The sequence below is a fragment of the Corapipo altera genome, unplaced genomic scaffold (genome assembly GCF_003945725.1).
Source record: "Corapipo altera isolate COAL_440 unplaced genomic scaffold, ASM394572v1 0, whole genome shotgun sequence".
Taxonomy (NCBI): Eukaryota; Metazoa; Chordata; class Aves; order Passeriformes; family Pipridae; genus Corapipo; species Corapipo altera.
Window position 1 is genome coordinate 33030042 of NW_020884872.1, and position 288358 is coordinate 33318399.

Sequence of the window (288358 nt, forward strand, 5' to 3'; positions counted from 1 at the left end):
TCCTAACTGTCTTTCCTCACACCTCTTCAGGACAATGAAAGATCCTCCATCTCTGTGCATGGCTTTCTGCTCCTTTCTCATTTTCAATGGTAACAGCCCTGCTGCTTCTCTTCCATTCCTCTGATAGATCTTCCTTGCAACCTGTATCCTTAACATTCATCCGCACTTCCAAGGTGATTTCACTCCTACCTTTACTGGGTAGTAATGCAAGTTCTAGTGTGGAAACTGTATTGCTCCTCCATTAAACAGAATTAGGTTAACCCCTTTCCCTCTTTTTTCCCTCTGATTTTAAATGACGAATATTGCTTACACCCCGAATTTCAACAAGTTCTCCTGTGACAATTTTTCTTTGCAAAAACAGTCTTGTGTGAATCACAGTATATCATACAGCTGATACAGCTCAATTGCAGAGGTGGTGTTGGAAAAACAATTCAAAGTACAGAGGAGTGAAAAAAAAAAAAAGAAAAACCCATCACAATAAAGCCACAATTTCCACAGGTAGCTAATTAGAATTCATTGTTAATTACATTCTGCATAGTTAATTATTTTTAATATTACAGTGAATCCTGTCCTTGTTCAAGCAGTAACATTTTCATCAACTTCATTAACTTCAGAAATTCAGCCTCATATATCACTTATTTTACTCACCCAATGCCAACCATGCTAGTTTTTAGTCTTTCAGAAAAACACAAGCCCAGAAACTTGCTTTCCAGGTTATGTCTTTCATTACAGAGAATAAAGGTTGTTTTGCTTCCCTTGGGCCAGGCCCAGTGTTTATATCTAGGGAGTCTCTTGCTTTACAGCCCAAACCAGTCTGATCTGATTTCATCTTACACCTCTGAACTCAGCAATAGTAATGAATTCTCTGTGGCTCTTCCTGTTATTTCTTTAAATTATCAATTCAAAATAATCACTTCATAAAATATTCAAGATGCATGTTGTTCTCTGACTGGCAAAGTAGCTTTGGAAATTCAGCTTGAGTATGCCCATTAGACAGGTCTTCATGAGCCTTTGTAAGTAAACACTACATAGGTATTCAGATATCCATTACAGACCTGTTGAAATTAAAAGCATTTGGCATACAGTAATGGATATGTCAGCAATTTAGATGGAAAATATATGTAATTTCATATATTAAAAAATAGGAACCTCCACATACTAGAAAATAGCAACTTCCATAGGCTCTCTATCATTTTCTAATTGAATACAATTCTTAACTTAAAGCCAAGCAGAAAATGCTTGCATTTAAAAGGCCTTTTCAATTACAGGAACACTCTGTATAAGATTAGCTCATAATACCATCTAAAGATATATTACAGTACTAAACTATATTTATAAAACTGTTCACCTACAAATATTAGATTTGCAAAATGATCGAGATGTAATTTAAAAATCCACCAAAACATCAAGGCAATTCTAAGGGTGGTAAAAATCGACATGTATTACACTGAAAATTGAAATATACCATCACTGTTACACTAACCTATTTATTGGAGACAGAATGATTCTGTATTATTCTATTACCATGCAAATAGATTATCAGTATTTGAATAGCAGTATTTAAATTTACAAATTAACCCTTCAATGGACAGTGCAACCTGCTTCACAATCACTTAAAATGAGGGAGGGGTGTTCAGCAGGCACTTTCAGCAGCAAGAACATTTCAAATTTTGAATTTAAGCACATAAATAAGAATGTTGCATTTTTTTGATAAGTTAGTATGCAAAGCATAGGTCATTGCAGAAGACTTAAAAACAGAATGGAAGTGATTCACCAAAATGAGAAAAAGCATTAAATTCATTAGATCTTAAAAATAAAGAAGTCTCATGCCCTTTAGTTAGCGTAGGTGGATGCAGTAGGAGGAAACTTTACTAGATAGAGATGAGAACAGTATCCTTCAGCCAAGAATCAGAGCATAAGAAAAATCTCGTAATATATAAGAAGGAAGCATGATGCTAATTTTAATTCTTTCAATTTAAAACCTACTCAGTATTGAGTTTCTCCTAAAGCCTGAAAGGTGGCCAAAACCACTTTGGCTTTTATACATTGCTTACTATATAGGGAAACCCTTTATGAATGTTGGTAGGAGCTTTTATTCATTTAAGCAGGAAAGGAAGCAGTACTTCTATAAAGGATTTGTTAACCTAGAGCCATATGGTATCCTTTCATACAAAAATGCTTCATGGGGAAAAAAACCCAAACTTACTTTAAAACTAAAAAAAGTTAGAACAAGTTGAGCTTATGCCATGGTTTGTCCTGGCTGCAGAGTGTTGGGAGGGGCATTAGCAGCGGAATAGAAAGGTCAAGGTCAGGTTGATGAAAGCACAAGCCCAGGAAAAACGGCCTGGGTGGGGGGAGGAGGGAAGGGAATCAAGACAAATTGTTAGGTCTGTCATTTAATATTTTAAATGAATACTAGCCCAAAATATTATCAGGCTACTTGTCTAAATGAATCAGGCAACTGTTCACAGCTCCCTTTCCACAGAGGTGCAAAAACTGTTGTGGAGAATCCCTGCTGGGTTTCTCCAACACTCCCGTTTATAAAGGGATTTTTTTGCAGCTCTTCTGTCTTGCCAACTCTCACCTTATTTAATACAATTTCAAGAACTGTTTTATCATCAAGGGAGAATCGTGTGGTATTTCAGACATGATGATGCGTATTGCACTCTTAAAGTCTGGGGAGGGGACACCAACAACATTAGTGATCTAAAATTAATGAGTTCAAACAGGAAGGAAAACAATCTACTGGGACAATGTGTGCTTTGGCTTGCTCCAGCACTAGATCTTCTCTTGATTTCGTGTTGTGTTGGCTGCAAGCACAATAAACTGTTGCAACCAAAAGCATTCACACCTGTTATCTTTTCTGCTTTCAGTACAAGAGTGTTAACACCACTAAACACTGCAGAGGACTTGGACTCATCTTCTAATGCTTTCTTCAGAGCCATAGTTTTGCATCACCTCTCAATCAGATCACAGATGTGTCTCTATCCACATCATTTCAACATGCCAGTTATCATCATTTTTGAAAAATCAGACCTTCAGTATCCTTTTCGCCATATTCATATTCTTTTGAAGAAAATTGGAGCCTGGGAAATTGCTGCTATGAATCTTCTCTTCCGTATGAATTTCAAATTACTGCTGTATTTGCAGACAGTGTAGAAGATTTTAACAAACATTTATGAAACCTTTGCTGTAAGATTGACTCAGTACTCCTCTGTGATAGAAAGCTGTAATGTCTGTGCTATGATGGTAGGACTCCAGCTTTGTCACTAAGTTCAGAGTCCTTCTTCTACAGGTTCCTTGCCTCTCATACAATAACCCATAGTAATTGTGTGCACTTTTGGCTCTATATACACATGCATTTCAAAGCACCAAATACATATCTTCATTCCACGACCTGGAGAGTGATTTCTGCTTCTACTTCTTTTCCAGATGGACTCTAACTTTCAACATCATACATTTGAGACAATTATGATTTTAGTTTTTAGTCTTTGTCACTCATATCATCAAGCCTCTTAATTACTTGATGGCATTTTAAGTTCTTTCCAGTTGCTTGGTTTTCCTCTTTTCTCTTTGATACTTTGATATTTATTAACATAGCCTCAAGAGAACCTGAGAAAATCAAAAATAGCTTTGAAGGTCATATACTACATTTGAAAGCAGAGCCAAAAGGTAAATCTAGTTTTACAGCCTGTCACACTTATAATGAAATAGTTCTGAGTCTGATATTAATGATGTTATTATTGTTATATTAATGAACAATACTTTATAGGTAAAAGGATCCCCTTACTGTTACGAGTTACTCAAATTGTAAACAGCTTCCTTCCTGTTTTGAGGACAAACAGCTGAAATCCCATTTGAAATGTGCAGTTGTATTTACTTCTTGTCTGAGAAATACAATTGCAGATACAAAGTCTGATGTAGAGTAAATCAGATATAACTGATTTACGGTGGTATAAACTAGATGTAACTGGAGGTGTATCACCAGGATTTTATATATAAAATACAAAAATATCAGATATAATCCTCTAGAAACATACTATTTTTATTATAATCAGTGATCTTCAATTCTCCTCCCACTTAGACTGTAGTAAAATATGGGTAGGATTGATTTTAGCTAGTATTATTCACTCTAAGTTAGTTATTTGGGTTACTTCTAGTGTCAGTGACAAGGGATAGACACCTCAAATGCAAATCATTCTACCCCAAAGCAGGATGGAGGAATTGCACTCAGAAGTACATTGACCTCTCTACTCATTACACAAAAAAGAAAGACAGTGAAGTGAATTCTAAAGCAAATAATAAGGCTGAAAAAATGGACACACACAGATGGTGTTGAGAGTAAAATCTTGTCTTGGCTCCTTCAATGATCTTTAAAAAAAATATGCAATACCTTTTTTTTTTTAATTAGAAGGAAGGTCACAGGACTCCCACCTCATTTCTAAATTCAATTCTGATAATAAGTTAACTGCAGTCACTCCAGTTATGTCAGTCCTGTTACATTACATTAGAGCTGGCTCACTCTCAGGAAATTGCAAACTAGATTTGGTTAGCAATTTATGTGTTGATGGTAAAATTCTCTGTTCAGAAAATGCTAGTTCAAAATTGTCACTACAGCTTCCCTGAAGTATCAGAATACTTTTGCAGCAGAGAATTATGCTGCCCAAGTTTAAACAAATTTATTAACCTTAGTCACCTCAACAAAAATATCACTACAAATGCAATACATCTTGTTATATTAACTTGTCATTGTTTAATAGTAAAATAACAAGCTAGGATAATGTATTTCACATGTACATTAAAAAATTAGGAGAAGAGTTTAATTCCAAAATATAAGACAACAATATATTTAACAAAAGAGTTACTGAATCCACTTGGGAACTTGCTAGGCAAAAAGCACATCCCTTAAGCCTATAGAATCATAGAATATCAAGATATTCCATGTTATATTTAAGTTGGAATGGACCCATAATCAAATCCAACACCCTTCTCACAGGACTACCTAAAACTAAGCCATATGACTAAGAGCATCGTCGAGATACTTCCTGAACTCTGACAGGCTTGGTGCCATGACCACTTCCCTGGGGAGCCAGGAGTTCCAGTGGACGACCAGCCTCTCTGTTGTAAACCTCTCTGTGAAGAACATTTTCTTAACGTCTAATCTAAACTTCCCCTGACAGTGCTTCATTCCATTTGCTTCTGTGCTGTCACTGGTCACCAGAGAGAGATCATCACCTACCCCTCGGCTGCCCCCCCATCATCTCTTTTCTCAGACCTTCAAGCCAACACGAGTTTCACTAGGTTATACCTTTTACCTAAGACTGTTCTACAGTGGGATTTTTCTCCAACGCTCCAGCCCTGAGGAGAAACTCCAGGAACCTCTGTTTTACAAATTATTTTAGAACATTCTGACCTTTAACCCTGACATGAAACCATGCTGGATTGAGGCATTAGAGCAGATTGTTCTCTGGAGTCTTCCTGCTTGCTTACTTCATTCAGCCTTTGAATACAAAGGAGGCTGCATTGTCTGCTTTCATTATTAATTATCTGGTTAATTAATAGTAATTTGCTTCTATCTCTCCTTTTGAGCAGCAGATATGGGAGTTATCCAGATCACAGTCCAAAAAAGTTCAGGGAGTTCCTCCACCATTTAATGCAGTGATGTCACAAGAATAAACACAGAGTAGATGAGAAAAACTTGACTATCATAGGGTGAAGGCAAACTGGATTGGAAACAAAAGAGAGGAGCTAAAAGGGCCTGCCCATACAAATCTTACTGCACATCAATCAACTTGTGCCCTAATTTTTCACTTTTTACCAATTGTCCAGAGTATTAGAGACAATGCTGAGGTAACATCCTCACCACTATGTCATCCCTTGCCTATAAGTACAGTAAGGTAGGCAGTGGTGCATGTACATGGTTTTATGTGTTCTGGAAGATTTTTCACATACTCAGAAATCAGTGTAAGTTATAATTGTCTTCAAAGTTTTGCATAAACATATGTTACATCTGATTTTAGCACCTTTTGCTGTTCTGTGGAAGAGTTGCACACTGTCTTAGCTGCAAGTTGGCTTCCCTAACAGAGGCCAACAGAGGCAAAATTAGCCAATGCATTAACTCTTTATAAAATGAGCAACAAACGGACTTCCAGCTACTTTACATAACTGTCATAAGTGGCTTCACGTATGATACTTTGAGTGGTCAAAACTACTTATGGACAGAAGGTTTGCATTTATACAAACAGCTATCATTTCAGTAGCTAACACAGCACTAATTCCTCTGCATGTAACAAAAGCTTGCTGACTGCTGACTCTAGTCAAGTGACATTTCAGTAGCAATGAGGGCATCAATATAACTTTAATATTTCACTGTCTAATTCAAAAACTAAATCATTTTAGTCCCAGTTCTATTACAGTTGCTTGGTAAATTGGATGCTAATAAATCTACATGGCAGTCTTGTTAGATTAGTTTAGCTGGAAAGGGCTGCTACTGGACTAAATTGTTAGAATTTGAATCTTAAAGCATTAATGACCATCAAATGGACAAAAAAAACTAACATGTCACTAATTCTAGTATGTCTAAAATATTACTACAACAAATTAAAGAATGATAATAATGGGAAAAGTACAAAACAAGTAACTCTACCAATGAAAATTACTTTGCATGTATTAATTCAGCTTTGCTGTTTAGCTTTTGAGAGTTTTGTTTCAGAACTGTGCTGATGATACAGACTAAATATGATTTTGCACTGTAAGACATTTTTGCCTTTTATACAAATATTACATTAAAATTTAGCTCTCAGCAGCATCCCATGTATTTCCTTGACACATCCACCCTGGACATGAGAAGAAATAACAAATGGTGTACAGTTAGTCTTCCTTAACAACCCAATTGGTAAAAAAAGAAACAATTTTTTCAGCTATCGGTGCCTTTTGTAATGACAGTATCCTGCAGAGCCATCTTTAGTACTTAACAGAATTCATCATCTAAGTTAAAGATTACAACTCTTGGGTCCTGATTTTCCTCAAGACTATTAGAAATCCATACAGACCACACAGGTTCTACTATTTTCATCACTTTAATGTATAGTAATTTGTTATGGACTTCAATAATAATATATCAACCAATTTTGCTTGATTTTTTTATTTCTCCTCTCTTCAAGTTGCAATTCTGAGCTAATATTATATTCCCAGACTTCTCCAATGTGTTATGGACATTAATGTAAACATCTATTTTGAAACAGATTCATAAGCCAATATATTATCAGAGAGCACCAACAAGGCTAAGTAAAGTACAGAAAAGATTGTACAGAAGAGAAAGTACTTAGATAAGATTTTATAGATTCTGCCTTCACAAGTCATATCATTTAAACTCTGCAAACATTTTCTGTCCTACTGTACTGCTATGTCATGGATAAGTCTGGAAAAATTTTATTTTTGCATCTTTTGATTAGAACCTCTCATAAATTACTTACTTTGCTAAAAGTATTCACCAGAATTTACCATATACTGCATCAGCAGATGAATGACCTCCAGAGTATTTTGTAAAAAACAATTAAAAATTTCTGAGTTCCAGCAATCAAATGGCTGACATGGAGACCAATTCCGGACTACTAAAAGTTTTAAGCAAACCCTGTAATCTCAGTGTGTAAAAATATTACAAGAAAAATCTCAGATTATCTCAATGAACTTGAAAATCTCCTCTCCACTTTTATAATAGGTTTATTGCAGTACAGGAACAAAGCCTGGGAGAAAAGCCAGAGATTTATGCAACCGTTGCATTTGAAACTGTACAACAATTAGGGTTAACAATTTTGCATCTTTTGGAACTCATCCACTTTACAATGGTGACATTGTGGAGATCAAGGACAGGAGAGGGTGATTTTTATCCACCCTCTCCACAGATTTTAGGAGCTGTGGCACTGGCTGTGTGCCTTACAGATAATCAGATTTTTATTGTCAGTACTCTACCCTTATATTTAGAGGTGGAATTATACTGCATCAGTTTTTTAAAAAAATGCACTAAATAAATATACATTGCAAAAGACCTGTTGATTTCTAGGATACTTAGAGATATCTCATCATAATGAAACCAGGATGTTTCCTCTATAATTACCAAAACATTCCTTAGCTTCAAGAAGGTAAGAGGTATGGTGACTAGAACCCCATTTAAGTGGTTAATTAAATGTCTTTTTTGTACAAGAGGTCTTCTACCTCTCCATGCAAAAAGAGCAGCTGAAGTGCTCATCTTATATATTTGTATTAGAAAATAAGTTTCCTGGAATTCAAGTACAGCCACTTTTGCCTCTCTAACCAAGGCATGTTTATACAATTTAAGGGATGCTGGACTAGCCTAAGCCCTGGCTCAGAGACTGTATCACGTAATGCACCTGAGTCTGTCATGAGTAAATTACCAAAGGCCTGGAGTACAGCCAGTGGAGTGAATAAATGTCACCTGAGAGCAGCCTGGAAGACGCACACTCTGGGGGCCTGAGTGTTCATTCACACCCTAGGAGAGGTTTGAGGGCCAGTGAGCTTCTCTGTAGCAGAGGACGAAGGAAGACGCCAGCATTTCAGGGAAGCTGTGAAGTGGCCACAATGCTGGGAGTTGAGATAGAGTGACTCAGGTGCCCTAGTCCATGAGAACAAAGCTGAAAACAGTGGAGCAGGAAGGAATAACATAAACCAAGAAATGGCAACGAACTAGAGGCCTTAGAACCAGAAAAGTTCTAAGCAGGAAAGCCTAACATTGCTGGTTCTAAAAGGATATGAATAAAATACTTTAGTGCAATTACGGACCAAAAGGAAAACTGGCTGTATTTAGTGTACTACCCACTTGCATAGGTGAACAACAAAAAGCTGACCAGATACAAGAGTTCTTGTTCACTAAATGTTTTCTGATCAGCTTCCAGAGTGTTACATTATTACCTTCCACATCTTAAACAAATATAACTTCTACAAGTTGATCACGTAGACCTTAGACCATAATTTCCAAATTATTACATCATCCAGTCTATTTTTTCAGTATAGCATAAGCTGTAAAAATCTGTGCTTTGGTATGGCAGAGCAAAAAAGACTTACGGAAATAGGCAATGTAACAAGAACAGGATTTCAGTATGAGGTACTCTGTACAGGATACTGAAACAGGAAGTGCAGCTCATGTTAAACTTTTAACATGTTTTAAAAGCACATTAAAAAGCTAGTGATGTAGAAAAGAGCTTGTAAATTATTTGAGAGATAAAAGAATATGTCTGAGAGGTGAACAACTTTAAGATCTTGCTTTACATCTCAACAGGCAACCAAAAGGTGATTTGATCAAAACATGTAATCCCTTCCTCATGGCAAGGGGGCATTGATGTTCTTCAGTTCAATGGGAAAAGCATCAAGAATAAGTAGGTACTAGTTAGAAAGGGATGTATTTCTTTGATTTTCTTTAGCAGTGGTGATGACGTGCAGGAGCATATTCCCAAGAGAAGTAATGAAAGATCTGGTCCAACCATGATCTGCCCAGCAAAGGGAGAGAGTTGTGCCAGCAGCACAGGTAGAGGCAGTGACTTCACTGACAAAGGGTGCATTCCCATAGTAGGGTGAGTGTAACCAGGTTCATTCAACAGTCCTCTCTGAGGACCAGCTGGAATACAAGGGGGTTTAAATTCTGCTAAATTCCTGTATCCTTAACACAACAGTGTGTCATCTACCAGGTTCATTATCTTCGTGTTCGGAATAGTGCAGAGCCCCACTGGATCATGTCTATTCAGTGACACAATGACATCTATATTATTGTATCTTCATGATCTTGGTATCAGTTACACCTCAACTATTTTGTCTGTTATGTACTTGTCTAATGCTGTACAAAACTAATTTGTGGTCAAAACAAAGTCTACTGTCTTAAGAAAATTATGTCTATTAAATAGATACAATTACTCTTATCAAATTTGTCATCTCAGCAAAAAAGAAGAACCAGTTCTGAAGGAAGCTTTCCAAATCTCCTCCCATCAACCTCTTCTCTTTTAACTCTTTTGTCTTGTAATGCTATACCAGTTTTTCCCCTATTATTTTGCCTAGGATCAATGTCAATCCAACAAACCTTGTTATCCAAAAAGAGTAGATGAGATGTCCTAAGGCCAGACCGACATTAATGCCCCATCTTTCTTTACTTTCCAAAGTATTCCCAGATGTATTTGTACAATCAGTGCAGAGATCATCTCAAATAACTCTGTGAGAAGTTACTTAGACCTGCTGAATCCGAAGTGTCCATGAAAAGTTGATTGTGAAGACAGCCTAATTTCACATTCTTTGACTCCTGAAAGAGAAGAACAGGGATTTTAATGATAACATGAGGTCAGAGGAGCACTGGAAAGGGCAACAGCACAATGGGACACACACTGCTATTGGACGAACTGCTCACACAGGCTCAACATAGTTATAGACTGGAATTTAAGTCTTCAGCCCCAAAGTGCTGACCTTTATGAAGCCTGTAAGGCATTTGCTTCACATAATCATTATGCACCTCTGTCTGCACCACTAACAGGCTGACACTATGGGGCTTGGGCACAAAGTCTTCAAAAGCTATAGGTAGAAGACTGCCAGAAAATGTGCTCCCTTTCCTACATACATTATGAACTTATTATACAAAGACAAATAGTTTGTGTAGTATATAAAGAGATTTCAGGGTAGCTCATAAGAGTTTCTTCTTCTTTGTGCCAGAGAAGATGGAAATGGTGCTGCTGCACTACCTCCTCATCCATGGCATAGCAGGAAAGTACTTTACTTACTGGATAGATAGCCCCTATAGGGCTAACAGAATTATCCACACCTGTTGCCCAGTAGGACTTTGATTTCAGTTTCAATCACAATAAAAAATAGGTTTAAATTTTTCTTCGTAATATCAGAAGCTCAGACTATTTCCCCCACCTTCTGGATCTTTCCAGAATCCCTTTCACTTTATCAAAACACCCACATATTTATGCTTCAGACTGGTTTATTCTTTAATTTTTCTTTCAGCCTCTTTAAGCTACATTTCTGGATCAAAGCCAGTACTAGCTGTCTCTCTAAGGAAATTAATTTAAGTCGCATCGTATCCTGTCCTGCTGCTTTTATTTCTCTGTCATGCTTTTGAGAAATATATATTTCTTTGTGACTCTTTTGGGAGCTCAGTGCTCTCTGATTTTAAATCTAGCTATTGTTTATCTTACCCTGATCTTGTAACTGTAGCTGTTCCTGCAACAGCCTTTAAGAGTTAATCAAAAAAGAACAGCCATTTATAATTGCAAAATTCATGTTGAACATTATCCTAATGTTTGTTAGCCTCAGCCTAAAATCATGTTTTATGTAGTTGAAGTATTCTTAATTTCTGCCAAAATTATCTTGAGTCCCTGAACAGGTGAAGGGCTGGATCCACTCTTGGCATGAAAGGCAAAAAAATCAAAATCTTGCCTGCTGGTGCTCTGGTTATCTGGCTGTGTAAGATGACTCCAATAGTGGCAAACGTTTGCTGCAAAACCACTCTGGAGCTGACTGGCCAACTTTTTTCCCAGAAGAAGCCTGAGAGAGGGAAGGTACCTAGTTCTCTGACTTGAGGAAGCTATTGTGCTTTATCCTCACCTTTCATGAAGGGGCAGAGCAGAGAGCAGCATGTGGCCAGTGTTAATCTCAGCCAAGCCACTGCTCTGGGCACCTCTCCTGCACAGTTCATGCTCCTTCACTCGATAGTTGTTACTGTTCTGCAGTGCATTTTCAGCTGCATCAGATATTACTCCTGCTTCATCACAGTAGAGATTGAGCCAAGAAATGTAATTAATGTATAAGATACCACTGTGAGCAAGAAAACAAATGATTCAGTGCCTCTGTCAGCATTAGTCTTACTAAAATTTTTGGATGAGTTAATTTTTTACCTCCAGACCTCTCAGAGACAACCAGCTCCCTTTTTAGTACAAAAAAAAAAAAAAAAAGGAGATAATTATTCTAGTGGGGAAAAAAAAATCAACTTCTGTTTGTGCTTGAAATTTGAGGTGGAAAAAAGGGGGGGGGGGAATTATACAAATGGAAAGTATTTCTCCCTTTTTATCTACTGTTTTAGAGACAACTAGGTCTCATTTCCATATCATCTACTCATACAATAATTTCCCAAATCTTCGTTCACGAAGCCCAGCCATGATGACAATAATTTCACAGGAACTGTATTTTGGGGTGGAATAGGGAATAGGGAAAGGACTTTTACCTGTGTTAATAGGAATTATCCTAAAGCTTTATTTTTCCAAGGGAGGAAGAAGCTATCAGAGACATGTGCTAACACCATCTACCAGTAAGAAGCTGCAAGCACCGTAACTGGCTGCCCTTCTAGACACCATTGTTCTCCCACATTTTGCTCTCAGTGACTCACCTGCCTGTGCTGTTTTTAGCTTCTGCTATAGATAGCACTATCCACTCAAAGACACAACCGTTCTTCCCCAGCAGCATTCATTCATTTACTAAAAGCAAACCTCCTGCAAATCCTGCTCCTCAATAGGCAACCAAATGCTCCAAAAGAAAATTCAACCATGGACAGCAGAGTCCTTGAGCAGCAAGGGGATGATTAACTGCCATCTAACCCTGCCTGCCTTAAGCCTCTAGTCTCCTTCCTGCTGCCTGTGCTTTGCGCTTCAGGGAAGGGCCTGAAGGGAACCTGGACAAATGGAAATTCCCATTTGACACTTCCTTTCCTTAAAACTTTTCCCCTTAGGCACATAGGTTAATACTACAAGGAATCATATATATTTGATTCTGTCTCAGTGTTTGATGCATTACTTTTTTAAGCCTTAGCTTTGTAAGATCTTCTGTAAAGTTTTCTTTAAGGCAGAAATAGCATAACATGAATTATACAGTTAAATTCTCAGTACAGGAATCTGAATTAAAAAAATAAGCCCCTCTAACTTTAACTTAGTGTTCCTTGGGTTGAGACATCATTCAAAGTTACAAGAAAGTGAAAATGACTGTATGAAAGATTGCATAGCTGATTAATTTTTTTTAGCACAGACTAGACCAGAAACATCTTGCACACTAGTGAGCACTTACACTCAATACCAAAAAGTACCAGTTAAGAGCAACAGCCTACCCATCCTCTCCTTAAAACAGCAAAAGCCCCAGAGGCAGCAGGCACTGTAAAGCCCTGAAGGTCTTTCAGTAGAGGAACAAGTAAATCCTTTGTGCTCCTCCAGATCTTTTTCTTCTCACAGATATAGCTAAGGGTTTACCCCACCTGAACTTCAACTATGTTTGCAATACTATAATTTCACCAGTGACAACTTACAGTGGAGCAGTTCCAGAGTAAACGTACCAAACAGCTCCTGTGTGAATCTTGTGTGATCACCCAGCCTCAGATCTGCCAGGTGAACCACATTAAAAAGACTTGAAAACGTGTCCTTTGAACTGTGGGATCACCCCCACATTTCTGAAATCTAAAAGCACCTCACAGTCAAATTTTTTTCTAACTAAGTGCAGGGGGACCAGAGAAGAGTATATGGGAACTCACTTTTCCATGACCTCTGAAGCATGGTTATGGGACTACTTTTTGTGGAGACAGGCTCCCTGTTTTGACCAGAGTTTCTTGCCCCTCTCCATACTTCCTCCCCTCTTGCCAACTCCCTTTCTCCACAGTTTGCCCATAAGTTCATTCTGCTGATCCTTCCATAGGAACCATGGTCACTCCTGCCTCCCTGCCACAAGGACCAGCATGACTGAAACTCAGCAGCTGGGGAAGAGGTAAACAGGCAGCTTTTCTCCCTTCTGCCTACTGACATGACTTTCTCATAGGTATACAACATGCGATATCCCCACATTGAAGTACAGGCAAGTTAAAAATAATTCTGTCATGGGGATACTACTTCATACTCGTTGTGGCATTCTCCATTTTCCTAGTCATGTAGCACAAGGTTAAAATACATTAAAATCTGTACAACAGTCAAAAATGTTTCAGACACCTTTTCCCTCCTTCACCATAAAGGAGGAGAAGAAACCTACACACTGGTGTAATCAGTCTATACAGGTACAGCAAACCATGTAGTGCAGATACAGCTGCTGGCCTAACGAAGCTATTCTGAAATGGCTTTAAATTCAATTTGACAGGGTTTGGGGTCAGCTGTTGCCTTTATATGAGTTTTAAGTGGATTATCCCTTTGAAAGGAACATAAAGTGTTTCTTTGAGATATGCATTCGAGAACCTATTTTTTGCATATATCACAAGAGCTATATGTGTACTTGAATTTTCAAATATCTTGACCTTGAATGAGCCACAATTTATGAAAATTCAGATCTGTGCTAGGCAAGAAAGGGAAGGGAACCCAGGGAACCAAGGGCTGCAACCCTGAGCGCTGGAAGTATTTGGGTGACAATTTGCAACACATCACTTATTTTAAACAATAGATTTCCTTCACTAAGTGTATAGAAAATAATTTAAGGCATTATAACAAGATTTTAAATATAGCACTGATGCTCTCTTCTTTAATAACCCTCTTTCCCTCTGAAATGATGGCCTACCACCCAACAATTTAGCATAGTGCTGCTCTTCAGTGGAAGTTTAGGATTTATCAATCCATCCTCCCATTTCCCTTGTGAGAGAGCTCCACAGTGTGGGAGGAACATGCACAGTGAGCAACAAAAATAAAGGATGCTGAAAAGAGAAAGCATTACACAAAATTTATTCTGCTATTTCACTAATCAGTTTTTCATGGTAGGATTGTCAGACAAAAACTCTAATCTCTCTTTTTTTTCCAAAACGTATAGAGTTATTATAACAACATTGCTTTACCATAGTCTTCCCAAGCATGTTAAATGCAGCAGAGAAGTGGAGAGAGTCATCCCAGTTCAACCAGGTATTTAAATACATACCCAGCTAAGATGATGGTTAGTTTAGAGGTCTCAGAATCATAGGCATAGAGCAGCATACAGAAACAATTTGAAGCTAGTAAATGTTTTCATCTTGCTGAAGCAATGATTTACTTAGAAAGTGCACTAGAATTTTCTATGCTGTCATTTCATACCTATTTAATTTCTTAATCCATTTTAGACTTTAAAATCTAAACTGCATGCTTACCCCTATTATTTTTAAGAAAAGATAATAAAGGAAGCACTATTAGTTACCTGAAATGCAGGTTATGAGAATCAGAATGCCATGACCTTTAAAAATGAAGTTGCTCAGTACCATAAAATTTTTTTTGTATGCCATAATTGGATGACATTTTGTTGTGGAAATTTTGTACCTGCCAAAAACTTTAATTAAAAAAAAATAAACTCTTCCATCCTGGTAGTGACAGGGATCAGCCTATTCCCTGTAATAATTTTTTTCTCTTGAGGCCAAATTCTGCAACCCCTGGGTGGTATGCAATTTTTAATGTCAGAATCACCCCCTCCCACTGCTGACCTACACATTTTCTTTCTGGTTTTGAGTCTTGCTTCTTTGCAGTTGCCAATCTAATGACCTTTTTCCTGCTCACAGTATTTTCCTTCCTTTACCACTGACAGTCAGCCATCATCTTTTTCACTACCCATTAGTCTTTTATGTTTATTCTCCATTGAAATTGAGAGCAAGTGATAACCCTCTCCCTCCTTCCCACTCTGACACTGCAGCTTGGGCCCATCTCCTTGTCCCTTTATAGCATGTTTAGGTGCTGAAAAACAGAAACTGAGGCAGCATCTTACAAATAAGATGAAGCTTTAACTATAGAAAAAGTTTGTATGAGGAAGGTTTGCCTCTTAGGCTGCTTAAACCAGAAATTCGGTATAATATTGTGCTTTCTCCCAAAACTCTTAAAGGACGAGAGCTTTAAAACTATCCACAAATCAGTTGACTTTCCCAGCTATTCAATTTAGCCTAGTACTATAAACGAGCAGCAATCTACACAGAGGTGAAGACCCCATCCTTCCCACCCTGGGCAATGGAGTGGTAGAGTTTCCACCAACACAGTGGCCTTTCTCACTCCTTCTTTCTATGTGCATCCTGTCACTGGGATGAGGACCGAAGTTGGGTGGCACCTGCCTTTGTAGACTCCCTCTGTTGGGGATTAGTAAAGTAGGACATGGCAGAGGTCCTTCAGGGGTCCAAGTATGTTCCTTTCTGGTGCAGCAACTGCCACTGTGAGCTCTAGGTGTAGGAGATGTGAAGGAAAAACAAACCTGTTAGGCTGCTGCTGTCTGCCTTTGCATGCTGACCACAGCTTTCTGCAGGCTTCAGAGGTCAGCCAGAAGCAGCAGGGGGAAACACAGGGGCAAGCCCCTGTGCGCAGCCTGGGAGCCAGTGGGCGTTGGGGACAGAGAACCTGGGGGAACAGGCTCCATGGTACTCAGCTCCAGGCTCTGGAAGACCTGTGCTAACTGTCACGGAACAGCAGCAGCAGTAGCAGTAGCAGCAGCAGAGCTACTCTATAAGGGAAGGCAAGCTGAGGGCGGCCACAGTGCAGGCAGTGACTTCACCAACAGGACACAGTCCCTGAGCTGGGCAAGCAGGGCAGGGTGGTGACAAGCAAAGGCAATGTGACAAGTCGGGTCTGAGGTGAGTCTTGGAGATACAAACAACAGTTCAGATATGTCAGGGAGCTGCCTAGGAGTACACGCTGCTATGACATAAATTATACCTGGGCCTGAGCTGCAGGGGAGCTCCTGCATCAATGGGCAGAGAGTGTGGGTGAGGGTCTCAGACAGTGGAGGCCAGTCAGGGCAAGTCATACCTACAGGGACCTTCATGGCCCTGACACAACACAGTCCAGCCACCCACACGATATTCTGTTGTTGAAGAAAATTACAGTCCCATCCATCTGGACCCCTAAGTCACCTGACATCTTTCAGCTTCTCCAAGAAGCAGAGGACTTCTACCTCATAGTCTTCTTCCTGACTCCTACTGTTCTTGTGCAAGTTCAGTGACTCATACCTTTATGATACAATATTGCTATATCAGCATATACTTTCACTAGAGGGCCATATTAAAATTGCATGGGAAGGCTGAATTTGGGCATTTCTTGTCTGAACCACCATTTTAAACATAAGTTATGTGTAACCCACATGGGCTATCTGAATTATCCAGACTGCCAAACTAACTGACTATAAAAATACACATGCTACGGTTAAGTTGCTGGTTCAGTTTGCAAGTATTTCTTATACTGAAGAAAAATAGTTTAACAGCAAGAACTTTGTTAATTAAATTCTAGCATATAGGTAGGGAGTCAAAGATAATGATTACTGCTAAATAAAAGTTCAATAAACTGTCTTCATCTCCCATTTTTCCTATATTTCAGTGTAGGAGACCTATTGCAAAAATATTTAAATGTCTGACTAGAAAGGAAATAGAAAGCAGAAAGTTTCATCCCTTCAAAAATGTTTGTCATTGGAACACAGGTAAGCAACCAGAAAACACTTAGAAGAGTAGAACGGGAGAAGAGTTTGAAGTCTGAAAAAGAATCCAAGAACAAAAATCCATTAAAAAACAGCAGAGAGTGAGCTTTGGAAAAGGAGAGGGACTTTGTCAACACTTGAATAACAAGTGAAGATCAGCAGCCAAAATGACAGTTTTCCCAGCTGTTAGGTTTTGTATGAATGATGCAGACTGTAGTCCCTCTTGTGATGACAGGAGATAAACCTAAGGCTCCCTCTGATGGAGGGAGCACCTCTGAGCACCACACTAAAGGACAGTGGGAGCTTATCAATAACAATGCACTGCAATTTTTACACCTAAGCCACTGCTAGGCAAGTCTGACAGGCTGGACAACTACCTAGAAGAGACAGAGAAGGTGGGTGGATGACAGCTGTAATTTCTTCAGAATGAACATCTGTTCCCACAGATTCCCTAGCTTTTTCCCTGGGAGCCATACAGGTACTAGTATGACTTGGCCCCTACAGAGCTATTTCCTGTAACAAAGGAGAAAGCCCTGTCATATATGCGCACAGTGACATTTGGGCATTCACATGTTGTCATGCTATTTTGGAACATAGAGAAGTGCCACTTCCTCCTCAGCAGTGTGGGAGAAGATGCACTGAGCCAACAGTCCTCAGATTGCTTTTCTACATCCCCCTCACCATAAGTATGTTCTGGATTTTGGGTGCTCTTCCCACATAGGAGTTGCTTTTGGTCTGGATGGGTGCAGGATGAGTGCTGGCTGCAGAGTAGCAGGGGAGGTGGCAAGCAGAGGGGGAAGGGGACAAAGTAGCTCTTGACAGCCAAGCTGAGAAAGGACTCAGGAGAAGGCTGTAACTGCTGCAAACCACAGAGCCAAACCAGTATCCCTGAGCAGCGACACCAGAACCAGAGACAACAGAAGATTTTTCCCTGCAGCTCTCAAAATCTACAGGTTGCCTCAGACATGCTTTTTTGTGCTGCCTGTCTCCTCACAGAGGGAATCTTTTAAGCACTCTGCTTCCAGGCCATTTTCTTGTTTTATTCCCTCCCCTGCTCATCTCCCAGCAGCTCCCTAGGGCCAGGCCACCTTCCCTCACCAGGAGATGTATTCCCTAGACCCCTAATGGGGCAACCATTATCAGTTTGACAATAGCTGTGCTAAAATGCCATGTCCTCTCCAAATATCATAAACAGTAGCTCACAGCCCAGTGTCAAATTAATTAATTAAGATGTGTGGCTTTGCTGAAGAAAATTGTTGTCAGGCAGTGAGAGAACCAGGTAAGATAAGCACACATAAACCAAAAAAAAAACACTAAAAAAGAAAAGCGAAAGTGTTGACTCATATTCCTCATTAACTCAAGGCCTCAGGAGAAAAGAGCTAGAAAACTGAGGAAAAAACTCAGAAAATGGGTAGAAGACAGCAGCTCAGCAAGACAGAGGATCATCCTGTTCCAAGCAGCAACAAAGACTGATGCTTTCTCACTTGACTGACAACTTTGTGGCCAAGAAGAACATGTTGCCCTGGGAGGCTGAGGTTTGCATGCCAGGCATGTTAGACCTATTTATCCCCATGAGCTAGATCTAGCTATCTTCTTCTACCAACGAACAGTCACTGTATACTCAAAAACCTGTATACTCCTGTTTGCAATCCTCTGTGCATGGAAAAGGATGGCCAAATAGTGAACCAGTGGAAAAGAAAGCTCACGGTCCAGACACTCAGGTGGCATTTACATGTGCTAATTTCTTCTCACCATGCTGCTGTTAGTAGATCCACTTGCCCAACCTTAAATACTGAGAAGAGCTCAGTACTGAATCTCAGAGCCTAAGTGTAATGCATTCATTTCACAGTTCAGATCAGCAAGTGTTCGCGTGTATTTGCTTTAAACACTACCGCAAATAGCAGGCTGTTTTCTTACTCGATAGAAAAAAATTTTCCATCCACTTTATCTCAGCACCTCAGCATGGGGGTCATTTCCTCAAGCTACTGTGTGGCTGTAGCCTACCTTCTAGCAGCAAAACAAGCCATGGTTTTTTTTCTGCTACTATTGTTTTTCTCATTTAGATCTTCTTATTTGATAAGAGTTTGTGTTTTATGATATAGGTGCCCAGGCTCTAAAGGGAAGAGAACCTTTACATCCCTCTATATTGTCAGCAACAACTTGGCCACACTCATCACAAAGGTAGAAGCCAGAATGGGCTAATACTTGGTGCCCACTGCCCCCACCACTGCCCCCACCTTGTGCAGGACAGCTTATATGCTCCTCAGCCATTCCCACAGCAGAAGAATTAGCATGAGTATAGGAACCTGCACAAAGAAGCTGCCCAAAATGTGTCTCCCTCCTAAGCCAGGTAGAAGTCCTGGGTGCAGTGCAGGATTAGTGAAGCATGCTTCTGGTTCCTGAGCTAAGATCTCTGTTTGCCTGAAACTGCTGCTGGCATATTTCCTTCTCTGTACACATCTGACTAATGAACATCTCAAAATTCAGCTGGCTTTTTGCTTTTTCAGGAGAGGAAACTCTAACAACCATGGTTGAATGCCTTCCATGCTATAACCTGGCAGGTGTTTCTGCACCTGTTATTGTCCCTGAGTTCAGAGTGGGGCAAAAGACATTAAAAGGGAAAAAAAAAAAACAACAAAGAACAAAATAAACAGACAAACCCATGATTTATTTAAGGTCCCAAAGAGGGAAGTCTCCCAAATATTAATTTTGGGGGTTGGCAAAATTGAAGTCAGGCAAACAGAGTCCAAAAGAAACATTAAGGTAGAGAATTATTCTGTTTCAGCTACTGTCTAAATCACAGACAGGAAGGAGCTTTGGGCACTCCTGCTGTTCTGTTGCTGAAGTAGCAATTATCTTATCTCCCTTTCACAGTGCTATTATGTGGCAGCCTCATTTGAAGGAAAGATGTCCTGAAACAAAAGATTTAAAAATACTCTTTTGTTCACAGGTTCCTTTTAAAAAGTGTTGTTTTGTTCTGTTTCCTTTTTTAAGTGACATTTATTTGACAAAGGAACCTCATAATTTCATTGAAGATTAGATTATTATACCTGAAACACTATTATTTGTTACAGTCATCTATGACTCTCTATCACAAGATCTCATTTCAGCAGTTGATATCATTAAAATCATCATTAAAATACTCTTAATCAGTAAAACCAGAGATAGTATGATGTACATCAAAGACCACTTTATCTCTCTGCAGTCTATACATAGGAAGATTTGCCCTGAAGACTGATGCTACCTACAATATTTGCTGGACACCTCACATAGCCAGTAAAATATTTTTAAGCACTTCAGATTTAGTGACAGCTAAGCACAGGGATTCCAGTTCTCAGATCTCATTCTGACAGTTTAGCACCTAATGCCTTTTGTGCACAAGTCAGTTGCTGTCAGGGTGCCAGTAATCATGATCTTCATATATCCAGGATAAACATAACACTGTGATAACTAGCAGTAGAACTGTGAGAGGGATCGAACCCTTTGGAGGAAGTATTTGAGGACAAAACAGTATCAAAGGAATCTTTAAGACAGATGTATGACAAAGAGACCCCCAAATACATAAGTAGAATAGCTTATGAAATAAGAAGAAACTCGGTAATTTAGTCTAATAATTGTCCCGCATCCCCAGTATCTCATCTGCTAAGGACCAGAAACATGACTTCCAATTTCACCTAAGTTAGCATTCCTGTCAGCCGCTTTGCATGAACTCAGACCAAATTCAACTCAAGCATTTTAGTCGTCACTAAACCCCCTTTTATATTAGTGTCCATGATATACAACAGGGCATTAATATTGACGTAGCACCTAACAGGTCCTTTAACTATTCTGAAAAATGACTTTTCAGTGTAGACATTGCCAGCATCCAGAGAAGATAAATAAAATTCCCTAGAAGGTGACAATACCATTCTGACATTGCCTAAGATCTTAATGTCATATTTAATGCAAATATAGCCCTGTTTTATTAAAAGGTGCAGATCAGCATGTGCGATCATTGTGGCATAACACTGAACATCTGCTGAACAAAGTGAGACTAACCTCATGCCAACGGGTTTCCTTCCAGCAAAGATAAATAACTACCACCGCTGCCTTTCATTGCAACTCTCAGAACAGCTGTTTTAAATATTAAACTCAGTTTTAGATATTAAATACTGTCCTGGTTTTGGCTGGGATAGAGTTAATTTTCTTCCTAGTAGCTGGTATAGTGTTGTGTTTTGGATTTAGTATGAGAATAATGTTGATAACACACAGGTTTTTTAGTTCTTGATAACTAATTTTTCACACTAAGTCAAGGAATTTTCAGCTTCTCATGCACTGCCAGTGAGAAGGATGGAGGGGCACAAGAAGTTGAGTGGGGACATAGCTTGGGACAGCTGACCTAAACTGGCCAAAGGGATATCCCATACCATATGGCATCATGCTCAGCATATAAATTGGTGGGGAAAGCTGGCCAGGGGTCACTGCTCAGGAACGTAGCTGGCTTTGGAGCTGCCCTGATCTGAAGCAGACGAAAGCCTCCTATCATGCAGTGTCTGGTAGAATCGCCCTAGAAACAGTTTGCATCAGCCCATCACTTTTGCATCAGCCTACCATCATTTCTCCAGCTAGAACCCTGTATAAACCCATTAGCTGGGAACCACAGCATCTCAGCATTGTTCTCTCAGAGCAGACAGATTGCTTCTTTGCGCTCTCAGGAGCAACGGTGAGGGAGGCTGGAGATGTAGCTTTGCTGCAGAAAAGGTACATATTTAGTTAATAGAACACATTACTATGGTGGCTTATTGTAAACACCTCGAATTGAATACCCAGGAGCTCAGTGGCTTACAGTTTACAAATGCATGGTCAGCTGAAAGTGAAGCTTTGAGAGGAAAGAAGTTAAATATAGGCCATTCTCATGATGAAACTGGTACCCTATTGTTTAGTTTGAAGCCAAAAAATTCAAGTTCAGACACACAGCAATGCATTTGCAGCCTTCCAACAATATTACCTTGAAACCCCATACAAAAGCACCCATATCAAAATAAACTTTATCATGAAATTTGGAGCTTTGGAGTACAGGAAGCACTCAAGTGTATAAAGATTGATCTCTGAGCAGGCAGCTGACTGCTATATTCTCTGAGGTGTCTGCTAGAAAAGATGTTTTGCTGAGGAACAATGCAGTAGAAAATCTATATATATATTGTTGGAACTACCCAGCGAGTCTTACAAGTGAGTTTACTGGATGAGTAGGAGTGCCTCCAATGTTCTTCACTTGAGAGAATTTTATTTGACCAAGACTCCAAGGTATACTCTAAAACTTGGTCTTTTCTGATGGAATTCAGCAGCTGATCAGCTTAACAGGAAGAGACTTTCATCATAGGTGATGCAATGATTACTACACACTATTTTGATATGTAGCTTATGAAGTGATGTAGATCATCACATCAAAGCTTACAATAGCATACAGATAACATCTATAAGTCTGAAACAAGGGCCAGAACTCCCTTTAGCTCAAACAGAACAGTAATGCCACTAACTAAGACAAAGTATGGGAAAGACAGGCAAACTCTTCTCATGCAAGATTGTGATAGAGCCCAGAGATTTTTTAAGATGATAGTGATGACCATACCTTGGAAACCTAGTTCTAAAGGTTTGTGCTAAAACACTTGCATGTGCTAGGCTTTTACCACACTCCTAATATAGGAGGACAAGGAGCTGAATATATATGTACTATATTCATCACATTAAGATTGTGTATTCAACTTCCAGAAATCAACGTAGAAAAATATGTCCTGGTCAGAGTTTGCAGCTAATGTAGGTGGACTGTAGCATCTGCTACAAGATTAACTGGGAAATCTGTGCTTTTTCCTGTGTTCCCTAGTAACAGAGGATTCTAGAAGTGATTTCTGCAGAGCAAATGTGAGTAGGTATGATGTTAATTAACAAGGATTCTCCACACTGTGATCATGAACATACATCAGAACTAGCTGTGTAGCTTCTGCCTGCTGCACGAGGGGCAGGTTCTCTCTGAAGAGATCTGTTTTCCTCGCAGAAGAGCTGAAATGGTGTGGTCTGTCTGCAGTACACCTGCTATGCTTTCTGTGTCAGTAACCTAACATCAGTCTTGCACCACCTCTTCAGGAAGGATGCCAAAATTCTCCCAAAATCCCAGAAATATTGACAGTGGCCACTGTAATTTAACAGAGAATTTGTTTTCCATGTGCAAAAGTGGCAGTAAGCCTCTATTACTCATTTAGACTAGGCTTTAGGAATTGCACATCAATAACAAGCTCCAAAGACTCCACACTGTCTTCTCTGGCCCAGTTCAACAAAGTCCTTATTAATGGAATAAAGAGCCAAAAAGCTTACAGAACCCATCAGTGCAGAACCCATCAACCTCCTTTGAGCAGGTTTCCCTACATTCTCCCATCAACAGATACAAATGCCCATAGCAAATCAAGAGCTGGACTACAACCAAGATCCAAGTGACTTCCTTGACAAAGCAGGACCCACTCATACCAGTGATGGCCCACTTATACCAAAGTTACTTTTTATACTTCAGGTAACCGATCAAGGCTCCTTAGAAAGGATTTTTAGGTCACCTTCATGCCTAGGTTCAGTGGAACATTACAGAAGCCTTCATATAACTGCCCTTATTGTGGTCTTTGGTTCTCAAGAGCTGGAAAAAGTAGGATTGTGTCTGTCTTCTTGCTGTTTAGTTTACAGTCTCAGTTCATATTGCTTCAATTACTGCCACAGTGGAACTCTAGTTCTTCTGTCAAGGAGATTTATTGCTCTTGCCTCAGGGTCTGATACAGCTGTTGGTAAACTTCCACCTTGTTCTCCCAGCTATTTTGTAAGGAGTTTCACATTATCTTCTTGTCCATTGCCCCTGAAAAAAAAATGGTGTAACCTCTACCAACTTTGCTCACTTGCTTTGAACAGATGTACCTCAATCACATCCCTTCCTCTGGGTAGGAGCCCTACAAATGTCTTATAAATATGCTTCTACCTCTCAACTGATCCTGAACACCCATACTCTATCAGGGCAGTGTTAGCTACTTGGCTAAAGCAACCTGTACACTCTTTATACCAGCTCTTACATATTGCTTGAATTAGCAATAAGTGGCCAACAAGTGTGGAACTAAAAGTACTATGAGTGCTTAGACTGCAGTTGGATAAGACTGATGGAGGGGAGCAGAGTTTGTTGGAGGAAATGCCACATAAATCTGAGGTTCCTCCTATGCAATTTGTATGTTCACGAGACATCAGACTGCTGTGACATCAGTAATACTGCAGCATTGGAATGCACAAGCCAAACTAACTCAAGGCATTTTGTTCTGCTATATTACAAACATAATGACAAAACTTGGGCAGGAGGAATGCTATCACAATGAAACTCAGTCTCAGAGGACCAGATAGACCTCAGGAGTTTATACATATATACAGGATTATATATGTAATAGTTTAAGAAAGGCTATCTAATTTCCATTCAGCTAATGATAACAACTGTTTTCTTCAAGGTACCTTTATGGTTTGGTCCAAATTATTTGTTAGCTATATAATACAGATATTATTAGTGAATTCAGGCTCTGTTTTTCAAGCTATTTTCAAATTTAATATTTACAGCACTGTGTTTATTATTTTAGCCTCTGGCTGATCCTTACGAACACTACACCTATTGTATAGCAACTGTAATAGTAACTAATCGAATAAGGCAGAGTAAGCATATTTAGAATAACCTATCCAAATACGTACTTTAGAAAGGCATATATAAATTTTACAAGTAGAATATTAAAATTACATGGCTAAAGAGAAATAAACTGTTTTCTTGGGATCTCTAGTACTGTTTTTTTCTTGGTTCAACCACACCAGATAGAGACTTTTGAGTATAAAAACTGGTCAGGTTTGGGCTTTGTTTAGAAACCTGCCTGATAATTAGAAGTAAAGGCTGTTAAATATATATCATTTTTCCACTGTGCAAGCATAAATTATTTCCTGTAACAAATTTTCCTGTGCGTGTTACTAGGCTGTATATAGATCAGAAGCGGATATTTATAATTAGCCTGTATTTGTCTTCACCTCTATCTTTGTTTCCAAGGGTTGCTACGGATAACTGTTCTTCCACCTCCTGTGCTCTCATTTTGCAGGTCTTGTGTGTCTCACAAGGATGAATCCTTTGTTCCATAGCACGAAGTATAGATACAAAGACCTGATGAAGCAATCTAGGTGAAAATATGGGTACTACTGCAGTCAGTATTACTTATCTTGTCACTAAACCTTAACAAAAGCCCTCCTGTGTCTTCCTAGGACAACTGCCTTGAGCAGTGCAGGCAAACTGAGAAATATGCTGACAAGAGCAACATTTTCAGGAGTTTGCCTCTTCTCTAAACTCATTTTTCCTGGGAATGCTAAAATGTATGCTAAGAACCATGCCCAATAGTTAAAAAAGACAAAAATGTCCACTTTCACTTACGTTAAGCCAAGATACCATAACCCATTTCCCTAAATGGATGTTGCCGCAGAAATCCATTATGGATTGATTTGTTTCAGCATATATCTGGAAATGATACGAACTGCAATGAGATACCTGCTACAAAATATTTCTGCTGAGCAAGGAAGATTGCTTTCAGCTCAGCACTTCATTTTTGAGAGACTAAGTTCTCTCAAAGAGAGATCTGTGGCCCCATGATGGCCCACCTGTATTGCTACCAGAGAGATCTCTGGCCCTTCTCCATTACAGCAGGATGGCTTACGTTCTGCCTTCCCAGAACCTGGAAGATACTGAATGATAGCTGAGAGGGGAGGTTCTTGATTTTGAGCATCTCACCTTGCCTGTGCCATTAGGAGAGAGTGAACTTTTTCCTGGAAATAAATGTAGATTCTGGGATTTACTGCTGGACAAAACTGGAGCGATAATGGATCCCATAGTTTTCAGGCAATGTGTATGACTCCTGCCATTTGGCCGAGGTTTCTCAGTCCGTAGCCACCCAGTCCCTCGCTGATTCCCCAGCTCTGCCCAGTACACTGACCTGGACGGTGGCAGAGCGGATCGAGCCGCAGCTCCGGATCACAGCGGCGGCTGTAGCGGCGGCCTTGAGCCCCCGCCTGGCCCTCGGCTCGCTCCCGCTCTGCCGCCGCAACACCTCGTGCTTTGGCCGGACCGGGGACCAGACATGAATTTTAAAAAACCCGAAGGAAAGCGAGAGCGCTGGAAAGCAGCGCTGCTCCCATACCGGCGGGACTCGTCTGTCCTGCAGACTACATCCCTCTGCTCATCTCGCATCCCTTCGTCTCCCCGTATCCTTTCGCCCTGCTGCCATCCCCCTCTCCTCCCACATCCCTCTGCACATCTTCCCACATCCTTTTCGTCTCCAGCATCCCCCTGCATATCCTCCCGCAGCCCTCTGTCCACGGACGCTCGCAGCTCCGAGCTTCTGCTCGGCATGTCCCCACGCCGGCCCCCCCGCACCGCCAGCAGCAGCAGCAGCAGCGGCGCCGGCCCGGCCCGGCGGCAGCTCCCTGCCCCGCGGTGCCATGGCGGGGAGGGCGGCGGGAGCCGTGATGTCAGACCTGCCGTCGGGGCAGCACTGCCGAGGCCATGACGTCACCCTGTGCCGTCCCCGCGCGGGACGGGCGCCAGGAGCCGCCGCTCCCGCCCGGAGCCGCCCCCGGCGCAGCGCAGCGCAGGGCGGGTCCCGGCGCAGAGCCGCTGCCGGGAGCGCTGGGCCCGGGCAGCCGCCGCGCCTGCAGCTCTCGGCGGGGCGATGCGGATGGCGGTCGGTGCGGCAGCGGGCGAAGGGGCAGCGCAGAGCCCCGGCCCCGCCGCCGTGTCGCTGGGCTTGAGCGTGGCCGTGGTCTCCAGCTTGGTGAATGGCTCCACCTTCGTCCTGCAGAAGAAGGGGATCGTGCGGGCCCGCGGGAGAGGTAGGGGCCCGGCGACGCGGTGGCGGCGGGCGGGAGCGCCCCTTCCCGGGCTTTCCAGGCTCCCCTCGGCACCCCCGGTAACCCCCCGGTGCGCGGGGCACCGCCCCCGGCCCCGTGCGGGACGGGTTCTCCCTCCCCGGGGCAGCCCGGCCGCCCGCGGGGCCGCTCCCTCCCCTCGCCCCCGCGCAGCCCTTCCCGCGCTGCGGCGGCGGCCGGACCGGAGGGGAAGGGGGAGGATGCGGGAGGGCTGCCGCGGGACACGGGCACCCCCGGGCCCTGACACAGCCTCTCCCGAGGGGGTGGCGGTGTCGCCTGGAGCGGGGGACACCTTTCTGGTGGCTGGACCGGGGGAGCCGGCCTCAGTTTGTCAGCCTGAGCGTGTTTGACATCAGAGGTCCGTGACTGGATCGCGGCGCCGGGGAGGTGATAAATGACCGGAGAGACGGCAGGTGGGGATCAGTCAGGATGTATTACGGGTGGAGAGCAATGAGAGTGGGTGAAGGTGGGCACCAGCAACAGTTTTCTGATGTATGGTCGGCTCGCTGGTCTTATGTCTCGCTGTAACACAACACTGGGGACTTGTGTATTGTATGCACGCGCGTACATGTACTTGTGGGATTTTCCAACCAGTTTCTGTGGCTTTGCTACTTTCTTACCATGAACAGCACTCGCACATCTTGTCACTTGTTTATTCTAGCCCTTCCAAGTTGCATCGTTGCATCAGTCATAGTGGTTTTCTCTTGTTGAGAAGAAAGATGCACCAGTAACATGAAATAATTTATTTCTTTTATTTTTCATATTGAAATCCCATGCCTCATTATTGTTGTCTGAGGTGAACGTATTCAGGAACTGACTGTGCTGTCTAGACAGTCTGGCCAAAACAAAACTATATATTCAGAGTGTGAAGATCTTCTGTATTTTAGTTTGAAATTGGAGCTCCCCAAAGCATGCAGCTGAACAGCACTTGCTAGTTGCATCATCATGCTTTGAATATAGGAGAATACAATGTATTTGTTCTTAGTATCTATGCTTTTATGTACGGGGAAAGTTATAAACACAGGTTGCATGAGCCCTTTGGATTCTATTACTGTAGTCAATAGCCATTTGTTTTTGTAGGTGATGGTGTCTGTGTATGAGCAGGTGTCCATAGGTTCTGGGAACTCTTTCTTATGAAAAATCCTTTTTAGTGACCAGGAGAGGCAAGGTATTTTCTTTGTATGCATCTGTGTACGTAAATACATATACATTTGTACTTGAGATGGTTCATATTAGAGCAGCAGTTTATTTCCCGTGCCTGCTGCATTTAGCATGTTAATAGTGGATGCAGTGGAGTAAAGCAGGGTTTGGAACTATGTCACTACCAGCTGCCAGCATGATCTAAAAAGTTTGGTTTGCGTTTTCTGCGATGACCTTACAGTTAAAGGCCTCAGACAAACTTTGATTTTGAAAGTATAGTCTCCCTTTCTCTCCAAGATGGCTGTAATACATTTTTGTTGTCCACAGAGAGATCACGTTTGCATCATAAATACAAATTATTTCTTTTTTGTGAAGGAGACAGTGAGAAGACAAAAGAGAAAGGAATAACTTTTCATCCCAAGGCAGCTGGAGAAAGTTTCCATTTTGCAGTATAGTCGGGTCTAATTACTCCTGAAGAGCTTTCAGTGGAGCACTGAGTTAAGTGTGATGGGCGTGTGCCTACTTTCTCAGCACTAGCAGCTGTAAAACATCCTGTTTTGAAGGTAGTAGTGATGTTTATTTGTGTATCTTGCTGAGCAGTCCGTAGTACTTTCTGTTGCTGTTCTCAGTGTGGAGGCATACAGGAAAATACTCCAGGTTTCTCTCTATTTAATGTTATGAAGCAGTGGGGTTCTGCCTTGAATCTAGCAGTTGGAGCTGTGAGTCCGAGATCGTCCGTGTCAGATGATGTCTTTTTTCCATTGGCTTCAGCAGGTGTTATATAATTAACAAGGAGGCACCTCAAGTCTTTTCTGCCCTCTCTATTCAATCAATAATATAGTATCAATTCAATTAGTAATACTTGCCTGGTTAGAAACAGCAGTAAGTGACAAATATTTTTCAAAGTTACCTTACTTGAGTCAATATTTTCTATAATTTCTGCCTCCAACAGTGTTTTTATTTTATATGCAATAACAAAAGCCTAAAAACTTATTACACCCACTCAAAAGCTGGCCATTTCCATTAGTCATTTTTCATCTCATTTCAATTATATAGTTTGATTTCCAGAGCTATAGATTACTGTGGTTTTTTTTCATTTGGGATTTCAGGGTAGGTACAATATTGTCTACTGCTCCAGTGGCTTTTGAGAGAGCACCTTCCCAAATAAATGCAGAGCTGTATTACTAGAAAAAAGAGCAAAACATAGAAGCATAACATGATGTGAAGGTTGTGCTTGGAGGAGGCCATGCTTTAGTGTAGAAAGCCTTGATGTTCTACAGAAGCAGAACTTATAAAATGCGGTACGCAGGCTCCACATGTGCATATCCCAAGGCCTATAATCTGACAGTGAAAAATAATCATCCTTAAACTTGGGACGTACCAAGGGACAATCCAGAGTTTTTACTCCTCTCTCTGAAACAGGGCAGGATATCAGGAATTCAGAGGCTTCAGTCATAATACTTCCCAATGCTTAAATGCGGGAGGATTGGTCCACACTACAGTCCTGCCAACCTATGCACCAAAACAATTTCTCTGCTACAGTTTTTCTGAAACAATTTCACTGAAGTTATATTAGCAAACTAATTGATCCAAATCATGTTCTGTTTCCATAGGTTTCTCATTCTCCTAGTCGAGGTTTTAATCTGTATGTTTAAATGTCACCCTCAGAAGCATTTGGTGACATTTTGGATGCTTTTTTACACAATACTATGTTAGCATCAGATAGGTACTTCAAACTGGAAATCAGAACTTCTGACTACTACATTGTCTTAAGAAGGTCTCACTTGGACACATAAGCCAAATCCGAGAACCTTCTCTCTTTTTTTTCCCCCTCACACTCAGTCGCCTTGAAGAATCGGGTTAAGATGAACGTCCTTAATAACTATATTTTCCTATACTTCCTCTTCCAGGTACTTCATACTTAACAGATATAGTATGGTGGTCTGGCACTATTGCAAGTAAGTATCTTAGAAGGTTTGAATTTATTTTTTTTTAAGAGGACTTGGGCTTAGATGGTGATACAAGACATCAGGAAATCTGGGTTTTCATATTGAATCTCATACTCACTTGTCCTGAAATTCCCATTACCAGAAATATCCCACCATTAGTAATCTCCCACTCTTGCTACCATGCCTACTGGTGTTTGAGAAAGCAACACAAGTCACACATCTTTCACACTTCCAAACCACTGGGTACTTGCAGCCCTTGGCAGCCACACACTGCTCTGACTCTGGGTTCCTGCATGGTTTTTGTCTCTGGATTGTGGTGGCCTGCTCAGTTTTTAATAAAAGTCAAAGATGAATTAAAAATTGTCGCTCTGCACAAAAGGGCTCATTGAGAACATGTTATTTTTTAGATCAGAAAGCACTTAACCAGCCTCAATTAAAAAAAAAATCCTTTTTGAGTTCTAGTTCAACAGATATAGTTTCAGTTTTGCTTTTAATCTGCAAGATTACTATGAAGCCTTGTGCGGTGCTGATATGAGATCAGTGTAATTTTACCCTTAATTTCTTTTTAAACTCTGCTCACACCAAGTTCATTCTCTGATGTGAATGTGGAGCATGGGGAGCAGCTGGCTTTCTCCTCTTGCAGGTCAGCCCTAGTTCTACCCACAAGCTTAAAATTATACCCACTTTTAGACTCTAATCCAGCCTTTTGTGAATTATTTGGAAATGCTGTTTCTGAGAAGTAAATGAGTCCAGTTGTGCCTCTGGTTTTGTGGCAGCAAGGTAAGTCTCTGTTTTTTGTTTTTGTTGTCTTAAAGCTATGCAAAAGGAACAAAAACTGATAGATCCCTTTGAAGGACGAAGTTCACAAGTGTAAAAGCCAACAGAGCTTCAGAAGGAAGTCTTCAGCTAATTTAACTTGAGTTTAAGTAGTTCTTTGTCAGCTTCCTCCTCTGCCAGGATCACTACTGCCTAAGTAGAAATAAATCTATGCATCAATTCATTGTTTATCACTCATGAGGCTCCCATCTGCAATCTCTGAGCAGAAGGAGTTAAAATAAGAGAGGTTTTATTACAGGACTTATCCTGGTGAATCGGAGAAAACAATTTCATGCTTAAAAGAGCTGACTGAATTGAATGAAGGCAAAACAGCTAAAGGGAATGGTATCAGTTGGCTTTTTTCCCAGCAGCTAGATGCAGGTATTTCAAAACAAAGCCTTAGTAGCTTTACAGAGGAACCAAGAAGAATTGTTATCGATATTATAGACTCAGAATGGCAACAGAGTCACAAACAGCAATAGCAAGGGCCAGGTAGGCACGTATGGGATGCTGAGAAGGGTGCTATTTGGGGAATTAGCAATATCCCCAGATATCTTGGTGAAATTATAGCAGCTGATATAATTTTATCAAGCAGAGAATTTGGAGTTTGGATGACTAACAAAACCCACATAAACTCTGTCAACTTGTTTTCATGGTATTTGTTCAGACAGTGAACAAGCATTTCTGTGTTGGCATGCTGACTCAGCATAATGCTGCCTAACTGTTTTGGGGCCCTGGGATCCACTGGATTACTGAGGACTTCAAAGGAAGGGCTGCAGATTCTGCTAAGGGACTTTTTCTTTCACTGTAGTCGAAAAAGTGATTGCAGCGTGTGTACAGGTATTTCAATGAGCATCAAATTAATTAATTGGCTAATTAATTACAGTGCAGGTTTTGATAGCAGCATAGAGGCAGCTGGTTCTTATAGTGGATATGTCTGTGTTAGTATTTTATTGCAGATAGGGAATACACTTGTGAAGCGAATCTCCTGTTTGTCACCACGGATTGGCCTTTATTTCACATTTCATAGCAGAGTTGGAGCTCCTGAACTGGATGTTAAAATAAAACTGCTGGAAGATGCACTCTAGGAACATGCTTAATGCATACAAGCTGCAACTAGATTTCCAGTTCATGGGAGCAGGCAGAAGTTAGCCTGAAATAAAGCCCCTGACATGCCTAGAGCAGATTCCTTTTTCTGTACTCCCAGTCTACTCCTGGTCTCCTTGCTAATGTAGATAGGTCAGTGTGCATCGAGTTTTATGTTTCAATAACTTTAGGGATACTGGTACTTCTTTACCGAGGTTAAACCTTGTTGTGCCTTCAAGAACTGAAGTCATGTTTTGACTTACAGCATTGATGTGTCTGGAGAGGAATTTTTGTCCAGAGAGAACTGGATAGGTTGGCAGCAAAGGTCCTCATCATCAGGTAGATGGTAACAATTAATGAGATTCTTTTTTTATTTGGTCTTAATTAGTCCTGGTCTGTCATTCATGGTGGTAAGGGACTGTTAGTATTACCCATGGTGATATGGAAAACCTCCAGTAAGTTCAGTTGCCTTATGATATGTTTGGTTTGACTGAAGCTTCAGAGACCTAATTTATGGATTGTTGTTGATGCCATCTGTTAGGAGTTCTTCCAACAGAAAGTTAAGACACCTGACCTCCAAAAAAGCAACCTTTTGTCAGAGTTATTTGGAAATGTCTGTAATCTGCAGAAACGCAGCATGCCAGCTGTGCTCCATCCCCCATCCAAGATCTGCCCCAGTGCCTTCAGATGCCTTGAAGATAGTGCCAGAAGTTGCCACATATATCTGAAAACTAAGCCTGAGGCTGTTAGCAGAGTTACTCTGTTCCCAGGGGCAGGGAGACCACTACTGTCTCTTCTGCTTTAGAAATGCTGCTCATCAACTTCTCTGGCTCACTCCTGCATGTAGAGAAAGCCTCAGTGAATTTAATTAGTGTAATTTTGCCACACTCTGCAGTTTTGCAAGTTTGTTTGTCTCCTTCATGTTTCCTGTAGGTTACACAGGTCTTCAGGTCTACTGATAATGTGAGCTAAATTGGTAAATTAATTAATGTTTGCACAATGCTTTGCAGGTGTAAAAACCAGAATGATGGTAATAATATTTGATAGTTGAGAGCAATGCCAGCCTGAGCATAAAGACATCTTGGATTCCTGAAATGTTTTTAAATGCTGATAATGGCTTTTAAGAGCAGCTGGAAATTTGAGCTGTATGTAATTTGTTCTCAATCTCAAGCTTCTTTCCAATTACCACAGACCCTGTAACTATGCAAGTACGTTGATCTATTATAAACTTGCCAGCACTTGCAAAACCACCCAGCTTTTATTTTTTAACTGAAAGCTTGAACTCATGAACTGTTATCACAGCTGTGATATGCAATAGTGTGGTACATCTTGGAATTTACTTGAATTAGAGGAAAGAAAAATAAGGTTTGAGGCTGTTTCTATGACTTGTCAGGGATCTGTTTACAGTGGTCAGGAATGACTTTTGATGCTATATAGTATTATTTGGTGTAGTGTATTGAGGAGTCCTTATGCTTGTGCTTAGGGTTTCTTCAGAAGATTCCTCAATACTGTCCTTTTTTTCTCCCAAAAAAGTAGCACTACTGTCAAGAACTATAATCAAGTGCATTTTTTTATGTACATGCACGTTCTAAAGATGAAAACATGGGTCATATGTACTTTTAGCCTTTCTTATATAAATATTTAAGTTTAATACTGAGATATTTGAGTGTCATCTGTGAGTGCTTCTAATTTATAGTCTTGTCTTATGTTCAACTAAGAGAAGTTACAAAAAAGATTATTTACTGTGCCCACTTGGGTACTCTTGTGTGGCAAATATAAATCCTATATTAAGAAATAATAAAGAAATATAAAAAAACCTCAGCCATTTTGTTTAAGTGCAAAATTAACAGAGCTAAGCAAATCTGCAACATCTGTTTTCCAGTTAGCTCAGTCTTTCCCAAACAATATTGGGTAAGTTTTGATTACTTCTTTTTACAAAGGGGTTTAAAGGCTTATTTCTGGTTCTTTTCTCAGTGGCTCTGGGTCAAATAGGGAATTTCTTGGCCTACACTGCGGTCCCAACTGTGCTAGTGACGCCCTTGGGAGCTCTTGGCGTTCCATTTGGGTAAGAGTTTGTTTTTCTTGTTGTTATCTGGATGTTGTCACTACTTAATAAAATGTCAGATGGACTCAGTGCTCACTGGAGGACCACTAAGAAGATGTTGGGCTTATGGCTGTTAATGATGTGTTATAATGTCACTTATTCCTGCTTTCCCTGGCAAAGCTGGGGCTAGGGGGAGACAGTGGTGAAGAAGGGTTTTCCTGATTATCTTTTGCTTTAGCTATCACTGTGATTCAGAACAGATAAACGCTTTTTTTCTCCCTTCACTGTGGTTATTCTGGACTCTTCTGCCTATTCTCTTATTCACAGTTCCCTTACTAAGTAGATCTTTCCTTTTGTCTCACAGTCTTTCTCTGCCCTGCTATGCACAGCCCACATGTATTTATTAATGCTGATTTTCGTTTTGTTAGATTTAGCCCCTGTCCTGAAGCAAGGGAGTTCTTTGCATATGCATGCCCTCAGCTTCTTAAACGTTGTGTTTGTGGACGGCACAGAAAAGGCAGTGAGTTTAAGGACTTTAATACGCAACTAAATGTTTTGTGAATAAACTACAGTCGTGGAACTAATGCAGTGAAAAAGCACAACTCTTTGAAAACAAAGCTGTACATTGCCTCAAGATTTTTCTGTTGACTGCCCTGGCCATCTGCTTCAGAGTGTAGATGGCTTTGCATCAGCTTCATAGCTGACTTTAGTTTTATACACTATGAAGCACACTGATGGTGCTCTACTTACCACCTATTATTTTGTCCTAGGCCACATAATTTTGTGTACTTTGGTCAGCTACTTCTCTGAGCTAAGCCCTGTGATCTTTGTAACCAAAGGTCACTTTTATCTCCTGACTGCTTAGCACCTGTAAAATGGGGCTTTGTCACAGCTCACCAGTTTAGAAGTGGGTAGGTAACTGCCTTTGGGGGTCAGATGTCTGGTTTGGGGAGTTGGGTTTTTTGTTGGTTTTTTTTTTTTTGATGGGGTGATGTGGTGTTGTTTTTTGAGGTGTTGTGGTTAGGAGTTTTGTTGGAGTTTGGGTTTTGTTTTGTTGTGTTGGTTTTTTTCCTGAGATGAGATGTCAAGGATTGAGTAAAACTGCAAATGGATGAATCTTTCCTAAGATAAGTCAGAAATACCTTCTGAGGATTCACCAACATTTGGTTGACGATCCACTGACGTTTGATAATATTCCTTTAAGAAGGAAATTCATGTGGCACAACACTGTTAGAACATTATTAACAGGATGTAGTCAAACTTTTATTTTTCTTCCTCTTTGTGAAAGGTCCATCTTAGCTTCTTACTTGCTGAAAGAGAAACTGAACATTCTTGGCAAGCTGGGATGTTTGCTGAGCTGCGCCGGGTCTGTTGTTCTCATCATCCATTCCCCAAAGTCCGAGAGTGTAACGACTCAGGCTGAGCTTGAAGAGAAGCTTACAAATCCAGGTACTGTGGTTTTTTTATTAACTCATAACAATTTTGTGACGTTGAGCAAGAGTACGCAGGAGGAAGAGGCTTAACACTTCTATCAGGTAGGAAAATTGACTTTTGAAGAAAACGTGATGTGACAGAGAGAAACCAGTACAGGTTTTGTATAGGAAAACTATGCCTTACTGCATGCAGAACTTGTCATATTTATTATGTGTGCAGAAAGGAAAACGTGGATACTTTTGAAAACACTGTCCTGCACAGCAAGCTCAGAACAATGACACAATAAAGCAAAAAATAGGCTACTGTATAGAAATAGGCTGTTGAGACATATGTTGAAATGCCTTTTCTTTCTCACTAGCTGCTGGAGGACACATACTGGTGCTAATATGTTCCAGGCCCAGTTTTATTTTTCTTGCTTAAGAGCTAAACGGACAACTATTGTTTTTCCTTTATTTGCTTTAAGTGAAAGTCAACCCTAATAACATCAGCTGTTCAAAAAATCTGCAAACAAAGAAAAGAAAACAAATACCCTGGTCTAAATTTACAGTTTAAGTCTGATCAAAATGAATTGGCAATATATTTCTTTAAAACTGTAAAGCATGAGATGTTTTTTCACTGATCTAATCTGTGTACTGATGCTATAATGTTAGTGATATGGCTTCACGTTTCTTCCAGCTGTCCCTACTCCACTTGCTCACCTTAATGGGATCTAACTTTATGTTTAAGCTCTTTGCTGGATCCACACACCATACCTTATTGAACTAGTTATGAAGGAGGTGTTGTCCCTGCTGTCTGTCATAGGAGACTTTAAGGAGTATAGTCCTGGTGGAAGAGAGAATAAAATAAAAATAGCAATCCAAAATCCAGTTCAAATGTGCAACAGTGTCATGTACTACATGATGATTTGTTTTACCCAAAGAATACGACATCATCAGTTGTGGATGCCAGCAACATCTCTAGAAGCTCAGTGGTTTGGATCTATATTGAATAGCAAATCTTAAGCATGATGTATACTGAAGTTCACTGGTATGACATGATTTGCCTGCTAAAATTTTTAGAAGACCAGGAGTTCTCACCTTGCTATTATCTTGTTTCCTTTTTGTTTTACAGTTTTCGTGGGTTATCTCTGCATAGTGCTGCTAATGCTTCTCCTGCTTATCTTCTGGATAGCTCCAGCTCATGGACCTACTAATATCATGGTTTACATCAGTATTTGCTCTCTGTTGGGCAGTTTCACTGTTCCTAGTACAAAAGGCATTGGGCTGGCTGCTCAAGATATCTTTCACAATAACCCATCGAGTCAAAGGGCTCTGTACCTCTGTCTGGTACTTCTGGCAGTATTGGGATGTAGCATTATCATTCAGTTCAGATACATCAATAAGGCACTGGAATGTTTTGACTCCTCTGTGTTTGGTGCCATCTACTACGTTGTGTTTACCACCCTAGTCTTGCTGGCTTCCGCCATCCTTTTCAGGGAATGGAGTAATGTAGGAGTGGTAGATTTTTTGGGAATGGCTTGTGGATTCACCACAGTATCTATTGGAATTGTTCTTATACAAGTCTTCAAGGAATTCAATTTCAATATTGGAGATCTAAATAAACCTAACATGAAAACAGATTAAAATATTTTTTGAGGGGAAACTGGATGGCTCAGGGAAGGATGCAGAGTCCTTAATTTCTAGGTCACTGATTCAAATAGGATTCAGGCAGGTAACTACCCTCTGATGATTTGGTGGCCTACATGAAATGAATTGGAAGCCTCCATCCAGTTTCAAAGGAACAGTTGTCCATGTACCCCAGTCGACACAATAAATGACCTTAATTGCAACCACTGATTGAGTCAGCATAGAGACCGATGTCTTTCTTTACTGTAAAAGGTACTCCTTCAGAAAAGGTCTGTGGATGTTCTGACAGACCTGCACGTGAAAGCTTGTGTTGTGACTTCTGAGGTACCATTTCTATGGGCAAAGAACATCAGTTTCTAGCTCACTCAATCTGATACCTTCCATCATGAGTGATGTGCACCTTTAAAATAAGGGGGAATAAAAGTGGAACAATTTGTTAGTTTCAGTATAGCAATGTGTTCACCGTCAAGGCTGTGAATTCTGAGATAAATGTTGGTTGAACCATGAACTGCAGATTTGTCCTTTTTAATGACTGTCTTGGCAACTTTGTCTGCCATGTGGTGAAGACACTGGGGAGTTTTAAATTGAATTCTTTATACAGAGCAGTGGACCCTTAAATTTCTTTCACTAATTACTTATCAGCTGATGGTTGTGTCCAGGTATGCATTTTTCTTTGTAACTTACGTGCATTAAGACATACTGCATTCATCTGAGAGTTTTTAATTGGGAGCAGACAAAAAGCCTGTGAAGGATATGGAAATGATGCAGACTCATTGCCTACATGGTGGCTTATTTGTAAGCAGCTCAGAACTGTTTCAGTGCCTTTGCAATCCAAAAGTACTGCATAATTGTGAATGTATTTGTTTTAGATGGCCTATACTGGTTTAATAATTCAATTTCACTGTCTACAATATTGGACTATATTCAGATTCTAAACACATAAAGCATCTAGAAGGACCCATGTATTTTTTGAAGAATTGACAAACCTGAACTGAAATCCCCATATGCCCTGACAGCTTCTGAAAAACTCATAGGCCTAATGAGAAGAGGTAATCTACAGGAGTGTTGAAAACAGTCCAGCATACCTTTATTTTAGTTCAGTGACTAAATGCAGGAGACCATTTTGTGAAGCAGCTAATAAGTAGAGACCACAAAAAAATTTAAGAGAGAGAAGAGCATGAGATTTCTCTTAGCTCAAAAAAGATGGTCTGATTTCTCTTGTAACATGGGCAAATGAGGTTAAAGACCAAAAAAGCTTAGGCATTCAAAGAGCTGAGTTTTAGATAACTGACAGGGACACGCATTCAGCTCGAGTAATTTATAGACCTGTGTGAATGGTTCAGCCATAATATTTTGACAAGTAGTACAGATAGCTTAAGCTATGATGGGGATGACTCCGAACAGTTCAGTTTAAACCATTTAGAGGATATTGATATGTCAAAGAAAGAAACAGTTAATGTTCATGTTCTACTTATATTTGGTAGCTAAAACATCATGAGTCAAAAACTTGAAAGCTTGCAAAGCAATGAGTGTTTGTTTCTATGTAAGTACAAAACTAGAAGAGTACCATGGAACTCAACACCCTCTAGATCAGGACGTCTTCTGAGAAAAACAAGAAAACCCAACGTGGTTACAAGACAGTATTTGAGAAAGTTCATGACACTTCATCGAGAAATCACGAATGTAGCTTTGTGGCTACCTGACAAGAACATGGACTTTGATTAGCAGGGTGTAATACTGTCTGCTCTCATGATCGTTTTTGTTGACCTGAATTAATGTTTTCTTAAAACTCAGCCTCCACTTTAGTTTAAAATGAATGCTATAAGCCCTACTAATGGCAGCAATAATCATGAAAGTGAATCCTAAAGATTTAGTATTCTGAAGGGACTGTTCTGAGGGAGTAAGAGTCCTACTGTGTTATTTTCAAGCTTGTTTTATAACTCCAAATTGCAGGGGAGTGACTGAGTTGGCAAAAATGTATGTCGTTATAGGCCAGCGCAGTAACTGGGTATCTTAATGAAATAGAACAGCACTAGCAGAGAAAAGACCATCTACATGGATTTTCAAATATTGTGCAACAACTTGAAGCAGTCAAGTTGTCTTCTCAAAATTCAAATTCGGAGTTCCTGAGTTGCATGTTGGTTTTGTATTAGCCTTTAATCTCTGAAGACTTTGGTTAAAAATCTTTAGGTGAGAATATAAATGATTGTGGTCTCATCTTATTCCTCCTTTGGCCATCTTTGTTTGTCTTGGTTTGGTTTAAAATTAATTATTTATAAAGTGCCTGTCCTATTATGTTAGGTGCATATGCAAATTATTAGTTAATACTAGATTTAAAATAACTTGACTGCCCTGTCTAAACTTTGCCACTTTGTGCTCCTCACAAAGTTTACTTGATAAGTGCTCACTATGCAGAGGAAGAATAAAGTAGCAGCCATGTTCTGTGGTTCTCTGACTATCCTTACAGCTGATAAATGTCTGCATAGTTCTCTTCTCCCCAGATGCTCCTCATCTGTGATGATCTTTCTAGAAATGTCTAATTACCCTTGATGTTTAAAATAGAGATGTCAAAAGCCAGCACATAAGGTGAAAGAAATTCTTGTGGCCTTGCACATCACTTGTATCTGCAGCCTTTTACATCTTGAATGCTAAGTAATGGAAACCTTTATTTTTGCTATTTTGTTCAGTGTGTAGCAGTTTTCCTTTGAGTTCTGCTGTACCTGGATTTGATTCAGTTCTAACTTTAGAAATGTATTAGCATTTCCTGTTGTCACTGTTGATAAGGTTCTCCTCCACTCCATCCCACACCCTCCTCTTTCTAGGTGTCCTACCTTTTTTAGTCCCATTGCTTTTCTGATTTAAAAGAAGGCAATGTTGAAGTTGAATTTTAGCTGTTCACTCTTTTTGTTTTTTATTTCACCCCTTTAATAAGTAAGCACTTTGAATAAGACAGATATCTGAGTTTCATCATCTCAGGGAGCAAATGTGCGTAGTTGTCTCCTGAGCTTTGGTGTCCCTTATGGGTCTGCCCTTTTCCCGTTCTCTTGTGTTACGTCTGTTGATAGCTGGGAGCCAGATGACTTCAGTTCTGATTCCAAAGTAGAAGTGGGAGAGGCTATGCATACAAAAAGTGGACTCGTTGCAGTAGTGGAATGCATTTGAATTTAATTCAAATCCATGTGAAAGGCACTTCACTCTGTATGTCTGACTTCTGTTATACTTGTCAAACATATTTACTTGGTACTCACTTGAGGATAGCTCTTTGATCATTATCCCTTCAGTGTATGGAGGATTTGCATATGTCAGTCACAATCTTTATTAGGTGTCAAACACAAAAATCCCTCAAATGTCCAATAGGAGAATAGAAACCTTTTTGATACAACCAAAAAAAAGATTTGTTACATCTTAAGTACTTCTGTAAAAAAGAAAAATGTCTAAACAAGTTATCTGCTGTACTGACTTTCCAGGACTCTGTATGTGTAAATAGAGCCTATTTATTAGTGAGCTGCAACTAACATAAGAACCTGTCATATCACAGTTTGACAAGTGAAGCTTCCTAGTAATAATATTGATTTATATTGGAACATATGTATTTTTCTGAAGTAATTAGCACTGAAAAATGGAAACACTGGATTAATTTTTTGAATCACTAGAAAGTGAGGTTTACCTTTCCTCTTTATTTAAAAAATAGAGGGTTTGTATTTGAAGAAGTTTAGGGTTAATAAATAGGGGGTGCTTTAAATGGGCAGTTGTTTGCATGTTATACCCCTCTCACATTCTTGTTTCACAAATATAAAACATCAAGGATTCTACAGATCTTCCTTCATTGTCTTGACATGGTGTAACTGCTGAAGTTTTACTGTTAAATCAAGCATTATCAAATGTTTATCTATTACCTGTTATCTTTGTAATAATTTTTGGTGCTAATATGGCTTAAAGAATGCAGAATTTTGGTCTGTACTGTGTTAGGCACCAATGTGGTCAACAGTTATTATTACTAGTGCCCAAGTGTTTCAGACAGCAGTGTTGAAATGTTATGGATTAAGAAATCTTTTTTTAAAATCTGAAAATAAGTTTGGGGGTTTTTTATTATTTGTTCTTGTGTTGGGTCCTCCCATGTCCTCCCCCCTCCTGATACAGTTGTTCTACAGAGTGGAAAATATTACGCAAAAGTGGTATTTTTAAGTTAAATCCTTTTTCAACTGTGGAACTTTCTCTTTCCCCCCCCCCCTTACTTTTTTTTTCCAGAATGTAAAAAATAGTTCTATTGGGATATGGGGAAAAGGTGGATGGCAACAAACATACAGTGTCGGGTTTAGTTGCTTCAATGCTCTTGCAATATAGTTACTACAGATTACATAAAAATGGTTTATTTTATTAGCTTCCGAATAATGTATATATAGATTTGTTAACAGCTTACAAGTCAAGCTTACTCTCTTTGCTTTTTAAAAAATAGTTATAGGCATGTTGTATTTGCCTTGTGTAAATTATTAAAGGCTATTTATTAAGTTTTCTGATAACTAATCTATTTATTAACCTGTATTGTTTTAAAATAAATGATTTATTTCTAGCTCAATGCTTGTTTTGTGATTCCTCTTTATCCCAGGGGGAGAAAAAAATCAAGTTTCCCACACACTTAGCTGCTTTACAGCCTAATCCCAATTCATAAGCCTAAATTATTTTCATTTACCTTTCATAAACCAGCCATTTTGCGTTTACACAGAACAGCAGGTTCTTGTGTGGGTACAGATCAGTTGCCACATGAAGGGCTCAACTGTCCTATGCTGGAGTCTACCAGCAGGCTATAGTCTTAATGTCTTCCTTAGACTGAAGTTTGCTCACAGGTAGAACGAACACTTCTCTGGAGAAATGTTTGCTGAGGCCTGAGTCACTTTAAACTGTGTCTTTAGGGTTAACATGTGCTCTGTTCCTGCATTGCTGTACACTGGCTACTTGCTAGTGCTTTTATTTCAAGATCTACTGCTTCACAGTTGGGTGTGCATGGAGTGGCAACAGCTGTAAGGACGTCACCAGTCTTAATTTATTGTCTGTCACAAGAACTTCCTGTGGAATCACTTGGAAAATTACAGTGACTGCCCATCTAATCCTTCATCTGAAATTCCTAGCTCCTTGTATCAGGTACTGGCAAATACATGGCTTACAATCTGTGTGTGTGTGTGTGTGTGTGTGTGTGTGTGTGTGTGTGTGTTAAGTTTTAGGTGGTTGGGGGTTTTTTTAATGGTGGGATTTATGATTAAGAATTGTTTCAGTCTGTGATTCAAGCATTTGTGGTTTAGGGGATGCATTAGTATTACTGCTGGTCAAAATTTAAAGTTATTTTTAAACAAATTATCTCCTCCAATATTAAACATATGCAGTGGAAAAGACTGGCATAGATTCTTTACTGTAATTTTATTTTTAGAGGTGCTGATGATATTAATGCAACATACAAAGATAGTCCAAAAAACTAGAGAGGCTTTTTCTTCTGCATGCAGCATATCTGATTTTTAAGTAAGTAGCATAGAGGAGTGTGTATTTTGAGAACATGTTTTATAAGGAGAATTCAACTTTTTATTTTCCTCTTGTTCATCTCTGGAGTTAGGCCTCTAAGGCAGCAGCATTGTGGTAAAGGCAAATATGCCATTTACACCACTGCTATTGTTGAAAGTCTGGGACATAATCAAACCTGAGCATATTTATCTCACCAACAGAGTTCATATAAGGAAGAGTGTTAGAGACCAAAATCTGATAGTGCCAAAAGAAAAAACAGTTCATTGATTTTTTTGTGAGGTTTGTTCTAAGAGTTTAAGTCTTAAGCCGAGTCCCTGAAGTTATTTGTATGTGACAGTGCACCTGTTGTATGAGTAGACTCACAGACATGACTTCATTGTTCTGCTCAGCTGTCTTCGTGAATGCAACATGATGTGGACATCAGAGACCCTGTTAGAGCTTCCTGATTGCCTAATCAGTTTTCTGTCAGGTACTGACCTGAGTAGATTCACCATCCTGGTGGGATGCTTTAAAACTCTGCCAGCTGGCACCATTCTGCCCAGGGACCATGTATCAGAAAGCAGCGGGGGGTGGATGGCACAGAGTGCTGTTCATCTCATCCCTTTGCTGTGTCTACACCATCTGAAATCACTGCACAAGAGTCAGTCGGTACACAACACAAACTAGACTATCTGCTAACTTGGTCATGCTCCCCGAGGTTGTATGGGTGGTATTTTTGCTCTCTGTCCTTTTAATACGAGTTGTTTATACACATAAGAGATACTAAGCCCTGAAAAACGCTGTTCGTAGTACCTACGCTAGCTCACCTCCTTTGTGAAATCCATGGGGCACAAAGATGGCTTGTGTGGCTGAGCTTCCCTACAAGAATATGGGTCAAGTTAGGCAGGTTACCAGCATTCTCATGTTTGGAGTTCTTTCCAGATACTCAGCAGACATGCCTGAAGTACCATGCTGTTGTAAATTACTCAGAGATGGTCTGAGTATTTTCTGTTACTGAGCACAGCCCCTGGCTTTGGAGTAAATATTTAAAGATTTGTGCCAAATTGAGAGCACCTGAATTCATATTTTGTGTGAACAGATGACAGTATGTTAAGCAGAACTAGCAGTTGAAGAAACATGAGGAAGAGGATTAACAGAGAATGACTGAGGTTTCATAAGGGTCTATAATGCTTAGAGGAGTCCAGTTAATATTTTCAGGTGTTCACTCATTGCTTTAGGTTGGTTGAGAGGTGTTTTTGAAAAGAGGAGAGCAGGAGAGGAGACTGCAAAGGGAAGTTTAAATTGACTAGCTTCAGGCATGACTGTTGTTTAACTCAGGAATATGTATGTGTATGCTTTACCAACATTTGGCATGATAACAGGCACATTAATTTCTTTAGCTCTTTTAAACTTTGAACTAAGCTATCAGTACTTAGATGCTTCTGTTTATACTGTACCAGTTTAGGTGGTGCAGGTGTTAATTTTTTTTAATCCATTCGAGAAACCGTTTTCACCAGCTGTTGAACTTTTTTTCAAAGACTTCACAGTTTTGGTATCTTTGGTATCTGTAAAACACAGAAAAGCTAGCCTCCTACGGTGTAATTATGTAGGTAATGACTGAAAATTGCTTAGCAGTTTTATATGTTAAAATATATTTTTATATATGCACACATATATATAATGGCAAAGTTCATGTAAAGAATACTAGATTAGTTTTACATTGGGGAATGGAATGTTACCTTAGAGAACAGAATAGGCCTACAATTTATCCATATGCTTTGACTGCTGTAGAAATTTAATTTTTGTGACAGACTGAGGGACCATTTTTAATGAAAAAAAACACAGCAGATAATGTGATACGGAGTGGCTTTGTTATGAGAGAGAAAGCCAAGATTGGTTCTCTGGTTTTGTTTCCAGGTTTTTCCAGGTTTAGCAAAAATAAAGCAGCTGTTTGTGCAGACTAGGATAATGTCAACACAAATCCTGAGAAGCCTAAAAAAGTAGGAACTGCTGTCACTAAGGGCTGTGACAAAACTGTCTCGTGTTGAAGAGGCAGAGCTGCATCTTCCATGTGGAGCTACCACAGGTATTTTGGCAGTGTTGTTTGTCCAGACTTAATGTTACAAGGCAGCTGTGTAAAGCCTACTCAGATAGTCCTGAAGAAACCCAATAGCCCTCTGAGCCTGAAGTCCAACTGTTTGAAAGACTCCTTGCTGTAAGCCAAGGACAAATATTTGTCTAACTATATTTACAAATTTATTTACTAGGAGATTAAAGCAGTTGGGGTTGTAAAGCATGCAGCAAGAGTGTGGGACCTGAATTAAATTGATTACTTAATCATGCCCTTTACCCAACCCTGTAAAACGCCTCTCTCACTTCCTGCATGTGGTTTCTAAGTGTTTATTTCAGCCTGGAAAAGAGAAGGCTTCAGGGTGACCTAACTGCCCCTTCCAGTACCCGAAGGGAATTTACAAGAAAGATGGGGCAAGACTATTTACAAGAGCACGTACTGACAGGACAAGGGGGAGTGGGTTCAAAGTGAAAGAGAATAAGTTTAGACTGGGTATTAGGAAGAAATTCTTTGTTGTCAGGGTGGTGAGGCACTGGAACAGACGTTGTGGATGCCCCATCCCTGGAGCTGTTTAAGGCCAGCTTGGACGGGGCTCTGAGCAACACGGTCTAGTGGAAGGTGCCCCTGCCCATGGCAGGGGAGTTGGAAGTAGATGATCTTCAAGGTCCCCTGCCAACCCAAACCGTTCAGTGATTCTGTGCTTTTCCGCGAGAGTGTAAAAGCTGGGTAGCGCGGGTGCTGGCCGGAGCACCCGGGGCGGGAGGCGGGTATGGCCGGTCGCGGCTGCAGGTGCACAGCGGCGCTGCGGGTCCGTCGCAAGGGGGTTCGCGGGCCGGCGCTGACGCTGGGTAAGGCACAGCAATGCCCGTGAGCAGTCTATCGCCGTCCCGGGAGCGGGCGGCGCTACAGGAGGTGGGCCGTGACCCGCGGCAGGCGGGGCCGGGGCCGGGGCCGCGCCCCTTCCGGCGGGCGCTGCCGGAACCCGTGGAGCGGAGCGGGCGGCCGGGGTTGGGACGCCGTTTCGCCCTCGCTGCTGTTGCCGCCCGCGCTCCCGCTGCCGGTCCCTCTTCCCTCCCGTCCCGTCCCCTCATGGCGGTGGAGCGCGCGGGCACCGGCCCTTCCCGCCGCCCGTTCCGGCCTCCCCCGCCCCCGTCTCCTCCTCTTCGTTCGCCGCTGCCTGCGGGGATGTGAGGGGGCCGTGACCGCAGGTACCGGCGGGGAGAGGCGTGCAGGGGGCCCGGCCAACCCCGCGGGGGGAGGCGGGGGGAGGCGGGGCTCCCTGCCCGCGGAGCGCTCGGCGCAAGGCCCTGGGCGCGGGCGCTGCGGGTGAGGAGCGGGCGGGCCGGGGGCGGCGGTTGCGGGGCTCCGGGTCTTGGACCTGCCTGTAGCAGCCCAAGGTGGGTTTCTCCGTAGTGGGAAGCTTGCTGTGGTTCGGGCAGAGAAGGCTGGAATTAAAAACCCCTAAATCTGGGTGTTTGCGGGGCTCTCCCGCCGGGCAGAAGTGGCCGGGTACGGTGTGCTGGGTCTGCCAGAGCTCTGGAGCCGCTGTGCCTCGTACTGGAGTGTTGTTAACCAGGGAGCTGAACCGGTTCGTCTTCAGGGTTGAGTTACCCGAGGCTGAGGGTTGAGCAGAGCAACTTCGGTAGAACTTCGGAGCCCTGACGGTGCTTTAGTTTGACATGGAAAACAGTAATCTTAACTTTGCATTGTAGTTCATTGTAGGCTTAAGCAGCGCCAGGGGAGGTTTAGGTTGGACATGAGAAAAAATTTCTTCACAGAAAGGGTGACTAGACATTGGAATGGGCTGCCCAGGGAGGTGGTGGAGTCAGCATCCCTGGAAGTGTTCAAGGAAATAGAGGATGTGGCACTTAGTGCCATGATCTAGTTGACATGGTGGTCTTGGGCCATAGGTTGGACACAGTGATCTCGGAGGTCTTCTCCAAACTAATTGATTCTGTGACTCAGAATGATGATTTCTGTTTGTTCATACACTGTGAAGATGTTGCCTGGATCTGACTCTTTTGTCCCTGTTTTATTCCCCTGATCTTTTCTGTTTTAAGCAGTCAGCTTTCTCCACTTCACCTCAATGTCTTTAATGTTGTTTTTAATTAAAACATAATAAATGTAAGCCATCATAGCTCTTTCTTAATGCTTTTGACGTGCCTTGTATAGAGTTAGGGTTTTCCCCTGGAAGATAACAGCTTCATCAATAGGAAATTATTGCATAGGTATTTGTCATAGGTATCGATGTATTTAGAATTCAGTGTCACACTAGTTCTGCTTTTGTTAAAGTGGTTGATTCTTAGGATAAAATCCTGGCAAAAAGAAGGCAGGTTGTAACAGGTTATATCAGTCATGTCAAAGGAGTAGCAGTGACTAATGTCTAGATTTGACTTTAACATCCTGAGTTATCTTGAATTTGAAACTGCCCATCTGAAATACTAAAGGTGGAAGATCAGTGGCCCTGTGCTGGTGACTCTTCCCACTGAGAGTAGAGGTAATGTGTCAGGTATAGCAAAAGTGAAGCAACTCTTATCTTGAGTCAATTTTGATAGATTTCCCGGAAAACAGTTAATACAACATCATCTGTCTGTAGCACTGTCTGTAGTTTGCATTCAGTTAATAAATAACACTCTTTTAGTGAAGGTATTTGTAGCTTTATGTGAAAATGCTTTAATTAAAGGTCATTCTTTTCATAGAAGTGAATAACTACAAATAGAACATGCAAAGAAGAAGTTTTTAGTGTGGCATTTTTTTTTATTTCCTCCTGGTTTCATAAAATGGAATAGTTGTTGCTTTTGTTTTATTAATGGAAATCTGCTGTAAAGAATAAATTTCACCATCGAACCTTTTAAAATAGGCAACTTTAGAATGGTTAAGGTATGTTTTGCTTTCTGAGCACGTGCTAGTATATATGCAGATCTATAACAATATAAACAAATATCTTTTTAGCTTGCCTAGGAAATATGTAAATAATTATATGTATAAGTTTGGGCAGTTGTTTAACAGAGCTGGAAAACTGTATCTGTATTGGGGCAGATTTACAAAGTTGCAAAATTGAATAAAGTGTTTCCTAAACAGTGTATACAGAATCTTTGGGTACTGTGTGCGTGCATCTTGGCCTTTTAAAGATGCACTCAGTTTTGAACTGGCAGCTCTTTTATCCTAATGCTGTGTTACATCTGTCCCTTCAATGTTCTCTCTATACCTGTGCTTAAAAGATATGTTCATGAGTGGACAGAACACAACTGAGGAGGACTTAGATTAAAGAGTTAGGTATATTTGGGGGATTTTAGTAACTTTACTGAGACTATTTCTGTGTTCATAATCCCCACTGCTCCAGAGTTCTGTATATTCAAAGGAGAGCTACAAAGATGATGAAGGCCCTAGAGGGGAAGCCATACAAGGAGTAGCTGAGGTCACTTGCTTTGTTCAGCCTGGAGGAGACTGAGAGGAGACATCATTGCAATCTACGACTTGCTCACTGAGGGGAAGCGGGGAAGCAGAGGGACAGACACTGATCTCTTCTCTCTGGTGACCAGTGACGGGACCCAAGGCATGAAGCTGTGTCAGGGGAGATTTAGGTTGAATGTTAGGAAAATGTTTTTCACCAAGAGAGTGGTTGGGCACTGGAACAGGCTCCCCAGGCAAGTGGTCACAGCACCAAGCCTGACAGGGTTCAGACTGGCGTGTGATTTTTTGGGCTGTCCTGTGCAGGGCCAGGAGATAGACTTGGCCCTTGGGCATCCCTTCCAACTCAGCATATTCTGTCATTCTTTTCCTGAGTTATATAAACATCCTCTGAAAACTCACCATACTGAAGTCAGTAATTAAAACTATATTAGTTATTTTGTAAGAAAAGTGCCTTACAGAAAAAAATGGAAAGGACTAGGATAGTATTTCAGTTCAGCTTTAACATGATGCCTTCTAAAGAATAGCTTAGATCACAAGTTAGTTTCTTTGATTTGTGAAGTGAAAAGCAAAGGGATGAAATAATACTTCAGGCAAGACATACCTAAGGAAGATCAAATTTAAAATCACAGTGCTTTGTGTTTTTAAACAAAAATCCTGTCCCTTTTTAAAGCATAGATGAGACATTGTAAAGTCTTGTGTGTCATGCATGAAAATGAAATCAGCTTGAAATTATGGACAGTTTTTTACTGAATTCTTAAAATGCCACTTAATACTATTTAAAACTTCTGTTTTAGAAACCTAACTTCAAAATATTTAAGAAGTGAAAGCCTCTGGATTTTGGAACAAAATTGGTATGTATAATGAGCCTTCTAAAGGCTCATCACCGAACATTTGGATTTTTATTTTGTTAGGGAGTGTTTCTTTCTGTTTCCTGTAGTTTTATGCCTGTGGAAAGGAAGAAGTGAACACATAATAGCCAGTGTGACACATAATAGTCAATGTTTATTTATTAAAGCAACTTGTTGATTCAGCCCCTTTTTCTTCCATGGAAAGATTTATGACCAAAGGGCATTAAGTAGGTGCTTTATTCCAATGTTAGAAACATAAAACTTTTTATGGAGCTCTTGTAAAAGAGCAGAATTTACAATAAAATACCACAGAACAGCTCAAAAGATGTGGAATGGCTTTACCTGGAGTAACTGTTGTTTTGCCTGAACAGGCCTTTGTTTTAAAACCTTCTGTGTGAGTCATGTCTGAATGAATTACATCCAGGCAGCAATAATTTGTTATACAAGTGCAGGAGGTTATCCTAATAGAGAAGCTGAATATGAGTCAACAGTAAGTGACTACTGAGAAAGGGCTAAGAAAACCACCTGTTTTGGGTGTATAAGAAGAAATATAGTTTTCCACTGATTTGTGGAAGTAATAACTCAAGCTGAAGTACTGTATGCAGCTTTGGGAGTTGCATTTAAAAAAAGCTATTCGGAAGGAACCCAGAGGGGGCCACAGCAGGAGGTGCCAAGCACCTAACTTACAGAGTAATCTTAATATGTGGGTGCAAAGATAAAGGGACTTGTATCTTTTTCAAATCCAGAATGGACAAACACAGTGGGCTTTGGTAGTGAAAGTGAAGATCTAGGTGAAGATCATTAGATAGTGAGAATTCCTAATGGCATCAAAGCATGGCTGCCGTGTTTGTGAAGTTGCTTTTTCAAGTATTTCTTGGGAGAAGCTTGGCTGACTTATTTGTGATGAGAAGCAGCAGTGAATGATGCAGTACGTGGCAAAAGGTTGAAGTAGATGGCCTGTTAAGGTCATTTTTTGCTTACTTACATCATCCTGTTCACAGTTTAGAAGATCGGGTTTTAGATAAGAAAAATGTGAATTCTGGTATTTAAATAATTTAGCATATATTTAGATTACTTCCTGTAAGTCTTGTAAGACTGTCTACTGAACTCTAGAGGGACTGTGGCCAAGTAAGTAAAGTTGGAACAATCTACCATGTCTGCCTTTCCCAAGTCTAATTCTTGCTTCTATACAATGTACAGCTTGTGGAATTGATACTAATTTTCTTTGGCTGATATCTCCCTCATACTTACTTAAGCTGACTTGATTTTGAATGTAAACTATTATTTCATCTCATTACACCTCTTTTAGTGTTTCTGCATATTTAGAGGACTTACTTGCTACAATAAATGTAACATCTTTGAGTGCTGTGTTTGTGCTGCTTTTTTGAGGCAAAGAAACATTACCTTGTATTTTAGACGAGAGAGTCTGTATCTTGCCAGCATTTGTCATGCTTTTTGGTTACACCTTGAAAACAAGCAAACAAACTTTGTGGCTAATCTGGACTTGCTTATGTTCCGCAGTTGTTTTTTTTACATTCAAAGTTTCTCTGTCTCTCCCTGCCTGTTAACCTTCCAACCCTGTGTAATCTGCCACTGCCCTGTTGCGTGCTGAGAGTTATGACTCAGGATACCAGCAGATCCACAGGTAGTGCATTAACGAGTGGGTTTTGGAGGCATTGTAAATGTTGTAGCTTCTGTGGTTAGGAGAGTCTCATCCCCTCATTACTCCTCTGAGATCAGAACAGTCAACTAGTATTCCTCCATGACACTGCTGGTCTTGAGTGGATGAAATGTTCTTTGTGTTAAAATCAGCTGTGAACCTGATTACAGAACCTTTGCAGAACTCCACTACTGCTGGTTTTATTTAACTCCTACATTTTCTGGTTTCTCTCCTGTTTATAACCTAGTAGTGGCCCTGGCTATTGAGATGCAGTGGTTTTGCATGTCCCAAAGCAGAAACATGAGAGTCATATTTATTTCAGAAACATGCCTGTTTTCTTTTCTTATTTCCAAAGATAATTTTTCTTGATAATGTTTTTGAGGACGCATTAGTTCTTTACTGAGTCTTAGGGTTAGAATTAAAGTACTGATTTCCTGAAGTGGAAAGCTTCTGGTGCCTGGTGTTGCTTTGACCTTGCAGCTGTACGTATCAGTTCTACCTGTGCAAATTATATCTGTGCTGTATGCAAAGGGAACCAAATCTCTTCAGAGAGAACTTGGGTTCACCATGACTATGTGACATTTGTCTGCAATTGTAGACATCTGTATAAACAGGGGAAAGTATGGCAGTCCAGCCCAAGCAGAAATGGGACTGGCCATGTCTGTGAGGACAAATAAACTTGATGAGAAGAGTTAGCAGTAATTTTCCTGAATTTATGTAATTTAAGTGATGAAGATGTGAGTCATTTACAAGTTTAACAAAGCGGCTGACAGGGCATCAAAAACTCTTTAGTGTATTTGGGACATGGGGTAAAGTAGAACTACTAGTTTTGAAGTGTAGCATCCTTTTAAAGTATAAATTCATAAAATTACCTGTTAGCTCACAAGTGTCCTCATTCTTCTGCAATCAGATTCTTTTACTGCTGCAAAGAAAAGCCGCCTGTGCTTCTCCCTTGTCTCTGAAATGCAGTGGGTGGAAGATGTCAGGATGGGACTAACTGATGCTCTTTTCCTCTGTTAGTGTAGGTGACGATATGCAAGCCAGGGAGAGAAGAAAAAGGAAAAAAAAGTATGGAGAGTTCTCTTTTAGTAAAAAGCTATACTAGTAAAAATACTCCCTTTAGTAACATAACTAAAGTAGCAACTGTTGAAAAAAGTGGTAGAGTATAAAAGCTTACCAAAAGCAACCCCTCCTCCCCCAGGTGATGCTATTCCAGTGTCACATTTTGCACCAGCTGGAGCTGGAAGACCATTCATAGCTCGATTACCTGAACAGTGTGCCTTACACCTGCTAGAAAAGATGGCAGAGAGAACAGTTGCAAAGCCTGTTGATGTCTTTTCCTTGCATTAAAAAATCCCTTTATTCTTCAGGGGACTGAAAGTCTTGTTGGAATTCAAAACCAGGGGAATGTTTTATGTGGTAGGTGAGGCTGCTGGGTCTGGTCTATCTTGTGCATTGTGATTTGTTTCTCTTGGTTTTGTTCCATAGGTGATTTTGTATCATGCAAGAATCTAGTTTAGTTTTAAAAGCTGCTAGAAAATGAAAGCACTCTCATGTAGATCATTTACTTCATTTCTCCTACAAATAAGATATTAAAAATTACTATGCAAGGATTAAGGGAAGAGGATTTGAGAATTTTCAACCGTGGCTCTTGCAGCATTTTGAATAGTGCCACGTTGAGTGCTTATTAAATGAGACTCTTTTCCTCTACTTCTTCACAGCCTCACTGGATGCAGGTAGGAGGATCTGTGTTCAGTTTTAACATTAACCTACCTGTAGCTCTCTGCTAGGTTTTTCCTAGGGGTATAGAAAATTAATCAAAATCGGAAGCACACAGGGAAAAGTAGTACTGAAAGAAGGCAGGTTCTTCATACAGGTATGGGAAACTCCGTAATATAAATCAACAAACAAATGCCTTATTTCTTGCCAGATTTTCCTGGTTGTTAAAGAATAATTGCATGTGCATGCATGTCAGGCTTGTTTGTGTTATGGAGATGACTATATGATTAAACACCCTTCTAATATTCTCTTTCATTTTTCTAGGGAGTTTATGTGGAAGAAATGCTGTGACTGTTCTCAAACTCTCTTACAGACTGATTTCAACGTAAGTAATTGTTTGATCAGTATCATCAGTTTCATGGTGTGCCAGCCACAGATCTGTGTACTCAATGAAAAGAAAAATAAATCACATATTTGTAAGCTTTGCTTGTTTGGGTATCAGTTTTTATATGCCAGGTATATAACCATTCATTTGCTGTGTTCAGACTTGTTAGTTAGTCATCCATGGTGCAAGCTCTCACATGCTTCAAAGATTGCCTTTTTTTTTTAAACACTGTTAGCAGAGACCATTTGTAGGAGAACGAGTCACATGAGCTGTTGAGGATTTTCCTATGCAGCTTGTATTTCTACCAGTTTAATTCCAATGTGTTTATTTTGCTCAGGTTTCGGTGTTGCATCATTTTGTGTTGAGTAACAGAAGTTCTACTCCTCATTGATCAATGTGACAGTGTTTAGTAGTTTACGAAATGAGCCAAACTCGTGGGAGATATGACTTCTGTATTGGTTTGGTGTTGGCTATGAGTTCCAGCATTTTCATTGGAGGAAGTTTCATCCTGAAAAAGAAAGGTCTCCTCCGGTTAGCCAGGAAAGGCTCCATGAGAGCAGGTAAATAAATACATCTTGTAATAAATTGCCGATGTTTAGATTTTGCTGTTTAACAGATTACTAAACCAATGATCTTGTTTTGACTTTGGGGTTTTTTGTTTATTAAATGTATATGAAAACTAAAATATAGGACTGATGTGTTTTTCCTGTGGTGTCAGATACCCCTAACTCTGTGTGTGATACGTGCTATTTAATTTGTATGTAATACCCTCTGGGGACACTTGTCAAAGGATTCCTTTACATGTCAGTTAAGTCTAAATTGTACTTGCAAATTGAACTTGGAAGCGGCACTCTTAACTACATCTGTGCTCCTGAATGAGTGAATTTAGGAGAGTTAACAATGTTTGAGCCTCAGGAGATTGTTTTCTAAAACTAAAAATCACGTGTGGTAATTGAGTGTAACTAGCAGTGTCCCTTGAGGATTCATACTGGAAGAAATACTATTAAATATCTTCATCAGTGATATAGACAGTGGGATTGAGTGCTCTGCCACTGAGTTTGCTGATGACACCAAGCTGAGTGGGGCAGCTGATGCACTAAAGGATGGCATCCAGAGAGACCTGGATGGGCTTGAGGAGTGAGTCTGTGCAAACCTCATGAGGTTTAACAAGAACAAGCTCAAGGCGCTACGCTTGGGTTAGGGCAACCCACAGTATCAATAGCAGCTGGAGATGAACAGATGGAAAGCAGCCCTGCTGAGAAGGACTTGGGGGTGCTGCTGGATGAAGAGCTGAAAATGACCTGGCAATTTGTGCACTCGAAGCCCAGAAAGCCAATCTTATCCAAATGAGGTGTGGCCAGCAGGTGGAGGGAGGTGATTCTGCTCCTCTGCTCTGCTCTGATAAGACCCCACCTGGAGTCCTGCATCCAGCTCTGGGGTCCTCAGCACAGAAAGGACATGGACCTGTTGGAGCAAGTCCAGAGAAGGGCCATGAAAATGATCAGAGGGATAGAACACTTTCCTATGCAAACAGGCTGACAGAGTTGGGGTTGTTCAAAGAGAAGGCTCTGGGGAGAACTTTCAGCACCTTCCAGTACCTAAAGGGGCTTATAAGAAAGACAGAGATAATTTTTTTTTTTACCAGGGCCTGTAGTGACAGGACAAGGGGCAGTGGTTTTAAACTGAAAGAGAATAGATTTAAATAGAATAGTTGCAGCATCCTCAGATCATTCAGAAGGTTGACTCTGAATATTTTTGATTCAGTACCTGTCATCTTTGCTTCTAAAAGATGGTTGATCTTGATATACCATAGTTTATGCTCCCTGGTTTGGAACGGGAAAGTGTGATGTTTGCACATGTAATCAACCACATAAACCATGTACGATTTCCACAGAGTAGCACTCTTAGTAAGAGACACATAACTTGGCTTTTCATGTCATTACAGTGAGTTGAAAGAACTCTTTCTCACAGTAATGCATATATGGTCATCAGCCATTTCTAACACAAAAGAAATAACTGGTTTTCAAAGTAGGCTGTAGGAGGCAGATGCATGTCAGAAATTGAAGATGCTCTACCTAGAAAGCCTAAGTATCAAAAGGTTGCCCATGTTTTTAAAGGCGGGGGCTACAAAAATTATTTTATGTCATGGCAGCGTTACTGGTGATGGAGTGTTGATGTATGTTTTTAGTGGAGCAGCAAACATTCTTTCAATTTTAGGTCAAGGTGGTCATGCATACCTTAAGGAGTGGCTGTGGTGGGCTGGACTTCTTTCAAGTAAGTATCAAAAATATATTCATCTAAGTGTCGCAAATACAATCTGCATGATATAATTTTAATAAATAACTCTGCCACAGATGGCAGCAGTGATTACAAAAAAAGGAACGAGATTGGGATTCTACAATGTATGGTAATGCTATCTGGAGATTGATGGGTGCAGCTCTAAGGATTTTAATATAACTTCTCTCATACCAGAAGATCTTCCTTTAATTTAACTGCCCTCTTTGTGCAGTGGAGCTAGACAGGCATTGGTCTTCTTGTATGTCTTTGCTACCACATGCATTCTGGTTTTTGTCTTAGCAGAGAATTGCTTAGATATATTGGATTGCTTAGATATATTGGATTCCTTAGAGGGAAGCATATTTTGCAATTATGTCTATTTTCTGAACTTTTTTCGTTGCTTGAACTCTCAGCTTACTGGCTGTATTCAGGTAACTGGCCTATTGTATGTGCTGCGCTGTATCCTGCTATTGCAGATTTCTCCATGGAGAAGTTCATGAGTCAAGTAGGCAGGCTGAGCAGCTAGAACACAGACACTAAAGGAAAACACCTTGTGATTTGGTAGAATTAATTCTAATACCTGTTGCAGTTCCACAGCCTGTTTTTAAAATTTAATAGTGGGGCAGAGGGGCAAGGGTGTGCTCTGCTAGTACTGCTGGCTGAATGCTGTAATTAGAATTTCCGTTGTTCCTTCCTGCATGTCTGTGGCTACACAAACACTTGCACTGAATCTCAGGTTTGTTGTGTGACAGTCTAACTCCTGTTTTTTAATTACTGTTCCTCTGCAGTGGGAGCTGGCGAAGTAGCTAACTTTGCTGCCTATGCTTTTGCACCAGCTACGTTAGTGACTCCTTTAGGAGCTCTCAGTGTTCTTGTAAGGTAAGAAACACTAACAGAAAGCAGTGTGATTTGAGAGAGAGAAGTAAAACATTTCTTTAGAAATTTGTCACTGAACTATGCTGTAATAAATGGGGTTTGTTTTTAACAATAATGAGTGCTTATAAACATCAGGAGTAACTTTTAAGTTTCTCCAAATACCCAGTGACTGTGATATGAAAGGGCTCTAGCAATGCATCTACACTTCCATGTCTGAAGAGTATTGTCTTCTGCGTTTCAAGAACCTGGTATATACAACAGAGCAGTATTTTCATTCCTAAGTAAAGATTTTTGAATTTCTAAAATTATTTTTGCAAGTTCTTAGAGCAATTTTGCTGACAGCATAAAAAGGGGGTTCTGGGGAGAGATGCCAAATATTAACAGGTAGTTGTGTCCATAGGAAGTATCTTGAGATAGCTATTTTTAAGCTGCACTCTGTGTATGCAAGTGACCTTTACAGTCAAAGCAACCTGTAAGTTGATGAGAAAATGAATATTACTAATTCCATGTTTGTTGGTGCATTTTTTTCTTCTCAGTGCCATTCTGTCATCCTTCTTTTTAAATGAAAAACTTAATTTACATGGAAAAATAGGGTGTTTGCTAAGTATACTGGGATCAACTGTGATGGTAATTCATGCTCCACAAGAGGAGGAAGTAGAAACTTTGGATGAAATGTCCCACAAACTAGGTGATCCAGGTAAGAAAAATGCTGGCTTGATATGTACACAGCCCATCATTTCTTTATTATAGTTTCATTACTGCTGCTCTCAAGTTTTGGGAAGATAGCCTGTGTCTACTTGATTTTGTCTGAATGAATTAGAGATTTGAATTCTGTAACATAATTCCGTAGGGAACTTTGTGTGATGCCAGTGAGCTCGTCTGGCCTTGAACAGAGTCTTGCTGTGAAGCACTGAGATGACTGTTTATATAAATGCAGCAGCACAGGTGGATAAACAAAACTTCTATAAATGTTGACTGAAGTGTGTCAGTCTCCAAGCCCAACTTTGAGCCATGCTTTAAAATGAAAAAGTAGGTGTTGTGATAAGTGTCTGCTGAGAAGTGAAATTCTGAAGACGAGCTGTTGTGCTTACATGGAAGATGAGGCACTCACAAATGCACATCTGCAAAATACTAATTATACAAAGGCAATCCCCATTTTAAACATGAGGAAATAGCACAGATCAAAAAGCTGTTCTTAGAGAATGACTTGATTTTTGGAAATGTGCAATGAATGCAGCCACCTGCCAAAACCTAACTTCCTAAAAAGAGTCAGTTCAGACTCAAGCCTCAGTGGCATCTACACCTCAGTGAGTCTGTGTGTAAGGCAATTTAGCAATCTAATCCTGGAGACGTCTTGCCAATAGACTGGTAAAGGTAATACAACATGCCTGGGGTTCATTATTTTGGCTAGCTCGCTCTAAAATAATTTTAACTGTGATGTTGGAGGGCTAATGAGAAACATCCTGAACTCTTCTGTTTAAGCTGAGTCGGTCAAATTGTTAATGAGCGTTTTCTCGGTACCCCTGAGACGTTTTTGGTAGTGTCCACAACTAACACGATTTTTTCCCCCCAACCACAGGTTTTGTGGTCTTCGCAACACTCGTTGTCATTGTGTCTTTAATTTTGATATGTGTGGTGGGACCTCGCCATGGACAGACCAACATTCTCGTGTACATAACAATTTGCTCTGTAATTGGAGCCTTATCAGTCTCCTGTGTAAAAGGTTTGGGCATCGCTATAAAGGAACTTTTTGCAGGAAAACCAGTGCTGAAACATCCCTTGTCTTGGATTCTGCTGCTAAGCCTTACTGTCTGTGTGAGCACGCAGATCAACTATTTAAACAGGGCTCTGGATATATTCAACACTTCGATAGTGACTCCGATATATTATGTAATCTTTACAACATCTGTTTTAACTTGTTCTGCCATCCTTTTCAAGGAATGGCAGCACATGGCGGCTGATGACATTATTGGCACCTTCAGTGGCTTCCTGACTATTATTGTGGGGATCTTTTTATTGCATGCCTTCAAAGATGTTAATTTCACCTTAGCAAATCTGCCCCTCTCTTTGCGGAAGGATGATAGAGCAGCAAACGGCACTGTGCTGAGCACATACGAAAGCTTTCATGATGATGAAGAAAGTTCTGCCTGTCTAGGTGAAATGCAGTCCACTGAGAGTCTCTCAGCCAGGAGAAATGGAAGTCTGTCAGCCTTCTGAAAATAGCTACGTGTTACTTAAGAAAAGAACAATTCTGTAACTCTGGAAATTTTTCTTCTGCTGTGAAATGTCTGATCTTGTCTGGAAATTCATGTACTTTTTAACAGTATGTGTAGACAATCGTTGATTTTTAAGTTTGATTAGTTTGGATAAGAACACTGAAACCGTTTTTATTTGCCTTATTTTTACTTTAAAAAATACTAAAATGACCTCAGACCACAACTGGTTTTGTTGCTTAAGTTATGTGTAAATACTTTAATTTCATTCTTCTGTTTTTAAGATGTATTGCACTAATGACAATTTTATCAAAAATAAATGGCTTTATTTCTGCATTGGTGGTAAAAAGGTTGCAGTGAACCTGGATCCTTTGTACTTGTGCCCTGACTGACCACAGAGTGACTGTAACCATAATGAAACAGGAGCTGCAGCAACTACTTCCATCCTAGTTTGTGAAAGAGGAAAGGAAAAGCTACAAACAAGCACAACTGATCCTTTAAACGTACTGCTGTATGCTAAATTTGCTGCATTTGCATCAAAACACCCCAACTTTACCAAATCAGATTAACTGGCAGCAACAAGAAGGCAGGAGCTTCTACTCTGCTTGGATAGGGAGGCCATGCCATTTTATGCAGGAAGAAGGATTTGAGTCACTAATAGTAGCCAAGAAAAGCAATTCCCCCTTCTGTAAAAGCAGGTTCTGTCTGTGCTGCACCATGCTGCCCTGGCTCTGCAGAGCTGCTCTGTGTTCTTGGTGTTGCAGCTTGAACTCAGAATTGCTTGAATAGAATTACTGTTTTGTTTGCAGTAACACAGTTACTGGCTGTAACACTGAGTTTTTCAAAAAGGGCCAGAAAAATTGGAACATAATGTCACTGCTTAAAAAAGGGTTAAGGCAGGCAGGTGGTAATTTAAGTTTGCAAAGGCAGAAAATAAAAATTAGTGATAGAGGTTTCATAAAAACATTTCTACCATGCATATGAAGGCTGGAAATACTTGGAACAGAGACTGCTAGTTACTGCTGGTTGTTGTCAGTTTTAGTGCTACTGTTTAAGAGTATTTAAGATTTTTCCCAGAACAGAAAAAAACCCTCAGCAGTCCCCACCTGTGAAACAAATTCTGCTGCCTTCCTTTGGTGCATGTCTTAACATACAGGAACAGCGAATGTGTCAAACAAGAAAAAGGTTCTTTCAATTCTGGCTGAAGAACAGGATTTGAACTTGCACCTCATTGTAAGGAACATCACATCAGCAGCGCTCAGTCAGGGGGAAAAAGTCCCTCCAGTGCTGACGCAAGGAAGAGCACAGAAACAGGGAGGGGCAGGGAGGACATCAAACACCAAGGAATTGCTGAACTTGGTTGCCACTTCTAATATCAAAGCACCAGCCTACCTACCACAAGAGCAGGTTATTTCACACAGTAGAGTCTGTTACTTTCTGTGGTGATGGGCACTTTGGCCTCCAGACCCACTGGTTTTGATGAGAACTAATGAAAAAGTTACACCTTTAATGCACCTTCGCCATTTTCCCTTTTAGGCAGGAGAAGAAGTTATACCAGGTGAAGAGGATTTAGCTGCTATCAAGTCTAATGCTGCTGAAAATTCCTAGGACTAATGTCTGAATTCTCTTGAACTTTTTAGTGATCAGAAAGTATATAAAAAGTAGTTTTAAGATGTTAGAGACCAATCCTCTTACTGCTGAAAGTTAACTGGTGAGAATTAGAACTTATTTTACTAATATCACAACCAGTTATTTTTATTTTAAATAGTTCTTAAACATACAGGCTTTATTAATTAACGATCTCTGCGCCATAGTGCCAAGCCAAAGCCTCATGTGTGCAAGACATCCCTAAACCAGTGATTATCTCAACAAATTAGGAAAGTTGTTCATGTGCGTAATTAAAGCCCGAAGCACATGGAAGAATCTGGTTGACCAGAATTCTTCTGAGAACTAAAAATGTTTCTTAAAGAAAACTGTCTGTTCAACACCTTGTAAAAGAAATCTTGCAACAAGCTGGTGTAACAAAGCACAAGTGCTTCTTACTTCTGTCTCTCACGCAGTGGGCAGCCTTGTGTGTGCTCTCAAAACAGACACCACTCTAGAATGGCAGCTCTCAAGCACAGATGTCCGGGAAAAACCTGTGACAGTGGAAACTTGCTTATAGATTGCTTGGCAAATCTCCACCCTCTGTTTAGCTGAGGAAATCCAAGTTAATTTCATTCCTCAGAATCCAGTTCCCTGCCACCCCAGTACCTACACACTGCTCACCTCCTGCATACTTCCTCTGTGAGAGGCTCATTTCTACCTATTACTGGACTCAATCCCGTGGCTGTGAAGCATCTGGAAAGAGCTGAGCAGGAGAAAAGATGTGCTGTAACCTAATCATGAACTGGTAAGAGGGAAGGGGGAAGAACAGGTTCTCAAAGGGATGCATTCTTTATCTCACACTATGGGTTAGAAACACTAACCAAGTAACATCTCCAGATATCCATATCCTGGGTAAAACATGTAATTATCTGTCTGTGTCTGTTCTGGCCATCCTTTACTCGTGTTTGGTTTGGGCTGATCCCAACAGCCAGCTGAGGAACTCTGCTAGGACCCTGGAGTAAGCAAGCAGGAGTTACTACTTTTGGCTGAATGAGTTGCTTTAAAATTCAACTTTTACACCTGCAAAGTTTTACAAACAATTTTACTGATGCAGTGTTTGCATAATACAGCAAGTGTAATTAAACAAATATTTTCCATAAGTAAATCATGATTAACATCATTAGAATTTATGTACTGGGAAAGATTACACCTGATTGCTGTAGTCAGCAATTCCTTATCACTTGTAAAGGTGTTTGGGTATGCAGGTATGTATCCAACCAAAATATAAACTCTGTTAGAAGCTCTCATTAGGAAAAAGTAAACAGTCCCCATTCTAATCAATCAAACTACTGCCTCTTGAAAAGATCAGAATACTCTCAGTCACCCCCGTGTCAAATAACTTTGAAACAAACACTATAATTAGTCCATAATAACCTCAGAGAATAGTTTTGCCAAGAAGAAAAATAATCAACTGACTACAAAAATTATTCACAAAGCACCAGCAGAGTTTGTTTCGTTGTTTTTTAATTTTTTTTTTAATAAAGGCAAATTAAGCAGTTAAGGCTCTAATACAAACAATTATGCATTGATTTCTAAAAATTTTTTTCTACAGAACCCAGTTTTTTATCCTCCACAGCCATTATTTTGATAATTTCAGGGAAAAATTATGCCAGTCCAGTCTGAAATGGCCACCTCGGGACAGGAATGCAAAGAGATTTCAAAAATCTTACAGGCTTTTAATCAAAGTGTATAAAATTTTAGTCTAGAAAAATAAGTATGGATTGTATACAGTTACTGTGCTTGGAGACTGGAGAGGACAGTGCACCACTCAAATGGCACAGACATACTGAAAAATGCAGATGAGAGTATTCCTTAAAACTGTTGGTGTGGGTTTTGTTTCTTGGGGTTTTTTTCTTAAACTTTTAGCCTAAATAGGTGCAAAAAGTATCGTCAGGTCTAGTTGCTGGCAAGGGACTGATGGATAGGTGGCTGGAAGCAGCGCACGTGTTCCACAGGAGTGCTCTCTCCATCGCCGGACTTCAAATACTTATCCAAAATAGCAATTATTTCATCATTTAGAATCTGGAACTTGCGAATTCTCTCAACCATTTTCTTCAAAGGCTGCACACATCAAAAAACCAGACACACAGGAATTAGCTTTGGAGATAAAAAGCCTTAGACAGAAAAGCAGCAAATGCTGCTACCTCACCTCTCTGAGCAATGTTACCAATGTTTCCCTTTCACTGCTAAGCCAATGGAAATCCAAGGCTTGTTTTGGTTTTTGACAGTGCTGCTTTTGGTACAAAGAAGTTCAATTTACAGCAGCCTTATCGTTATCTGAATGCACATATATGAGATGGAAGGCATTAAGAAAATCTCACATACATGGGACATCAGAATTCTACTTGATCAGTATTCACACTCCAGTACTGATGCCTTAATCTTTTGTTTCGAAAGTTCTGGTGCCCTCATTTTCAGCGATTCATTCTAAAAGCGATTGCTACATCTACACTGCATTTGAGCACAAACAGCTCTGAGTTGTTACTGTCTTTCTTACTGCAGCAAATACAGAACAGATGTTTTCAACTCACCACATTCTTTATAACCTCATCTTTGCCATCGTGCTTTTGGACTTTCAACAGGTGGTAGCAGAAATCCAACACATCAAAGCGACGCTGCTGCCCCAAAAGCACGATGATCATACAGCCAGCCCAGTGTAGGCCATCTCCAAAGCACTGCCTGAAACAAGAAACACATCACACAGAGCAGGTTTCACCTAAATCTATTTACAGTAAACACTTCGTAATCAGCCATTACGCTGAATAATAAATGAATAATAAATATGCTAGACATTAATCTAGAAAGCAAAAGCTCTGGTATAATAATTTTCTTTGCAGATATCACAAGCGATTCAAATGGGTGCTTAAAAAAAATACCAGAAGCCCCCCCTCCACAAATTTTACATAATGTAGAGTTACTCCAAAAACTTTTACTCCCCATTAGACTCCTGCGTCATTACATTTCATTTTCAATGGAAACAATGCTTTCCAAGAAAACAAAGTGGGAATTCAACACCACTCTGTTCCTTTAGGCTGCAGGCACGAAAGGAAGCAAATGTCCTATGCTGTTTTCTAATTGCTCAGTGAAAAGCACGTTACAGCTCAACAGTTTTTCAAAATAAGGATATTCTCAAATTCAACAAAACCAAGAACAAACAACAGTTCCTGGTTAACTCATGTTAATCATGTTAAATTCCAAGTGCTCATTCTTGCTTTTAATTCAGAGAAGAAATACTTGTTAGAAATAGATGCACAAATGTTCTGCTATTTTATTTAAGCTGAGCATCCATAGGGCTATGACCCCTATTGAAAGACACGTGCTAGGGCCTGTTTGTCGTGGGATCACTCATTGTACACTGGCAATACTTAAAATAGAGGGCTATTTTCATTAAAGATACAATAGTATCTGTGTTCGTGGATTATGAGCCCCTCCCAGTGATGGCAGCACTTTTCCTTGTTTTTGTGCTAAGCTCTGGCAGGCAGGCAGACAAAGGCCTCTGTCCGGCCCCACCGCCGCTGACAGGGAGGACAAACTAAGCGCTGTTGCCGCAGGTGAACCGCAGGCAGCTGGCAGTACGTACTCCACAGTGAACTCGTGTGTTCCCACAGGGATGCAGTAGACGAACTGCATCGCGCTCCAGAGGCGATGGAATTCCACACACTCGTCCACATGCATCACCCCATTGCTGGGCAGGGGCCCGCGCCAGATGGGATCATCCAGGAAGGAGCGGATCCTTGTCAGGATAACCTCAAACATGGACAGGCCGCAGCAGAGGCGTTCTTTGGTCAGGAGGTCCCCTTCCCTTGCAATGGCTATTTGCTAAGGTGGAGAGAAACAAAGGGCAAAATCCTTGTAAAAGCCACTTGACCACAAGACCTTAGTTTAAAAATTAAATACATTTTCCATTTTCACTTGGTTTATTCTAGGAGAAATATCTCCTGATCCGAGTGAGGTCAGCTAACCTGGGGCTTAGATGAGTGGAAAAAACATTTCACAGAAAATTGTAAAAGCAGACAGGCTTGAAAGTAAGTGACACTAACTGCAGTAATACTAGTCCTGGACTTGTCTCGGAGAAGTTTAAAGAATCTGTGTCTGAATGGAGGCAGAAAGCAAAACCAAAGACTTCTGTGCTCCCCTGCTAGTATGAGCAGTACCTCCTGCCTGTGCTCTCCTGCACATCTCCTTTACTGCTGCTGTTCAAGATGGGAAAGCTCAGAAGAGAGCACAAACAGGCTCAGACAAAATCCATAGGGAGGCAATGCTGTTTAGGGCTTGTCCCATCTTGTGCCATTGCAACAAGAGCTCTCCTACTGCAACGGCACCTACTGAACTGCAGCACCTCTGATGACCAAAGCATTCTGAAGTTCGCTTCAGACCACTATGTGCCTCGTTTCTGCTTATTCACATCTCACCCACTTGTAAACTTCTACAGGGAATTAATGCAGCCCTTGCACTGAGAGAAAGGGAAATAGTGCTGAAGCTGCAAAGGCAGTTAAAAAATGTTCTCTTTGGTCATTGTTTCCAGGAGCACTCAACTCAAATGACAGCTCATTTTCCAAGAGTTTCTAAACGAGTGGCTGAAAGAGTAAAAAAATGTTTTAAATATATATATACAGGTGCACAAGAAAATGGATTGTTTTTGCTGAAATTTGCACAAGTAGCTCCCAGGCTGGACTTTACACTGGGAGGGTATCACATAGCAACATACATGCCAATTAGCATTTTCCCCCAAACATGTCATCTCAAATGTTTTAAACTTTTGAGTTTTATATCTGAGCTTTAACAGATTTACCAAATTCATGGATCTAAAAAAAAATCCTGTTGTATGAACAAGCTGGATGTGCAGGCTGAAGTTCTGACAGAGCTATCAGGACAGGCTTTCTGGTGCTCAGAGATTTCTTGAATTGCCTCTGACACAAATGAGAGAGATTACCTGGGGTGTGCCAAGTCTTTCAATGAGAGGAACCAAATGTAGTGAAGCATATTTTGATTCCAGTCTCTTCATTTTAGCATCAAGTCTTTCACCCTCTGAAAGAAAATAAAAAAAAAAAAGAGCACTAATAAATTGCAGTTAATCAAGAAAATTCTAATTTTCACACAATCTTTATTCAGTGAGGAAGAAAACTCTATGTGTCATTTTTATAGGTAATTTCAGTTCTAAAGAGTGTGTTAATCTTCAACACGTTTTTAGAAAAATATACATTTATATTTTAAAATGTTACGTTACTTGTGCATACAGAAAGAAGGATTTGTAGTAAAATATATTTAATTAACTAAATTCAAGGAAGAATATAAGGTTCTATTACGCTGCTGCTGACATATTTGACCCCTACTTGTACTAAGACAACTAAATTGTCCTTATGCATAAAATGCTTGTCTCTAGAAGGTGAAGTATAATGAGGATGGAATCTTGTATATAGCAAGGCTGAAAAAGCAGTTGGCACCCCCTCAACACTGGCAAATAGGAAATGTTCTCTGGCAAATGGGAAAATACCATTTGCAATGGTCTGGTTAGTTTTATACAGAAATTCAAGTAGCTGCTGTGAGCCTGGAAACATTCTCACAGATTTCAAGCTGATGGGATTTCTCCAAGCAGAACAAATCAGCTGCTCTGGCAGCAAGAAATGGAGAAGAAAGGAGACAGAGAAGCAACACAGAAAGAAGAGAAGGTGGGGGGGCCGGGGGAGGACAGCTCACTTTCTGTTGATGAAAGAGGAGAACAGATACCAAAGGAAGCAATATTGCAAATATTCACTACTGCATACTTAGTTTAGTAAAAAGGATGTGAAAAATCTACTGGGACCAGGAACCATTGATATTTACTTAACTTGGTGACAGATTTCCTACACCCTGTGTGATCAAACCTACTCCATCTGACTGACAATCCTATAATCTGAACTGCAGCTTCAGGAAAGCCTGTCACCATATCCACAAAGCAGGATAATACTGCCCTGGGCATCCATCCTGCTTTTCCATATCATGGCATTCCTCTTCTTCCTCTTGTAATTTGCACAGAGCCTTGCCAAAAAACACTTGTTTTTTCAGCCAGGCAAACAGACCTCAATCTGTTACCTTTGTCCTGCAACTATCAGTGGTGTTGTAAAGGGTGTCTAGGGACAGTTACCAAAACTGCAGCAGCAGCAAGGGAAGTGGAAAACACTACCCAAAGAAAGTATTTTCACTTAACCCTCACCTTTGACGTGAACCCTGGGCAGGATATTTTGGAATGGTGCCGCGTGCAACAGGTCGCACACTTCCTCTAGGGACTGGAACAAAAAGAAAATGAGAAGCATTTAGGACCAAAGAATCAATCCCCAAACCACACCAGACCCCACAACAGAATTCCAAATGCAGGTCAATGCCATTGTAGAAACACAAGAGGGCAGCCGGCCTCCGTCACCACCACAGGGAGCCTGCTCCCTCCTCATGGATCACTCCAAAAGACGATTTGATTTCATCAGGTTACCTTGAATTCTCAAACAAACTCCAGCAACTCTCCTCCCACCCTCAGCTACCAGTTCATAAATAAACTAATGCAGAATAAGTAATTTCGGTGAGAAAGTGGCAGACAGCTCCTGCGCAGACAAAGAGGGGAAGAAGATGACTCACTGCTTGGTTATTTTTACCAAAGCCACAACCCATTATCCTAGTGGGAGCTTATCGTTGTGGGAACATCTTCCTGCCAGGCAGGCTGAGACACATAGCAGCAGTGAACCATGTCTTAAGAAGTATTTTACATCTTTAGGGACAGAGAAAAAGGGAGGCAGATGTCTCCTGTTTCTTGGCTGCTGTATATATGTGCAGAGAAAATGCAGAGATGACCAGGAGCAGATGCATGACTTTGCTAAAACACTCTCCTCATTTTTGAAGCAGAGGCCCTACTAATTTGTAATCTCTCAACACTAATATTAGAAGAGTTGTTCATCAGCTATACCCTTGGCAAGGCCAGGGTACTGGGGCTCATGTGCCTTTTCCAGGTCTAATTCCTTGATGTCAATACCAGGAAAATGCATGTGTTAGGCAGTCAAGATGAACAAGACCCACCCACTAGCAGAGATGTACTCAGAATTACACTTTGCACTGTGGTAAAGTCTAGACTAGTTATGATGGATGACCAGAATGGAAAAAATATGGAATTTCATGACAGGACATTGGGGCATGACTGAGGGCAAAATCAAGAGGAAAGGCAGTGAATACAGGTGTATGACTAGCAAGTGTAACCTAGGCAGTGTCCCAAAGAAGGCACCTCCACGCTGGTGTCACTTTGGTACACCATCAAGCAATCCTCTCAGGAGGGAGTTAGGGCCCTCACCTGCCTGGCCTTTTACCACATACCCACTCAGCCTGAATCCAAAGTAATACAGTTTCTCATTCTGTTTCAGTCATGCCATTACTGAATAGAGGTTTGCTGCTTGTCACCTAGCCCTCAAATTACTCTCCCCCATGAGGGAAGGATCCTTCTAACATCACGAGCTGGACTCTGAGGAACAGCATGTGTCCATTACATTATCTAACATCAACAGCTTTAACAGACCCTAGAGAAGTCATCTTCCATGAGGATCTATTTTTGTACAACGGCAGGCCCCCATCCAGCCTGCTGAGGAAATGACGTGTCTGGTTTGCAGTCAGCAAAGATCTCTGTGTGATGTCCAACCTCAGCAGCACTGTGAGCCTGCACAGCCTGGGCAGGGTGCCTGTATGCACAGCAGGAAGAGACTCCCCACCCAAGTCTCAACAGCACAAGGTAGGTAAAGAAAGGGAAGGCAGCACACCTGTTGCCAATTCTGGTCCATTATCAATGCCCACCTTTTCCTCTGTAAGCACCCAAAAGCATTGAAGACAAAGAAATTACAGGGGCTGGCCATTTTGTTTGAACAGTAAAAAATAATAATGTGGAAGAAGAGTGGGAAAAGAAAACTAGAGGTAGGAATAAAGAGCAACTGTAGCACTGTGCCTTCAGCAGCGGGCAGGTTTGCACAGTGTGAGGTAGAATCAAGATATGTCAGAACCAGCTGAAAGACGGGACACATTTCACAGCTTCATTCGCACTAGGACAGATGAAAGTCTGCCAGAGCGGGCACCACTGTCAGCCATCAAAGCAGCAAGGGGGATGTCCAAGGATGTCCACATTAACTTTGTGATGACAACAGGAATGGCATGCAGGAAAGGAATACAACAGTACCAGACGCACAACTCACTGACATAGAGTGTGACTCTCTCTGTTGTGACTGAATGCAGCAGTACTATATGTGATTGTAATTTATGGTGAAGATCACAATATTAGATCCTCAGGTACTATACAAGAGGCAATGTCTCTCACCCAGCAGTCAGGCATCACTGCTGTCTCACAGATATGAAAGCCCCTGCAAGACTGTAAGAGATTAGCACAGGGAACTGTTTCTACCCATCTGCCCATCAGTAATAGCAAACTCGCAGATTTCAACCTTGTTATTGATGACGTCAGTAACAAAAATACGAGAGTACATTTTGAGAGACAGATGGATTTTAAACTAGCACAGCAGGCACCTACCAGACTCTGTTCAATGAGGAGGCAAAACAGGACAGCATTTCCCACTTCCCGCAAATTCTGGAAGCAAACAGTCTTCAGTTCTGCATATTCAACAATGTCCTTCAACTGATGGTGAAAAAACTCTAAGATACCTGAAATCAAAAGAGAAGCAAAAAAATAAATAAATCTCAGGAACTAGAATGAAATCTAGTGACAGACACACTTGTTACCTCAGGAAAGCAAAGGATACCGGGCAGGTGGTCACACGGACCAGGACTAATTTTTCTTTCTGCTTCAAAACCACCCTGATTTTCTAACCAATTTGCCTATTCAAAGGTTGCACAAATGTGTGTACATATACTGTATAGAGCAAAACTAACCAAGGGTGCAGGTTTAGAGTTCTATCTCCATGTATCAGCACACGAGATTTTATCTCCAGATGTGCAGCCTAGAGGAAACTGAAAGAAGCAGCACTTAAATGCATTAAAAATCAGAGGTTATGAAGTGTTAAGCCAGTAGTGCACTGACCTTTTTAGCTGCATACATCATGCAAAATGGAGCCAGTGTAAGAGGAAAGAAAAAAATACCCAGGAGCAGGAAGAGAAACTAGGCTCTTATCTGCTATTAGTCCTGTTCTAGCCTCTGTTCCCCAACCTGCTGCACCACCTGACACGCTCAATTCACAGTTGCTATTTGCATGGATGACAGGGCCGGCAAGGAGCACAGAGTTAAAGATACATGAACAGGGGTAGTATCAGGGTATGACTGACAGTGCCACAGGGCCAGAGGTGATCTGCAACCTCACAAAGCAATTAAATACAGAGATCACAAGTAAAGCTCTGCTTTACTTAGGCTTAGGCTTAGATCCTGCTGACAAGCATAATCAGAACACAATTTCTGTTGAAGTTTTGCCAAACGCTGATAAAAACCAGTTAAAATTATGATTTTCAAAACCACATAATTTCCACAAACATATATCTTTTCCACCAAACCTCTCCCAAACAACAGTGATACCTACACACTGGTGGACTTCCAGCTCCTTACCCTCTAGCCCCAGAAAGGCTGTGCAGTCCTTGGTTAGAGACAAGCCCAGGAAACCATGGGCTCAGCAGCTTCTGCAGAGACTTGACCTGGTTAGCACCAGAGAGATTAAAGTGATGTGCAGGATGGGAGAGGAAGAGCAGAGAACTATGGTAGGTCAGACACCTCTTCAGCTTTTTACAAGTTAATTTTTATCAGCATTTGTCCATCTGTCTGCACAAGCCTGCCCCTTTTAAAAAGCCACCAAAACCCTTCAGCTGATAACAGAAGAAAATGCATCACACAAAGCTTTCCAGTTGAATGCTGCATATGGCGGTTCATTTCCATTACACTGAATTAAGTCAGATAAATCTCCACCCAACTGCATCTAAAGCAATTGAAAGAAGACAAGGAAAGAGAACACAGATGCCCTTCACCACCTTCCCATGTCCTTCTTCAACACAAATGATGAACACTTCTCATGCAGGAGATTAGACTTTGATATCTACCCAGTAAGGCAACGGCTGAGCGGAGCACGCAAATATAAAATACAGCCTGCACCCTATATATTCCACGGAAATCCCTCAAATTCAGCAGAGGAAATTGAAAACATACAGTGAAGGAGAGAACTGTGTAGCTAACTCCCACACTTCTGCAGAAAGTCTTATGTGATCAAAATTAGTAACACGAAACATCCGTAAAGTACATGACGAGGTGATGCAGGGCCGGCTCTGTTACATCTCAAAGAAGTGTTTGTCAATAGAAAATTAGCAGTAAATGAGTGTTCCCACATGTATTCAGTGAAGATAAATTTCAGACCTAACTTTAGTACTCTGGTGACTCGACAGAAAAACAGAACTGAAAAACTAATGGAGAAAGGTCAGATGTAGCAAGTGCTTGCTGAGCTTAATTTACTAAAAAAACCCACATTTACACCTAGCTAAAAAGCAAACAAGTTATGCCAGCACATCACCAACTCCCTCCTCCCCATAACACGGGGAGGGACTGTGTAATGAAAAAGCTCTGGAAAAGGCTGTCGGTGTTCTTTCAACGCTGCAGAATACAGGCCAGTCACAACTGCCGGGTGTATGAGGAGCAGTGAACACTTGTGTTTGTCATTTAAATACACCTGCCCACCATGGCAATGGGATGCTGCAGTGCTGAGTACTGGGACTCCTGTTTTAAAGATGAAGTTGAAAAGGCAGGAAATTTTTCACAAAAAATTTTTTGATGCCAGGAAAACCATGCAAAGTTAGGGAAGCTTTACCACAAGTGTACAGCGTGTTCTAGTTACACTAGTATTTCCTTTGTATTTGCTCATGAAGGGGTTTCCACAACTAGAAAGAAAGATCTTCTAAGGATGAACTGCAGGATGGCACAGAGAGAAACCAGGAACAGCAAAAAGAAACTCATACTGAAAGTGTGACTGACACCAAAGTGAGCCATTAAGTCCACCCAAAAGCAGCAGGATAGTAGAAGTCAGAGAGGCTTGAGGTTCATACCGTAAAAATTACATATTCTTTTACAGCCAGTCCAGGTGGCAGAGCTCCTCTCAAAATCCTTAGCAAAGTTCCTTATTTCTTCAACCAAAGCCACAGTCTCCATATACAGATATATAAATATGCACACCCACACAGATGCATTCATGAACAAATTGTGACATTATTTTGAAAAGCTGACAGCCAGTATTTAGCATGCATTTAGCATTGTTTCAAATGTTGCCATTATCTGTGTACTACTTCCCTTTAGATCAAGGCTTGATTTACCAGCAAAACAGAGAAAAGTTTACAGAGCTCCATAGGCTATTTTTGATAAAAGCACAATCTGCTCCCCAATGGAGTCCTGTGGCAGAAATACATCATCATGTCTTCATTAATGTTCAAGCAATGGCATTCCCAATTACAGTACACAGAACTGTATTTTTATGAAATACTATGCATGCCTACAGAAGTCCTGGAAAAAGAACAAGTGTCTTAGGAAAGTTAATTTCACTTAACTGCATGCAACCTTCCTCCTTCCCCTAAGGTACAATCATAAGTTACTGAGTTAGTTATATAGACACTGAATTTTGCAAAGCAAATGAATCAAGGTTTTTGCTTCTCCTCACCAAGAAAGCAATTTTAATTAAATCCCTCTATTCCTGCAGATGGGGTGACATTAGGTGTCATAATAATTGATCTTATAATCCCAGTTTCTGATTTACACAGATCTCAACAGAAGCAAAGACTGTTGATATAAAATAGATCCAGTAAAGTACAGAAGATTAGTAAAGGATTAGCTTCCTTCTCTGCTTCCAAAATCCTATCCCAACAGCACTCAAACAGCAGATGCCAAGTTTCAGCTGTGCAATCTGTACACTAATTCATTTAGGAAGTTTGAGCAAATCAACACATGCAACACAAAGCTGGTTGGAGTCCTTCACTTTGGCCACCTTTCATTTCTCAATTCACACCTACAGACTGAAATCAAACACGTTCCAGACCTTGAACAATTCTGGTACCTAAAAGATTAGGACAAAAATGAGCTGCTAATTTCTGACTAACGACAAGTGAACTGAATTTCTGACTAAAAACAAACTGGATTTTTAATATAATTGTTGGCCTAGTGTGTTTTGGGTTATTTTCTGCAAAGAACTGACTTGACTATTATGAAATAAAATCTAATAATCTGCAATAGCAAAACTGCTCCCAAGAAATTGGGTCCTATAATAACCCTTAGCCTATGTTCACTTTCATACATTTCAATACACTCATAATTTTCAATACTAGCTCCAAATACTTCTTTGGTTCACAAGAGACATCATTAACTCTGCATATCACTGGTCCTGCCATTCCTTGACATAGAACTATTCATAAGGTTTGAGTACTTCCATGTATCCAGGAATTGTGACCATGGAGCCTGTGCACTGTGTTTATTTTGCTAGAAAGAAATACCCCGTTGTTCTGCATATTTAACGAGTCCTTACTGCCCTTTTGCAGTCAACCAGGTGATTTAGGTCTTTCAAATAGTCTGTGATGCTCTCACAAATCCTTCTCCAATGGCCAGATTTCAGAAAGACCTATGAATATGTTCCCTTCATCCAGTGAGCACTTAAGCCACTGTGCCTCCACTTAACTTATTCTCCTACTCCTCTGAGTTTGATCAAAAGCCTGGGATAACAGGAAGCATTACTTAACCCTTCTGCTGTGCCCCAAGTGATGCTTCCCCAGCAGCCTTCAGCCATTACTGCTCTCCCCCATGCTTCCCAGTGCAGGTTTGCTCCAGTTCCTATTACAGTCTGACCTGAAATATTCTAGAAAAAGAAGGCATGGAAGACTGCTTTTTTGCCAGACTGCTGTGCTGAAGCAGCTCACAAGGTGTTGCCAGCTGTACAATCAGCCCAGGCGAGATGGGAACGCAGCAGCCAGCAGCACGGGGCACTGGGAGACTTCCCCAAATTGTGGTGTTAACACATGGGATTTCAAGAGATCATGGCCTGGGGTAACGAGTGTTTTGTCCTGCACCAGTTTGAGTGTTTTGTTTCTTTGGTTTGGTTTTGTGTGGTTTTTTGGTTTGGTTTTGTTGGGGTTTTTTTAAAGAATATGGAAATACTATACTTAGGAAAAAATACACAATTAGGCTATTTTCTCTTCAAGTTTATGTCTTGCTAAACTCACCAGTTTTTAAAAAACTTTCTTTTGGAGGGGTAGTATACCAGTGACAAAAGCCTCATCTCACAGCAGAGATGACAAATTACTTTCCTCATGGTATTCAATGACACTTCAGAGCAGCACGATACTCATTCATCAAAAGCAGGAATGCCATGTTCAAATACTCAAAAATAGCAGAAGAAAATGTTACCTCCAAGATGAAATTTCAAGTTTAAACTCTTATAAGGCAAATACTCCTTTAAGAGCTTCAGCAACTTTAAAAGGTCCCTTTAAAAATCTTTATGCTTAATGTATTTTTAGACAAATATTTTTATGACTACAAGATGAGCAAGTTCCCCACTGCTTTAGACTGTTCCTATGGAAACAAACCCATTGGCAAAGAGGAGTCCTGAACAACTCTGATGCCACTGTCTGTGCTCTGCTCCTTTTAGCAGGAATAAAACATCATTCAGAAATCCACAAGTCTAGGAGGCTGATTATGTATGGCTCAAGGACTTGCAATCAGCAGAGACCAAACAAGGCTCTCCAAATAAAAAGTCCAAAGTGTATGAAAGAGCTAGAGGCTTATTTACTGAGCATACTTAAATCGCTTTGCTTGTGGACAATGGACTCAGGAAACTAATTCTGAATTGATAAATGCATGTTATATCAAGAGAGATGAGAATCTACATATTTAATCTAGGGATTGGAATCACAGTTCTGGTCTGTGTATGTAGGTAGTGCCAGTTAAGTGATTGAATGATTTGTTATAAAAGAACAGAAGCAGCACACAGATATATCCCATAGCACTCAGGCTTACTACTACAACCAGTAATTTCTGAGAAAGCTTCTGAGGTAGAGAACAGTCAACAGTTGGCATGTATTGGCTTGCATTTTCTGCGGCAAAACACATCAACAAGGTGTGGCAAAGACTGTTATGGAGGAGAATTTAGCACAGAAAGGTGAGGACAGTGACTGAAATCGAGCACACTTTAAGCCCCCCCTTCTACAATCTGGTAGTTCCTCTCCAGATATCAGATGAGGGCTAAAATTTACAGCACATCCTCATCACAGAGAACATTTTGCTTTATGAGTCAGAGCTGTTCCAAGGACAGACAGCTCCATGATGGGTGTCAGAGAGCACAATGCAATGCTCCCGTGATGTGAGAGAGGGATAGAGGGACCCTGAGCTTCCACAAGTCTTTTTGTCTGGTGTCTTTGAGAGGAGAGGGAGAAATGGCAAGACAGTGTGATAAAGGCTGTCTCTGCCACTTCTTGGAAGAGACTCTCCAGGGGGTTATTAAGTGTCCATTGCTAGAAATAGTTCAGAACAAAGAAATTACATGTGTCAAGACAAAACCTGACAGGAACAGGGGCAGTGAAGGAGCAGAGAATCAGGTTTGGTTTTGAGATCCAGTCCAATTCTAGTTGCTATGATCTTCCATTGTAAAAATAGGAGTTGCTTTGATTTCTCGGTACAGTAGGCATCTAAACATACCGTATTTCTTTTGGAAGAGTAAATATGAGATCCAAATTGTTTGTTACCATTGTACAAGTAAAGTTCTGCCTTTCCTATAGGATGGATTGCCTTTTAACATTAAGAAAAAGATTTCTCCTAAAGTCCCTGGGCATCTCCTGCCATCTTACCTTACAGGTGAGGATTTCTGGCAACAGACTATGAGCTTCCTAATGTCACCTGAAGCATCACAGATCCTGGTGATGCATAATCTACATTTGAGAATACCTACTGCTTTTGAGGTAAGACTTCAATGAATGGATAAAAGCCTCAGATACATTTTTTTTTTTTTTTTTGCTAACTACCATGATTCATCCATTTCTATGCTCTAGGGAGAAAAATAGGAAGGAAACACTTAGTAAGGCCTCAGTTTCATTTAATATTGGTAATGAGCGTCAAGAAAACTGTGGGAAGCAGAAAAAAACCAACCTCATTCCAGTTGCAGTGGCATTTAATAAAACTAGGCAACTCTGGAAAAATAAACTCAGGAGGTGGGTGGCACATGGAAGGATTAATCTGTGTTAATTAAAAGTTGTGGAGGAGGAATATTTTGAAGGGGGGAAGCAGATTCAAAATTTCAGTGAACAATGTGATAAATACTAATTAGCCAATTATTTCTCCATAGTGGAAAGTGGCTTTCAAAGCCATTTCTTCTCCTGCAACTGTCACTCCTCCTGTTGAGCAGCTAAGATGCACCCCACACAAGCCTCAGACATAACTATTCTGGCAGGACCAGTCTGCCTCTCAGCAGTATGACTCCTTTTATCTGACATTTGATAAGGGCAAAGGAAGAGGGAATAGAGGCTGTTCCAGAGAATCAAGGTTATCTAAATTAGACATTTAAAAAGAAAAAATGTGAGAGACTAACTTGCAGAGGAAAAGCTCAACACACTTATGAGAAAGACTAGAAATAGAAACTATTGTGAACATCCCAGCTCAAGAACAATTATATCTTAAGACTGTCTATATACAGATTGTCATCCTTTTGCTCTATGCACAGAACTCTTTAAACTTTATTATGTAATTTCAGAAAGCCCAGCATTCAATGATTCATGTTGTGGAAATAAACAAAATAAAACACCAAAGCCTAACACAGACTAACTGCTGATTATCAGGAGGCAAAAGAGGGAGGGAAAGACAGATATATACAAGATCTAGAAGACAGTGGTTAGTATCATCTTATTAAGGCTGCTGTGATAACACCAAATATGAACTAACCTGGAGAGCCGTACTCGTGTCTTGGTAACCTACAGATCTTAGGCATCACTTCCATTAGGGTCTTGACATACTGAAGAATTGTCCCTTGTAACTAAGAGAAAACAGATGTATGCAAACATGTCAGTGTTATTGAATGAAGAAACTTTACAAGGAATTGCATTCAAACTACACATGAATTGGAGCAGTTCTAAAAATCTTGCGTTTAATTCCACCAGTCATCATATTTAAAAAGGCAACTTTTTCAGATGAATAGAACTTCACTTTCCTTCATGTGGCATTAGACACCTTTCACTACAAGAAGAGTGGCACAACAGCTAAGGCCAGGAAGGTAAAAAAGATGAAAACATGCTCTTGTCTTGCATACTGTTTCTACCGTTCAACTAACTTTTAGGTTTTTGGTTAAAAAGTTACATTTGAATACTTTCAAAACTATTCAAAAAGCATTCGAATACTTTCAAAAGCAACAAGAGAGAAAAGCTGACGATCAGATATGACTGTAACTGCCCAAACTGGCTCTTCTGGACATACCAGTTGAGACATAGTTCCCAGCCTACAGTCAGTCTCTCTTCCTCCTACTAGATACCTATCTCTTATCTATCTCCCCACATCTGAGTATCTGCATCAGGCATTGGCAGGATACCTTCCCCCAGGCCTTTTAACTTTCTTTGTAAATGAACTAAGTGTTCAATGCCACCTTTAATGAATTGAGAAGATTTACCACTAAGTTATTAAAAAAACAATCCCTCATAAAACACAACAAACCAACACTCAACATCCAAACCCTGAAAAATATATGTGATTTCCTCTTTCCCTGAAGATTAGACTACAGCACTTCTTCAAGCATCCTACAGCCTTTCTAGAAACCAAAAATGTAATTAGAACATTTTGGGAATTACTGTAAACAAACTGCCAAATGTGTTAAGTGCCTGAAGTGCGATTATGAATACCACAGTTTTCCCAGTCAGATTTTTTGGCAGGAAGCTTCTTACAAGCAACAGGGACAGGGTAGAAAAGAATTTCTTTGGTTTAAATTAACTGCAGTACATTATGGCTGTATATATAGATACTAATAATATAGCAAAGAGTCAGCCCCTCAACCTCCTCCTAGTTACAGAAAAGGTCCTTTCCAACGCAGGGTACCCAGGCTGTATGGGTAACATCTTCAACATCTGGCCCAAGCACCACTGCTAGATCAAACATGGAGATCGAACCTGGCTTGTTATTAAGGAGTCATCTACTAATGATGTCCTTAGTGACAGCCCCGAAGTTAGGCTCAAGGCAGAAAGCACACTCCAGCTGTTGTCAAAAACATACCAAGAAAGAAAATTTACAGTATGGTCTTTAAGTTGAAATCAACTAATTTGAAATATTCACACTTTTCCAGAGTCTACCTAGGCCCTAACATCATAGGTCTCCACAAATTAAATTAATCTCTAATGAAGAATCTCAGGTTTTCAAAACACTGCTCAGGGTACCAAGGCATAGCTATTGCTTGCACAAGACTGTCAAGTCCAGCTTATATTGAACCTCAATGGAAGTTGTTTTAATTATTTTTATCCAAGATCTTATTTTCACTTTGTTTTCCCTGAGACATTTCCTACCAGAAACCCTTTGGAATAGCAGAAAATTAAAGACAATTAGCATACCAGGCTCTTGACAACTTTCAGCAATTCCTCCATCACCACAGCAATGCCCTGATATCCAAGAAGTCTACAGATGACTTTAAAGTGAGGGGGACCAACAAAATTCCTGTAGTTGCTGTAGATGCTGGAATATGCCAGATTCAATGCCTAAAATGAGAGAATACATACGATTAATGGAAACTTTGTCTGCCTGTATCTTTATAATAATATAATTTAAACAGTGTTTTAAAGCATAATAAAACTAAAATAATGCTGTATCCCACTGTCACTCTGGAAAGTTTAATTACAGAGTTTCCCTTTTATAAGGTAGGAACTTCAACCAAAATCTCTGTATTAGCAAGACAAAGTTGTAAACACTTTTTTTTTCCACCAGACATCTTCCATTTACCATTTATAAAGCCATGAACATTTCCTCTTTCGTATTTTTATATTTACGTGAGTATAAAAGGTTTAAGAGTAGTCAAAGCCAATGTTCAGATCCCTGAATTTAAAGCACAGCTTCTATTCCTATATCATCCATTTTATACACAAAACATCTTGAAAGAAGTTACTTCAATTTTCTGTTTTAAGTCTCTGAGTACTCACCTCCAAGAAAAAGCCTTCTGCAGTTACTGCTCTCTGCAACTAATTAATAAAGATCTTTCTTCTTCAAACCCCTTAGCTGTACACAAGATCAAAGCGAATCTAAGTTTGGGATGTAACCTCATGGAAATTCTTCAAGAGCTGTATAAATAGGACAAGGTGCTTTGCCATATTATCATTTATTTCTATGAAAGTGAACACAACTGTACAGACTGGTGCTGTATGGGGATTTAAGAACTGTTTGCTGAAGCCACAGATCAGAGAGGAGTCAGATAACTTGACATCCTCCATTTCTGCAACTGGGTTGTTCTCCTAATATCCTGAAATTTAATTTTAAGAGGGAATCCTGCTCTTTCTTTGTCCTTTCTTACAGAAGGCACTGTTGTGTTTCCTTTTATTTTCTGCAGTTTCATTCTCTCTAATACACACATGGAAAACAGCATACTATTAGACTTTTAACTTCACACACAACTGTTACAGAAAATTTTCCAGGGAGAACATTCCCTTCAATGAAGATCCTGCCCTAATTACCCATGCAAGTCAACACTGGAATTCAAGTAATGAAATTCTACCAAGCTCCTGAAGGATTTTAGTCTCATGACAGAAAAGGACTTAAAAACCATCTTTAGAAGCAATGAGGATTGAAAATGCATATTTTTATTTATGTTATAAATCTCTATATAAACACTAGTTTCCAACTGTGGTCTTAGAAATTTAAAAATTTCATTCTAGATGCAAACTAAAACAGACACTTGAATAATCATTAGAATCCTAATACACAGCAGAGTCCTGCTATTACATCAGAGCTGGCTAAAAGGCCAAACTCCAAGCATGTCCCACCAGGGGGACAGTCTAAAGCAGCATCCCTCTAGTGCAACCTGGGCATTTCCATAGCTTTCTGCATATGGAAAAGGGCTCCGGGGCAAAGACAGTGGAGAGAACTGAGAAAACTTTAAGAACAGATGTGCAGGTAAACGTCCTGGTACACTAAGCATTTAAACAACTGCCCCTAAAAGATCAGATTTCCTCTTTTGCTTTTGATGTTTCCAATCAGGTAGGTCTCCACAACAAACACGTCCGAACTATGTATTTTGACTACAGCACAAGAAGAATTTTACTTCAGTAGGTTAAAGCCTTTCACTGCTGTGAGGTTAAGGGGAAGGAACTTCTCTTCAGACAGCAAAAATTTGTCATAGACAAGCAAGCCCTAAACCTATGATTTCAGTATTTAAAAAACTTCACAATAAGAAGCCAGCCAATCTAAAAATACAGCTTTCTTCAAAGTAAACCTCATGGGAGAGTACCTAAAATGGTCCACTGTAAATGCTGGATTATTGAAGCTTTATGAACTGTGAGAAGGGATTTAGAAAACACCATTACACACCACCACCACTTCCCCTCCACGATGCACAAAAGCATAAAATCCTTAGGGAAGAAGCCACTAACAAAAGGGGAGTGGGGGTGGAGAGGGAGGGAAGACAAGTTGTTGTTCATTATTTTTTAATCTATACTTGCTCCCTCCCCTACTTAAATTAAAAAAAAAAAAAAAAGAGTTGTTAGTTGCTGATGTCATCTAAGTGCTAACATTAATCACTCACAGCATCACTAGTCCACGCACAAGAGCATATAACAGGGATGCTCAAGCAGTACACTGTCCAAGGGGAGGCAAGCAAGAGAGGGGGGAAAAGACATTATTTTTTTCCCCTGTATAGTCTTTGAAAAGCCAGGCAACAGCATCTTTAGACAAGATGTGCTCTTGCATGAATTTAAGTGGAAGAGACAAAGAAACCATGCCACTAACAGCATCGGAGAAAAAAACTGAAATCATCAAGCAATGAGAATTCAGTCCAGGGAATCTGAGGGGAAGAAAAAGCAAACTGGCAAACAGAGATCAGTCAGGAAATAATTCATGTGGAAAGGGATAGAGAAAACTTGGTATCTAAATCATTTTCACAGCAGCATCGTCATATGAAAATCCTGTTCTGAAATTTCCATCAGGAAGTGACGGTAAGTACTGACTTTACAATCCATAAAACATCAAATGGTTTTTCCAAACATTTACATGTCAGTAACTATGTGTCTTCTAATAACTGATGTTTTGTAACGTTAGAAACGTATCATTGTTTTTTAATTACAGTCCAAACATTCTACTTACAAAATGCTGTGAGGATTAAATTGGTGAAACTATTGTTTCTAGGCTGTGTTAGGAAGTGTTCTAAAAAAAAAAAAAATGTAATTTTAAGTGCTAGGGATATACCAGCTAAAGAGAAGACAGTCGAGAAAGTAAAAGCTCTGATCTTACTAATGCACCCAATTTCAGTATCTGCAGTAGCTGGGTAGATGCCAAAATGTGTCTGTCTGATAAGTTTATTTGATAGCAAACTCAGTTCCTTTATATTGTTTCTGTATTAAAAGGGTGCACTTACCACATAATTAGAACAGTGGCATCTACTCAGATCATTCATATCCATAGTTTTACATCATAATGCAAATAAACATACATATTTTTCTTCTCACTTCCCAATAAGTATAATCCAAAAGCCTTGAGCAACAATTTTCATAGATAAATAGGTATAGAAATATTACTATTAATGTAATGTCACTATCAAAATCCCACTAAAATATATACTTTTCCAGTCTTCTATATAGTATAAAATATAAGTATTACAGAATAATTTCAGAACATGTTATGAGCAAATCTTACAAGATTTCTTCCTCAGAGAATTTTCCATACTTAATTGCTATTTAGCCAGGAGATGTAACATTTTAAATCTGATCATAACGAATTCATTTTATAATGAAGTCATAAACAATTAAATACAGTGTTATTGTCATGGCCATTTATCTTCATTAAAAAAGTAAGAAACTTTCCAAGTGGAAGAAAAACTTTCACATGAGTGCCACTGGAAACAGACAATTAAACGAAGAGATAGGCTCTTTTTCAAAAGTTACACTCACAACAGTAAAAGCAAAACCAAATGAAAATACCCACTGGCTGTTATTATATATCCTTTCATAGAAGTGTTTAGAAAATTGCACAAAATGCTTTTTGCACAAGATGCTTTCCTTTCACTATTTACAGTGGTAACATATACTGAGAATCTCAGAATACTGGCAGGTTTTCTATTTTGAATTTTATTATGAGGAGAAGTTCAGGGCAGACAGACTATGGGATTACATGAAATCATTTAGAACAGAAAAGACTATTAGCAATTTTAAAAAAAAAAACACAGTACTTTTCCAAGAGGTATGCTACAGTGAAAGCTGTATTTCACTAAGCTTAACTTGAGAAAGCTTTTCCAAGAGGCTGACTAGCATTAAGACTAGATATTGTGATACTGATACCACCAATGTACAGTCATCACAGCCACTGCCGCAGTGGAGCCGCAGTAGCTACAGATGTGCTAATTCACCAGCAAAAAATGGAGTGTATTATAGAACCACAGAATGGTTTGGGCTGGAATGGACCTTAAAGATCATCTAGTTCTAACACCCCTGTGATGGGCATAGACACCTTCCACAGCTTCTCTAGGCAACCCTTTTCAGTGCCTCGCTGCCCTCACAGTAAAGAATTTCTTCTTAATATCTAATTTAAATCTATCCTCTTTCAGCTTAAAGTCATTTCTCCTTGTCATATCACTATCTGCCCATGTAAAAAGTCCCTCTCCAGCTGTTCTGTCAGCCCCCCTTAGGTACTGGAAAGTGCTCTAAGGTCTCCCTGGAGCCTTCCCCTCTCCAGGTTTAACAGTACCAACTCTCTCACATGGTCTTTATAGGAGAAGTGCTCATATTCATATTTGTGAATAAGAAACTAATGTAAAATACTGGAGACAAAATAATATCTGGTGATGTTTCCAAATACTATTTTGTTCTTCAATTGAATGTGACTGGCAAAAATGAAGACCTGTGGATGGCAGAGGCATTTATCCCTCAATATCCGCTCCTGCCAACCCTCTTTTTCCACTTAACACAAAATGCAAGATACTCAGACTAGAGAAAAAACAACTGCTGCATTTTCCCATTATCACCTGGAAAAAAAAAAAAAAGTAAAAGCAAGTTATTCCCTCATTGCAAGTTCTGCAAAAATTCACGGTCTCTCATGGAGAAAAGGTAAAACTGGTCACTTGTGCAGGCAGCAACTCTGATTGAATTTCTCTAAGTTTATGTTTATCCTTTCACTTGGAAGAGAAATACATATTTTAAAACACCCCAAACTCTATGAACTTTAATCTCACAGTTTTACATTGCAGTACCAAAGATGAGAGCATACTTTCCTAATAAACTCCATTCCTAAATTACAGAGCACTACGATTAAGATCCACACAACATCCTCAGTGCCACAGATTCTCAGTTACCTCCAAAGAAGGTCTTCCCTTTCCACAGGGAGATCAGCATCAAGAGAGAAAAAAACACACGAGCAACATACTGATGGGAATAACCATCCAAAACATCACAGGAAACACGGCAATGGTAATTTGGCCAAAAATGGCCAGCTGTGTTGACAGCTTTTACAGCATCATGTACCACCCTAACTGGAACAACATGCTATCCAGCTACTCGAAAAAAAGCTTTCAGAAGGAAGAGAGGGTGCCCACCAGTCGCTCCTCCTTTGTTGTTGAAAACCTAACTCCACTAACCACATACATCATGTGCGTGACCTGCCAGTCTGCAAACCCCTCCAGCGACCAGTGCAGAGTGTTTAACACGCTGGAACGAGACCCGGCATCTGCGAGCAACACCAAGAAAGAGTTGGCACTGGGCATCTGGCTCACCAGCAGCATCCTGCTCCTCATCATTGCTGCAATCCTCCTCTATGGCTGCCTGCACCTCCTGTGCCGCAGGAGACATGAGCGCTTGCAAGAACGAAACAGGACCTCCAAACAAGACCACGAGGAGGCATGGACCAAAAGCGTGGCTTACACCTCAGAGGAGTTCAGCAGACAGAGACAACAGATGCAGGACACTGAAGAAAAGCACCCAGGTGGCATCCAGTTGGCCACAATCATAGAGAATCCCTCTGTGTGCAATGAGCCTGTCATGTCGACATCCCAAAGTTGGGAACAAGTCCCAGTAACGGGACAGTGCTCTGCTATAAATTAGAAACCCTTTGTCAGAGAGAACCTTTGCTCAGAAGCAAAGGTTTACATTCCCAAGAAGTGAGCACTTCAGTTACACTCCATTGTTTTAAAATGAAGTATGTAGCAAATAACTGGTTTACATTTCAAGGGGATTTTTTGGTTGCTTTTCTTTAGTCTAAAACAGCAAGTAAATAGAAAAATTAATCAAAAGTGACCCTGAGAATTTTTGTGGGTTTTTGTTTTTTTGTGTGGTTGTTGTTTTTTCTTTTAACTAGAGTGAATAAGACTGAGTAGAAGTTTTCAGATGGCAACCCAGACTGCTACACTACAGGCAACTGGAACATACACACAGAGTGCAATGGTTTGACAGTGTGAGTTTTACTCATACAAATTTAACTGCTTCCCAAACCACGCACTGCAAATTACTGCATTCAGATTATATACTTCACTGTCCATGGTGCTCTCCCTAGCTCCCATGTGCATTGAGGTCAGTCTCAGTATGTAAGCTAAACTCACCAGGATTTTTGTGGTATCCTTTCATCTGTCTTTGAAATTTTCCCTTGGTCTAAATACATGCAGCACAGTGACTTTGTAAGGACACTTCTAATTAAGGAAACATCCTGAGTTATCATATTTTGCACTCTTCTGCTCCCACCACAAGCTACCTTCTGCTCCACGGGCCAGTGACTCCCCGTAGAGGAAATGGAATTCAGAGAAGCAGCTCCCGGCCCTTCCTTCTCTCTTTCCCTTTCAGTTTCAATGATAAAACTCACTAATCAGCTGCAAATTTCTTTCTGATTGCACAGTACATTTTGAGTAATGAAGGAGGGCAAGATAGTAAAAATACCTTTTATTTTTGTAAGAAGAAAACCTGCCGATTATCTTACTCTGCCTCGAGCTTCATGGCAAAGTGCCAAGATCCTTTAGACAGAAACCTGTTCACCCTCACAACATTACAACTCTTATCTGACTTGCATGCATAAGTCACCCTGTTTTAAATCTCTTAAGTGCATTTGTGTTCCAGAAAAACATGATAAATCTTAGTATTGCTATATAGTACATAAAAAATACAGGATACTTTGCCTAGAAAACAAAGGTACACTGTGACTGCAGGCATTTTAAATTGTTATTGATATGAATTTATGTGTGAAGTCAGCTCTCACTGACACAGCTCAGTTGTACCAGTAAAGGCTGGAGAACTGTTAGTTGGGCAGATGCCATCCCTTTCCATCATGTCCTGGAAGTTAGGGGAGTGTACAATTTTGGCAAGAGAGTGCCCAATTTCACAGCAGGTAGCAGATCTCTTCAGTTACTCTATTTTGACAACAATTCCCACAACTTGTGAAAGGCATCAACTCTCATAGCGGTAGGAAGACACAAGTTGGCATAAGTTTGATGCATCTTCTTTATTTTTTTTTTTTTACTAGGATAAGCATGGCACACAGAAATGTGTGTTGATGGGGGCAAGTATTACTTTTAGAAATCAGTTCAAAAGGCATCTGTATTGTGTGAAGTTAGCCATAACGTTTTGTCTACCTGCTACAGAGCATTTCCTCCAGCTGACATGTTTTTCTTTGTCTTGCACATCAGTCTCAAATAAACTTGAAAATGATAACAGTGCACCACTGTTTCAAATGATGGTCTTTCATGAAATAGACACTGAAAAACCCTCTTCAGACAATGAAGTCAACACTACAGGTTAACTTCTGAAAAGGGGTGGCTGGGTACTGGGGACAGAAAAAATGCTTTAATATCTTTCTGTAATCAAATTAACGGTAACACTCCTGTGATCGGGTTTTCATCAAAGAAAAGATGATTTTATTGTTAAAGGGATGGAGCCAAGACATATTCTTATCTCTGCCAACATCTTGGGTCCTTGAAAACCTGTTTACTTCTCTGCATCTCTGTTTCTTTATGTGGGTTTTAAGGCAGTCCAATACACATATTTCCATATATTTGTTATATACACATGTATATATCCTACTGAAAACAAGGAGCAGTTCAGTCTTAAAGCAGTTAAGAGGCAATTCACCTACTGAATTTTGTTATTTGTATATAAACACATATATCCAAAAAGACACGTCTGTATCAGACTAAGACAACAAAGTGGTACCATAGAAGTGCTCCCAAAGGGATTTACCTCATCTAAGTATAACACCATTCCACCCACAGAGTTTACTGTGCACTACTTAGATAAACATTTATATTATCTTACAATCAATGAACCATCTCGCACCCACTGCAAATGAGCCATGTATACAGAGTGTCATCTGTGTTCTCCACTAGCTTTGAACAACTCAAGTCATCACATGCTCATACAACTACATGATTCTTCCTCTCTTGCTCAGAAAGTTCTATTTCAGCTTCATTCAGGTTCATTCTGGCAGTTCTATGTTTTGGTAGTTCACTGTCCAGTTTTAACCATCATCTAGTAAGGGGCAAACATTCTAAGTGATTACCAAACTCATAACAAGTTACAACAGAGTGTAGACTGATGTTAATTACCAGCAGCAGATAAAAACCATCATATTCACATTGAAAAGTACCTTCCAAAAGGGGTGTTTTTCAGAAAACAAATGAGTTAGCACCTACAAAATGCAGGAGATATGCAAACATGAAAATCTTCGGAAAATACTGAATAAGAAAGCAAGTTCTTAAATGCTGGTCTACACAACCTCTATAAAACCAGGTATTTCATAAACATGCCAACTTAGTTCAAATCCCCAGAGGTGATTCTTTCTTCTATGTACATTATTAAATATTTTATGCATCCACTTCTTGTTGCCAAATTCCAACCTGCTAACATTAATTTCATTAATCCTACAGTTACCTTACCCAAGTAAAGGAATTTCAATGACCATGCTCAACAATCTTTTAAAATATTTCAGCTCACTTAAAAGCCTGAGGAGCTTTTGCAGGTCAGCCCCTTCCCACCTGACAGCTCTGCTTCCGTCTCAGCCAGAAGAAATAATTTTATCTGCAGGGTTTTGTTTTGCTAATTGGATGAATATACTGCTCAGGAAACTTTAGATGCAAAAGAGAATGTTGCTACAACTGTCTATGCTAAGCATCAATACACATTAGTATAGACCAAATGCTTTGATTCATTCAGAAACAGCTGAGAATATGTGAACACTTGGAGGTCCAAACTAAAACCTTCTTTAATTACACTTATACAAGCATATTGCTTGTGCAAAGCTTCTGCACAGAAAGTGTTTAGCCATTACAGTGCAATAGGTGCATATATGAGTGCACATAGGCAAAGAAATCAAAATACTCTTGCATTGACCTAAATAGACACATGCATTGCTAAAGAAACCTAAAAACTCCAAAATGCCAAAAAACTCCAAACCAACCAGCAACAAAAAAAATCCAACATGGAAAAGACATTTCTTCACTATGAAGGCAAAATGATCAATGTGAAGCGCTCACCTGAATATCTTAAACAGTTCAAGAACTCAAAAAAGACAAAATTAAAAAAAAAACAAACCCACAGCTACTCCATATTTCGTTATTATCCAGTCAGGAGGCAATTCAACAACGCAATAATTAAAGGACCCAAACAATGATGTGTTCTTGAACAAGCCTGGCTATATACCACACAGAACAATATCATGCAGTCATATTTCACACTAGAACGTGCAGCCTCCATCCTGTAAGAATTCCTATCTGTTACTGGCTATATACAGTAGAAGTGTAAAAAATTCCATTCAGATATCCTCAATTTTGAACCACACTAGATTCAAGAATAAAAACATACTCCTGTAAAAATTAAAAATTACAGAGAGTCAGGAATATTTGCTAATATAGGCATATTTAGTTATGAAATTTGCTCCAGAAATGCAAGTAAGACCCTCCTCAATTGCTTCTGTTCATAGATAAAAATAATCAAGATTTCTGAAAATGTAGAGCTGTCAGAGTAAAGATTACTAAACTCATTTTAATAACGTAACCTGACTGATAAAAAAGTGTTCCTCAGTTAATCCTCTGTCACTCACCCCACTGTATCATCACTCAAATAAATTAAGTTAGCAATCTCTATGAAATTCAGTGGGTTTTTTGCTCTACTCTGCATCTGGTCAGCTCCTAAAATAGTAAGGAACACAATAACTCTAATGTAAGAAAATCCCACTTTCCTATAATTTACTGTTCCCTGTTGGCAAATAATTATATAAAACACTATTCACAGGACCAAACAATCAGCTGTTACATTCCACATTAAGACATGTGAATCATTTTCTACTTCCTTTACATTTTAAAAGCATGAAAGTTTTACAAATATAACAGATATTTTAGGACTGAAATCTGTAACTTCTGAGCTATCTCTTCAGCTCTCAAAAACTAGATTGCTAGGCAGAGATTGCACCACATAACTAGGATATGATGTACAGAAAATAACAGTAAGACACAGATTAATTATGTTCATGTTTAAGCAGGAGGTAAATAATGAAAGTAGCCTGACATAACACTTAGAGCACACCTGTATAAATTAAAAGTAGAACTGAGTACATATTTTTAAACAATTTTAAATAATAATAAATAATTTTAAAGCTTTTTTATTGTCAATTCTCTAATTTGTTCCTTATATTTTCATTTATCTTTTCCATACTTAAATTTGCCTCCCTGGTATTCAGAAAAACAATGCAAAATATAGAACAACAGCTCATTAAAATATTCTCAAATGATTTGCTGAAGATATCACTGCTGGTTTTTACTGCTGTTGGAAGTAGGTTAATATTTCTGACTGGATATTAAAAATGCAGATATATGTTAATACATTATGCCTTTGACTGTCATTAAGACTCAGGTAATAATTCTGAAGCATAAGAAAATAGATCTACAGTGATTAGGGAGAACAAATCTATTCCACATGAGCATAGCATTGGTCCTCCGAATACAGGTTAACTTTCCTCACTCGGGTAGCCCCATGAAAACCCACAACTATTCTCTTGTGTCAAGTGCTCTTTCAACTTGTCACCCACATAAGCTCCTTTCCAACCTTAGTATCAGGGATTGCCTTAAGGCAGAGACTACGTGAGTGCATATCATGTACACTTCTACTGAAAACTTGCATAAATCTTCCAAGCCCTCCTAATCTGCAAGGCAACAAACATGACGCTAATGCAGGAGATGAGATGGCCTGAATTCCAATTTCATCCCAATGACTTTGAGGTCCTTGGTTGGAATGCTACATTTAAAAAAAATAATTTAAGCAGTTTGGTATCTGATAGTTTATGATGGTCAGAATCTATATTCCTTTTAAGTCAGATAACATCTGAAGCAATTTTTCCTATATTTTCCCTTTACTTCAGTCTTGCTCACTGTAACAAGGGAGCAGCTGCACCCAAGATGGGCTCTCATTCTCACTTCACCAGATGAGTAATTAATCTTTTCTTTAAGTCTGCTCTGCCACTATAAGCAACTGTGCAATGCAAGGTGGTTGAGAGAAGGAATTATTTTTAGCTATGTCAAATAAGACTAACCATCAGACTAATCACTTGCACTTTGGCTGAAACATATGGTGAGCTTCACAGTAAAGTCTGAAAAAAAAGTGTATGTTCAATTTAAAATACACACAGAATGTATTTCAGACTATTTAATAACTCTCATATACCACACTTTCTATAATTAAAAAGAGATACCTTTAAACATTAGCAAACCAGAAACATAACAGGAATTAAATCCAACCTTTGATCCATAGAGATACTGTGGCTGTGCATTAGGCTGCTTATCTCGCTGAAACTCCTGAGAAAATGGTAGCACGGTCCGAACAAATCTATAAAAAAATAGTAAAGAATTAATTAACTATACTTAGGTTAGTCAGTGTGCACCTGATCCACCTTCCCTGTATAATACTGATTTCGTCTGCATATAAAATCAAAGCTGGACTGGTAGCCTTTCAGCCCTAGTAGAAACTGGGGAAGCACATAGCCTGCATTGCCCAAAAGCATGGACACAAATCATAATGCAGTTCAACTGTTACTGTTCTTCCAGTGATGTGCAGAGCCCCAAAAAAGTCCTCACCTCTACTCTAGCCCAGCCCAGCAAATAAGGAAGCAATTAACAAAGTAGCAATAACCTCTCACGGGGAGTAAGGAAGCTCCTTGTGCTCACAAAATTAAATCCTCGAGAAAGAAGTCCACCTTCAAAGAAGAGCATGACATTTCTATTTAATGTTTTGGAGCTTTATTCCCCCCAAACTCAGAGCAGGAGAAGTATGTTAGATTGTTACCTTTAAAAAAAGTCATGAGAAAGGGCATAATCCTTGTAGCAAAATCAATGCTTCCAAAGTCTGATTAGACTTTAGTGTGAGCAAATACCAATACAAACCACGTTTAGCTTTACCTTTGTATACTGTTAAGAGGACTGCAAGAGAACTACAAAGATATGGAGCAGTGCAAAAGATAGGATCAAACAGCCAACTGAGTGCCCAACGGAAGGTACCAAAGTCAGAAGGACTACTCACAAGTCCTCTTGTGAACAAGCAGCACAGACTTTCCCTCCAATGTTCCCTGTTAATAGTGTAATGAACATTTGGCAGCACTACAGTTTTAGTGCAGAAAGAAGCTAATCAATATCCACAGCAATTCTGATTCTGCTTAACTTCACTAAACAGAGGAAAATTATTGGGGGGCTGTTCATGAGTTGGATGGCCACTTTATTTTTTAACTTGATTAAAAAAGGATTTCTTGCTAAGTGGTGTAAAGCTGTATATGCACGGCGAAAAGCAAAAACAGCTATTAAAGGAGTGCACATCAAATGATTGTATCAAATCAGGCTGATCTGAGTGATAACCAAGCAAAATAAATGCATCTAGGACAAGATTTCAGGAAAGGAAGTTTGCAATATGCTACAATATCATATGGTAGAATTTTATCTTGATCTGTTTTTGTTTAAAATGTATTTTAATTTAAACCAGCATACAAAATCAATTTTTCATTAATAATTTTTCCTAGAAATAACAGACATTCTATTTTTAATACATCCATTTTCTAGCTGAAAACAAAAACAGCCATGCTAACCCAAAATTGTTTCATCCAGACAAGTATAAATTGCACCACGTTGTTTTCAATTGTTTCCACTACATTTTATTTCTGAGAAACCTGAATCATTCTTGTGAGACTCTAACTTCAGGACAACATTTTCTATTTTTTTTTATCCTGATCAAAAATAGGTACTGCTACTTGTTCAGACATAGTTTATCCCATCTTCCCAAAAATACTTGTATTTGCTGCAGTCCAGAAAGTGTTTGCATTTAGAACTTTTGAGGAAAAATACATCCTTTATGTGATTTATTTTTGATACTATATATATTATTGAAATCTCTTTACGTTTATATTTCCTCAGTTTACAAGTTTCCCCCCTTCTCTCTCACTTACACAGAAATTGAAAACTCTCCTTTGAGATCACTGGAATCTGTTTTCTGCAGATACTTCACTAAGGAGTTTATCAGAGATGATATAAACATTTGATGGAATTCAAAGTAATCTGCAACATACGACAGCCCCGGAGATTACTCTATTCCCCTTTATCTCTCCAAATCCCATTCCTTTGGAAATTGACACAACTTTGAAGCCCTAAGGAAATTTCTAAAACGAAAGAAATCATAAGAAATATGTCATTTGATAAAAGACTAGATTTCATTGTGTGGGCACATTGGGCAAGAGCTGATTTCTTATCACTAAACTCACAAGGAAAAGAGTATTTCAAAATATAAGTGGGGGCACCCCATAACTTCGGAAGTTGCAACTGTAATTCTTAAACTTTTCAAAAGGTTTTGTGACTATATCTCAATGACAACGTCATTAAGAGTCTGGGAGCAAACCAGTTAGTACAAGTACAAGCATAAGTAACTCTTATGTGTTTCCCAGTGTTCCTCTGCATTCTTGGGGGTTTCTCCAACTCTAATGTTTCAGAGTAGTAGCAAAACAGTCTTAAAACTGTCTCGAAGACTTGAAGCAAGCACTCATTTTATACTTTCTTGGGTGAAAGAGGTCAAGAGAGGAAGAAAAAGAGTAAGGAAGTAGCAGTAAGAGATACAGTCACATTATGTTATGGAGAGGCAATGTCTAAGGTTAAGGATACAACAGGTTAAAGAGACTGCATCATTCTAGGAGGTATGTGACTAATCCCAGTATATCATTCAGGTAAGTATTAGAAATGTCTTCCCTCAAAACTAAAGGCTACATAGAAACCTTTACAGTTCAGCATCATCTACTGTTCTTCAAACTTTTGCTCCGTGTGTGTTTGTGTTTTCTTCCTGACATTCTGCTGGTTGGCTTCCTCCTGCTCCTCCTCACACATCTCTTTGAAGGACTGAAGCTCTTTGAGTGTCAATTCTAAAGCTAAGTAAATTTTTACTTTCCCTTGGATACTGATTGGATGCAGGTTTCAGCATACTCCAAGATAATCAGTTTCATTTTTAATCAGTGTTGACGATCTCATAGCAATTTATCCATTTTAATCAGTACAGGTTGTAAGCAGTCCAAGTAGATTAAGCAGATGAAAAGCCTTCTGGCTTACCAAAGCTTTGCAACAGTGATTGCTAAAGGAAAACATGAGCCTCTAAAGTAAGTATTTTAGGGATCACATCATTTAATATTGGTGTTTGTGTGATACCTGCCAGGAAGCAGTTCATAGGGAGCACTTCACAAACTAACCTAAATGATTCTATGATTCTAATTACCATAATATATTTAAGGAGATATCTGAAAGAGACCACTTTTGGTCAATGAACCTGCTGCCTTGCTACTGCAGGTACCAGGTCAGACAATCTCATTCACAAAATTCCTGAGCTTCATCTCAGAAGCAGTAAGATATCACTATCCTCCCTCCCTACTCCTACGGAAACTGCTCCTTTGCACTCCCCTGCCTAATTGGTATGAACACTTTTAACTTCCAGCCTTCTCAAGTTAGTTTGTCCCATCTACCAGATCTAAGAGTAGCCCTACACCTTCTCTCTAAGTGAATGTTAGATCCAACTCACCCTTCTTGAACATGGATGTCAAGATGGAGAGAACAGAGGAAACAGAAGGCAAAACACCACATGAAAGAGTAATAGGTATCCACCAATCCATTGCTATTACTTTTCCTTCTGGCAGAAAGACTTTTTGTTTGCTTGATTGCTTTCTTAGGTTGGGAAAGGTAGTTGACCACAGTCACCTCAACTTTGCACGAGTCTGTATCTCTGCACCATATGGTTCTTTGTAGCAGAAACTAGGTAATTTTCACTGCCAGTGCTTCTTTTCAGGTTTGCTCCAGCAGTGTCTGAAAGGGCTGAACATTTTTCTGAAGAGTGAGTGTCAGAGTATATGCAACACAAGAAGACACAGCTGTTCTCTTCTGAATGCTAGTCTCAAAAGCAGCATGAGAGATAGAGAGCTTGCAAAAGGAATAGGGAGAGGCAGGCAGGCAGGAAGAGTGAAAAATAAAAAGCTGGTCTTTTTGTTCATTCTGTGACAAATCTGTATCCTTGGAAGAAACATGTCACACTGCATTTGGAAGACTGCTATACAAGTGAATTTATACCAGAGAACACAGATTTGGGTAATGTGTTGAGAGGAGATGGAGCTACTAGTCTGACTACTGTGTCCAAAAGCTTGTATCATTTGTGTCAAGAAAGCACAGAAAATCTTCTATTTAAATAAATATAAGACTGTCTCACACTTGCTCCTCTGTTAGTCCTTAACACAAAACAAGCTGTCATGGAAGGAAAAGACAAGCTTAGAATTAGTAAAGAACATAAGGCAGGAAAAGGGACGCTACAGATAGTGGAAAAGGAACAAAGAACAAAAATGTGTATGTTGTCTTTGTGTCATTTGAATCCGCTGGACAGCCCTAGACCTCCTAATTGCACAAAGGGAGGTACAGGGGAATGAAAAAGTACAGATGCAGACATAAGCATGACAAAGATTCCTGGTGTGGAAAGACCTCTGGCTCGGGAAGACATGCAACTGAGGGCCAAGATGAGAGTAAACAAGAAGAGATACTTGCAGCACACAGCTTCACTGCAGCACATCATGAGTGCCAAAACGTCACGTAGCTTTATAAAAAGGACAGGTCAAAGCAATGGGGGGAAAAAATTATACCTGTAAAGGGTCAGAAATACACTAACATTCCAACACTTTTTTTACAGAAACACCTAATCATTGCTAGAGGCTGGCATGTTTCCCTTGTTTTCACACTTGGCCCCTTTGTGGCTGCTGACAGCAGCAGGACACTGGACTAGACACAGCTTTGACCTCACTTGCCTTTGACCATGGCACTGAACCTGCAATTCATATGTTTGTGCATTATCCAAAGGTTTGTTATCTTTCTTTCATGATCGTCAACTGCTGGATTAAAAACATCCTTGGATTTTACCGCTAAGGCCCATCCACAGAGGCCCCCTCACTCATCTCCCCACTGCTTCTCCACAAACTGCTGTCCCTGAATCTGGTCACAGCTGTACAGCTGGCCAGCATTAATAAGACTAAATTTCAGATAAATGGCAACTGCAATTACTAAATTATTAAATCTTTTAATAGCAGCCTCACTGCTTAATCTCAGTACGTTATCAGATATAAAAGAATTCCTAAGTCCCAAATAATTAAACGTGCAACATGTTTCAGCACTTCTGCATGAAAAGCCTTAGCTTTGAACTAATATGCAGGGTTTCTAAATGCTTGAACTCTTCTACAGATATCTGAAATTGTAACATTCCGGCATTCTTAGGAAAAGAGCTTCAAAAGGTACTGGATACAAAAAACCACCAACTTTAAAAGAAGGACCCTTACACTGAAGCTGCAGACAAATTAATATAAGGCAAGCCATAGGTATTACACATTTCCTGGGAACTCTGTCTCCAACCCCTCACACCGCCAAGTAACCTCTCTGCTTTTCATAATGATTATTTCTCTTTCTTCCAACCTTTCATTGCTACTTTTCTTCCTTTGTTTACATGTAGCCTTCATACAAGACATTACGTATCAGGAGTTAAGAATTAGACCAGCAGCTCTCACACAGCTCCTCACTGTATCCTCCTGTATTTACACACAATAACCTGTACAGTTCAATGCAGAGAGCTCACCAATTGAAAATTCATACTAACAGTAAGGCAGCAACAGACATCATGAACATGCTTAAGAACTGTAAAACCACTAAAAACTTCCTGTTCCCTCTCTCCCCAAAAATATCAAAGGGCACCATATAGCACATGCAACACACACATTAATTCTCTCCACACTGCTGCTTTTGACCGAAATCAAAGCAATTTTGCGATGAAATCAGACAACAGGGTACACAGATTGCCTAAGATCTGGCTCCCTTTATCATCTCTGAAATTAATTACCCTGAATTAATTACCTAACAAGCTTGAGGATCAGCTTAATTCTTGAGTACAGTTTTTAAACAGACAAGCAACTACAAGACTCTGCTGGTGTTGGCACTTCACTTTGGCTTTCCAAGCATTGTGGTCTGCAGTATGTCAGTCCTTACAACCAGGATGAACACAGACTAAACCATATAGGCCCTATTGAATGTCTTTCAATAAAGCTGACAGGTGAAGCAGCAGCATTTCATCAGCATTTTCTTTTAATATTATGCTTATATGATTCTTAATACAGCGCACTGAATATTCCAATATTGATCTCCAGATACATCAACTGCACAGCAGCTCCCTTGGAAATATATTCAACTTCCCTACGCAAACAGATTCACTTAACAGAAGTTAGCCACAAAAAAAAAAACTCCTCTTTTTTTTTTTCTTTGCAGACAGAATCTTGGATCTAACATACAACATAACCATCATAGAACATGTCAGACAGGGAAAGCTTTTGAAGGAGACAGTGAAAGATGAGAACAGGCTTCCTCCTCTTCCTACATCTCAATATTCAATATCACTTTACTGTCACTTCACGAGGCCTTAATCAAAACCTGAGTAAAGACTAAAAGCAACACAAATCCTAAAAACAGCACACAAGCAGGAAGCCTATAAATGAAAAATCTTGAACACTGCACCTTCCCCCTCATTCAAACCTTAGATCCCACCTTCCTCTTCCTATTTCCATTACTCACTCAAGGCTGCAACTGTAGTTGCAGTGAACATTGAACTCTTCTGTTCTCCAGTAAACAATCCTTTTCTTCACATTAACACAGAACCAGGAATATAATTTTATTTCCATTGTCTCACAGTTGAAGATCATGTTTACCAAAATATCTTCCTGATACGCACTTCGCAGTGGTTTTGGACACACTTTAGTTTTCAACATATCATAACTAAGTCATTAAAATGATGAATTTGGATGCTGTGGTTACATTTGACTTCTATTGTGGACAAATAAGAGGCTTTCATACATTTAACAGTAATGAGTAAAATGACTCATGCCACTTCATTTGAAATGGAAAATTCTAAATGGATGGAGGTGGACTTGTCAGCACTTGCTAAGAAAGAAGTTGCAGGAGGATGGTAGAATAACAGCTGCAAACAAAAAAGCTGCCTTGCTAACCTGTTAGTGGATCCATTGTAGCAGTAGTTTGGCAGGAAATCGTAATTGAGTTCCCAAAAGACATGAAGAGTGATTCTCCCATAAGGGGCTGAAACATTGTGATTGGCTTCTCTGAACATGGCATCAAAGCTGTCCAAGGTCATATATCTACTCAGAAGCTTGTGAGTCATTTTGTTTATCTCTATCAAGCCATCCAGCTCCTACAAAAAAACAGGAGGAAAGAGAGTGACGCATTTAGTAAAGTGGAGAAACTGCACAAAGTATATCAATAACCTTGACCAAACAGAAGATTAGAAAGAAGTCAAAACGAACAACTCTTTCCTAGTCTCTTACTTTAATGATAACAGCTGGAAAGAAACAATGCTCTTGGGACTGTTTTGTAACAAAAAAACACACCAAAACTCTCGGAGAACTTCAGATTATTCAACAAAATCGTCCACGCTGCAGATGGGTCTCATATACAGATCTGTGCCAACTCTTCCTCCACTGAGCAGAAGTTAAAACTCCAACATTTAAACGGGGTCAGACATAAGCCAAAAGCCTTTTTGTGATACCTTCTGAAGTAGAAAATACAGAAAGTAATTTCTGCTAAGTAGGGTAACTGGTAAATTAGCTGTTGTAGTGATGTAGTGGTATGAATAACATCACATTTACCACAAATCCTTCTCATCATTTACTCCAGTGAAGGAAGTTACTAAGATGCAATGAAAGACCAGATCAGACATTTACAAATGTTGTGAAGATATCCACAGAATCACTAGCTGCAGGCTACATAACTATATATATAAGCACTGCCTTTCATAATGCTTTCCCTCTTGACAAGAAATTCCTAGTATCATTTCTGACACTTTCTTTAAACTAAACTAACCCCATATCTGACATCAGGCACTGAAAACACCAAACAGAAAGAACACCACCTCTTCTTCCAAAAAATCCAAGCACTGCTTTTAAAGATTGTTGTACAATGACCTAGTGAAGAAATGTCTGGTAGTTTTGTTTAGCTGTATATCAAACTACTGGTCATCTTCCCATACACTGTTCTCTCATTTAAGTGCTCCATATTTCAAAGGATTTTTAAACATGTGAGTAACAGCTACTTCAAGGAGGAAAAACCATTATGGTTGTTATTACAGTATTAAGTCCAATTTGAGGGGAAAAAATAGCTCAGTCTTGTAAATACCTTAATTCAATTTATTTAACTTGAAAAACAGTAGAAATTCTAGATTACTTAAGTTATTAGTATCAGTTTCTCACTGAGGAAACCAAGCAGTTTTCAGTGGAAATTATTTTACATCAAACAAACAAATAAAAAAACCAAAACACACTTCCCTCCCCCAAAAAAAGAAAGAAAGAAAAAAAAAAGAAAAAGAAAAGAGGAGCATGGTGAAGGGACAACACTTTTAGTTCTGTCGCTTTCTATCTCAAAGAATGAGAAGAATGAGAATCTGTGACCTAAGAAACACATCACCAACAGTTTCTGTTCACCTAGCCACTAAGAAAATTCTGCACATAAGGAAGAAAAACTACATTTCAATAATTCAAAGGTTATAAAGCCAAGCACTGAAAAGTCAAGAAGCTCTGTGGTCTCAGTATTTGATTTCTCTTCAGTAAAGAATGAAATTAAATCAAGGTAGTTAACTGCATGACAAAATGTCACTGGTAAAAAACTTATTACAGAATGACCAACTGTAAAATTCCTTGTGTAACTTTTAACTTGTTTTTCATTGCAGCAGAACTAAATGTGCCTGATATATTTCTTGCTCACTGCATATTTACTTGTCAAATTCATGCCGTCTGGAAATAAATTTTTTTTTTTTAGCATTTTAATCAGGAAACTAACTCAAAAAGACACCTCAATATTGCACAGATGCTCTTATTCCCCAGGCACAAGTCAGATCTCGTTCTTCCACAAAGAAATTATTTTTGTCATGATACAAAACCAAGCTGCCTGGATAAATAAACTAATTTTGATTCTACCAGGCACAAGGTTGTTCTGTTTTGATTTGTAATTTATCTACAAGAATGAACAGAAGCGGGCATTACAGAAGTTTAAATCAGAAGAACGCTGTTTTCCTTGTTTCCTCGTGGCTCCTAGTATACTTCTCTATACTATACTGTCAGGGTCCTCAGTTGCAGTAGGTTTGTTTTTTTTCTGGGCAATGAAAGAACAAAATTCTCTATCTCAACAGGACTGGGACTTGCACAGTCCCATGTATAGCAGCACGCTTCAGAGAACTGCATCAACTCAGGCCAAAGCACTGTTTGAACAGAGATGCAGGGTAAGGCATGGTGAGATAAAAATCATGGCACATCAGAATTAATGAAGTCCACAATACATATACTACAATGGTAACAGAGTGTTTGCCAGTATAATTTATGACATAGATGGAGGTAACTAAGAAAATGCCTTTGGAATGACCAAACTGCTTCTCTGGTAAGAGGTTTTGTTGACCTAGACTTAGTAAACCAGACAAACTTCAACCATTGCATTGTATGATTTCACACTTATAGGACAATGAAAACAAAACATCAGAATGAAGAGTTTTGTTATTCTTCAAATGACACTGCTTAAATTATTTCCCATTTATATATATGTAATTAAGGTTTACGATAAACAAGTTTGCCTGTTTGTCATTCAGCCTCCTCTTATTTCAGGAGCGACTGTCCAGCTATTTTCTTAGTGCATACTTGTAGGATTTCCAGCAAAAGCCAGAAGTCCTAATGCTTCTGCCATTAAAACACAAATACCAATTCATAATGAAGAAAAGAATATTTTAAAAAGCACTCAATATTTATGATTCTCGATGTAAATAAAATAAATAAACATTTAATTAAAATAAATTACATTAAAACAAAAAAAATCCTAGCACCTAGACCACAACTGATGTGTCAGTGACCTGGCAAAACTGCAAGACAACACTTACCACTATAGAAGTCAAATCCTCACTTTCAAATCTGCCAATTGCCAGTTCCATTGACCTGTACATGGCTGCTGAAATGCGTTGAGTGATCAGTCGATTCAGGTCGATCGATCTACCAAGAAGCTAAAGAAAAACATGCTGTGAAGTTTTGAACTGAAAGTCAGACTGTCAGACAAACTCTGCAAGGACTATGAGACTCCACAGATTAACAGACTCTCACGTTGTGAACTTGCATTTCAAACACATTGAAACAAAGCAGATGGACAAAATTTATAAATTCATGAACAAATGAAGTACTAAAATTTACATCCCAACTCTCACAAAAGGCAGCAAAATTACATGTTGCATTTACACTTAAGTATTTATATCAGCATTTTATGCTTCCATGACGTTGTGCCAACAACATATTGAAAACCGGTGAAAGACATTACTAGGAAGACAATGCTACCACCCATGACATTCCTATTTGGCTTGTGTTTGCTTAACTGCAACAGACATTTGCATTAAAACAGGATCTTTTTAAGGTTTGGTTTTTTTCTTAACTTACTCCTTCATATGACAAAAAAGCAGATCTCAAATGTTCAGTTATGCCACTCAGAAGACAGAACATAAAGCACATAATGAATTTGGTTTACCTACACAAATCAACACCATCGGAAAAGTGCCAAGCAACTCCAGTAGAACATAGTAGGAGTTAACTCACTTGAACATGTCTCTGTTTCAGCAGCGTCTCGTAGCGGTTGGACTGTAGCAGCTGAATGGTTGCTCCCTGATTCTTGCATTCTGAGCGCAATCGCTTATCCAGAAGCAGGCTATTGAGAAAGGAAGAAAATGCTTAAAGTACATTAAACAGCAAAGCAGAGCCAAAACGTGTGAAGAAAAGTTCTCATTACTGGAATAGCTACCTGCCAGCCATTGCCTTGTAGTATGCAAATATCTGGTCTGCCAGCTTGTAGACAAATTGGTCAAAACATAGGTTTACCTTGAGGGGAAAAAACGTGCATTTAGAGGTACTTAAAATTAAAAGAGGGGAGCTTATCCAAGACTTCCCACTGTTTATCAAACAGAATTGAGAAAGTTAATACATCCAAATTTCCCAGTACAAGAGAATATGACATTCAGCTTTCGGCATTAATGTGAGGCACTTTGCACAGGTCTGCAGGTTTTCTCACAACATGTCATCCAACCAGTTACCCATCTTCTGGTCGGTTTTCTCAGTTTTTTTGTTAACTCCAACTGAATCTCTTATATAGGTCTCCACCTTTACCATTATTTTCACATTCAGGTACAGATTATTTTTGTCCAGTAGGTAAGGTTACTTTACCTCTGCCTCAATTTCATCATAGAGGAACTGCTTCTTAAATTTAGTAAGTGCATAATGAGCACTGTCATTATAAAGGTCCAAAGAATACAGAACATACCTGAATGAAAAAGAATAAAAATAACAGAGTTACATGCATATAAAAGTTATGATTATTTAAGATGGAGTAGTCAAGATGTTGCAAGCCAGTCAATACTGTAATCTACATGTGGTTCATGTAAACAGGATATTTTCCTTTTTTAGTTTATATAAAAAAGTATCACAATTTTTCCTTTAAGAAAGTATTCAAGAAAAGGTGTAGATAAGTTTTTGTTATCTAAAACTTGTTTTCTAGATGTAGCTTTCCATCAAAATGGAACTAGGCTTTTACCACTATACATTATATTTGATATCTTTGAAGGGTAAGTAAGGAGAACTCGCTCAGGGAACAAAATGTGTGGTTGGTGCAATGATACTTATATGAAAGGTTCAGCATTTCAATTACTTCAAGAAGAAAACTTAAGAGAATCTGGAAATGGGAAAATGTAAGTGGAAAATTTTACAAAGGTTTAGAATACCTTCTCAATGGCTACTTGCTAAAACCACTGAAAGTAGTAACATTATAATAAGGAATGGCAATCGTTAAGTATAAACATTCAGTGGAAGAGCACAAGTGAGTCTTACTCCATCATCGATGCCTCTTTTGTCTCCAAAATATGATCTGTCAAAATCCAAGGCATGGACATCTCAATGGGAAACTGGATTCTTCTGCCCATGGTCAGTTCTAAGAAGAATTCCCTGAACCACAGCTGGGACAGATCACAGCATTGCTGCAGGGTTTCTTTCAGAATAAATAAGGGAGAATCACACTTCTTATAAAATACATCAGGCACAATACAACTGCAATTCTGATGATGCAATGTGAAACAAAAAAAGCAGGTGTGAGTCACTAGAGCTATGCAGAGGCCAAATATGTAAACCAAATTCAGAACATAAAGCCTATGACTTTTTAAAAGAGTTTTGAACTCCACATTGGCCCCCAAAATGGTGCTTTATTACAGAAAAAAAGAGTGGAAGTGGACCAGACTATCAGTTAAACAGAAAAACTATGGACACCAGTAAAGGGGGATTTCTAGTTCAATTTCTCAGTTGGGGGTTGAGAAAGCCATACACTGCACTTGGGAAGCAGCAGGTGAAGGAGACAAAATTGCACTGGATCCACCAGTACCATCTCTGCCTATGGAGGACTGAATCACTCCACATGTTCCTGTTGATTAGATGGGCAGGAAGTGACAGACAGACACATGAAGTAGGGATTAAACCAACAGGTTCCTAAGGACGCTGTCAAGGGCAAAGAGGTGTGCTTCCCATCTCTGTGGAAAATACTTGACACAATCCTTCTTTTGCAGAAGGCTTGAAAACTAAAACAGGAATGAAGTTTTTACACTAAGACCTTCTGAAGACCTTTTGCAGCGCTGTTCCCCAGTAGCATTATGACTGACATTAACAGGCTCCCCCTTCTCTGAAGGTAAAGGAGACCAGTAGCAAAACAAAAATAAAAGACAACACAGCATGGTGATGACAAAAACTAGATACACTCAATGTCAGTAGGTGAATTCTTTAGGACAGCATGTTTCCGATTACAATTAACTGAATAGTAAGAGTAGTGAAATGACATCAAATTTACCACAACAGAGAATTTTTCCCTCTGTACTTGAAACAAAAACAAGAAAAAAAAAAATCTTCCAAAACACAAAAACTACTTCCTTTTAAAAATTTCCATGTATATAGGCTTATCTGTCCCTTGTTTAAATAAATACATACATAAAGAAAATAGAAAAAGGAGTAACAATACAAAATTTGACGCATTATAAACAAACGTATAACAAGTCAAAATAAAAACCCCACCACAATACTAAATACCGTGTCTCAGAAAAAGTTTGGACAGACCAAGGCTTTTGATAAACAACCCAAAGGTAAGTTGACTTAGGCAATCGGAAACATTTTCCAGGTCGTGTTAGAGGTGTTAGGACATGCTAAGCTGGACACTGATCATCTACGTATCTTACCACTGAAATTTATCAAATGAGTGTAGAAGAAAGACTCGCGATGGAATTTTTCTATGTCCAATATGGTGGGCCCCTCAAGGCTACTTCTCAAGGTTTTCTTGGAACCACTTTTGTCAGCAATGAGGGACTCTAACATAGTTCTCACCATGTAAAGCTGTATCATTAAAGGAAACAATTATGGTGGAAAGGGGGGGAAAAAAGGAAAATACACATGGTACATTAGTTGAGCAACACTGAGAATTACTATCAGTAAGCGACTGCTCCACTTCAAATTGAAAACTGACACAGTGTGGAGAAAAGCCTTTCAGGCAAGAGGAACTGATGCAACACTAGCCTATGCACCAGCACAAATGCCTACCCATGCCAAGGGGACCTCCACTGACACTCAGCAGCAGGACCATTTGCAGTGGAACAGTTCACCACAAAAAGTAAAAGTAATAAGTAATGTCTTACCACCAAAGTTTAAAAGAGGCGGATAGATGTAGGACTGCCTCAGAAACTTGTGTGTCACATGCAATAGCTTTTCCAATCCCAGAGACTTGAGCTGCTTCAACAGCTCAGCAGAGTTTAAGGACTCTGTCATAGTGCGAACCATGAAGAGCTAAAAACCAACAGAGGGCAGGCAGGGGAAAGAGAATCCGTTAATAAAAACACATGGGTAAATAAGGAAGGGGAAACAGAAGCAGAGAAAACGTGTTAGTTTGTTAATAATGAAAAACAGCACAGTAAGCATGCAGAGGAGGTCATACAGAAAGGTTGTTCAGAATAATCACTGCAATATGGTGCTCCCTCGAGCAAAGGAAAAAATTCCCATTGACTTCAGAGGACGCTCAGAGAGCCATCAGCTTATCAAATGATTTCACAAAGATTTCCAGTTATTACCAATTCCCAATTCATACACAGCCATTTTAGAACTGCATGAAACAGAGAAAAAAACCTATCTAAAAATGGATATATTTGACCTCTCTTCCTCCTGTCAGCCAAAAAAGACAAGTGTGCCAGCCCAAGAGCAGAAGAAGCAGACAGAACCACACACTCTAAGCAGCCTATTGCAGCAGGTGAAGCAAAGCCCTTAAAGCACCGGAAAGCACACTGGTGGTAATATTTAACTTTTTTTTCCCCTCAGGAAATTTGAAATCGAAACAATTTTTTCCAATTATCAAAACAAAATCTTCATTAAACCCATCTTATCACAAATTAAGCAACTTTTTATTACCCAAGATTATTATTCATATATGCTCTCCTTCCCACAGATTTTAGGTATTACAAGATTGTCTGCACAAACCACAGTTGCCTTTAATTTGTCACCCAAAGTGCTCTCTTTCTCAGATGAGCTCTGAATATCAGACCATACACTTTCCAAACAAATCCATAAATAAAATAAAAAAGAGAATTATATGGAGGTAACAAGAACAAGCATCTAGTATGGGATTTCAATGACTACCACAGATAACACTTGAAATATCTCTCGTTTTAGCAGCAGCAGCAGACTAGATAGATTTTAGGGACCAGCTTTATCATTCATTACTGAACACTAAGAGAGATCTTGTCAGAAGTCAAATACTCTCCCATATTTTCCAAGCATTCATTTATATTTTAAATATATTTTAAAACTACTAGACATCTACTGAATAATAGGATTTAAAGAAAAAAATTTCAAAGCCATAGCAGAGATGGCAGTCAGTCAATAAATAACTCAAATAGTTCAAAAATATTATTTAAAAAACACTAGGAGCTCAATGAGAAAATATTTTTTCCCAGGAAGTCAAATTGAAGAAATTGAACACTTGAAAAAATCATGCATCAGAGCAGAAAATTACAGTAAACCAGAGGATCTTGGTTAAGTATATATAATTTTGTAAATATAAATCAGAGTAGATTTTTAGCATTTATAAAAAACACAATAAAACCTGTAATTTTAAAATAGTTCAGGACAGAGAGAAAACATCTCATGCAATAATTGTTGATGGATATCACAACCACCAGACAGGAAAATACCTGAGTGCTGGAGGGTCCCACTGCACGTCTTGGGACTTTGATGTCAAAACCACTTTTGGGGTCCTTCTCTCCCCTAAGAGCTGGGTCATTGAATGGCTCGTGACCCGCTTCCCAGTCACAGACTGTCTTCCTTATGGCCTGCAAAACACTGAACACAATTCATACAACTTTAGACCAGTGTGCATCCAAGTGTGCTGATGAGAACACTTTACTTTTTTTAAGCACTCTTCCACAAGCACAGAAACTTTGCAACAAGTTTAGGAGCTCAAGGTAACTCAAAGCAATAACAAATGATTTCACTAACAACTTCAAGAATGATATATCCACAAAATAATCACTCCATGCTGTTTATCAAAAAAGGGATAGTCCAGAGCCCTTAAAGACCATCTAATTCCAACCTCCATGCCATGGGCAGAGACACTTTCCACTAGATCAGGTTGCTCAGAGCCCCATCCAACCTGGCCTTGAACACTTCCTGGGATGGGCCATCCACAACTTCACTGGACAACTTGTTCCAGTGTCTCATCACTCTCAGAGGAAACAATTAAGGACAAAAAAATAAGATTGGGAAATGTCACCAGTCAGTGTTTGTAGATGGAGCACTGGAAGAGGTGTAAGGCAAAAGCAGCAGAAGCTGAGAAATAAGGCAGAATGCTAAGAGAGGCAGGGAATAGATCGAGTGGGATAAACATGAGACACAAGGAGAGGAAACACCGGAACTATAAAGTGGACAGTGAAACCTTTCTTCAAAATAAAAACACAAATTTTGCTTTCAGAATCACTATATTCATATTTTCTTAAAATAAAAAGAAACAACAGGGAACACGAGACTTTCAGAAGTAGTCCTAGGAGGCTCAAGACAGCCTGGACGCTTACTTTAGCCATGCTGGCAGCCATTCATTCTTAACTTCAGGCTTCCTTAACTTTCAATATGTATCCAACTGAGTTAATTACAAATGCCAAACAGACTAGTAGGGGGATACAGACTAAACAGGTAGAATTTAACAGCTGTGCAATTCTGCAACAAATTTACTAAGGCTTGGGGGAAAGAATACAGAAGGAGAATATAGAAGGAGATGAAAACAAGAATGCTACCTCTGAATGACATTTTTCTTCTTTTTAATGGCTTGTCTTAATGGCTCCCTAAGTGTGACCTGGGCAAAGTCCTGAAGAGCTGCATAAATAGTATGACGAATGGCATGATTGAAAACACTTTCCATCCGTCCCATCAGCACCTGAAGACCTTTGATCATGGCAATCACCTGCAAAAAAAACCCCCGAACAACTGTATTTTTCTTATTGTTTTTTAAATTGTTCAAAAATCTCTTTTTTAAATACAGAAAATCAGAAAAAAGGAATTAAGTTACAAAAGATAAAGGATAGTTTTGCTGTGCTCGTATATATTGAATGGAGGAACAGAACACATGGTGTTTCAGAGTCAGCACAGGGCAGGCTGTCTTTTTGCACTGGGTAGAGAAAATGCTTAGAGAGAATGTTCTCCTTTGTATAGAATTAATCTTTGGAAAATCCCTAAAAAAAAGACATTTATCTTACCTCAACCAAAGCAAACTTCTCCTCACTAGTATAATTGTATCTTGTTGCTCTTTCATACTCTTCTGCATTGTCAGGACAATCTTTATTAGAGTATTTGTCAGTTGGGTGTACCAGCTTCCATGAATACTGCAGTTTGCAGAGCAGAAGGGGGAGAAAAAAAGATGGTGAAACAAAAAATTTTTAAAAATGCCTGAGAAACACAAAAAAGCCAGCTGGACGCAAATAACATGCTTTGACAAATACTGTAATGTTTTCATGAATATCTGAAAAACAGTATCAAACCCTGCATAAATTCTGAAACTACTATCTAGCAGAAGTACCAAACAATTATTTCCCCAAACAATTTTCCTGAAAACCAGTGATTCTATATTAGCTCAAAAAATGCAATTCAAACTCATCAGGTAATGCACTTCAGGGTATTTTTTTCCTGAGCAAATGTTGGCATAGGTAGAAGTTTCTTTTCTGTTTCAAGCACAAGAAACACAGAAACACCTCAGAGCATAAGAAAAAAGAATCCATCACACCCACACACAGAGTAGCTTTCTACTTGGCCAAATAGTCACATTTAGATTTCAAAAAACAACTGGAAAACTACAGGGGTTTTTTGGGGGGGGTGGGCAGGGGAGTTTTAAGTTTAATAGACTGAAATGTGTGGAAATAATTGTATTATCTGGGACAATATGATCTGCACAGCATGCATTTCTCTTAAATACTGCCTTTTCAGTTACTGCAAACACAGCTCAAAATATCCCTGAGCATTGTTAGGCTGGTCTAATATCCATTAGGGTACATGAAGTGTAAAATCCTAGTCACATTTAAATACGATTTTTCACAGTTTGAGTTCAGGGAATAGTAAGATCTGGTTGACATCATCTCTGCATAAGTTACACAGCAATATAAATTTGCCTACTATAAAGGATTAATAGTACCAATTTACCTATGGCAAAAGAGACCATCACACCCTGCAACCTAAGTGCTAAAAAGAGGACACCGAGGAAACAATTAAACAAAGACGAAGTATTTTGGGAGGCATTAAGTTAAGATGGACAACAAACATAATCTGAAACTTTTTACTTGAACATGATGCATGTAACTAGGTTCATGGATATTGAGTGAATGTGAAGACAGATAAATAATTAGGATACTCCATAACAGAATGAATTCTCAGTAGGAGGATAAGGAGAAGGTGAACACGAATTTGAACTTACATAAGAAGTGCTTATGGGAATCCATACAAATTAGAAAGACAAAGAAAAACAGTAAGAATACTCAAAAAAACCCTCCTGTGATGCTCAGAGGAAGTCTGTTCTGGAATGATGAGAATAAAAACAGAGCTAAGAATGAGACACTTTCTTCAGCGATAAAATAGGAAGATTGTCACTTTGAAGAGATCCTGGATGCAGCAATTTTTGATGACAGAAATAAAGGGAGCAAGTCTGGGAGCTGCAGAGGCCAGGAATAAGTGACAGTAGCCTCTCTTAAGAGGAAAAAAGGAGAAAAAGATTTTCAACATAAAATACACTGTTGATTTAAATAGGAATAGAATAATACAGGAAAAAGCATGAGTCCTACTACCTTTTAAAAGAGGTAGTTAAAAATACAGAAGAGAAAGAAAACTGGGTCTCTAGCTATGCCCACTGTGACTGCGCTGCACAAATTCACATCGTGCAAATTACTTGATGCCCCCTGAGGCATTAGAGGCAGAAGTGGAGCAAGTCTGGCTTCTCTCATATAGTAAATCATGTTTCAACCCTTCCTAGCACATATTTTGGTGCAGTTAAGGCATGCAACTTTTTTCTAAGTCTGCAGCATAAAAAGGACTGCTGCATCTTCCTCTTCAATTTCTGCCTTAAGTAGTTTCTTATTGGAAAAAAAAAACAACCCACAGTCACTTTTCTAACTGGCATCTGTTTTTAAAATAAACTATTACAATATAGAGAAACAACTCTGCAGGTTCTTTATTTCCCCTCCTTCATCTCCTCTCAAATTTTCCTTTTCCTGCATTTACTTTCCTTCTGACTAAAAGCCTAATCTAAAGCCAATGGGAGCCTTTCCATCCATTTTTGTGTTTTAAGACTGTACATGCTTCAATTTACTAAGTGGTAATGTCTAAACATAGCCAGTTGGAGCCATTCTACCACCTCCTGGGTGACTGCCTGTCAGTGTGGATAGTTCTCACAATATAATTATAAACAATGTTTAGAAGAAAATGATGAAGTCTTAGTCTACAAAATGTACGTATCAAGAGTAACATTAAAACACCTGCTGAGGGTTCACAGGTGACAGCCTATCCTTTGAATATAACAAGTTGAATGTACTATGTGAGACTGTACAAGCTACTGGATATTCCAAGCAGCAATATCACTCCTAAACTCTGAGAACTTCATGTGCCTTCCTCTAAGAGTGGAGTTTGGAGCAGAAGGAGAAAAGCAGTGAAAGAAGAGGGGAATTAAGGGAAGAAGAACCTTGTGGGTCCTTACAACTCAGAATATTATGTGATTCTGTGAAAACACACCATGAATTTTTCATTCCATTAAAGAAAAGCTGTTTTATTCTGTCTAACCTCACCAAGTCACCCCTTTTTCATCTGGTTATATTTCCAGATAACATACCACTTCCATGACATGTGCACTCCACTGAGAGAGCAGCTGCAGGCCTTGGAGAGAGAGATCAAAGAGCTTCCGATACTCTGCATCTGTTTTTTGAGCTTCTTGCCGACCAGACCCAGTCACCACCTAGAATATTATTGAACGGAAAAAAGCCCAACAAACCCACATCAGAACATGCTGTATCCAGCATCAACAGCCAAATTTCTACCTAGGTTTCTTTTACGCATTAAAACGGCATCACATATACAAACATCTGCATTAATATCAGCTTTTGCTTCCAGAGATTTATGTAGCTAAACTTCACAGATTTTGGTTAAGAGATGGAAATCCCTTGTATCCCCAATGACCAAAATACTACTGCAGATGAACTCAAGACATCAATTATATATAATATACATAGTTATATGTTCTATATTGATTATATATACAAGTATGTGTATACATACATGTGCACTTCAGTTTTCCTTTACTAATCCCTTAACTTTTAGTTTCATTTAAATTGTTACAAGCACCTGTTTGGAGTAAGGGCTAGACAATATATTCTAAAAAAGACATAGCAAAAGTTTTAGGGCATTTATCCTAGAAATATAGAGGGAAAGAGGCAGAAGGAGATTGCACTTTGTATGATGTGTCATTATTACTTTAAATTTAAATAAAGCAAATATAATGCAGAGAATGGATACTAGCCCTGCAGCCAGCTCCTGACTCAGATGATCAAGTTTTGTCATTTTCCTAGCATGTTTTCCTGCTCTTCAGATATTTAACAATAACTGTTAGTGAGTGATGTGAAATATGCACATGTAGCTCTAAACCCACACACCTCACTGTTGCTGTAACGAGCCAGTTCTGATATGAAACGCATGTGGTCTTCTCTGATCTGGATCATCTGCTCACATATATTGTACTGGGGACTGCTGCTGGAAGACGTGCATGTCCATCTGTTTCAGAAGACAAAAAAAATGCCACATAAATCAGTTTTAGCAACAAACAGCACAACTGATACTGCAAAGAAAGATTCACAATACTTTTTGGTTTGTTTGTTTTTTTTTTACATCTTCCTTCTCTGCTATTTGAGGCCTTTGCTCTCTTCACACCTCTACCTCTAACCCTGCACAATCCATCAGTGATGAACGGCCCTGCTGAGTTCAAACAGCATTCCTTCCAAGTCTTAAGAAAAAGACCCCAAAATTTTTCTTTTCTGTTTTGGGGGTTTTTCTTTTGTTTTTTTTAAAGGTTGTTGCTATGAAATACAAACCAGCATCTCTCTTCAGGGGCATACACTTAGGAACAAGACCTAAAAGGTTTGAAAGGTCGGGCAGAAGTATAGGTGTAGGCTGTAAGACATATCTAGCTACCTTTGGATGTTTTTTCTTGTTTAACTATGAAGAGAGTACAGTATGTTCCCAACTATAAAAAAGGCATTATTAAATACTATTAACATGTTATCAAGAGGTAAGAAAACATGCTATCAAGAACATCATGTTAAGTAGCCTCATATTTTTAGTAGCTCAGTAGGCCCATTGCTGTTGATTTTCTCTTAGCAATTACATGCAGGTTATATGTTTTTTTCTGCAGGAATTAAAATGCAAAGCACAACATTCTGAATTCATGTAACTGCATGGAGGAAAGGTCTTGGAGAAGCACAGAAACGTTCACTAAAACAAAGCAATAACCATAAACCATGGAACCATTTGTGCAGAAACTGGCTGCATTTTCCAAACATTTTGCTGTGCTGCACACCTAGCCAAAAAAAAATAAATCAAAAAGAGTGGGGAGGCAAGCTAAGTTGCTGCTCCATGTACAATGTACACATGCCTATTTACCCATGCACTACTACTGCTCACCTTGCTTAGTAAAATCCTTCATTTCTTTTAAAGAAAGTTTCATATTTAAGGAAAAAATAAAAATTAAATTAGTACAAGATAAAATTAATTTCTTCCAACTCAGGTGATAAGAAATGTCACAGATACAAGAATAAGCTCAGCAGCAGAGAAATGCTTTTAAACAAACTGTTTCTTCAGTTGTATCTATTACATGAATCACATTAATAGCGAAATACCCACACCACAAAAATGACCAGGTGAAAATCCCATTAATTACTACAGACCTACAGACTACAAGGTGATTATGGAAATAATCAAGGGTATGACTTTCCCCAGCCCAGATGCTCCACTCTGCCTCCTTCTCCCTCTTACCTGGATTTATTTTCCTCATAATGGGCACTGGTCTTAATGTATCTTGCAAGTTCAATCTGCATGTCACCAAACAGCGGGACAACCTGCAACTGCTGTACACAGGGAATAAATCAGATTAGATAAATTATTAACACAAATCTTAGTAAAAGGAAACCATTATTTACCCATAGTATAATCCAAAGTGATCTTTATTCTATTGAATTATATTTAAAATGCAAGTAGAATTACCTTTAAAATCACATACTAAGATCACATCTTAACCAACCTTAAAGTACTTGTCTATCTTGGCTAAATTTATCCTTTTCTTTGCATCCAGTTTATAGATGTTACTGACACTTCCATCCATCAGGTACAATCCAAAACCCATTACCTGAAAAAGAAAAAAAATCAATCCTTTTCACAAAAGGACTTCCAGAGGTAAAAACCTGTTGGTAACATTTTAAAAACAATCTTGAAACACCCAACCTCCTTCAAACAGAACATATTTTCAAATACATACATTTATGAGTATTCTTTTATTACATGTACATTAGTAGTTTTTACATTAACATTAGCCTGATCAGTTATCCTTAGAAGTTGCTATTCATTTGTATAAAGGTTTAGCATACAAAAAACTCCACCTCACTGAAACTAGAGGCTGGCTAATTTTAGACAGGGTTTTTTTTCATTTGTATTTACTATAACTCTGTAGGTGCAAATTGATCTGTAACAGAAATTTAGATCTAACATCTCTGAGTGATTGCTTTTTATGGCTTCCAGCGCAACTCTGAAGCACACACGTAAGAGCTCCAATGGATCTAAAAAAGATCTAATTACATTTCGTCCAAGTTATTCATTAACATAGAGTTATAATCTGGTATTTACAGGAGCCAAGCATAGCCACTTACTGTTTTCTAAGCAAGCATTTACCAGACAAAAGGCCTAAATATCAAAGTCACATTGGACATTCCTGCAGACAGAAAGCAAATGCTCTAGAGTTTGTGTATGGTTTCAGGATGCTTTCATTTGGTCCTAACAAACAGAGCTCTTCAGAAGTTAAATGCTGAAGTGACTCAAATATTTGAGGCATATTTTACGTTCTTACTCTCTATCTTTTCTTCCACAGCAAGACACGGAGCTAAGATCAACTACACTTCATATTGCCTACCACCCTCCTACTCATGTACATATTCAAGCTAACAAAATTTACTTTTTAATCCTAATTTTAAAATACTTATTCCCTGAAACATTTCATACGCAGCCTCACTTCCAAAAGTTTTTTATACAAACTTGCCACATATCTAAACTAAAATGTAGCAGTTCCTTTCTGCTGTCATACTTCATAGAAACATTCCATAGGACTGGATGTAGGTTCAATTGGGTCAACTTCAACTTATGAAAAAGAAAAATGGATTAGAAGCTTTATAAATACATTTAGCATGTAATATAATAAAGACAATGCGTGGGGGAAAGGAGTAATTTGAGTTATTTGGTTAATCTGGTTTCTTAAAAAAAGCCAAAGCACAAACAATCGGGAATTCAAACATCTGTGTCCTGTCTCAACATTCCTTTTTAATTTTGTACCCAAAAGAAACCTACTTTCAAAAGCATATGTTTCTCACTGGGTGTTAGATACATTTTGTTTTCATAGTAGTCCACACACAAATTCACAATATCTGCAAGCAGCTCTTCATAGCCAACAATCACCTCCAACTGTTGCTGCAAAGACTGGAAAAAAAAGAAGAAAGGATATTAGTCAACTAGTTATACTTCTTGGTGAACAATAATTACCACCAAACTGGAAGAGTTTTACTTTAATAGTTTTGTAAAGCACTAGGTAATTTGCAAAAAGACAGTTAAAGCTTACTTGTGTTATCTTGTTGTGGTTGGCAAGGAACATGGAGAGGTTCTGGGATTCTTGAATGGACTGAGGATCTGCCATTTTCCGCAAGAACTGAGCAGCTCTTTAAAAACAAAAGAAAAACAGTATTGCCCCTAGCCAGGACTGTTTGTAAGCAAATCCATCCCCACTCAACAGAAACACATCCATTCCCAAATATGTCAGTGGAACCCTAAGTCATCAGCACACCTTTAAGTGCCAGTACAATAGCGTATCATTCACTGACCCTAAAGGATTGTCAACCTCACTTTATCTTCCACCTCCAAATTCCTGAATGACGCAGAAAGAAAACTGGGCAGACACAACAAGTACTTCTTTTGCCACAGTTTTATAACAGTGAGTTATTTAAACATAGGCTACGGACTCAAAACTGTCAAGACCCTATTTCATAAAGGAGAAGGTTTTTTAAGAAAATGGTAAAAAAAAAAAAGGGGGTGAAAAATTCACTAGAAGAGAAATGGACTTAATTTATCCAAAATATACTGATTTGCCATCCCAAACCCCCCACTACACCCTAGTTTAAAGGTCCAATAAAACCCAAACCAAAAAACTTTGGGTATATCCTTCAACTGATGCGTGCAGCTGTGGCTCTATAGATCCAAGACACACAACAACCCAGGAAAAGTCAGCCTTCCAGAAAACAAGAGTTTGGCCTCTAGAAGCACACCTCCAAACAAAAAGAAAGGCAAATCAGGTAAGTTTAGGAGGTCTCCAGGCACAACAACTACAACAGGTGGAGGTAGAAACTAAGTCTCATGTAAGTAGAAACAGCATAGGCAAAATGGGCTAGTCATTGCCTGAATAGTTTTCTTTATGAAAGGCCACAGATGCTACAGATGGCATAAAGGCTGTCTTCCCCTACTGCTCTGACCACTGTGTTCAACAGAAAATATCTGATACCATCTGGTAGCTCAAGTACAAAACTCGGCTACTGATATCCATGCCCTACCCTCCCTGCTACACCCATGGTCACAATGCTCTTAAACAGCAAAGCTGAAATGTCAGCTACAAATGTCAAAAGTGGATGCCAAGAATAAAATAGAATAGAATGAGAGTAGCACAAGTGACCAGAAAGCCAGTTTCTTCTCAAACTTAAAAAATAGAAGCTTTACTGAACAAAGTATATGCATACAACAAGACATAAGTAATTGGGAGTTTGGCATCAAAAGGCAGAAAAACCTTTTGCTGCTGGAAGAACAGCAGAAAGAAAACAGATGTACTCAACCGCCTAACTGCAGTCAATCCATCCCTAGTTTCAAGGTAATCTGTCCCACACGTGAAGAGAGTATTGTTGAAGAAAAAACTGTCAGAAAAAGAGCAACTGCTGCCATCTCGTGGGAGGCCTGTATCCTGACAGCAGAAACCCAGGTGCTGTTGCTCCTTTCCACTTACCGCTTGTAGGCTGAATGGTCGTTCTTCACGCTGCACTTCATATTCTTCAACTCATCCAATACGGCAAACATGTTGATGAATTTGCCCAGTGTGATCAGATATGCTTCAGACACAAAGTCCTTCCTTCTCTCCGCATGGCACAAGCGCCTCACCTCCCCACAAAATCTTTCAATTGCATTTCTCTGTTGGGGGAAAAAGAGAGAAGAAACAGGGAGTAAAAGCCATGACGTTTCCAGGGAAAAAGTTTCATCATGTACCTAGAGCTGGTCCAGTGAAAAGCTCCACTGAAGCGGAAAAATGTTTAAAGCATGCAAAACCAGCAAGGCATCAGCACAGGTCTTCCAACTCTATCTGTGAACTTGATGTGTGCTACAAGTGGCATCAGTAATTTTTGCCACAGAGCTTGCTTGACACGAGAGTCAAGGTTCTTCTTTGCAGATAAAGGTAATAAAAGTATAAACAAAAAACAGAACAAGGGACAATGGTTTAAAACTGAAAGAGGGTCCATTTAGATTGGGTATAAGGAAGAAATTTTTTATAATGAGGGTGATGAGGCACTGGTTGATCAGAGGTCATGCATGCCCCATCCCTGGAATTGTTCAAGACAAGGTTAGATGAGGCTCTGAGCAACCTGGTCGGGTTAAAAATACCCCTAATCACTGCAGGGAGGTTGGACTAAATGATCTTTCAAGATTCCTTCCAACCCAAACTGTTCTGCGATTGTACAAAGTTCAAAATCCATTCGAGACAAGTGATTTGATGCTCTTTAGTGAGGAAGTGTATATACATTACAAGGCAGATTATAGGTATGTTCTCTTCAAACAAACAAAAAAATCCACAGCACACCATATGGCACATGTTTATTTGAGAGCTTATTTCCAAGCACAGAGTAGAGCCATTTCAGATGGAAATTACAGATACAAAAGAGACAATAACTTCAAATATAAAGAAGAATCTGTTCTGACTTTAGAGTACTAATCTGCTTGAATAAAAGGAGATTGATTGTACGCAGTAAGACCCCTCCGGCTGGGGAAGACGACAGGAAATATTACATTTTATTCAGTCTCCTCTTCCTGTGTGCTCTGACCCTTGCAGGCCCTAGCTGCTCCAGCTCTGAATAATGCCTGGAAACATCCTCAGTCCATTGAAATAAATGGCAAGCTGCCAGGAGGGAAGAGAAAGCAAGACAGACTGCTATTCTCCAGCTCGGGTGGCTGGCAGGTCACAGCAACTGGGTTCGCTTGCCCCAGCTATAAATTGCCATAGCCAAGTTGCACCTGCTGTTCTGTTGTCCAGTCTTGTGGATCCCTCATTCTCCAGCAAATGGTTTCTGTGCTGAGATGTTTTTATGTGTACATGTGAAACGCATTATATTTCTATTTCCTTTCTTCCTAAAGTGCCAGATCTCTGTCCTCATGTGCTGCACAGGGACTATACACAATTACCTTTGATTTTATGTTGAAAGTCTTACAGGAGATTGCCTAGTGTTTAGGAGAGGCACTAGAAATTCTCCCCTTCTGGGAGAGTATATGGTGGGTTTTTTCTGAAGTATAATGACTAGGTTCAGTATCTGGGCACACAACATCAAGTATACAAAATAATAATATAGAATTACAAGCCTACTGACAAATTTTGTTGACATTTCTTTTACCTGAAAATACATAAAATTCATCAGTTTTGTGACTTCTGGCTCCAGAACTTCCACAGTTTTCTCATAAATTTCTACTCTGTTAGGCTGCTCATTGCACTTGACCTGAGGATAATTAAAGACATCATTACACTTGGAACTTTCCATGATAAAGCCTCAGAAACTAAGATCCTGAGAAAATGCACTATCATCCTAAAGAGACAAACTTAAGACAAAAATTTCCAGGTTTGGTAATCTTATGCTTAAGCCTTCTAAGTTTAATTGTGCTTAAAAAAAAAAAATTCTAAGATTTTTCTATTACTTCACAGCAAGTAATTTAGTTGTCAAACACCTCTGTATGGTTAGAACAATATTCTTTCCACATTAAGCCACTTGCTCAAAATCATGCACTAAAATAGGGCCAGAACTAGAAATTAAAACAGATTACCTGACTTCTGCTTTGAATATTTAAACTACAGGATATGTCTTCCTTGCATTTCATAACAAAAATTATTGCATTACAAATTCTTCGTAAAGGAAGGAGTCAGTTCATGAATAATTTTGTTTGGTTTTCTAATACATCTTAATATTCTTCCTACCCCCTGCCTGTACAACCATTCCCAGACACTTAAAGCTGACTTATCACCTATTCTCAGTGTTTTATTTTTGTATACAGATCAAGAAAACACTACATAGCTCTGACATTTAGAAAGTGACTATCTAAGTTGTCTAGAAACTTTAATGTTTAATCTGAATGTTAATTGTGACATGCTATGCTAGTTGTTAAACCTAAGTATTAAGCTGGGGAGTGGGAAGGGTCCATTCTTTTGAATGAAATTTGGACCCCAAACAGATCCCACAATCAAAATTTCCCTTCTAAAGTACGTTACCCCTATACTACTCTTGAACAAAGATTGACACAAAACCCATGAGGTATTACTATAGGCACCTTATTTAAAAAAAAAAAAAAAAAAATCCAACTGGTCCCCAGGTGCTAAAAGACTCCATGCTATAGTAGCATGACCAGTTTCATGATTCAGGAATCAAAGTAGACTCCATTTTGGAGCTCATTGACAAAGCTCTATCTGTGCAGCTCCACACTAAAACAAGACATGCATGGCAGCACAATTTTCATCCTTTACCTGAGGAATGGCTCTTGAGCAGCTTCTCCATGTGTATAACATGACTGCATATTCCTGACCTTCTTCTAGCATTTCATTCTGTAGGAAAGAATATAATTAGGCATGGTAATAAAAAAGGGGCAAATCCATGTGTCTTCCATCATTCCAAACCCTTGTCCAAACAAACCTATTTCTCCTATCAGACTGTTTATGCACAAACACACGTATATTGTAAGCAGAATGATACATCATAATGTATGTATGTAAAACAGTATTACCATAATTCATAGGCTCATCTGACATATTACACATACAAGAGCTGATCCACTATGGATGTGCGGCTTGCCTATAATCCAGCAGCTAAAAAAATTCCATTTATCCTCAGTCATCCACCTAATTCTGAGAGAATTCACATCATCATCATCATCCCACTTAAACAAACAAGTATTTATCAGATCACTAATCAACAACTGCAACAATTGTGCTTATCTAATGACAAAAATTATCATCTCCCCAGATGAGATTGGTTTTTGTGTTGTTCCTTCTTCCCAAAAATAAAGACACTGTGGTCTATAAGCATAAATAAAAAGGTCAATCTGAGGGGAGAGTGTGATGGGATGGTGTTTATTTTTCTTTTTAAATTTAGGAACTCCAGATGGAATGGTCAAGGATAAAAGAGTCCACACATGCAGAGCAGTATCCTTTATTACATGGGAAAGGAGACATACAACAATATCCACACAATCAAAACAGGTTAAGGAGTCACCAAATAATTTTGTAAGTAGATTGGTGTAAACACACATAATTTGCAGTAGCATGTAACCAGATGCTTTATCTGTCCACTTCACCATTTGTGAACTGGCCTCTAGAATCACAAGACATATTATTCCTCATTTTCCAAGAATGCCATGAAAAGAGAACAAGTTCAGTACAGACCAGCAGTGGCAGCCTGTAGGTTTTTTTGTATCCCAAAAAAGTTACACCGTCAGCAGAGATGGAATTACTAGCATGAATTCTTACCATCTATTGTGGAACTGTTAAAACCACAGAATACCTTACACAAAAGAATGCCAATAAACCACTAACATACATACTCCTCAGTGAGGAAGCCAACAAAACCTTTCAACACCATTAAACTAATAGTGTTTAATGGTGACAGAAATAGTGGAAATTTGGGTCGATGGAAGGTAATTTTTCACTCAAGTTACAGCAGCTAGCTGTCAATAGAACTAACTAGCCTCAGAATACTGGGAAAATGCACAATGAAAGCAGGAACCTCTGAACAACATTGGTTGATAAAGAAGAAAGGTAATTTAAAAAAATTTTAAATACGTTGGGGAAAAAAAAAGAAAAGCTGCACACTTCTTCATCTTACCAGAACATCTACTTACCATGCTAGAATGGACTGTAGCTTGCTCAATGTATCTTGCAATGCCCGTGACAAATGCATTTCTGTCTTCAAAATTAGTGTTGAAGTTTGGCTGCAGCGAAAGGAAAATACAGAATTAAATCTTTGGCAGCAGCATCACTCCTATGAAGAAAACCCAAGAGACCCGGTATTGTTGAGGTTGGAGAAGAGAAGGCTCTGGGAGACCTTATAGCACCTTCCTGAACCTAAAGGGGGCCAGCAAGAGAGCTGGAGAGGGACTTTTTACAAGGACATGTAGTAATAGAACAAGGGGGAATGGATTCAAACTCAAAGAGAGCAGGTTTAGATTAGATATTAGCAAGAAACTCTTGACTGTGAGGGTGGTGAGGCACTGGAACCGGTTTCCCAGAGAGGTTGTGGAAGTCCCATTCCTAGAATTGTTCAAGGCCAGGCTGGACAGGGCTTTGAGTAACCTGGTCTAGTCGAAGGTGTCCCTGCCCATGGCACAAAGGTTGGAACTAGATGATCGTTAAGATCCCTTTTAACCCAAACCGTTCTATGATTGTATGAAAAGAATTTATATATATATGTATATATATATAGTCAATATTAAGACACTTTGGGTTTGGGCAGCTGGGTTTTTTTTGAAAAGCAGGTACTCTTTCCTAACAATGGAAAAACTCTTTTTCCTGCAATGACAATATACCTGGTAAAGAAGAGATGATGGTGGGGGTTCAATACATGGTTGCTGATCTGGCAATGGTAATTCTTCCAAGAGATCCACATTGGACAAGGCATCCTCCAGTGTTACTTGAGCAGTCATTTTGCACCTGGTTAGAAAATACATACATACATACAGATATGCATATGCACATACATATAACTTTGTGTGTGTTACTACATACACAGTAAACACATGAGTAATATGAAGAGCAGGGAACTACTTATACTGTGGGAAATGGGAAGTTTCCCTTCCACCACAATGGCAGAGAAATAGTCAAACAGAAACTCAGTCAGTTTTAGTATACAAGTTTAAGAAAGACTTTTGGAACTAACAGTCTCGTCCTTACTTTTAGGAGTTGAGAAATGTTTCTCTTCCTCCACTGCTGCACATCAGAAACACACCAAAAATAGAGAAAGGATGACATCTAACGCTCAGTTCGAGCCAACGTTCTATCAAAATCTTATGCACAGCTACTACACCCAGACCAGTCTCCAGTGTTTCATTTCCTAGGACATCTGGATCTGCTTTGGGTAGTTAGTGATAGAGAAGTCCAAAACCCCTCAGGGTCATGGCAATCTCCATACACCTTCAACTGCTGTCACTGCATGCGGTTTTGAACCAAGAACAGCAATGGGAAGAAATCTGGGCAATCTGTGACCAGTGACCATGCACCGGAACAGACTGCCCAGAGAGGCTGTGCAGTCACCCTCAACGGAGATGTTCAAGAACCATCTGGATGCAATCCTGTGCAATGTGCTCTAGGATGACCTGCTTGAGCAAGGAGGTTGGATCAGACGACCCACTGTGGTCCCTTCCGACCTTATCCACTCTGTGATTCTGTGAAATTTTAGGAAGAAAGTATGGGGTGGAACAATTTAATCACCCACTTTTGTATAATGGTCTACCCATTCTCCTCAGTGGAGTAAAAAAGTTTAAGGTAACACCTCTAATCAAGTTATTTCTCTTTTTCTGTAGGGCTTTGCAAGTTATTTTCCTTCACTTACCACAGCAAAACCAAGCACTTTGAGTAAAAGGATCAGCTGAGCACTGACCCTGGCTCTAACCAGGAGGGAAGGAACACTGAAGGACCCATATCCCAGAGGAGCAGGACCCTGTTTGGCATGTGTCACCCCCGTGGAACCATGATGTCCCCACATACAGGGAGGGTGCAAGCAGATCCCAGCGCAGATTTAACAAAAGCTCACTGCAAGACAGCTGGCATGGGCTGGCGATGCCACCACTCACTGCACTTTTATTGGCCTGGTAGAAATATCTCCTCACTTTCTCTTGCCTAATTTTAGATTCCTGGGGAAAGCTCCACTGAAACAGCAGCTTTGCCTTCAAAGAAGTGCTCAGCTGACAAAAAAACAGAACCAAAACCCAAACCAAAGGAAAGGAAACAACCATAAGTGATTACCTATCTGCCTCCAGAGACCAATCCCGTGTCCCAAGAGATTGCTGCAAAGCTAATGTACTCCAGATGGAGAGAGCTCACCAAAAGCTTTACAAACAATGAACAGAAAGATCCAGGGGTCTGTTTCCTGAAGCCCAGGCCCAAACCTTGCTTCCAGCCTGAGTGTAGGAGTTTTTGTTAAAATAACTAAACAAACACCCATATTGTGCAACTTGTGATCCTTGCCAAAAAAAAGGATGAAGAACTGGACTGACAGGAGTGCTGGCTGGCATTCCAGCACTAGGATGCTTGCACAACACCTGCTTACACCCAGATCGAGCTCCAATACAAGAACCACAATTATTCTCAAATTAGAGACCAGCAAAAAACATGGCATCCTCCCTTCCATAAATGAGTACATGCCAAAAAAATTCCATGGCTGGGCAAAAGTTCAGTGAGGAGGTCAGACTGAATAGTTTTACCCCAGAGGAAACAGGGAGAAGAAGTCAGAACATCTACAGATGAGTCTGAGTACCTATACGTACTCTATATATGAGTCTGAGTATCCATAAATTCAAACTTTAGCTAAAAAAAGAAAAGAGTACAACACTTTACATAGGTTACTTTAACTGAGAGGCTCCTTCCAACTTGAAACTTTTCCTCTCTTAGCCTCTCTGTCAAAGCAGAAACACCCAATTGTGCAGCTGCTCCAGGATGTGCCAGTGGTGGGACCAATAGGCACATAGCCCTCTCTCCCACTGGACAGGCAAACGGCCACAAAGCATTGGTTCCAAGAAAGCACAACATGCTCCAAAACCCATAGCAAAAAACATCTGGCCATTCTACACCAAAAAATTACTGCACCTATCTGTGTAAAGGGGAGCTGCCACTGAAACCACAAAAAGTATCAACATCCTTTCCTCAATCCACACATCTTCCTTCTCCTCCTAAAACGTGGTCCATCAATGACTCGGGCCCCTGTTGCAGAACAGTGTCAGGCATTCACAAACGCCAGGCTCCTGACTTATGTTTCCTCAGCACTACAAGCAAATATTCTGAAGATGTGGCCCTTAATCCCCATACATCCTATTTCAGAAAGCATACCTGCACACTTTTGGCCTCAATATTTACAATTGCAATCCTCCACCATCAGTTTTCTATGTTCAGACTATCTGTGGAATTTTTTTTTAAATACTTGAAAAGTAATTTAAAAATGAAAACCAAAGTCCCAGTTGACTTACACTGCCATGTAATTAATAGCACAACTCTGGGAATGCCTCACTATCAGACCAGAGGCCCAACCAAGAAACAAAAGCTTCCTGCTGTCCTCTGGGTTGTGAAAAGAAATACGGGAAGGTACATTTTTCCAAGCCCTTCAGCATGATTTCCCAAAGACAGATCAGCATTTTTCAGACCAGGAACACATAAACCATTGGACACAAATGTTACAACACAGTTACAAACATCTTCTTGTTTTGAGGTTGCTTGCTGACAGCTCCACTTTGCAACTTTGCCAAAGGTATCCACACATCTGGTGTTTCCTTGGCCAAGTGCAACGCTTCTGTTCTTCTAGCCCTTGTACTCTGTACCTAGCAAGACATGAAAGAGGAAGCAGCTCCTTCCCACCCATCTTTGACACTTTTGCAAATGTTGTGAAGGGGTGATTCATGCTTCCCTTCTGCCCCCCGAGCAGTGAGCAGCATAGGTTTGACAGTGGCAACAGTGGGGGGATGGCTGGAGCTCAGCTACACTCCCAGCTGTGTTAGCCAGGAGACAATGTACCACAGCCAGGCGACACCACTGCACAGTCCACACCATCTCCTTCTTTGATGTGGAAGACCTGGGATCAGGACAGAAAAGATTTCCTTGAAGTTCAGGGGTTTTTTTTTCTCCTTTCTTTGATGCTGCTGTTCTTGATAAAACAAGTTGTAAAAGACAACGGCTGTTTCTAACGTATAGTGATGAAGGGTTGGCAAAACCAGAACTTTTTTCCCCTCTAAGATCAGAAAAATTAATTTAAGAAAGGTAAAATTCCCAATTCCTTAAGAGGCAAAACTCCTTTGCCTCATTCACTATGAGTCTTTAACAGTTGAAATTACTGAGAAGGAGAGCTAATACTTTAACAGACTCCTTTTTGGCAGAGAACATAAGAAATTTCAAAGACCTACTTAAAAAAAAAAATTCAGATAAGGAGTTTACCTAAATGAGAACAGACTAAAATGCTGTAATCATACTGATCATTATAGATACACTATTAAATTTACACAAGTTGTGAGAATTTCTTCCTTTCTAAATTCCTATAATGCTGTGTGTTTTCAGTTTAGTACCTACCTGAGATTATCCAGGACAGAAAGTATTACTTCTGAAATAATCCTCTTTTTATTTTTGGTATCTTTGTACTATGACCCATCATTACAACAATAAAGTCAAAATGCACTCCAAGAACACAATTTCAAGCATTCAGTATCTGAAATCCTCCCTTCAGGAAAGAGAATCACACAGATCAGCAACCTGTCTTGCTAAATTTTGGTGTTAGATGAGCAGAGTCAGCTTTCTAAGCAGGAGAGAGGAATATCTGTGCTTTCTCTCAGTTCCCTTTTCTGGATTTCAGAGCAAAAAAATCCCTGTCTCTGAACAAGCTTCAGCCTTACAGTGCCAAGTCCCACCATGTCCAAGGATCAGAGGTATCAGTCTCAGGGTGTTTTGGGTAAACTTTAAGTACGTTAGTGGAAGTATGCTAAACTAAGATATTCTTCTTTTTCTTCAGTTCTGAAGGAGATAAGAACCAGGTGGGCCTGACCTGCTCAGAAGACCTTGTGAAGAAGCTCACTGAGCTGCCTCTGTCACACTTTGCCCACGAGAAAAAAACAGCCAAAAAAAGGCAACTGATCTTGAAGCTCCTCCAGCATTGTTTACATTTTAATTTAACTTTCAGAACTGGATTATTATTGAAACATATTCTCAAAAAAAGAGTTGCCAATCTTTTTAAAATGTCCTAATTCTGTACTGTTGCTCTCAGCCATGCAGCTGTGTGGTAAGCAGTGCCCTGCTCACAACATTGCTTTGGTATTTAGAGGAGATGATTGTCAGTCTTAGTAGAGACACCATTTCCACATCTCCATCCTCACAGAATGTCAAAGCCTTTGTAGAAAATCTATATTCTTAATTCCAAGTATACCAGGAAACAGACAGCATGCATCTCCCAGCCCTGCTCTTTTGGGCTTCTTGAAGCTTCAGACTATCTGGAAGAAAATATGAACAGGGACAAATTAAGGAGAAAAGTGTTTTGGACCAAAAAAAATACAGAACTAACCAGAAGAAATAATAAAAACTGCAGAAGGTAAGGACTGACAAAGGAGAGAAGAGAGCATTAAATTCAAAATCACTGGGAGAGAGAGGACTAACACTATTCTGCTCTCAAGCTTAAAAGGTAAAAAAAAATCCCCCAAATTCTAGAGAGTTAAGTAGTTACATGAAGAAGGTTTTAAGTTTTCTTTCAGTGAAAGAGTTAAGTAGGACAGATTATTTACTAAAGAAATGATCAAAACACAAGTCAGGCACTCAGCCTATAAATAGCTAAAACAGGAAAAAATACGCTTATGATACGAGATAGTTCTTACACATGTTCAGCAACGGTGCACACAGTCCAACAGATGTAACTTGTAGCCAGCAACCAAATTAATAAATAAATAAATACAGGTAAAGCAAATGAACTTAAGTAACTGTAGCCTTATTGAGACCTTGTTATAAGTGCAGAAATCACCACAGTTCCTCTTTAGCCTTTCGCCAAGACTTCTCCAGAAATGTCCTCTAATCATCTTAAGAATCTATCCAGTTGAGCTTTGAAAGGACATTGATTCCCAACATAAAAGTTCAACCTCAGATAACTGGGTTTGATGATATCTACTTACTGGTGAAAAATAAAGCCCTTCACCACAAAAATTATCAGATGCAACTTTCCTTGAATCATTCATCCCAATTTTCTCATTGGCTGAAAAAGAGTGTTGAAAACCAAGGTATGTCCCATCTGCTCCTGAATGAATATCCCCATGGCAGTGAGAGCAGAGTACACATCTCAGAAAAAAAACCAACAACAAACCAAAACAAAAATAAAAACAAAATTAAGAAATTCTCCAAAGCTTTTTCTTTCAGTCATTTAACCACAAACTCCAAGAAAACTCAGACTTTAAATGAAGCACGAATCCATTCAAAATGCAGATAGTTCCACTTCAAACAGCTTGAAACAGTTCAGGAAAAACACATCATATCACAACTGCAGGGCAAGTTCCCACCACTCGAGAGGAGAGTTTGGGGCCTCCAGTCCCAAAGGGCTGGATCAGCAGCTCTGGGCCACAGCTGGCAGCCAGGGGCCACACACCACACTCTGAGCTGGGATCAGCAAAGCCTGGCTCGCTCCAGCACAGTCTCTCTCTCTTTCCCCATTGTGGAAGAAGTTACCACAGCACGTTCAGCCACGTGTTCCTGCAATTGCCCAAGTGGGGCAAGCAAATGTGCTGCAGCACACCCCACCTCCCGCTGCACAGAACGGGCCCCCGCTGCACCCAGTAAAATGTGAGCTCTAGAAACCAGCCTACGTCCAACACCAATACATCACATGCAAATATTAGCTTGAGAACACAGCCCAAGAAAGCAGAGAGTTTGGGGACATTTGAGGAATTGGTTTTGGTAGGAGTATGCTCTACATAATCCAAAAGGATCTCAAATGCTGAAATTTTAAGTGGAAAAAATTATTTCATATAAAAAAAGGGGGAAGGATCGTGCCAAAGAGTGAGATAATCAAGGTGGAGTTTCAATGATTAACAAAAAATTGCTGGATTACAGAAATTTTAGAATATTTTCTGACTTTGCAGATGAGAACAGTGTTTCATTTGACTGAAAAATTATGTTGGGAAGGGATGCCCTATGCCTATTTGCAAACCACTGGTCACATTTTGTTTTTAAATAGACACATTTGATCTACAACTGCTTGTACATGTTCCCAGGCTCAAAATAAGACAAAGGGGAAGCATGTCTGCACTTCAAACAGCACTTCCTTTGACATTGCCTCTCTTCTTTCCTAAGTCTGTAAAAGCATCTTTGAATTTTAAATTAAAACATAGTCTCAAGCCTGGCATGGATATTGAAGATTGCAATTGTTGTGCAATCCATTAACTGAAATATGTATCCATATGATTTGTTTTGCCTTTTAAAAACAGGCATAAATAAATAAATAAATAAATAAATAAATAAATAAATCTTACCCTACTTAAGAGGACAGAATTCTATGAAGAAAATCAGGAAAATTTTACGTACAGCAGTTAAAGAGGAAGAAGAGAAGAATATAATTTTAAAAAGGAGAAACAAAGGTATTCCACAGTCCATGCATTGAAGGAAAGAAATTCAAATGGAGATATATTTAAAAAGATGATTGAATGGCCTGCTGAATTGGGGTTTATGAGACCAACCCCAGTAAACTCCATGGAAACTAATGACAACATTCCCACAAGAATAGAATTGGTTTGCATGGTAGCACAATTTAAGTTTTATCCCTATAGCAACACAACATTTTCAGGTTTCTTCTGTCCCATTATCTCATTCTCCTATGCTACTGGCTTGCAGAAAACCAATTAAATCATTTTTCTATTAAGAAAATTTGATTCAATATTCTGTGTAATATTTCTGCTCAAGTTAAACCATGAGACTCCAGTCTCAAAGGGCCCTTGTAAAGGGAAGAACAAAAGGATCAGATTTCTTCTTCCAAGAACAGCATAGCAATTACTCTAATATTAAATTTTATTTCAAACCTCCAAGATGTCCCTCAAAAATTCCCTTTTAGTTCTATTTTAATTAAATTTCAAACACCTTGGCTGTTCAGCTGCTTACCTATCAATTCAGAGTGAGCAGAAAACATTTTAACAGCATGATAACTGAAGTGCTTCAGAGAACACCAACACACTGGATCTTCTCTGTTTGAATGCTCTTTTTCTGTGCTCTGGACAGCACAATCTGCCTTTTTGCCAAATGGATCAGCCTAAGATGTTCCTTTTGGGACTGGAGCTCCTTTTCGTTCCTAAGCAACAGATTTGCATAAGCTGAAGGAGCAAAGAAAAATGCTTTCCACATCATTTATTGGCCTGCCTGATTAAAGTAAAAGACAGAAGAAAGCAAACAGCAGCTGACAGTCTTTTGTGCAACAGCTTTGACATACTGTTAAGCTTTCAGAAATACGTCTGTGATTGGAATAAAAAGAAAAAAAGGTTCAATAGGTGAAAAAGGGAAAACAAAAATTCCAGCACTGAATTATCGCAATTCGACATCACAGTCCCAGAAGAAGGGTCACATAATGGAAACAATTAATTTAGTATTAGACTCCTACAGGGTGGTGTGGCTCACGTCAACTGTTTTGCCTTGCCATTGGATGGGTGCAGTGAAGAAAGCAGGCTTCCAAAAGCAGGCACAGATTGGAGGGAAAGCATGTGAGGAAGTTTTCCTTTTTTTTTTTTTGTAGAAAATCTCAACTTCCCAAAAAGCTGTTTGTGTTTAGTCATGTGTGAATTTTTCATGTGACCCACATTAGTACCTGTCCAGCTTCTGTCCCCTGCAGGGAAACATCACAACAAGCAACCCCATCTCTTCATACAAGCAATACCTTCACTATGACTGCGCAAACAAGGTTCCAGCACTCAGTGATACACCAGTCTTGTCACCTGGAAAAGTGAATTCTGAGCAGTGTCAGTGAGCAACAGTAGCACCATTTATGCAACCTAAAAGCCATGCTTTAATGAGTCAGTACTGTTCCTCCCTCCCACCCACATGATAACCAGGGTCAGGAGGACACTGCTGTAACAATGCTGTCACATAGCTGAATCGGCTTGCAGACACACTGACCACCAGGACTCAGATGACAATCGGTTACACTTGTCAAGTAACTACAGCCATTCCCTTCCAATGTCCTGGACGAATCCAAGCACCTTTCCAATAACAGGAAGGTCTGACACTCTACTGTCATCTCAATAGGTTATGAATGGGGAGTCTCAGGCTCTTCAGACAAAGCCTGCATCAAGACTCATGGTGAGTCATGAAAGGACAGAATTGCCTTTCCTGATGCTTATCACCAGGTGTAGGTCTGCTAGCTCCTCCTTTTTACAGCATCCATAAGACAACTCTCCCACAAATAGAGAAAATAATGCAACCCTAGCACTCCCGTATCATAGCACAAGGCTGGAGTCACTGTGTCTTTGCTACCAAGTCATCACAAGGCTGAGTTTATTTTTCCCTGCTGTTTTAGCAGCCAGCAGGAGCACACAGATCACATACTAATTCTACAGGAGCAGCATCTGCACAATGCAGCAAGTAATGACCAGGTATGATGAAGGGCAGCCAGGTCAGTACTATGCATCTGCAGCATCATTCCACATCCTGAAACTTTGGAGGAAAGATGAAACTTGCTGCTGTTAAAATATAGGGTCAAATGCTATCCCCATGTAGGAATCTCAAGCATAAAATGCACACACTTCAAAAATGAGAACCTATTCGAGAATCTATTATGATGGTATGGGAGAGGTCTAAGTCTCTAAAATTTGCTCCAAAGGTATCCCACTCACATGAATAAGAAGGTAGGGCCTGTCACTGCAGCTTATTCCACAGCATGCAACCCCCTCTGCACTGGCACTTGTGCTACAAGAACTCAGAGGTGTTTCGCTTGGTTTGCTTTATCTGTGTACCTAAGTCTGACGTTCAAGATAAAAGTCACAAGTAAAAAAAGAAAATTCTAATGTTGGTGGGGCTAGATGGATGAGGGGATTTCTGCTGATTTACTAATTAATTCTTACAGAGCTGAGTTAGTTCTGAGTGAACTAATTAAACTTATGTACAAAATGAACCTCCTTCTGCAATATTTGGTCTCTCTTCAGGCTGAAATGAAGTTAAAGAATTAAGCACTGTCATTATAGATTAGGTGTGCTGAGATCCATTTTTCTACACTTACTTGCCTCACCCTCTTAATAATGATATTAAATCTTTGAGTTGCACCATTTCATCTTATTTCTTCTTGACTAACTCACTCTCCATCTCTTTTTTGTGTTCTTTTCCTCTCACCCAGTTCACTCCTCCCCTGCCCTGTTTAATCTCTTCTGTTTGCTTCCAGTTTTGCTGTGCTGCTATCTCCTGCAGCTGTCCTCAATGAGCATTTCTTCCATACTTCTGTTCCTGGTTGTTCCTGCTGCTGCATGGGTGTGTTAGGAAGCAATGCTGCACAGCAGTGCTTTGGGGAAGACTGAAGTTTAGCACAGAAGCACAGGGCTTACAGCATGTTCAGCAGTTGTGAAAAGCTCTCTCATTTCTTAGCAAAGATAACACTGCCCGTGTAAACAGCCTGCAAAGAATGAGAAAGGAAGTGACAAGAGCAATAACCACCCCACAGAAGAGAGAACAAGCACGTGCACATGGAATTAGGCTGGCATGGCTCAGGCACCTTTCATCCTGCAGGAAGACTTCTGTCACAGATTGCTCATGCCCGTTCAATTCAATGTGAGTTTGGTTGGCTGCCCTTTGTATGTCGTGTAAAGGGAGTGCTGTTACTTTAATCAAAAAGGGCACAGCTGTGGATGGTGGCTGTCATGTTACAGGTAAGAGAGAGGAGCCACAAAGATACGAAGGCAAAGGTCTGGAGTCTTTAGATTTCAATCTAAGCAACAACACAGCCCCTCAGCCTTAGACAAACTGTTTATTTAGAATCATAGAATGGTTTCAGTCGGAAGAGACTCTCTTCCTTAGCTCAGTTACAGAGAGGGTTGTAAGTTAGTCTTACAGCTTCTCAGTCGAGTCTGCTTGGCAACACCCCCACCTTTGGGAAGGACACCCACTGCATCACTGCTGAGGGCAGCTGTCCATGCAGGGGCAGCTCCACAAGTCTCCCATTCCACAATGCCTCCACATTGTGCATCCAGCTCCGTCTTACAGCATGTGCCCCCCAATGACACGGCAGGAGTTAATTATATCCAGTGGGGTTTTTTTTAAATGCAAGCCTGCAGCTGAAGCTCTGGCTTCAGCATTGCCTTATTTTGACTTCAAAAAGTGAACAAAGGCCGAAATAAAAATTACTGTTTAAAACATGGGCTGTCTGCTGTCATTCCCACCCCTTTCCTCTACCTGTAAGTACCTGGTAAATACAACTCTCTCCACTTTCAGTTAAAAAAAATTACATGGCTTTATCTGAAAAATAAGCTGGAAGATATTTTAGGAGAATTTGTATTATCTATGCTTAAAAGTATCTTTTCTTTAATATCCAAATCAGTAAAAGTATAATGTACAATTTTGCAAAATTATAGTATTGAAAAAAAAAAAAGAAAAAAAAAAAAAACAAAACAGGCTTCAGAAGCTGTTTAAAAAAATGTACCACTGTGTGCATTTCTGTGAGGTGAGTGTGAATCAGACAAGAAGCAAGTCATGATTTAATCATTTCCTTAAAAAAATAAAGGAAATACTACAGGAGAGGGTAGAAGGAAAAACAGAAATAAGTAAATAGCTTTTATTTCTTAAGTTCTATTTTTTCTCCAAAAGAGCTTATAGTCTGTAACATTTTATACAAGAAAATAAGCTGTTTCAGTGAAAATTAATCCAAAGCTTTACTTTTGATATCACCTGATAGGCATCCACATCTATCTTGAGCTATGTGTCATGATAGTTTGCCTGAACTTCACATTCAGAATGTATAATTCAGTGTACTCCCCTTACTGATTTTATGTCACTGAACCCACTTAAAACAGTTAGAGTTATACTGAAAGAAGACTATAAATAAGTTCAGGTCAACAGCATTTTTAGTTCCTGCCAATAAAGTGTCCACATCCGTATCAGAATTAAAGTATTTTAAAGTGATGTACAGCACTACTGTATTTTTATCTAAATCCCAGAAATCTCTTCTACACCTGCAGTACATAAAGCAAGCATCTCCAAAAATATCTTGTACCATTTGCATACCTGGAATCACTACTTAGCATGTCAATTCTCAAAATTTGTGCCCTAACATAAACCCACAGTACTAGTTTTTAAATCTGATTATTTGTTTCTAAGACTAAAAGCACCATTTCATTTTTTTCTTTTACTTAATAATATATTCTATATTAATTCATAAGAATATTACTGAGACTCAACTCTGTTAATCACTTGTAGAGAGTGTCATCTAGTAAGCATAAGTCTATAAACTGCCTGAATACTTAAGATGCTTTTCAGTGAAAGGAAGGGGAATGGTATTTGTTTTCTATAAATGAGCAACTATTGTCTCCAAAAAGTTTCTTGGTCATCCTACTACCTCCTAACTAACATTCCTTGAAAGCAGACCTGCAGAAACCAGCCATGTGAGAGGCTTGGCGAGAGTCGCCCTGTTAAACTGAGAAAATCTCCCAACATCTGGTTCAAGCAAGGAGAAATCATACAACTTCACTCCAGGAGCAACTGCTTTGTAAACCAGGAGCACTCATGAACCAGGGAAAGGAGGGCACCACAGCCTGTTGCCCTGGCATTTACCTCTAGTGAAAGCAAGAACAGCAGTGCCAATTCCTCACATGTTACCTGATTACTTGAAATAAGAAAAGTTTTATTAAAGTCACCAGGTAGAATGTCCCCTCTTGTGCAGAACACTCACTTTCAGTTGTGCCTATGCCAGAGCAGCTGTCCCAGCAACACACACATACAGAATCACAGAACAACCACACAACTGAAAGACCTCCACATTCGCCTTTACTTCTCTCTCATCATTGAGCCTCACAGCATAACTCAGAGGGTTTCAAATCCACATTTGGCAGATCACAGCTGGATATGTCCCACACAGGAGGTGCCCAGAAAGCAGTTCATTTAGCTGTGAAGGGATTCCCAGCCCAAGAGCCCTCTCTGAGCTCACCATGCCATTAGATTGATGCCCTGCTGCGGTCCCTGCCAGCAGGAGCAGAAGTCTGGCAGAATGAAACAGCTACAGAAGATGTGGAGAAGTGATATGGCAGCAGGGCATAAGTGCTGCTCCTAGCCATCCTTGGGAGCAGGGACCACCACCATCTATCAGCTAGGAAGGATTGGAGAGATGGGCTCTGTTTCCAACACCCCCAGCCAGATCTGCTCTCAACCTTAAATCACCTCTCCCACAATGGTCTTTATGTAGAAAGGCTACATAGCTATAAATTCATGTGCCATCTTACTGACAGTCAGCCTGAGGGAAGGGGCATTTCTGCTGAGATGGCAAATGCGTGACAATTATTTGTGCCATACTTTACCACAAGTCTGCTTTTTACAGTTAAAAGTCTAAGACTGTCACTTTTCTCACAAAACTGAACTGTGTGAAGACAGGAATTTCCCCCCAAATGCACACATTTACAAGTGTACATATATTTCCAGACATAACAGAGGTAAAGATGAAACAGTGCATATTGAAAGAGAGAAAATCTTCTAAGTCTTATGAAGAAAACAAGCTTCAGGATTTTTGCCAGTGTGTTTACAAAAGATAAGGAGCTACCCAAAAGATCTTACATTTTTGATGCCAAGAGATAGAAAGATTATCTGCTATTTTGTACCCTCTGTATTACTGTAGCAAGTCTCATCAATGCATCACACATTAATTTTATCACTAGAAAGGCAGTGATGCGGATTAATGGAATTACACTTAAACAAAGCAGATCAATAGCACTCTGTTATCAGTATTACACAGCAAAGCGTGCCCCCAAGCCCTACAAACATAAGCTTCTAAGGGTAGATGTGCAGTAGAGAATCCTGATGGCTGTAGCTTCAAACATAAAGCACTAAGCTCTCAGGTTTTGTAGGTATATGGTCATATTTCACAATGTTGAAATGTCCTTCTTTCATGTTACTGTCTCAGTTCTGCACACATGCACACACCCGACAAATACAGGGGGCTTTGATTTGTTGTGTATTCAAATAACAACGTAGTCAAAAAGTAACAAAATGTCCTTTAAGAATAAGGTCTGTCAGAGGCCACTCGTAACAAGGTACATGTTCTAAACATCAATCATTTCCAAACCTGTTACATTTACTACTCTCTGTCTTCATCCCTGAGAACAAGTTCACAGGGAAGCCCTGTTAAAATGAATTACATTCCCAGGCACGGGAATGGATCCACCCGAACCACTTCACTGGTCATTCACGCTTGGGTTGTGTCAAGCTCCCGCAGCATCCCTAAGTAAACAAGCACTTAATTTGGTTCAAGCATAATTGCCTATTAAGTTGGGGCTTGCCATAGTAACTGCAGCTATTTAAAAATATATAAACAATAGAAATTTAGAAACTCACAGAGTCACTATTTCAAGAGCAGCAAAGTCAATCACACAGGTGACTTCCAATTCACCAGGGTAAAACCTGCTGCCCAACATTCAAGTTTACTTTACAGCAAAGGAACCACTTCAAGGACTTGCCCTGAGAACATAGAGTAACAACTGTAAAATGAAACCCTCTTGATGTGAACATAAACAGGTGTGGAAATTATACTAAAATTAAATTTCTCTTCTACAGCATTGCAAGAAATTCTAGCAGCTTTCAGACCAGAGGATGAATAAAATCAAATCCACAAAAAAGAACTTTGTGGGGATTTTTTGTTCCATCTTTTTGTTACAACCCTGCAGCTCAGTTCCAACCACCCTGAATTTTCCACCTCACCTTGAGTATCTTGGAAATCTTTGAGAAACAAAATTAAAAATAAAACAATCAGGTGATTCCGACAAGAGTTAGGACAAAATTTTAAAATCTACTCATGGCAACAAGCCACCTTCCAAGACAACTCTCTCACTTCATGAATAAACAAGGTACTAGCCAAAACTTAACGAGTATATCAGACAACACCTAATGTAAAACATGTAGCTGGAAGAGATATCTGTTAATTATTTAATTACACTATAAAGTCTGTATAACCGATCAAGAGAATTTGTTGGTTTAAGCATAATGGACAATTTCCACCTACAGCAAGCTGAAGAAACAAGAGTTTTGTTAATGAATGCGTTGGATATTACAGGTACATCACTAAGGGACTACCAGCTTTTTTGTAAGTCACACATTCAGGAGTTAAGAACTGAAAAGTCTGGATTGTTCGGGGAACACTCCCTGTCTTGTAACAGAGATTTTTATTTTTTTTTTTAAACAACTTTGGTATTTCAGCTCCACTTCAGTTTAAATATTGTGATACCTATTAAGGTAAAAATTTTAAGTTAACAGAGCTGACCACATTCCAAACACCACTCTGCTCTCCCCATCAGAACCCTCAAGAGAAACCGATAAACCCAAGACCTGTAAACAAAACAAAGCCTTACCCATCTTCAGCAGGGTAGTTGGGGGGGAGGGCAGAGCTGGGAGTATTTGGGTACTTTTCTAAGACTCTGAGAGGTTTATTCTCAAAATAAATAAATTAGGTGCGACAATCTGAAAACCAAAGCATATTAGAGATATTTCATCAATTGCATAGTCCCTATTAAAAAAAAAAACAAAAAAAACCAAAACGTAAAATTCTAAGCTGCTGCAAAGAAAAACTGCTGTACATTTTCTAGAGAGCAAGCTTAGATAATACTGGGACTAAGCCTTCCTGCTATACCCCAATGCTGTACAGACTGCTTCCTTCTCCTCCTTCCTGGCCGCTACAGAGACAACTGGCTGCCTGCACCAGCCAGACTTCACAGCCCCGGTTGCCTGGGAAAGCTTAAAGAGCCTATTACACTAGATCAAGAGAAACTCTGTGTTTACAAATGTAAAAAAAGGTAAAAAGTGGAACTTAAATAAAGTCAACAATCAGAACTTTAGTAAGGACTAGAATAGCATTTTCTAGCATATAGCTCAGATATTCTCTGTCTGAGCATAAAACAGTTTAAGTAAAACTAATATAAACATAATTCAGAGATTGCAGAATTGCATTACAGTATTATTAGAAATTCCGCTTTGAAAAACACACTAACAAACAACATTGCATGTGTATGTGTTCAGTAAGCTTATTAAAATAAAGTTATGCCAAATAAGTAACTGGAATGTAATAAGGACTGGAGTCACTCATTAGCCTAAGCTTTCCATTTCCCACAGTTTACAGCAAAGCCTGGCATGACCTTCTAATTAAGAAGAAATTCCTCCAGCTAGCTTTCCTTCCCCTTCAATAACGCGCACTCTCCAGCCAGCACTTCAGGCAGACTGGCTACATCCCACAAAGACTACTTCCTCCCAACAGCCTTCCTGGCACAAACACCTATTTACATGTCTGAATGCTACTCCAACCTGTCATCAAACGGCGCGGGAATAAAAATCAAGGCAATAAGAGCCTACTGAAAGGCAAAAACTATTAGCAGAGACGTTGATGAACTACAGGAATACTCACGCAGATGAAGTGTGTGTCTGTCTTTGCTCATCAGAGGGGAGAGACGGAGTACCAGACCATCCATCTGGGGATTTTCCAGCTTACATTGCTGCCTTCACTATAGCATAGTTACTTTAGCTCGATAATTCTCAACTTCCTCACGAGGAAGTTATTCCATGTCCTTAGACAGGCACTATAGATCACCTCCTTCCTCCGAAGAGCGGGATGAACTTGCACAGGGCTTTCTACTTTTATTTTTTCCCCCCTCTAACCCGCTCCAGGACAGCCTAGGAAGCACAACTCCGACCATCTTTGTGTTACAGACACAAGGGCTACGCGTGAGAGAGAACAAGACAAACCTTACACTCAGAAAGAAAAACCAGAAATGGTTTTTAGGCGAGCACCCGTGAGGGACCCCTCCTGAGGACAGGCCGCCTGCCCGCTGCCCTCAGCGCCGGCCGAGCCTCCGCACGACGCTCCCCGCCGCGCCCCCGAAGCGCCGCCCGGCCCCGCTCGAGCAGCGGGATCGCCCGGCACCTCCCAGCCGGCGGGGAGCATCGAATACCGAGCGGAGGGAGAAATAAATAACCCGAAATATGCGCATGGGACTCGCGGTCACCAGCGAGAGGGGGCGCGGCGCCGCCCGGCCCCGCAGGCGAAGCGCCCATGCTCGGGGAGGGGGTGAAGCCGTCCCGCGGCGGCAGAGGAGCGATACCCACCCCGCTCGGCGGGCGGGCCGCTCCCGGCCCCGGCAAGCCCTGCTCACCCGCTCGCCGCCGGCTCCCGGGAACGGCGCTGCCCGGCGGCGGGAGGGGCCCGTCTGTCCGCCCGCCCGAGGGCTCCGCTCGGCCCAGCCGCCGCCGAGGGTCGCGCCGGCCCGGCGGCTCCGCTCCTGGGCCGCGCCCTGCAGGGAGTTTCCTGTCTGAGTCACTTCAACCGGGAGTTGCGCAGGGAAACACCCTTCCTGCCGCTCCAGCTCCTCCTCCTCCCGCCTCATCCCAAACCTGCCGCCCCTTCCCGCCCCCGGCAGGCTCCGGCTTCGGCTCCTCCTCCTCCTGCCGGGGAGCCAGGAGTAAACCCAGGAATGCTGCAGGCGGCAGAGCTGCGTCCTGGACTGCCCTTTTGCTTTTCATGAAAACGACGTTTCCTGTGCCCTACGCATCGGGAAATATGTCTCTAAGAACACAAAACCACGCCCAGGAGGACAGCGACCCCTCGCACTCGTAAACAAACCCGCCCCCGGCACCGCCCCGGCACCACCGTAGGGAAACCAGCGTCCCGAGGGCACCAGGGGCGGCAGGACAGGTCACTGGGTTTTTTTCCCCCGCTTCATAATTTTGGCAGCGTGGCAAAGAAAAGAGACCAGCAGTAAGGATGAAAGACCTAACATTAAAGAAACAAAGTGGATCCCGTGGGAAACCCCTTTAAATGTCCTGCAAAGGGTGCTCATACCTGTGGGGTTTATATCCAAAGTAACCACACTTTGTTAAAATCAAAACCATAAAAAACTAGGCTGTTTGCTACTGTCTGTTGACAATCTCCCACTTTTCATCATCATAGCTAGGCTTTGCGAACGAAGATTTAGGAAAGGCTCTATCCATATTTGCTACAAGCGCGCTGGTGGTTAAAAAGGCCAATGCGAGATAGACAAGTCCAGTTGCAAAAGGCACAGCAGAAAGACTCCTTAGGAGGTATCGGCAAGACACGATTCTTTCTGCATTGTCTTTTCTCCTCAAGAGTGATCCTGTGTGCGTTCTCAAAGGAAGCAGCAACGTTATAGATGCTGTGTCTCCAAACCACCCAATTGCAGGCCAGAGTAGACCAGTTATGTTGATCAGTATGGCCAAGGTTGAGATGTTGTTTCAAGGAGTCCTTGTATCTCCTCTTCAGGGCTTCTCTCTTGCAGCAGCCAGTGGCAAGTTCACCATAGAGCATGATCTTAGGGAGGCAGTGGTCCGTCATCCTGGAGATGTGTCCTGCCCAACCCAGTTGTGTTCTCAGCAACATGGCCTCAATACTCGTAACTGCCTGTTCTAGAACAGATGTGTTAGTCACATAATCTGACCGGTAAACCACAACAAACATACGTACTTTCTCATTTTAAAGTTTTCTTACCTTTTCTATGTAGTGTTGTCCCTTTTAAAGTTCAGTTTTTTCATTTCTTCAAGATTCCATCTAAGAAACTGGATGCTGCACCACAAACTGCCAGCTCTTCATCACTAAAGTTTCTCAAGATTGTTCTTTCCATCCACTATTTTATGGCAGACAGAATCCACAAACTACTCTGTGTAGGGGATACATTCACCTGAGAGCATGGAGATTTCCAATTTTTCCTCAAAGTCTATTTGCTCGTATTTGTTTGCTAAACTTGCACCCAACATTTTATTTACTCTTGAAAAACCTCTCTAATCATCATTAAATTACATAGTATTGCTGTAGCAAGCAATTTTATGTCTCTGTTTTCAACAGCTCTTTGTGGGATACTGTGCTGTTAATGATCTTTGTGCTGACAACAGAATAATTAGTCCTTTACTTCAACTATTGTTTGTTGGGGTTTTTTTCTAACAAGTTTGCACCGCATTAAGTTTCTTTAAATAATCTTTCTGTAATAACATCAACAAGAAAGCCTTTGAAGACTGGGGATAAGGTTTTAAACACCCCAGTTTTCATTATTTCAAGTGTGCTCTAATCCAATTATTCCACCCTTTCCTAACATCAAGAATTTCCACAGCTTGTGGAGAAGTTAACACATTGTTGCAAGATGTTAGTGTTACCAGTTCATCTTATCACAGGTACACCTTCACAGTCATGTTTTCCCCAGTACAGCAACAGCCTTTTTATGAAACAATTAATTTTCTATGACGTGGTTGCCATTCCTCTCTGTGTATTTTCGTAATCATTTTGAGTGCTTATATGAAATGAATTAATTTCAACCATCACAGTTCCTTAGCAGCCTAACTTCTTAAGCCAGCTCAGGCAAAACTGTAAAATACAACCACAGCTGGATGCTTGTTTCTAAAATGACAGCTGATTCTCTCCAGTGCAATCCATCCTGTGCCCTATTCCACAAACTCTGCTTGGGACAATGAGCTTACTATCAGAAAGAATAACTCACCTTCATAACATGGGATTGGTTTTGTTTCCTTGTCCCGAGCAAGTGCAAATTCAGAACAGCCTTGTCTTGATGAAACCACTCGGTCTACATCTGTTATCAGGCAACGAGTCATCAGGCCACAATGGGGCAGCAAGGACAGCAGCTGAACACTCCCAGTGAGATCCATCAACAGCAGCTTGCCCCCAGATGGGCAACACTTCAGTCTGCCAGTCTCTTCCATGTAAGACTGCCCCTGCAGCTCCTGTACCTGCCGAAAGCCATCTGGTGCCAGAAGCAGCTGCTTTGCATGAAAGTAAGACACTGCCAACCAGCATCATACTCTTGAGGCAGTAACAGCTTGTCCTGAGGTCTGGCTGATGCCCCAAGTCTTGCTATTTCCATCTGAAGTAACTGACTGGGCGAAGGAGCTGCTTCCCCACTGCTGGAGCAATCTGCTTTTCATCAGCATTCCATACTCCAGTTTATAACAACCCATAAGGTCATACAGAAAAGCACTGATGATGATATGCAGCTACTCAAGATTTGTGTTGCTTTTCCTAATATTTGATATAGGAATTAGAGCACAATCACATTTTACCATCTGGATGTCTATGTTCTTTTGTAACACGTGGTGGACCTATCATTCCAAATGAGCCCAACTAGCATCATTCCAGATACCTGATTTAATTCTGTAACACCCTCACAGCTCCCTGCTCTTTCCACTTTAGTGGAACTTAAGTGCTGCGATAACGGTACTTGATTAACAATCACAGAATCATAGAATCAGCTGGGTTGGAAAGGACCTCTGAGAACATCAAGTCCAACCCCTGATCCACTACCACTGCTGTTACTAGACCATGGCACTGAGTGCCACATCCAGTCTCATCCTAAAAACCTCCATGGACGGAGAATCCACTACTTCCCTGGGCAGCCCATTCCAATGCCTGATTACTCTCTTTGTAAAGAATTTCTTCCTAATATCTAACCTAAACCTCCCCTGGCAGAGCTTAAGACCATGCCCTCTTGTCTTCCTGATAGCCGCCTGGGAGAAGAGACCAACCTCCACCTGGCTACAACCTCCTTTCAGGTAGTTGTAGAGAGTGATGAGGTCTCCCCTGAGCCTCCTCTTCTCCAGGCTAAACAGCCCCAGCTCCCTCAGCCTCTCCTCATAGGACTTGTGTTCAAGTCCCTTCACCAGCCTCGCTGCTCTTCTCTGGACCTGCTCCAGCACCTCAATATCCTTCCTGAACTGAGGGGCCCAGAACTGGACACAGTACTCGAGGTGTGGCCGCACCAGTGCTGAATACAGGGGAAGAATCACTTCCCTAGTCCTGCTGGCCACACTGTTCCTGATCCAGGCCAGGATGCCATTGGCCTTCTTGGCCACCTGGGCACACTGCTGGCTCATGTTCAGAAGGACACTCAGCAAGTCTCCACGACCTGCTTCTCCCTCTACTGCATTCACCCATCTCAATTATCCTTGCCATCCTGAACACAGGCCTTCTAGGTCTAGCTGAAGATATAATACCTACATATTCCCAGTCAAGCCATTAACTGATATTCTACCCACTGGAAGTTAGGTGTGGTTTTCATGAGGCCAATGGCTAGATTTAGGATCTCAAGCTGCCCTTTCTTGGGTGGAATTTATTTTAACCTGATTTTAAACCATGCCTGTCAACAATCTTTAGCAAGATCTGTAACACTAATGTATCATGCTTCTGGCAATTATGTACCCAACACCTAATCACACGAGTATCAGATAATACAGTAGCTACAAGCTTAATGCAATTGCCTGAAGACTAGATAAAGCCTTTGTTCAAGACACTATGCCAGCCACAGTCAGATGCTGAATTCCTGAATTCCAGCTATTTTTACTTTATTTTTAATTTCCTTCTTTCGGCTCTTAAGTATTTACCCAAAGGCAATGAAAATAAATCTTTTCCAGGAGCCCACAGGAATACACGGAAGAGTTTCATTCCACAGCAGCCCAAGGGCTTCAACAAGAATCTTGTGTTTCTGCCACTGGGTGTCTTCTATAACTACATTACTCTCTGGGTTTGCAGATATTTTGGTATTTAACAGCACATCTAGATATTCTTTTTTTTTTTTTTACCTGCTGAGTTCACAGATTTTTCGTCCTCAGAAAGGAGGTAAGGTAACACAGGAAACTGTCATGACCTGACACACAGAAAGATATTTATTTACGAAATCATGACAGGTAATGGTCACAATGACCCCAAGAATAGGACACCATGCAAAAATACAAGGAAAGAAAATAGGTAATTATCTATAAGCCAGTTTAAAAATTAAATCCAACCTCTGGCAACCACCTGTCCATGCTGTAAAGAACTGGACAAGATTTTTCACACAAGGCGGTAGCATGGACTTCACATTATACATGGCAAAAAGGTTTAAAGTATAGCAAGGCTACAAAAACATCACATCCTTCCATGTTACATATAGCAAACCCATTTTTTCAGCTCTCAGGAAATAGGCACCTATGCAAAGGGCACAGCACTTGGGAGAGCTTAAGCAGAAGAGACCAAGTATAAAGCAGCAAAGAGGTCTCAGTGAGCAGCCAGCTCAGAAAGTGAGAACCTGCCCGCAGCAGGAAGCTTGGCCAGCTACCTAAACACAGAACTCCTACCAGGAGCCCCCCACTTCACCAGGCCTTACACGAAAGCAGTGATCTGGGTCACCCATACCTACCTTTAACTCCAAGAAAAGCCAGATCCCTGAGAGCACATGTGCTGCCAAGAGCACAGCTGACAACAGCAGGCATGCTGCATATTCATAAATACTAATTAGCACATGATGACATGTGCAGTGCACAGCTCTCTGGCTCCAATTTCCCTCCTAGCGCTGAATGACACCATCTGAAGTGGATCTGAGCAAGCAGGGTTTCCTAGTTCTGCTTTCCAGCTCCCCGAAACACTACACAAGAGTTCTGTTGCTAAGTCTGTGGGATTTAACTCTTTATGCATACAATGGGCCCATGTCCCCCACTCTGCTTTCCAAGCCTGCTGCACACTGTGCTGCCAAACCACACCAGAGTCCACCCACCAACTCCTAGACAGACACTAACATGCATTCAATCATTTCTTGATTCTTTTGCAAATAACATTCATTTTCCTCACGTAGGACATCAGTACAGGAATTAGGGCATGTATGTTAGGCAATTCAGCCCCCTCACTCTTCACCCCAGCCTCGCCCCTCTAACTCGGGTAACCTGTGACCCCGTGCAGCCTTTCCAGCAATAAAGGCACAGTGCAGCAATAAGCCACTACAGCATCCAGTAAATACCAACTGAAGCAACGAGGAAAGGTTTTTCTCTAAGTGTGGAAAGGAGTACAGGAGGAAAGCTGAAAGATTTGCAAATCTTTATAGTTAGTAAGATTAAAAAGCACATCAGAGGGATTTTCTTATATTTTTAATCAGCCTGCAATTTAGAGTTGCTATCTTTAATCTGTGCTACCACAGAAACCATGCAATCAACAACTGGTTGCTAACTTTTTTGATATCAAGAGCTTGACATAAGCAAAGGTCCTCAAGGACCTAGTAGTTAATTAGGGGTTATTAAAACTAAAGAGCAAAGAAAGCATAGGAGAATTTACTAAATCTGCTAAAACATGAGGTAGAGATTACAGAAGCCCACAGGAAAAAAAAGGAGAAGGAAGAAAAGTAGCAAGTCAGATAGATAAGGGCTTCTATGCTGCAACTTTGATAAGACGGCATCCAAAAGTTAAAGAGAACAAATAAAGGTGGAAATGAAGAACAGATGAAACTGTGACAGCATCCAATAATGCAGTGTGTTCTTTTCCAAAGAATTTTATACCTCCTTAGAAGCTTAGAAAGTTCCCTGCTTTGCCTGGTGTTATATATGTTTTCCTTTAGCTAGACTTGACAATTTACAAAACAAAAGACGATGACGGAACTCCTTTAAATCTATATATATATGCAATAGATTAAACCTTTCCTAACATCTCTGAAGTTGCTTACTTGAAATTCCAGATGTGCAAATAAAGCATACTCAAATGCTATGTCTCCTCCAACAAAGAGGAAAAGTGTCCAAAAGATAAGATTCAAATCAATTCAGAAATAACTGATGAAAACATGAATTTGAAATCAAGGTAAAAAAATGTCCAGAAAGAATGGATTCAGGTCAGAATACAAGTAACAAAACTGCTCTGTAAAGAAAGCAGAAAATGCTACAAGGAAATCTGAGTAAATAAACAGCTAAAATACCCCCAGTCTCACAGAAACCCCTTATGTTTTTCCAAACAGGTAAACAGCCATTTTAACTACTGCCAGGGGACTGGTGAAAAGGTCCTGGTGGTATCACAGGACATGCACACTAAAAAACAAGACTTGTTTTTCTATGGTTCTAAAGAAAAAGGAATGCCATTAGATGGACTCATTCAAGGGGATTTGTCGGTCAAGTACTACTGACACCCAAATGTTAAACATGGAAGATGTCCCTGCCTAGAATCAATAAGCACTGCCAGAGCTAAATTTTCCATTGTGCTTTTCTGATGACAGATGTGCAAATATTGGAAGTTGCCTGAATAAACGGCATGCAGACATCACTTGTCTACAAAGTGCATAGAAGTCCCTGCAGAATACGAGGTTAATTCCCAAGCAGGAAATTGGGTGAAACAGCAAAATCTTTCACTTGCACAGGGTCTTTCACATAAAATAAGTAAAATCTGAAAAGGGATTTACTAGGAATTACTGTTTCAACAACATGAAGGATTGAAGGTTTTTTTTTTCTCCCATATCTAGCCAATATTATCTCAGGTAAGGCTATGAAAAGCAGGAATTTCACTGAAGGTAACAACTGTATAGAAAGGAGAAATAAAGCCACCATGTTAGACTGTTTACGAGCAGAGAGTCCAAGACATACATATACTCAAAACGTAATGAACTAGTGCATGCAAGTGCTGAACTTCCAAGTAAAAGTATGCCTTTTAAAACTGTTAGCATGCTATTCAATTGTGCTCTCGGTGAGCAAGAAACAGTTAATAAAGGACATGCTGTCTCTGCTAGCAATAAACAATATAGAATCTCAAATGAGAACCAGCCAGGGCAAACTGTAAGTACAAATTACTTTTAATAGGTGTCCAACTACCACAAAACAAATTCACTTGGAAAAGTGTGTCTTGTGGTAGTGAAGGACAATACAAACATAACATTCTCTAAAGCAAAACCTCCACTCACTCAAACAAAAAAGAACATGTTACAGGGCAGCAGAAGGTTTCTCAGTGTTATACTTTTTAAAAAAATTAATTTCTTTTCCTGAAAACATTTCATGGCTATAACTCGGAAGATCCTTCTGAGATCTCCTGTTCAAACAAGAACCTAAATATTCACTTTCATATAAAGTAATTATTAGCTTAGAGCTGAAAAAATAGTTTTATAATGAGCCACAGTCTCACAGTTGGTAGTAACATACTTCATTTACCTTGCAGACACAGCCCTCAAACCTTAAGTTACTGACTTGATTTCAGCAGAAACACACACAACAGTGAAATTCTTATTATTAAATCTTCTATTTATTCAAATAAATCAATAGATAAATAGCTATGATTGATTTTATCTTTTTTAATGCAGGTGTACTGATGCGAGAATTTAAACAAAACTTTAATGGAGAGGAGACAGGGCAAGTTGTCTTGTGCAGAACAAGTTCCACATTTACTTGTCTAGAAATGTACCATTCTGTATCACAATCTACTACTTTACAAGAGATTAGCTATTAGATGTAAAGTTTGTTTGCAAAAGGCTTAGAAGGAGGATAAAGGTCAAGTCATATCTGACCACCTCTGAAACATCCCAACAATCCAACAGTTAAAATTAGTATATTACACAGTGTAATCTTGATCCTACTTAAACTGACAAGAGTTACCACTCAAATTAGTAAGCATTTGAAATGTTAATGTAAAAAATTCTGGTATTTTATGTTCTACTATAATCCATTTTGATAAATTAATCTTGTATTTTTTACATCACCTTATTGTAACAGTTTTCTTAGAGAGTTCTTAATAACCACTAAGCAAATAAGATGCATGCTTCTTAGCCTTTTTAAAAAAGCCCATAATTAACTCGACCAACTTTCTGAACACTAAGATTTGAGTCACACCACTCCACACTACTCTGTGACCTATTCACATCTGAAAAAATAATGGAAAAAGTAAATCATAAATTACTCATAATTAAAGAAAAAATAAATCCTTTTTTCAGCATGAAATATATTTAATGTATTTTCAATTAAGATTGTTTACACAGAATGCATTTTACACTATACATGTTTTTTGATGTTGAAGCATATACAAACACTGCCACCACCAATACACTTACCTGTACATTATTTACATTTTAAAATATGTTACACAGCTCCAAACCATTAGCATAATTTAGCTATACACATTTTAAACTGGAGTGCAAAATGCTTACAGTTTTTTACACATGGGAATTTCAACATAAATGGTGCTTTCAGTTCTTCATTAATTCAACAGACTTGGGTATTAACTTTGTTCCATGCCAGCCATCAGTGACAAAGCTAAAGATTCCACTGTGAAACAAACAATAAAAAAGTAGTTAATATTTGCATTTGCAGCAGCCTGCAAATACTTATTGCACTATTCAATTCGGTCATTTAAAAGGAAGATACCGGTTTGTTTTTTAAATTGTAACACTTCAGGACTTAAGACGGTAAGACATTTTATTAGCCTCTGACAGTTTAGACGATATTTCACCACATTCACCATCAGTTATCCATTAGTTATTTCATGTGGTAAGAACCAGAAAGAAATTAGCTCCTTTGTTTGAAATACTGTTGTACACACAAAAAAAAAAATAAACGTTGTGGGGAGTTATATACAGCAAGTCGATCTCACAGATAGTTCTTGTAGACTGCAGCAATGTCAGATATTACCTGTTTTAGAATCATAGACTCATTTGGGTTGGAAAAGACCTTTAAAATCATCAAGTTCAACCATTAATCTAACACTACCAAGTCCACCACTAAGTCATGTCTCCTACACTATCTGTAGATGTGGTTAGAAAATACATATACATTCCAACAAACCTCATTGAGCAGTCCCCCCCTAACTCAAACTGGCACTGATTAACAATTTAAGTTAATATCAGGTTGTAACAGACATACCATTTTCTGCTGTTTCTACTGCCAAGGAAGTAACTTCCAACAGATAGGCAGAGCCAACAGCTCAGTGCAGTTGCAGCTGAGGCACCATAATACTAAAATCTTATCTGCTCAAGATATATCAAAGCTGTCATTCAATAAGAACAAAAAGAATGCTCTTCTATGACCCCAGAACTTAGTTTCATTAGTTTAGAAAACTGCTTGTCACTTGCTTGGCTACATCAGCTTCCCTCATCAAGAAGGCAGATAAACTGAAGAAAGTTGTCATGAAAAAGCTTGGCACAAATACTCTAAAAAAAAAAAATGACTTTATCTTAGTAAAAAGTAAGTCCTCATGTCCCTCTGTGAATAACTGACAAAATTACATATAAGATGTACTGACAAACATTAATATAGATTAAAATATAAACACATTCTTAGTAAACTTGTATAAGTGCAGGTATGTAAAAAGCTTCATGTACTTACAGTGAGGAAAAGAGCCTCGACAGACAGCTTTGTTGAGAACAGTTACAAGAAACATGTGACAGTTTTTAAAATCAGATTCCATCTTCTCTATGGATTCCATCCTACAAAACAGTTATGTAGGAATGCTTAACAGACCAGCCACTATGTTATCTTCAAAATATGACCGAAATTTCACAGTAAATGACAAAAGTACTCTTTATATAGAACTATGGCTTGAACTTAGAATATTTCAGTTATGCCTGAGCATGATACTCCTAGAAAACAGAGAAAATTCTCACAGGAGTATCTGAGCACTATCACAATGGCACTAATAATTTCCTCATTGTCTCAGAAATCTCTGCAGAGATTTGGAGGAACTCTATGGTTCCAACTCACAATTTTTATTACTACATATGTTTGTATATCAAGACAGCCTTTCCTGGTCCCTACTGCTTCAGAGCAACCTGGGGTAAACCTATACTGCCAGTAAAACAGGGACAGCTACACTGCTTTACTATCAGCCATCTCTTGAATTCCACTTTGGACTCTGTCAGCTAGCACTCACCAGTCAAGGGAGAAGACATAGTTCACAATAGTCACTCCTTTCCTTTTTCCCCTCTCCCAAGATGATACAGATGACACTACACCAGCTATGATTTTTCCTGTGACATCCAAGAGCATGCAATTACATGCCCCGAGTTTCAGTCTTTATTAACAGCATTCACAAATTAGTTCTGACACACTGAATGAGAAAAGCACTCCAAAAATAGCAACTTCCTAATGCCACAGGAGTGGGATCCAAATTCTAGGTAGCATCTGTGCCAAAGAGAATTAGTCCTGAAAAACACAAAGTGAGCCAGTCCACACCAGCTGGCTTCAGGACCATACATCAACTTCTGAGTGTCTGACACAGCCAGACAGTCAAAGCAGGTGATTATCCCGTTGTATTCAGCATTGGTGTGGCCTCACCTGGAGTGCTGTGTGCAGTTCTGGGCACAAATTCATACTTAAAATAATTCAAAATCATACTCAAAAATATGACCATGTAGAATTGTAGGCATGTGTACTTACTTCCAAGCCCCCAAACCAGCCTGCCAACGGTCTGCAAACATCAGTACTAAGTTTAACACCTTCATTATAGCTTCTTTCACAAAGCTCACCTAAAACAACAATTAAAACACAAGGAGTAAGTCAGAAATTCATTGTTCAGCATAATAATATGCATTATTATGCTGCAATACAAAGGTATCACAGGCCATTTAATCTGATCTGTAAAAACAACCTAAGTACAATGTGATTCTTCCAAATTTAAGATGTGTTTTGCATTTGTTCTCCAATTCATTTTGCAGCTGACTACTGCGATGTGGACTATGCACAGACAGTACAAGGGATAAAAGGTTTCAATGCTATATCCATGTACCTCCATTTCCTGCCATACCACTAAGTATAATCCTCCTTACATTGCTATGTCTCAGCTTGTTCAAAACTTCCTGTCTCTTAGAAACAAACGAGCCACGTAATATCCAATATAAAGGATTTAATTTTATCTTCTCTCCTTGACAGAATTGAGGTGAGATCGGCACGGGAAACTCAATCTCTGTGTTAACTCTAGAAAAGTTACCACTTCCTCAAGAGTAGCTATACATTGCTTAGGATGTATGAACTGCAAAACAGACAGAATAATTAGTATTGAACTACTTTCTTGTACTGCTAACTCAACATATCAAATCTGCTAAGTTTTTACCCACCTTTTCTCTCAGTAAGCAGCGATCATGAATTGTAGATAGGTATCTGTAATGAATCTTTATCAATTGATCTAAATCTTTGGCTTCTTCTACCTGATGCTGAAACTCCAAGCCTGTACTGTGAAGAATCTTAAAAAGATGACCAGTTATTAAATTCATTGTTGCACACATGTGATTATGACTCTCTTCCAATATATTTTTAAGAGTCTGAAATTGTATGATTCATTTGCTCTTCCTCTCAAATTTTAGGATCAGCCTCCAAATTACCCTCAACAGCAAACATTTCGAGCCCTTCTCACTACACAACAACATTCCTCATATAAATACGAATACTGCCACTACACAAGGACATAGAGACTATCCTTGGAGAAGTGGAACTGGAGCGTATTAATTTTACTAAAGGCAAAAAATGGCAATAGTAGAGCAGATATTAATCTATAGGCATTGCCTTTATATTCAAGAAGTCAAGTATACAATGTGCGTTAGAGATTTTTGAGAAGGATCCATTTAACTAAAATATCTGCAGTAACACTTTTATCAGCACAAACAGTTCTTAAGAGAGGAACAGCTTACACAAACCTCTTTTTACATGACTATGCTTCAGTCATCTACCACTGGGAGAAAGAGTCATAAAGAACTAATAATATCCAAAGATCAATCGTGTGCATGTAGAACTCCTAAAGCATTTTCAGAATTACTGAATTAAAATGGCCAAGTTAAAACTAAAACATGTCAAGCTCAAAATCGTTTTGCAGGAAGGATATTATACTTAGATTTTGCACTTTTTTTAATATATTTTAAAGAAAAATTATTACTGCATCTTCAGTTACAAGTTCTTAATATAAATGAAAGCGTGATATAAGACAAACCCTTGTCATGATGTAGTTGTGCAGGCTGTTAACAAAATGCATAAGTTTCACTCTTAAGAGGAACATGCGATGTATTTGTTGTTTTATGCTTTCTGTTTGCGGTCCAAACAGAGGACGTGTTCCTTGTTCTAATGGAGTTCCTTCCTTAACCTGTGGGTTTTCTGCAGCAGAGATTAGTTCTAAAAAAAAACGCAAGAGTATTGCTCTTTTTGGGAAAAGAATCAAGCAGTCACACCCATGAAGTTTAAACAGTAGAAAACCACACACTTCTGAGAAGATAATTATCTAAGTGATGGTCAAATCATAGATGAACCCACCAACTTTCTAATTTGTTTTTCTAAGACACAAAGTCCGTATCCACTTCACATGGGACAGAAAGAGTATACACATTAACCTGGTGAAGGAAATACTAAGAAATCTCTTTCTATAATCCCCAAACACCTTACTGTTTCAATCTCAAATACAGTATTTTTTCATCTTGTTTTCTTAACTTGTCTGTAAGGTATTACACATAAAAACTTGGACTACACATAAAGCAAAACATTAGGGTGTGGTAAACAGACCTTTCAACTGCAAGGTCTGAAGAATGAAGTAACAAGTTTCCAATATAACTAACTAGTCTTGAATCAAAGAGACCAAGGGAATGCTTGAATAGTGTTATCCCTGAGGCTGAAAAGAAGTGAAAAACATACCCATCTTAATATATCTAATTTGCAATGCTAACACAGATTAATATTTTATAGAATTAATCAAAATTCTAACTAGTTTATACTACTTACTGCAGAAAGCAGAACACTCTTTATGTCCTTAGAATACAAACCAAGTTTATTTACAGAGTACCTCTCACTGAAGAAGTATCTTACCATCAAATCGTAAAACATCTAGACTATACTTGGCCCATTTTATTTGCAGTAAGAGCAGAAAAACTTGATTGTAAATTTTTTGGCACTCTAAACTTATAACTATATCCACAGGCCAAGGAACCTAAGAAGAAGAGAGGATAATCAGACAGAAAGTATAAGTAATTTTAATACAACATTTCAAATCTGTTCTAGAATAAGAACCACAGCCATATTAACTCATTACCTTATAACTCAATGTCAGACCATCTAAGGTGTGGACAGGGAGTTTCTTCTTTGCTGTATCAACACTTTCAAATGATATAGACAACCTATGCAAGGAAGTAAGTGATGTCATTGATAAGAATCTGTTTTAAATTTGTAATTAGTTTTATTAGGTTTTATTTCTTATTGATAAATACCAACTGTCTGATTTAATCTGGAGGACTTGGGTACAAAAGATGGTAACAGCTCAAAACTTCATTAAAACAGATTATTTTAATGAGTACACAATAATTAGTATTATACTATGGAAGTTAAGTACATTAATAGAGGTAAGTGTGAAAGAAACATAACTAAAGCATGTTTTGCATTTTACCTTGCGCTGTCCTCTGGATAGCGTTGTCCAACTGCTTCTTGTAGTTGAACATTTAAGAAAGCAACATTCTGCCAACTTTCCTTTTCTCTAATTTTGTCAAAAATAGATGTATAGAAGTCATACATGGTATCTCCAGCTTCAAGCAAGAAAAAGTTTCTCATTGCTTGCAAATATTCTACAAGCCTAAATAGGAACAAACATATAACATTTCCTCAGTTTCCTCATACAAGTGAACCCAAAACAGAAAACTCTTCACTACAAGAACTCAGTACTGGACACAAATGTAACAAGGTCCACAGTGAATCCTTTGTTTAACCCTCAGAGAGCTTTCACATGCATTCAAATAAAACCAAATAACGAATGTGTTTTTTCCTGTAAGCCTGAACAGCCCCACTAACTTCAACAGGAGTGCTCATGATATTCAGCTATCTCACCAGCTAGGTAATTGGCAGAAACAGCATAGTTTGGAAATCTTTCCCTCTCCCTAAAATGAACTTCAAATGACAACATTATTAAGAAGAACTGTTTGAAACAATTTCCCCACTGAACATCTACTGAAGATAAATGATAGCTTTGCTGTTGATTTAAGCTAGACCAAGTTTTAACCCAAGAGTCTTTCATGTTAGATCCCCCTTTTCTCCCTAACGATTTTATTGTTGGTTATCAAATTGAAATAGAAACACAAGATAAAATTGCTTCTTTTAGTGATGGCATACCACTGGTTATAAAAAAAAAGCTAAAGAAAAACAAATCTACTTTCTTACCTATAATCCTTCTTTAAAGTTTGCATCAGATTTCCACAGCATTCCAAGTATTGCTTGTCTATGTGCGGATAAAGGCAAGACCTCAATGTCAGTTCAAAAGTCTGGCAGGTCACAGATTCTGAGGATCTATCCACAGAGACATCCTCACCAGTGAACTTCTCATGAAAGTCACTCTGTTCCAAATACAGTCTTCAAAATAAAACAAACTGCTTAGGGAAGAAGGCTCATTACTAATACAATACATAAAACAATGCTGCACTTTTTATCAATATTGGATCCTCTGCTCTGAAATACATGGTGCAGGAGTACTAAAAGCTGATTCATAACAAGAGTACATATCAAGCCTATTAAGCCATCCATCATACTGTTTGTGTATCACCAGATAGAAGAATATCAAAAAGGACAGCATTCTATAATCACAATTGCTTAAGGCATAATTCTGAAAAACATCAAGTTCAAACACTATACAGCTTAATAAGCAAACCCATTGTCACAGGAACTTTTAAAACTCCTCTGTGCATATACAGCAGTTTTCTTTCCCAGGAAAGAAAAATAAAATTAAAGAAACAAAGTAAAAATTTGACCAACAACCACAAAACAACAAACAAAAAAAACCCCCAAACCACTCCACAGATGGAGAACTGGTTTGAGGCATCTTAATTATGGTGTCCCTGTATATTATCTGTAATATTATGTGATGGGAAGAAGAGTATCTGTAGTCTACATCTGGTAAGTTTAACTGTTTTTGCAGAGAAAGGATCAAATTTTTATAACATTTTGTAAAAAGCTACTTGCCAGCTGAACCCACTGTTAGAGGAAGTCTGGCTCATAACAGCTATTGCCTTGATAGACTGGATGAGTCAGACACAGAATTAATGTAGCAGTTTTGACAAAGAGAATAGTCTCAATGAACAAGGGAAATAATAAAGTCTTATCTACTATTAATTATGATTTCTTTACAACATGTTCCTCCTAGGACTGAGATGAAAACATGTATATTGACAACTTCAATTTTCATGGCTGGGCTTCACGAACGAAGATTTGGGAAGGGTTCTACCCGTGTTTGTTACAAGTGCGCTGGTGGCTAAAAAGGCCAATACGAGACAGGCACGTCCGGTTGCAAAAGGCACAGCAGAAAGACTCCTTAGGTGGTATTGACAATTAGTATTTAGGAAAAACATAAAAAGCTGTTTTCTTATTTGTAATCACAAAATAAATGAGATTTTCAGAGTTTGCCTTTCCTGCTAATTTCCAAAACATTTATAACCTCTACAGGACCTCCCTCATTACAAGGAATGAAGAATTTCTATGCAATTAACATGAATTTTGGTAAGTTTTTACAGTTAAATGATTTAAACACAGCACAACTGAAGCTGCATTCTGCTAAGAATATCCATGGTGCAAATCAAGGACGTTGTGTACAAATTCCAATCAAACTAATTTAAAAGTTCAGATTTTACAATGGCATTCCCTATTATTCCCTATTAAACCACTTATTTGCTAAAAGCCTGTTACGATAGAGACTACTCCGATTTTCTATGCTACCAATTGCAAATAGCACATTTTTCTTTAACCAAGCACAAAGGGAGTGCCTATTTAGCCTGTCAGTGATTGTTGATGCTCCTCTTTTTTCTGCACTTGCTTGTTTCCAGGAGCAGCAGCAATGAAAATGTGGTCTACCAAAAGTCACCAGGCAGAACACTGCTCTCTCAAATATGCAGCAGGAAGATCATTCATTTACCTGGCAAAATTAATAGCCAGCAGTGGGTCATGGACATCATCCAGTTCCAAGTGTCTTTCTGCTATAGACTGCATCTTTATCAGGCTCTGCTTTGTGGCCTGCTGTTCTGTAATAGTATCAGGAACAGACTCTTCCCCATGCCGCAGGCGAGACTGCACCGATTCCAAGAACAGCGTGTATAAACTCTTTCGTTCAGCATCTGAATCGGGCAACACATTCCACAGTAAGATTTTCTTCAAAGAGAAAACATCATCTGAACTAAAAGAAGAACTCCATAGTCCAACATTCACTAGCTAACTTTTAAAATAGTAAATTTAGGCCACTATTCAGAAAAAAAAACCAACCCCCAAATACATATTTGAAATGACAGGAGTAGTCCAATGCCTAAGGTCAGGCATATGTTCAAATGGATTGCAGAACGGGTATCTGAAATATGAAATATTTCTGAGACTGTTAAACAACTTCCTACTTCAGTTGCAAAGGCAGTTAAATTTTAGCACCTGAAACAACCCTCCACTATTCACTGGAATAGATGATACTCTCACATCAAAGGGGGAAATAAACAGAGTGAGTCTCTAAAATAATTTAACTACCTCTACTTTTAAACATCAAGAAACAGCAAAATGAAAAAATTGTTTCCTTAAAAAAAAAAAGGCCAAAAAAAGCTCCAGCACTGGTTAAAATGTTGTATAATGCTTTACAATCACGCAGGATAAATATCCTAGATATCCAAATATCTTTCATTTACTTATGAGTAAGCTTTAAAAAAAAAAAAATTCCACATGCTACCTCACAATTACTGAACCACTTAGCAATAGAGAACAATTATTTATTAAAAAAACCTTTACTATTAGAACATAAAAGCTGGTTTTGCCCCATAACAAAAAAAAATTGCTTTGCAAGCACATGAAAAGAAGTTTAAGAAAAAACTAAAGAAATAAAAAGAAAATGGAACACTCAGTTTTATTTACTTTGCTCTTTCCACTTGTTTGCAGGGGAAGAATGTTTTCTGTAAGACCTCAAGTTACCAACCACGTTACTGACATTCAGCATGGAGTGTTATATTATTCTAAAGCCGAGGGGAAACTATTACCAAAAATATACCCATATTGTTAGATACCCTAAGGCACGATAGGGTACAAACTGATGTCTCACCTCTTGACGCAGCCTGCTGTGGAGAGCCATCTTTGCATTGAAGATTCTTCAACAGCTGCATGGATTTTCCAGCCATGATAATTTGCTTTAGCACAGGTTTCAGAAAAGAGACCATAGTGTGCTGTCTGCTTGAAGGGGCCTGATCACTGCCAGAACTGGCACTGGCATTATCACTCATCTTCTCTTCATTCTCAGTCTTTTCTGACACACTATATAATGTGTAGGTAGCATACCAGAAATCTCTGTGATTAACTGGAACATTTTTGTTTCTGCAAAGCAATAAAAAGCTGTTAAGTATTTCCCTCTTCAAAAGATGAAACTTCATTACTAGGAGATAAATATAATCTTTGTTCTGTGCTTTGCCTTTCTCTTAAAACAGTCATGAAGCACTTTTAGAACTATATAAAATTAGCACATTCATATCACAAACTATCTAGACACTGAAACGGATGATTGCTTTGGCAGGATAAACAATCAGGTCAGAGGACATAAAACAACTGCACAACCAAATAAATCCCCAAAACAAGGCAAATAGAGTAATTATAATTAAATTTGTCCAGGAAGTTAACTATTCACAGTGGCATGCATCCTTAATGTCAAAATGATGAGTGACTGACTTGCAGATTTATTTAAAATGCAACACTGAAGCAAATACTACTGGGAAAGCTGAAAAATTCTAGAGTAGGTGAAACCCAATTTGTACTTCACTTTGGTTTTTTGTGTTGCTTACATCAGATACTCAGTTTTAGTCTTTCAAGTCAGATGGGAAACAACCTAAATTAGATAACTAAAATGAAACACACATATAAATAAAAGTTGAGATCAGCCCTGTTGGTAGCACTGAAAACACAACTATAAAACCCCAAAAAGAGCACATAAAAGGATGTTAAACATTATGTGTGTTTAGTATCAGCATCCCTACCTCTGAATAATAAATTCCTTTGCAGGATCAAATAAATTACCATGGACTATCCACTCATCCACTGTCTGTAAGTACGGTCTCACAGTTTCAACCCAGAGAGAGAACAAAAGGGATACCTGAATTCAAAGAAAAAAGATAAAAATGGTTGCATGTTTTTATACTAAGCATTCAAAGCAGTATGGGCAAAGCCTAACCTCTTAGTTGTGCAATCACAGTTTATAAGATATACATAACTACTCTTAAGGATTTTAAAGATAGAATGTTAAACTAACAACTACAGCTTTAGTAGTTTCAATGGAAGCCTGTATTGTTCATGCTTCCCCTTGTTACTTTTGTAATCACAGTTACACCCAAACAGCACTTTTTCACTCTAACATCTCTTAAACACTAAGGGGTAGTCATAAAACATTCTGTGGTTCCATAACATAGAAAACAGGAAAACAAAAAGACATAATGACATGGACTATATTTCCAGTAGTATAATCAGCAAGTTAATGTAAAAATCCAAACCCCCACATTTGAGTAGTAACTGAATTATGCAGCTGTAGAAATAGGAGGGAAAGCTATTCCAAGGTTTCCTCTTTCAAAACAGTTTCCTGGCCTCTGATTCCCCACAGTTCCTCCCCTCAGTCCTAAAAAACACCGCTGCTGATCTTCTTGTAAATCCAGTTTTGTCCAGGTTGAGTGAGCTCATGTCAGAAAACAATAATGCATTAATTACTAAATCTTCCAGCGTGTTGTTCTATCAAGGAAGGAATTATTTCTCCTACCGTTTGCTCAGACGCCTCTCCAACACTGTCATACTCAAGAATAGATTTGTAGAGAGTATTAAGCAGATGAGATGCTCGTACAACATTTCTGGTGTCAGGTGGTACTTCCGCTACTCCTGTGCTGAAAACCTTGTGAAGTACTTTCAGCTGTGCCAGTCTGGGAGACAGCTTATCTATTACTATTGAAAGTGTGACTGTTTTATCTAGAAAAAAAAAAAAAAAAAACAACAACAAAACAAGATGTATAAAAGGAACATCCAACAGAAAAGCAAATTTTGTCAGTGTTATTAAATTGTGTGTCCCCCTCTTGTAAAACTTCCCTCACACTGTACCTTTGTTGATTATGCATTTTTCAATTTCAGCAAGTTCTTCTTTAAAGCTAATAAAATATTTATACAAAGCCCACATAAAAGCTTGGTAGGTTCTGAACGGGGCTTCAGTAGTCTTCTTTGGAGTCAAAACTGTTCCATGCGTTATGTTTTCTGGGCTGTGTCCCATCACTTCATCAATAAACTTCTGTAGTCTAAACACAACTTGACCATATGCTGCTATCTGCTCCAATACAGATCTCAGGCAATTCTAAAAAAAACCATACTTTTTAGAATCATCGAATAAGAATTGCATTTTATAAAGCCTAAAAACTGAATTACAACATTATCTTTATGAATTAAAATATTTTAAAATTCTGCAATTGCTATTGCTTCATCACATTCTCAGATACAGAAACAGCCCATTCAGTTTTATTAAGCCAGATGTCCTTACTTTAGAAAAAACACAGTTGTAGAAATGTGATTTTTCCACAAGTAGTTTAATTTTGTATTCCCCCAAATTACATCTTTCTAATGACAGATATATTCAGCTGAGATTCAGAAACAACTTACGTGGGTTAAATGAGTTACAATAATATCATTCCGCACAGTCACTTTTCCATCATTCAGCTGAAATATATAAAGCTTTTTCACTCCTGAAAGTAGCCTTGAAAAGAAACGAAAAGAGTACTAATTTTCCCCCTTAATGCACTTATAATTATATAATTAATAAAAGAAGTAGTTCTCGCTTGCCTGTAAGTTTATTTTCTTCAAGTAACAGGAGACCACAGATCAAGTAGGATGGCACTGGTAATGTAAGTTGTTGCTAGAACAACAACACTTAAATACAGGCACCAAGCAAACATTTCTTACAGTTTCTTTCCAGTTGAGATAATTCCCAGCTATAGGATGACTCTACCTACTTTCTAAAATTGGACACTGTATTGAAAATCCATAGGGGCAGGATAAGAACAAATTGGTTCTTTTTAACAATTAGAACTGAAAAACTGATGCAAACAAGAGGTAGTATACTACTTCCTTCTTCGTGAATCACAGAATGGAAAGGACCTTAAAGATCACCTAGTTCCAACCTTCCTGTCATGGACAGGGACAACTTTCACTAGACCAGGTTGCTCAGAGCTCCATCCAACCTGGCCTTAAACGCTTCCAGAGATGGGGCATCCGCAACTTCTCTGGGCAACCTGTTCCAGTGCCTCAAACGTGAACGGTTAACACACATGTGCAGCATCTCTCTTTTCAGAAACAGTGCAAATTAAAAGCTCAGTAATAATTTTTCAAACATGTCTTCAAAGACAGATCTCTCATTTCCTTGAGAGAAATACTAAAAGTTAAAGCACAAGCTTTGTGATGTTGCTCTTACCAAAGAGTTTCACGTATAACCTGAGTTTCTGTGACTAGGGTTCTCTCTTCTGGCACATACAAAGGATCACTGGTGTACAAGTGGTGATCCCTTAGAAAAAAAGGAAATGAAAAAAATGTAATGGCTGAAATACAAGCTGAATCACCTGAAAATAAGAATGAAGAAATAATCCTAATGCTCAGTTTTGTTCTACTCGCATCTGAGCAGATTCAATGTTCATGGGGACATTTTAAGCATATAAACAAAAGCACAGTTTGTTTTCATATTGTTAAGCAAGATACTATGGAAAACATTCAAATATCATCTAGTCTTACACAGCAAGACAAGCAATTAAGTACATGAAGTACTGGATTTTCACTGGGTTTTGGGGTTTGGTTGTTGGGGTTTTTTTAATTCTTGATCCTTGATTATTCAATTATTTTTCACTCAACGCTGTGAAAAATTATTGTTACCTTCTGGGAAAAATACTAAGCAAGAAAGTAAAATATCAACTGCCCTAATCCATATAAGGAAGTTCACACTTTAGCCCAAAAGTTTACTTAAGAAATGTAAACTTTCATAGCCATCTAAGAACTTTCTCTAATGATCCTGTCTTACACAATTCTTTGTAAACTTTTCACAGTACTTTTCATATTTTAGCAAAGTCTAGAACAATTACTTACATTTTTAGTATTTTTACTCATTAATATCATCAGTGGCAAAGGTTATGTAAATGTGCTCAAAATTTAAAAGTCCAAGTTAAGCAACACTGGTTATATATCACACATATATATAACATACATCTGCAGTGCTGCTTTATTTGTGTTACTGACTTTCTAATATTTATTGTAAATTTGGGTTATAACTGGCTAGATAATCAACTTACACTAAAACAGCTCCTTGATTAAGAAATTGATTAAATTAAGGAAACCAAAGACAAACCTAATGAATTTTATTACTACAGTACTGATATGTCAGAATTTGGGACAGGAAAGAACCAGGCTTTTTTTCATTTTTTTTAATTCTCATTTTCTTTCCAAGACCATGGCAGATCATGGCAATATACTGCTTCATATTCCTTCCCCACACAAAATCTGTGTTTAAGACTAACTTTGTAAAAGAGACACCAAAAACAAACAAACAAAAACTTTAGGTAATTTCTCACTTCCAGAACCACTTACAACCCACCAATATTAGTTCCTCAAGACCTTTGTAAGGGTCAAGCCAAACAAAATTCAATGGTAAGATTTACTTCTTTGAAAGCTGACACAAGAAACTTATTAAAAATTAAATAAAAGCATAGGAATTTATTAATAAAGTTCATTTATTCAATAAACAGCTCATTTGTTGATCTTATCCATTTGTACCCCTTTAATTCTGTTTTTAAGTGAATTGTAATAGCTATACCATCGTTATGATTCCAAGTAAAGATGCTTAATAAAGTCAATATTTAGCACTGTATGCCAGTAAGCAATATGTAAGTGATACTACTTTTCTTACCAGACTGCAGCCAGATTGGAATGCAAGTGCAAACTATGTGAAAAACGAGGAGCTCTTCCTGTCCAGTACTGAGGAACTACATGCTGCTCCAGCCAGCTGCGGACATCAGGTTCACCGACTGAGAAAACATGTGATGGTCAGCAACATTTTTATTTACACAGGAAATGCTTATAAAACACAGGAAAAAGTCATTAATAAGTCTATCTGCTCAGCTGCAGATCTTTTCAAATGAATTACCATGTACAACTATTTACACTTTACTGCACTCCTATATATGACACCATCATGCAGAAACTAATTTACAAAGAAATGCCACATCTCCTAAATATTGCAGAAGTCCTAAAAAATAAGCTCTACTATGTGCTGGTGTGGCCTCACCTTGGCTACTGTGTGTAGTTTTGAACACCACAATATAAGAAAGATATTAAGCTATTAGAGAGGGTCCAAAGCAGTGCTACAAAGATGGTGAAGGCTCCGGAGGGGAAGCCATAGAGAAGTTGGTCTGTTCAGCCTGGAGAGGAGGAGACTGAGGGGAGACCTCACCGCAGTCTACAATTTCCTCATGAGGGGAAGAGCAGGGGAAGGCAGTGATCTCTTCTCTGTGGTCACCAGTGACAGAACACAAGGGAATGGCCTAAAATTGTGTCAGGGGAGGTTTAGTCTGGATATTAGGAAAAGGTTCTTCACCCAGAGGGTGGTTGGTCACCAGAACAGGTTCCCAAGGTAAGTGGCCAAAGCACCAGGCCTGACAGAGTTCAAGAAAAGCATTTGGACAATGCTCTTAGGCACATGGTGTGATTCCAGGGGCTGTCAAGTGAAGGGCCAGGAGTCGGACTTTGATGATTCTTGTAGGTCTCTTCCAGCTCAGGATATACTATGATTCTATAAGCTTAGAAATTTATATGGTTCCATTTTTTCCTCAGAAAAAGTGCTTCTGTCTCAGGTAATTCTCAAGTGCTATATACAAAAACAAGCTGATTTAAAAAGTAAACTTCCAAATATCATCATCTTCATCACTATGTTCCTTTTTACTAGGCATTTAGTACACTACCTAAAATTATTTTCTTAAATGTGATTGTTAAGGGAACTTTACCTAATCCCAGTTAGCTACTGCTTATATATTGTGCAGTTGTCATACAAAAGGTAACCTATATCCTACAATATTCTATAAAAAAATATACAGCTACATTTAATACTCCCTGAAGCTATTCAAGAGAAAGCCACTAGTGTTTTAATTACACAAAACTATTTTTTCAGAAACATTTAATACTCAGAACTGAGTCAACTATTTCTGTTCTCAACCAAATTTTGTTTCCGCATTCTCATACTTAAAAATAAAAATGTACATTATACAATTTTATACATTTTATTATACAACTACATGCTACATTACTATATAAGTTTTCACTTCTATATTGGAATATCCACATATATTTCCAAAGAAACAGAATTCTTCTCCTTTAGCAATAAGAAAAACCAGATCAAACCTTTCATATTGCTTCTTTACTGTAATAAAACTCCATCAGGAGCGAACAGTAAGGTGCACCTTACAGTACAATTATAAATCGAAAACACAATACCTCATTAAAGAATAATAATAAATAAAGCTGCATTAGCTTGCTAAATTTCAGTATGTATGACTGTATCAGAAGAATTACAGCTTATTCTAACCTTTCCAGGAAACATTAGGTACTGTTTTCTTATTTGGATCTTGGTCTTCTAAAGGTGTCCTGTCCACTTGAATGCCCGAGTCCTCCCTGCTCAAGGGTTGAGTGTCTTCTTCCTCTTCGCTTTCTCCAGACCAATCCTATTAAGTACAACAAACCCCAGTACACTTCAGTACAATATGGCAGACAGATCTATATCCAGTTTCTATTCAAGTCAAACACAAACTATTCTCTTCTTTCTTCCACTATAACATATGCATAACATAACCATCTAACAGAGACTGATTTAAGTTATGCACAACATGAATAACCAGGCAAATGAGAGAACTGGAAAAGATCACAGAACTGCAGAAATTTCTGATGAGGTGGAAGCAGGGGTCAGAAGAAGTAGCCAGTTTAATTGCAGGATTAAGTCAAAACATTGTGAAAAAGAAAAGTGTTTTTATTACTGTTCTTCTGCTTGGGTCTGTGTGTATTTCATGGTATTAAGCCATGTACTGGGGAATCCTACAGGAATCAACATGCAGAGCATACAAACTAGGACAACTCAAACAGGTCTCTAACATACTTCAAACGAGTTTATACAGTTTGGGTTTTTTACCTTAAGAAATTACTTACGGGTGTATCTACACCGGGACCAAAGTAAATTTCTTCTCCTTCCATCAGATACTTCCCCCAATCAAATTCTTCTTCCTTTTCTATGAGAAGTATAAATATAAAAATAGTAAATACCTCAAAACTCTGAATTTCTTTTCCTCTAAAAACACTTCCAAGTTAAAATTACCTTGACACTCTCAACCTAAAATAGAAGGTATTCCCTTCCACTTAAGGTTACACCACAGTTCCTTTAACAAGGTTATGCACTTCCAACACAACATGTACTGTGATGCATCCACCATGTATATCCCTTATTATTTCTCAATTTGATTGCTTAAACACTCCAAATACGCAACACCATGTGCCACTGGCACATTTATCTGTATAATGTTACAGTACCCAACACTTCAATCTTGGAAAAACATGCAAGAATGCAACACATCACTTATTGTGACTAGTCCCATTTAGCTCAATGGAAACATTCTAAATGTACCAATTTACATATGCACATGGATCCTGGACTGTAAACAACATAAATCAAGGACTGTCTCACTCTCCAAAAAAGACATATCCATGATGTGATGTGCAATATTTCAAAAGTAACAATCACACTTACAACATATTATATCTTAAACATGAAGCTTACTCAACTGTAATTAGTGTTGTTTGAGATAACCTCTTCATATTCACATTCCTGGAATGGGCTGAAAGTGCATTCAAAACACCGCCGAGGGAATGTGCAGAGATCATTCAAAAAGGAATCTTAAGATGCAAGATTTTCTTTAGGTTAGTCTGAAATATTCTTTCAGTCTATGATACAACACTGCAAACAAATGGGGGATGGTATCCACTCAAACTTAAGCGCAAGCCTCATTTTCAGGCACTGAGTGAAAAAGCCCTACTTTAAAAAGCACGCAGCTGGGATCTCCCTCTGGAAATCTTAAAATGTATCCCCCTTTCCTTGATTATATGGGGAACACAGGAATTTACGTCACCAAAGCTGTTTCAGCAGATCTGTTATTGAGGTGCAAGACAGAGACTTGGGATAGAAACCCACTGTCTGTCTTTGAGCATGTAAGCACTGTTGAACAGGTGGAGAATGTGATAGCGGTACAAGTCAAAGAGAGTTCCCAAGGTACTTTGATGGCTGGAAAACTTAACCAGGTGATGTAACATAAACAGGGGTAGGAAGGATTTGCAAGCTATTTTAAATGCATAAATTATAAAGAAGACAACCAATAAAGCAATGTGAAGTGAAGGAGATCATAAAATGGAGAGGAAAAATGTCCTTTTTATCAGATTGCGTTAACAGATTGTATCTCTCATTAGCAATATAAACAGCTTGTAAACTTACCCACTTCTTTGACTCTTGGTTTTTCCACATAGGTGGTGTTGGATGGAGAATCAGACAAACACAATAGAAGAGACAGTATAGCATAGTGTGTATCTGTCTTTAAGACATAGTTAAAAAAAAAAAAAGGCAAGTCTGTAAGTGGACTAAAAGATTCTAGGAACAAACTCAGCCTATTATCTGCATGAATACTACCCATTAGTTCCCATTCCCCAGTTCTGAATTACAAAAATAACATCTGCCACATAATTCTTCTGCCTACTAATTAGCCAGTCAGTATACAAATACCTCAAAAGTAGCCACAGCATAAGCTACCTCTTACTGAGCTGACAATCAGAGAACATGGAAAAGATGCAAGTACTGTGAAAGTCACAGGACAAGGGACAATGGACAGCTACATTAACGTGGATGAGCTGGAAGGACAAAGGTAATGGGCCTGCAGGAAACCAAGTCTTAGGTTCCCTTGTTCACACAGCCAATTATCTAAAACAGAGACTAAAGTGAAGTTAGTTAAAATCACTACATTTTAATATTATGTTCACATTATCTTCTCGCATCTGAAAATCTATACAAATTATTAAGGACAAATCTTAAACTCCAGTATTGCACTAATGCAGTTGTGAAACAGGCCTTCAATCAGGTGAGAATACTGTGCCAACACTGTTAAGGTCCTAAGATTTGTATTACGCTATTCCCTAAAATCTGCTTACAATCTGCACAACCATTTCTTACTATAAAAAGATCTTTCTCTGGCCTGATTTCTACCTTTACAGAGCTGTTCAGCCAACCACTTTCCATATCTAGACACATGGAAATTCTTTGACAGATACATAAACACACTTACAAAACTGTTTTTGAATGAGATCCACTCGCATTTTAGAAAAAATAACTCAAATGTCTGATAAAGCAACATCATACTCATCTACTATATGTGGATTATACTATGTTCCTATTGAACATTGCTGACTTTACAAATGTTTGTGACAATCACATGTGTGAGCTGGTGTTTCACTTACCACTCAGAGAAACTGATAAATACTCAATCTTTCCAGTTACGTCACTGCTAAAAACTAAATGCTATTTAACTACCCAAATATGAGATATTATCTACCTCCAGCCATATGCAGTAGCATTTTTAAAAAGAAAAATAAAAGAAAAATCTTAGATACTTTCAACATTCAAGTATTAAGTGGTGCTTGCTTGTGTGTTTGGGTTGGTTTGTTTGGTTTTCGTTTCATTCCAGCCTCAAAACAAGCACAACTGAAGGTACATTTTCAAAAATCTAGAGAGTATATTATAATAACTGAAGATATGTGTGAGCTATTGAGGGTTCCAGGGTTTTCCCCAAAAATTAAAAGGAACCTAAAACAGTGTAAAGAAAGGTAATCATCAGTTCAATAAGAAGTAAAATCAGACTGCAACTCAGAACACACAGCTCTATTAAAGAATATCACTGTATGGAGCACCACCTCTTGAATCATAAGCTTAAATTTCCCAACAGTGGGAACTTTCAGTTTTTGAAGATCAAATTCATTATTACACTGCTACACTGGAAAATCCCTAAGTGAGACAACTTTTGCCATATTCATCCATTCCATATCCTAAACTGATTTGACAGAAAGTGTATTGATGGTTAAACACATACACAGTCTCAATAAGGAAGCTACAGGACAGGAGCACTCCAACTAGGAACACTACAACCAAAACATCCAGATGCATTACTTAAGGTTAAAAAAATTGGGCAAAGAGTAAGAACTGCTCAGTTCTTTGTTGTTTTAGAACATAGAGGAATCTAGATTCACCTAGACTCCAGTTACAACATTTGCACAATGCTGACCCTAAAACATCTGCTCTGCAATGAGAGCATGTCCTTTTAAGTCATGAAACCGCATGTGTTGAAACCCCGAAAAGACAATAAATGCATGTGCATTTCTGGAAATCCATGACCTGAACAGCCACTGCAAAGTCCACTGCCAAGTCACCTGAAATTTCCAACACAGCATTACAACTGAAGCCCCATCGTCAGTACAAATGCAAGAGGGATGGGAAAAAAGAACATGGTCACTGCAACGCACATACCTTTGGTTCTTCAAGACTTGGGAGTGGCAAGTTCAGAAATTTTTCTGTTAGTCTTTTCCAGCTTGCAGCTTTTCCAAGGTCAGAATGAATTATCAATTTCTCATGTATTCTAATAATAAAAATAGTATAAAAAATGCTTAAAAAAAAAAAAGGAGAACCAATGCATTATTAGCATACAGGCATAAAACTCACCCTTCTATTGTCCTCTCTACTTTATGACTGTTCACATCAAGAAAACGGTGAAATCTGTGTAAGAAATCTGCATTAGAATACGTTTAAAAGGAAGCTTAAGTAAGGAAGAAAAACCTGATTTATATACATGAAGACAATATTACCTGTTTCAAAATGCACATTTAATGCAGCAACAGCATTAAGTGTTAGCAAAAATAAATCTTGGTGTCTCTTAGCTCAAGAAGGATTAACTACAATTGACTTGAAAGATAGAAAAATTGAATGCAGGTTACATTTAACCAGCACTTTAAGCTGAATGGAAAATTACTACTGTATCAGCAACCTAAGGAATTAAAGTATGCTGTCTCCTAAGTCAAGTGGAGCAAGGAGATCAAGAACTGTGTTGTCAAAGGCACTGGTGTCAAAGGCACCAAAATTATCTGGGATTTGCATCACAGGCACAGGCAAAACAAACACCCACATGGAAAGGTCTCTAAACCCAAAAGAAGCTCCTTTTTATAAAGGAGAGTGTCTAGGAGAAAAGAGAGCTTAATCAAAAATAAAAATAGATGTATCAACAAAGGTATATATGTACAGGGACAAAATAAGAACTCGTGAAAGGTAAGATGGACTTTGCAGAATAAATTAAGCTATGAATAGGTTCTTCAGATACAGACAGAAAAAGAACAGGAAGTAAGATGTGACAGTAGTCAGCACAAGGTCAAGACCCTCTATACGTGGGCCATCAATGTAATTTTCCCAGCAACAACTATACAGAACACAAGGCTAAACCTCTTGTGACCACAAACAGAAATGAAAACTACTGGATTGGAATCATGAGCAAAAGTTAAACTAAACAGACTGAAATTGGAAAGACAATATAAAGTCATCTCAACATCAAAGTAATGAACTAGAAAATGAAACTGTAGGCAGATCTCAAGTATCACTGCAAGATGAAGATAGGCCAATATTAAAGAAAAAAATACTTTGTTAATTAGAGACCCATTAGTCTGATTTCAGCTGTGTATGTATTAGTATTTGGAATAAAACCATGATAAAACGTATCACTGACCAGGTAGCTGGCATTTAGGTTAAGAAAATACAGCTTATGTCATTTCTCACAGTACATTAGCTTAAATAGGAAATAATTAATTCAAATGGAAAAGGGTGGTAAGTATAAGAACCGGAAGATTTAGAACCTCATATCAGAAAGACAATAAAAAACCCAAACCAAGGATCTGCACTGAAAAGAAAAATTAAGCTGCAGGGAAGTTACTAGTGAAAATTCTTCAGTCTATTACTTAAAGTTTTAATTAATGACCCTAACAGATGCACACAAAAAATTATCAATTTTTTTAGGCAAGTTGGGAACATCGTGAATAAAAGAGGACTAGCATGCTGCATGGAAATAAACAGATGGCTCTGAGAACTACAGCACAGACACATCATCAGATTTAGCAGTACAAACCACAAGTTTCACAAACTTGAAACTCAAGAGAGTTTCTGCTACAACTTAAGGTCTCACTGTTTGGAAATATGAGACTAGACAATCTCAGGCTGATGTTGCAGGCAACATCATTTCTTGGACAACAATTCTGGCATTAAAAACCCTTCCTCTTCCCAACACTCTCTGTCAAAAGTTTGTTGTTCATTCTGCACGCTCTGTTTTCCTGATATGTTGTTTTCAAACATAAAAAGAAAAAACAAAACCAAAGAAACAATTCCTCAATCTAAAAACGAACACAGCTACACAAGCAACTGGGTGAGCAAAACAGAGGTGAGATTTGCGTATTAAAACAGTTTTATTTGAGCTTATTAGTGGTTAGGATTTGCAGACGCAATGCAGTTATGCTATTGCTCCCACAAAAACGGGCTTCATCAGCTTGAAAAATGTAAAGCAGCATCGATTTTACACCGATTAGGTATTTGCTGCATCAACTTATACAAGCACAGAAGATTCCGAAGTGGTAGCAGTTAGCAACAGTATGGGTAATTAAAAACATATAATGTAAAAGTTTCACAGATTTCGCAGAATATTCTGAGTTGGAAGGGACCCACATGGATCATCGAGTCCAACTCAAGTTGGCAGAAGACACTGAAACGATAACTGTCATAACTGAAGACAGTGTGTAAAACTTGAGTAAAGGTACTTAAGGAGGCAGTGTAATTAAAGGGAAAGAGATAATATATATTACAGGTTAATAAAGACCACGTTTCTGACAAGCTCAAATAAACACCAAACACATTCTCTTCTGCAGACTGATAACGTCTCACATAAGCAGCACACCATTCTTGGCTGGAAGTTTTATCTCGATTTGGTAGTCCTCTTTACTTGCTCTACGTATAACCATAGCTTACCTCCCTCCAACAAACAAAAATTTGGAAGCCTACGTGAAAACGCTGGAAGGCGACTTTTTACAGGGCAGGAGAAAACCCCTAAAAGACTGAGATTTGAACGTGACGGAGTATCAGTCACTGAGCCCTTGACAGACACTCGCAAACGCCCCGGTGCTCCCCCAGACACGGCGCACGGACACCCCGCAGGCACAGGGACCCTCCAGTGCTCCCGCTGACCTGAAGTTGGACCAGGCGAAATTGAGCGCCGCCTGGAAGCGCTCTCCGCCCAGCTCCTCCTCGGGCAGGCCGGTCACGCAGCGCACCAGGGCGCGGACGGCGCGGTCCTGCTCCTGCTCGAAGCGGCCACGGGGGCCGGGCGAGGCCGGTGGTGCCGCCATGGCCGCGATGCACGGAGGGATACGGAGGGGACAGAAGGGCGGCACCTCCGGGTGCCGACAGGGACCCACCGCCGCCGCCTCCTTCTTCTCGCGAGGCTTCCCTGTGCGGGGCATGCGCATGGCAGGCATAGCGCCGTGAGGGGAGAAGGGGTGGGCGCTGCCCGCACCCTGCGGCGCGGTGCTGGGAAACTGCGGGACCCTCCCTCGCCTGAAGAGGCACCGTCGATCCAGCCCCACTGCTGCGGCATCCCCCTGTCACGGGAATGCCACTTGTCTTCCGAAGCGTCCCTACAGAGGCGGGATCACTCGGGATCAGTAACTGGCAATTACTGACAGACCACAGAGTCAATTAGATTGGAAAAGTCTTCTGAAGTCATGGAGTCCAACCTATGACCCAACACCACCAAGACACTAAGTGCATGCCCAGGTTTTTCCTTAAACACCTCCAGAGACGGCAACTCCACCACCTCCCTGGGTAACCCATGCCATTCTTACATGAAGAAATTCCTCCTTATGTCCAACCTAAACCTCCCCGGCACAACTGAAGACTATAATGTTTAAAGGGCAATTACCCATCCAAATAAGGGCTTGTGTGTTCCTCCCTGGCTGAATTCCTGCTTTTGCACAGCTGGATAAGCCACCATTAGTGTATATTCAGCACACAGGACCTGAGCATCCAGTCAAGAGTGCAGTGGGAAACCAGTTTGTCTCAGTTCCATGTCAAACCTTTGCTAAGCAGCTTAAAACACTTTCTGTCCCTCCATGTGGTTTTATAGGGCTGCAAGGACAACAGCCTGGCCATGAAATTCCTTCTGGAAAGAAACTAACCAAGTTGGTGGACCAATTCCTGAAACAATCTCTGCATTGCTGCAGTTGTCCTGTCCTTCATTGTTGGGCTTTGTCCTGCTTGATCTCATCAACATGAGCCTAACCATGATGATGATTGGGCTGTAATCCACCCCACCAAATTTTTTTATTCCTCTTCTCCATTAAGGAATATATTGGAACGATGAAAGGAGTAGCCAATAGACCAGGAGATGTGGTAGGAAGAAGGCCTCAGAAGTGCCGTTTTGAAGCTAAAATATACCCAGTGTACCAATATAATGTGAATAATTATGTAAATATATAGTGGTTAGTATAAAATAACATTGAAATTCTTATAAGTTATGGCATATTAAGAAACACTAATAGGTTTTTACCCAGGTAGGCTACATCTTACCTTAGGGTTGAGATGCAGAACTGCAAGAAAGTGGTAGCCTCTGCACCTGCAGGCAGGATGCTCAGCATGAACATGAGGTCAGAGGGGCTCTGCTCCAGGGCCTTTCTTAAAAAGACTTAACGTAAAAAGCATTCAAAGGAAAAATCTATAAAACTTTACTGGTGTTCCTAAATCTTCTCTTCATGTTATCTGTATTTTCTACTTTAGATTATTACTTTTTAGTTGATGTAGCCAATGTTTTGAGCCATACTTTGTTGTCCTAGGTGTTAACTGAAGGTCTGCACTGTCAGTAGACACTCCAGTGATCTGTCCAACAGTAATTAATAGTTGGAATACAGTGGTTGCATTTAAACAAAATTTTTATATACTAAGACTTCAAGTGTTCTTTATGCAAAGTAACTGTGGTTATCACCCAACTCCTATATATTTAAGCATACCTCAGCTACCACTTAGATTTCAGAGGGGAAGTTCCAGGCTTTGCAACACAACAAGAGCATGTGTGTGTCACCTGGGCTCTCTGTGATGAAAGGAGTCTGGCAGCCACCTATTTCAGCATCCCATCAGAAAAAAATAAAAATAAGAGAGATTTTTGCAATGAGAAAGATTCCAGATCTTAACAGCTGCCTCGTGACAAGCTGAGTATCTTGAAACATGGGCTTTAACAACAGCACTGTCTGAAAGGTTTCCTGCTTCCCGGCTGCCTCGCACGAGTCCATTTCCCCTCACACCACACCCTCAGCTGTGCAGTGAGCAACACAGTGAAACAAATCAGATTAAAAACAGTCTTGTTTCTCTTTTGCCAGGAGTTTTAACCCTGATCAATTCATTGAACCTTTCCTTTGGAGGTGTCAAGAAGTGAGGGAAGAACCACACTTCCAGGCACTGAAAACCCCCGGGCAATGAAACTACACCCTCTGTAACTAGTGAATCAGAAATCTGTGGCTGGTTCTCAAAACAGGATACAAGGGCTGAGACAAATGTATAACATCTGTGCTGCCTTACTCATAAAAGGCTTTAATGCTACAAATGTTTTCCTTTTTTCCCTCATCATAAGCCTAATTTCTATTTTTGTTTTACCAGTATACAGTAGCAAGGCTTGGTATTTGATTTCAGCTGGGGGAAGGAGTACTGGACGGGGAGAAGACATGAAGGTCTTCTCTAAAAGTAGGTTTAAACCGTTTTTAAAGTAAGATTTAATGCTAGGAAGCTTAATAGTTTACTTTATATTCCTTGAACTTCATGTGGTAACTGTCTCTTCCCGACCGTCTGTCCTTCCAGGTCACACTGCTATGAACTACATGTATTTCAACTAAAGTCTTCCTTGCTCATAGTCTTAGGTCATATTTGGGAGATGTATTCCTTTTTGTAATGTCATATAAACACCTGTGTCTAGTTGCTTGTTGGAGGAGGAATTACAACGCAAATCTGTTTCTGAACTGTGTGTCCTTTAGAGAAACTGCTCTGAGCAGCTCTCACCCACTTTTCAATCCCAATTGATGAGTCAATTTGTTGAGCAGGATTCTAAAGTAGGAGAAGGAATGCTTGGGGTGAAACACATCAAGCTGCACAGGACCATTAAACAAGCAAGCTACTGGAGGGTCATGCTTCGTGCATGAGACCAGTGGTGTCTCCCATCACTTTCATCAGTCATCTCTGTTATCAACAAAGCATTGGGAAAATTCCACAGAACAGGTGGACAGTATATTTAAAACCCTATGTTTAAAGAAGTACTTAAGATTTTAAGGTAGTTTTTTTTTACATTTTTTCAGTGTATCTATAGAAAGAATTATTTAATAATTATCTGAAGGGGGTTACAGAACACTGTTATATATCATAAAAATGTTGCAGCTTTAACTTCCCCTTAACACCAGCTTTGGCATATATGAGACTGATATGCTGAACTATCAGTAAAGAGTAAGACCTACCTTTATATGGTCACGCAAAAATTAATCTAGGTGACTGAAGACCAGAGGAGGCTATAAGCTCGTAATTTACAACAGAACTTACACAAAATTGCTTCTGAAAAGCAACAGGAAGATGATGTACCTGGTCTTCATCCTTAACAGGAAGGAGGTAATCTGATAACTTTCTACTACGGTAGTTTTTGAAGTGCACTATAGCTTCTCACTCTCAGTTCTTCATGTGATGGAGTTTCACAATTGAATATAATGTAGGACAGATTTAAAAAACTGCTGAAACTGATGTTAAGTCTGTTTTTTTATAATGTTTCACACTTCCTCTTAGGTGAATGTGTGTTTAAATAGACATTTCAGGGCTTTAGTGAAGAGTATTGTTAACTGTGTGCAAGACCAATAAAGATTTGGTATGAGGTTCAGCTTGAGTCTGTGTGATCCATCCCATGAGGGCAGTAGGGGTAGAGCTGTAATACCTTGTGCTGTTTGGTTTCATGGAAGACCCAGTCATAGGTTGTATCTCAGCTATCACTATCTCACCATGAACAGCAAATTGCTAGAACATGGAAATGTCTGCCAGAGTTCAAGAAGCGTTTGGACAATGCTCTTAAGTACATGGTGTGATTCTTGGGGCCATCCTCTGCAGGGCCAGAAGTTGGATTTCGATGATCCTTGTGTGTCCCTTCCAACTTAGGATATTCTATGATTCTATGATCTCCAGTGTTACTGCAAGTTACATTTCAACAGTCAGGCTGTAGCTTAGTGAAACTGGATCTTCACCTCTTTGCTGAAATAACAATGCTTTACTCTGACTTTTTAATTGGATATAATACGTCTTCCTTCAGTAATATAGTTGCAAAAGGTGAATAGAGTTGCCCTGGCTGCAGATTTTCTTACCTGTTTGCAAATTAAGCTGAGAAACCATTCTTTTAATCCTCCATTGGAAGTGAGCTTGACCTTCACAAATGCTAGTGAGTGTTTCAGCTTGTGGAGCTTATCACAGCCATTTATGTTCCGATTCCACTTTCTTGATTTTTCCCACCATTAAACTTCCTTAGACAGTTTTACCATATGCTGCTTTATTTTTTCAGGAAAAAAAAAAAAAAAGGTGCTTTCTTCTTTTATTTTACCCTTTCCAAGTAAAAATACATGATGCCATCCAGAGGGACCTCAACAAGCCAGAGAAATGGGATAACAGGAACCTCCTGAAATTCAGCTATTGTGAAGGGGGGAAACAATCCCAGGAACCAATACAGGCTGGAGGCTGCCCAGCTAGAAAACAGCTTTGCAGAATAAGCCCTGGGGGTCCTGGTGGGTACCAGGTTGAACATGAGCCACCAATGTGCCCTTGCCATGAAAAGGTTAATGGGTGTCCTGGGCTGCATTAGGAGGAGTGTTACCAGCAGGTTTAGGGGGGAGATCCTTCCCCTCTACCCAGTACCTGGTGTGCTGGGTCCAGTGCTGGGCTCCCCAGTATGAGCAAAGTATGGACACACTGGAGAGAGTCCAGCAAAGGGCCACAAATATGGTCAAGGGACAGGAGCATTTCTCCTATGAAGAAAAGCTGAGGTAGCTGGGACTGATTAGCCTGAAGAAGAGAAGTTTCAGGGGGATTTTAGCAATGTGGGTAAGTACCTGATGGAGGGAGTAAAGAAGATGGAGACAGGCTCCGCTAGTAGTGCCCAGGACCAGAAGCAACAGGGACAAACCGAAACACATGAGGTTACTTCTGAACACCGGGAAACACTTTTTTACTGTGAAGGCAACCAAGCCATTGGCACAGGCTGCCCAGAGAGGTGGTGGAGTCTCCATCCTTTGAAATCTTCAGAAGTCATTCAGGCATGGTCCTGGCAAACTACCTCTAGGTGGCCCTGCTTGAGCAGCAGGGTTGGACCAGCTGACCTGCCGAAGTACCTTCCAACCTCAGCCATCCTATGATTCTGTACCCATTATAACCTCTATCCATGACTGACTCCTTCCTATCTTCTAGCACTGTTCCACATTCACTAGGCTTTTTCCATGTCATTATAAGTTACATTTTCACTGCTGGAACTGCAGCACAGCATGCCAGGGCGTGCAGGAAAAAAAGTCCAGTCATTCACCTGGGAACAAAAGAGCTCCAGAGAGATCCTTAACTGCTATAAATTCCATAGCTCTGTGGTCCTCACAGTTCACATTAGCTGACACACTGATGTCAAGTCCTTGGCTACTGTTACAGTAGACTGCCCAGTCAGAAATGAAAAGCATGTGTTTGCTCCTGGACCTGTCTGCATTGAAGAATCTAATATGAATCAATGAAAGAGCTAGGATTTGATATTATGGTACTAGTGAGCACTCCTTGTCCTATTTGAAACAAATAAGCAGCAGTGGTCCTAGTACTCAAACACACCTCAGTCACCTGGTCCTGATTTTCTACTGCCTTCTACCTTCTGCAGTCATCTGCAACCATGCAAAGGGGAATGAAATAATACCCAGTCCTGTTTACTTGAACAGCCCTCAGAAGTTTCTAAGGGGTGCTTTTTGGAAAACGTCTCTTTCTACCTCTCCAGAAAAGCCTACATAGTTCTCAATTCTTTCCAGGCATTATGCTTAAGGGAAGCTGTTTCTAGCTCCTGGATGTAGAAGTAATCAGCAAATCTGAAATAATTTCAGGTGTTATGCTGGAATGAGCAATGCCTTGTCTATTAGACCAGAGAGCTTTCCCATTCCGAGCTGTGACAACATTAGTGTTGTTGAGGGCATTTCTTTCTATTCAGCTTAGTAATGGAATTGCAGTGTGTAGCTGGGGCTCCAGTGGCAGCAATTGGGACTGAATCTGGTTTCCAGGCAGAGAAGAAACAGTGTAAGGATGACATTCAAGAAAAAATTAAGTACAAGAGAGTTAATTTGGCTTATCCTTGAGTTGCAGATTTCTATTGAACATAGAGTAAATTATGTAGTTGATATATAATAGGCTAAATTGCAGGAAACCTGGTAATTTAATATGATTACAAGCTGGATTAAAACAGGTTGAAATAATTAGAAGCAACCTTCATTTTTCATTTGAGATAATTGCAAGAAAACTGCAAGTTCCTTTATCTGTGCTGGTAGCAGAGATTAAGACAACTTTCTACCCAAAACTTTGGTAATATCTTTGTCTAAAAGAAAGAAAAATGACAGCTGCTCAAAAGTTTCTCAGTAATTACCATGGGCATTCTAAGAAAAGTTTTGATCCAGTGACCTTTAGAAGGATGAGAGATAGTCCAGGTGGTGAAAAAGGTAGGCAGACCTCAGAGCAGTCTAAGCAGACTTAGCCATACAACCCTGAGAAGCGATATTTGTGGGATGCTTGGTGAGAAGGAGCTTGGTGATGAAAACTGTATCAATTTGTTTGATTCTCTGTTGTTCAAGAAAGCAGAACTCTGTACTTTCTTTTTTGTACCAAGAACTGTGCTGGAGAATAAGATCCTTCATGAGTTTTCCTTTTAAAATCAAATAATCTGTTTCAAATCTCACACTTACATATTGCACAAACCTTTTGCCTCAGTGGGGATAAAATTGTGCCTGCATGCAGTTTAGTCCCACAGCTTGTGAACATCACTATAGAAAAAACACTGTTTCTGTTAGATCATGACCACAGTTTTACAGGAAAATTAGCATTTGCTTTATGCCTTGCAATACAGCTGGCTTACACATTTTGCTGAATTTAGCAAATACATCCCTCTGGAGATGCTAAGCTAGCATAAACTCTATAAATTATGAAGGTTTCACTAGCCCTTTTATCTAGGTGATCAGAGAACTAGGAATCTTCATCTATGTCATGATTTAACTCTCCCCAGCAGCTAAGCTCTACTTAGCAGCTCACTCACTTTCCCATGGTGGAATGGGGGAGAGAATTGGAAGAGAATAAAGTGAGAAAACTTGTGGGTTGAGATGAAGACAGTTTAATAAGTAAAGCAAAGTCCACACATGCAAGCAAAGCAAAACAAGGACTTCATTCACTGCTTCTTATCATCAGGCAGGTGTTCAGCCACCTTCAGGAAAACTGGGGTCCCTCGCACATAGCAGTGACTCAGGATGACAAACACTGTCACTGCAAAGAGCCCCCTTTTCTTCTTCTTACCCCAGCTTTATATGCTGAGCATGACTTCATATAGTATGAGATATCCCAGTGGTCAGCTGGGGTCAGCCGTTCTGGCTCTGTTCCCTCCCAACTCCTTCTGCACTCTCATACTCCTCGCTGGCAGCGTGGGGAGCAAGGCAGAAGAGGCCTTGTCTCTGCGTAAGCGCTGCTCAGTGATAATGAAAACATCCATGAGTAGTCAACACTGTTTTCAGCACAAATCCAAAACATAGCCCCAAACTAGCTGCTCTGAAGCAAATAACCATGTCCCAGCTAAACCCAGCAAAATCCAGCTGATCTCTGACTGAGATACCACAAGTATGTACATTTGGGGAGCAGCAGGGGAGGATTGCTTATGTGGTTACTTATACAATTTTCCATGAGAGTTATGAGACTAATCAGAATTTGCCCACCATGACTTTTCAGAGCATTCCCAAAAAAGACACAATCAAGGAGGAAGGATTTGGGAATGGATAATAATGGTTTTTTAGCAGGTCATTCCCAAGTGATAAACCCCAGGTAGCTCTGTGGCTAGGGAAGATGTAATACCACCTCCATGCTCAGAGGATTTCCCGTTGCATAAAACAAGTCTCACTGCTTAAAAAAATACTGGTTGCCAAGGTGGCCTCAACAAGAGATCAACTTAATCTGAAGAATGCAGTGGCCTTTTGCAAAGCGTGTAAGAAAGCCAGGTCCTGAAAAGTCCTGTAGATCACATCAGTAATGAAAATTGAAATGAAAATGTGAAATTAAGGTGAGAAACTGGCAAAATGTCTGGCAAAAAGAGAACTTTTAATATCCTTAAAATTACTATTAGCAGGTGGCCCAGTTTGAGCAAATTATACATCAAAAATCACTGTTGTTAACTTCCAGAATTTTTGTGACAGAAATCTGGCAGTGCTGTCTCAGTGATGTTGGAAGCAGAGCAAGCATTGACTCAGGGAGAACAACTCGGTGAAAGAACTACTGAAGTTTATTTGTAGACCAGAAAAAATAAAAAGCAAACATACGGTATTGAAAACTTATTTTAAAAACAGTAAAGGTGAAGGTTCTTTTGATAGCTTGCTACAGCATGTGTTCCTTGAGGTCTTTACGGATGACATATAGTGCCTAGGTAGCAATTTTAATGCAAAATTACAATTATATCAAAATCTTGGGCATATTTGGACTGGTTCTGAGTCTAATCAAAATGGTGAATGATTAAATCAGATTTTGCTCTGTGAATAATTGGTTCATAGAGCTCTACTTACTCTACTTGCATGTAAAATGCCTTGAAACTGTCCAGAGTGTGGTGCAGAAAGCCATTTCTGGAAAATCTAACAATTACTGTCAAATGTACATTCCCTATTGGCTGCCAACAATAGTCGTAACACTGGCATGTCACTGGAATCTCACTGAAATGGAGAGGACCAACAGACACCTCTTCATTAGCCCACCAGTAAAAGACAGAAACACTCAATGTTTCAGCATAAAGACAATGTTTCAGCATGTGAAGAGCTGCTTCAGTTTCAAAACAGCAGCTGTGAAAAGCAAAATAGGTAAAAACATGAAAGAACTACCGATAAAGCGGGGAGAATAACAACGATAGCAAAACAGCTTAACAGGAAGGAGCAGAAGAAGACTGAAGCAAGCTTCATGAATGCAAAAGAAGTGAAGAGACAAGCAGTTCCCAAAAAATATCCTGAGTTTTGTACCGAGCAGCTAAGCCTGCCACCATCTGTGGCTGAAAGGTACATAGTCTACTTGCCACTTTCTACTGGTCTGACACAGGAGTGCTGCAGGTGCAGGGACATACAGGTTGGTTTCTTGCATGTCTTACTTAGAATCATAGAATCAACCAGGTTGGAAAAGATCTCCAAGATCATGAAGCATGTAGCATAAATGTAGCTTTGGGGATCCAAGTCCAGAGACAAAATAGACATTTTACCATGACTCTGAACCTGAGTGGGTAACCTGAACCTGTCTGGTTCAAATAGGTTTCTACATCTAGCTCATGCAGATATGTCTAGACCTGCAGCTGCACTAAGGAGCCCAGAAGTACAACACTGAAGTGCTTCTTCATAGAGATGACATCCATAACTCCATGTCACTTATGGACTGCCTCTGTATGGACTAAGGTAGTGAGCTCTGTGTGGCAGTTTAATTGCTGGTAGGACTTCCTAGCTTGGAAACAAGCTGTACTCACAGAGCTTGGCACTTGCCACTGCTCACTTTTCCAGAATTAGAAGTATGACACACCTCACCCTAACTACAGTATTATTTCTGCACTCCTAGCCATGGAGAGGGTGACTATAGCGAGGAGCTGGATTTCTTTGGATTATCTTCATTATTATGAATGCCCATATCCGTTAAAGATATATTACTCAGTGCAAAAGACATTTCTTCTTCAAGTAAAGAACTCAAAATATATTGCTATATGCATTCCAAAACACCTGAAAGTGGAGAAATATTACAGGAAGAATAAGAAGAAAATAGTTTCACTTATCTATCTAGACAATGAACAGTGTATATCTAAGCAACTAACCACCTTCATAAATTAAGAACATCTCCCTCAGAAATACATGCTTTCAGTGCAGATTTCATACCTTTTTGGTGAGGGGACATGGAAAACCTCTAGGGTCTCTATTAAAAAATTGACTTATTCCAAAGTAAATGCTCCTAGAAAATCCTCAGAGAAGACACTTCTCACAATGTCAAGAATTCTAAGTAGGACAAGCCCACATCAGCATCAAGCACAGCAAGACAATTTAAAGACAGATTTAGGACACCATCAACATGACTTCCATAACAAGTGATAATATGGATGCCATCTGGAAATCACAGAAAAGGAGTTGGATATGGATGAGCTTCTGTCAAAGTTAATCTGTACTTTTTTTCTGCTATTTTTTGTGCAAAATTTTTCTAGCTGTGATTATTTTTATATAATAAAAATTCATTTGCTCAGTTTCTGTCTTAGCATGCTTATGGGTGGAGGACTTCTGAGAATTAAGGGCTTTGGGGGAGTGAATGTTTAGTTCTGCAAGGTTTCAGAGAAAGGTTGTAAGCTGGCTGGCGTTGCCACTGTTTGCCATGATGTATCCTGAGAATTTTGAAACAACTTTTTCTCTGCCATGAACAGCAGAAAAGCTGTAAAAGGTTTGCAGGTTCCAGAGTATATTGCAGGTTGTTCTTATGATCAGGTATACATTAGTAACTTGTACTCCTATAGGTCTCATAAGGCATACAAGTACTTAACTTGTCTGAAGACAAGTCATTCCTGCCCTGCCTGGTTGCATATGCATGAATTTCCTTCTGAGGCTGGCACACCTGGGTAATTTCATTGGGCTTAGTTCTGCTTCATAACACTGGGATGAGACTCTAATCCTTTTAAGGAACAGCACCTCATTTTGTCACTTCCAAATTCACAAGCCCCTTCAAACTTGTCATCTTTCTGTCAGCAAAACCAGGAACCTACAAGCTACACTCAGAGGACTCCCCAACTTATCATAATTACTCGTTGTCTAAAGCTAGTTATGAGCTATATTTCTTGTTCACATTGAAACAGTTGTAAAATAAGTAGCTGTTGAGGCCTGCAATATAGAAACTTTATGTGCCCAGAGTCTCATAAATTCAAGTGCTAATTAAGCTCTTTGTCATAAGGGAGACATTTGCACAAGGTAATTGACCTGTCTATTGGTAAGCTGATACTAACAGAGGGCAGGCCAGGTGACCAGCCCGGGCTCTCCAAAGCCCCATGGCAGATCACAAGCTAATGCTATCTAAGATGGGGTTTCACAAACTGCGGAGTCATAAATTAGGACTGTGTTTAGAACTGAAGTGTCATGACTGTGGGATACAGGATGTCTCCAGAAGTGTGTTTATATTCATCTGAATTGCCAGTGTGCCAAAGAAATTCATCAGAAAAGCTTTGCTGTAAACAGCAAGCCGTAGCTTGGGGGATAGTGCCAGGGCATACAGCTTGTCAAGGGAATCAGCTCGTGACTCCAGCCAGCTGCAGACATGTTCTGGCAGCTCTTGCCTGAACAAAATAAGGAGAGGACTTTGGGAATCACTGCAAACACAGCAGCCAATAAAGTTTGTGGTTGCTCTGTTACTGTTTGTTTGTTTTCTGTATCTGCTTGCTAGTTTCTTAATTTATATTATTTTTCATCTGGTCATGTAGCAACTGTCACATGGCTTGGTAAATACTTTCAGCAGGAGCTGGCAATAGCTCAGGTGGCCTGACTTCAGAGGAGACCAATATAACAAACATCCACTAATTCGCACCTATGTATTAAGTCACACATGCTTAAATTAGACTCTGTCCTGCTACTTTCTGAAAGAAAGTTGTGCTAGAAGCTGTGAAAGAAGCGTTGCCTTCTAAGCAAGTCAAACTAGGAGAGAAGCCAGTCTAATAGTGGCTAGATAAAACATGAAATGTCAACACACAAAAGAAAAAAAAAAAGAGGAAAAGCGTTGGTAACAAAGAGTAAGAAAATCAAGAAAACAAGTCAGCAATGCAATGAAGTTGTTGACCAAGAAGCCGATGGCAATAAATTGGGGCACCTTCTGAGAATCATAGAACTAAGATAAGGAAGCTCACCACTGAGAAATATAATGATTTGATACCTGAGGGCAAATACAAGTTTTTCCAGGTACTCAAAACTTGAAAAAGTTCTTATGAAAAAACCTCGAGTTGGTCATTTAAACAAATGCAGAAATTGAATTCTTGTGTACAAAACACAATAAAGTTAATGCTACAGCAACACAAAAGCGGGGGCGGGGGAGAAGCACGGAGCGGCTGAGGAGTGCTTTGCTTTTCTGAAAGTGGGTCTCCAGCACAAACCAGCAGTAGCCCAGCCAGCGCTGCACAGGCCCAGACATGCATCTCTCATATTGAATGTTGCTCATGAATCTCTCATATTGCTCTGTGTAGGCAGGAGTCAGAGAGAGCCTGCCTGAGGGCAGGAAGAGAATCTTGCATCCTCCAGAGTAAGGGTATGAACCCAGTGGGACACTTACAGTTAAAAATACTGGACACTTCCTCACATGAACAGGAAATATGCTCTCTCTTTGCCAGAGAGCAGTTATTCAGGTTGAGTGCATAAGCTGCATCTGGGATGGGTATATTGCTCCGTGTATTTACCAAATTAAGTTCTTTCAAGGACATACAAATTGAAACAGACTGCTCTTATTTAAAGGGTGATGAGAAAGGAAGAAGCACTGCACTCTGTTCTTCATCAGTCAGAAAAAAGTGACTTGGCTGGAAGAGGCAAGTAAATTACTGAAGGCATGCCTAACTTATGAGTGTAAGTAGGAATAGATATACCTGAAGTGTGATAGGATCCCATTTCCACTTTGCCCCCCAAGAGATTTCTTGGCCTGTGCTGTATATGGACAATACACAGAGGCCCTTTTGATTTCTTCAAGGACTCCTAGTGAGCAAACACTGGATCTGAAGATGCATGGGAAAAGTCTGCCATCATCACTTAGTTGCATTTTCAAAACACTTATAAAATGTGAACTAGTTCAGACAGAGTAATGCAGATTCAACCCAGTCCTTATGGGTGAGATTTTCAAGTTCAGCAGTAAGCCAGGAGACAACAAAGAGTGTATAGAGCTGTGTCAGGAGGGTTTAAAAGATGAATACAAATATGAGAGGTGAGGATAAATCTGCTCAGATTTGACATTCCCAGTGCAGACTTCTGCTTTGGCATTGGGCTCTCTTTGTAGTCAACTGAGAGCAACAGATGTTTCTGGGCATGACTCATCCCGTTTCAAACCTGGTACTAGTGCTAGATTAAACAAACTGCACCTTGAGGTTGCCACTTTCTGTCCAGTGACCTCAGACGATAGACAGGGTGATCTGCTCAGCTGTAAATGCTTCCAACAAAGATGTATAAAAGCAAGTTAGAAGATGAAGTGGCTCTTGGACTAGAAGACTTCTAGAGGTCCCTTCAGTCTCAACCATTCTGTGATTCTGTGAAGCCCAGGCCAAGTGCCAACATGTAAAACTGGAGCAGTAAAAGGCTGCCCCTCAGGGCATGTACCCAAACTAGCTGTGTGTCCAGTCATTCACAGAATTTGAAATGAAAACAGGATGGTCGTGATGGGTCAGTGATACTGTCACTTAATTTACTCATCTAGGTGAAAAAATGCTAATTTTGACAAGATAGGACATGCAGAGGTTCATAAGTGATTTTCAGGAAAGCAAAGGAAAACTTACTGAAGAGTCTGTCCGGTTACAGACAACCCTAGCTTTGTTAAGATATCTGTGTGCCATTGGCCATTTTCAAGAAGAGATCAGCTTCTGAAACTGACTCTTGTGAACAGAATAAACAAGTTTTATTTTCTGAGAGTTAGCCAATTACTGAATAATAATTTTTGTTATCCTTTTGTGACCAGAGCAACGGATGCTGAACTGATGTCCAAGCCACCAAGGAATATAAAGTGCCTTGGGCTGGGGGGAATAAACATGCAGCTGCCATAGGAAAAGGGAAAGATGGAGGCCTGCAACAAAAATGGCATGTTTCTGAGGAGATTGTGATGGCCAAAGAAGCAACTAACTTGGAAAAGATCACCTTATTTGCCTCAAAGCCTCATTCTGCCACTAGCTTCTGGGAATAGATTAACTCAAAGGAGTAAGCGTAGTCATCTCCAAGCCATTTATGAGTCTGAGATTAAAGTGGGCTGGTAGGGTGTGAAGAAATACAGAGGTGTGAGGAAAAGAAAGTGCTCCTCTCTGACTGCTGTCAGATACAGCATCTAACTGCCCATGGGTTGACTGCATTACAGAGGAAATGTAATACCCTTTGTAATCACCATAGCATTTGGGTTTCAGTATTCTTTAGGTTTGTGTTTTAATGCAGTTGGCTAGGTCCTCCAGGAACACCTTGACATATGATGGCCATAATTCCCTCCCCAAAAAACACCCTTAAAATGTCCTCCATACTTTTAATGAACTTGGAAAAAAACTCTAGAAATAATCTTTATCATATGTCCAAAACACTGCTAAGTACCAGCAAGTATCTTGAACAGGTGGATATCCATGGCAGCTGTCTTGGATTAAATGGCTGCTCAAAAGAAGGAGAGTTTGTATTGCTTTATATGCCCTTTCTCTTTTTAGCACTTGAAGCCCTGAGGACTTTATGAGTAAACCTAAGGTAAATATTTGGGATTACAGTGTCAATGAATAAAGAATTTGTTTACCTGATTCCCCCACCCCATCAAACCCACCTATCATGCTCAAGAGCTATAGCCCTCTCTGGGCTGCATTCACCTCCTCAACACAGTTTTCCTTCTGGGGGTTAGCATTCCTTTCCAATTCATATATCAAAAATGTACATTTACTAAGGAAATAAATTTTGTAAACCAAGCCAGAAAAATGACTAAGAGAAAATTGAAGACAGAAAGAGAAGGAAAACCAAACATCAGCATTCTTGTTGACTATTGAAACTACTCCTTGTCTGACTCCAAAACAGGTAGAGAGAGAAAGATGGATGCATTAGGTTGGCATTGGCAATTTCATATTCAACCTTGTTATTGCTTTCCTAATATAGTCAGTTCACAAGGGATCTGATTCTCCATTTTGCTATCCAGTTTGAAATCAGGTAATCATGGAAGGTAATACCTGTATATTTTACTGTGCTAAATGAAGCAAATTGGCTTATGTGACAAGAAAGTAGACGATCTAACAGATGTATTTGCTTTAAATTTTAGGATAGTCCTGCTTAATTTTTCAGTTCCTCACAGAAATATTTCCTCAAGTTCCAAGCCAAAGGAACATGCCATGTTCATGACAGCCAACAATCACTGAAGGAGCAGTCAGCATTTCCAAGTCCCATGTGTGAGATGAGTTAAGGAGCAGAAGATGTCACAGCATGACTGATGTGAACCAGGAGTAAGTCTTACAAATGGGCACTTCTTTGCAAAACATCAGCGGTCACTTTGAAGTATGGTGTCCCATATCTTGCAATGCCTCCAGACTATCTGATCCTGCCCTGAACAAGCACAGTGTCTCCAGGTTTGTCCAGTGAATCTTCTGATGTTTGGTGCTCTCAACTCTAAAATCACTCATATACAGTGAGGAAAAAAAAACTCAAGAAAATCTTTGCTGGTAAAAGCATTGCAGGAGGAGCTCACAGCCCAGAAACTATAAAAGTAACAATTTTGAAATTAATAGATGCTTGGTTTCAGCACACTTTTAGGGTCTCCATTATTTAGTTGGTTTTCCATCTCATCCCAAAGCATATCTACATGTTTGGTCGTTTCTTTCCCTCTGGGATTTGCTGTAATGCTGTCAGCAAATACGAGCATTATGGGTGCTAGGCCACATTTATGCATTCTCAGCATCTCAGCCCTTTTCATCTTCTGGAAGTGGGGCCTGTCCCCTTCTCCCCAGGAATTGCTGTGGACTCCCTCCTGGGCTTGCACAGCCACCAGCTTCCTCTTGGCTGAGCTCAGACTTACTACTCCATTCCCTCACTTCCATACATTACTCACTCTTTTAATTTTTTATTCTCTTCTTTCTGTGCTGGCTGCAGTTGCTTTGAGCAAATGAAAAATAAAAAACCAAGGATGGTAGGTATTTTAAATGGAGTGCCCCCAGATTTGCCCCTCAAGTGAATCCTGCAGAGGTTAGCCTGCATGACTGTTGTAAGTGCAGCTGCTGCCACAGGAGCCTGGAAGAGCCAGCCCTGTGACCCATTTTAAACACACAATCCCTGATTCATGGCAGAAATCTCATTATAGACATTTATTTTTTTTAAGAACTGGTGAGCAGCGGGTAGCAGCATATCTTCAAATTAAATCCAGTTCAATAAATAGCACAAAATTAAATGATTCAAGGTCTGGTGTGCCTTGAGCTATACTTAAGCCCTGTGCATGATTAACAGATTAGAATGCAAAAAAAAAAAAAAAAAAAGCAGCTTAATCTGTCGGCTGCAGAGATACTTTTATTCCCCTGTGCTGCAAATTGTTTTATCTCTAGATACTACACCAGTCAAGCTCTGCCTGTAGGCCTGAGCAGATGGTGTGGCTAGAGGAGCACTGAATTTCCAATTTACCCTGAAACCTGGATATTTGTGTTGTGTCCTTTTAATGATAATACTCTTTTCAATTTTTGCAAAGAGCTATGTATTTGTCTGTATTTTATTCATTACAGTAGTATTCCCAATCAAGATCAATACAAACAAATGCTGAGAGGCTCAGACTGGTCCCAGGTCATGCAGTAATTCAGTATAAAAGAAAAGGTGATGGCATCCAGATAGCCCAAATCCTATTCTAATGCTTCATCTGTAACAACACACTATCTGCTATGTGACTGTCACCATTCTTTGAATTAGCACTTTTAAATCGTAAATGTTCCTCATAATTAACTTCAAGCTGGCATTCCCAACCTTTATTCTCTTAAATGGAGACTGCTTTTATTTTTTTATAAGGCTGCATAGCTGTATGACTACACCACTGCACTTAAAATAAAAGGAACTGAAGTAGGTTAATATAAAACTAAATGCAGGAGAATACGAGTTCTTCTGGCACAGCAGGACCATGTTTGGCTTTCAGCAGATACAGAGAGATGAATGTGCTCAGTCTGTCTCAGGATGAAGCCGTTATATACTTGCAATATTATATATGCTGTGCATGGCACTGATGACAAAGAGTATCAGGCACACATTGAGACTATGCTCAGGTCTCAATTAGGAATATCAGTGATATTCCAGGCTTCGGTGCTTGGAATATCACTGCAAAGTTTTTGGTACTTAAATAACCAGAAAATCACTATCGTCATTTGCATTTCATAGCTGAAACTCACTTAAATGCTGGGGCATATCAGAATAGCAATGAGACACATTGGCATATTCATGTATTTTTGAATATGAAAAATCCCATCCTGCTGTAGCAGGTGATGTTTTGCAGTCTGCTCTGATACCCTCCTTCATTTATGCCAGTTACTTCCAGCAGATGTTTTTCTGCCAAAGTGCCTGAACAAATCAGAAAGCTGCTGGCACAGGGGATTTTTCAAATTGAGCAGTGGAATTTTAGTTTAGTAATTCTCTTAAATGACCAATGTAACACCCTCAAAGCCCTATGCAGTCTTATAAGCTACACGACTAAGTCAGGCCTGCCTCAGGTACAAAATCCCAATGACAATCACCCTGCACCAGCCATAAAAGCATTGTTGGCTAGTGAGTGCCACAGCAGGGGGATGGCAAGTCACCTGCAGCTGCTGAGGCACAGGCTTACATGAGAAGACAAAAGCTGTCCTAGGAGTAGGTTTATATGTCAAACAGTTTCCTTTCAGTAAGCTTTCGTGCAGATTTTCTCTATCAAGATTTCAGAAATGAGTCAGGTAATCCATGACCCAGTTTCAAAAAGGAAAGTTACCCCAACCTGCTATGTCACCATGAGCAAGTATAGTCATCTGGGTTTAGGTACTACTAAAGAAAAGCAGAGCTGATTAAATAAATAATTTGTTCTTTGTGGTAAATTTTCAATGAATTGATGTTTGAGCAACTAGCTTTGTTGTGTGTTAGAGGTTTTTTCCTAACAGTGATTTCTGTAGTGACTTCTATTAAAACAAAGGCAATGTGGTTTTAAGATCATTCATTCAGTGTGGTAAGGGTATGCCGAGAATTTAAAAACCTGTTTGTATGTGTAATACTACTTTTCTGAGGAAATATTTCAGAACAGCAGTCTATAATGTTGAAAATTGTGAGCACTTTCTCTGTTGCTTCTATAAAAACAACAGCATTTTTAGTGCTCTTCGTCAAATTCAAGTGGCCATGACTCTTATATGTACCTGATTATCTGTAAATCTTGGAGGTTGGATTGTGTAAAACTCCTAAAAAAGTAATCAAGCGAGCCTGAGACACTGGATGTTTGAGGAAAGACTGATTTTCCAGACTCTCCAGAACAGAAAAACATGGGAAAACATCTCAATGTCAACAGCTAAGCCTTTCAGACGCTCTCCAGTTCACCCCGAAGCAGCAAGAAAACATCATTTTATATGATGAGCTCACTGTCTGCAGTGCCAGACTCTGCCCTTCCAGAATCCTGAGGGCTGGGGAAAGAGTTGGTGAGCCCCCATCTTTCCCCCATCTTTTATTTTTAGTCATTTATTATCACTGCCAAAGGGACATCTATCCCCATGTTCTTACTCTTTTTTTGTTGCAACGAGGGTAGTGACAGCTCTGTGCATGCCAGGTCTGAGCCCCACGTCTGTACGCAGCCCAGCCAACGTCAGCAGCCAAAGAGACACAGCCAAAAAGATTAGCCACAAAAATCTCACAAATGTTCAGACCTGTCAAATTTGCTGTGAATATGCAGATCAGCTGGGCTCCTGCAATGGTCTGCATCTGTCCAGCAAGCATTAGCCCAACTAACCATTTTAGATTTATCCAGGATGCCTGGAGAGGCAACTGTGGGCCACCAGAAGTTCAAAGAGTGCAGAAGCTCCGAGTACATTGGCAGTGCTCCAGTCAGAGCTACAGAGAGGTCCTGAGTTGCACAGAATGATTTTTAGAGTTGAATGCTGTAGGACTGGGGGAGGAGAAAAAAAGCTGTCAGTAAAGCCAATGACAGGAAGGTGGAGGTGAGAAAATTTTCCCCAGATTTAAGATGATCCTAAATATTTTTGTAGAGAGAGTCTCTGAACTATTATATGCACCTAAAATAACCTAGAGATTTGAGACTGTCATTTGCTCTTGTTTAATTAATGTTTGTTAAGACACCTGTTGAAACTATTTTGCTCATCTTATTATAAAGGCTTTGTGATAGTAATGTTAGAATAATAGGAATAATCCCATCTTCACAACAAAGACTAAAGGGAGATCTGTAACTGATGTAATTTTATTGTGTTTCAACCTCTAAATACATCTTTTTTTGTCAGAAATACATAACAAATCACATTTCTGTCAATAGGAAACACAGGTAACATGAGTACACCACTCTATCAAACTGAAACCATAGCTGTTTCCTGTTGATAAGCTTGCAGCTGCATCCAGACCTTGGATCCAGAAGTGCATCCTTCCAAGGATGTTGCTTCTGGACTGATGCAGGCTGACACAGAAAGGGATAAGAGCAGACAAAGTTAATACGAGCAGAACTGCAAGGTGCAGATGGGGAATACCCTTTCTGGTTTTAAGCAATTTGGTTTAGTCTGTCATAAAACTTGCATTATTCAAAGAGACACTGAGAAAATGAGTTCTTTTTTATTCCTAAACTTCAAAATTATGCATCTTAAAATGATAATAGAAAGACAGCAGTTCAGTTTGATTGGTAAATTAATTGAGATTGAAAAATTAGCCATGTGCTATTTAATTTGTCCTGCTTTTTTCCAAAACTGAAACAGAAAAACATACTTTTTATTTTAAAATCTGTTCCTGCTTTTCCTTTCCTTCAAATACTGTTCAAGATGTTCTGAATTACAGTGAAAATCTATGTATTTTTGCAGCTAAGGAGATTTTGATTTACCTGCTGACTGCTGATGAGGTACTGATGACTGACAAACATCCATCATTTGAAAATTTGAGACATCAATATAATCTATTAAACATATCAAATTATTTTAAATTTCTTGTCTGTCTTCTCATTCAATGGCAGCAGAAATTGAGACAGACAGCATCCAGCAAAGCCACACAGTTTGGTGTTGACATCAGTTTTACTTTCATCATGAGACAGTTGGAGGTATCGCCATTTAAATCAGAAAAGACATTAAATGCTTTCTACTTGAGCGTGTTGTTGGACAGAAGGAATTTGTGCCTGAGACAGTAACACTCCATCCTGCAACATGCTGAGCTGGAACTCAGATCACAGCTCTTATATGGGCCATGTAGAGAAGGAAAACAGGTTTCCTGAAACAAACACAGATAATTTTAATTACTTTAATTGTTTTTGCAGGAGTCCTTTAAAGAGAAGCTCAATTTTTAGGACTCCCACAGGATAAAGGTAAAGTAACAAAGTAAATAGACACAGGGCATCTTAGATCCCAGACAAGACATTTAAGCAAAGTGACCTATTTGACTTCCTTCCAGAATAACTGTTGGACTTCCTCAGAGGAATAAGGATGGCACTGAGCAATCTCTAGGCATCATCTGAACCCTTGAAGTCAGTAAAGCCAAACTACTGTGAAAAGTGGTGATTTAGATTTCCCTATGAAACCTTTTTGATGGTAGTGTTAGGTGTGGTACATCAAAGCCCAAGATACTCTTGAATGAAGGCAGTTCATACTGTAAAGAAAAAAAACCAAACAGTTTTATAAGAAGAGCAATAAACAAAATGGATCAAGAATGAAGCAAGTGACATTGAAGAGTTTCTCAAAGTACCAGGCATGGCTAGATTGACTGATATCCTTGAAGACTGTCAGTAAGAGAGGACACCAAGGTCCAGGACAGGTCGAAGACAGCCACGTACTCCTTACAGAGTCTATGTTTCTAGGAGGTGTCCCTCAGGAGATGACTTAAACCACAGCCTCAAAGAAGGTCCCCAGTGTTCATCAAATGAAAGTTTGCTATGGCTGAGTTACTCTACAGGAGAGGTGATACCACTGCTAAGAAACACCTTTATTTCAAGTCATTCTGTAGACTGTGAACTTGGGTGAAACCTGTTTCACTAAGACCAAGTGGATAAAACCCCCAAATACCTGAAATGTAAAGGGGCTGTTTAGCTCCCTGGTTCTGCTCGGTTTAGAAGCAGGCGTGACTCTTCACGTGAAGTTGTTTGACTTAGACCCAATACTCAAGAAGACATCCCATCCACTTGGCAAAACAGCTGTGTGTGCATCGAAGAGACTCAGAGAAGATACCCCCTTGCCATGTTTGTGTTATGCTTACAAGGGGATATACAGACAATAATCCACTTGTATGTTTCTATTCTTTTAGCAACGATGAGTGTGTACAGGTGGGAAAGCCTGGTTGTTACATCAGCAAGTCAGCTCAGATGTAGGTGGGTGTCCAGCACGTTGCTCAAACTGACTCTTGGTAGAAATTAAAGCCAAAGGTGCAGAAAATTGTCAGTTACAAAATGCTGAGCCCCTAAGGGAACCCACTGTCCTTTCCCAGTCCCACAGCGCTACCCCCACCCTCCCATGGCCCAGGATCCCATTTCAGCCCAGTCCAGCCCCATCAGTCAGGAAAGGTCCAAATCAGAGTTACATTGCTTGAGGTAACTTACCTTCAGAACTCAGATGGAGGCAGCCATGGCAACAATTTCAAATACTTTAAATATTAGAAAATTTAGTAGAATTTTCTGCCTGTTTTACCAATAGTCTTAGTAGTCTTGCAGTGTTTTCAGGGGGTGCTTCCCAATGGCAGGTTGAAGGAGAAATCACACAAAAAAACTCCCTGCCCAGTCAAACCACAAAGTATGGCAATATGTAAAAACAAGATGTAAAGTAGGGGCATTTCACCACAGTACCAAAACAAACATGAACAGTCCTCTGTAGCTCTTGTCTAGGCAGCTGCTTCAGCTTCAAATGGAGCAATACTCTTCCCTGGAGGTTGGCTGACTATATCATCCAGCAAGAGGATAAACAAAAAAACCCCATAGGTAAGAGGACTGAAATATCAAACAAGAACAAATACAGCAGAAGACACTACAATAAAGTTTGCTGTAAGCACAGCAGAGGTATAGGGAGTTTGAAGACATGCTCCAGCCTTGGCCATTCCTCACGTCCAGCAAGCTGGAGCAGCCTTATTAGACCTGTTCAGCCCTACCACCAGCAATGCCTACATGCTCTTCTCCACGCAGACAAGTCCAGCAGCTAATAAATTGTGTGTGAAATGTACCTGGACAGAGGATAATTCCAGGAGGTTCAGAACTCAGGATTTCCCAGAATATTTCAATAGTCAGCCCAAAGTCAATAGGTGGAATGAGCAGGAATTTCTTCTGGGAGAACCTGAGGAGTATTGCAAAAACTGTACTGAGATCAGCTTAAAGTTTTCAGGATGCATTTAAATATTTTCTGTTTCAGCTATATGGTTGAAATAAATTTGTGCAGCAGGTCTGTAATTGCATGTAACATTTTTTATTGTTGTTCAGATAGAACTACCACAGGTGCTTAGTTGTGCTATGATTGCTTTGGACAGATTTTGTTAAACTTGCAGTGAGGACCCAAAGCAAGAGACTAACACCAATTCTGAAATCTGTTGCTCTCATTAGACAGTTGACAAAAGAAATTGTCGACTGCTGACTATCATTCCAGTTGGAAAACCCCAATCAACAGCATAACAAGCCCAGAGAAGACTTCCTCATTAATAACCAGTAATGACAACCAGGGAGTTAAACTGGTTCCCAAAGGCTGCAGGAACCCAGGAGTTTCCCAGAATCACTATATTTTTGCCTGCTAACATTTTTCCTTATGAAAGGTAAATAATCTCGTGGAAGCATTTACCAGATGAAATTTCAAGTGAATTATACATTCTGGCATTTTTCTTTCTTCCAAGGCACAGTAATGTCTTGTGGGAATAATTTGCATCAGAAATTCTGAATTTACAAAATTATCTTTAGAAAGCTTGATTGGACATATTTATTAAGTAGGTGCCGTGACTGAGCCCTCAGCATTTTCATTTGCACATGCCGATACGGATTTGCACATATGACTGAAGTGAATAAAAAGGCAGATAGATACTCAGTCCCAAAATTATACTCTATGCATGAAAGTGTTGCCTTAGGAAGGCACAAGAGACTTGCAAGTATTTTGCTACAATGGCTGTCTAAGGGGTTATTTTGAGGGGAAAAAAATCCCCAGTTAAAAATAGGCCTCAAATTTTCTAGTTCATTTCTTTGCTTGACTGAACTCTGAAAGATTTAGTTCCCTAATTATGCCAACACAATGGCTTAACTTGTTTAGTTGCGAAAGCTTGCTGTTATTCTTAATCAGCATCTGTAATTCAGCAATAGTAAGCCTGTGACAATGAGAGAAAACAGAAAACGATTCACAGTTTCTGCCACTAAACCCAATTATTTCCCACACATCTTGTACCATCGGAATAATTTTTCTTCAGCAGTTACTGTTAATTGCCAGGCAGGGGGAGGCTTGACGGAGGTGCTGGCTATTGGTGTAGCATAAGCCCATTTCTGGGCTGTGAGAGAAGTGGTTCTCTGCTAATGGGACAACAGAGCCCACTCTGCAGGGGAGAGGCTTAAAGTCTTCAGATCAGAGTCATCCTTGGCATAACTTAGGAAGACTCAAGTTACATCAGCATGGACTTGGATCACAGAATAGATGCTTTCTTCTTTCATTGTTGACGATTCATCTGAATTTACATTTTTATAAATAATAACAGATTTTTCCTTCTGAGCTTCCTGTTGAACCTCAACCAATACATAAACTTGCTTTGCTCTGCCTTCCACCTCCTGCATTTTCTTGTCACATTTTCTAGTAGCATTTTCTATCTTCAACGATGGCATTAGCTTCCTTTCTTAGAGGAGGTTAGAGGAGCTCACAAGATCACTGATAGCATAAAAGTAGCCATGTTTCAAATTAAAAAATCATCTGCTTTCAATTTGTTTTTTCCATTTCAATGCTCAGATCTCACATTTTTGGAAAAGCCACATATTGGAAAAGCCACAGACAATTCCCACTCTGACACTTAGAGTATAGTATATTACTAATATCTTCATTTTTAAAAAATCAGAAGTAGAAATAAAATGCCTCTGCTTCTCTTGGGTGCAGAAGAGGTCCCCTAGCTGGGTACACATCAGGCTGATGCAGCTAGCTGGTCCAGTGATGCTGAATGATGAATCAAGCATCCCTTAGCCCAAAAACAAGCTGCAGGGCTGGATTTGGCTTCATCTGAACACCTCCTCAGCTCACGCTCTGTGCCCAGCTCTTAGGCAGCAGCATGCCTAACTTTACAACTTTACCAGTTCTCAGGAAGAGAAATCTGAGAGAGAAGGAAGCAATGCATCCCCTCCCTTCTGACTCCACACATGCTGCTGGTCCCCAAACTCAGCTGCCAGCTCCCCTCAGTCTGAAGGGCACAGAGGAGTCTCGTGCCTTCCTGCTGCCCCTGCTCTTCTGCAGAGCTGTTGGGTAGTGTGATCTGCATGAAGACTGTATGATTACATTAACCAAAACCTGAAGTTGTACACCTAGCTTCTCTCAAATCAGACTAAAGAGAAACTCAAAGGTCTGGATTTGTGCCAGCGTAACAAGCAAAAGGAGTACACAGACCAAGGTAGTTGTGAACACCACCATTTTCCTGCATCATTTCCTCGTCTTTCTTGCAAGTGCTGAAGAGTGACATTGGGTGTATGAGCAAAGTTGATTACTACCTTATGCATGTAGCTTTGCATCTGATGCCACTTCTACCCATCTGTTCACCAGTCTCCTGGTTTTGTCTCACTTTCCACTTTCTTTGGATCTGCTAAATTTCCATTGAGTCTCTCAGAACCTCTTGATATTTTTGACCTTTTACAGGCACGCAATCTCTGTTCCACCCTGGGGGAAACTCCACTGCAAAAAATCCCTTCTGCCCCAGCTACCTCGCCTGGACTGGCTTCCCCATCCTGTTATTCTCAACAAGTGCCTTCTAAAATGTGACCTGCTAAGTCTGGTCTCATATGTGAAACATGTGATGTTGCACATGTTGGAACATCTAATGACAAAGCAACTTCAAAAATAAAGACATCGTCCTAGCTTGTTGGCTTCTTGAAGGTTTTTAAGCTGCCATTAACCACAGACTTCCTCTTGGCTGAAGCCTGTGAGTGAGAACATGTGCAAGCAGAGAGTTCATTAACAGTCAGGATGTTTGAGGGTGGTGCTCCCTGTGCAAAGCATATTTAATTTTATCAGCTAATCAAGCTATTTTTAATCACAAAGCACTCTTTGAAAATGACAAGAGCATGCGAGAGCTGAAAGATGGATGGCTCAATATAGAGGCAACTATTTCTATTTTGAAGCCTCTCCTGAGAAGATAAAAATTATTCTCAGGATGAAATGCTGTATTCCAGCATTTACTGTCTCTCTTGTCAGTAGAAGCACTGTGGGAGACAGAAGAGCAAAAATTAAGTTAGAGATAATACACAGGAAGTCAATGTTATGTTAGATATAAAACAGCCAGTACTTTCAGGGACAAGCTTGGAAACTAGAAAGGAAATACTGCAATACTAAAGTATGCAGAGCATGTTATGCCCATATTATTTTTCCCCCTTTACAAAATAACATTAAGTACAGAATTATCATCAAGAAATGGCAGGAGCTAGATGCCAAATGGGCAGACTGCTTCGCAGGTCAGTGAAGAAGAACATGGTTGTCTCCTTCAGGAGACAGAACCATCCTGATCTTGGAAAGAAGAACAGAAGATCATTTGTATATGTACATGTATATGTAAATAACATCTTTATGGTTTATAGAAAAAGCCCAAATGGGAGAAAATTATCCTCCTTATCTGCGCTGAAGGGAGAACACATCAGTACAGGCTGAAAACCAAGCAAAGAAAACAGCTCTATTCAGACCAGCAATCTGCTCCTCAATGCTCAAATTAGGTACTTCTTGTGACCCCTCAGGAAGGCTGAAGCTCGGCAATTTCAAGCCTAGCTCAGGCACCCGCTGGGTGGCAGAATAAATACTGGCTTTCCTGGAATCTCCTCATGCCAAAAAAGCCCTAACCCAAAACAACTGAAGTAAACACTTACAGCCTAATCCTCTTGCAGTAGAGGAATCGTTGTGAAGGTGCAGAACAAAACATTTACTGCATTCTTTTTTGGTTTGATAATCTTTTAACAACTGTGATTTTTATCTTTACTAACAGATTTAACCTGTGGTAAAGTGATTTGCATCTTTCCCTTTTTCTAGAATAGTTGACACAGAAGTTTGTAGCTCCATTGTCTGAAAAAAAATCAGTGTAATACATACTTTTATTTTCATGGTTTTTCATTTGTCTGACAGGCTGTCTTACTCTATGAGATGTTTGATTCTTTTCAAGACAGCTTTACTTTAGTTAGGCAGCTTTAAGACCTTGATTTTAGTTCTTAGACAAGTATGTGTCATAGAAACCAATACGAAATTAGTTTAAGGTAACACATATTGCAGCGTGGCTCACTGGTCAGAAATGGTGCTGATGCTACTGCCACCTCAGTGCTTTGTCTTACAAAGGGGAAACCCTGGCATCTCAGAGCTATCCATTCTCATCTGCACTTCTCAGAATCCTATCTTGGTAAATCTACCCAAATTACTATTCTGTGTGATGCAACAGAAGTCAACCACACCAGAGACACTTTTCAAAATACTAGATATGCTTGTTCTTTCTGTATGGGAAGGGGGTTTTGGGCAAGACTGTGACCTAACTTTGGCAACTGTGGGTTTTTTCTGTTGTCCTCCTTTAGTTGCTTGAGGGTCTGGATGACATCCTGGTATTTATCGAGTCAGAGGTGAAACTCACACTGGCGAGTATGAAGGCAGAATTTCCTTTCCAATGCTATAATTTCCACACTTTTCTGCTCAGGAGGTTACAAGCCTTGTTTGGCACCATCTACTCACTCAGCACACTATTAAGGGCAAGAAGCCCAGTCTTTAACACTTATTTAACAGGGGTCAAATAAAGCATTAGCAGGCAGACTGCTGGCTCACAACACGGACAGAAGCATGCTTTTTCTCTCACATTGATTTCTGCTTCTTGTACTTTGCCTGACAAATTCGGAATAGGATTATTCTTTAATAACTGGACATTCACACTATGTGCAGCAGCTTCAGACTGTGTATCTATATATCTGTACCAGAGAAGGAGCATTTTTAGAACCCATGTAGCTAGTGGGTTGTTTCTGTTCTCCATTGCATGTGATATGGTTGACGAAGGTTGTGTCATGTGTCTTACCACAGGTGAATATATACCACACAGACTCTTCTGAGAGTCAAAGCATCACGTGCTGAGGGCAAGAACTGCGTTATCCTCTCTGAATTTCACTCTGCCCACCATACTTAAATATTAGTAGTATTTTACAGAGGATGCCACCTATTGAGTAGAGAACAGTCAGCAGCTCCCACTACACCATCAGCAGAATGGGGACCTCACTTTCCTGACAGCTGGATGCCTTTACCAGGAACCCAGGATCATAGTCCATCTCTTTCTCTGAGCAACTTTCAAGGTCAGGCAGGGGCTGGGCTGGAGATTTTGAGACTATACATTTGAATTTAAACACCTGAAATCAACATCTTGTTGACTTTCCATCCCACAATAGGCTTACTTAAGTTAATCTTAGGTGTCTAAAAAACTAGAAGTCTAAGTTTGAGCTGGTAACTTTACGCTCCTACTAGTTAATCAAGAGGAAGGTTATCAGGAAGCTATCAGACATCCAAGACAGGTTGAGTGTCCCTCTGTGGGTGCCCATTTCTTTCTACCAGCTGCAAAGGGTGACCAGTTCAGATAGACACAGAACTTTTAGATGTATAAATTGGAGCAGTGAGTCATGATCGAGATGTCCGCATCCCATCAGCACACACACGCAGACAAAAGCGTGGCCGAGAAACCCCGCAGCTCGCTATAGCGCCAAACTGCAGCACTCCTGAAACTCACTGCAGATTTTAATAGCTGTCATCCATCCTAAAAATACTTTTGCACCGCTTCGTGCTACTGTAGCGTGTTGCGTGTTCTTTCTCTGGAGCTCCGGTGAACAGCAGGACCAACCGCTCCTCCTCGGGACACCCTCGGCTGCTCGGTACCTGTCCTGGCGAACATACCTCCTTTTCGGTGCGCCCCTTCCCGGGCCGGAGTGACTCCCGCCGTGCCGAGCCCGCCCCTCCGGCCCTGCCCGGGGGGGGGAGGGAGGGAGGGAGGGAGGCCGGGTGAAGGGCGGCCTGGAGCCCGGCGCAGCGGCGGCGGGAGCAGCGGGAAGAGCAGCAGCCCGCGCCCCGGCGGCGGCTGCTCTGGCGGCGGGGGCAGGTGCGGGCGCTTCCGCGTCGCGCTACGAGGAGGAGGAGAAGGAGGAGGAGGCGGCGAGAGCGGGCGGGCGGCGCGGCCAGCGGCCCCGAGCCGGGCCGGCGTGCCCGTGGGCGTGCTCCCTGGCGGGGAGGACCGCCCGCCGCCCACATCCCCGCCGCCGCCGCCGATAACTTTGCCTGTCTGCAAAAAGCCGCCCTCCGGCAGCCAGAGTCGGCGGAGCACCGGCGGTCCGAGCCGCCCGCCGCAATGAAGGGCCGGCGGCGGTGGCGGGGCGAACACCGTCGCTTCGCCGCGGTGCTGGTGCTGTACACGCTGCTGCTGCTCCTGCTGGTGCCCTATGCGCTGGACTACGGGGCCAGGCGCGGGCGGGCGGACGAGGAGCCGCTGCTGCGGCGCTGCCCCAGCCTGGAGGAGGCGCTGAGCGAGTGGGGCTGGGAACAGCGGCCGCCGCTGGACGAAGAAGAGGAGGAAGAGGAGGAGGCGGGCACGGCCGGGGCGGCGGGGAACGGCAGCGCCGGGGCGGCGGGGAAGCGGCACATCTACCTACACGCTACCTGGCGCACGGGCTCCTCCTTCCTGGGGGAGCTCTTCAACCAGCACCCCGACGTCTTCTACCTCTACGAACCCATGTGGCACCTGTGGCAGGCGCTCTACCCGGGGGACGCGCTGAGCCTGCAGGGCGCTCTCCGCGACATGCTGCGCGCCCTCTTCCGATGCGACTTCTCCGTCCTGCGCCTCTACGCCGCCCCGCCCGCCCCCCGCGACCCGCTGGCCGCCGCCCCGCCCGCCGCCGACAACCTCACCACGGCCAGCATCTTCGGCTGGCGGACCAACAAGGTGGTCTGCTCGCCGCCGCTCTGTCCCGCCGCCCCTCGGACCCGCGGGGAAATCGGCCTCGTCGACGGCGCCGCCTGCGAGGAGAAGTGCCCGCCGCGGGCACTGCGGGAGCTGGAGGCCGAGTGCCGCAAGTATCCGGTGGTGGTCATCAAGGACGTGCGGCTGCTGGAGCTGGGCGCGCTGCTGCCGCTGCTGCGGGAGCCGGGCCTCAACTTGCGGGTGGTGCAGCTTTTCCGCGACCCCCGCGCCGTCCACAACTCCCGCCTGAAGGCGCGGCAGGCGCTGCTGCGGGAGAGCGTCCAGGTGCTGCGGAGCCGCCACCGCGCCGAGCCGCGGGGGTCGCCCCGCCACCAGCAGCAGCATCTCCTGCTGCCGCCCGGGCTGCTGGGCGGCGGGCGGGCGTCGCAGCCGCAGCACCGCGCCGAGTTCTTCCTCGGCGGCGCGCTGGAGGTGATCTGCCAGGCTTGGCTCCGCGACCTGCTCCTGGCCCGCCGCGCCCCGGACTGGCTCCGCCGCCGCTACACGCAGCTGCGCTACGAGGACCTGGTGCGGGAACCCCGCGCCGAGCTGCGCCGCCTGCTGCGCTTCGCCGGGCTCACGGTGCCGCCCGCCCTGGAGGACTTCGTGCTCAACATGACCCGCGGAGCCGCCTACTCCTCCGACCGGCCCTTCCTCATCTCCGCCCGCGACGCACGGGAGGCCGTGCACGCTTGGCGGGAGCGCCTCAGCCGCCAGCAGGTGCGGCAGGTGGAGGCGGCGTGCGGCGAGGCCATGAGCATCCTCGCCTACCCTCTCAGCAGCGGCGACGCCCGGTAGCGCCCTCGCCCCGCATCCCGGACGGTCCCGAGGGCAGGCGGGTGCTGTCGGGCAGAGCTGAGCGCGGGGGTTCACTGCTGGCACGGTGGGCGCCCAGTTCGTTGGCCGGGCGCTCCCTAGGGCCAGCCCCGGCTGAGGGACACTTGCCTCGCCTCGGGTGCAGGTAGCGCGGCAGGGTCCAGGCCCCCCGTCCCGCTGTAGTTTCAGTGGGGCTGTGCAGGGCAGGGGGGGGATGATTTATTTAAGAGAAGGGTTTGGTAAGAGTGTCCTCCGAGTACGGCATCAATCTTGGAGCCATTTCAACTTGAAGCTGTGGTCGTGTACAAAGCACAGGTGTGCTTCAAAAAACTGCATCAAAACTTAAAAATCCCCCAAATGAAGACTCTCAGCAAGGAACTAAGAGGGCGTGGCGGGTGCTGCTGTGAGAGCATTACCCTCCCTGAGCGCTGAAGCACGCTCGGCTCTGTCCTTCCGCTACTGAAACACGTACGAGAGGCTTCTGTGAAGTCGCTGCAGGGGTCAGTGGAGGCCTGGGCGGGCAGGAAGGTGCCTGCTCAGGGCAGGACTCGGGTCTTCTGCTCCCAACCTGCTCCGTCCCTTCTGCGGGGACGGTCTCTGCCCCTACAGGTTACTGATGCTGTGGGGAGGGGGCGCTTGCTAAGGGACAGGGAACCATGTCCAACTCTGTCCACCAGCAGAGTAAGCGGTTGTGCAGAGAGGGTAAGCATTCTCCTGCTTACATGTTTCAAAGACGTTTGTGGCAGAAATCTTTGCTTTTCTGAAGAAATCTGTAATTCTTTTGGAAGTAGGATAGTTTTTAATATATGCTGATACAGTTTGGTGATACTTATGTGAGATACAGGTGACTAATATGTTTCTTTGGGACATGTATAGGGTGACTGTAACTGGAAAACAAAAGCTTGATATTTCCATTTTGTTTTCTCAGTCAGATGAGAGAATCACTTTTCTTCCCTTGCTTCCGGGCTGACATATTGTGCTGTGCACGGGTTCCTCCTGGTCACATCCCTTCCGAACAATAACATCCTTTCAGCTGGCAACGCCTGGACAAAAGCAAATGTTTCCTAAGAGGCTAAGACAATCATGAACTTCCCAAATAAAACCTTGTATTAAAGAATAAAAGGGAAAAAAGAAAACCCTCAAGTTTTATTTTAGATTTTAAAATTACATTTTCCTGCAAATATCCTCTAGCTTATATGAGAAGGGTGTGCGTGTGTGTGTATCTGTGAGTAGTTTTGTTTCTTAATTTCTTAATGTGGTCACAGAAGGTTCAATTGTAACTTAGGGATGAAGTTTTTAACTTCTTAGAGACTGCTTTTGAGTCCATTACAGTATGTCAGTGTTTAAACGGCCCCACGAGAGTGTACTGGATTATAGGGATGTTTACATGCAGTCCTCAAATACAACCTGAGAACATGAACTTCAAATCGAGGATGATCCAGGATCAGGAAGAAAGCAGTATTTGTGTAAAGTGCTGGAAATAAAGGCGGTTCAAAGATGTTACATTATCTTGTAGTAAACATTTCAGTTGCATTGTAGTTTTTTGTGCTGAGTGTTGTGCTGTAAAGCATGTCAGTGAGTTAGTATGAACATTTATTTTAGCTCTTTTTCTGTCTTGACCTTCCCACTTGAGAATATGTTGGCACAAGAAGCAGGTTTCTTTCATTATATAACAGAAAAATGTACTCATAAAGATGTGTTTTAGCAAATTTATCCATTTCCCAGTAGTGTGCTTCCCAGTAGTGTTTGAAGTAAAAATTACAGGGGCTCATTTTGTGCTGGAACAACCTTGTGTATTATCTAAAGGATATTTCTGTATTTTCTAACAGTGCCTGTGACATCGAATTTATCTCTGAGTGTTCTAGTGGCATTTAATAATTGTATTTGTGTAGATGGACAATACCTGTATTAATGCCTTGATAACCTGTGTCAGGTAACCTATTTTGGAAAGCTTTTCTGAGACTACACCCATCCTGGCCTGTACTGACAGGTTTGGGAAGAAAATAAGATTTTCATGCATGCCAAAAGATGATACGGTACTTATTTTCTTACACTGGATTTTAATCTTCGTTTAATGTATCTCATTGATTTGTTCTTAGCTAGTTGCAGCCACGGAATTGTATGATGCATCTGCTAAACATTTGCTTCACCTTGGCAGGGAATCTCATTTTGCTGTTTCGGGTGGTAAATGTCTTTCATAGATTTTTAGAAATCTACACTTAGTTTCACTTACAATCATTCATCATGATGAAGAAAGAACTGTGGCCATCTAGCTTAAGTTGATTCTTATAGCTGGAAAGAAATCCACTAATTATTTAGTACTTTCTGAAGCAGTTTCCATATTTGAACTACAAAGATGGTGAAGAGTCTAGAGGGGAAGCCACATGAGGAGTGTCTGAGGCCAGTTGGTTTGATCAGCCTGGAGAAGAAGAGACTGAGGGGAGACCTCATAGCAGCTTACAGCTCCCTCACCAGGGGAGGAAGAGGGGCAGAGGCTGATCTCTTCTCTGTGGTGACAAGTTAAATGACCTGAGGGAACACCATGAAGCTGTGTCGGGGGGGCTTGGGTTGAATATTAGGAAAAGGTTTTTACCCAGAGAGTGGTTGGGCACTAGAACAGGATCCCCAGGGAAGTGGTCACACCACCAAGCCTGACAAAATTGAAGAAGCATTTGGACAGTGCTCTTAGGCACATGGTGTGACTCTTGGGAATGGTCCTGTGAAGGACCAGGAATTGGACTTGGATGATCCTTGTGGGTCCCTTCCAACTCAGGGGATTCTATGATTCTATGATAGATACATTTTCTGTATCAAAAATTATTTCTATCAACAAAAGTTGTTCACTAGCCCAATTGCTCTTTATTAGTGATTAATTTAATATTTTTTTTCACTCCAAGCTGTCTTGTAGGGTTGTTTTTTCTTAATTTTTGTGTAATGCAAAAAGGGCTATGTTGGGCAAAGTGTACAAAATACAGCAAGTGCAATTTGTGGTTTGTATTCAAGGCACCTGAGTTCATTAGAAAACTCTTCTAAAAAATCCAAAGTTGAAAAAGGAGTGAGTAGCCCAGAGTGGCATCTTAGAGTAGTATCTACAAGAGTATGTAAGGCTGGATGACAGTTGCTTAATGACTGATGGTGTGACGTGTGCTTCGGTCACTAAAATGCTTTCTGAAATTCTCTACCCAAGGAGGACAACTAGGGCTCACCAACAAATGCATCCCATTTTTCTGTTAAGGGTATTTTGATGGCATTAGAAAACATCGTTCCGGATGCTTACAGCATATACTTGTTGGTCCTGAAACTCAGACATTGAAGGAAAAACAAATGTACTGTCAAATGTCAATGTCGGTACTTACCTGAGAAGACAGAAAAAGCTCTGATTAGGATGACCAGCACGAAGTTTCACTGGCAGAGGTCTTTGGAAGTAAGTAGAACTTGCTGAAAGCAGGACACCCGTGGTTAGACTGCATTTTGAGAACAGCTGGACATTTATGGCTTGGCCATTTTGAAGTAAAATCACAGTTCTACTAAATGATGTAGGAAACGGAGCCCTAATGCTCTTTTAGAGCAGGGGATGGCATGGTAAGCAAGGGAACAGTAAACACATTTTTATAGCCAACCTGAACTTGGCAAACTTAGAATCAGAGGGCAGGACTTTGCCCTAGAGTTTTAGTAGTTCCGACTGAGATTTGTTAAAATTACCTACTTGTGCTACATTACATGTAAGGGATTAACAACTTTAATGTATTAAAAAGTCAGTGGGAAATGGGTGCAAAACTGACAACTCCTCACAAGACTTATTTCTGTCACCTGTTTTTACTTCTAGTTGTCACACATCTGCCTTAAGGAAGGTAGAGACTTAAGTACTGTAATTATTCATAAAAGGCTGTGATATTTCCACACTGGAATTGTTAACTGCTCTTTTACAACATCATCTATATATTTAAATTGTTTCTTTCGAGGAGGCAAACTGTACTGACATACTTGTGGGAAATGCTGAAAGTCCAGGGCCAAGAAATACTTGGCCCCTGCCTTAATTTTACTGTTTAGAACATTACTGATGGAGTCCTTGTAGATATCCACAGTACGTACTTGCATACTTCAGGTCGAATAGAAATAGTTTAGTATCAGTTGCAGTATTTAACAGAAGTGTTAGAATACTTGTGGAGTTACTTATTTAACAATTTCAGTATTGCATGGGTCATTTTAGCCCCCACCCCCACCATCAGTTTGTGCATGAAGAAAAGTCCTGAGTTTCTGCATTAGGTTCTCAATATCACCACTTTCAGTAAAGACCAATGATAAGAAATACGTGCAGTTTCTGGATTTATTATGATAATGCAAATAAAAAACTAAAACCCTGAGAGCCAGCAAGCCCAACAGCATGTTCTGTTCTTTTCTTGAACACAGAGAGCTGTCACTGAGACTCTCTGATGGTGCATGTCATTTCTCAGTCACCATACAGTCCGTGCAGCACTGGGACTATCTTAGATGTTACTTTGTCATTCCTATTTAACTTGACACGACACCTACTGCCATGGAGAATGATATGGGAAAAATACAATTGTCAAACCTGACGCTAGCAGTTTTCAACACTCCATTGGTGGAGTGTCTGTGTGAGGGGACAGGATCCAGATTGTCTGGGCTGTGGTTTAAAGAGATGAATGTTAGATCCAAACTTGTTGAGGTGGTGGGGTTCAATGATGAAGGGACCCGGTGTTTGTTGCTGAGACATATCTCTGGCAGTCTTAGCTCTAGACAACAAGCTGGAAGCGGATTTTAACATTTTAGGTTGTCATGGGCTTAAGGTTCAAATCTCTTAAGGGAATTTCAGTTGAAACAGTCTTTTGGACTTAGGATGTGGTGGCCTTTTGCCTATGTTCAAATACTCCTGAAGATACTTCTTTGAAATAATTTGTCACTTCAGTGCTTTGGGACAGGAACTCCCGTTTGGGTAGCAGAAATGATTTCTGTGGAGAGGATGTCCCCTTTGTTTTGTTTTTCTTTACCTCTGCCTTCTATTCTGATTTGGCCAAATACATTAATGTTTGTATAAAATGGATAGCATGTGTTCAGTAAAAGTGGTTTTGGTATGTGTGTTTATCTTTATTTTATACCAAATAAAGTCTGCATTGGTTTTATCTCCACTGAGCATGCACAAAACTGTTTCTTTCCCATAGAACACTCAGTGTTGTACAAGACATACAGCAGTGGGAATCCAAAGCATGTAACTATGGCAGGGCCTGCAGCACTGGGGCTGAGCAGGGAGGAGTCTGCCTTTCCTGGTTCCCACTGATGCCTTCTCCCCTAACCCCTCTTTCCTTGTTGCTAGTATTCCTAAGGAAGGCCCCCAAAGCAAGTGCTCAGCTTTCTGGTGCTTAAATACTGTAAAGTACTGTAGGTTAGAGAGAGAAGACACTGATGACAGGTGGGGTAAACCTGAGGCGATGGGGAAAGGAATTACCTTTCAGTTGTAGAAAGTGAGATTTTTTGGGCAGATGGCTTGGCTGTGAGAGGGACGAGGAACTGGGGTTTGATGAGTAGGAGCAGCTGTAAATTGTGACTGGTTTAATTGGAAAAGGCAGCTAGGAGTATGCGTGAGGGAAGGAAGGAACATGGAGAGAGCAAGCTGGGAGGAGAAGTAGGGAACAAGAACTGCTGAACTGCAGTGAAGTGCTGGCAATTGCCTGAGGGTATTGCTTGGAGCAGACAGAGGGAGAAACCTCAGGGGGATGGAGGGTGAGTCTGAGTCCAAACTGCAGGGGGAAAACTGTCTCAGTTCAAGTGGCTGTGCAGACAACTGGCACTGGACCAGCCCCCCGGGTGGAGTGCTGGTCCACAGGACAACGGTGACTTGCCTTCTGCTACAACTTTTTCAGCCCACATAAACACATTTCTCCTGCAAAGCAGACTCTTCTCTTTCCCTAAATTCCATAAGGAATTTATTAACTGCCCCCCTGCTCTCCTAGAAGCATCAGAGTGGGATGCATGGGAAGAAGTGCTCTCTTGCAAAATGGAGGTTTTAAAGCTTAAACTTGTGAAAATAAAGTCTTTGCCCACCTCCTGCTGCTGTCAGGCTCAGCTTGGGAGCACAAGGGATGATGTGAGAGGTGTCTCATCCAGCTGCTTTTGCCTGAGCTGCATTTGGGAGTGCCTTTGCAGTCACTTCTCCAGTGGGCATTACCACGAGAACAGAGGAGTCTGAAGGAGGTCCTTGTCCATGTCCTTGGTTCAAGTGACAGGTGTTTGCACACAGGATTTAAAAGTCCCAGTTCTAGCAGTGACTCATGTGCATATCAGTGATACCTATTGTTTTCAGAATGAGCTTTTCAAAAAATGCCAGGAAACCTCTTGTATATGCACACTGTTATAGAGACAATCAATGCCTGTGCTGCAAAGTCAAGCACTGAAGGAGTCGGTGTCTGCTGCCTCCCTTTTCATACTCCTTGTCAGTCATTGTGTTGTTTTTTTCTTCACTGTAGCACTTGGTCAACACTCAGCGCTGGACACACCTGGGACAGGAATGGATCGTGCAACACGTCTGGCACAAGGAGCATTGCCCGGTCTGTGCCAGAAGTTAGAAAGCGTGCAGGAATCTGGTTGGGAGACTGAAGGAGTTGAAAGGATGGAGGCAGTATCTCATGGCTGAGGTATTCAAAAGCTCTCAGAGGAACTGGGCTCAGTCCCTGGTGCCACACTGTCTGTGAGATGTTGGACAAATAAGTTAGCTTTTCTGAAGAGGCCAAGTCCATATCAGGCTGACCAAAGCTGAGCGACACCTCTGGTATGCTGGAGTTGGCTTTGCAGAACTGCTGTAGCAGCAGTGTGCAGGTGTGCCTGGTCAGGGGGCATCGGTGGCTCAGAGTGACTCTGAACTCCTGAGTGAGCTAATTGTGAAAAGGGCAAATGTGCAGTGGCATTAACATGTTCTCTGCCCTAGCCATCCAAGTCCCAAGTGAATTAATTCATATTTTTAAGAGATACAGAGAAATGTCAAGTGAAATAACAGCCCTCTGTCTTGGAAAAGACCAAGATGTGTGGTTTATTTAGTCTCAAAGTCAAGATTGAAAGAGGACAGTGGTGCACAGCAGCATGAACAGCAGAGTGGGAGAGAGGTAATCAAACTATGAACAATACTGGCATAAAAACAGGGGTTTGTACAATGAATCACTTCAGCCTGGAAGCTGGAAGAAGATGGGGATTTTTTTAGCCATGAGAACAGCATGGCAGGAAGGGATGGAAAAAAAGAGACAACTTGTTTTAAAAGACAACTCCTATAATTCAGAAACAGAAAGGAACTGATATGGTAGACTATTATGTTATAGCAAGATATGAAGCTATGTGGTCCAGGAGCCCTGTAATCCATGTAAAGTTCTGTACAGAGTGCTGAAGTCTCCTGAAAAATCAGCTTTAATGTACAAAAAGACTTGAGCCCCAATTTAAAGATGCTTTGTACATTTTGGTTTTGCTCTGTGAAAAAGAGGCAGTGCTGACTTCCATGGAAACGTTGGTAAATAGTTTGTTCTGGAGTACTCTGCAATAGATTAGTGTCTCATAACATTTTCTATGAGGAAATCTGGTAATTGTGCCTTTGCCAGTATTTGAATAACAAATATTGGAGCTGTAGAATAAATCAAGACAGCACAAACCCCACACCATTAACCCAGTAATTTTTGCCCCATTTTTTTAAAGTGAGAGGAGCTGAGGGGAAAGGAGAGGTGGGGTGTGTTTGTGTAAGCAAAGACTGTGTGGTTGTTCACTTGCAATGGGTAGAAATCCCAGCTGTGCCAGCAAGTGCTGGGTGTGGGACCACACAGCCCTAGCACTGCCCTTGCTGTGGTTGAGCTGTCTTTAATGCTTTGCCATACAGCTGTGAAACGAGTAGCCTCTCGTTTATTTATGCACAGGCATGAAACTAGTTTCAGGTGTGCTATGGATAGCATTTAAAGTGCAGCACTTGTTAAAATAATGGGAAAGGGTTGTAGGAGATGAGGCCAAGTACAGCAGAGGTCTCTCTGATGGAAGGTATAGAAATATTTTCTTGGCTTTTCACAGTCATTTAAGCTGCTGCTTGAGCAGGGATGACTTGAGTGAGTTGTTGTGGGTGCCCCCCCCTTCTTTTTTCTCTTGTTTTTTAATAAAGCCAGTTTAAGAATAATTAGTGATACTTAGCTCTATCTCAAATGGATTTAGAGAGGACAGGATGGGACATTTGTTACCTGTCCCAAGCTGTTCTTAAAATAATTAATGATGAAGACTTCATATCCTGCATCAGTCATTTACTCCATTATGTCAGTATATGTCCGCTGTTAAAAACAGTTCTCAATCATCTGTTTGAATCATTCTTGATTCAGTTTAAACCCATTACTTCTCTTATTGGATGCAGAAAACAGCCTATTGCCATTGTTCTATGCTAACTTGTTCTTGTCACAAGCAAATAACTGTAGGATTCTTTTTTTACACAACAAACCCTCCCAACTACTCAGCTTTTAAGCCATTCGTTTCAAATTTAGGTCTCAATTTTACAATTTTTGTTTTGATAAAGCACTTTGATTTGTTCATCCTTTCATATTGATCAACTTCCATACACAAGTCCTAGTTCTGTCTTAATGCCACTAGACCAGATAACCAGATAAATATTTCAGTCATTCATATAACCTCAATTTCTTGCATGAAAAGAGGTGCTTTTGCTTACCTGAAAATTGGTTTTGGATGTTCACAAAGATTTTTATATCTAAGATGTGGAAACTGGTAGAAAGCAGAACCCAGCCTTAAATTGCTCATCTCTGATGAATTGAGTGATTGTGGTTTTATACTCTCTAGTAAATGAGAAGCTGCTTTAGCATAAATTTCAATTTGTATCTTAAGTTGTTACTTTGAGACCATATCTTCCTATTGATTCTCTGTGAATTCTTTGTAAGGTACTTGTGCTAGTGGGGCTAGTTGGCTCTTCTCAGAACTTACAATTAAAGGTTGGATGATGATAATAATAATATCTAGCCATTATTTCTAAAACTTTGTTCCTTAATGGGAAAGGAGTTAAAATCTTGACTAGTAATAGAGGTTATATGTAGCTGCCTTGATACTTGTGCACTAGAAAATGGCCATCCTCGTGCTTTTAGCTCACCACCATATGGGTTAATGTGTTGCTTGTAAACTGGGGATGCTAACTATGAAGGAAGCTAGTGCATAAACTTGACTTATCTCTAAACTGAGTTTCAGGTTACTTGGAGCTGCCAAAGTGTGTCTGGTCATGCCTGTACCTACAGCTTCCCACGAGGAAGAATTCCGGTTTGGAGAAACAGAGTTCCTGAGGGCTGACCCTGGAGCACCCTTCAGCAGGCAAAGGCAGAGAGAAAAACTTCTTTACTGACTACAGATCAGGTGAGTGATGCCCCAGTCCTCGTGGCAAAAATCCTGTCCTTCAGAAGAGTTAGGTTGTGCCTTTAACAAACATTATTTTAAAAATCTTTACTATTGCATGGAAGAAAAGGTCCAGGGATAAGTGGGAGAGAAGTCTCTTGTGATCTGTTACAGAACAGTTAGAAAAATTTCAAGCTAGACATTTAATTAATAAAACTTTTCCATCTTCTAACAATGCTTTCATCTGGGGACTTATTTCTGAATGCCTGCAGGGCTTCATCACTGCTCTATCCATGAAATGTTCATTGAGAGGTTTTAAACCTGTAAAGGTAAAAACCATCTAGGGAAGGTGATAGTTGCTCCTTAAACTAAACCAGCTGTAGTATCAAAAGTGTCTAACTGTAAGCAGTAATTTGAATACCTGTGATATCATAAGTGCAATTAATATGGAGCAAAGTTTGCATCCTTTGAATTCCTTTACATCCTGACTTGACAGTCAGGTTTTGGAATAAGAGCCAAAAGGTAAAATTACGTTGATGTTATAACCAAGTGCTTTCATACAGGCATCGTATTATTCTTCAAATAAAGTGTGAAATTCAACAAGGAAAAGAATTCACACCCAGCTTTGCAGATTTTGTGGATTAAAGGCCCAGTATGGACCACCTTCCTTTTTAGAAGCTTTTTGGATTTTTTTTTTTTTTTTTTTATTTAGTGCTGCCTTTGCCTCACACAGCTGTAGCATCTGTATTGAAGCATGCAGCTATGGATAGCTTTTAGTACCCTGAGGGTAGTTTTGTTTACATTTGACCATCACATTGGAACAGCTAATTCCCTGCTAGTGCAGGGAGAACTATGGAAATTCGCTGGCATTCCCTTCTCTTCCCTTTCTAAATACCAGTAGCCACGGTAAATCACATCTCGTCCTGTTTATTTTTCCAGTAGGGTTTTACCAATATGGATGTTACTTGTGCCTGAGGAGACTTTCTCCCATGATCAATTAGATGGAACTGCACTATGCACCTTAGGCTCCCCTCTCTTTCACTGCCTGAAGCTGCTCAACACCACTGCTTCTCTGGGGTCTGAACATAAACTCCTGCCCCTGGCTCAAGAGCCCAGATGAGCTGGTTTCGGCTGGGGTAGAGTTAATTTTCTTCAGAGCAGCTAGTTTGGGGCTGTGTTTTGGATCTGTGCTGGAAACAGTGTTGATAACACTGCTATTGCTGAGCAGTGCTTGCACAGAGTCAAGGCCTTTTCTGCTCCTCAACCCACCAGTGAGGAGTCTGGGTGGGCTCAAGGAGTTGGGAGGGGACACAGCCAGGACAGCTGATATCCCAGATGATATGGTGTCATGCTTGGCATACAAAGCTGGGATAAGAAGGAGGAAGGAGGGGACATTCAGAGTGATGGCATTTGTCTACCCAAGTCACCACAATGCCTGATGGAGCCCGGCTTGCCTGGAGATGACTCAACACCTACCTGTCTGTGGGAATTAGTGAACGAATTTCATGTTTTGCTTTGGTGTGTGCACAGCTTTTGCTTTACCTATTAAATTGTCTTTATCTCAACCCACAAGTTTTCTCCATTTTACCCTTCCAGTTCCCTACGCCGTCTCACTGGAGGCAAGTAAGTGAGCATCTGTCTGGGGCTTAGCTGCTGGCTGGGGTTAAACCACGACACAGACCCACAGATACATACAGTTCAAATCCCACTCTTCAGCTAACCCAGCCAGCAATTGGTTTCTCAAGGTCTGAGTACCAAGGGATCTGGATGTGAGCAGGTGGCTGGAGCTCCACAGCCGCATCCAACCCCACAGCATCTGTCTAGTCCAATGCCTCCAGCACACTGGAGGGCACTAGGAAAGGTCTGCTTCCTCCTGTTTGCTTTTTTAAAATTCACCATCACCGCACAAGACAAACTCAGCAGTGTAATAGGACAGAAACAATTTTCTATACAGGATGACCAGCATACAGCAAGAGGTGGGGCACGGAGAAGCAGAGAGAAGAGCTCTCTCCCTCATCGTAGTGTGAAAAATAAAAGCACTGCTGGAAAGACGCAGTTGGAAGTTCTAGAAAAAGACAGGTACACTTCAGTGCTAGGGTTGGTATTGAAAATTTCAATGCAATAAACCACATTTCTCTCTATAGCTGTGGCATGTGTTTAATTACTTATCCTTTCTAGAATAAAGCGTATTTTCAAGATAGCTGTAGTTTTTCCTCATGTTATGATTCCCTTTTTCAGATTTTATGTAATCATTTAGTATATAAATTCTATTTCTTGTGCCATAACAAGAGAGTAGACTTGGTTTTGTTTAAGATTTTTAATAGGGATGGATTTGATAATTTTATTTCACTGATTAAATGGCTCAGGATATGTAGTGTATTTAGAAATAGTCACATTTTCAAGCATTACCCTAAACAAATCTGAATGTATTCTTCTTAAAAAAAAACTCAGCTCCTAACTTCAAAACCACACATGGCTTATGTTACTTGAAGTGCTTTGCAGAAATCACTTTGTCCTGGAGTGTGGATTAGTTTAGCAGGAATGGTTTTTATTTTGTGAACTCAGTCTTGGTTAGGAAAAATAAGAAGTAACTCGATTAACAAAATTCAGTTGATTTGAGAAAATTTAACTTAATCATAGTAGAGGTGCTCTAGTCTTGGAACAGAAGCAATGTCATATTGATAAACATCCTTTATTGATTATATTTAAGAATACACAGGGGCAAAGGAAGTCAGTGTGCAGAACATCTGTAGCTCTTCAAGCAGAATTTAATTCTGGTCACCATCTCCTTTCATTATTTCCGCTCCTCCCTTGTTTGATCCAGTTCAAATATTCAGCTGATATTAGCATACTGAAAATTTACTGACCACCCTTAAAAAGTTTTATTTTTAGAAGGAAGGTCCTACGTATTTGAGGAAAACATATTGCAAAAATAAAAGAATGATTTACTTGGATTAGACAACAGAAAAAGAAAACCATTGAAAGCAAGTAGCATTAAAAGCACCAGTTCTTGGGCTTCCTGAACAAAGGGGCTCTCTAGTTGAGACAGGAAATAACTATAATTTTTGTAGATCTCAGTTTTCCAGGATGACAGTTGGTAATGTTGAAGAAGAGTCCCTTTCTCCTTAAATAACAGTTCCAAATTTCATAACTCACCTGATTACAAGCTTACAGATTCTAAAACCTACTTATTACAATAGAGCCCAATATGCCTCTCACTTTCAGGCTCACTGCAGAGCTTCCCTTCTTGACCAGAGGATGAACTTCAGAGCAGGTGGCAGTTTGCTCTCCCTGAAAGCAGTCAGAGGTACCTGTGCTGCCTCATCAGCATGTGCATGCTTTGCACGTACAGTATGATGGCAAACAACTAAAATCACACTACCAAATGTGGAGCATCCATGCCCTTCAGCCAAACTTCTTGCCTGGAAAGGATCAAGATCTAGTTCCTAAAACAAATTCACTCTCATTAAAACACTTATGGTTGCCGAGAATGGAAAAGTACAGTCAAAATGCAACAACTCTTAATGACTAGAGACACTGCTTCCAACTATTCATACAGAAATGAGACAACAATAACAGCATAAGATGGGTTTCACATCCTCTAACTGGAACTGCAATATTTCATGTTCAGATTTGCTGACTCTGTGAATTGTACTGCCACCAGAAATTATAGAAGTGAGTTACTCCATGTGAAGCACAGCAAAGCCCTCTGATTGCATCACTGGGAAGAGGAGGAACGTTCCTGCTCAGAGAAGGTCACACTGTGAGTAGAAGTCTTCCCAATAATTCCATAAGCTACCAAGGAGTGCTCATTTCGTCATTGTTCCTATGGTAAAAGTGCAAGGCACAAGGGAAATATTTATCCTGAGGTGTAAGTTCCTGTTTTCATTAAACTGAAAAATAACCCTAGTGTTTACTGGTTGGTACAGTAAAAAATTCCTTCATTTGTACACCATTAGTGAGGTTTTGGTGTAAAATACATGGTAAGGTAATGCAAGACAAATAAGACTGTCCTCTGGTATCTTGCACTGGAACTGGCACTCTGCCTAAGCTTCTCCTCGCATCCTCTCAGAGGAGCTGCAAAGCCACGCACGCATTGCTGCTTTGGGCAGCACCAGCAAGCAGCTTCTGTACCAGCCCCTCAGCCTGGGGTCTGTGCAGGTACAGCAGAAAGGAGTTAACACAAGGTGTCTGTTTCCAGCTTTCATCTGTTTTATTGCAAAACTCAGACTAGCTCCCTGCATGTGTACGAGGGGATGAACCTTGCAGAAGTGGTACCTGACTCAGGCTAGCAGGACTCAGTTGTTCAGGCAATGCCTTTGTCAGAGGTCAGGTTTGGGTTTGGACTGTGTTGAACGGCTGTTGGTGCAACTGGTGGTAGTGGAAGTGCTGACTTTTGAACCTGTTGATACACTTTTGAACAATCATCAGTTTTGTTACTTGCTTTTTTATTTTACAAAACTGCATCAGATCTTCCTTTGCCATCTCTTCTACCCAGATGAAACAATTTTATTTCTCCACACAAAAATGTTCAGTTTTAGTTGTAGCTTCCAGACCTTCTGACAATAAAAAGGTATTGAAGCAACTGTTGGATGCTCCAAGGTGGGAATAATTCATTAGATTTTAAGGATGAAAATGTCAAATCTATTCTGTACGGTGAGAAGAGGGCGGAGTTGCTAGCTTTGCCTTGAGGAAAGGTCTGACAGTATCAGCCCTTTTCACTTTTGAGATAAAATACAAAGTTTATAGTTATGTGTCAAGCCACAGCAAGTTTTGCACTAATATTAATCAAATAAGAAGAGATTACATATTTCTGACTTGACTGTAGGCGACAACTATGAGAATTTGTTCCAGTGCAGCCAACAGTGAAACTCAATGTGAAACAATTAACTCCACAAAAGCTACCACCACCTTGTACCTGTTACTTCCCAGTAACTCCAAGGTCTATGGGGGAAGTAAGGGAGTACTAAGAAGAAATGGAAAGATGAAATACTTCTGACCTGTAATGGTAACACCTGAAACTTGTTGATAGAGCAGGGGTTCCAAACAGCACTAACATTTCTTCTCTTGAGAAAGGGATGCTTGGATGAAGCCTCAGTCAGGAGGCTCAAACAAAGCTGAAATTGCTGCAGTATCTTATCCACATGAAAGAATGTTTAGCTGAGTATGTACACAAATCAGTCAGTGGCAGAAAGCCCAGCAAGTGTTTATTCCCCATCCTCCATTACTACTATCCCCACAACATGGAGAGCTTTCACAAGATTTTGCTTTTTTCTCTCTTCCCTATCCCTTGCCATTTAGCCTTGTTAGGAGCCCAAACTAGGGCTCAGAGCACCTGCATGACACTGGTGTGCTGAAGACCAAGAAACCAGACCCTAGCACTGCAGAGAGTTGCTGTTCTCCTTAAATCCTCACCACTGTAACTGCAAATATCGGAAGGATGGTTGTCACTGTAGCTGTCAACATGATGAAGAGGCTGTATCAAAGGATACAGTACTATAGTCCACTTCTACAAACCTCTGCTTACAGTAATTACTTCAGTGTCGTTAAAGACATTTGGTGTAGTAGCATCTACTTTCTTGCATACAAGAAACAGTGTTTATCTCTCAGATTAGGCTTTATAATTACAGCCCTCTCTGACAGCGTTTGGACACCCCCAACTTGAACCTCTCATACCATGCAGGCTTTAAGTGCCTCAAGGGAACTGAAGTTCCAAAAGTTTTGGACATCTACCACAGCAGTCTTAGGACAGTGTGATATGCTTTGGATACCTGTTGCGTTTTTATGTTTGAAGTAACCTTAAGACACCTCCTGCAACCTTACTGGTATGTTTATACCTTAGGTGACAAGAATTACGAGAATGGTAAACTGATAGAAATCAGATTAAATGCTGCTTCTGATTTTGAGCATTATAAACAGACCAGAGCCAATAAAAAGGAAACATGTAGCACCCATCCTATAATCACAAAGGAAAGGCACAGCAGCCTGTCTCCCTGCTCCACCAAAACCAGCTATGGATCCTATCATTCTACCTCCCTTCCTTTACTTCTGATATCCCAAACTCAAATCAGACAAACTTACCTCAAGTGACCTCATGTGCTGGAAGCTGTTATTTCACAACAGCTATTACTAATCAGCTGATGCGAACCAGAAGACTGTCTTCTGGTATTCTGCTTTCTGGTATTAATCAAGCCAAGCAATTTAGGACTGAAATTCAGAATCAGGCAGTGGATGATAAGCTCCTTGATTAAACTAAAATCTGGAAACAAAAATCATAAACATATTACAACATAGAACTGCATGACCTACTTCTCCCTGCCTCTGTAATAACAACTTCAGAGACTCTACTAGTTAAAAAATAAATCCAATTTATTTCTCATAGCCTGAAGTTAAGTATTTTAACATTGCAGCAAAACTCTTTTAAGTTGAGTATTCACTTTCTCTGAGGGAATACAAATCTGGACTTTTTTCCAATTAAAAGTGGGAAAGCGACCTTTAATTGCAGTATTTCAAATTATTGCCATTTAATTAATCAAATTTGCATAAGTTAGCATAGCTTTGAAATTGTGCTCAGGCACAAAAGTGAAGTCTGCCTATTCTGCCTCCCTTCTTTTATAAAATCTGTATCTAATGTGTTTATGTGTGGTGCCTTCAAGCTCCAAAGGGTTAAAAAAAAAAACAAACCACAGGACACTAGGGATATCAGAAAATTAAATGAAAAAAATTAGGTTAACAAAAGCTAGAACTAACCCAAATATTTTTAGTTTTCCTAGGACAAAGATTGTTGTTCCTTTGCATGCACCAATATAAATGCTTTCTGGAACTGTACTACTGTACATGAACCTGGGAAGGGCATTGGTTTTATCCACAGCAGCTTAGCCAGGTATTAAAAAATCTAGGGCTTCTCTTCCAGCAAGTTCCTTGATATAGACAGTGCAGGCAACTAATAAAGTGTTCCATTCCAATAGAAATTCTATTCCAGTAGCTGGCTCTCCCACTTAACATTCAGTCCCTAGATGAAGCTTCAAACCCACTGGCATTTTGGAGGTCTGCAAGTCCATATGGGGTGGTGCAAAATAGATTACGATCAAGAAAGTAGCAGAAGATAAAAACATAGTGAATGAAGCAGCCAAATCAGATAGATAATTTTATTTCCTGAAAATCTGAACTGATTCTAATATTTAATCACTTTGTCACAACTGTTTAATTTCCATAGTAAAAGCTTATGTAAGTCACTCGTAACAAAACAAGATATGTCATTTGAGTTCTGCAACACAGATTCAAATATGATTCACCAAGCATTTACATCCTGTTTTTTTGTATGCATGCTTTGTAAGGCACCTCCACATTTGTCACACTAACGTTACCCTAGAACTGCTTTCAAAATTACTAAAGGCATTTTAGAGTCAAGAAAACATTGTAGTTGTGAGGTTACCTTGAAAAAAAAGTTCAAAGTTACTTTCCTTGTTATGGATTAGAAGCAAGTCAGTATAAGCCTTTCTTTTTGATCAATTAAAGATGGGGTGGTTTTATTACTTTTGCATTGTCCCATTGCCCTTGTTTTAGGATAAGGTATGCAAAGTCTACATAACGTCTCGGCATTTAGGAGTGTGAGATTAAGAATAGGAATTGTTTACAATGCTGTTCCCACAGTAAAGCTGCCTGTTTAAGCCATTTCCTGGCTTTGTAATTCACTGTTTCCCCCACACTTTCCTCCTCTTTCACTTTGCAGGCTTATTTCTGCTGGAAGTTATTTTTCAGAAGGGCACTCCCAAAAATTCCACACCAAGAAGCAATGTGTGGTTTCTCAGTGCACTGTATTAAACTTTCCTCCCCAAACCTGGGAAGCAAGACCCTGCTCCTGCACTGCAAAAAGGTTTGCATGAGCTGCTTCTTACAAAGAGCATTTTCCAATATAGGGCATTTGAATTTGTTAATCTACAAGTTTTTCTCTTAGGAATGTATTTAACCTACTCAGCAGCTCAGTCCTACTTTCTGCAATTCTGATCATGACCAAGATTGTTCACAGCCAGTCCAGGGTATTAACTGGCTTCTCTTCTGCTGGATGGTCTGTACCTCCTGGTCATGATTTGTCTTCCCTTGCTTTTAAGTTCCAGTGGGTCATGAGTTCAGTAATTAAGGAGAGGAATACTCCCAGCTGATGCATCTGTAACTTCTCTGGTTTCTCCCCTACAAAGGTCTTCCCCCTACATGTTAAAGAACAGCACATGAAGCTGAGGTTTCTGAGTATCCAAATTCCATTCCCACACTGGTGCAGAAGCAGAGACCATGTCTGCCAAAGCTGAGGTCAAGCATGTTATTTCACTGAGCTGCTTCAGAGTTAAAGGAAACACTGAACCTTTCTTTGAAAGGCATGTGAACTATATTAGTTCCTAGGGTTTTACTGTTCAGAATCAGACTGAAAGACGCTCCTCTGACCAATGCTGTCTGAAGAGAGACTGCAATTGGACTTTAATTGAAATTATACAAGAAGGACCATGCTTTCCATTCCAATCTGATTATAAAGACTATAGATAGCTCCTCATGCTATTAAAGTTGCTAGACTTCCTATTATGTCTTTCCCTCCCCCGAGGAATAAAACATAGTAGCTATCATTTAGTTAATAGTAGACATAATTTCAACCTTTGCTATGTACTCACTTCAGATCAGCTCTTTGGAAGTTCAGCCAAAAAAACCTTTTTTTTTTTTTCACTCCTCCAGTCAAAATTCCTGCAGTCCTTTCCCAAAAGGCAATTCCTTCAGTATAAAAGTATATAATTTTTTTTTTGTCTTTTCATAGGCCATAAAACTTGCATCCTTCGAGTAGGGCTAGACTTGGTCAAGTACCAAGTATGTGATACTTCACCCTTGTTCAGGCCTTATCAGAAAAGCCAGCTTACACTGCATAGCAGACATGTAACACACAGCGTCAACACTTGTCATAGCATTGCCCCTTTCTGATAACTGGAGATCAGAGCATCAGAGCTACTCCTGGAGCCAGCGTCAGCAGTGCCTTCAACACCTCTCACAGAAAGCACCCTGAAAAATCCTGTTTATAGGACCACTCTTAGCAGTCACAGGATCTGCTCAGAGCTCCCCAGCTTTGACTAATAAACAGCCTGTAGTCCCAAGGAAGTGAACTTACTTTTTTGTGCAAAACATGTGCAGCCCTGAAAAGGAGTTGTTCTGCTCAGAGATCTTCAGTGTTTGTTAGTCTTTACCATTTAAGAACAGAGCTCAGACTACATCAGTCTTAGTTTTTCCACAAAAAGACTTCTGGGTTCCTTGTGTCTCTTTTCTTAATAATGTGAGACAGTCATTACAGATCAATGCCCTTTACAAATTTACCTTGGAGGGACAGACAAGGAGGTAGATCACTCATCATAGGACATATGTGAAAGAAAATAGACCAGACAACACGACTACAATGTTTCTCTGCAGCAGTAAATTCGTGTACCGAGGTTAGCCCAATAAGTTTAATACGTAAGGAAAAACAGAGTGGGTATTTACTCACAATTTTATGAGAGGAACAACTGAAATGTCAGCAAGAAAAACACACTTTTTGGACAAATTGATATTACATCACATTAGTGGGCCACAGAACTCTTTAAAAAAATAAATCTTTTTGAGACATGAGAATGAAATCACATTTTAGCATGCTTTAAATAGCTGAACTGCTCTTCAAAGCATACATTTTCAGCTATTGGCAAAGACAATTATTATCTCTTCATCTGGAAATTAAAAAGCATTTAGCAATAAGTTAAAGCTAGCCTACGTGTAAGTGGGCTAAATACTAGTCAGAGATTTTTCCCTTTTCACATTTAAGATGATAGTACAGTTCATTGCTTCTGTAGCTTATATGCTGTTGTGCAATGCCCCACTGAAGTTTCACATCTACTCTGCAAAAGAGAACAAGAGTAAACAGCATTTTTTTAGGATAGTCACAAATGGTAAAGCCAGTAGTATTTGTTTTTCTGTTTAATTAGATGTTTGCTGTTTATCACACACAAGAACTGTAAGCAGAGTCCATGGATTCTTCGGAGCAATATCAAACCTCATGGTTCCATGCAAGTTCAATACTGCCCCTCTCTCTCTCTCTCTCTCTCTCTCTTTTTTTCTCCCTCCTCCTCCTGTCTGCTGTTTTCCCCTGCCCAAGTTTTCAACAACTTAAGAACCTTAAGGGAAAGAAAGTTTTACTTCATGACTGCTACCCAAGAGAGCCAGGCTCCAGGCTTATGTTGGGTCAGGTGCATCTTAGATAACAGGAAGCTGGATGTTTTTCGTTTGAGGCACTAAAAGTTAGGTTAATAGTAATAGTCAAGTTGCCCAAAGCTAAAGGGACAAATAGCTCTCATTGCCTTCCTATTTAAACAGCTGGCCAGCGAAGAAATCTTCTTTCCCCTTTTTTCCCTGAAATATATTAAGTACAGCTTGCAGTAACAGATTCCTCAGTCTTTCATTCATGCATCTGTAGGTAGTCCTATTATATTCTGTCCCATTTCACTTCCTCAACCTCAGGAGAGAAGTTAGCAATGGATCTCTCTACATTCAGATAACACACATCCTTTTTTGTCTCATAATAATTATCAAGTTTATAGTTCTTCCTCCACATTCTCCAGCTAAGTCAAGACAAACTCAGTTCTGTGACAATGTTTTCCATGTACCTCTCTTCAGAGAGAGAGCTGCTGCTGCAGCTGAACAAGACAATTGCAGCATGCTAGTTATACTTGGATTCAATATGTGGTTGAAAAGAAGAGAATGACCAGTTTTCTCATTTGTCTATATTCAGACATTTAGAAAACCCCACTGTCAGCATCTTGAGTGAAAAACAGGTGACATCTTCAGACCCTTGTAAAACCACTTACGCATGTTAACTTGTTTGAATAAACTTCCCCACCTCAAGTGACACAGTGGCCTGCAGTCTTCCTTGATCCATTCAGAGAGCAAGAGTTATTTTTACTGAGTCAGTAATCATGCATTGTATTCCAGAGGAAATACTAGCCGGGTACCCCTGCTTGTAACTTCATGATCTGCTGCTCCCAAATCACGTTCCAATGCTTCCTCTGAACTACTTTTTGTTCTCCTGCCATCAAGGCTAGTGGTAGCTGTATGGGGGCCAGATGAACCATTTGCAGTTATTGTTGTATCACCGTATGTCACAGTAAGGTCACCATCATTCAGAATAAAATCAGAATCCTCTTCTCTAAGCTGTTCCTGATTCTGAAAAAAAAAAAAAAAAGAAAAAAAAGAAAAATCTTTGTACAGTGCACAGCATCTTTCTTTGCCCAAAAAGTAACCAAACAGCAGAATTTACCTATGTGCCAATACAGAAGCAGTAAGAGGTAAAGCTTCACCTTAAGAAATGTTAAAAATAACCTTGAACCCAGTGTTTGCAAATCAGCTTAGTAATCCCTGTATAACTACTGCTACTGTGGAGAGATGATGGGGGAGCTGAAGCCAAGAACTAGGTTATAAAACGGGTAACCTGGGATTAAGTAGCACTGAAAGTATATCAGAAGTACAGGAGAGATCAGCAGTACACACTGGTTTTTGCATGACAGTTTAGAAGGCAATACAGGAAAAATACTGGAGACCAAGGACAATTAAGTCACTTCAGATACAAAGTCAGAGTTGCATCTATTGCTAATTAGTCAAATTCATTAGTAAAAGTTTCATGTGAACTCATAAGAACTTTAGAAATTTTAGGCCCAAAATTTTCATGTTCAAGAATTCCTCAAAAATTTTTTGTTATACATCAAGAACTAACAATATTCTTTCAAATTATCTGCTTACTTTTGCCTGCTACTAAATAGAGAATTACTTGACCTAGTTCTTGTGAATGCTACTGAGCCATAAAAAAGATTGATACAAGAAAGTGCTTGCTTCATAGTTTTGTAACTAGTTTTGATATGTTCTCTTTTCAGAACATTTAAGAAACTGGTGCACGAAACCCTGTGAATTTATTTTGGCAGAGATGGGATGAAATATATGGTCAGAGACTAGAAATTGCTGAAGTGTAACAAAACACAGCATAATTACAACAGCAAGCAATAGTACCATGTTCCACTCCAGTTTAACATGGTCTTGGTAAAAGGCAAAACAGCTGAATTGGTCAGAAAATAGAATTTTCTTCACATATAAAGAAAGCCCATCAATACTATAAGCTTGCCTTCTTGCAACTGAAAGCAATTATTTCTCCACATGAATAGCTCCATACTGCTTAGCAAGAGCTGAAACGTAAGTCTGTATATTGCTGTTCTCCTCAGTAGGCTGGACACTGATCAGGCTATGCTCTCAAAATACATTATTTTCTTCCATTGCTGCAAAGGAAGGAGGACATAGGCCATGTGAGATAGGATGCCTGTGTTCAGCCTGAACAGAAAGCCCTGCCTCTACTGCAGAACAGGAGCTCAGGGCACTGCTGATTGAAAATGCTGATTCACCTGTCCATGATGAAAAATGCAGCGCCTGGCTAAATAAAACTTCCTGGGAAAGCTTCCTGTTGTTATGTCAGAATGATAATCAGCCAAAATAAAGCAGCAGAAGCCTCTAGATGATACAGAATATTTAACTAACAAGGACTGGAAGAGGTGTCAGGAGTTTGCCAAAACCAATGAAAGAAATAGTGCAGTTCAGCTTCGGGTTCAAGACAAGCCCTACCTAGAATGAATGCTAATTTCTCAGAAACTTCACGGCATCCAAATTTATCATTGGTTTTTAGTGACAGGGTTAATGTGATAGAGAGCACTGTTCCCAAAGAGCAAATACAGTTTAGAACACTTGTTTTCTTTGATCAGAAAGAAAACACTGAACTACTGGCACTATCTTAAAAAGCGAAAAGGCAAGAATTAAAGTGTTCGACTATAGTTGGCAGAAACAGCCTTTACAAGCTTTTAGTTGCAAAAAAAAAGTAAAAGTCTGAGGGACAAGGCCAAGATGTGACTAAAAAAGGCACTTCAAATAGTAACCCGTTTAAGAAATTCTGATAACCAGATATAATTGCTTTGAAGAAGAGGCATTCAAATAAAGACGAAAAGCAGAAGAATGAGCAAGAAGCAGGCAGTTTGTGACTGTTGACAAAGAAGAAGCTGAGAAGTTAAGAAGCAGAAGAAGCTGAGAAGCCCTCTCATATGTTCCCTTTCACGGTCCTTGCCCTTGGAGAAGCACCAAGGAGGGGAAGGCAGGGCTAACAGAGAATCAGAAGCTATTGCCATAACAGGACCACATGTGAAGTGGCTGCAGCAAGCTCTCAAAGCACCTCCTGTCTCCACAAAGCTATTGAACAGTGAATCCTTGCAGCCATCTATCAGATAAGAAACTGATAAGAACACACTACACTTGAGCTTCCCCAAAAGGTTGAAAAGCTCTTGGAAGCAAGATATTGAAAGGAGAGGGCCATGATTTATACTATATGGCAAGTCCTAACTCAGTCTTTGCCGGTTTGTCCCAGGCTATACTTGCATGTACATAAATGTGATCAGTTCCAGAGAAAACACTTAGCTTTCTCTCACGATAGTGAACGAACATTGCCTTGTATGAGCCAAGTTCCTTTTATTTATTTCACTTCTGAATAGCACTGCAAGCAGCAGGCAATTTATTTCCCCAGACAACATCCATGAACAATCCCATGTAGTATACAGATTTACCATGTTTGCAAACAAAGAGGATGGGTGAATAAACCTACTGTGCTTCATGCAGCATGAACAATTCTTTCAAGAAAGACAGGAAATGTATCCAAGTAGATCCCCAGAGACTTGAAATACTTCCAAGAAAAACCCTAAACAGGCCTCTGCAATCCCCTAAAGTTCTGTAGGAATAGCTTCAATTCACTCAGAAAACATAGGTCTGAACTTCACTACTTAAACTGACAGACTAGAATGGCTAAATAACTAAATCCAAAATTCTGCAAAAGCCTGAATTTTGCTTTGATGTGCTGACCATAACCTTGAGGGACCTCACTGCACTCTGTCCTATTTGTGGTAAAATCTGTTCATGTTCCTAAGAATGTGTGCTGGAGATGTTTTTTATATTAAAGCTTATTTAAAGTGAGTTACTGCTTACAAGGCCTGTCTTTATTGCCTTCTAAGACAATGTAAAAAGAAGCACAAGCAGAGTGCGATGCATTGGCAGTAGTCACAAATGCTGGTGCTGAATACAACACAGGCATCACAGATGATAAAGCTTGCATCGGAAGTTACTTATCTTGTGGCTCCAAAACAAAAGCCTCAAGTAGCGTGCATACAAAATATATTGCAACTTGAATCTGATGCTTTGCCTACAGTCTCTCTGTTTCTCAGCTGAATTTAAATTCACCAGGGAAATTAAACAATTTTTGCTATGAAGGTGGAACCACTAAGGAATGGGAAGGGCAAAGCATGGCTAAACAGTTTTCTTACCCATTTTGAGAGTTACATCCTGCAAGATTTATAAAGACTCCAAATTAAGTTTCTTCACTGGGCTCGCATACTTATAAATTAATTCAATTCCCTCTACTTTCATGCCAAGTTGTCATACTACATATGGTGCAAGAACTAAACTTTAAAAAAAAGTGTAGGAGTGTGTATAAGACAAAAAAATAATACACCCTGAACAAAAAAAACCCAAAAACCACACACAAAAAAACCCCAAAAAACCAAAAAACAAAACAAAAAAACCAACAAAAAACCAAGAAGCAGGAATGCTTCTTCCAACTGGGATAAATGACTAACGGAACAGAGAATTGCTAAAAGTTTCAAAGAACATGTCAAAAGGAGAAGAAAAAAACTGACCTACATTAGTTTGGGATAAATTGGAATGCCCTGCCAATGGGTCATGCACTGAAGACAACAGCACCAGAAGAGAAAAATAGTGTTTAAAATTACAATTTTCAAAATTTCTCTCCTAACTGCAGCAACTTTTCATGTTTTTAAGTTCCAACTTGCAGTATGTCTGTGGCAAACACTTAATGGTGGGCCTGGTGGCACTGACTTAAAACAGTGGGAGAACATCAGCAAGGAATAGTAACAACATCTCTAGAAAAAAATCCACTGTACCTCACCTCTGTGTGCTGACTCAGAGCCCGACATGTATGTCAGGCAAATTCAAGCCTAGAGGACACGATCTCCTACTTAAAAATAAGTTGTGGGTGGACTACGTAATAGGATCATTTGACTTTCAGACTTTCAAACCCTCCTTTGGCATCTAGTTAAAAAGACATACTCCCACTCATGGAAATGAAAAGGAATTCTAAATACTGCTGTAATAGAGTCAGAGGAGAAAAAAAACCCCAAAACAATAAAAGCTGAAAACAATACATCAATACACAATCCGTATAGCCACACAGGTGTATGCTTTCTTCTTCTCTGTGTAGATGTCATAACTCAGACTTGCACCTGAACGAGATCCAGGATTTAATACTTGTTTTGGAAACATATTTTCCAGCTATGTTATACTCTATTGAATATTTACAGACTTTTTTTTTTGCTAAACTTAAAGTCTTCAGTCTTTAATTCTCACAGATGTACCATTTGATTTCCCTGGAAATGCCTCACAAAGGCACAACTATTCCAAGCACTTTCTGTCCCCACAAATACATGGCTCTCTCCATTGCTTCACCTGCACTTAAATAGAAAGGAAAAAAATTCCATGGCTTTTTAGTCAGTAATAAAATGGCACAGCCAAGTTCTGTAGCTAAGTCAGCCACGCAAAGAGACAAAAAACAACAAAGCAATTGCAGGGTTCAGAAATCTTGAAAAGAAGCTAGAAAAAAACCCTCAAAATTAAATTCTTTCCTAAGACTAATTCACAGTGCACTGAAATAGGAACAGAAGAGAGAATACAATGTGAAACTTCCACATTATACACCTTAACAAAGTATGCAACCTTGCAATCATTTTTAATAAAGTTAACATTCCATGTGTGTTTGTCACAGAACCAATACAACTAAAGAATAAGTTTCCACATGCAGCAGTAGCTAACAATGATGAGTAAAGAAAAAAAAGAGCCTAACTATGAGAGAAAACAAAAGGCAAAGGTTGCATGTTCATTCTGGTTAGATTCTCAGTTACTGGACAATTACTCTCACAAGATCATATATAGACAGACACACAGGCAACACACAAGTAGGCTAATTGGTCTGATGGATGCCTTCCAGCCTAGATCTGCTTTAAGACCTCCAGTGGCATTGCAAAGATGAGAACAAAGTCAATTTCTTGCATTACTAATAGCTCCAAATAGGCAACAGAAATTGCAAAGTTCTTTGAAACTTTTCTATCAGGTACAAGTAAGTTGCTAATAATACCCAGAAAGAAATGCAGGGAAGTATTTCAAAGTTGCAAGTGGAATTCATAACTGTCTAGGAAAGGATTAATAGCAAACTGGTGCAAGACTACTCCAACATAGCAGAGATATTAACATCCCAGAGAACCTGCAAATTAGAGATATTCCCACACAGTACTATGGTTTTATTTACAAGTGGCTCATAAAAAAGTTGTAGATTTCAGAAGCACTGTACAGATAGCAATGACACATATCAGGGTCCTGCAAGAGTCATATGAGAATGAAGCATTAATTACTACAAGACATGGCTGTAAAGAAGAGAGTGACTTGCTAGAATGAGATAAGTAACTGCTTAACAGATCCTGAAATTTCACAGTGGAAACAACAGAGGGAAGCTCTACCAGATTTGTTTCAGTGACTTCTCTAAGGAGACCTCAAAGCTTAGTGGTAACAGGGAAAGAACCTTGTGCAAAACTGTTGAGAAGGGAATACTTTGAAATGATTCACTGAACTGGGTTATTGACTAAGCCTGTGCCCTACTTACAGGGGCCGGGACCAGTTTATGTGGGTATAACCAAAACTGTGTATTCTACACTCTCTATGTTATTTCTGTTGGACTGTTAACAATGGATCATTTGCAGCAGCTGCCCAAGACACACCTGACACTTCAGGCTACAAGCTGGGTGTTAAAGAACACTGTGAGGCAGGGGAGTGTTTCTTTGTCTTCATACCAATGACTCATCTGTGATAACTCCCCTATGGGGAGGCATTAGCTCCTTCATGCCCAGCCTGAGGGGTCATCTCTGCTAATGGGCCACAATGGACTGGCATAACAGGCAGCTGCAACACCTAGACATCAAAGATTCCAAAAATATCCCATGACACGCAGAGTTACATCACCCATTGGGAAACTCCCATGCTGGAGGAGGTACTGGGCATTCCCACCTGCACCTGAGCATATATAATCTTTAGGGTTTGGGACTTCTGGTACCACTCGTCAGATCCAGAGGAGGACCAGAACTCCAACAGGACTGCCACTGCCACTCTCAACAAGACTGCAATAATTACTTCAACAGAACCGCGACCATCATCCAGACCAACAGCTTTCCTTTCCTTTTACCTTGCCCTCAGGGGAACAACATGGTGCTCAGCACAGGGGTTAACAAACACTGTTCTGTTCTTGTCCCAGGGTGGGGGGTTATACAACTGTCTTTGTGGGTTAAAACCAGTTTTCTCTGTATCATTGTATTGATTGTAGTCTTTTTAGGAAATTGTAACTCTGACTTGTAATCCCTCTTGAGCTGGATTCATTTCTCCCACCAGTTTAGTTTTAAACCATCACAGCCTGTAATTTCCCAATATCTTTAAATGTTATTTTTTTAATGTAGTATCTGAAAAACAAGATCCCTTCTGGTTTCTACCAACAGAAGCTGTTGCCTTAGGGGAGAGAATCTTAAATCTTTTTTGCTTATGACAAACCAGTACTTTCTTGCAGTATATCTATCAGATCAGCTGAAACCAGAAAATGCCTAAAAAGAAAAACACTGATTTGCTGAAGTTAAAAAAATAAAAAACAAAACACAGAAGTATTGAGTTGTTCTACTTACATCATAAACCTGGGGACTTGTCAGACAGCGGGCTATCAGGCCACACCAGCTGGGTAGAGTTGTGGTCAATGGAGGGCCACTGTGAGTGAGAATTGGCTTTAAATAACTTAAGTAGTTAAGGAAAAAACACCAGTGCTCAACAACCATTATTGAAAATAAAAAGGCAAATGTACATAAATGTGGTTTTGCCTTTGAACTGTGCTACTCAATAATTGTACATAAAACATCCCCCCAACATTTTCCCTTTTATCCTTTCAAGTGCAGTTTCTTTACTCACACATCTTCTGCAAGGACAACTAGCTACCTCTCTTCTGCAAGGACAACTAGCTACCTCTCTTCTTAAAAGTTTCACACAGTTCTGATTTTTCCAGCTTCTGAGTTCTCTAAAGTGTAAACGAGGTACAAGCACTTTAGCGTTAAAGGGTCCAAGACTATTTGTGCTCTGAAGGTGACATTCCTATGTCATAGTGTAGGGAAATAAAGAAATGCTGTTCACCCAACATCCTCAAAGCGATATCGCCAACTGATCTGCTAGCTGCTTACTGAGCCACAGAGATGCAACCAGTAAGGCTCAAAGACATTTCTGCAGTGCACATACACATACAGCACACAGCCTCAGAAAAGCAAAGGGAAAACTGTATGGCAAGAACCACGTAACACAACATGGAAGGAAACAATACTACCTAGATTACATTGAGGGGACATGCGGGCAGGAAAGGAAGGTATCTTTACACCTCTTTTCATAGGTCTGCTCCCAGTTAAACTCATATTTGTTCACATGACTACTGCAGATTGATAATATGCCTGAAAACATGCTCAAGACACAAAAAATGTTTCCCTGTTACAGAGCAGCATATTGATCTTGACTGGCACATGAGTCAGTCTAATTATTTTAAATGTAAATATATATGTTGCAGGTATTCTAGTTACTTTCCTCAGACTCTAAGCACAGAGAAAATCAAGTCCATTTGTGAGTATAACAGTTTCTTTGATCCTCCCAACAGATCAACATACTTAGGGGACAGAGAGGGTTAAAAAGGGGCTGTTCTAGCAAAGAGCTATCTCTTCTCCTTAGCAGAGCCTGGCATAATATCTTTGCTAGAGCAGAGTTATGTTTCCTCCTTCACTAACATTGCTGTTACACCCATTCCTGGAAAGAAACAAACTTGGCCCCTGCACCAACCTGCCAGCCTCTACACTGCCCTGCAGCAGACAGGCCCGCAGCAACTTGGTCGTAAGAAAACAAACCCAGTAAAAGACATCTGGTACTTCTTCAAAGTTGCAGTTTTCTTCGTGTTTTACAGTTGTGGGTGAACCCAGGGAACAGCCCATGACATTAAATGAACTCTGCATTCCACAGGAGTGAAGTTGTCATTTATCCATCTGCAGGCAATAGCCACCATTGGAGCAGGCTGCCATCGTTTTCTTGCATCTCTTTCAAGTTAAGTTCCCTTGCAAAGAGGGAATTTTGAGATAATCTGCCTTTCTACCCAGAAACCAAGTGAATGTATCAGAAAAAATATTTTGACATTTAGTCATGAATACAGAGGTGGCAATGCTAAAGATCATTCCGTCTGTGCAATTTAAGCCCACCCAGACAATGTTTATCTGAATGCCTCCTTCCAACAGAAGGAGCAGACTTTTACTTCTAAGATACAGTTCTGCCTCTGGATGTCAGTTTCCTAGGCCCAAACTCACAGAAACCTTCCCTAAAGATTGCTTGTCACCACTGAAAAAAGTAAATGCACTATCAGCATTTTTTAAGTTTCTGTGAAACAGGTAGTTAGGCTATAATTTTCTCCAGGCACTCCCCCTGTCCTTGCTGCAGCTGCTGGGGACTGCACTCGTGCTAGCGTCAGCTGAGAGAAGTCAGCCGGTGCTAACTACTCCTTCTTTCATTGGGCGCATCTCTTTGTAAATTCAGGGGAAGAGGATAGTTCTGCTTCCTTAAAGACAAAAGAGAAGCAGTCAGCCACAGCCAGATTCTTCAATGCTCTTAACACCAAAGTTTTATAGTTAGCGTTGTTTTCTTTTTAATAACAAAAATTGTCCTTGTTCCACTTTGATACTAGCCACTACAACTCAAAGGGTTAACTTGAAGTTACTAGCATTTATGAATATTTAAACTAGCAGTACACTTCCTTCCGGGCTTTGGCCCAATACTGCATCTGAAAGCCTTGCTCACAAGATTTTATCTTGAAGAGGCAAGCGCTATTAGGATCTCAACACACTATCAGAGCTTGCCTGGGTGGGAAAGCTTCATGAATAAGGCATGGAAGGAAACTACTATGCTCCAACCAGGCCAGCAGTCTCTCATCAACCAACAGCCAAGACCCCAATGAAAAGCCTCACTCCTCAGATTAAGGCCCTGTCACAGGTAATTTTGCATATTTAAGTGATGAAGAAATTACTAGGAATCAAGAATTGAAATTTCTTTGTGTTTCTGGGTATAAGTGACTTGTCATGGCCACAAGATTGTCTTTGCCATTTTCCACTAAGTGAATGCAAGCTGTTAAGGAGGAGTATATGTATGACATATCAATTAAGAATCAGTTAAGAAGATTAAAAAAGAATACAGGTATGAAAGACAGGATAGCTACACAAAAGTTGCTCAGAAGCCTAACCAAGGCTATCTAAATAGTACAATAATAGCTTCAGAAAGGCTCTACAGTACTATATACACACAGGGACACTCTGCTTTAACACCTATAGTAAGTTCTGGATTAAGGAGATACTTAAGGAGATAAGCTGGATCTCATGTAGAACTTCCTCTTTAGAAATCAACCACAGATTTGGGACTTCATCTCAAAAGCAGATAGCTCTGCAGAGCAATGAGTTAAGGCTCAGACATCTACAATGAACTGGAAAACTAGTATGTGCTCTGAGCATCAGTGAAGATAAGAACAGATTAATAAACAAATCAGAGCCCCTGAAATAGTTAATCAGCTGTCTCATTGATTAGGAAGGCACTTCAGCTCCTAGAACTGACTGGTTTCTGTCCTCCAGCAAGTGTCACATACATACTTTAGAGAAAGCAAAGGTCTGTCTGCTGAGCCGGTGAGGTCAGTCTTCGATTCTATGTCTTGAAACTGTCAAATACTTGAGAGAGTCAAACAGAAAGATCAAGCGCTTAAGGCTACATAAGGGAAAAGGTGAACATTTCATGCCTTGAAGGTAAGCTGTGTTTTCAAAAGGATACTTATGGTCAAAGCTATACCATAGCCTGAAGAGCCAAGCACTTTCCTGCTTTGTCCTGTTCCTCCTTGCAGAATCTGGGCCATCCTAAAAGATAAAAACATATTCAATTGTTTCAGACAGAAAACAACTCCAAATGATACATTCCAACATTCCCTGTCCAAAAAACCCAAATTATTTCAATACTGTACTTGGAATGCAGAAGAAAGCTATTTAGAGTCTTGCTTATACTGAGACTGTTAGTTTTCCTAGAAAGACCAGAAATAACTGCAGAGAAGCAGGCTGTTTTCATTGCACTCAGGTTACCTCAACAAGCCCTCTCCCACCAAGTCTCCTGGAGCCTAAAACCTCTGCACTGTTAGTGCAGTAATGGATAAAGAAGTAACTTCAAAACTGAAAAATAAACCTCATTGATATTCCAGACTGATTCCTATTTATTGCTTGGTTGGCTTCCTTAACTTTAGGTCTAGGTCTAACTCTAGGTTTTCTCTTTTCTTAAGCCTGTTGCTTCAAAGGAAACTAAATTACCATACCTGATAAACTCTCAGAAATCTGATGAAATATATCACATGTAAAAGAAACATGCTTAACAGGAAATGCATATAAAAATCACATTTGATGGAGGTCATGCCAATCTCAGAAATGCTAGATCAACCTTGGAAGGGCTAACAGTGTTAAATATATCTTAACTAGCTGTGCTGCAAGTCATCACACCAGCTGGTCTGCAGCTGCATTTGTTTTTTACTTTTTTTTACTGTTTGGGGGTTTTTTGGGTGTTTTGCTTGTTGTTTTTGTTTTGTTGGTTGTTTGAGGTTTTTTTTGGCCAGAGGCCAGAGTTAAACACAGTAAAACAGATGGATGCTTTGTATGAATCACCTTCCAAACTACTGGAAAAGAACAGGACAGGACTGCCCTGTAAAAAAATCCATGATCCATGAGGAGTTAAAGCTTAGTACACGTTCACTCCCTCCCCAAATGATATATTTTCTTTAACTGTGACATGCTGCTAATCTTGGCTTGGTAAAAGAAAGAGCAATCCAAAGAGAACTGACTAACAGACTCTATTAGGAATGCAACGCACATTTATAGAGGGGAAAAAATGGGTAAGTTCTTTATGTCTACACAAGAAAAAAGCAAACAAGATATTTCCACAAAAGACACTGAATGAGAACAGAGTACCCATGCTCTGTTTCCTGGTAAAGCTGTTCCTCAGTTACTGACAAACTCAGCCTGAACTGGCCAAAGCTGTCTTACCATGATACCACTTCCTAGCCTTGGCTTTATGCAATAATTGTGGCCTTCATTGTAAAAGGTGGTTTGAGGCCTGGACTTCTGGTTACTTGCAGATAGACATAAAACAAAATTCACCCTTTCTGGTAGCTAACTCCACCATTTCAGAATTTATTTTGTGTGCTAGACACAGGCTTCTATAAAGAACACCGACATGCCTAATGCAGTTTCTGCAATGAAAGAGATCTTGTTGAGCAGTAACTCTTACCTGTACAACACATGAAGAAAGAAAAGCAAGGCAGGAGAAACCACTAAGAAGAAAGCTAATTCCAAATAAGTGTGCCTACCTGTGACCAGCTGAACATCAGTATCGTACAACCTGAGGTTCACATACTTGCTCCCTAAACATCCTCTGCATCCAAAGTCATCTGCCATTCAACTTCCTCTAGAAGGTTCCTACGTAAGTAACCAGTTGTGCTACTGAACAACAGCGTCAAACAGAACTCTGGGAGAATGCAAACTAGGGTCTAGACAGAAGAAACGCCCAGTAAAGCCTTGGGAAATGTTGAGTTGTTTTGGTTTTTTCCAGACCCTTCACTCCCGCAAATTCACTCAGTTTACAGATGAGCAAAACTAAAATTTTCTGCTTTGAACAACATTCTTCCAATGATCTTGTTTGCCAATAGCATATTTCAGGGGAAAAAAGTCAATTCTTGGATTGTTATTGATGCACAGAAGGCTTCACTAAAGATTCACAGAAAGAGTTTGCTGAATATAAATGGCAGTTTTCCAGTGCTCCTTCTGCTTCATACAGGTGGTAGGTAGTACAGGTAGGATCCAGCTGGCTTGTGCTACAGCATACGAGAGCTGAGATTGGATTAGCAAACTTCATCTTTAAATTATAAGCAACTCCAAGGGCCAAAATTTGTCATCAGTTATTAACAGGAACTTCTGGGTCAGAACTGGGAAGAACTATTTATGCAGCAGCATGCTAAAAAGCAAACATGTTGGGTAGGTGGGGGAAGCAGTAGAAAAGCACACTGTTAGACAGTATTAGTAGATTTCAGAAGGCTTGTATATGTACTATATGTATGTATATATACATACACACAAAAATTTGAATACGACAGCCTTACACCCAATACCACAATGTTTTTCAGTGGGCACTATTTGAATATTATAAAGCGAAATCCATTACTGACTTGCCAGCTAGAAGAGAAAGGTTTTACCCATGCATTCAACTTATGCAGTTCTCTATCATCTTAGATATAAAATAAGATCAGCCTAATAGAGAAGTTATGTAATTACTTACTCCTTGTAAGACTTGAAAGCTGTCATTAGTAGGTGGAGGATCCTGATCTGGGTCAACCCCAACCCTACAGAAACATTAGGAAAACAAAGCAAGTGGTGTTACTGAGAGTTGCAAATGCTGTAAGTTGGGCAGAATGCATTTTAAAAGCACTTTAAGCACCCAGCAAAGCTGCATTCAGAGAGATTATGAGACTAGTTTGAGGAAGAGTTGTCCATTATTCCCCTGCAGTTACATAGCTATAAACAAGAAATTTTTTTACTCAAGAAGCACCTGCCTATAGACAACAGCTTTAACTCCATCTTGGCATCAGCTTTAACTGCTTGCCTTTGTTGTCAATTCTTTTATAACACTAGAAAATACTATTTTTGGCTTAAAAGGTGGGTGACATCATCTTTAGTGGAGAACATCCCTCATGTCCAGCAGGAAGAAACCAGAAGCTAAGGATAAAGCCCAACCTAAATATTTGACACAGCAAATAACTGCCAGATAAGCTTGAGTGGCTCAAATATATGACTTTAAAAAGTTTTAATACCCTGTGGGAAGCACCAAAAATACTATAAAATTAATTTATTAATTAATACTATTAAAAATACTTTATAAAGATTCACAAGCTTAATTTGCTGCAAGTTTCATTCATCTAACACAAAGCAGCCACAGTGGATTAACAAGTGGCCTGTAGTCCAGCCTCCCACCTCAGTGAGGCAGGGTTTGTGCAATGAGATGGTGGGTGATGACAGATAATACATTAAGAAGAAGCTGTCTACTCACTTTTGCATAGCTAGCAAGCATCTCAATATTGAACCCTCCTTTCACATAAGGCTCCTATCCAAGATGGGTATTTATCCTTGTAATTATGTTCAGGTTCTTCTGGTCTATTTTGGGGGTAGTTATTTGTTAAGATTGGACTTGTCTAGTTTTAAATCCTATTCATGTCTTAATCTCTGTCATCTCTGAGAGAACCTAAACCTCCAATCTCAGATGTTAGATAAAATTGTCACTTTCAAACGTGTTGTGTTTCAGTCCCACCACATTGCATAGTAAGTGTGGGAAAACTCACGGAATAGCCATTTCAGACAATAAGTTTTTGTTAACTTCTTCATGTCTCCTCTGTTAGAACGGACTGAGCTGGTTTAGTGAAATTTCCTTGTTATTTAGACTATGTGTCAACTGTTTATAGCCACGGTGTTTATGCAACAGTCCTGAGGATCACCAGAAACCAACAGAACCTCGCTGGTAAGACCATACCATTTGTGTGCCTCAGGGACACCATGCTTGCGTAAGGATGGATCAAACAAATTGAGAACATCCTTCAAATAGCTTCCAGGGCAGCATTTTCTAGTAGAACAATAGAAGAAGAAAAGTAGGCATTGAACTAAAGTTTTAAGTCATCCTTGTGGATGCACAGCCAGTGGACTCACAGCCAGTTCAAGGTGTCATGTGACTTAATATAGTTCAGGGAAAATCCAGAAGGCCACCTTGCAGTAGCCTCATATAAAACTAGTGCTGACCCAGTCTTCTGCTTGGTGTTTTGTTTTGGTTTGGTTTTTCTTCTGAGTCTCTTGTCTTTCCTCATCACTTCCTTTTTCCACATATAGAGTCATCTTGAACTTTACACATTTAGCCTGGGAATCCATTGGCACTGACCAACCTCAGAACTGAAAAGCTTCATCAGTTTAAGGGAACACTAGATAGACAGACTGAGTACTGGATTGTAACACATGCTAAAATAAACCACCACACACAAGAGCTCTGAGAGGTTACAAGGGCTGAGATATTACTGCTTAGGCTATCACAACATAAGAAGGGTTTTCTGCAGACAGATTAGTTACCTAATGAAGCCTCATGCAGAAAGATGACAAGCAACATCAGGAAATCAACTCAATACGGCAATATATATACAAGATTACACATGAAAATAAAAGAAAAATAATTGTGGCTTTCTTAACTCCATCTGCACATTGGGGAAGGTTTAATGTGCTATGCACAGCAACCAGACTCATGTGAATAGTGAGTTCAAGAAGCTTGTTCCAAAAGATGAACATAGCTTGCATTCCCTAAATAGTTTTTACTCCCTGGACTACCCATTCACTTCACAATACAGAAGAAAACCAAATAATTCAGAGTGTCTCAGCTTTTACTTGACTTACAAGGTCGTGTATTTGTTTTGAGGATTTTAACTGCCCTTAGGCAGGGAAAGGGGGCTTAATGAAGAACCAAAGCAGGACAAACATATTCAGTGAAAAGTCATGGTACATCACAGGCCAGGTGTTTGGGTTCACTGTGGTGCTGAAAAGGAAAAGAGAGCTTTTCTATATTAAAATGGTTAAGTTTCAGAAAAAAACTCTCACTACAGATGTTTCTTTCAATATTGAAATAGTACATCCACATAAACTTGTAATTTAAAAACTTTTTTCAAAGTTATTCTTCAGGTGAATTTATACTTTTAATGCTTTTAATTCTATCCCATAAATCACTCTGTTTCTTTTTAATTTCACTTTCAAACTGTGTTCTTCAGTTCACAGACTAACAAAATAAATTTCCATCTTGAATTCTCACAACTATTTTTTGTATGCAGTGTCTTTTATCCTCTTCTCTAGCATGAATTGTACAGGCAGGTTTGTTTTTTTTATCAAGTCTGCCTGTTTAAGTTTCAAGGGATATACACACTGGCATCACATTTTTTGCAGGCCCTGTCCCTAGATTTCTAAGATCTCATTTTTATCACCTAAAGCAAAACAATACCAAGGCCAAGTCCAGTCTCTCCCAACCTCCTTTACAGTGAAACACAGAAAACATTTAGTTACTTCATCCTTACTTAACTACTTCCATAATTAAAAGTATGAGTGTAAAGCTGATGTAAATGTCTTCAACATTGATTTTTTTTTCTGGTGGTTAAAAGAAAAAAATCCATCTCACATCCTAAGGCACATTTAAAAAGCTTCCTGTAATTTAAATATGCTGTAAAGGCTAATATCAATTCTCATTTATTTAACTAGTTTTATAAATTAAGAAAAACTATTAATGGATGAATTTACACAATCTCCTCCCAAAGATTAAGGGCACAGAGAGGGTAGCCTTGCCAATGGCCATGGTGTTTTGCTCAAACCCCATAGCAGAAAGGCAGGTGAGGAAGTGCTGGTTGAAAACTTACACAAGAGGCCCAATCTGTGTGATGGGGACTGAAGGGCACCTCAGCTGTGGGATTGCCAAGGCCAAGGTAGTGCAGGTGCCAGCAAGCATCTTCATTTCCCCCCCCTCTCTGAAAGCCCTTTGCAGCAGTCCTGTGTGGATTCCCCGAGGGTGTAAAATAGCAATTCAAACAAGTAACTCTTAAAAAGATTTCAGATGAAGAATATAAGCAGTCTTTTAGTTGTAACAATGCATATACATCACAAAACTGGTGAAAAATCCATTTCCCCCATTGGAATCACTTTGGTATGTGATAGATACCTTATTATTTCAGTGCAGATAGTTACAGGTACATAAAATTCAGACACCTTTCTTTCTGCCTTGGGAAATTCACTGGAACCTGTAGACATTAATATGCTACAGTAAAAATTAATCTACTTTCAGTACATTTCTTCACTCCACCCTAATGAAAATATTTTTTAAGGCACAGAAGACTTTTCATGCTTTAAGAGCTCTGTAACAGCAAAGGTACTAGCCTTGAGCTCGCTCCTAATGACCAATACTAAAGCATCACGTTTCTGCCCCTAACTGACTTGACCTTCTTGGTCCTTATCCTACAGCTACAACTCCAGCATCACACATTAGGGAAGCAGTTACTTGGATTTGATCCCTCAAATGCTAAGCCAATTCAATAATTTAAACACTGGCAGAAAGTGGTTGACACACAAAATGGAAACTAAATGGATGGAAATGGATAGCAAATATTTAAATGGCTAGGACCATTTTTTTGATACTTCAGAAACCTTTGACACACAGATGGCAAGTTACCAAAATACCAGGCTCTATTACATTCTAGCACATGTAATTACTGTGGCAACAGCCAAGACTGACTGTAATAGATATTCGTTCTCACATTCTCGGTACAAGCTAACATACTGCATCTCTGGCAAATTTAGCAGTTTGCTGCAAACCTTCAAGTGTGACAAGATACATGAGAAACTTACCATTACCCCATTCCAAAGAGCTTTCTTTACATAAATATTCTCTATATATTTATATGTATACGCATACATGTACATACAAATACACATCCTCCTATAGATGTCAGTTAGAGATTTATCTAACTTTAAATTATCTCTCTAACCATGTATTAGTTAAAAAAAAGAAGAAATCAGAATCCTAGTCTTCTCTGGTTGATATCTCCACTCTTATTAGCATCTTCCTATAAAGCAATGTGAAACCCTCAGTTTTTAAAATACATCCCCAAACAGGCTGGGATAAACCACCTATGAAGGCCCTTCTAGCCTGAAAAGTTGTATGAGATAATCTCATGGAATGCTTAAGAATATCCATGTGATTAAGGACCATAGGGTCACATCCATGATTTCTCAGCTTCAAGTCATCCAGGGCCAGAGATGCCAGTTTTACTTCATTAAATACCCCTACACAGAGTTAAAGTATGTGGTGTTTTGTGGTTTCATTTTTTTTAAACTAAAGACAATGTGTGATCCACACTCACAGCTCAGAGTAAGAGAACAGACTCATAACTGAGAAGCATCTACAGCACTCTGCAGAAAAGAAGCAGCATCAGCATGCCACAGTATAGAAAAAGAGCACACATTTAGTGTTACAAAGATGAAGAAAGCCAAGCACCAGGTTACTTCGGTATCAAGGAAAGCACGATGTCACCTGAAATACAGCCAGCGGCTTTCACTCATCTCTTCCACCGATGGAACATGGTCACCAACTCTGGTACAGTACAAGAATGCAATGTGAGTAACAAAATGCTCATGAGATGTGTGCTTTACAGAGCTCTTTAGCAAAACAAAGCAAACCAACAAAAAAAACCCAAAACATGCCCAATCAAATAAGACAAAACATACTTGAACAACAATGGCAGAGCAATAACAAAGTGACAAAACAAAAATTAACAGCAGCAAGTTATGATTGACATATCGAGTAATATTCTTTCTTGGTTCAGATTCCAGATGGCAAAACACCATGATGGTAAAACACAATGGCAGACTACCTCCCCCAGAAAACTAGATTCAATAGCTCTCAACTGAGCTGCTGCACAGAGACAGATTCCATCTAAGACAATTCCTACCACTTCAGACCTGCATATGGTCTGAAAGAGAAAAGGTCATCAGAAAAAGTATGAGAAGCTATGCATATATGAGAGGGGTCACCAATACTACCTAGTCTCAGAGCAGTCCAAACCAACTAGTAATAAGCTCTAAATCACTCTGTTGGTTTAACTAAAAATCAACTAACAACTTTTAACATAATTAATCTCTAGTCATAGCAGAGTGTGTTTTTACTCCTTGCTTTGCCTTTCTCTACTGGGGGGGGGGACTTTTGGTACAAATGAAAACATATTTGGGTTCCAGTATTTTCCACACAAGTTCCTTATCAGCTTGTGGGGCTTTTCCTCCCCGCCTCATCTCCCCCCATTTTTCCATGAAAGCATGCATCATGAACTTTGCTTATGTGAAATAAAAGCCTGTATGATCAGAAATCCACAGAGGCCTCACTTTACAAAAAGAACACCCTGATTGCAGGCTGACATCTTGACAAACCAAATATTTAAGGCTATAGCTTGTGATACGATGAGCATGTACTCATGTAATCCTTGAATGTCGAGGCAAATACCAGACTTTCAGTAGATTTATTTTGGATTCCAGGTTCAATAGCTCTTCTCCCATACCAACATACACTCCAGGTCAGAGCACTCTGCTCCAAAAGGCGAACTCTGAGATGGTTCTGTATGCACAGCAAAAACTAAAATTAAAAACTGCCCAATAACTTCCCTTCTACGACTTCTTTCTCTTTGCTGTATCTTTGCCAAGTTAGTATACTAAAGTTTTTCCAGATGTCTGTAATAAGTGCAATGTTTTCAGAAACTTTTAGCTGATTTCAAAGAGTTCAGCTGTTTTCCAGAAGGTGACTGAGGAAGAAAAGAACTCCCATCATCATGTTAAAAAAAAATAAATAACATAAAACCCAGTCACTAAAAACCCCTGGAATTAAGAAAAGTTGTTTCTGGTTGTTTGTAGGACGCCTTTGGGTATCTGTTTACTTCACCTAAACAAGACAATGACTCCTGAAACTGTCTCTTGGTATTTCTTGATCTAACCAAGATAATGACTCCTAAAACTTCTGTCTGAGGCTTGCCAGAGCTTCAAAGTTAAGCCAGGTCCTACAGCATTTGGGCCTTCCCCACATTTTTTTTTCTCTGGTGTGAATTGCTGTTTCAGCCCACAAGAATAAAGATGAGGAAACATCTCCCATGCTTAGTTCCAGACTTCTAGAGGAAAAGACAATCTCTTTCCTACAAAGGAAAAGGCTCAGAAGGGTGAGGCTGGATGTTTGGAAGCTGCACTGCACTGCCATTAAAGGAGATTAAAGATTGATGATGAAAAACTAGAGATTGGGAAAGAAGCAGGAAGACTGGAAAAACAGTCTAGAATAAGAGATGGGCAAGAAAAAAGCTCACAACAGAGGGCAAGGGACAACACCTGTGCCTGTGAATCTACCTTTAAAAACAGCAGAGAGTGGCTAGAAGGCACTGAAGGATTTAAGTTATAGAATAATAGCAACAGGCTACAAAACAGGAGGATGTAACTTCCTATCAGACATCCCCCACACCAGTCTAGAATATAGCATGAGGCTGGATCGCAGCATCAACACTGAGGCATGGTATTTAAGAGATGCACATTTTATTGTTGATCCACTCTGGGAAAGACAGAGTATAACCTGAGACTTCCACCAAGCTGACAGTTTTACCACTATCCCACATAATTAGGTAGTTCACATAGTAACTGTGCGAGAGTTAGTGTTTCCAGATTTCTTTTTCAGTTTGCTCTTTTAAAGAAAAAAAATAGAAAATAGAAATAAATTTAAATTTAAGAGCTTTAAATAGAAAGCTCTTAGAAATATTGGACATGTAAAGTCAGACATAAGGCAGTAAAATATCTAAGTTGACATTGTCTATACAAACTTTAGCTTTTATGGCAAGAAGATACCTAAAATATTTTAAATGGTAAGGTATAATGCTTTGAGACTGAGAAAAAAGATTGCTAAGTACAATTGAAATTATTTAATTAAAATAAACACTAACTTTCTCATTTTCAGCAGATTATGAAGGAGAAGAAGGCATTAATCTATGTGTTGCTTCATTCAACATGAAAAAAACCAGTCATTAACCTCTAATGAAAAATGGAAACCACACTGTTTTGCAATACAAATGCTAGGAGTTCCCTTTTTCCCCCATGACAGATGAGTGAAACGAGAAGTCATCTATTTTTTAGAAAAGAGGGATTTTGCCAGTGGTTTTGGTTTACAGGGCTCTCAACTTTACTGAAACTGTTAAAGCTTCAGTCAGGAAATTGTTTCTGCCTTTAGGTCTCAAAGGATGAGACTATATTTTTAATATCCAAATCATGCTTTAGTTTCTAAGAAAAAAAAAAATCTACTACTAGGAAAGTATAACTGTTTACCACCCAAATGCTTGGGGTACATCTCAGTGATAGAGAGCCAAGAAATTTAAACACAACATCACGACCTTAACTCCAGTTTCTGGTGTTAATTTTTAATTTGCTCAGCATCAAGTGGCAGAAATCAAAAGCATCTGAAGATTCCATAAGTTTTTTTACTAAGATTTTGCTGTCATGACCTCAGTTTTCTGAGCAGTTAAGCAGAAAACGGAAGTTTAGTCTCTGATGTAAACCATAGGTCCTTTGCTTAGCTGTACATTAAAGCCTGATCAGTGGGGCCTGGGTATACTGGTCATATACTCTATCTGGAAAGATACCTGCTTGTCCAAACACTTGAGACATTCAGAACAGCAAGAGGAGGCAGAGGATATTTTTGTCTATTTCCTCCTTATGCTGCTTTTTACTTTAATAAAACTTGATTTTCGTGTTAGCCTCTCTACCCCTTACCTGCTTTTAATGCTGCATATCATGGGAGAGAAGGGACAAACAGTAAGTAAGGAACAGAGCATGTATCCTAATTGCTACACAACTAGTGGTGTGGTCAGAAAAATGTCCATCTGCCTCTAAGCCAAAGCAAAGCAATTCTGGATCCTTGTGTAGGTGTTGCACCTTGCATGCATGCAGCTGCTTCCCCATGAACATGGTGGTATCAAGCCAGGCTGAAAGTCTTGGCTGGAGTCGGCTCTCTGGTACTGTTTACTTAAATCAAGCAGGCACAACCATAAATAAGACCCTTTGGTGTTGATGTCTGTCTCAGCTCCTCTGACTTGCCCAGTACAACAGATATGTGCCTGCCTTTCCCAGGGAAGGAGCTCAGCCCATCCCAGTCCACAGGAACTCTTGAAGGGGCCACCCAGAAAACCCACTGACAAGCAGAACAGTATCCACAACATGACAGTAATGTCACTCTGCCATGCTGTGACTAGGCAAGATAAATCAGAGTAAAGGTTCAGTGAGCTTGGGTGACTCTTCATTAAAGTATGTCCTTGTCTTCTATCTACATCCACACTGTAGCCGGGCCAACTACTTCAGGACGACTTTGTAATGGCTGACTAGCTCTCCATCCTTCATTCCACAAATGCCAAAGTCAACAAGAATACAACCAGTATGAACTTCACACCAGAACTGGACTTTTAGGAGTCCACACAAATCCTGACATTGAAGTTTAACATACAAATGACGTTAGGTTCCTACATCCTTTCACTTTATCTAAGAAGCAAACCACCTTTTATCTTTTAATCTCTTTTCTGCTAAATAATTCTGTATGTGACCACTGCTTATTTCCAGTTTCTGGCAATCTAAACTAATGGGCAAGTGCCATGGCTCAGAAAGCATCCCAGGGACAAGTTACCTCCTGTGCAGCCTCAGGACTGCACCAGCTCTACATACTGTGCTGCTGAGTGAGGCACTGGCAGAGCATCTTATCTTCATCTCGTCCTGTCTACCTCTTCCACTGGGTATAAAGGGATGGAAAAGAGAAAAGTAGCATAATTCTAAAATTCAGCTGGAAACTAATTTGTCCCTCTTTTAAATTTGCAGTGTCAGACAGGACTTCTTGTTTTCCGACAGAAAGGTTTCTAGCACGAAAGATACTTCACCAGCACCAAGTTTCTAATGCTCGAACAGCTGTACACGGCCGCCACCTCCTGGCACAAAGCTGATTTCACGAAGCCCCTGAAAGTGCAGACTCCATCACTGGCGGGACAGTGCCTATCGAGCCAGCTGTAGGCATATCTGTGCAGTTCCCTAAAATGCTTTCTGCGTAGAGCTCCCTTGTTAGGGAAGGACAATTTATTTTCTGTCAACTATGACAAACAAATGACAATTGAAGTTACTGCTTATTAGCAAGGGTAGTTAAATCAAAAAAAAGCCCCCTAAAAACCCCCACCCCCACCAGACCCCAAACCTAAAGCTAACCACTCAAATCTATGGTTTGGCGAACTGCCTTTTGGCAGCTCAAGCTGTGCCAGCACTTATGATGAGGGCTGTTAGAGTAAGCTTTGTTTACCTGGTTGCATCTATGCTTAGGAAAATGCTTTGGAATCAACTCAAGTGGAGATCAGACAAGGAATATCCTCACATCAGCCATCGCAGAGGCCGCAGACTGATCCTGGCAGATGTTGCTCATGCACTGTAAGCAGACCACAAGCAGCACTCTTGTGTACTGCTGGCCAGAACTCATCTCCTGCTCCTTATACCGCACACCCTGGAGAGTCCATGCACACTGACAGCTACATAGACACTGCACCTCCCCTCCTTCCTTATCAGTACAGTTACTTCTTATATACCATCATCACAGACGCCTCCTGTTGTCAGAGGTGCCAAATGGAAGGCTGCACATGGCACCTATTCCAGGTACCTTTTTAGAAAGTCGCTACACAGCTCTCATGTGGGAAAACAAATCAGTCAGGCTGGGCTTAGAAGTATCATTAGAATGTGATATCTCACAATCATTAATGACACAACTGCACTGACACTGGGTGACCTTTAGAGAGCCTGACTACATGAAGTGTTGCTTCTTTCTGGCGTGCTAGCCAAGCATTTGGAACTCACATTTAAAGATATTTTTAAAGGACAGAAATGGATTAATTTGGCACAAAAAAAAAAAAGCTGATTTCCCAATGTTTGCTGTCAGTCAGAGCTGATAATGCAAATCACGGCTGAAATGTCTGTGTCCAGCTAGAAGCATACTACTTTCTATGAGAACAGTTCACAAGCATTTCGGGGAGTCCTATCTATTTTTTTTTTTCTGATCTAGAAAGCACTTGCTACCTATTGCCACAAGCAGTTCACTGAAGTTTGCCAAATGCAGAATCAGACCCTAAGAATGATCAGCTCTTCTAAAGACTGAAACTGGTTTAACATAGGATGTTTTTTCCTATCCTATACAAATTCTGGTTAGCAAAATTAGAAAGCAAGAAAAAGAAAACTTTCAAGTGCTAAAGAACACATATAGTTTACATATTAAAAAACGCAATGAAGGGCTTATACAGCCTGTATTATTTTAATTCCACTCTATTTATCTGTGCCTCCCCAACTGCCAAAAATTTCAGAATTACAATATATGTCATCTTTAACAATGATTGATTCATGATTCTCTAGCACATCTGCCGATAAATATTCTCCAACATGAAAGTACTTGTAGCCCAAAAGTACTAAGTAATAACCAGGATTTGTAGTCAAATCTCCATAATCATGCAACTTACCTTTTTCACAGATCTCCTCAAAACAGGAGGAAACACTCCCAGAAGACTAGCAGGATCCCATTTATCCCAGGTGCTTAGACAACATCAGATTTGTTTGGATGATATTTATGCACGTTCAGTTTAGCACCATCCACTAAAGACTCCATTGAACTTAAAAACCATAATAGGGCCATTACCAAGAGCCAAAAGACAGGGAACTGTCTTAGTATGACATGAAGAGAAGTTTATATGGGACTAGATTAATTCTTTGTTTCCAATATAGGGCTGCTTTATCAGGCAACACTATTCCATGGGCTGACAACAACCTAGATAACCACTCAATACTTCAGGCTTTAGGCTGAATCCCAGCACCATCAGTACATTTTCTTCACCACCCTGCACAATCACCTTCCTCCATAAAATATGTTTTAAATACCTACACATATATATGTACCTGGATATTTATAGATACATCTAAAATATCATGTTCCAAACGCCTCTAGCAAGCATCAAACAAGTTCTGTAGAACTATGCCAAATTAACACAGCTGCCTCTAGAAGACCAAAGCACACAGTTGCATACCAACCTGATGTTCAGCCATGACAGCATGGGAGTTGTACCTCCACCAACAATCCACACAGTGAAAAAGACGATGAGGAGAGTTGTTGAGAACATCATTTGATGTGAGTAGGTAGCAGTATCTCGTATAGCCAGAGCAAATGCCATGGCTCCCCTGAGACCTATCAGAAAAAAATGAAATAACAGAGCTTAGAAGTGCAACTGTGCTTGTTGGTAACGCAGGAACTCCCCTTGCTCTATCCCTGCTACACAAGCATAAAGTGACAGACAGAAAGCACTGGGCTCCAGCAGGTTTTGATTTCCTCAGATTCCCTGATAAATTGTGCCCTGGCATGATTTACAGCATAATTTGCCCTCCCGGTTTTCTGTAACTTAGAGAATCCACAAGAGCTAAGAAAATATGTAAATATTCCCAGAAACCACAGGAAAGGAACGAAGAAACAAACAAGTTGTGGACAACAGCAAAACATATTGTGGAAGTCAAGCAGCATCCTGAATACAGATAAAAATGCACAATTTCCCAGTTGAATTCATAATTAAATAGTGAGTTCTTGATATGAAATTTTTATCACTGGAAAAATATTCTAGTTAATAACATGTTCACAGACAGACTACATGTTCCCCCTCTTCCATGCATCCCAGGGGAAACTTCACTAGCAAGAACAAGCCATGGCATTTGGCCATGTGCAGACTTCTTATGTAGGGAAATCATGGAATGGTTATGGTTGGAAGGAACCTCTAGAGGTCATCTGGTCCACCTCCCCTAGTCAAGCAACCCCTGCTCAACCTGCAGTAAGTTGCACAGGACCACATCTAGATGGCTTTTGAATATCTCCATGGATGGAGATGCTACAACCTGGCTGGGCAACCTGTGCCAATGCTTGGACATAGTAAAAGGTGTTTCCTGATGTTCAGAGGGAACCTCTGTGCCATATGGGCACAGAGTTTGTGCCCATTACCTCTGTCCTGTCACTGGGCACCACTGGAAATAGCCTGGCTTTGTCCTCTTTACTCCCTCTTGTATGCAGAGGATTCTCTGGAACTTTTTGAAGATGAACATGTTTAGACACACACTCCATAATTTGGTCTAGATGATAAACTTGAACAGTTGCCTGTGTGATGGAAATTATAAGGGAGTTTAAGTCAAACACCTTTCTTTCTCCAACTAAGTGGGAGAGGGCATCCATAAATACACTTCTGTTTTCTCAGCAAGTGTCTGTTTCTGCTCAACATTTAATCTCAGCTAGAAATAACCTTCCAGAAGAGATACATCCCAACTCCTCCATCCCCTCAGATGCACTTCAAATGAAAATGCTCTATTCCCCACATGAGGTACTGTTTGCCACAAGCAAAAAGCATTTCAAGATGTCGCTCATCCCAGACATGATACACCTTCTGTAAAGGTTGAAAGACACATGATGGCATGCTGCAACAATCAGTAAGCCTTCCATTTAGGATGAATGAAAGTGGATTATAAAAGGAGAAGGTAGCGCTATCAATTTCTTGTGAGTTAAAAGTAAGTCTTTTTGCATTACTAAGCATTTTACCAAGCTCTTACCTGAGAACATCATCATGTGCTGAAAGCTCCAGCTGATCTTATGCCTTCTGCCCAAATTCAACAAAAAGGAGAGGGGGTAGATGTGTGCAGCTCTTCCCAAAAAGATTGCAATCTGTTCAGAGCTGAGGGTTAAGGATTTCTTTTTCCTCAGGCATGCACTCTTGGGTACCTGGCTTTAACCTGAAGCTTTTGTTTTTGTGAGAGGTTTGATCATGATAGCAAGTGTTCTTGTTATATCTACATATCTAAAGCAGACTTTCACCAATTATGTGAATACAGAACCCCTTGCACAGAATACATATTTTAGCTAATATAGCCAAGTTTTTAAATGGAGAGCTGCCCTCCTCACGAAGGTAGAAAATCACTCAAGAGGCAACAGAGGTTAAATGCAGTGGTAGAAAAAGATGTGGAAAACATAATAAAAAATAAGCAGGCAGGAAAAGAAAGTAACCAATACTGAAAACAAAACCAAGACAGATAGCATAACCTGAGAGAACATGGAAGGCCACACCAAAGGTGAAAAATAGCAATGCTTAGTACACCAGACACAACTATTCTGTTCATGTTCTTATTCAATGTCTGTAGGGCTCTGGAGCATTTTTTTAGATCAGAAAAATGGACGTGAGGTGACACAGGAGAAAATTTATTACTATTTCAGAAAAAAAGTAAATGGTCAAAGGAAAAAAAAGACAAATGTGATAAACCCTGAGAAGCAGTATAGCAATGAGAGAAAACGATAGAAAGGAGGAGAGAAAATAAGTATATCCCAGATTATGGGATGTATACGCTTTCACTGGGTTTTATCTCCATTGCCAATAGCCCTACTCCTACAGCAGGCTGATCTCTGCCTCTGGGATGTTGCTCAAATATAATCTATTCACACACAATTCTCTCTATATACTTGAAGTTTGCTTGCTTTCTCAAGGGACCCTTGGAAGTGAAGAGAAAAATGCATCCTTTTCTAGGCCTCCCAAGTTGAAATACAAAAGCAACACAAGCAGTGTTGGCTGTCAATGACCAAATGACACAGTAAAGCATATTAATTTATTTATCTAGTGAAATTATATGACTTCTAACACTACTCAGGTACAGAACAACAACTGTGTGGTACAGAGGCCTTAGGGTTTTGATGCAAGGCATAACCAAAGATTGTTCTCAAAATTATTGTTCCTGCAAGACATCAGGAAAACTCAGGCCAGCCATCATTCTCTGTTTGGTAAAGCCAATAGACATCATAAGTTTTCAGGTACACAAAACAACAGAGAAACCTCACACAAAGTGAAAAAGGATACAAAAGCTCCAATAATGAAAACTGGGCTGAATATGTGTTTCTGGAAAGTAAACAGTGCTAAACCCATGTAAGAAAATATGAAGTTCTCAGCCAGGAAGTGTAATACCTCGAAGAGCTAGGGAGAAAAGAGTCACATGTTAAAGGTCAAGTAAAAAAAGATGCTGTAAAAGCAATAGTACATGGACTATTACAGCAATACACTGTACAAAAGGTAAAAGACATCCTTGCCTGCTTAGTGCGACTTCTTGATTCAACTGACAAGTTATTGTATGTATAATGTGCCTGGGTAATTCCGCAGAAAAGGACAGCCACCACACCTGTGAACAGAGTCACATGGGAAAATCAGCCTGTTTACTGGGAGTACATCCCATTTTCTCTTCCCAAGTTCCATTAAATTTATACATCATCCTTAACCTTGAGATTTTATGAACCTTATTTTCATGTGAGTGAGATTCCAGGTTAGGGAGGTGGTGTTTGAACCAAACAACTGCTCTTAAAAGCCTTTGTTACACAGTGAGCTGCACCTTAAATGACATCGAACAGAAAGTAAAAAAAAAAAAAAAAAAAAAAAGCCTTAAGCACAAACAGCATTTTTCTCATTGAAAAGTTTTAATGAGAAAGTGAAAGAATGGCTGCTAAGATGGACAGGACTTCTGTCTCCATGTGCTTGAATCCCAACTCACCAGTAAATCCACAAGCTTCTGCAAGCAAGAAAGTGCTCCAGGACATCAAGAAGAAGAGTGCCGTTTCCAGCAGGGGGAAGCAGTGCAACTTGGTAAACTTCGTTACGTTAAGTCATTGGTTAAGGGATCAAAAAAATACTTTGGCTTCTCGGTACCCAGTATTTACGGAACACACTCTTATGTGCTAACAACCAATGATAGTTGGACATCCCCTCTCCTTTAATGCTGAAAAACATGAATTCCAACACATCAAGGCAAACTTCAGAATCAAGGTATCCCCTTGCAGCAATTAGTTCTGGATATTTTTGCTGCATATCCATGGCATAAGGTGGGGCTCCACTTCTTAAACGTAATATTATCCTACTCCACGTTCCCCTTTGAAGTGCTAGCAAGGAAGGGATATATACCTGGTGTTCCTTTTAGATTGTGCATGTCTTGGTTTTTCGGGGGATTGGTAAGGGAATGATGTTTGGTTCCCCCTGCAAAGCCTAATAAATAGTCCCCTTGTCATCTTAATATAAAGCATAAAATAAATTCAGAATTTAATTCACGGGGCTGTTCTTGACTACAGCAACCCTAAGATGAAGTAGATTTATGAGAATTTTTCTGCTCAGATTTGTTAACAAGTCTTTTCCAGCAAGCATGGCTACTTCAGTACTTTTGAGGTAAAACAAAAATACTGCCTACAAAATGTATTATCTCTCCTTATGTTGATGTGTTTTAGAGGAAAAGCCAACTCAGAACAGCTCAATCTTTCAATGGAAAGAAAAAAGTTCATCTTGCAGAAGAGAGCAAAACTCGAGCAACATCAAAACACACACTGAATTAACAATTCAGACAAGTACTGAAGAAGTAGAACAGATCTCAGTAGTGTTAAATTTAGCTCTTCACATACTACAAAAATTTTTTTCACGTATTTATAGAATTATTTTTGGTGTTTTTCTCCTCAGCACTACCCTGGCAGCAGGTAAACAAGGAACAGCACACTATATCTGACGTGCAGACAGCTATGCACAACCCTTATCTGAAAGTTGACATGTAGCATAATCTGCTCTGAAATCTAAGTGGGAGGACAGCAAGAGCACTTGAAACAAGAAGGTGGTAGCACCCTCCCCTGCTCATATAAAGGCAATCAGTACCTCAGTGGACACATCAAGGCTGCACCATCATCCACCAATGCTCTCCATGCATAACACAGCTGGCAGCGTTTCAATGGCAACCTGGTTAGGATGAAGCAGTTCTGAGGACAAACATCGACTCTCCACTCACACCTACTTCTTATTGACACTCTCTGCACTCCTGGAGAAGGGCAAACATATACTCCAGACGCATCTTCAGCTGTGACCTTACTTTGTCAGAAGTTTGCCCTCAAACCAAAAGCCCAAAGCATCATTAAAGAAAAAGTATTCTCCATGGCAGTTGACATTACATCAAATGTAAAACTCAGCTTTTTAAACAGCTGTTAACTCTCCACAGAAGCCACCTCTAAAAGTTTTGAACTCAGCTGGATTTCTACCCCCACCACACTCTCCTGAAACAGACCCATTTTCTAAGATCATGATTCTGAAGCAGCAACATCCACCATAGCAACATTTAGAACGCTCAGATAATCCCAGTGCCTGGGTCAAGAGGTATTCATGGATCCTTAAGGAAACTCAATAGCCCCAGTCACTCCATGGGAGAGGAAGAGGTTGAACCTTGTTTCCACTACAGTTTGTCATGGGTCCTTGTCAGAACGAGTTTCTCATTTGCAGTCTTTTCTGGCAGCTTTGTAAATAAAACTGTTTATTCCCCTTGTTGTTATTGTAAACAACAATACAAAAACATTCCATTAAATCTGGAATTAAAACCTGTACTCATAATTTTGGAGGAAAGGCAAGAAAAGAAAATATTTTATTATTTCCTATAATTGACCAAATTGAAGTGTTAATTTGAAAGTAAATTATTATTCCTTTTTTCTTATCTTTTTTCTTTATTCCTTAGACACAGCCTTCTGTTTCACTTCTTTTCAAATAGGCAGATTCTACAATTTAAAAAAAAAACCAGATACAATACTTAAACTGTTTTAAATGTAACCACAGACAGCTTGCTGAAAGCCATAACAAGTGATTGTATATTATCTGCATCATTTGGAAAATAAGTGTTCTGTCTATTTTCGAAGGACAATGCATGACTGCACGAAACCCCTTACTCAGGGAAGTATAGTTACAGGTACTTCGCAGTTATGGGAATAACAGTCTATTGATGGAATTCATAATTTAGGGTTCTAATCAGCTACGAAGCAAAAAATGCAAATTTACGGTTTGCTTCTACGGTATTCCATGACATTAAGGATGTTTCCAAAAGAAAAAAAAAACCATGAAGTTGTATAATTTTAAGCAACCCATTCCCCCAAACACACAAACAAAACAAACAAATAAACAAAAACCCACCAAAAATTGGAAAATGGAAAAACAAACAAACAAACACACAACACACAAAATGCTACCACAGAGGATTTGTTCTGAACAGCCTCCCCTCTCACAGCTTCACATCAACCTCCTGAGCACAAGTATTAGAAACAGCAAGGACCAATTGCTGCTTCAGAAGCATGATTTTCCAAAGTAGATCCGAATGCATTTCAGTCAGCAAGCCAAAAACTACAGCAACTGCATTTGAGCAGCTAGAACTATGGATAGCTGGTCGCCTAAAAGCCAGATAAAGAATCATGATTCTGTCTCACATCAATTGCAGATCAGTGGAATTGAAAGACCCAACATTAAAGCATCAACAGCACAGCTTCCCTTTATACTTAAAGGGGTTCAATTATGCAGATGTCAGACAAATCTACACAGTGTGTATATAACAAATACAGTTGAGACATTATTGCTTAATATGAAAAGTCACAGGGTCATGATTATTGGTTAAAACAGTACATTTTAGCCCTTTCAAGTCAGTGTTCGGAAGTCTAGGCAGATCAAAGCAGTCTGGGATACGTATAGAGACAGTTATATTGACCAGTCTGAAAGCAAAGACCCTTAATTTTTTTCCTGAAGAAGAGTCATGATTTCTGGAGGAGGCCAGGCTGACAATCTACTGCCTGAGCCTAAAACAAAACCCACATAAATTGCTTGCTGAGCACCTCAGAGATCTAACCAAACAGCAGCAGTAAGCTTCAAGAGAACAGAACAGATCATGCAAAGCGCATCATGCTATGAAGTTTACTCTCATGTAGATACAGTCTTATCCAGGGCACATGACATCAGATTTCTGGCAGAAAGTTTAAATGCAGGACTCATAGAATGCTGTGGGGTCAGAAATGACTATTACAGATTTTGCTAAAGACAGAATCAAAGACCGGTTATTATATGTTATTCAAGCCTAACAATAAAAACTATTTAATTTCATAAAAAGAAACTAAACATGGACTAGACAGGACATGCCTGTTTAAGGCCTCCCTTTAGCTTCCAGTGTGCAGCAATATCACTAAATCTTCTAGCATGGCCACTGTTATATTGGAAAAAGTTGATTTCTATGGGTACCTATAATGTCTTTCTACAGAAAAAAAGTCACATGAATACTGATCACATTTTCACACTCAGGATAAAACAAGCTAGAGTCGATTTTGCTATAACTGGAAACAGCAAAACCCTGATAATACCCACATATGCCTTATCAGATAGAAGAGTTAAATGTGAAAAGGATATCAGAGCTGTCACAACCCCTGTCACTGCTCCCATCATGAAAGAACCACTGAATATTCCCAGGAAAACACCAACGGACTTGAAAAATGCTGCTGCATCGAAAGCATGGGTATTTTCACCTGTTGGCTGGTAGGCGACTATAGATCTAGAAAGAGAGTAACATAATGAGAAGTTAAAAGTGGCATCGGAAAAGTTTAATTCTGTAAGAACACCACCTGAGCAACAGAGACAATCCCATACTGAAGGCATGTACGTATGCATTAGGGATCTCAGAAAACACTTGCAATAGTTATTAATTCAGTTCAAGACAATCCATCTAAATTTAAAATGACATTTCTCAGAAAAAGCATTTATTTTAGACAAATACCAAAAGCAACTAAGTAATTTCAGAGTAGAAATTCATGGAGTTACTTACGAAGATAATACAATGGCAACAGCGTCATTCAACACGCTCTCCCCAAACAGAAGGGCATAGAGATCAACATCAGCATGCAGCTCATTAAATATTGCTAGCACGGTAACTACAGAAAGAAAGGAGAAAAACAACACTGGCTGACTCAAGGAATGACAGACTTTCCAGTTTGTCTATAAGCAACAAAATGCAGGAATTGAAGTACAGAATCAAAATTAAACTGGGAAACAGACTAGTCATGTTTATCTGTGGGTAAGCAATTTCCCCATGAGTCTTAGGGCAGCTCTATTAGGAGGTGGCTCTGTTGTCCTCCCATCTGCACAGTGTTTATAGGAAGGCCCCCATGATTAGCGGGCATAGGGCAGACAAAGCACTTCTATCAAAGCCCTGGTATTATTTTAGAACATGCCACATATAAGATAATCAACAAAATGTTGTGCAGCTCTTGCTACTTTCAAAAACTCTATTGATTGTTGACATAGGTTTATTATTTCAGCCATAGTAAAATAGTGCTAATAATCCTAAGTGTACCCCAAGGTATACACTATGCCATAGGAGTGTGCATTTGCACAGGATTTGAAAAGGGCAAGACTGCTAAATATTTGTAACCATCCTTTCAAGAAAATTCAGTCTGAGATGAAAGACCATGATCTTGAAGATGTTCCCATACACAAGTTTCGAAAATTACATAGCGATTTTTTGCATAAATTGTGTGCAACCACCAGCTGTTCAGAGCTCAGCTCAGTCACAGGAGTTACATACCATTTTCACACTAATTACCACTAAGCACCTCAAATAAGCTGTTTTAAATGTCAAGCTTCATACTTTACCACTCCCTACCCTGGCTCCTGACATACACCAGCCCTACAAACTGACCGGTCATCTGTGTGAGCCTTCTGGACCCTGAAGAATGACTACACTATCTGGGTAATAGCTCAAATTACTTGGCCAGAAGAGCGTTTTTCTGCTTAAACTTGTAAAACATGAAGTTCATTTGAAAGAGAAGAAAAACCTCCCACCTAAAGAGTCTAAAAGCCTCAAATATTGTTCTTAAATTACCTAACCCCAAGCAACATAACTGAAGAAGGAAGTCCTTCTATCCAGACATGTAATAATTTCATCTATTTGCAGTCTAAAACTTGATGCACACTACACACCCCCTCCCAAAACAACAACAACAAACCAAAAAAAAAGCCCCAACCCTCGTCCCCTCCCCCCCCCCAAAACCCCACAAGAAAACCTGCAAAAAAACCTACTGGGGGGGCGGGGGGAGATAATTTAAAGTATTTGAACAGGAGAGTTACATTTTTCTCCAAATAAAACATGGTGTTATGCCAGTTCAGCACCAAATCAACAGAGAACAGCTTTTAAAACACTTAGAATTTGCATGCATTTCAGAGAAGAGGCTCAGAGATACTAATACGACATAACTGAAATTAAAGTCCTGTAGCCAAAAATCCTAGCAATAGGGTTATTTTGGAAAGTTATTAAAAAATGTTCATCAAGCTACCTGGATCAGTGGCAGATATTATCGCTCCAAAGAGGAGGCAATCTGTATAGTAGAATTTATCAGAGAGCTGACCCACCAACTTCATTAGTTTCACAACCCCATACATAAGATTCCTGAAGAGAAAGAGGATAAAACAGTCCAAGTCAAACAAGTTGGTGCATTTCAGACAGGCAAAGGAAAAGCACAAGCAACAACAGTATATCAAGCAGATTTGGTTATGCTACAGGTCTGTGGGACACTGCCACAGTGTAATGCTAAGCTCTCAACATGCATTTTCCTCTTTACCCTATGAACCAAGTCAAACAATACAGTACCCAGAAGACATTATTTAAAACCAGTAAACAAAGCATGAAATCTGTTCACACAACTAGCACAGAAAGTCTACAGGATGCTTCCCTTTTCCACCAAAGGGAACATTTCCCTGCTCAAAATTCCCTTCAGTATTGTTTTTCCCAACACAGTACATAGACCAAAAGCTCTCAGCTAAGAATAGCCTTCAAATTATTTCTCTAGTGAAATTCTTGGAAAGACAAACCAAGGTCACCAATGCAATTCAGGATTTCTGTATTTCAGAATATCCATATACAAGACACAGTAATATTAGCAACAGAAATTGTATGCAGGCAAACCAATGTGACTAGCTATCTTAAACTAAATGTGTGTGTACATATAGACATAAAATATACCTATGCATGCAGAGAGAGAAAGAGAGAGCACTTTATCAACTTAAACTTTAGTATAGAAAGGAACTGATATCAGAGTTCACTTACCCAATAATAAAACAAGAGACTGCTGTTCCTAAAAAGGCGTAAGCCAAAATGGACCCCAAATTCCTGAAAAAGTGTCTCTGCATAGGAAAAGAGGTTTATATACCTACTTTAAAAAAATTATAGCACCTGTTCAAAAACATATAGTACACTACTTCACTTGCATACACAGAAACATTTAAATTACTGCAATGTGCATTCTATCTAACTTCAATAAATGGAATAAACTAGCTCTGAACCGTGCATTAAATCCTACATGTAATTTATTGACAGAAGCTTTCCACACAGATGTTTTCTTAAGAGATGTAAGAGTTAGCTGTAAAAACCAGCATGGATTTGTGGTATCTTCAAGCAAGATCAGAATCTGGGCCCTTCTGTCATTCAGTGCCTGGCACATCCCCACCAGTATTCAGGGTTAGGTCCACTTTTCAGCATAATTTACTCCATTTTGGATATTTGAGAAGGATCAAAACCATTCATAGCAGAATATCTTTTACTGTAAATGAAACTGACATTAATCTCTGACTAAATTCAAAGGAAAACAGATCAGCAAGATTAAATAGACATTTAACACATTCATACTAAAAAATACATGTATTTTCTCTTAAAACAATATGGTCTAATCATCTATGGAGGAAATAAGATTTTTCTTCCTGTCCTAAAAAAAAAAATAAATGCTTGAAATAGAGACTGCAATCCTGAAATTATTGTTAATCTCACATTAAAAAAAAAGTCCATTCTCCACAGAAACTATTACACTTACTTTCTTTAGGCTATAACCAGCATGAAAAATAATTGGAGGCAACAGAATGTTGAAAAAAACTTCTGGGTCAAATGTTACCTACAAAATAAAATATGAAATTTCAATTAGAAACAGACATACACAAATCATTAGGTCTTTTTCCTCTTTCATTTTCTCACAACTACTATTTTTGGTCATTGAAATAGATAAATTGACTCTCTAAACCACTGGCCATCTCTATATATATACAGCAGCAAAAAGCTGCAGCTCTTGTTGGTAAACAGCATCTAGGAAAAACATCCATTACATCCATCCCCAATGATAATCTGGCAGCAATCCCAAATACAGTCCTTTTTTTTTTAAATTAAACATTTCTAGTAGAAATGATGTTGGAGAAGATCTCTCTTATTGCAACACATGATTTTCATGTGCAAACTAAATGCTTTTTTTAGCTTATGTTTTTTTGAAAGTCGAACCACTGTACAGTAATTTTAAGCCAAAGAAGTCAGATACAAGACTGGTTTTCAGGAATTTGGATCATTCATCACTTGCTTGTATTTCAGTAGAAGTTCCAGATATCCATGAAAGTCTACACTACACTAAGGAAAAAACCCAACATTTAAAATCCAAACAAGACCCACACACGTGAAACTAACTTAATTCTCTTCACCCTCTGCCTAAGCATAGGTTAGAAGACAAACAAAACAAGTGTGTGCTGCCAGAATAGGATTCGTTCCAGCTAATTTTAGATATCTATAGCAGACAGGTACATACAAACAGACAACTAAACTTTCTTCATAGTTAGCAGAAAGAAGTATTTTTAGATTACAAACCTTAAAGTTTCAATCCCATACTTCAAAGTCTAACTTTTATATACATAAAAGATGCTTAATTCTTGACACTGAATAAAAAGCCAAATAGGACATCTGAATAACAGCTGATAGGTGAATTTCACTTCCAACATCAGACTGCCTCATTTGGTAGATTATAGGGATACAAGCAGTTACTATTTCCTGACAAGAAACAGATTTTAAAACCCTAGGAAAAAGAACAATAAGAACCAATCACTTTTCACTAATTTTCATTTTCCTTATATTGCATTTATACGAGGCAGCATCAGGCTTTTTTTGTTCAGTTGGTCTTTGTTAATTCTACAAATGTTATAAACATACATTAAGTCTTCAAACCAAGGGCTTTAGGAAAGAACTACGTACATGCAATGAAGCACAGTTTGCCAGCAGCAATATAATACAGAAGGTGCTCTTGAATTAGGCGTTGAAGCACTGTCACCATCAGCAGTACTGACACTTGACACTAGCCAACATTCCAATGGGATGGAGAAAGGAAGATGAAGGAGAAACACTCAGCCAAGCACAAGAAATGGTGTAGCCTCACCTTTCTCAACATGTCATTTTGCTCCACGTTGTGGATCTTCCCAGGGCTTATTTCCCCTTTGAGTGTGTACTCAAAGAACTTCCCGCTGACGTTGACCAGCAGGGTTGTGAACGGCCTGTCCTCCTGCGAGCAGCTGAACGGCTTGTCATGGCCACTGCTGGAAGGAGTCCCGTACCTCAAGATCACCCCAACTATGAGTCCTGGAAGAGAGTTAAAAATCCGTTAGGCTGATTCCCTACTTCCTGTACCTTTCCTGGTTTCAAATAACACCCAAGGTATAATGCGTGAGCCTTAATATGTACATGCATCATAAACATGTTGCAGTGAATTGTGACTACTGGTTTCCTGCAGAGGAAGAGAGGATCTGAGCACATCAAAACCATCAATGAATTTATAAAATCTGGTATCTGCCAGAAGGGACAAACAAAAGGCTCCATTTCAAGTTTGGTCTTCCTCACCCTCAAAGTGTAAACCTCTAGTTGCATGAGAAGCTAAACACTAGGACACCTCAAATACATACCACCTGTTTTAGGACAGAACCGAGCATACACACCACTGCCAGAAAACAATGAGTTCTGTAAACACATGACAGTAACTGAGATGAAATGGTGATGTCTGCCCTATTATTTCACAGCTGCAGCAAGGATGCAGCTTTTTAGCCTGACAATTCTAAGCCAGTAAACAATGCTTCTTGCACAATCTCCTGTGTAGTCCACAAACTCTGAAACCAAAAGTCAGATGACATGCACTAAGAAGCCATTTGCAATCATTTTCCACTTTTCACATAAGCAAAAATAAGGTATAAATGAGCAATCATAACAGATCCAGGATTCAGGAATATAAGACTAATTACGTAGCCAGCTGAGATAAATTCAACCAGAAAATGACATCAATAATGGATACATCAAACACAGTGACAAAAATAATTTGTAACCTAAGGGAAGGGCTGTGCTAGGAGGCTAGAGAAGCACCAAGTTTTAATTGTTCCTTTTACAATGTATTAAGAAAAGAACAAGACTCCAGTTCTGCAAAGAGAACATATAAGAACAGTCAGAGTGGTTTTGATCTGGCAAGTAAACAAATTGATACCAACTTACTAAATGCTCCTCTGTTGCCTTAGGGTGATCTGCAATTTAATCCTTATTCCAGACAACTACAAGATGAAGATGAATGTCTGATGCTTTTGTTGACAAATCAGTAATCAATGCTGCTTTTGTTCTTTGTGACCCTCACTCTGAATCCATAGATCTGTTTCCCTGGGTAGTAAATGAAGCCGACAGGTAATAACCAGAGAATAAATGAGGCAAAACAAAGGCAATTCTACCACACACCACATAAACCCCAAGCAGACATTATGGCATAGTGTAAAGCGTGACCAAACTGTATCCCAAAAGCCAACCAAAAGAACACACCTCATTCTCTTCAGGTTCATGGTGAAAAAACAGTTTTAATGCAAGCAAAGCTACAGCAGGTAGCAGCTGTGACACTAGTGAGCGGTTCACCTCCAGCCCTTGTTCTGTGATCAAGAGGACATAGCAGCAAAAAGATCATTCCGAAGTAACCAGAAGACTAAGTTTTATTTAGAGAAGTACACACTCAAAGAGAATACAGGGGAAGAAACCCCCTTAGCAAGAGAAATCTACTCACTGAAATTTCAGATGCTGACAGTTTAAATACAGAGTTTTATACAAGTATTCTCCTAACACCACTGGAGCATTTTACAGCTACACATGACAGATGTGGCAGAAACACAGCTCTGCAAAGTGACAGGTTATGGCCAGTCACCTCCAAGCCATATGAGTTATGGCTACAGACATCATTACTAACCCAGCCAGGCAAGCAGTCTAAGCTTTCTGCTGCTCTCCCCCCACTCACAGCTAGAAAGAGCTAGGCTCATAGAATACATCAGCAAGACTGTGTGTTAAAAACTGATCTAACCAACATCAGCCAGAAATCCTGCAGTAAATAAGAAGGCAGAATGAAAGCTGTACAGATGAGCTTATACGTAGCAGTGGCACAAAGCCAAATCAATATTGCTACTAAGCTGAGAATAGAAAGGAAAACACTGATAGATGTAACAGCTTCTTAGGCTCAGAGACTGTCCTTAGTGAATTCATTGCAAAAGCAGATGGGAAACTCCATTGCTAATTGTATTAGTAAGAGGCACTGGAGAGCAGGAGGTGATTGCACTATACAACTGGATATAATCCACTTTTACACTTCCCCCACAACAAAATATACCAATTATGTGCCAATTATATCCATAATTGATATTTAGCATTTGAAGCTAAACATTCTTTAACTCCCAGAGTCCCATGGTCCAGTAACACAGCCACAGGGAATTTGCATACACATCCTACTGATAAAACACCAAACTGGATGAGCTTTGCACTGAGCATCACAGTTCAGGAACATGTGATCCCTGCTGCCAGGTTGCTATCTTGCAGCAGGATGCACATGGACCAGGGTGTCCACTGTCTAGGCAAGAGGATGTCACAAACAGTCAAGTGGCTAAAGCTACCCACAGCTCAGTCATTAAAGGAAATAGGCACGAAAAGAGAAGAGGCCCAAGGAGGTCCTTCCCTGTCAACTACATTTCAGCCCGAAGGAGACTCAGCAGAGATCTTACTGCTGGTTGCAGGTATCCACTGGGCACACAGAGAAGAGAAGGACAGAATCTTCTGGAAAGTGCACAGTGATTAAGGCTAAAGGCAACAAACTTGTTGCAATGCAGGTGAAAAAAGTTGAGCAATGTTTGTTTTTTAAACAACTAAGTGGCTGAACACCAGAACAGGCTGTCACAAAGGTTGTATAATCTCCTTCCATGCATAGAGCCAAAACTCCTGTGAATATGGTCCTGAGACTAAAGTTGTGGGGGCCTGCTGTGAGCCGAGGGCTGGACAAGACTACCTGCAGAGGTCCTTTTCAGCCTAGATTACCCTGCAATTCCTAGTCTTTCACATGACCATTTGGACCTCCCAGACAGGTCTTTTATGCTGCAAAAGTTTCTTTAAAATCAACTTAATTGCTTCCTGGGTCAGCCTTGGGGTTTTCTGTCACTTTGGAGTTGTGTTTTTATTTTGTTTAAATGAGAAACTGCACTTCTGACTCTGTAAGTCAGAGAAGAAGAAATGGCAATATTACAGTCTCATCATAAAAGTCAAAGAGAAGCAACAGACTAGGAAGGGACTGCTTTTACTTCCTCAATCCACCCTGACTTGCCACTTGCCTTGGGTCATAACTCACCCTATGGAAAGAAGGCAGATGGAGTGACCAGGAGATATTCGACTAATGCTGCTTAAGTACAGGAAAGCAGATACTAAACTACAGCAGGGAAGGCACTTGCTGGTAGTCTTTCTCTCTTTTTTTTTTTTTTTTAATGCAATAGTAGTCAATTTTGGAAGTGACATTACAGCAACCCATTGACTGGTTTGTGAAGCTGGGCAGCCTTGACAGTGGTGAGAGCCAGTCTCACCTTGACACACCATTTGCCTAGTCTTACCACAGCCCACACAGAGAGGCAGAACAGCACATTTTGGGTACTTGGACACCAGTTTCCTCATGGTGAAAGGTGACCTGCTTGCTTTTTAAAATACACATAAAGGATATGTATAAAAATAATTTCTTACCTTTAAAACTCTAGATTTTTTTCTCCTTACTCCCAGACTAAACTTTTCACCAGCTTGAGGATGAAGAAAAAAAGATTAAAAAAAACTTGACAAGAAGGATGAAAGAAACCCCCGTCAGTATTTTCAAGGTAAAGGACCAACAACAATACACAGTGTTTATCACACATATCATTTTTCTATTGGATGTTTGTGTGCATCAAGATACCACAGGTTGAAAGTTTTACTTTAAATAGTCTGAAACACCAACAGAGAAAGTATTTTTCCTATTACAGGGTCAACCTTTGAACCTCACAATCCACACTAGTTTATGAGGAGGTTTCAAAACTTTTATAGAATAATTCAAACAGTGTTTCTGATCCAGAACTGAGCTGGTAATGTTGCATATTTTAAAAAAATCAGATGACATGTTACCATCTCCAGAAGCATCAGCAACTCATTCTCTATACCATTCTATTCGTGTGAGGAGTAGCTGTGGGAGCTGGGGTTGTTTGGTCTAGAGAAGAGGAGGCTCAGGGGAAACCTTATCACTCTCTACAACTACCTGAAAAGAGGTTGTAGCCAGGTGGGAGTAGGCCTCTTCTCCTACGCAATTAGTGACAGAATAAGAGGACATAACTTCAAGCTGCACCAGGGGAGATTTTGGTTGGACATCAGGAGGAACGCTTCACAGAAAGGGTTGTTAAATATTGGAATGGGCTGCCCAGGGAAGTAGTGGAGCCACTGTCTCTGGAAATGTTTAAGAAATAACTGGATGCAGCACTTAGTGCTATGGTCTAGTTGACAAGGGGGTGTTCAGTCAAGAGTTGGACTCAATGATCTCAAAGGTCTTTTCCAACCTAATTGTGATTCTACAATTCCGTGTTGCTCTGAGCATGGCAAATCTATTAGTTACCTTCTCGATGATTCAACATTGCCAGTGTGGCATTCATCAGCCTGTCACACCACCGCAGAAGAAAAATGGGAAGCCTGTTTTGAAATCAATCCTCATCTTTGGGAGTTCATGTTCAGCAACACAAGTACAAGACAAATACTTTAAAAAAAATTAAAAAAAACATTTTTAAACAGGGAATGGAGGCAGGTGATTACAATTCTTGAAGTCTGAAGGAAATTTTGGGGATATCCAAACCCTGAAGTGCTGAATAACATATTCAAGGTCATGCTTTGTCATTGTCTTAGGGCTATTTTAGATAAGGAAGTTAAAAGACAGTAAACAAGCGGGTAATTCTTCCTCCTTGTAGGCAGACAGAGCAGTATGTTATCAAGGGCATCTTTGTAATAAGCATTTCATTCACCTTTAAAATAAGCCAAACTAAGCATAGTTTTGAATTTAAATAAACGTATTATGCAAAAAAAGTTATTGGCACACTGTGCAGAACCAAATGTCAAATTAACTTGCTGGCTCCGTGTTGCCAGACAAATGTGCACTGTGCACACCCTTGCCTTCTCATAAGCCTTTGGTTCCAAAAAACTCACAGGACTGTCTATGATGGTCAAAAATGCCTTTTCACTAACTGTTGCTCTTTTTTTTTTCCTAGGGGAACTAATTCTTCTTCAGGTTGTGTCATGTTAGTGTGATTTACACACTCGTATTATATAAAGTGAAATGGTCAAAAAACTTACGAACTACAGAAGCAGGCAGGTATGCTTTATTCTGTAATGCAAATTCTTACTGACAATGCGGTTAAAGAACAGGTTTAAGGTAGAGAAAGAGTAGTTTAAAAATATAACTATCAAGAGATTTAAAAAGAAGATTGTTTTGAAGTTTCAATAGTTAATTTTTGAAGAATTATTAAGTTTCACATACAGTTTCAGATTTGCACAGGAGAGTTATAACTCCAGAAAAATTAGTTTGTTCTAAATAATTTGTAGGGATGAATACACTATCAGCAAGATGGCAATCACAGAAATAAAACGATAGCCAGCAAGAAAAATTGTTCCCTGTATTCTGCCCCGCAATCTAAAATCCAGAAAAGACAGCTAACACAAAACAAACAACTTCCAAAAAACCAACCAAGAAACAAACAAAACACAACACCCCACAACAACCCCACACCATATATCAAACAGCCCAAAACTGACAGCTCAGCCTTGGAAGAAACTGCTGTGCTGTGGTAAGTTCCTGTGGCCTCTAGTCCAAGCACGGGACTATGAGTCAAGGCTCCTGAGCCAAATCCTAGCCTTAGTAATGACTCAGTAGAACTTGGACAAGCCACAGAAGACAATTTAAAGAGACAATCTCAACCTAGAAATAAGATACCACAGTTATAAAGGGCATAGGTATTTGTAATCTCAACTCAAGTGTTTTCAAGTTCACTTACCACATAACCATTGTTTCATGCAACACACATCTAACAAAGCATTTGCTGTTAAATATTTTACAATTAATATTTGAAAGGTTTCTTTATACTTTCAAAAATATAAGTATCCTTCCTTAGGTATAAAACCCAAAGCAGTGAAAGCCATACAGATACCACATATGTTCCTAGAGACTTGTGCAGCAATGGGCCACCACGAAGACACCAACCTCTGCCGCACTGTGGCTCCCTTTCCTTGCCTCAGGAGTGATTCCCTAACTGTAACTGGTCCCAGTCTCATGACACAGAAGCAGAGCTGAAGCATTTCTTTCAACACAGACTTCTAAGCCAGATGAGGAAAACCCCAAACACTGAGATTCTTTCCCCCAGGCACATTGGTAGGCACCAAGAAGAACAAACAGCAGGAGCAGCAGCAGTTGTATGGTATATAACAGAAAGCTTTCTATTTAATCCTTGAGTTCTGTTAGTGCTTTCCCCCCATTTGCATGTTAGAAACACTTGGCATATCTCAAACAGGAGGCCACAAGTTCCTCAGAGTCTGAAAAATAATAATGTCAAGTCTTTTGTTACAAAAAGATTTACAGTAATTTCACCTGACACAGGCACTAGCAAGAAATGAAGTTTCCCAGTTTAAAAGAAAAAAGCCCAGAAAATAATTATCCCCCTCCTTAAACGTGCTGTAAAGCTTCAGAAGAAGGAGTTATTAATCTGTCATTGAAAGGAGTCAGGCTTCAATCTGTAACCCAATTGAAACTCATTAAGCAGCAGCAATCTCTTTGCTGACACTGTCATTTAATTTTGAAGGTTTGACTTAAGCAGAGGATGAAGGGGGAATGGGCAGGAAATACATTCATTTTGGCACAGCTTTGAGCTCAGAGACCTCATAATAGCTACAAGGAGTGCTGTTAACTATAGATAAGCCTGTTTTCTTACTAGGAACAGTTTGATATCCCTGTCTCAGGCCTTCACTTGTTTGAAGGAAGTAATGGATGTGTGTGGAAGCCTTCATCTTAAAAACCATACCCAGGAGCTTCTGATTAGGACAGGGTCCCAAAAAAAGTCTTAGGAAGATAAAAATAGGAAGAATTTTGAGCAAGGTAAATGAAGTAAAATCTGCCTCAAAAACGTTTTCACTCAAGGAGAACCCTCCAGTGCTTCTCCCTTCCCAAAGGTCTTTTTGCACCAAATCCCTTATATATACCAACAACACAATCTTCTACCTCTGGAAAAGACAAAGGTTTGACTTGACTGAATTTTCAAGGAAATCTTTTTTGCTGAGGCAAGCCCCATGCTCTGTAGCAGAAAACCAAACAGCACTTGTAAACAAAATGGTTTGGGGCTTATAGAGAAATGTACTAACCCAATAGACAGAAATAGCAGCAAGATGACAACTCTGGCTGTCTGTGATCATTATGTCTGACCATAGAAGTCTTGTTATTACAACATCCAAACATACACAAGCCTACAGAATATCTATTCCATCTCATAGGAGCAACCTGCTGGTTAGAGACGTCTCCCAGACAGAACCAAGAAGCCACGTTCCCTCTTTTTCACCTTTCTGAGTGACTGCTCTGAGTACAGGCACTTCAGTGATCATGGTCTTACCACAAACGCACCACAATTCTCAATCCCACTGTGCGGCTGTTCTGACATCTCACTTTACATGCTAGGAACCAAAAAAAAAAAGCCAGTAAATATTCTTCTAGGACCTTATGGACAGCTGAACAGAGGATCAAAGAAATGTACCATTACTTGTTTTCATATACAGCGCAAAATTTAAGCAGTTGTTTTAGTACTAAATGCAGAAGTCAGCAAAGACTGTGGCCACAGCCTGCGGTGCGTGAGTAGTTGCATGACACTTCTGCCTTTCTGATTCCCATGAGCTAGAGAAGAAAGAATGTACTTTGACTTGCAACAAGAAAAGCCATCCAAAAGCTCAGTCTGCTTACAAGCAGCACACTCTCCAGAGGTCTCACAGGTGCAATTCCCAATCTTCTATACAGCCTTTTACCACTCTTCTTCTTTCCTCCTAAACTGGTACAAGCTTTGCCTTTTTCCAGCTGTGATCATCCTACAGTTCCTAGTCACTCACTTCTTGCTCTGCTGCCACTACAGACTGATGCCTCCTTGCCTGCTCCTGACAGATTTCAGGTGCTGCTGTGGCTTGACATTTTTGCCATCCCTTACATCTTTTTTAGCAGCAGTGGTCCAAGCATGGTGCCCAAGCGGTTGGGAACCTATAATTTCATGTCTCCTCCTAGGCCAAAGGTGGCAGCTGAGTGATAAAAAAATCACATTTATTAGAGATGAAGAGCAGCCAATTGCTGCTACACGGAATAATCTGACCCACTGATGTCCAGGACAACTACTGACATCACAGGGGTTGGTACAAGACTCCTTAGAAGGGCAGAAAAAGATAAGGAGTAAACTCCCTTCCAAAGACTGATAGCACTTAACATGAGCAGAACCCCTGTGCACCCTGGGAGCTTGCTCTTGTCCAAGTCATTTTAAGGGCATAAAGCATATTTTTTATTTCTGCTGTCTTTTGGCCATTCACTTCTCTCCCTTGCATATTCTCTCAAACAAATAAAACCTCAAGAAAAAACATAAGAGATTCTTAGGCTGAGACAGAACGTTTTCCCACACAAACAGTTTCAACACAACAGCTCTAAGCCTCACACTAAAATCTTGGGTTTGGACGCATGCAAAATAGTCTCTATAAAGCAATTCTTGCATCTCAAGGCAGATGAGTACACTGTCAGGAAGATACCAAGCCAAAAGAAGGATCTTTGTTTCAACTGCTTCACACCACTGCACTCTCAGGGCTGTTTAAGATAAGCATCATGAAAATAGCCTCCAAAATTCAAGTTTTTTCTCATTATATGATTTATAGCAACTAAAAGGTATCAATTTTTAATCAATACATCTATGTCTTAACTTTCAGTTAGAAAATTGCTTAAGTCAGCTTGCTTTTTAAATAATTAACTGCACATGGTACTTATAAAAACCTGGGAATTTATACATTTTCCACCAGGAGTACGAACAACTCCCACTTCATATGGAACTAGAGGACAGGGGATGGACTCACATCCACTATCATGAGGTAGCACAGAGTATAGCAGGCCATGAAACCAAGCATTGTTGCTCAGCATGCATATCCTTTACCATTTTTGCATACAGGAGTTTAGGTAACCTGCCACATTACTGCTCAGATGTAACCTTCACAGCCTTTTCTTTTCACTTTTTCATTTAGATTTTTCAAGTGAAATACAGTATCAGCTAATTCTGGCTTCAACTCACTTTCACTTCTCTAAAGATACTCTTTTCTTAGATTAATAAAATGCTTGACAGAATCATGTAAATGCCAGTGACAACAACATGCAAGATGATATAATGTATTTTGTCCAGCCTACAACTGCCATCCCATACCACAAAAAAAGTACCTCATTTAACAGTACCATGGCTGTTAGGGCTCTGGTATCAGATAAGTAGTTGAAACCAACAACAGAAAACCCCATAAACAATGGTATGTCTATATAAGACGTTACTCCACCCTGTGCTGCAGTGATGAGAGTGTTACATCCGTCAACATTGCTCGTCAAGAGAGCTACCCTCCGAGAACATGCAAGTCTTCATAACTAGATTTTTATTTTTAAAAACTACATGCTAGTACTGTTGCTTTTGGACAACATGGTTAAAAGATGGGTGATTAATTAGACACTTGGAGAAACACCTCTTGAAACTTAAGAAGCATGTATTTCAAGATTTGTTACTATATAAATTTGCAGGTTAAAGGGCAGTGTATGTGCACTTATTAATACCCTCAAAGCACAGAAGTTGGATCAGTAGCTAACACATAAGGACTGCAGATTTACTTCAGCGGGGGTAAGTATCTAGGGGAATTCATTGCAAGCTTCTGTGTTGTGTCCACCAAGCTTAGTTTTGGTACCATACCTCTGTATACCTTGACATTTAGGGAAGCCACCAGGAGCAGTGAATGGCTCTTGCCCAGAGCCAGCAGGAAACGCAGCTGTTATCTCTTCCAAGCAGACAAGTATTAAAACGAGGAGAAACCAGTCAGAGCCTAGGCTTTCCCATTTCTCCCATTGCTGCTCCAAGTGCCAAGTCAAAAGACAAATGACTTTTCCTTTCATCCCACTGCTTGAGGCTTCCAGCTCAACTGAGCATTTTCAGCCCAACATGATACTTTTTACACTTCAGAAGATACATTTTAATATGCCTCAAAGTATTAGACAAGGTAATATACACCCCATAGGCAGACACTGAATCTTCTCTGTGCGATTCATGTTAAAAAAGTCACAGATGTGCTGTAAACAAAGTTCATTTTTTGCAGACACTGAAAGTCCCTGGCACACTTGAAGAGAGTTCTGATTTAACGATTTGCCTGTTAAAAGCCATTAGCAGTTTGCAAGAGCTCCCACACATTTATCTTGCTGGTTGTTCATCAAGATGGATGGGGAAAAAATAACAGTAATCAACTGCAAACAAAACAAATTACAGTGTTGAAGTGTAAGCACCAACTTAAGTCTGAAGAGCAAATCTAAAAGTTCAAGCTCATATTCAAAATCTAGAGCCTTATTAGGACAAAACCGATACGTTCAGACAAAGCGTTTGCAACTGCAACTGTCATGACTAAAGAGAAAGGGAAATGATCAAACAGTGATTCAAGTCTCTAGAGAGAAAAGAAGAAAAAAAAAAAAAGAATTTTTTTTTCCCTTTTAATGTCAGCTGAACGTTACTTGCTAAAACCACTTTTGAGTCCTAAAGAAAACCACTTCCGTGAGTTTGGAGACTGCAGTGTGTTTGGAGAAGTTTTAGAAAACTCCAAAACCACACAACAGAGTTTTTAAACTTCAGATACGCAGTTTCTTACACAAAAGTAATTCAAAATGTTATTAACTACAGCATGGATTTCCTTGGTGAAATATGCCAATATAATGACAAGTACTTTTAATTTGTGCATTACTTTCTACTGGCTAAGAGTTTGCAGAAAGAAGAAAGTCAGATTCTTCATTTAGGCTGCCTGAAAAACAGAAGAAACAGCTGTTTAAACAGTAGCCTCCAACACAATCTTGCAAATTTCGAATACAAGATGCACTTGCCACTCTCACAAGTAAGCCCAACTGGTAGGAACCTGCAGATGATTAGCAATCTAGAAAATTGACCCAAAGACAAAACCAGAGTTCAAATCAGAAGTTTGGCATGAAAGAGCCCTTAGGTTCACAGATGCTGCCTAAGCCAGTTTATTCAGACAATATTTCTTCAAGATTCCCCGTGGCTTTTGGCTGAAGACAAAAATAAAAATTTGTCTTTATGGAGCAGCCTCAGCTGCTTTTTTCTATCATATCAGCAGACCTTTATCTGCAGCTTTGACTGTTGCCATTTCACCGGCAGGTGTGGGTTGCCCCTCTCATTTATCTCCTGTGCATTTAACAACTGGCTCCCTCTGGAAAAGTCTAGGTCCCAGTAAGCCACTCAGCAAGAAGTGGACTACCAGAACATGCAAGCTGCAGCACTACCTGGACACTAACCTCTTAATACCTCCTAAAAAGGCAACCCGAGACTTAGAGTAATTCCCACTGATGAGGAGCAAAACCAAGGTCTCATGTGCCATATAAAGTATTCTTTCTGCAAACTGCTTAGAAGTTTAATACTACAAGAGCATGGAACCCTAAAACGGATGAGTAATGCTTTACCCTCCAGACACAGTGTTGCAAGCACACCTCGGACTTTAAATGGTGAGAGCTCTGGCAAAAGCTCACGGTAGTTATTAAAAGAACTGCTCTCACTCTGAGGTTGCAGAGTATTAGGCTTATTAAATATTAAGGCCAGACAAATTGCAGAGTTGTCAACAAGACTCAAGACTTTGCAATCCAACACTGACAGACTGAGTGGTCTCTGTGGTATCTTCATCTAATGTTGCTATAGATTTTGCAAAAGGAGTGATTGCATGAAAGTAACTTGATTTTTTTTTCAGACAAGGAGTAGAAAATATTTCTGTCAGAACAACATTTCACAGTTCCAGTTTCTGAGGAAATGTCTCATAAAAGCAAGGCAAATTCTGTCAAATAAAATTTATACCATTCTATTTTGCTATACTTATGTCCTATCCTTATTAATGCCTGTGCTTTAAAACAAATTCACTGTGAAAGATTAACTAGAGACATTCATAAAGTTTTTTAAAGAGGGATTCAAAAAAGAAATTTAAGACTTCTAAAAAAAAAAAAATCAAACAAAAGTGACAACAGTGAGAAAAGATTATTTTAGCGGTTAAAAGAATCATTTACTACACTAGGAAGAAAAATCCAAATCAAGTTATGAGTATTTCCATAGAGGCTTCCATCACAGTTCTGCCATTGTTTATAAAAGATTAGAACCAGTTGTGGATATTTAGCTAGGCTTCCACATTTACCTTGATCAAGACTACAGCGCAAACTCACGTGACACCAGAAGACCCACACACACTGGAGCAGGGAGGGCACCCTGACATAGCTCAGACAGGGAGGAAAAAGGCTGAGTGATGACACACTGACTGTCAATAAAGCAAAGACACTCACCAAGAAGCAAAGTGCAAAGAAGCTGTAACCAAAACATGTTTCTACCCAGAACACAATTTTCTAAAGCAAACTGAAGTGTTCCACTCTGTACAGGCAGCACAATAAACTTCATTTCAGTTTAGAAAATTGCCTTCCACTCCCAGAAATCAGCAGGCAGAACATGAGAATATTGCATTGGGTTAGACAGCTCAAACATGAAATCCGGCGTCGTTCCAACACATCTTAGATTTACTCTGATTGGACTTGATAAAACCCACAGGAGGCTGCTGTGTACTAGGATCCCATCCAGTTTGCTAGAATTTGTTAAGGATATCAGCAAGATGGGTCTCTTCCAAGAATGACAAAGCCCTAAAGCAAAGCCATGCTGTCTGCAGAGTTAGATTCCAGTCTTGAGTTTGCTTCCAGGTGATGCGAACAACCAGATGTCCCTTTTTACAAGGGGGCAGGACTTGGCATTTTTGAACAAGTAAGTATTTAGGGGTTTGGTTTACCACAGTAGTGGGCTTTCAAAACTTCACCAATACATGAGAGCATAGCATGGAGCTTAAAGAGAAGAAAATCCCAATTGCAGGCATCAAAAAGAGACAACTAAAAGAGATTCAGTGAGTGCTTTTGATGCTTGCCACAACTCCTCACCTGCAAGATGGAGTTATAGCACTCCCCTGCAAACACATCACAGGGTTTAATGACTGAGTGAACTCCAGGAGAGTAGCAATTACATTCCGAAAAAATAGGAGAAGGAAGAAAACTTTACAGAGACATGTTACATGATAGCAGTTCCATATGTAAGGTCTCTTCTAGAAGATAAGAGGCAACACCAGGAGTTACACAGACCTTTCAAGTCAAATGTTTGAGGTAATTTTCTGTTTTTATCTCAAACAACATCCAGTATTAGACCTTCACTGCTGCTAGAAACACTATCCTTGAGCCCAAGGTAAAGAAGAAGTTGAGCTAGCATTGCTGAAGCATGAGTGAGGTACACTGACAGAGATGATGATGTGTTTTCTTAGAGTGGACAGAAGCAGAGCACAGGTTGGACTGGTACACTTTTGGAGTAGTGACTCTCAAGTCATGGCTTTTGTAGTTTCCATAGACCTGGCGAAATATCCTAGAAGTTCACATGAGCATGGAAGATAGTAATAATGGACATTGTTATTCAATTTCCTGTGCCAGAAGTAGCATGGAAGCTGGTTCATACAAACGTACTATACAGGCCAGTTCCTTCAGAACGACCTGTCAAAATTATCAAGTAGGAACATGAAAAAAATAATATCTGTGATATGGCTATAGTAATACAAATCCAGCCTGACAGATAGCAGCTGGGCAAATGGTACCCACAGAAGTGCAAATATTCAATTAACAACACCTATGAGCAATAATCACAGATGTCCTGATGTCAGGAAACATAGTCACACCAGTTCCTGTCAAACCAGGGAACACACATACATTAGCAGAGATCTGCAAAAAAAGCACATCACTGTGTACTCAAGTCTAGTACTAGCAAAGACCCTAAAGATTGCAACTACACATAAAATAATTTCACTGAAGAAAAATCTGAAGAAAACTATTCAAAATATGTGCCTAGGCAGCTTATATCTGTATCTTCGTCAAGGGGAAATCCCTTCCCCCTTGCTTCTCCTCCTCTAAATCTATGTGTATATATCTGAAATAGCTACTATTTTCAAGCTCTTCGTTTGCTATTCAAAGGCTCTTTATGCAAGAACTGACAGCAAACTGTCACTATCAAAATATTGATCGGAAAAGACTGTCTTCAAAAAGTACCACTAAGATCTACCACTCCAGCAGCTGTGTCAAAGTCCACAGATTTGCTTGTTGACTCAACCAAAGGAGATTCCATAGTGAAAACTCAAAGGCAAGAAAACCTTCTTCAGAAGAAAGTATTAATACTACGTGTAATAAACGACACTCACATAAGTGCTAGTGTTTTTTATACAGCATTAACAGGTGTTATATTTGGGTTGTGCAGTTGCTAAACCAGCTACCCCCAATGGAATCAGAAGCCCCAGTCAGTCAAGACATGTCCTGAGCCACAGCCTCAGTGCCAGACACACTAGATACCCATACCCTGCAAAACACTTTACCAAAGAATTCATTTTAATTCTCTATTTTAAATTATATTGTACTAAATTCCTAATGCTTTATCTATTTAAAGTGTTGGTAGTACTTCAACTGGATTGTTCCACCAAGAGTAAACTGTTAAAATGAGATGTTACTCAGTTGCTCCAGGACCAGAGTATTGCAAAGTGCTGCATGCCACGTAAGAGTATAGCAACTGCCCAGTGGCCATTTACTCCTGATTAACATCATATTTAGAAGAGACTGTTATTACTGGGGATAGAATTGTTAAAGTGCTTTATCAGAACACCACTGAAAAAACTTGCATTTAGTACGACCCACCACACCAAGAGCAAGTTGGAGTCTGAAGGCACATAACTCTTGGTCACAGTACTATTTATATTTGAGAAATACAGGGAACATTTCAGACTCCAGAATCAACTCTGATCTTCAGCCAGCACAGCAAAGTATTCCTTCTTCAGTGCTCCTGACATAACGCAGTGCAGCATCCCACTCAGAATTGCAAGCACCTTTTTGCTAAGACAGCTAGCAATGGAAAGTAGAAATAAAATCTAAAATTACAAGTTTTTAGTGAGAAATAAACAAATCAGTCACATTTAGGAAGGAAGATACACTAGTACAGCACATGCGGTCTTGGAATATGCACTCTGAGTACTGTACTGTGCTTTTAATAAAATGAGTATGTTACCCTTTGAGTGCTAACATTTTTTCAGCCCAAATACTCCACAATATACTGAAAACTGAATAAATGCCCAAGACAATCTGCCCATTCATGACCACTAGAGTTCATCATTCCTACTTATTCTTCATCCTTCACAGATGCAGTAATCCTTATGAATGCAGGCTTTCTTTAGATTATAAAGAATGGCAATAGGGCCATAATGAAAATCCATCCAAAGAAAATCCAAGCTTTCAGAGCATGCACTAAAGATTTGCTGATCTGTACAGTGGTCAGCTAGAAAGCATACACACTACAAACAAAACAGGAAAATGGTGGAAATTTAGTAAAAATTGTTTATGAAGTACTACATCATTTAAATGCTGTATTTCAAAAACTGCAAAGGGCTTCCGTATGAACGAAGTTATTTCACAGTACCCTCCTTCCCAAATACACAGAAAGACTACATTTCCCCACTCCTTTTTGCCTAGGGATCCATAACTCACAGAAAGAAGAAATGACAGAAATAAAAAGAGGTTACAGATATGTTCAAACATTGTTGCAGGTATTGTGGATCTCTCTGCTGCTGCTGTACAAAAGTATGTTTATGGTAGGTCCTGACAATGATGTATTCTGAAGCTGTAGCAATTAAAATAGTTCTTGAGAAAAATTACTGTTGCAATGCATGTTCACGCCAAGGACCTCAAGAGAATTACTGCTTCAGTGAGCCTTTCCTTAGTAGCAGGCAAACCAGCTGCACGGTACTTTTGCTATAACCCAGTGCAAATAAAAAAATTGTCTCCCAAATTCTAAAAATAAATTACACAATAGTTAACGTAACCCAGTAAATACACATTCATTGCATTTTTCGTGAAGCTTTTAACAAGCTTCATAATTTAAGCTGTATCAATTTAAGCAAGAGGACTTGTTATGAAATATGACCTGGTTAAGCAATAATAAATGGAAGATCAAATTGGATAACTGCTCCTTAGACTCACAGGTATAGAAAACTAGTTTTGGGATTGAAGCTAATTATCCTAAGAAAGCAAGTAGACTGTTTAGCCTACCATTTTCTTCTGGAACATTATAGCTGTAAAATAGCTGTAATATTTCAGAAGGAACAACAGAACATCAGGGATGAGTACAGCATTGTTATCATAATGTTGCAGGTTATGAGATCCAGATGGGTGCAGGAGAAAGTGTCATATTTGTTATAATAGCAAAGCATTGACAAAAGGTGTGCCCAGTTGCTCATGCTAAATGCTGACAGACTGAACTGCCAGATCACTGGGAAAACACTCAGTGTCAGGCTGCCAAGTTTTAAACCAAAAAATGTAACAATAAAAAAAAATTGGCAGATAATATCACTAAATATAAGAAATCTGCATATTCAGTACCCAGCCTAATGACTGGCCACTGCTAAAATATTTGCTTTGAGCACTGGATTCAGTCTTGATTACTCTCTGAACAAAAGATTGTCTTTTCCAGCAGTCTAAGTGGAAGATTTACCATTAAATTCAACTGAAAGTTGACAGTGTCCTACAATTCTCCTGCTACAACAGTAACTAAAACTTTGCACCAAATCAGACAGAAATAAAGGACAGAGAGGATCTTGTAACATGAGTTATGCACACAATGCCCAATACTAAGACACTTGTGGGAAACACCAAAAACCCCACAAGACACCCAGGAAACTCCCCCATTAACTGTTTTACCCATAGTCAGGCACCCTTGAAAAAAATTAGTCAGCTCTCCGTACGTTGGCTAGAAAAGAGGGCACAAGAAGTCACTCCATGCCTCTGTGCCAGGTTGACTCAGCCATGGGGTAGGGACAGTCCAGCACCATTATACTCTCTAGCACTTGTACTTATTCCGTAAGAAACATGGCAGCCTGCCTGCTTTGCATGGCTACTATAAAGAAAAAGATATGGATATGCTCTGGAAACAGGTCAGATATGCAAAGTCAGATCATGTTTAATTGGGGACCTTTATAACCAATACAAGAGCAAAGAGCATGCACAGCATCCACTGCTTCAGAGTAGAGGTTCTGCTTTTCCCTGAACAGTAAAGATGATGCTGATGGAAATCAGTGAGTAAGGACAGAATCACAGCTCATGATCTGAGTTTGGCCAGGAGTTTTCCAAACAGCCTTGACCAAACTTTTCCTGTTGCATACTTCTGGTCTAATACTATTTGCCATCTCTAAAAGGCAAAAAGTAAAATTAAAAGACTTCACAATGCTTGGATACTTGGTATTTCATGGAGCTGTAAATACAGACACACTTTTTTTTCCATCCCATATAAACAGGCTATGATAAAATCTGGGTTCTAACTTCAGGCTGATGAGCAGCAGTGGCTCAACTATTCCCTTGCTCCCTGCTATCATACCATTCCTGCAGGTGTGCCAAGCAAGTAGGAGTACAAAGAAAAAAAGCAGCATGAACAGGTGACTAAAAACATTTTTAAGCGCTGAGCAACTTACTTGTGGTGGTTCAGAGATGATAAAACCAACATTGACTTCTAAAAATCTTTGCCACTATATACCTCAGCAGCCTAACCCCAGTCACAGTCAGAAATTCCCTGCTCAGTTAAGTTCTTAAAAGGAAGTGTCGTTTTTCAGGATTTCCTGCTTATCACCTCAAAGAGTTGAGGTTACTGGACTGTGACCCACAGACTACGTAGAAAGGTCTGACAAATAGCACAGGAATATAACAATGAAAACTCTAGACTAGTAATCAGAACATTTTTCCTCTTTGCAGAAAAGCTTCTAGTTTTTCAGCCACTGTTTTGTCACCCCTACCAAAAAAAAAAAAAAAAAATCATTCCGCCAGAATGTTTCTGTCTTCCAGTCTCTCAGCCCATTTCAATAAGCCTCATAGAATCTTCTGCCTTCTCCTTGGCTACATCTCTCTCTCTGCAGATACAATTCAGCCAAGCATTTCTCCTTGGGGTAGCCGTTGCAACAGCAGCTTGTTCTGGAACTTCTGCTGGACAGCTTAGGTGACTTCTCCAGTACTGGCTCACCTCCTACCCACTGAAGCTTAAAAAAACCTGCTTGATCCTCAAACCTATCAAACACTAAGTAATAGATAAATTTTCCTGATCAAGACAACCACTTGTCTAGCAGAACATGTCCTGCAAATATGAGAGTAGTAGCCCCTAGTCCATGGAACTTGGTCAGTTCGAGTTACAGTCTGAAACCGAACTTAATTCCACACATTTTAAAATGGATATTGCTTTCAAATTAATTTTCCTTAACTTTGAAGTCCAGAATTGTTCAATGGACCTCTGGCAAACAACTGCTAACAGGAATCAGAAAGATCTTCCCAATCCTTTTTAACTGCCCCAGAACACCCTCCTGGTAAAACCAGTCCACCCCCTCCAAAACACAGAAAACCCCTGCTGGAGCAGGAACTTCCCATAATTCTATATTTGTCAAAAGCTTCTGTTTCCAGTTTCTCAACCAGTAAGGCAAATATACTGTAACAGGCAAATTACTTGTAGTAAGAGCTGTCAAAATTAGGAGTATACTTAACCATTATTTAAGGTGCATCAGATTGCCAGTGATCATATATTTATTTCATATATGGTTCAGAGACCTTTTATATTCTCCATGCAACATACACTCAGTTTATATTTCAGGATAATAGAAAGAGGATATCTGAGTTTTAGTTGACAAGTCTTTATGGTTTCACTAGAAAAAAATACCATCTCCACGTGTAAAATATTTCTATAGTAAATCAAGTGTAAAGAAATACTGTTCCCAGTCAAGTAAAGCTTCAGAAATCTGTCTCTGTGCTCAGATAGAGTATTACACAAGAACAGGCTATTCTGGAAAGTGAGCAATTCAACTACGAGGTGTGCACGTTGTGTGTGGGTGCACACACGTGGGTCAGAAATGTGATCAGTTTAAGGATCTCAGTGTACAGAAAACACCATGCACATTTGGATTCTGGCACTTTGGCACCATTACAAAAGCTCCGACTTTTGTTCTTAAGCATTGCCCTTTTCTGCAATTAAAGGTTCTGAAGATCTCAGAAGAAGGGTTCAGTGAAGAACTTTTTTTACAAACTCATTATAACTTAATGTTACAAATAAACTCAAATTTCCTCACTAATCGAAGAAAAATCTATTAGATAACCCTGGTGGTAAATAGTTGTCTGTGGTCCAACTTTTCTTATCATAGCTGTGAAATCCATACTTTGCTCACGAGTCAAACTTTAAGCCTTCTTTGGAAGCACAAAGACTGAAGAGTAGGTCTTGCTTTTGACACAGCCTATCAGCAAGTTAAAAAAAAGTTAGTTTGATTCTTGCTATAATTAGATGTTCCTAGAGAGAGTGGCATCTTTACTTTTCACTTTACAAAAACACTGATTCATTAAGTATTAATTAAAAAAAATCTAAAACAGAACCACAGAACCAGGAGGACAGCTGAGAACACAGCAACAAAGCAAGAGACGGTCAAGGAAAAAAGTTTATTGTAACACAAACAGCAGAAGTTTAATCCAAACACAATTCTCCTGTGCCTTGAGAAGCAGAACATCAAAGGAGCCAATGTTGCAATGAAAGCCTAGGTTGTAGACATATAGAGAGACACAGGAATTCATATCTTATATATACATCACCTAGAAATAGGTAACAGCTCACAAGTGAAGACAAGGTACAGGTAATTTCATTAGTGCTCAGGGGAACCAGTCTCAGTGATGGAGAAGACTGTGGTAGCAGGAGGAAGATAAAAATGACAGGCTATTTCAACCATTCTGATACTGAGCCAACCCTCTCAATTCCCATTATGCAGGGAACTGAGCAAAGATTTTTAGTTTAGACTGAAAAAGAAAAAAAAAAGTAGGTCTGACCTATGGACAGGAATCCAGGTTATCAGCATTAAAGTAACCTATTGGATGCACTTGGGGAGAAGTGAAGTAACAATGAAAGAGTTTTAGGTGATTTCCACAAAAAAGCATGCAGTCAGCATAAATATAATACTTCATTTAGGAGAGCTAAAAGACAAGAATAACAAAACCCACGGGAACCATTGGACAGCAAGATTTATCTCTGTCAGCATCATGTATATGAATAAAGGAAAGCAAAAAGAAGCTATTAAAATTCATATAGACATCATTCTCCAAAAATTTTGGGAGTCTTAAATTTCTCTTGGAGCTGTGGTAGAGGTAACTCATAATGCAGAAAAACAACTTGTGATCTGGTAACAGAGAAGCAAAGACAACCTATGGCTTTGGCTAGTGAGCATAGCAAACCAAATGCTTCAGAGGTAGATTTTGAGTTTGTTTTTCTAGTTTCATTTTTAAGAACATAACTATAAGTTTAACTAGTACCTAAAAGACTGAGGCCCCAGTGAGGAGCCTCAGCTTCAATAGACTAAAAAGAAAATGATTATAAATGCAAAGTAGATTGTGCTTACACCTCCTGCCCTGCCCTTAGGAGAGGGGCTCTGTCATACATAAAAGCAAAAAGCAAAGTCTCCCTTATCTGTAATTAGGGTTGACAAAACATTAATATACATCTGACATCATAAGCACTTGATGCTATGAGAAGATTAGGTATTTCTGTTTGAAGTACACAGAACTGTCCCAAGTTTTACACTTTGGAAGGGATCCCAAAACCATTAGGATCAAAAACTGAACATGTTTAAATAAATATACTCAAGCATTTGCCAGCAAAAGTAATAAACTCTTTTTATGGTTCCCTCAGGGAATGGGGGACATAATCAAGTATTAAGTATCAGCAAGATATCTGCATTGACATTTCTCTGTTTCATGCAGGCACATGTATAAACAGAGTATACTGCAATTATATTTTGTTACTGCAGCTTAACAAGCAGGTCATCATTAGAAAATCACTCACTAGTTCTTCAGTCATGCAGTGCTGAGGAAAAGATTAATTTTATGTCCATGAATGTCTGTAAAAGATCATCAGGAAGAGAGTAAGTGTGTGTGTGTCTGTAGGTGTGTGCACAAACCACTACAACACATACAAACATGGCTGAAAAAGGTTAAAATTTCTAGATGTAAAAAATGAACTTCATAAACAATTTTTTGCCAAGTCAGACATACTGCTGTGCAGAGATCAAAAGCAATAATGATTAGGCTGAAACAGGGTACTGACACTCAGTTGCCTACGTAAAAGTCTATTCCAGCACGAAGGTTACTTCACTCACACCATCATATCTTCAAAATGCCGTGAATCATTCTTGGAAGAAGGTGAATAAATAGTGTCTGGTGGGAATACATTCCCTGTAAGACACTAGTATTGAAGACAGGTATGACAAACCCACATCGTTTATGCTGTGCAGCAATACAAAGACAACTGTCAAAGTAAAAGATTCAAGACAAACTGAACAAGCAGAAGTGTGCACTTCAGTTTTGTGAGCCAGGAAAGGATGCTACAGCTAACCCTGCCAGACACGTCTGTGGAAGGTCACTTACAGTCAGCTTCCTCCACGCTTAATACAGAGGAAATATCAAAGACAACCCAGGAGAAACAATCAGGTGTCACTTCCATGACAGAAATAAGCCTTTACACCAGTTTTCTTCCTCCAGGTATGTTCCAGACATGGTAGAACTGCAGTGTAGCCAGTGATGCCAACTCCATGCACTGGTTCACATCTCCTGTAAATGCTATTTCCACCTAGGTGCCATATCCCTCCCAACTAGGCAGGGAGTCCTCTGTGTTTGCCAGTTCAAACTCCTCTATGAAGTCCAACTTCTAAAGGCTACTTTGAAAGTATAAATTACATAGCAAAACTAAAAGACAGTTGAAATAAGTTCGTGTTTCAGGTCATGAATAACAAGTTCAAATATGGCATCTAGTAGCAAACACAAATACAGCATGAATTGTATTCTCTCTCAACCACTTAAAGCTATCAACTTCATTGCTCATACACAGACAAGTAAATACAGTATCAGTGAGACAGAGCCTACGTAGGTCTTTGGTAAATTGCCATTACATCAAAAAGCCAATGCAGATCACTCAAAGATTCCCAGACAAAGCCTCTACTTCTCCAAATGTAATTTTTTTTAATACTTCATGATATATAAAAGAGTAGAGTTTCTGGTTCACCTACAAAACCAGCCAGATCCTAAGACTGAAAATAAGGGTGCTGGGTGTACAGGGAATGTAAATACATGATGTCCATCCTCAGCAGAGTTTTGGATGGGACAAGCATGACTTGTATGTTCAGGAAAGACCATAATGCAAGTACTCAAACTGCAGCAGAGCAAAGATTCTATGGCTAGCACTAACAATTTGCTCACTAAGAAGGCAATTTAAGGAAGAACAGTCAAGTTGTCTCATGGATAAGGGGACTCTTCTCAGGAGAAAGGTCATTACACAATCAGTAAGCACAATGGAGACTGACATGAAAGACTGAGAAATAGAAAGGATTATGCACCAGTAAAACAACGGCAGAACAGCATATGGCATGTTAAATGCAGATCCCCTTTCACCACTGAAGGACTCGATATCAACTGTCAAGTGTGTGGTAGTGGGGAAATAATTTCTTAGAATTAGAGTGGAAGCGGATAGTATCCATCCTTATGGATTCAGAGTATAAATCAAAAACTAGACATATCTTTGTAGGACACTTCATATTTTTAAAATATCATCAGTTATAACATCTTTCTATTAGTATCTCATATTCAGAGCAGTGGTAAAGGTTAACAGCAGTTTTCATATTTAATCCAATTCTTGAATTAATGGGACAGCATCCGAGCCTCAGAAGCAATAACTACACTCAGTGTGTTGGCACTGATCACGGACATGGTGTGTCAGCTGCAGAGCTGGCACAGTGAACAATTTCACATGTAAGGGACACCAAGCAACAGAAGCAGCTTTCTCTTTAACTAGCTACTTATAGCAAGAGTTGCAGGTGCACACACTATGAATCCACAAACAGCCAACACATTGAAGACTGTCATCTTATGCACAGACAAGCTAATTGCATTTTAGAATGCTTTTATACCATGCTCCTTTGTTTCCATCCTTTTTTTATTAAGAATAGTCTCACAACCTCATAAAGAAAGAGCAGAAGAACATGTCAAACCCACTTAAAAAAAAAAAATCTCCTCAGTCCTAACTTATTTTTTTAAGCATAAGTGAGAAGTGAAGACAACTACGGAGACACATGGCATTCTGAATAAGCAGACCAGTCTATTTAAACATTTCCACAAAGCCATCACACCAAGGTATCCATCCATCAGCCCCACAGCTCTGCTGTTCAAACTTCCCCTCCAAGGGTCTTACAAGGTAACAGAGGAAGAATTAGAAATACACTCATAATGTGTACTTAAAGTTTGCAATGGGTGTTTTGGTGGCCTCAGCTGTCTTTAAAACCATTTACTATAGATCGATTTCAACAAGGCAGAGGCATTTTGAAAAAAAACTACAAGTGAAGAAAGTGGCAGCTGTGGAGAAGTAGCCTAGACTACAGCAGACCTGCAAGTCCCCCCAGCATGGCATTAGGGCCAGGACCCTCCAGTGGCAGCAGAGCTACCCCATTGCTGAGTAATCAAAGGCAGCAGAGTAGCCAAGCCCATGGACACTCCTGGCAGCAGTGCTGCACCCATAAGAGCTCTGTCAGGATAGGAGTGCAATCTTTCTCCATCCATCACCCACACATAACATCTGTATCAAGAAATGCAGAGCTTAAACCCAGCCTTTGAAAAGGAATATGAAATATCAAAGCCAGGAAGAATGTACAGAAACCACACACCACCCCTGGCTAAGAGCACAGTTCATCTTCTTGACTCTAATTTAGATGGAGCCTTCAACTATTTCTCCCCAATAAAAAAACCCAGCTTCTACCAACATAGCTTTCAAGGGCCTTTAGGTGCTTTTAAAGTAAAGTGAATAGTCTGATTTCAGGGCACAGGAAAAAACCCAAACAGTTTCATACAATTTCTCTTCTCTCTTCACACTCAGTTAATTGCTGGCTGAAGTGCTTTTTAACCGGAGAAAAAAAGCAGTGCGTTTTAGCCAAATTGCCTACCTCTGGTAGGCACAGAAAAGATCTGAACTGCTGAGAATCTCTGTGTATTCTTTACAACACTAGTAAAAAACCCTTCAACATAAATACCCTTCTAAAAAAAAAAAAAATCATTGCTTGTATCACATCCTTTCAGTGTAGACATCACTTGTTCTAAAGCAAGGGGAGAAAGGCTATATTCAGTATTAAACGGGATAAAGCTTTAATCCTGAGTCACAAATAAGAACTCTCTGTTGGGGAAAAAAAAAAGTCTACAAGCTGATATTTCTGGCTGTCAGTGTGGAAACAACAGACTTGAGTTAACTACTGAGGCTGTCTCCTGAACATACAGGGACAATTCAGCAGCTCAGTGCTGGACTCTCAGCAGTCAGCAGGTGAGCAAGGAGAGAACATCCATAGTATACAACACCTGTTAGAAACTTAGATAGGAACTACAAAATATTGTTACTTCTGGCCCCTAAGAGGCCAAGGTACATAGTTCTGGACCGCAGAATGTGTACTATAACTTTACTTTTCTTTTTTTTAAATTATGTCTGACCTGTGGTTCCTGCTTCAGACTTCTGGTTTCTAAATCAGTGCAGGGTGAAACTGCCACTGCTACCTAATGAAGAGAATGATTGTTCATATAGCAGCGGAATGATTTCCCTACTAAGGGAAAGGTTTCATGTAATTGTCTAAGATGTTGTCTTGAACTACTCTACAGAGTCAGTTGGTAAGGGGAGGCCAACTTTCAGAAGGAAGGAAAGGGGGAAAGGGCTACTATGCACCCACAAAGTGAGGTTTGTGGGTACTGAGGATACAAGAGGATCATAACTATCTGAACCACAACACTCTTCTGTCACAGGGAGTTGAGCCTTCCCATCACTGCTTCCAGACCTATTTGTATGCAGAAAACCATCCTGGCTTGGAGGCAAGGCCAGTCACCCAAGAGTCTGGGCAAGTCAGAGGCAAGGCTTACGCCTTGTGCTGGGAGTAGCAGAAGTGTAGAGTTCCACCCCTGTTAGTGAGCCCAGGACATGCAGTACTTTAGAAAGGTGTTTCACAGGTTGCACTGGTGCACCTAAACGCTGCCCAGGACTGGTTGTTCAGGTGACCCAGGAGAACTTCCTGTTGTGTGCGTAATTGCTTTGAGTGAAGGCAGTTTGAGTGTTAAGATGCACTAGTCTTTCTATAGCACAGGAGGTGAGAAAGGTCTATTAAAGACACTACAAGAGACAACACAGCTATAACCACTTCAACACAACCTTTTTTTAATTAAATATCAGAAAGAACAGCATCTGAATTGTTCATTGTGTTTGAATGAACAATTACTGTTTGTTACAGAAAATTCACAATGCAGTACTGTAAAATCCAGAGAGACAAGATTACACACCAGTTGCTACGTAGATTTTTATTAACACAGCCATGGAAATACTCCCTATCACCTTTCTATGACCATCTATAAAACAAAGGCCTACTTTACCAAATAAAAAGGAGACAGCTGAAAACCCAGGCCTGATCTCTCCCATTCATCCTCTTCTAAAAACATGGAACCCCAATGACTCAGTAAAGAAGCACTGAGATCGGGACACCATTAGCATCTTGTTTTCAGTTTTCTCATCTGCACCAAAAGCAGAAGCGACTTGAGCAGCTGCATCCCAGTTTAGTCCTTGTGTTCTTTCAGGAAGATTCATCAGAGGATCTGTTTAGAGACATATTTCTATTGCAAAGTAGCAAAGAAAAACTGGAAGTAGTTGCAAAAGAAACCTTCTGAAGTGGACAAAGGAAAACCTCAAGCTCCTACAGGGCCCAGACAAGTGCAACACTAACCTATCATGGAACAACCTCACTGACAACAAACTTGTGCTCTAGACATCAGCTTACCTCCACTCAGCTCAGCACACTCCAACCAACAAAACCAGTCAATGAGCACTCACAAAGGGCCAGAAGGCAGGCAGACATGTGAGTTCTGCTATATTACAGAACTGGCATCTGTTCGTGCTAACTTTCTAATTCAGATGAGAATTACGGTATATGCAGAGGAACACCTTTCCCCCTTCAGCCTCTGCCTGTTTCCTACAATCACGTGGTGCTGCAGAGCAGTAGCAGCTTTAACAGCCAGGTATGTCACCAAAGGCTTCCTCACACAAAAGGAATGCACATGTCCACTTCTCTCTTCTTTGGTTCATGCCAGTGATCAGAGGGTATTCTGGTGCTGATTTGATAGAACATCTCAAAGATGAAGTTCACAAACATAAAAATTAACTAATTTATCTTAATTGCTATTAAAACCACTGCCCTTCCTAAAAACCCACAACTAAACAAAAAAAACCCAAACCCACAAAAACGTCGACAAAACAAAGAAATCCAGGATTACTGCTTTGTAGACTACAGATGAATTGTACTCCAAAGATACTTCAGAAACATCAGCAATTTATAAGCTATCCAACTACCTCACCTGAAAAGCAAATCTGAAATATATGTAGGTTAATAACAGATATAGGCAGCATTTCTTATAAATTTATCTTGTGGGAGAATTATAATTTTTTCACCCAGTCACAGGCCATAAAGCAAGTTTACAGAAAACATTGGTATTACTATTAAAACATCCTGAGCAGCTAAAAAATTGAGCAAGACTCACTTTGAAAGCCCGTAACAAAGTGATTTAAAATAATTTTCAGGAAGAACAAGCAGGTTGCCAGAGAAAGGATAATGTCCTCAAAACTGGGCGCTCAGTTATGATCCTAAATCTAGTATTAGGAGACTTATGTCAAAGTGGCTTATTAAATACCAACACGGACATGATTTTGCTGGCAGTGGAGATGTGTTAGGTCATTTCTAGCATGTGTAGATATCAGAATGGTAACAGAGCACTGCAGCCAGATGAGCTAAAAATAGATCTTTTCAGTATCTACTCTATGGATACAGAAACTTAGTCTGATACAGAGTATTCCAGAATAGATATAACGTTTTTATCCCGAACACTCACAGCTTATCTAATTTCTGATCCACAGTAGGTAATTGAAGTATTATATGCCTCTTCATATGTTGTTTTCCTTTCTCTGTACCCAAATCTGGTTGGCTTTTACTTTTATCTGCAGTGCTAGGACATGTAGTCCCCAGACAGTTCCAGAACAACCCCACAGTCAAAAAAGTACCTAATAGGACTTACACCTGTGCTGATGCATGAGTGGCCAGTGTACCTAAATTATCACTTCTGAAAAGAGACAAACTAATTGCATAATGGGAGTGATACCACTGAATCTGCTGGGAAACATCTATGTACCCAGACAGTTGCTTCCTGAGGAGCAGAGTGCTGGGGAGACACCATAAGTTCCCACCCTTAAGCTCTACCCTGAGCTCTCGTCGTGCATGGTCCATGTACTATTGCTCCCTACTAAATGGCAATGCTTCACAGCAGAGAATGAAGAAACCTGCCAAACAAAGTTGCCACTGAATCTATTCTGGGAAAACACATCTCAGAATACTTTATCCTCGGACTAACACAAATAAAAGCAAGCATCACGATCATTATCACAAGTTGAAATACATGTGCCAGCAAAGCCTCAATTCCTTAGTTGCTCTGTTGTAGATTAGTGTCAGGTTGGGTTGTGTTGGGGTATTTTTGATTGCTCCATAATGGCTTGCATTAGCAATACTGTTGCTGGAGCAGCTGCCATTTGTAAGTATTTAACTTCAATCCAGCAACAGCCTTATTACAGTTTCAAGACTTGAATTAAATTGTATTTAGCATTTTATAAGCTAAATAAATACTTGTGTTTTTAGAACTTCAAACTCTTTGGTTGAAATATTATGTTTTGATTTTGTGTTCAAGACAGTCATGATCAAACATATGCACTTCAAATACACACATATTTTTTAGAAGTGCAATTCTCAGATACCAAATTATTAGCAAAATAGAAACCCATCTATCAGTTTAACCACTGTCCTTTAAGTAGACAAGCAAGGAAAAGGAGAAACTCTTATTTGAAGAATTAAGCCTGATTACCAGAAGTATACCAGAAAGTTACTATGACGCTATGTTGTTTTCCTTGCCCTACAGAAAATCTGCAAAATGCTTAAGTGAAACTAGGTCTCAGTAGAGCTTTGCCAGCATGTTGCTAACCATATTAGAAAGGAACTGAATTCACTAAACATGTTTCCTAGTATGTTTGCTACGACAAGGCAAGAGTTGGTCTGTTTAGGAGGGAGAAGACCACGTATTTTGATAGGCTAAAGGGACTCATTTAGAGGGTGAGCGCATTGGGGAATGATTTATGAAAAAAAAATTACTTTTGGCACACCAAGAACATAGAATGGTTTGAGCCAATCATTCTTTTGGCAATGCTGTCAGGGGGGCAGAAAGAGCTATAGCACAGTGACTTTCCTAAGACACAACTTGGACACTTTTACGTCACATTGGAAACTTAACACCCATTTCACGGATCAGGAAATATATGTTAGAGTAAACTAATTTGAGTTTAATGAGAGGCAGAAGCTCTCCAGTTGAACAATTTCTCATTTCCCACACAGCTCATCAAAACGTACCCAAATGCCCTTGATGCCCTGGTACTTGTATTGCATGCATTAGCACTCCCACATACACAAGATTTCCACCATAAACTAAGTCACTGAAATCACTGAAATGATCATGAAACATAAAGGAACTTTCTGAAGGTGCCAAAAACGAGGTAATACCTAAACCACATCTTCAATACCACCTTACCCTGCCTCTTTTCCAATCAGCACACAGACAATTAATCTACCGTCTCCTGAGCACTATTCACCTGCTAAGCATTATAATGCCTCTGCATAACTTATTTATATACCCAGTTGTTAATTTGTCAGTCTTCACCAACGAGCACATGTGAAGTACACAGCAATGCAGCAAAGAGATCAGTGACTAAGAGCAAATTGGGATGATTTAAGAGAAGCATCACCAGAGGAAAATTCCACTGCTTTGCAAGCAATCACATAGCCCTCAAGAGCAGCAGTACTCATCGGGGAGGAAACACTTCACTTTCCTCATCCCCTCGAGTGCTGAATTTCTCATCTGTGGTTACCATCAATATGCTCATCCCGACCAACATGGGCCAGGTGTTTCACACGGTTCAGCAGGAACCGATTCCGCTCACGAAGGAGAAGAAGTGCCCCCGGCGCTTATGGCAGTAGCCAATCACGAGCAGACAAATCATTTTTTAAATGGATGGCTGCTCCTCATCGCGACCGATTATGCTCTGCGTAGCAAACTGCGCACCAAATACAACCGTTCGCGTTCCCGGCGGAGCGAGAGCTCCACGTCCCCGGTGCAGGCTCACCTGCCGCCCTCTGCGCCAGCAATTCACAGCACCAGAGAGACCAGATCAGCACCGTGAACATTAACCAGCCCAGCCTGGATTCTCCGGACCATCAGCCCCACAAACGCAGGGAGGAAACACAGCTTCTGCTGAGGAGTTTACTTTCCCTTTGCTCACATCCACCAAGAAAAGGGGGCTGGAGAGGGCAAACAACTCAGCACAGCTCTCCTTCCACCAGGAGGGCTCGGGATGAGCCGCGGGCGCTGTCAGGGTGCGTGGTGTCACTGCGGTCAGTCGGTGTCCGCAAACGCGGGCCACCGGTGAGAGCAGCGCGCCAACAGCCAGGGAGCAAATCCCGGAGCCTAAACACGCTCCTTTTCTCGTGTTGCGGCCGCAGCACGGCGAGGGCATCGGGATGGCGATTTCCAAAGTCATCACCGCGATGACCTGCACGTCCCGGTGCTCCACACTGCTGAAAGTACGGCCGGCGAGCTGCCTGTCTGCGGCGGGAAGGGTCACTGGAACGCTGTCCCCGCCAGCACGGCCACGGCGGTGGGACGCACCTTCCCGCAGGACACCGCTCCGCTGCCGTACGGGAGGCAGTCTCCTTCTGTCCCAGGAAAGGCGGGGGCGAAGGGAGGGGACCCAGGAGCAGCGGCGGGGGCGGTCAGGCTCTGCGGCAGCGGGGCTGCCCCTGCCCGGGGCTCGGCCTAGCCGTGTGCTGCCGCCCGCCCGCCGCGGGCTCGGCGCTCCTCCGGCGGGGCACAGCGGCCCGCAGCCGCCCCCCGCCCCTCCCGGCACCTGCCGCGGGTGACTCCGCGGGCTGAGGAGCAGGTGGTGCCGGGGCCCCCGCGGGACTCACCGTAGATCATGGCCAGGCCGGTCTCGTGGAGGAAGCGGACGCGGCGGTGCTTGAAGAGCCAGATGGTGAGGATGGTGAGGGTGAGCAGCAGAATGAAGGTGAGCAAGCTCACGCTGTCCTGCCGGTGGCTCTCCTCCGCCTCCTTCTCGGTGGCGAGCTCCTCCATGGCGCTGCTGCTGCGGCCGCTCCGCTCCGCCGCCCGCAGCCCGCCGGCCGCCAGCAGGAGCAGCGGGAGCAGCGGCAGCCGGCGGCGCAGGGGCACAGCCATGGCTGCGGGAGGGAGGGAGGGAGGGATGCCGCGGCTCTCCGCTCCACTCCCGCGGCAGCGGCCCGCGGGCACTGCCCACTGCCCGCCTCGCGGGGGAGGGAAAGGACGGCGGGAGGGAGCGGCCCCGGCGCGCAGAAACCCGCCCGCCACCGCCTCCCCCGGCCCCTTAAAGGCGCAGCGAAGGCTCGTCTCCCGTGAGAGCGCAGTGTCTTCCTTTCCTCCTTCCACCGTGTCCGGCCCGGCTGCCCCCGCCCGGCAGAGGTGCAGGGATGGCTGAGGACCGGCCCGCGCCGCCGCGGGGTTGGTTCTGCTTCGCTAGTCCCGAGTGCCTCCTCGGTGTCGCGGGCAGCGCGGCAGTCCCGGTGCCGGTGCCTGTGCCGCTCTCCCTGCGGCGCAGAGCGAGCCGGTGGTCAGCTGTTACAGCGGTGCGGTGTTGGAAACCATCACCCCAGAACCCACCCTGTCCCTATCTGGGCCCGGAATGGGCCAGGGGCTGATGATCTCCGTGAGACATGGAAAGGAAAAGGCACCGTCGTTTCTTTTTTTTTTTTTTCTTTCTCTCTCTTCTCTCTCTTTCTCGCCTCTTTCACCTCTTTCCCTCTCTCTTTTTTTTTTTTGTTTTGTTTTGTTTTCTTTCTAATAAGACACAGGAAAACTTACTAAAAACAAATCGTTAACTTGGAGGTTTCCATCTAAATACATCCTACTGCAGATTTGCTTCTAGGAAGCAAGACAATTGTAGGAAATTAATAGATAGCTAGTCAGTACTTTTAATTTGACATTTTTTTGCTGAAAAGAAAAAGAGTATATCCTTACTACTTTAAACTCGAGTTAGGGGAAGGAAAGAAAAGCTACTTTTTTGCAAGCAAGCCAAAATCAGCATCTTCTTTAGCTTTTTTTCTTCAATGAATCACAACCCCTTTAAAAGATGGAATTCTAAGTGATGAAAATGTTTACCTTTAAAGAAATACAAAACACTGTAGAACTCGGGTTTGTGTTCTCTTTTGGAGCTTTTTGGTTTTTTGGTTTGGGGATTGTTTTGTTTGTTTGTTTTAATCAGCTTCAGCAGGAGGGTGCTTTCCATTTGGCTGCCAGGGGAATTCCCTCACAGCTTCCAGTGCTGGTGTAAGCAGTGCTGACATTTCTGCTCGTGTGACATTTCTTCCAGAGCTATTTTCAGTCATAACTTCTAACATGTATTTTAGCCATTGTTTCGCATAAGAAGAAAGCACAATACCTTAGGCCACATCTTTAATTAGTTACATGCCAGGTCTTATCTTCTTTAGGGATGTACTCTTTCTTAATATTGTTGCCATGTTTCTGCGTTTATTTGTCAGGGTGCTCTAGATACAATAGTCTTTCCTCCTGCTAGTGGATCTGGAATTGTCTTGTGATATATATTATTCTTTGAGAGGCTCCATTTTACAAATATTTCAAGATTACAGCTATGTAAATCCACATTTCTATTTATATGTAGTTCTTTTAAATATGGTATTTATGCAAACTCTCCTCAACAACCATGGAAATCTATTGTAATCATGTGCAATTATCTTTAAATATTTGATTGTGCAGGGCTGAAAGTTTACATTGACAGTGCCGTCATTTGTAAACCTCTTAGAGATGAAAAGCAGTAATTTGCCATGAAGACCTAGCTCCTAAACCTATGTGAACCATTAAAAATTTCTGCCTCAAGACTGCCTTATGTTAAATCTCACATTCAAAATTAACATTTCTGATGTAATAAATTAACATTTCTGGTGTAATGAGAGCATTATACAGCTAAATCTTTACTGTGTGTCTTTAGGATATACAACCTACATACAGTATAATGTATATCTTTAGGATATAACCACCTACAGGCTTCATAGCAGACTACAGGTATGCAATATCATGCTAAGTATGTGTGATGCCAATAAGGTTGTAAAATAAAAAGCTAAATTACAATAACAGGCTCTCTTCTGTGGATCTGCTTTGGGTTTTTTTTATGTGCTGCATAGTGCCAGGCAAAGTCTGTCACTAAGTGGTAGCTCTTTTCAAGAAGACAATTTCCATGTATATTGTAATTTCATCCACCTCTCATCTGAGCTGCAGTCAGGGTCTTAAGTTACTTTCTGCAAAGTCTTCCACCAGTAAGCTGTGTTTTTTTCCTCAACATTCACAGAGTTGGCTAAATACTATGTCTCTTGCTCTCTAGGCAACAGTGAGAAATGTTCAGGCAATTCTTTTAATACTTGAGTATAATATTCCAGTCTGGGGGTTTTTTTTGGGTGATTTTTTTTTTCAGCTGAGCTGTGCTGTTTGTGGAGAAAACCATTCATCCATAGTTTGGTATGTCAGTGCTACCATCAGCTCAAGCTTTGAACTTCCACATTCACATTTACCAGGTGTTTTCACTACTGCCTTGTCCCTCTAGCCTTTGCACAGGTATCACCTTATCCTAGGAATCTGTCTCCAAATACCTTTACCAAATTAAAAAAGTAGTGTTCACCACTGTTGTGTTCAAAATCAAATGCAACTTATCCTTTCTCTAGACTGTGTCGATGTAACTAAATCCCATATGGAAAATGGTGATGGGAGCATGATTGTTTCTGTCTGTATAGAGCATCAAAGTTTAATAGTTATGTAATTGAGTTCTCCTCAACTCAATGTGTTCTGTCTAACATGTTGTTGCCAGGAAACTTGATATACACATTATATTTGGTTCATGCAGACCAAAGTTTGCTGTCTCTTTACACTTACGGATTGGTATCATGATGCGTGAATACTTAAACTGATACACTTAAACTGGATCATCCAGAGTGTATGCTATCAAATAAGAAAAAAAAAGTATTGAGTCTCTCTGTCTCTGAAAACCAGACTGCATCGTTGTTAGAGAACTGTGTTTACACAGCTCAGTTCCTTGCAGTGGTGTAGATAGCAGGTCACTGTGGTGTTTTCACTTCATTAGGAATATCAGTAATTTCACCTCAAGGGGTAGCTCTGTCATTGTAGTAACCCTGAGGTTACAGTTTGCGCTACAGGCTTTTTCTGGTAGGCCTCCACTTTTCTTCCCAAGCTGTTCTTCACGGTCTCTATAGGTAGGATCTCTGCCTGCCAGCCACCACGTATGTTGCAGAGTCAGCCTGCCTGCTTAGCAAAACTCATTTTGTTCTATTCCTCCTTTCTTCCCATTTGTTATTTTTGATCTGGTGCCAGGCAGAGGTCTTTGATCTGATTGCTGTTTGAGAGGCCACGCTTGAGGCAGAAACAATGAGGTGTGCTTTGGAAGACGGAAGGCCAAGTGGGATAATAACAGAGGTATCAAAAGCTTCAAACCAAAGTTAAGAGATTGCACTGAAATAGATCAAAGGACAAAATCTAGCCCTTCAACAAAGTTCAGCCATGCCTGGAGGGATGCAGGAGTATTTTGGTATTAAATGCTAATAAATATGTACATTTGCACACAGTTGATAAATGACTTGCAGGATTGAATCATATGACTGACCAAAACACCACAAAGATAGATATAAATTGATCTACCTTTTGTTTATCTATCTTCATTTATTAAAAAGTTCATTCTCCTAGAAGCACCACCAAATAATACCTTCTGCATTTTTATAACTTTATTTGTTAAGAAAGTCTTTCCTACCACATGAATGGATATACACTTCAGGTTTGTTCTTATTCCCAGAGTTAAATGATGCCAAGTGAAGCAAATACAAGGTCCTATTTTAAAGTTCTGTTCTCTCTCCAAGCTGTTGGCAGTAACATTGTCCACTCCTTGTCAGTCATACTGGAGAGCTCGTGCTCTATCGAGACCCTTTCGGTATTACACAAGTCTGTTGAGGCTGGCCCTTTCTGCTGATGAAAGCAGCAATTTTGAGACTTTCACTGACCTAACATGCCATTGTAGTACTGGTTCTGATACAGAAAGGCCTCACAGTCTCTTGGGCTTACAATAAACCGGAAAATCAAACAAATCCTTATCTTAATACGTGACGTGTTTATGCAACTGCCTTTGCACACTCACATTCTCTAGCACATTAATCCAGAATGCAATAACAGGTTGATTAGTAGGCAGGTCAGCCTTGCAGAGCAGCTAGCATGTCAGCCACACTCCTTTCTTTGTTTTCTTTCTCCTTTCTTCCCTTTTAAGCCAAACTCTCCTGTCACTGTGATTTAAATGGCAACCAATTTTGAACTTATAGCCAGCTTCTGGCAATAGTGGGAACATCTTGTGGGCTACTCTCATGTGTCTGCATAAGATATCTACACACCCCAGGATCCCATAAAACATGCTCCATTGAAATGTGAGTTTAAAGACAACTAAGTGTTCTGCAATTAAATTCTGAAGAACATGTCATATTTTTACTGAAAAACAAATTTGTTTGAATCTCCAGGTTTTTTTAAGTGTTAACAATTGTGACACATTTCTCTGCTAGTACCAGTCCCTCAGAGGTGTCAGATAGCTGAGAAAATGTCAGAACTGCCATTTTCCATCAGTGCAAGTACAGAAATCATAATTAGCCTTTCCAGTACAGAAAAGTCTAGCTGGATTAAGAGCTGTTCTGTGCTAGGTGCAAGAGTGTGGCACTGTGCAGCCACATCTCACAGCTTTTATGCTGTGGTAAGCTTTCAAAATGTTTGAGAGGGATGTGACTAGAAGTTTTATCTGCAGAAAGGTGCTCTGCCATTTTCCTTATACCCAAACAGATTTGTTTCCCCTTCTAGCTGAATATGATCTCAGGAAGTGTCATTCTGCTAGGGACAAAGCAGGTTATCTCTTGTTCCTCAGAAGAAGGCAGTTCATTACCCTCTGCAGGTGCAAATCACAGTTATGACTTTCAATGTTGCAATTGCTCAAAGAAGCATACAAGCAATCACTCTTCTCATCACTCATCACTTCCCACCATATTCCCCATAAATATTAAAACAAGTGAATATCCTAGTGCCACAGCTCAGCTTGCGCCAGGAGAGTCTGAAAAAAGTTCTGGAAAAGAGTAAATGAGCCTCAGTTAAGGAAAGTAAATTATAATTTAGCTTCCTGCACAAAACTAATCTTGCCTAGCCCCATGAGGGGTAATGTGAACAAAATTCGAAACTGCAGGCAGGCACACAGATGCTCTGTTAGTGTCAGCTGTCAATTGGCCACTACCAGAAATAGTGCTTGTGGAAGGTTTCCTCAAATGCAGTTCTAAAGTGTAAAGGAGGAAAGATTAGAAAAAAATGTGGGTGCAATGTCTTGGTATTCAAATTCGTTGTAAAATATTTCTAGTCTATATTTGCACAATTATACAAAATCTTTTGACAAAGGTCTCTTGGAGAAGGCCTCTGTTATCTTCTTGATAGAGAAACAGAAAGTCAAAATTATTAAATCATTATGCTTGATATGTGCGCCCGTAGGCATTGCGTAGGCTAGGAAATGAATCTTTGTAAACAAAGTTATGCTAAGTATTTTGGCTTTATCTGAATTAGGCAGCTCAGAGCCATGGCTAGACATACAAAGG

The 288358-nt window shown here is 40.1% G+C and overlaps 7 protein-coding genes and 1 non-coding gene across 22 annotated transcripts; 4 read left to right on the plus strand and 4 right to left on the minus strand.

The window, feature by feature from the left end:
* Positions 1–27048: 27048 nt before the first annotated feature.
* On the plus strand, positions 27049–41973 carry NIPA1 (NIPA magnesium transporter 1). 4 transcript variants are annotated; one of them, XM_027642684.1, is made up of 5 exons: positions 27049–27267; positions 30354–30401; positions 34269–34359; positions 35627–35787; positions 36883–41973. In XM_027642684.1, exons 1-5 carry the CDS (start codon positions 27108–27110, stop codon positions 37392–37394), a joined length of 972 nt encoding a protein of 323 aa, XP_027498485.1. In that variant the 5' UTR covers positions 27049–27107; the 3' UTR covers positions 37395–41973. The 4 variants fall into 4 exon arrangements, with proteins under 4 accessions (XP_027498485.1, XP_027498506.1, XP_027498515.1 ...); XM_027642705.1 differs by lacking the exon at positions 36883–41973 and adding an exon at positions 36499–36860; XM_027642714.1 differs by lacking the exon at positions 36883–41973 and adding an exon at positions 36448–36525.
* A 3810-nt stretch (positions 41974–45783) lies between these two features.
* On the plus strand, positions 45784–58670 carry NIPA2 (NIPA magnesium transporter 2). Of its 8 annotated transcripts, none has more exons than XM_027642729.1 (8): positions 45934–46166; positions 49167–49223; positions 52924–52984; positions 53322–53544; positions 55202–55258; positions 56050–56140; positions 56674–56834; positions 57717–58670. In XM_027642729.1, exons 4-8 carry the CDS (start codon positions 53406–53408, stop codon positions 58352–58354), a joined length of 1086 nt encoding a protein of 361 aa, XP_027498530.1. In that variant the 5' UTR covers positions 45934–46166; positions 49167–49223; positions 52924–52984; positions 53322–53405; the 3' UTR covers positions 58355–58670. The 8 variants fall into 8 exon arrangements, with proteins under 8 accessions (XP_027498601.1, XP_027498530.1, XP_027498571.1 ...); XM_027642739.1 differs by lacking the exon at positions 45934–46166 and adding an exon at positions 46279–46355; XM_027642760.1 differs by lacking the exon at positions 45934–46166 and adding an exon at positions 46449–46467.
* Positions 58671–61444: 2774 nt separating this feature from the next.
* On the minus strand, positions 61445–135080 carry CYFIP1 (cytoplasmic FMR1 interacting protein 1). Of its 2 annotated transcripts, none has more exons than XM_027642815.1 (31): positions 134924–135080; positions 118418–118541; positions 117734–117823; positions 116364–116441; positions 115246–115347; positions 113595–113776; positions 112170–112266; positions 111902–112030; positions 110589–110693; positions 110324–110415; positions 108949–109066; positions 108132–108254; positions 105520–105645; positions 105061–105227; positions 103966–104113; positions 101968–102121; positions 100583–100739; positions 99923–100019; positions 99504–99580; positions 99302–99410; positions 98602–98721; positions 95678–95877; positions 88881–88968; positions 77536–77679; positions 75890–75980; positions 68528–68658; positions 66191–66263; positions 64931–65025; positions 63578–63816; positions 62529–62676; positions 61445–62058 (listed from the first exon to the last, which is right to left on the minus strand). In XM_027642815.1, the coding sequence occupies exons 2-31, from the start codon at positions 118532–118534 to the stop codon at positions 61894–61896; spliced, it is 3762 nt and encodes a 1253-aa protein (XP_027498616.1). In that variant the 5' UTR covers positions 118535–118541; positions 134924–135080; the 3' UTR covers positions 61445–61893. The 2 variants fall into 2 exon arrangements, with proteins under 2 accessions (XP_027498616.1, XP_027498625.1); XM_027642824.1 differs by lacking the exon at positions 101968–102121 and adding an exon at positions 102421–102568.
* Positions 79701–83233, plus strand: LOC113946862 (fibronectin type III domain-containing protein 9-like). The gene is made up of 2 exons (XM_027642837.1): positions 79701–80121; positions 82416–83233. Exon 2 carries the CDS (start codon positions 82543–82545, stop codon positions 83212–83214), a length of 672 nt encoding a protein of 223 aa, XP_027498638.1. The 5' UTR covers positions 79701–80121; positions 82416–82542; the 3' UTR covers positions 83215–83233.
* Positions 135081–143720: 8640 nt separating the features above from the next.
* TUBGCP5 (tubulin gamma complex associated protein 5) lies at positions 143721–166169 on the minus strand. Of its 2 annotated transcripts, XM_027642851.1 has the most exons (24): positions 165865–166169; positions 163312–163365; positions 163120–163228; positions 161044–161140; positions 160341–160451; positions 159711–159790; positions 159097–159232; positions 157426–157543; positions 155947–156036; positions 155139–155232; positions 154590–154836; positions 154258–154460; positions 153488–153603; positions 152566–152834; positions 151411–151609; positions 149670–149858; positions 148906–149088; positions 148555–148639; positions 148332–148452; positions 147469–147647; positions 146603–146728; positions 145926–146014; positions 144876–144976; positions 143721–143819 (listed from the first exon to the last, which is right to left on the minus strand). In XM_027642851.1, the coding sequence occupies exons 1-24, from the start codon at positions 166152–166154 to the stop codon at positions 143773–143775; spliced, it is 3333 nt and encodes a 1110-aa protein (XP_027498652.1). In that variant the 5' UTR covers positions 166155–166169; the 3' UTR covers positions 143721–143772. The 2 variants fall into 2 exon arrangements, with proteins under 2 accessions (XP_027498652.1, XP_027498663.1); XM_027642862.1 differs by lacking the exon at positions 160341–160451.
* A 28141-nt stretch (positions 166170–194310) lies between these two features.
* On the plus strand, positions 194311–195861 carry CHST7 (carbohydrate sulfotransferase 7). Its single transcript, XM_027642888.1, has one exon. It carries the CDS (start codon positions 194367–194369, stop codon positions 195771–195773), a length of 1407 nt encoding a protein of 468 aa, XP_027498689.1. The 5' UTR covers positions 194311–194366; the 3' UTR covers positions 195774–195861.
* A 13674-nt stretch (positions 195862–209535) lies between these two features.
* Positions 209536–282858, minus strand: SLC9A7 (solute carrier family 9 member A7). 3 transcript variants are annotated; one of them, XR_003527579.1, is made up of 18 exons: positions 282605–282849; positions 252186–252385; positions 250812–250889; positions 250052–250128; positions 249282–249394; positions 247775–247880; positions 247363–247504; positions 243677–243782; positions 243222–243310; positions 242995–243108; positions 241703–241814; positions 240152–240305; positions 233574–233633; positions 228756–228819; positions 226218–226300; positions 223019–223124; positions 213815–216374; positions 209536–211413 (listed from the first exon to the last, which is right to left on the minus strand). XR_003527579.1 is itself a non-coding variant. In XM_027642902.1 (17 exons), the coding sequence occupies exons 1-17, from the start codon at positions 282768–282770 to the stop codon at positions 216126–216128; spliced, it is 2019 nt and encodes a 672-aa protein (XP_027498703.1). In that variant the 5' UTR covers positions 282771–282858; the 3' UTR covers positions 212289–216125. The 3 variants fall into 3 exon arrangements, 2 of the variants coding, with proteins under 2 accessions (XP_027498703.1, XP_027498713.1); XM_027642902.1 differs by lacking the exon at positions 209536–211413 and having other exon boundaries at positions 212289–216374; positions 282605–282858; XM_027642912.1 differs by lacking the exons at positions 209536–211413; positions 233574–233633 and having other exon boundaries at positions 212289–216374; positions 282605–282858.
* LOC113951869 lies at positions 218337–218522 on the minus strand. The gene has a single exon (XR_003529306.1). It is a non-coding gene; the product is annotated as a U2 spliceosomal RNA (small nuclear RNA).
* Positions 282859–288358: the final 5500 nt, after the last annotated feature.

Excerpts from the sequence above, each read along its gene's own strand:
- CHST7 (XM_027642888.1), top strand. The coding sequence starts at position 194,367 with ATGAAGGGCCGGCGGCGGTGGCGGGGCGAACACCGTCGCTTCGCCGCG.
- LOC113946862 (XM_027642837.1), top strand. The coding sequence starts at position 82,543 with ATGGGAATAACCATCCAAAACATCACAGGAAACACGGCAATGGTAATT.
- CYFIP1 (XM_027642815.1), bottom strand. The coding sequence starts at position 118,534 with ATGACTGCTCAAGTAACACTGGAGGATGCCTTGTCCAATGTGGATCTC. Across the intron at positions 108,255-108,948 it reads CTCGTTACAGCAACAGTGAG|GTGGTGACTGGGTCTGGTCG; the intron begins GTGTGTGGGTTT and ends ATAATATTCTAG. Across the intron at positions 63,817-64,930 it reads AAAGACTTGGCACACCCCAG|CAAATAGCCATTGCAAGGGA; the intron begins GTAATCTCTCTC and ends TCTCCACCTTAG.
- NIPA2 (XM_027642800.1), top strand. The coding sequence starts at position 53,406 with ATGAGCCAAACTCGTGGGAGATATGACTTCTGTATTGGTTTGGTGTTG. Across the intron at positions 53,545-55,201 it reads GAAAGGCTCCATGAGAGCAG|GTCAAGGTGGTCATGCATAC; the intron begins GTAAATAAATAC and ends TTTCAATTTTAG. Across the intron at positions 56,141-56,673 it reads GCTCTCAGTGTTCTTGTAAG|TGCCATTCTGTCATCCTTCT; the intron begins GTAAGAAACACT and ends TTTTCTTCTCAG.
- SLC9A7 (XM_027642902.1), bottom strand. The coding sequence starts at position 282,770 with ATGGAGGAGCTCGCCACCGAGAAGGAGGCGGAGGAGAGCCACCGGCAG. Across the intron at positions 247,505-247,774 it reads GTTGCCATTGTATTATCTTC|ATCTATAGTCGCCTACCAGC; the intron begins GTAAGTAACTCC and ends CTCTCTTTCTAG. Across the intron at positions 228,820-233,573 it reads AGCCGCTGGCTGTATTTCAG|GGTTGGGGTTGACCCAGATC; the intron begins GTGACATCGTGC and ends ATGTTTCTGTAG.
- NIPA1 (XM_027642684.1), top strand. The coding sequence starts at position 27,108 with ATGCGGATGGCGGTCGGTGCGGCAGCGGGCGAAGGGGCAGCGCAGAGC. Across the intron at positions 27,268-30,353 it reads CGTGCGGGCCCGCGGGAGAG|GTACTTCATACTTAACAGAT; the intron begins GTAGGGGCCCGG and ends TTCCTCTTCCAG. Across the intron at positions 34,360-35,626 it reads GCTCTTGGCGTTCCATTTGG|GTCCATCTTAGCTTCTTACT; the intron begins GTAAGAGTTTGT and ends TCTTTGTGAAAG.
- TUBGCP5 (XM_027642851.1), bottom strand. The coding sequence starts at position 166,154 with ATGCCTGCCATGCGCATGCCCCGCACAGGGAAGCCTCGCGAGAAGAAG. Across the intron at positions 163,366-165,864 it reads TTCGCCTGGTCCAACTTCAG|ATTTCACCGTTTTCTTGATG; the intron begins GTCAGCGGGAGC and ends TTTCTTACACAG. Across the intron at positions 156,037-157,425 it reads TCCAATCTGGCTGCAGTCTG|GGATCACCACTTGTACACCA; the intron begins GTAAGAAAAGTA and ends TTTTTTTCTAAG.